A 269,421-nucleotide genomic window follows, 5' to 3' on the forward strand; every position below is an offset into this window, starting at 1 on the left:
CGAACATAATTAACTTTGTCAGCATTTTACGCAAAACACAATCCAAAAAGGAAATAATAAGGTAATCTAAGAATTAACAATCTTAGGACTCTGTCAGTTTGAACAGATTTCAATATTCCGAAAACTACATTATAAGTATGGGGTTCAAATCGGTATTAATTTGTTAAAGAAAGAAAATTTTCAACAAGTGGTGCTTTCCAATTGCTTTTAATTTGAATTGATTTTTACTAACGCTCTAGTTTGAAAATAAAATTCGTTTTTATTATTGAGAAATGTTAATTCTGAGACTAGACTTTAAATTAATTATTTAAAGCTTGAAATTTATAAATTTAAGTAAGTATCTATATTATAAACAAATTTTACATATAAAGGTATGTAGTGCGCTTCTGTATTTACTTTTATATCCCGCCGGTTATTAAACTTTTATATTCAAGTTAACCGTTATATAAATCACATTTGTTGATGTTTAGGTTTTTTATTGTTTTGACAGAGTGCAAAATTAAACATTACATACACGACAACATTGTCACTGTCAGCATCTCACTTGCCAGGTACACTTAGGTACCGAAATATATACCTAATTATTTGCCCAATGATTACCTAATATTATACATAATATAATTATTTTGTGGTGTTGGTGTGGCTTGGTTCAGTTCACATTTACCTACATTGTAGAATAGGTACAATCTACATGACAGAATTTTAAATTAAGTACTTTGCGAAAAAAAAAATCACGAACAATACACATGCAAAATTAATGTTGATACTTGTAAATCATGAAAATATCTATCCTAATGTAAATCTCGAAAACGTGCTTTCCACGATGAACCAGAATGAACTGCTTCCTTGGCTACCTACTATTCACATATTTACATTATGTTTCTAGATTTAGTATCAGGTAACAGGGTGACATTCTTATCTAAGATAGGAGAACAGACGTCAAGGTCGATTGCTTATCTCAGGTTATTATGGTTTTCTTTAAGAATTGTTTGTCCTAATCATTTTTTCGATAGATGATTTCTACCAATTAAACTCATTAACATTCTTATCTCTTCGTCCATCTTTTTATCATTGTTGTTAATTGTTATTAATTTCAAAACCTACGTTTAAAAAATTATATTGATGGACAATATAATACTCTCGGAAAATTATTGAGGTGTATTTAGTTGTTTTTTTCAGGGGGCATATTTGGCTGTAGCTACAAAATGACTAAGCATGTAGCGAGCTACGAGTACAGTCAGCATCAAAAGTAACGGATCAAACAAGGTATCAAAAGTTTCTACCATTCTGTAACAGCTTAACAAAATGTGATGGTTCTATGTGTAGAACAATTAACACTGTAAAAGATATACTTATGAACATAAATTTTAGAGATTTATATTTATTTAGAAAAGTTATCCGGAATATCAGATACTTTTGGCACGTTGTTTCATCCGCTACTATTGATGCTGACTGTACCATAGGTTCATTTCCTTATAAATTTTAATACTAGTCATTTGATAGCAACAACACTCATATTTTTGATGAGATGAGTATTTTAATTCAAACGTCTTGAAGTAGGTAATAAAAGCCCTGTCCTCCTAAATATGAAAACGGCTGATATTTCAAAAACAATTTAGAGCCATTTCATAGACATGTTTTATAAATTTATAACAATACGTTACACGTCTACTTTTATGTATAAATAACACATTTAAACACCGATTTACAATTTCAGCACGTAATTTGCGCCCTCTTCAATGAATTCCATATAGGTACTAACAGCAACTTTAAGGGCATCTTCTGTACACCTTAATTGGTACATCAAGTAACATAAATGGTACATCATCTCTATTTAGGTTTAAAAGTTTAAAACTTACATATTTTGTAACCGAAGAACCAAGACCGAAATCTATCTTTCATAAATTTGTATGTTTTTGGTTTAATAATAATGCATGATTTCTTATGCCTTTCTGTGAATAAACTTATAGTTTTTGCTCAAGCTTCGCAAAAAGCATGATCATACATACGAGTACATCAGGAGTCATTGAATAGGGCAGTTAACGTACATAAAAGTATACAAGGATTCAATTAAAAGTGTATATTTAGTACATGTAAATATATTGTAATTTGGAGGTAGTTAAAGCACAGGGAAGCTGATAATTACGGTGGTATTAAGTGCGTTATATCAAATTAAAATTGAATACTAAAATAACAAAAACGTAACTTGAAAATGGTATTAGCTTCCTTCATGGAATTACTGAATTAAAATTTAAGAAATTCTTCCTTTTTAAAAAGCGCTCAAGGTTGTTGTTTGAGGTAACAACAGTTAAAATATAATTCAACTGTAGGTCCAACTCCGATTCAGATTCGGAACAATTTTTACTAACACTTATATTTATTTTCGCATTATCAAGATCTTTGAATAAAACTAGAGTTCACCACAACAAATTAAGTTAAATCAACAAGCAAGTAATAAAACAGATAAAATAATCGGACTGAATAAATACCTGTTATCTAGGTACAAATAGTATTGGTCAATATAAAAAGTACAAACTGTTACTGTTTTCAAGTATAGAATAATACTCATGGATAAAGTTAGACAAACATACGTACAACAAGCACATATAAATACATTTTTTTAGTTATACCAGCCTAGTTACATAAGAGATAACTAACACGACAACTGAGAAGAAAATGGTGCTTTAAAAATTAGACATCACAGATTTTTATGGTTAGGTGTGATACTCGTACTCTCGACTCACATTAGTCACGTGCGCGTTAGTCATTGTCAATTACATAAAGATGGTATTATAAAAAATCTAACAGGCCTCTAGGACCTTTTATTACCATCCGTCGGTCACTTGACGACACGCTGCTGCTTTGATTCTTGCATTTAAAGAGATTGAAAATGTGTTGAGTGTGTACCTACGGAATTAGCCCCAAGGGTATAATGAAATCAGTGTTTTTTGTTATAGGTTATTTAAATCTGAAAACTAATAATAATGTGGTAGTCTTTCAATTATATTCTATTATCATATAATACCAACATAATATAAATTCTAGATTTGCAAAGCAGTATCAGATACTAGGTAACAAATAAACATGCCATGGATAGCTAGAATTACATATAATAGTTAATAATGAATAATTTCCCAGATTTACTTAGAGTACGAGGAAGAATATTTCAGGATGTATAATGAATATATATATATTAAATAATAAATTTTATATAATCGTTTACGATAAGAAAAAAAAAACCCTTTTTAGTGTTCCGTACAAAACTATGTTCACGGAACACTTATTTATCTAGTTTGATCAATACATTTTATCCAGTTATAAAACATCCCTAGTTATGTTAAATATAGCTTGACACTTTAAATTCATAAACGCAAAATATGGTAAGTAGGTAAATTTACATATACGATGTTAAATAATGCATGGGTGATACCTAAGTACATATTATGTTCTTTTTTAATTATTTATCTATAGTAAGTATACGTAGACATAAAAGTGTGTATAGATTTTCAGTTGGAATATAGGAAATTTAATTCTGAAATGTATGTATGTTCACAACCTTCTCTATATAAACTCTGTGCACAACCACTCAACTGAAATTCTGAAACCTGTGTCCGTGTGTAAATAATGTCCAAAAACTCAGGTAACCTGGCTAAATAGATAGATAGATAAATTTATTTATTAAATAGATAGATATATAGGTTACTAATATCGTCGTATAGTAACGGTCCGATCCTTTAAAAGTTCCGTTCAATTTTAAATATTTTATGTCCGATAGGGAAGATTTTTAACAAACCCTGTCAGATCAAAATATAAACAAAAATATTAAACGGAGACGCCGCTTAAAGGGTTGCACCATAAAAATAACCAACCAGTTTACCTGATTTTGAGTATAAAGATTAGAAAATTGGGAAAATAAAATGAAAATCATATGTAAAAAAACATTTCATAATTTATTTGTAAGAAAAAGAAAATTACTTATCAAAAAATCTTGTAACAGAATGACAAAAAAATCACAACAACAGTAGGTTACTTAAATTCTATTTTCCTAGTTTTACTGTGATAAAGTATATAACGATTAATATATTATTTATATTTTAATATCGCTATAAATATATATTATTTCACGTACAAATGTAACCAAGGAAAAGCATAGGTACACATTATTTCAAATTATATTTGTATTATTTGGTTACATTTGTACGGGTAATTATTGTAAAATAACAAATCAACACCTTAATCTCTTGGATTATCTATCTACCACTGTAAGGGGCTTCATACACTGAAGATGTCCCTCGGTTGGATGCCGGCATTTCTGAAATACATGAACAATCTTTATTTCTACAACTTACATAGTAATGGAGATTATTGAAATAATTATTAAACTAAGCATAATTTAGACGCATTGAGTAAAGAGAAGTAAATGCATTTAATGATGGTATCGATATTATATTTCATATACTTGTAGATAATGCTGTAGAGATATTAATTTCGGTGACCATGAAAACCGATGTAAAAAACCAGACAAGTGCGAGTGGAACCCCACCGAGGGGTCTGTACAAAAAAAAAATCCTATACATGTAGAGTAAGACGATATTACTTGCTTGTATTTATATTCGATTTTTAATATTTTCAACGCACGCTGTAAATCGTGAACATCAGGGAAAATACATATACGTTACGTTCGGATTGCGACTGTAGCGCTACTGTTACTAGAAAGTTACAGCAACGAAAAACAGGAGATGGCGTCGTCAATCGAGTTGAAAGTTCCAATCGTTACAGCATTGCGGTAATAACAGCAACGTAATCTATCAAGGAAATCGACAATGACTGCACTCGCTCACTTCCGTTGCTGCGGGCACACCGCGAACTCCGAAGTTACAGAAGTTAAGTGTATGTATTAAGGCGTAATTAGTGACAGAAAGATACTAGCAATTTGCAAACTTTGGAATTTGGAATGTAATATCTAGGAAAAAAGTTAACATTACTTCTTATAAATAACAAACTGCAAGCGAGGGAGTAGATTCGAACTTACAAATAGATGTAAATTTTATCTCATTTTGAATTAAGTAAGTATTCTCTCGTTCGCATTTACTCTCTCTTCTCTACACTCCCACGAAAAAGTAAAAATGCGTATTTACCAGTTTTTATGCAAGCATTAGTAAATATTAGTGGTTATTCGGCTACACGTCTGTGGTGTACCTGGAATTAATTACACAAACAAATAAAGCAAAAATACAAGAGATATCGGTCCTGTTACATAGGGGTTGATCTCTCGCTAAAATCAGCAAAGCGGTATTAGAACTCAAACACCGATTATTAGTTCCTACTAAGCCAAGTTATATACGTGTAGAATTAAAAACTACACAGGAGCGATTAGCTAGGAGTAAAATTTTATAATATGTGGCCTTATGTGGCCTAAGTGCCGTATTTTCAAGATTTCATTTGTTGAATAATTAGAAGTGCCAAACTGCCATAGTTATTTGAGACTACACTATCCGTAAAACAAAACTACCGACCGGGGCCATACTTAGGTACTGTTATTTCAAGCTTTGGTTTTGTTACAACTGTCCCATTATCTGTAATCAAATCTTGCAAGCTAAATTAGAACCATTTCCACATAGTCGATTGTGCCGAAACTTCACATAGGAGGTGTGTGACAGTGCCTTCGATACCTTCCATGGAGCTGATATGATGATGATCTATGATTTGTATAAAGATTACATTTTTCTAAATTGTTACGACGATGTGAGCTTGAGAGAACCCCGGTCGTCAGTTTGGTTAGCGGATAACACTATCCGTATCCAAATACCCGTATATCGTATACATATCCAGAATTAGAAAGAGTAAACTGACAGTTGCGGGTGCGTGAGATAACCGCATTATCGTATTCGATCGTATTAGTAGGGCAGTTTCACGTGATAATGTGGACACGTTGAACAAAAGAACCAATTTTTTTTCAGGTACTTGTTTGGTCCAAAGCTTTAAGTTTTTGATAGGAACCGACTCCTCCGTCACCCATCTTTAATTTTATGGCGACCAAAACTATGCATATAAACCGCGTATTCTTCCGAATTCTCGAAGCCAATCGGCAAAATTATTAGACTTCATGATAAGAATTCCTATAAAATGTAAGGATGCTTGAAGATTTTTTTATACCTTGCCGGTGGCACAACAAGGCAAAATTTCAAAACTTTGATATATAGGCAATAATGTAATCACTTGGTTTTTTTCCATAACTTTTGGTAGTGGAAAAGTACAGTAAGATTAGTGCCAACCATGTCTTGTAAGTGGTAGTTAGGAAGTGGCAAGCAAGTGTGCACTCTTGGGCTGAGGGCATAACGTTACCTGTCGCGCGGCATGGCGTCCTCGTCGGAGTCCAGATCGTACATGTCGGTGCGCGCGTAACTGCGGTTAGTGTACCCACCCATATCCACTGAAAAATACAAAGATAATTATTAGGTATAGGTAGCTGATGATCTCGTAATCACTCAGTAGGTATATTTTATATTAACAGCTCGCCAAGTAGGTTATAATTTCGGTGTGTTTGTAATTCACAAGCATGGTGTATAAAAAAGTTATGGAGAAAGCCCAAAAAATTACACGCTGAAATAGCAGTGGGTTTACCTCGTCTGACAGAAGAACTCATAAATAACAAAGGAATTCTTGAAAGAAAGTTGTGTATGTATAGGTATACCTGTGATTGAGTTTAAAATTCGAAATACTGAACCTGCATATTTAGTCCTAATTTTGAGTACGGTATGTGCTAGATTTGCAAGCGTACAAAGGTGGTTGTAGTATCAGAGGTCGCAGCCAAGCGCAATGCACCTGGGAGGCTACTGCGAAAACCGAAATTCGTAAATTGCGGGGATCTTCTCTTTTGCTTCAATGAAGGCGTAATGAGAGTAACAGAGAAGGATGCCCGCAATTTGTGAACTTCGATTTTTGCGGTTATAGCCCTGCTGGCATCCCCCGCGTGCCCGTACTCCTGTTCGAAATTGATCTGAGGGTCGCGACGGACAGGGCTGTAAGTATGGCTGTTTTCTAGACATCCATTGTTTAAGGGAACCTTAATACGAAATGAGAAGTATACAAAGACACGTTTACCTCTTGTGGCATCATAGTCTTTCTCGGCGTACAACGGCGGCAGCATCTGGTGGGGGGTGGGGTAGAGACCCGAGCTGCGTTTCTCGTAAAGGCTGTCTGTGTCGCTGTGTGCGGGCATCCTAGATCCAAGCAAATAAATATATAAGTAATAAACCGGACAAGTGCGAGTCGGACTCGCTTACCGAGGGTTTCGTTTCGTACAAATTTTACGACGATTTAATTTGACGACCGGTCTGGCCAAGGGGGTTGTGACCCTGTCTATGCAGCCGATGATCCCGGGTTTGCATCCTGGTAAGGGAATTTATTCGTATGATAAGCACGGATATTAAATATCCGGAACAAATTTTGTTCTTGAGTCATGGGTGTTTTTTATGTATTTAAGTATTAATAATATATATTGTCCTATAATATTTATGATTTATTATTATTATTAATATTAATGTAACCTTTTTTACTAATTTATAGTTTTCCCAGTACTTGTAGGTTAAGATGATAATTATTACTTGCCAAATTTCATAGTTCTAGGTCAACGGAACTACCCTAAATGTTGATTCCCTTGAGTGTCCAAATATACGTCTTTTGCGGCATAAACGATCTTTTGATGTTTTCACAGTCTACAAGGGACGGTATATCTAAGTATACATTTTCAATTTCAACTCGATATCTCGACGCGTTCCCGAGATAAAGGGTGCGTCATGAAACGTATACGCACTTTTGCTATAATTTTACTTTACAAACGTGCATAACGTATAATAACGTTTGACAGACAAACGGACGGACGGACGAGCGGACAACAAAGTGATCCTATGAGGATTTTCTTTTTTCCTGTCGAGGTACGAAATATTAAAAAAAAAAACAAAAATAGAATTTAAACTGTTATGACATGCCTCGTATCATATCATTAACGTAACGTATCATTTTTTTTACGTTAAACTTAATGCGCATTTCTTCGCACTTAAATATAATATCTAGGCTCTCCGAAACATGTCACTCATCATAGTGCATTAAATATTTAATTAAAAGATAGCTCAAATCTCAATAAATCCGAATGGAGCTAAATAAAAGGCAATAAGACCTGGTTGCTGGCGTAATTACACACCTATCTTTATTGTTTCAGTGTCAAATAATTAGAGAAAATAAGAACAGCTCCTCACCCAAATAAGTCCAGGCGTCTTCGTGTGATTAAGTAACATAAATCATAAAATTGGTTATTCCTATTACACGGAAATGCTGGTGAGTATATTATACAATAGATTTTATTCTGCAGAAAAAAATACCTAAAGAATTGGTTGCTATAATAACATACACAAAAATAACAATTAGAAATGAATGAGGTAAAAAATACTATGACGCATTAGATGGATCATTACGAGTATATTAATAATACTACGCAAAAGAAGAGTTTGCAAATACTGTTGATTGCTATCAATGGCGAGCTTATCAAATTCTCAATAAAACATGATTAAACAACAATGTTTGATAATTTTTATAATATACTTCCGATATTTTTTTTTTTTTTTTTTTTAAAGTATGGTACATTTTAAACTTATGTGAGTAAAGCGGTTCATAGGACTGTTCCAATATGGGTTTTATGGCTGGTACGCTTTATGAGCCATAGAATAATCACACAGGTAGAAGTTTGTAATAGCGAGTTAGAATTAAATATACCTCGAGTAGTCCTCGAAGCAGCTGTAGCGCCAGAGCGCGAACGCCAGCATGGCGGCCGAGACCACCACGCCCAGCGCCACCACTACCCACACCGTCAGCACGCCGCTGTCGTTAGGCACTGAGAACTCCTGGAATACGAACAATATTGCATTTATTACGGGAGACACCTACAATCAAAAATCAAGTAACTGATCAACGGCAAATAGGGCAGCGGCCAATGTTACCATAGAGAGATGCCAAAGTTTTCGTGTAAATTTTGCCGTGTAAAGTTGACAGACAGTTTGATGTGACTGGCCCTAAAAATATTACTTATTTTTATTTATTATTAAAATACTTACCAAATGATAGTATTTTTCAAACTAGATGGGAAATATGATAGGTGTCATCTGCATATACATACATAATTTATAACCCTTATAAGCACCTGTCAGCGTACCCATCGCGCTTGAAAAATACTATAGTACGAGTAATTGTAAGAACTAGGACCGTAGTACGTATTTAGTATAAGGTATAAGTTCCTTTACAGATAGCTTGACAATTTCACCTGTTTCCCTAACCAGGAAAATGTATATTCTGATAGCGGGATTGCGGCTTACGTGGTTTTTATTAATCAGTTCATACCGCTGCTTATAGTACCGGTAATTGGGACTTTGTGGTCTCTAGAAAATAAAATGTTGGCGAGGTATTGTCCTGGTCGACTTATAAAATGTGTTGAATACATATCTATCAAGAACAATATTTGACACATGTGAAAAGAATTTTGTTGGTTAAACAAATCTTTTGTAACATTAATTCTAATTGGTCATAGGTTTAATAAAATTAAATGATTGATTCAGCGAATTGATTCGCATAAGTATAGCAATTTATTCATATCTTTCTAACCTCCATTTTATCTATATTATATTGGAAGCCACTAGAAGCGCTGGTGGCCTAGCGGTAAGAGCGTGCGACTTGCAATCCGGAGGTCGCGGGTTCAAACCCCGGCTCGTACCAATGAGTTTTTCGGAATTTATGTACGAAATATCATTTGATATTTACCAGTCGCTTTTCGGTGAAGGAAAACATCGTGAGGAAACCGGACTAATCCCAACAAGGCCTAGTTTATCCTCTGGGTTGGAAGGTCAGATGGCAGTCGCTTTCGTAAAAACTAGTGCCTACGCCACATCTTGGGATTAGTTGTCAAGCGGACCCCAGGCTCCCTTGAGCCGTGGCAAAATGCCGGGACAACGCGAGGAAGAAGAGAGATATTGGAAGCCACTGGTCATGCTTATATTAGTTTGTACCAGATCTATCAGCGGTCTTCAACTCGATTTCATTAAACACAGGCACCTTAACAAGGCTATTTTGAGACTCACCTCAATACCCATCTGCCTGAACCTGGCCGCGAAGGGATCCACGCCCGCGTACGTCTCCCACATGGCCTGCAGGTCGGTGCTGTTGAGCCGGAGCCCATCCTCATCGTCCTCGTACACCAGCGGTACAGAGAACCGCACCTGCGAGCACTGCTCGTAGCCCGGCCATGCCACGTTGCAGATGGAAGCTGAGATTAGCTGAGTGATCTCTGAACTGGAAAAAATTAAACAAGAGAATTTATTTTACATGGGCTTTTCGTAAATCATAAATTTTATTACGAGGGATGTCAATTTACATACTGTTATTGAAACAAAGATCGTACATTGTGGTATAAACGATACATGATAACCTAATTGTTGCCCACGACTTCGTCCGCGTGGATTTATGTCCCGAACACACACTTTCAATCCCTTTTTATGGTTCCGTAGTCAACCAGGAACCCTTATAGTTTCGCCATGTCCGTCTGTCTGTCTGTCTGTCTGTCTGTCTGTCTGTCCGAGGCTTTGCTTCGTGGTCGTTAGTGCTAGAAAGCTGAAATTTGGCATGGATATATAAATCAATAAAGCCAACAAAGTCGTACAATAAAATCTAAAAATCGAATTTTTTTTAGGGGGGGGGGAGTGTAGGGTATCGTTAGAAAGGTCTCTCAAAACTAATAGGGGTCTTCAACAAACATTTTTTGATAAAGTGAATATATTCGGAGATCGCTCCGAAAGAAAAAAAATGTGTCCCCCCCCTCTAACTTTTGAACCATAGGTCCAAAAAATATGAAAAAAATCATGGAAGTAGAGCTTAAGAAGTACATTAAATGAAAACTATAGCGGACATGATCAGTTTAGCTGTTTTTGAGTTATCGCAAAAAGTTTCGCCTTCATAGTAAAAAGACTTACTTTAATTAGGTACTGATTATACAAATTTGCCTATTTGTTTCACTCGGGTGAAAGGTACCGTTTCATCCCTTGGTTAACAATTTACTATACTTTAAACTCCAATTTAGCTTATTGTGATGGAAGAGTAACTACGGAACCCTACACTGAGCGTGACCCGACATGCTCTTGGCCGGTTTTATTAACCCTATTTGTGGCTGAATTTTCAAAAGCACAAATTATTTTTCATTTTTCTAATACTTTTCCCTTCCCTTTTTTTCAAGTTCCTACTCATTTCTTTCCCGTTACAAACTTCCAACCCCTTTTTAGGGTTCCGTAGCCAAATGGCAAAAAACGGAACCCTTATAGATTCGTCATGTCCGTCTGTCTGTCCGATTATGTCACCGCCACTTTTTTCCGAAACTATAAGAGCTATACTGTTCAAACTTGGTAAGTAGATGTATTCTATGAACCGCATTAGGATGTTTACACAAAAATAGAAAAAAATAAATAAATTTTGGGGGTTCCCCATACTTAGAACTGAAACTCAAAAAATCTTTTTTCATCAAACCCATACGTGTGGGGTATCTATGGATAGGTCTTTAAAAATGATATTGAGGTTTCTAATATCATTTTTTTCTAAGCTGAATAGTCGAGAGACACTTCCAAAGTGGTAAAATGTGTGTCCCCCCCCGTAACTTCTAAAATAACAGAATGAAAAATCTAAAAAAAATATATGATATACATTGCCATGCAAACTTCCACCGAAAATTGGTTTGAACGAGATCTAGTAAGTAGTTTTTTTTAATACGTCATAAATGGTACGGAACCCTTCATGGGCGAGTCCAACTTGCACTTGGCCGCTTTTTTAATCCTATTGGGAGATGAATTTTCGAAACTGCTATTACTTGTCTCTTAAGAAAAGTGCTAACAATAAGACTTTTTAAAGACTCTGTTCTTTGAGCCTACTGCGCCTTCAATATATTTATAGTGAAAACATAATAGAAAACATTACGAACGCGAGGCGGGAATTTTGCACAGATCGACCTAGTCCTAAAGTAAGCTTAATAAGGCTTGTTTTGATGGTACTAGAAGACGATATATGTAATAAATAGTTATGTATAAATACTTATGTATATATTAGAATATTTGTAAGTAGGTTCGGTAATGATAGTTTCTGTAAGTTAAGTGTTAAGATCAGTTTTTGTAATTTATTCAAAATGGTAAGATTGGAAAGCCATGGTTTGCGAGGCATCCTACAGCTCAAGTAGGCATTAGTTTTATCTTGATTTACATCAACAACTCAAAGCATAGCGTTCTACATCTACAAGCTTATAATAGTGGTCTATCGAATGTGTTTACTGCGAGCGAAAATAGAGCCAAAGGCATGTAACGCGCCACTAGCTACGTCATGACTTTGAGATATTTTAATCAATATACATTCTTATGGATGTGATATTTATAAGATATGTAATAAAAACGATCATAATCGTTTGCATATAATCTAATCGACAATCGGTCCTGTAGTACAGTCCATTAAGAAAAAAATTCAGTTTTAACCTTGCTATAGGTACAAATTCGCCACATTAACATGTTTTATCTAATAAATTTAAGGATAGGTATAATAACTGTCCTAAATATGATCAGACGCGACACAACATTAGAAGGTATTATTGCTATTTATTATTATGGTCTATATTTTCTTTAAATTTGTAGTCATAAATTATTTGTGGAATTATGAGTAATATACACATTAGTAATAATTACCACAGATATTTACCACAATAGTGGCAGTGACCACATTGAGCTGTTAGTCGGCGTAGTTATTAGTTAATGGGAAAATACAATGTTAATTCCATCATATTTATTGTCTTGTTGCGAGTACCAGTATTCAAGCGCATCAATTCGAATCAATAAGATTAAATTTACATGATTGCTGTGGTACATAGGTACCTATAACTATAAATAGACCTTTAAATACACCTTGCCTCAATAAAACTACTGTGACCTGTGAAAACTATTCATTTGTATGTGCTTTAAAAACCACGGACCGTCATTTCAATTACCTTGAAATGTCTACGTTATTCCAAGTGAATATAATTTTTAAGAAAAAAAAACCGACTTCAATGAGGGAGACCGGTGAAAGCACGATTATTATTGATTTTGGATTTCATACAATGAAATTAAAAAGACAGCGTCCTACGCCTAATTATGTAGAAAAGGAGGTAACAGGTTTTTTTTGTCACTGTACCCACCTTGGCACATTTCAGATTTGCCCTATGGTTGACTGGTAAGATACCCGCAATAGGGTATTCGACTGTATTTATGATAAATTATTTCACACCATGAAATAAATCACCAGATAATTATTTTAAAAAAACTAAATAGGATAGAAATATAAAAATGTACCTTGAAAACCTAACTGCTTTACAAACATGCAAAGGGAACAAATTGCCAAACGTGATCAATGCATCGTTGAAGAGTTCCGTTCTGTTCATCATCAGCAGTTCCACTTCATCAAATGTCACTTCTACAAATGTAAATACTTGATTTGTTAATTAAAATACTAAGAGCACTATATATATGCCTTTAACATTTGAGGGGTTCCCTCGATTCCTCATGGACTCCATGGTCAGAACTCGAACTTGAAAAAAATTTGTCTTGATAATCTAATTTGTTTAACACAGCGAAGGGAACAAATCGCCAAACGTGTACTATGCGTCGTTGAAGAGTTCCATTCTGATCATCATCAGCAGTTCCACTTCATCAAATGTCACTTTTTTAAATGTAAATGCTCGATTTGTTAAAGAAAATACTAAAATCACTATATGTCACATTTGAAGAGTTCCTTCGATTCCTCATGGATCTCATCATCATAACTGAGTTTTGACAAAAACGGGACCAATCTGTATATATATAAATTAAAAAATATATATATATTCAAAATCGGTTCAGAAATGACGGAGTTATGGAGTAACAAACATAAAAAACAAAAAAAAAACATACACCCGAATTGATAACCTCTTCCTTTTGAAATCTTGAAGTCGGTTAAAAATTTAATTCCAAATATACGACCTCGCAGAATTATGCCAACATACTGCATCTGGCCGCATGCCAAGAGTTTGTTGTTCAGGTTGCAGATAAGCAGCTCTTCGGGTTATCTTTCAGGGTATTCCTGCATGTATTATTCATGACATGTTGTACCTACTATGCCGTTTGCGCTACATGCATGTTTATCGCATCTGGTGTATATTTAGGCTGTCAAGGCTGTGTGCTAGGTGTAGCAGCTGACATGCAACGGATTTCCGCTTTCCATTCCGGCTTTATACTTTTCGTACTTTATCGGAGCAGCTGCGAATATTCTACTATTTTTTTTACATACTTTTAAAAACGATAGCTTATTCATTAATCTGCTAGTGGGAGATTCGAGTTTTTTATTAATTCGTCTATTAGCTTCCTATTTGCATTTAATATCTTGTATATATTAAAGATTTAACATGTTATTTGAAAATGATTAGTAGGTAATATTTTATATGTTTTCTCTCAGTAAAAAGCGTGATTCCTTCGTGCTGTAATGTAGGTATACATAATCAATTACCTTCTTATAACGAGTTGACGTAATTTGGGTATTTTAGTCCAAGGTCTCATATCCTATGAAAGTCAAGACCGGGTTTTATATTCACTGTTCATTGTAAATATTTGGTAGCATGTGCGTACGCTTAATAAACCGAATATCCCGGTAAACTTTATATTACGTGGGGGTAGTGTGAAGGTGCCAATTCATTTCGTTTGATATCGTTCACGTTTTATTAAATACGAGTATAAAATATAAATGCCATGCGGATGTATGAAGTTTTCAGGCTAATCACTTGTTACAATAAAAAAACTTTAAACACTCGCAGGTAACTGGAATACATTTTGCGACCTTGCTTGTAAGCACTGTACAATTTAATTCATTGTTTTGCAAATGACATCCTGTCTAGGCATTGGCAAATTTAGTTGTTTTATTATTTAACATTATAGCAGAGCGAAGAGATCTCGATAGCATGATCTCGTTCAATAAAGTGTACAATAGGTACAGTAGGGGATTATGAAGGCCATATTAAAATATGTTTGAAAATATTGAAACATTCATAATCATTATTGTCATTATTCTATCGCGGATTGTTATTTTCTTGGTACCTAAACTTATTTTACAAAAAATACCTGTACATACTATATTTTTGTATACGTAAAGCTTTTTGTAATATGATGTGATAACGTTTATCATCATCATCAACATAGGCTTCCTCCAGGGAACTCCACAACGACCGGTCGTGCGCTCATCCATCGGCTTTCTGCGATCTTAAGTAGATCGTCGGCCCATCTTGTTGTGGGTCTTTTCCTGCTGCGTTTTCCGGTTCGCGGTCGCCACTTAAGAATCTTTCTGTCCCATCGGCCATCGATCCTAGGAGTAATGTGTCCCACCCACTACCAATTAAGTCTGGCAACGATGAATAGTAATAATAATAAAAAATATAAGTAAATTCCACAAATAACTATGTACCTGACAAATAATATTGCGCAATTTTACAGAATACTCGTATTCCTTATACTTTTTAAGTTCTAACAAACTAGACAGAGATATATATATGAGTATAGTAGTAGTAGATATATACGAGTGCTTGGGCCGGCGCTGTGTATATATATATATGGAATGGCCTATACTATTTGTCTGAAAATATTTTTTATATAAGTAGTTCGATCTAAGTACCTATGTTTTTCTCTTTTACCCCATTTCTTGCCTTTTTAAACAATCAAAAAGTAAGCTACAGCTAACACTTTTACGCTTTTACATGAAATGTACGAGCAATTCAAACTTATAGCTATCATATTATATACGTAAGTATGCAGGTGCATCATTATGAGTGACATCGGGACAATGGCAATGAAGTGCAGTGACGTGTAAATTGAATCAGATTGGCTGATAGTTGATGTTGTGTCGCTGATAAGGGGATACCTGAGGCCTAACAACAGTGTTTTAAACATGAAACAGCTAGGTATTCATTAGTATCGAGCTTATCGGGGATACATGTACAATACTTATGTTAACGGCACCAATCATGGGACATTTAAGAGAAAAGTTGGAGTATTTTTAATATTTCTCTGACAGCTGTAAATTTTCTACCGCTTTATGCGTTAAAAGTTGAATGCCCTATTCATCATTTATGTTTTTATGTATTTAATCAAAGTTGCTGCAATTGGTTTCAATATTTTTAACAAATAAAAAATTATTTTTGCCATGAATTTTGTAACTAATAAATATCAGTGAAAAATTATACATGAGCAACTGTATTGCTCTTGTTAAAATGTTGCCAGAGTTTAAAAACTGATGGCAAATACTTATTTTACCTGATTTGTCTATACCATCTCATAACTGGTCCTAGTCCCATCATAGGGGTGGCTACTAAGCAATAAATTATAAATTATAATATATATTTTGAAATCTAAATTGTCATCCATGCTACACATATTACGTACAGATGTTACAGTAAAATCGGAATAACATGGACCATTGAAAATATTACTTACGGAGAGTAGGTATTATGTACAAGACTCACGTTTTTTTTTAATTGCGAGCACGCGGATGTCCAATATGTACTCTTTAAAAACCAATTTTACAACCATCGCAAAATTTTAAACTTCCTGATAGTTTTGTAATTTAACATATTATACTAGTGTGATTGGTTTATAATGATTATGCCCGAATAGTGTAACATTTTTAATTCTGTGGAATAGATGTTTAATCATCCATTCCAATCTACTAAATTACCGGAAACTGATGACGCATGTCAGTAAACGCGAGTGAAATATACATATTTAAGTACCTATTATTGTGGGTAACATCAATAAACATAAAACACTGACATTGTACATTTGGGGACCGAACGTTGACCCTTGAAGTAAATTTGATTTACAAAACTTTATAGTACATACCTATATATGCCGTTCTTAGTTTACATTCACATGTCATTGGTAATATCGTGCAAGAATATGATGCGATTTATTGAATACATGGTACTTATTTCTACATTAGAAGACAACGAGCTAAATTCCAAAACTTTTAATTTTCAAGTCCTCAAAAAATGATTAATCTCACATACAACTGGCAAGTACAAACGTAACGTATTAATGCCATAACTTTTCTTACTATGCTGTAGTTTTCATGTTCCATGATGGCATGGCACGCAATTTTGTCAAATTTAACCTTTAATAACATGACATTACGAGTCAAGACCCGCGTCTTCGTGAATGACACGATCTAAAATAATTTTTACAGTACATATGGGGCTACTTTATAGCACTAGTGCGAGAAGTAGCATATTACGTTACTGTGTCGAACATTTAAAGGGCCATATGTACTGTAAAACGTTGTACGATACATGTGCGAATAGGTAATTCGCAACTCGTGTCGATTTAAAACACTCCCTTCGGTCGTGTTTTAATTTATCGCCACTCGTTTCGAATTTCCTATTTTTCGCACTTGTATCGTAATGTACTAAAATGTTTATGTTCCATTTATTACTCTCCGAACTTATCGTATGATAAGGTCATTAACCTTTAAACCTGACAGAAAGTCAAAAAGACGGTGGGGTGCATTAAAAACGAAAAATTATAATGAAACCATTACGTTACGACCACATGGTTTCGGATATTGCAAACGGCTACTAAACTATAGTCTCAATAGTCTGGCAAACTAATTAGTCGGTAGGAAAAGGTGGCAAATTTAAAAAAAAAATAGGCGGGAAGTTCGTTTGTTATAAAAGAATTGCATTTCTACTGATTATAAAACTTTTTAACAAAAAATAAAACCGATTCAAGAATTACCAAAAGCGACATACATGTACCTATAACATTTGAAGAGTTCTCCAAGATCCCATCATCAGACCCCGACTTGGTGCCAACGGGACCATCCCGGGGTTATACCCGTTCGATAAAAAAAAATTTAAAATCTGTTCACGATTCTCGGAGATATCGAGTAACATACATACAAAAAAAATCTCCTTTTTTGAAGTCGGTTAATAAAATAATGTTATGAGTACCTGCTTACTACGTCGAGATACACTTCAAAACATCGAATGACTGTTAAATATCAGCTACAGCTCTTATTGTACCTATTTCCTTTTTCTTTTTCTCTCTCTCTTTATTATAGATTTTTTCCCAGTTGGATCCTAAAGGGGCCCGGAATCCGTTTTGACATCTTTATATAAAGCTTTACCGCTCAACCCGCGTAGCCAACGTGCATATTTTTCACGCTCCGTGGCGAACGAAACTCTCCGTAGCGTAGCGTAGTCATCTCTCTCTATCACTCTTCCGTATTAGTGCGATTGTGACCGTTGCGTTTCGTTCGCCACGGAGCGTGAACTATAGGCACGTTGTCTACGCGGGCGGTAGGTACTCTTACGTAGGTAAAGATAAACATTTGGCCCGTTTTGACTAATTTATGTTGTCCTGTTTAGCTTATTATCAATTAATTTAACGTTATCCCGATTTGAATTATAATAAATTTAATTAAGTGCATGACAACTTAGCCATCTGTAAAATTTGAGCATAAAGTGAAGTTCAATAGAAAGTGCAAATAGTGAAAACAAACCAATTTACCTTCATGACTTCGTAATCTCGCACTTTTTAAGGACAACATGACTTAATCAATAGTCTATATATATAAATATTTTATTCATATTTTTTTTACTCAAACGTTTATTTCAAAGGTAAGTCCATTGGGGTTACACGGGGGTTACCATCATTATTACCAAGTACTTAAATTAGAGTTAGTATTATTTAAAACTAAAAAATAACAAAATTAACTTAGCCTATGATCCGTTACATAAGGAACTGGCGCATGTAGACAAAGCCAGTGTCTGATTAGGGGGGTTTCGTTTCTGAAACAATGCTCAAGATTCTATTGGGATTCTATTGGTTATATGGCAAATGCTAACAAATGCTGTCACATTAGTTTACATTATTTGCATTTTCTATTGAACTACACTTACAATTTTTCCTTCGTATTAAATAACTACTGCAATCAAAGACTTTTAATTTCATGGACATTTTAAAAGCGGCCATTTTGTCTATTATGTATAAGGCAAATACAGGGCCACCTAATAAAATAAAATAAATTACAAACACATAAATTATAAAAATCGGACAAGTGCGAGTCGGACTCGCCCACCGAGGGTTCCGTACTTTTTAGTATTTGTTGTTATAGCGGCAACAGAAATACATCATCTATGAAAATGTCAACTATCACGGTTCATGAGCTACAGCCTGATGACAGACGGACGGACGGACAGCGGAGTCTTAGTAATAGGGTCCCGTTTTACCCTTTGGGTACGGAACCCTAAAAAATATAATGATTACAATAGAAATTAATTAAAAAGATGTATTAGTTCAACTCACCAGATCGCAAAGCTTCCGCGGCCTTCAGCGTGATGCCTGTTGAGGCCTACCCACTAGAACCTAATGAGACGGATTGAAGTTTTATACTACACTATGATTGGCTGATGCTATACTAAAACGATATTCTATCCACAACAATTTATTACTCGATCTCTTTATTATAAGAACAAATAACTTGTATCTTTGATAAATCTTTGAATTATAATATTAAGTTCATATTTATACCCCAGTCTTTTAATGATTATATTTACAACATTTCATAAATCGATATGTTTCTTTTTTTCACTTTTTCTGGCTTTCGTAGCCGGTGCCAGAGTCTAGTTAACCGAAAGTGCATTGAAAAAAATTGTACCTCTAAATCTCATACAAGTTTTTCTTCTGTAAATTTAACTGGTTTGTTTAGTACTTCAATTGTATTGTCGGCTTTGACCACGCAGTTTGCTTTGGCAACTGAATCATTATTGTTAACGTTGTCTCTCTTGCCTTCTTCCTTTTCTTTATTTTCCGACTTAACATCATTGTTGTTGTCTTGATTAGCCTCTGGTAGATTTAAATCAGATTTCTTATTAGCTACTTTGACGACAAGTTTAACATTAGCTGGTTTCTTTTTCTGCGAATTCTGTGGATAATGGTGCAGAATTGCAGTCGTATCAAAGGTAATTTTGTCATATTTTACAATCTCAGTCGACCTCTTTGGCTTTTGTGAGCTAGGACCGGGGCCTAAGTCTACTTCTATATCGCTATTCGGGGTTTTCTTTTTTTTATTCCTAACTTCGTTCTCTAATGTGACGCAGTCTATAATTTCTTTAGTATCTTCAAGTAAATCTAGAGCTACATCTTTACTTTTTCTAATATTTTCCATGTAACTATTATAGAGGTTCATATCGGTGGTGTTGTTCTGTTTTAGCGGGAGCGAGTCGGGGTGTTTTTTCTGTTCGGTTCTATCATCAGCCGTGTATCACAATTGCTTGTGGTTATGCTGTGAGCGATGGTCGTGCTTTGCCGCGGCCTCCTCGCGCGCGGCGTGTGTTAGCTATGTTTGAGACTGAACCATTGAAACGCTTGTCGTCTCGGTCACAATCGTAGGCACTGGGAAGTCATCGCTCGTCGAATCGTAAATAGGAAATTCGCAGCACATTATACACTTCAGAAACTTTGGCACTTCCACATATATGGCTGGAGGTATCGGTATCAGAGGTGACGTGGACGCTTTATAATATAAGTAATCTGGATTATCACGGTATTTTTCGTCCGCCGATCGTTCTAGCAACGGTATACCAGATAAGAATAATATGATAGCCGTAGTGAATAATGGCGATAATATAGCTATCCATTCGATACCTTCGATAACATTTAGCGATATAATGAATATACCCCACCAGAGTACTACCTCGCCAAAGTAATTGGGATGTCTGGAAAGACCCCACAAACCGTCATTGCACCACTTGCCTTGGTTCACTGGGTCTTGCCTAAAAGCAAATTTTTGTAGGTCTGCGTATGTTTCTATTAACAAACCAATTATAAACACTCCCGCGCCGGCGGAGTCTAGCGTGGTCATAGTTTTAGGTGACTTAGGGAAGGAGTGATGAGGCGAGTTAATAATGATGACGGGTAGACTCACAATGAAAACCCAGAAGGCTTGGAAGCTGTAGAAGACTGCAAATCTTAATGTGTTGCTCTTACGATCTTCAAATTGCTTGTCACGGCCGATGTGGTAGATCCTGTATATGAGGTACCCAGATAAACGCACTCCCCAGAGGCACACAAATGTTGTCACCATCAGCTGTCTACTATCGTAGTTTTTGAGGTGATTTCCACCTTGTCCGAGGAAGAATGTGAGCAAGGCAATTATGATGAAGTTAGCGCCGCCAGTGAAGTCCGTCACTTTATCGCTCTGGAATAGCGACGCTATCGTGAAGAACAGAATTTGCATGGCAACTGTCATCATCGCACTGATAGCGAAGTTGTTTCTATCTATGAGCGGTTCCATCTTATTTAATTATTTGACACTAAATGTTTGACAATTTGGCCTCAAAGAATACTGGCTGCATCGATTCCCCCATGACTATGTCGCATTGCCGCATTTCGGTGTTCACTTGTTTATCTGTTTAAAATTTAATGGCACTGCGGAGTGAGAGTTAACCTAGCGATCGACATGAGTAGGAACACATATTACTCCGAAACATAATAGTTAAATATGATATAATTTGTTTTCTTCAGATTTGTATGATTTATTGTTGGGAGTGTGCGTTCCAGCGGGTGTTCTCGCGCGAGGGATTGCACTACTGAAATAGACCTGACGTTTGCAACACGCACGCGCGTCGAGGCCAGTCGCGCATGCGCGAATATACCTTTCTCCCAAAAAGCCCGTAAACTTAGTAAAATTCCTCGTGGGTTTTCCAAAAACACAGTTTATAATCTAATTAATATACAGTTCATTGAAAAATAAACTTCAGAAAGGAATTTTTGGAGTGTTTTCTAAGTTTTTCATGCGCATTATTGTTGATGTGACCTGTCTTTTGTTAGTGGGTCAAAATGACGTAAACAAAAATATTAGGTCACTGACACCTGTCCCGTCCGGTGGGAGGTGGAGGTAATATTCTTTTAATAAGCTCGGCATGGAGGTATTTTAGTTCAATGACTAGTGTCTTACAAGAGCGGTTCCGATATATGTATACTAAATCCAGGTTTTCTTATAATTATATTCAAGCACTTGAACAGATTTTACCGGAGTACAGTCGCCATCTGATAGATAGTGACGGCCAAACCAAGTATACCTATCGTATCACATCTTTGCTGCCATATAAATAAGGGTGTGTCTCGATATATTTGTCCACTTTGGCCGTTACCCTCTATTTCACCGCGACTGTAGAACCGAGACATTAATAATTGGTATAGTCGAATATATTGGGTATTGTTTTAGCCTTTTTCTAAAATATCTATTGTTCTTCAACAACAACTATATCTATTGTTCACTGTATTACTCCGATACACCAATATACGGAAAATTTATGTTTTTTTTTTATAAAATTAATGATTTACAATCACGTACGTGACAGATACGAGTAAGGTACTCGTACGCTAAACTATAATCATTTTAGCAGAAACTTGGTCACTTGATAGCAAATAATATACACAAATCCAAACGTTTATCTTCGCAATATAGTTTAAAATCGTCTATGCTGAAACTCAATGTTTATTTCTTATCGTTGGATTATAATATGTATCGCAAGCGATGTAGACTTATATAGATAAACAACTAATAAATGCGGTCATGTTCACAGACAGTCTTTGTTAGAAATATCAAAGGTGCTGCCCGCGACTTTGTTTATGTTGAAGGCTGTCAAAACTCGAAACATCCGAATATTCAAACATACATTTACATTTATAGTATTAGTAGGGAGTCATGAAAATACATTATCATTTTATTGTATTATACCTATAAGGCTAACATGTCATGTCTGCCTGCTTGTCATCTGTATTCCTAGGTATAAAGTTAAAGATTGACGGTGCTATTAATTAGCAGCGTCGAGCACTAGGACATTTACTCACTACGAATTGAAATAAATCTTATAGCGTAGTACTGCAAGCTTATAGATAGGCAGTGTAGTTTAAAAAACTTGCTGTTACAAAACAAAAGGGTTCACTCGACTATATACGACTAGGCCGCCGGCTAGCCTAATGACTAGACTCTTTGATCTCTGCGATATGACAGTAGTGTCTTGAGTGTAGACACGAGCTATTTCGCCCCACACGGCCCAATTGGTTTGGAATTCTTGTTTAGGCTTCTAAAAATAGTTTTGTAAAATGTATAAGTAATATTAAGTACTTCGAAGACTTCTAACAATACTTCGCCCTTTACGGTTACGATACGGACTTTACACTGCTAGAAAAAACTATAGATTAGGGTGTATAATAAATAACATACTTTTGATTTATGGCAGCTCCTGATTCATTTCATACTAATCAAATCATACATGCCTACAAATAGTATCTTATTTGTCCTTATATAGTTCTACTTAACGGTAAATTGTTGTTCTAATACCTACTTAATATTCGAGCTCGAGGTTCAGCGACTTGCAAAATTTCATGGACACTTTATGTTATGAATGAATTCATTGATAAAGAATCCGTGCAAATTTTACAGCTGGGTGTACCTACCTATTTATTACAAATATATTATACAATTAGCGAATAAACAAGGATAATGTTGCTCATCGTACAAACATATTACAGACAAAACTGAAGAAATTTAGGAGAACTGAAAGTACCTAGCATATCATAATGGAAAAAGTTGCTTTATAAACGATATTTAAACTCACGTGGTGTTCAAGCCAGGATCAACGCCGTTCGCGTTGATATACATGGTAGCCATGTCAGCTACGAGCAGGCGGAACTGGTCGCTGACATGCTCGAACTCGGCGAGGGTCAGGCCGCCCAGCAACACCGTCAGAGTGTGCCGGGGCTCGGGGAGCAGGGGCTCCGGCTCTGGCTCGGGTTCTGGCTCCTCGGCCGGAGGAGCTGGGGAAAACGTTATTTTTGAAGAATATATGTTATAAATCAGAGTGTTTTTTTTAATATACGTGAGTATAATATTGGGCATATCAAAAAATATTAAATTGAAATGCGTAGGGTCGGCTGTTTATCAATTAGCCACTAGTAAACAAATAGCCAAGCGAATATCTAGCGAACGCGACGTTGCAGCTCGGAGGTGTCGATCATTTAACCAATACCTGCTGTACAAAATTTAGCCAAGTATTTAGTAATATAGATTTGATTTTTACAAATGTCTGATTGTTGCAAATAAACTGATGTTATCACAATGACTATTGCATAGTAATACGACTTAGGATATGTGAGAAACGTCAAATATTTACGGTTGATTTGATATGTGATGGTACAAAATGTTGATTGCATGTCGGGCCATGCTCAGTGTAGTGTTCCGTAGTGGCCATTCTATCAGAATAGGCTAAACGGGGGCTATTGGTAAGTAATATTATGTACATTACAAGCATAAAGGAGTACCTTTGCAGCGCTTGGTACGTTTTACTAAGGAGAAAGGACTTTTTGCAATTACTCAAAAACAGCTGGACCGATCATGTTCGCTATAGTTTTTATTGAAAGTGTTTATTAAGCTTTAATATTAAGATTTTTAGTAAGTATTTTTAAAAATATGTATGGGAGGAACTTTTTTTTTGTACTCTTTATTTTATAGTCCTGTTGCCATGCATGCAGTTTTCTAGAAATCACGGAGCAAGGCCGCGGACGGACGGACAGACAGACATGGCGAAACTGTAAGGGTTCCTAGTTGACTACGTAACCCTAAAAATATTGTTGTTATTTTATTTTAGTATTATTTATCTTAATGAATAAAAACTGTGTTTTTTTAAATTTCGGGGGCTAATTATTTCTAAATAATTAAAATAATTGTTCATCATACTTGCTCGTAAAAGATGTTATTGTATACATGCCAGCATACTGAGTTGGAATGAGCTATATCATACCCACAGGCATAATAGTTTTTTTTTATTTCATTGCGCCCATGGACATTATTAAATGTTCACGTATGTATGGGTGCCAGGTGCTAGTAATTGACTCCCGGATTTTATATAATTTAATGTATTTTATATATTTTATAACAATTTTTATTGTAATATCTATAATATAATTTATAGTGTGTGTACCTAATATTTTGTGTACGTTGTGGACCATTGTTGTTTGTAAATGAGTTTTACTTTTAACATTCCGATTTTTATAATTTTTTTTTGCATGTTTAAAATATTTTTAATAATAGCCGTTTAAAATATTTTTACTCAATTTTCAATCAATGGCTCAATGCTGGATAGGACTGTGCCTTCGATGCCTAATCAAAAATGATAATATGGAGGAGGAATGTTTAAAAGGTCACCGTATTTCAGAATATTTCGCTTAAAATTTAGTTCTTTCTCACAAATGTGATGCAAAACATTGCAACAATGGCACGAGAGTTATGAACTTGGGTAAATTAAGTCCTCGCCTACGGCTTCGGGCTTAAAATTAACTCTTGTTCGTAAATTCTTACAATTTAATCAACTTGGTTAATTTTAAAGACCCTCCTCTGGTTAATACTGCCCTACAGGATGGACAGGACACTGTAAGGATTAGCCAAATTTCATTTTTTTTAAAGCACAATCATTTAAAAAATATACCTAAAGAGGATTATAATTTTATCAATGCAAATTTCTAGTCAGGTAATCTCGATTAATGTAAGTAGTAAATGATTATCATTGAATAATTCTGAGGTATGGTCATCCAAAGAAAGGTTAACTGATGAACAGTTCACCCTAACCATACAGATATTTTGAACTAGGATACATATATTTTTGTCACAACCTTATGTTGATAAGATTAATCCACCAGACATATCTGCCAGACAGATCTGACCGTACATTCCTAGCTAATGATACTACCTGCTTTGGCTTTATACGTGAAAAAATCTTGTTTGTTACCTTCAGTTTTTAAATATCGGTTAGGACGTGATTTAATGTACTTAATGTAAATCATCATCGGTTAGTTATTTTGTTAGTTATTACTCGTACCTAGCTGATACGCCTACCACTTACCACGTATTTATTATTAGGTATGTGCCAGGAGGTTAATAGTTATTTGCTAATATTGATTTGCATCTTAGTACTTTGTCACTCTTGTGGATAAAATGCAACTTCTTCATCAGTTTTTGTCTGAGTATTTTCTTATTTACAATTATGCATAAAAATTCCCCGATAAACTACCCTACTTCAGAAAATTAATAGTCACGATATTAGTATAAACTATTACTTCTTATATACCGAAACATATAAATAACACCTACTTACCGATTACTTTAAGAGTAAGGCTGAATCCTCGCATCCAACTCATCCCCATTTTAGAATCGAAGCGGATGAAAATTCTGTCCACGTCCATGAAGCGAAAGGCGCGTGGCTCGTTCAGGTGGTACGAGAAAATGATGCCTTCAGCACCGCTGTCGTCCATTTGACCTGACAAAAATAAAATTGTACCCTTCACCTAGGAAATATTACGGATTTAAATAAAAAATATGACTTTGTGTGCTTCCTTACATTTGGCTACATTTATTAAATCCCAAGTCTATAGGTATATATAGGTCAATGTCCCCTGAATGTGATCCTTAGGCTAAAAAGAAGAGACGACGAAATTACTAACCTGGTTTGACCATGACGTAGTCCCCCAGGGCACTATTCACAGCCAAGTCTGTCACATTCAATTCGATGCCCTGTCCCTTGCCAGTTACAATCCAATCCACAACTCTGTTGGTGGGGTATCCTGCGGGATAATTTTCTGATGTGATAACCTTAGTTTCGCCATATTCTAAAGAGATTTCATTGACAACATGGTCATCTGAAAGAGCTTCTACGTCGAATACGTCGCTGTGTTGGATCTCAAAATTTTTCATCAATTGTACAAGCTGATCGTCTGATAGTTCATCGACATTGACAGATTTAATTAGTTTTTCGTCATTTTTGTCATCAGAAAGTAAAGCATCATTGATATATGGGACTTCTTCCAAAACTAATTCAACGGATTTTTTTTGTTCATTCACATATTTAAACTGTTTATTATTATCATTTTCGCTGTCTTCAGCCTCTATTTTAGCAAGAGTATCATCTTCCTTGGCTTCGCTGTGTTGAGCAAATATATCAGATAAGTTGCTGTCAAAAACGTTTTCATAGTCGGACTTATCGTCTAGGGTTTCATCAGAATTTACAGCGTAATCAACATCGGCGAGTTTAAGTTTCTCATCTTCCTGGTTGTCACTTTTGGAAAGCTCATCTAAGGTTTTAAATAACTTGTCCAAGTCTTTATTTAAGTCTTCATAAACTTTATTAACAGTATCATCATCTTCTGTCTTTACGCTAGAATTATCATCATTGACTTCTTCTTTACTGGGAATATCAATTTGATTTACATTGCTAATTACTTCTTCTTTACCAAAAGTGTCTTGTGAATTGTTTGGCATTTCATCCCAATCTTCTTTTTCATTATCAGCAACGAAGTCATTTTTCTTTTTTTTTGTTTCATCGTCAGCAAAATCATTTGGTCTTAGGCTTTCCTCCAAAATAGCGTTGGTTTCTTTGACTATTTCATTCAACTCTTTGCTATTTTCTTTTGGTATTTCATCATCGACAGCAAAATCATTAGGTTTTTCTTCTTCTTGTTTTATAATAGCCTGTGCTTCTTCCATGATTCGGTTTATTTCTTCAATTGATTCAGGAGGTGGAAGAGGAACGATGTTATCATTTTTAGAAAATTTCGGTTCTGGGATTTGAAAATCTTCATTTTCCGAAACATTTGCTTCTAAATCATCACCGACATATAAAGCATAGTCATCATAGTCATTTTCACTTTCTGAATGACTAACATCATTATTATCAATATCACGAATTGGCTCAACCCTCTCTTCAGAATCATTTTCACTTTCTAAATGACTATTAAAATCCTGATTATTTCCATCATCATTATCATGAATTGGCTCAGCTTTGTCTTCATAGTCATTTTCATTTTCTAAATGACTTTTTACATTTTGATCATTTCTATCATCGGTATCACGAATCGGCTCAGCGTCATCGTTAAGTTCCTTGCTTTGCTCAGACCTATTATCTTCAAACTGATAGTCATTGATTTTACCTTCATCTTCCGCTTCAACTTCGTATTTTTTTATGTCTTCTTGCACTTTTTTATCGATTTCATCTTGCTCTCTTTCGATAGCGACACTAGCATCAAAGTCGCTATCTTCTGCAGAGCCTTTTTGTTCATTATTGTAGATACCAAGTTGTGCGAGTCTTGTTCTGAACCACTCGTCATCATACTCTTTCCAGTCATCATCCCAATCACCAACCGACTCGTCGCTCTGGGCTGCAAAAAAAATATAACTTTAATAATAATAATAATAATAAGGCTTGGGCCCTGCCCCGTTGCTGGCGGCACCCTAGGTTAGGTTATTTTATAATATGTATTTTGTATTTTACCTTTATAACCATATTATAAACAAGCCTACGATGAAATATAAATAAAGAGAATAATAATAATATATGAGATATGTCAGGACATACAAATAATAATAAGTGAATCGGAATATTTACTAGATTTATTGTTTCAGACACTATTCCCACATACAAAAAATTTCACATCGGCCTAAATGAAGTTATATATACCGTACTAACCTCGCAGTTGCAATAAAGTCTGTTTGTTAACGGAATGGTAACAAAATTGGCCAAGAACATGTCGGGCCATGCCCAGTATAGTGTTTCGTAGTTACCATTCTGTCAGAATAGGCTAAACGGGGGCTATTATTAAGTATCATGTTAATGCTTGTGCATAAGAGGGTACCTTCGCAGCGTTTTGAACGTCTCTTTACTAATAAGAGAAGACAATTTTTTCAATAGCTCAGAATCATGTTCGCTATAGTTTTTATTGGAAGTATTTATTAAGCTTTTATATTAGGAAATATTTCATCTTTTTTGGGCCCATAGTTCAAAAATTTGAGGGGGGGGGGGACACATATTTTCTTTATCCATCATGCCAAATTGCAGCTTTCAAGCCCTAACGAACAGAGAAAAACCGTAAACAGACGGACGGCGAACATGGCGAAACTATAAGGGTTCCTAGTAGACTACGGAACCCTAAAAATGGCGACTAAACCACAGTTCAGTTAAAGGTCGTCGAAAGTCGAATATGTACAAGTATTCATGACACAGTTATTATCAAATCAAGTGGTTAACCTAATTGCGACCTATGCACTGCGCAGTGACACTCAGGGTCAGCTGGCTGACTCACTGTTATCATTACGTACTGTGCATGCTTCTCTCAAGCACAATAAAGTATGCGAAACGTAAGAATTGATATTTGACAGGTCGTCCACGGTAATAGGACTCAGTATGTATATATAAAGGATGACACACTCTTCACCGGTCCGGGCCCGGGCCAGGGCGGGCGTCCGACACTTCACGTGGTCACCGATCACCTGCTATAGAAAAATAAGTGTCGGAAGCCTCGTCCCGGGCCCGACCGTTCTAGTGTGAGCTGCGTGAGTCATCCTTAATACGAAAGGGGGCGACAGCCCCGAAACCGTCTTTCCACACAAAAGTAGTCCCGATTTTCCTCTCTGGATATTAACATTATTGAAAATATTTATACACAATTTGATGTGTTTTAATCATAGCTATGCAAAAACGTTTGATTTTTTTCGATTTTTTTTTAATATTATAAGAGCATTTAAAAGTTTATAACTTTATATGGAACTTGTTTTTCGCTCCTAAAATTTAATAACAATTAAAAAAAAACTAAAAAATCAAACCGTCACATCACATCACGATCAAACAAAGCTATGACTAAAATACACAAAATTTTGTAAAAATATTTTCATAATGTCATGATTCAGGGAGGAAAATGAGGACTACGTTTGTATGGAGAATCGATCGTCCCCTTTCCTCTTAAGGGTCAATTAATTACTGTGAAATATCAATTCTTATGTTGCGCCTACTATATCTGAAAAAGTTCCTTTTGATGTCGACCGATACTTTTGATTTAAAACAACATTGTAGTTAAATCTATCGGTTGCAAAGAAGTGTGCCAAGCTTCATGAATTAAATGTGCTTTTTGTAATGCGCACTTTATTTATTGTCTCTAAAAGTATTTCTTGACGATTAATTCAACTTTGTTGTTAGGTCTATTAAGAGGAATGTAAAGCCGGGAAATTAGAAGGAAGCAAAATATATGGCCGTCGCGCAAATATACCTACTTCTGTTTAATTTTTTTCCATTTTTAAGGTTTTGGTTGGAATCTGGTTTAGCAAATATACCTAGTCTTTACCGGTTTAGAGTATTTTTTTATAGCATTTATCCTTGATAAAAACGTGCTAAAATTCAAATTTATCACGTTTAATCCGGCGAAAACTTAATGTCTCGGTATTAATAAAAAAAACTAGTAGGTTTTGCGTGTTACACATTTTTTATTTGTTTTTTAAACTTTATCTTGATGTTGCTACAATTAACATTTCCAATAACGTTAAGTTTTTTTTATTAAATTTTCATGTGCCTAAAATGATCACAGCCGCAGATTTTTGTTTGCAGTGAAAACTATCGCATACCTAATTTTAGTTATATCGTTTCCGTGTTTAACACATGAAAAACATGCAATAATTAATTCACCTACATATTAAAATATTTAAAATGTTGTCTCTTAAACGAAAGCAAAATTTATTACACACTTAAAAACATATCACATACACAATTTTAACACACACAAGAAAATTATTCAAAAATAAAATTACGAATTAACATAAAAAACACACCAAAGTCCCCTAGTCCACGAATATTTGTCGTCATAGTAATGTGAATGTGGGCTTATCTCCGTGTTTGAATTTGAACAACAAAATCCGCTAAAAGTCCAGGTTCTATTTTTTACTTTAGTATAAAATGCAAAAGCGATTTCACTTCAAATTTACATGATTGAATCGTGAGAAACATTACGAACAAAGTAAAACGTAGCTTTTCACAACAGAGCACCATCACCGTTATGCTTTGGTTTAATGAACGTTAGAATGATATATTAGAAATAATTAACTCTCAAAACGTCAACACCATACCCATCGTCACCGGGAAAAATAACGAGCGGTGATGATTTCATGTGTATGGTGAATTGGTGATGAGATGACGTTCTTAAAAACTTTTCTGGTTATTTTGCTATATTTCATTATGAAATTAAGCTGCATATTTGAAAAACATTATCTATGTCTTCTAACACTATATAATGTCTACTTTATAAATGTAGAAATAAATATAACTATTTCTTTAAAAGTAATAACATTTTGACTAAGTAGGTAAAATGTAGACCGCTTAGAACTTACAATATGTTTTTTCATAATCTAATATTCAATTCAAACTCACAGTCTGCAATTGCATTTTAGTCATGTTAATATTATTCGGTCCAGGTTTTAAAGCATATAAAACATATATATATTTAGACAAGTAAAATCTATTAGGTTGTAAGCGACCATAGGCTACGGTATTGGCTTACTATCGTGATGGCCTTTTTTTGGCTTTTTTCGATATATATAGAATTACAGCGATTAATTAACTATACCATCGGGTAGTCGTCGGGCCCAATACCTAATATTTTGTAACTTATGACATGCAGTAAAAGTAGGGATTTTGCAACTTATAAAACAGTACATTTAGCTATTTAACAAAATCTATAAGGTTTTAAATGATTAAAGCTATTTTTAAATTTAATTTATAAAACATCAAAAATTCTAAATAATTTAATAAATCAAATTATCAAAAAAAGTTAAATATAAAAATTAAGTTCATTTGAAAGCCAGTAATTTACTATAATGATTTAAATACCAAGATACGCAGTAGATAAAAGAAGATGCGGGATGCTGATAATATGAATAAAATATTGATAATATGACTTAACATTGAAAAAAAAAACCCAAAAAAAAAGTAATTGCATATTTAAAAATGTAAATTAATTAAAATTATACAATAAAAAGACTTGTTACATATTTATTTATATAAATATATTATAATAATAAAAAAATCTGAAAATAATTTATGTAGCTAGTCTTATATTATTTGTAATATGTATTAAGCTCGAGATCCTTATAATTTTTTTATATATATATATATATATATTTAATATATAGGTATATTAATATAATTGATTAATTAGTTCATAACTCCTCATTACCGAAAGCGATAAATTCAAATGTTATCCGCAACCACAATAGATTGAATAAATACCTTATATATATACTTAATATACAGCAACCTTAGCAACTTTAGCTAGCTTGTTCGTGTTAAATTACACATTAAAAAAAATGTATGGTGAAATCCACCCACTCGTGTATGTAACATTTCAAATCCTTCAACATTCATATTTACAACTGGGTTATCCTGTAACTAAATATTGTGTCATAATAATCGCAATAACAATTATAACATTGATTATTAACTGACGTCAAACCTTCTATAGATTATCTGAGAGCGGATAGCTACTATTAATTTCTTGAGGCCTCTTTTATAATCTAAAAGGGCTCATGTGCGGCGGCGCCTTCTGGTGGATAGGTCTAGATTCAATTTAGAAGGTTTAGGTGGACCGAGGAACGCACTTGGTTCATGACGTCAATAGATAACCGATGCAAATCTACATCAACACCCGGCTAGGAATAGACCATCGTCAAGTACTACATTATTTATTGACTGTTATTTATTCAAACCTATATTGAACTTGAAACGAACGAAATCCCTATAGTTACAATTTTTTGTAATCCCTAATATAAAACACATATCTACTAGAGACAATCACAAATACCAAAGGTACATTTTATTAACATAAATAATTGGCGAAGTGAGTATGAAATCAATTCCGCGATCGGCGTACCTACATATTTGTAATCAAACAAAATTTGATATAGGTTTATTTAGCAACTCCAGAGCAAAAATAATAGGTAGGTACAATAAATCACATAACATGTAAGGAGACCCCTTATTTTTTATGATACAGGAGGCAAACGAGCAGACGGATCACCTGATGGTGAGCGATTATTCATGTGTTGTGTTTTAATTACATATTATCAGAAATTTACAGTACTCATTGTTTTTTAACAAGAAATCGGCAATCGATACACAATGTTAACAATTTATCAGTTCATAAGTCAACTACAAGTAAATGGCCCAAATGGGGTATAACAATGAACAGTAACAACATCTGAATCTCCCTAAAATACCATTTGCAAAGCAAACCTAGCAAACCTAAATAGAAAATTAATTAATTCTGCCACAGCATTAAATACCGTATGCGAAATACGAAAACTCATTCATTTGTGCGATCAAATCTTCCTTCGTCACTTCATTTGTCAATGATGTAAACTTGAAATTTAGTAAAATATATGCAGATATAGTAGATAATGGAATAAAAAAGTCGCTCGGTTTTAAGTTTACATCAAAGATAATGTAGAAATAAATAATTGCTTTAATTTATTGCGTACTAGACACTATCGGTAAGAATGACTTTAATAATTATAGTAATAATCGATATTCATTGTGTCATTCAATACGGCCAAGCCGCATATCATATCTTGACTAAGGTGTAGAGTTTGTGAAGTTAGGTCTTGTAGAATTAGAAGCTTGGCTCTATGTACATGCGATCTGTACCCGTAGTGTAAATTTAATCGACATCATAACGTGACGAACGCGTTTGCGTTAAGTCTCATTTTTTATAGGATTTTGAGTTTCCAAAACGTCCTGCTTGGCGCGCTCTTTCTAAATCCAATACAAAATGAGACTAAACGCAAACGCGTACGTCACGTTTCGAAATCGAATTTATTTACACTAGGGGTACTGATAACTTTTTGACCGTACGAGTCTTATGGTTTCATTTTGGCAACATTTTACATGACAAGTTTTTGGTGAGATTTCACTTTTTTTTGTAAGTTGCTTATGACAATCTTTCAACCCCTAATATAAAGAGCGGGGGGGTGATTTACAAAAAATCCTGAAATATGTTTTTTATTATTTGTAAAGGAGTTTATATCCTACATTTTCAGACCTCTAGTATCGAAATTTAAGATTTTTTGTTGTTGTTTGTGTAAGTACTAAAACTAGCTTCTTCAGGAACTACCTTAAGAGTTTTGATAATCATCAGTGAATGAATGAGTCAGTGTCACTGGCGAATCGGGGTTTTTTAGATATAAATAAGATCTAAAGTACAAGAGCTATCTAATTGAAACTTTTTATGTTTAATTAGGTCCACTGTTGACATCATATCCCGAATTTCGAGAATTTTGTTTATCTGGGATGATCCAAACCCAAGTTATGAGAATTAAAAAAAACGAGGAAAGGTGGGTAGTGCTTACGCTTTGCTTGGCTCGTCTTGGCGGGGGCACTACCGTGCTCTCAGATTATTTCCTGAGCTGTGTCTATTGTTATCAGTTGACGCATTCATTTTGATTCTTATTTATTCCCCCCTCAATGACAGCATATTTATATATACTTAGGCCTAATTCTAGACATGATTAATTTTGCAACGAGCTTTTTTACAACGAATAGGTGAAATTGAATGTTTAAAAAATTAAATATACATTTGTTTTGCATTAGGAATTAAAACTCTGTAGGCAAGTCACGATACGAGCCATCAAACAAGAAAATTACCATTATTTAATTTTAATATTGTTTTTTCCGGTACTTAAGGTAATTTATCAAGTGAGTGGGACATTATCCTAAATTTCATGTACTTGTCCGCAAATTACAAACTTAACAGCGATCGATCTTACCTTACTCACTTGATGGAATGTACGTAACTTTACATACTAAGATGAAGCTGCCTGGTTCCGTAATAATCTATTTATACAAATATATTTCCTGCTTATTACCACTTGACTTGTCTACTTTTCTCTTATTTGTACATTTACAAACAACATAGTCTATAAGCTTTCTTTCGAATAGGGCCACGATTTAATATTTTTTAAAGGTAAAGTGTTTAATGGTAATGAAGGGTGTCATGCGTTGATTTCTTAGAAGTTCGTTCGTTTCGTGAAATAGTAGTGACCTTAATTGGCCCTGAGTGTCCTGGAACCGAATATAACAATAAGTATATTATATTAGTGAAACTCTTAACTATTCAGAAAACATGTTTAGTTAAACAACTGTAAAATAAAAAGCTTACTTTTATAATACTAACTAGAGGAACTAATTTAAGTACCGGGCACGTTTACTGAATTATATTTTAACAATGAGTCACAACTTGGTAATGTCGATATAAACAAAAGTTACATTTGTGCTTGTTGTAATCTATTCAAGGAAAAAGGACAATATTTATTTGCCCTGTGACAGTATTCGTTTTTGGCCCTTGTATGGAAGGTTGTCCCATAGAAAAACAAATTTTTCGCATCAACATTTGTTTTTCTTCTACTTTTTCCTAACCAGAACACGATACTGAATATGCCCTTGAACAGATCCCCATTATTTTTGTTACATTTTGTATGTAGGTGAAGTTTCAGCTCAATTGAATAGTGTAAAGTGGGTGTGATTTAGCTTTCAAGATTTGACCCGAACATACCTATAGGTACAGGATGATTTCTGGGTCGTGATCCAGAACCATTTTTTCTGAATCTATAAATGATTAACATTATCATACGGTAGTCTTTGATTGAAAGATAATTAGTTTGATATTTATTATTTTTCAAGTAAAATTAATCTTATACGAAGTAATCATGGTCACCCTATGACTTTTGACATACGCTGTATGGAAAGTGACAAGTTGTCACATTGAGTAGGGTGACCAAACTGTATGCTAACATGTTTTTTTCTACTTGTCTGATTTAATTTTTTGTCTTTTAATTATTTATATAAGAATTCAAGCCTTGGAGACCCTCTACATCTCTAAGGATAATTTAATATCTTTTTTTTATATTTTATCTCTGACACTTAGAGACTTATACATCTCTAAAGAATTTTAGTATTTGTTGGTTTTTTTTTGTGTAATTTCACATTTAGAGACAGTATACATCTCTAATAAAGTATTTATTATTTCATCGATTCCATATTTGTAATTGTTTTTTGTAATATTTATTGTTTGTAAAATGGACATGTAAAAGTGCCCCTGTGGCCTATTTGCTGAATAAATGTTTGATATTTGATACTTGTCATCTGAAAAATAATAATAATAATTGGTGATAATAAATAATGAGCAACATCATTAGACTTATCTTTGAATTCTGTGTGATGTCTTTTCATTTATTCACTTAAATACAATGAAAGTTTACAGTATGTCATCACACCAAAGCACTTACACGCCTAATTATTAATTATACATAAAGAGAAAATATGTCAGTGAGAGAAATAGTCAAATGCTCTTTTGCTTTGCTTTGAGTACTTATGGAAAAACCTATAAAACATATATAGAAAAAATATATAACTTACAAATAAGATTATTGAAGACACTTGTACCTCAGCATATCAAAAAGAAATACGAAACAGATTATGCACAACTTTTCAAATACTGTAATGTACTTCCGGTTCAAAATAAGTGTAAACTAGCCATACTAACTGAAGAATATCACTATGTTACTAAACTAAAAGTAAACAAAAGATGTACAAAACTAAGAAGTCTACAGAGACAAAACAAATATTGTAAACCCAAATATAATAACATATATGGCACTAGGCTGTATACATATATATTACCTAAAATATTAAACGATTTGCCAGAAGATGTTCGTGTAAAGTACTTAAATGGTAAACATATAAAAAAAGTAATTAAAATGCACTTATTGACATCAAACGACACAAGCTACTTATACTAAGAATCCTACAATGTTTTCTTTTTTTTAAATTTAGACATAAGACATTAATATATGTATTGTTCTCTGAACTCCCCATCGGCACACAAACCTCCTCAAGGTTTTGCCTACGATGGGTCTTGTATTAAATTATAGACTGTAAATTGTTTGTTTATTCAATAAATTAAAAAAAAAAAAAAAATATCAAATTACAATTGTTTATCGTTCACAAAAAATAGTCTTGTTCTCTTGCTCCACGACCCCGAAATCACCCTGTATATACATACATACATACATTTCAAGTAAAATCCAAGGCGGAACAACGTGTCAGAAGTAACTGCCACGCTTGAATATATGAACAAAGATAGACAAATACCTAAATATTTCTTTTTATTCAGCTATTGTTCATAATTGAGAGAATGATAGATATTTTTGAACTGTGTTCTTATCCGGTACTATTACTGCTTACTTAGACGCCGCGACCATTACATCAGAGGTGATATGACCACCCATTTCACAATAACAAGTGATTAATTTGTCGTTTTATAGTACCTACTGAAGCTATGATTAAGCCTAGGAGCCTAACTAAAATTGGTAATGTATTCAGAATTGACCAGAGTAAACTAAGGTTAACGGGTGTTTAAAATCTTTTTTTTTATATGAGAATATCTAAGGTGATTTTACTGGTCTTACTTACATGAACATACGTTAGTCCACTCTCATTTCTAATGTGGTTTTATTTGTAATAATTGACTAATATTCTAAATAGGTACCTAGTTAGATAATTTTGATGATTGCGCAAGGAGGGGAAGAAAATTAATTTTCACCACACCAACTGGTAAAAGCCCTTTTGATTGTTCAAAAACTAATGAGTAAGTTGTATTTTATCCACATGTGGGGCAAAGTAATCAGATGCAAATTTTGAGTTGTTTTCTTATGTTAGCTAGTAGAATTGACTTTTAAATGATGATTTGGATTTGATTTTTTTGGTATTTCATAGTAAGTAGTTTCCTCGTGTTGGTGTGGTGAAAAATGTTGTGTTTCACTCGGAAGCAAAGTTTGTTTAACCCTCGTGCATTGAAACCCTCGCAACGCTCAAGATTCCACTTCTCGAACCACTCGCTACGCTCGTGGTTCAATTTTGGAATCTTTCGCTTGCTCCGGTATCAATATTAGCACGAGCGGTTAAATAACAACTTTGCCCCCTTATAAAACAAATAACTATTAAATTAGCTTCAATTTTGACAGGGCTTGATTAAATTACACATTTGATCTTGTATATTTAACCGACTTCAAGATTTCAAAAGGAGGAGCTTATCAATTCGGTTGTATTTTTTTTAAAATGTTTGTTACTCCATAACTCGGTCATTTCTGAACCGATTTTGAAATTTATTTTTTTGTTTGAGTTTATATATATACAGATTGGTCCCGTTTTTGTCAAAACTCAGTTCTGATGATGGGATCCATGAGGAATCGAGGAAACTCTTCAAATGTCATTTTTACACGTTTATCTTTTTATATTGAATTCATCATTATTACACGTTTATATTTTTATATTGAATATTGAAAAACCGTTCTTAATAAGTTCTCTGAATGGAACGGAATAGCTGCTGAAACGCTTGTCAAAGAAAAGGAGTTTTTTCTTACTGCAAGTATGTTTTAAGTTTCCAAAGGCAACATTCGATGTTGTTTTTATACAATTTAAATATAGACCAATATAACACTAGCCTTATTGAGCTTACTGTATTGGACTTAGTCAATATGTGTAATAATGTCCTATAATATTTTTTTTACGATGCACAAATAATTGTAAATAGCGATACTGAGGTAATAATAGTACAAAGTTTCATATTTACAATTAATTACATGCTTAAAAAAAATTACTTATTGTTTTTCTTATTTTTTCGCAACTGTATTAAAAAAACGTCGTTCGATACATGTGCGGAAATGTCATTCTTCACTCGTTCCGAATCTTATATATTTCGGTACTCGTGAAGTAATAACATACTTTCCGCACTAGCATCGAAATGTACTATTACCTATTCTTCTTCAGCAAATCAATACATTTAATAAATAAAAAAATAGCAAAAAAATGTCTGTGAGTAAGTAGTAGGTAAATATTACTATATTTACAGCTATATTTTATTATTTTTAGCTTTATTTAGCTCTATTTACTCTATTTACTATATATATATATATATATATATATATATATATATATGCACCTTAAACTGCGTTTTCTTACCAACATTATATCGTCACAGCAAAACAATGTAGGGTAGGTACATAACATACCTGCACTACTCACTTACAAATATGTATACCTACCTTCTGACTTTGACCTACATTATTATTCAGATATTCTACCCGTTTAATTTTATATTTCCTTTATAGACAACAAGATAAATAAATATAAAGGAATAAATAAATATTAGGGGACATATCTTACATCAACCTAGCCACAAACTAAGCAAAACTTGTACGTATACTATGGGTATTAGACGACGATAAATCATACTTATTATAGAATATAGATATACATAGTTATATACATAGAAAACACCCAAACAAATGCCCTTTCCGGGATTCGAACCCAGGACTATCGGCTTCATAGGCAGGGTCACTACCCACTAGGCCAGACCTGTCATCAAGATCGATCCAATTACCTATGTAGTAACTGATATCTTTACTTGGAAAAATAATAAGTAAGTATACCTAACCTGAGATATAAATATAAGATGATTATTAAATGTATGTATTGTATGTATGACAGATCATTGGGAAAGAATGGACAAAAATGCTTGTCATCTGATTGTTTTGATTTTACAGGCCAGTGGGCCTTTTCGTGTGTGTTTGCTAATTATTAGGAATTGATTCGAGTAGAATTAAAATATTATTTATTCGTCAGCTGCAGAGAGCCCTACATCTCTTATGTTACTGCATACAAACTGCAATACAACTCTACGGGATTCATATTTTTACTGCAACTAAAAATAACTATCAGCTGGCATAAAAACTTGTAAAATATAATGTCAACAGCTTCACTTCGTGGTTTATGATCGACTTGTATGGCTGCGTCGTTTATGTTTGTCTATACATATTAAAGAAAAAGATGCAAAATGAATTAGGACAAACACGGCCCTATGTGTTGCCGGTATATATGTAGGTAATAAGGAAATGTTCGTTTCAGTTGACGCAAACCGACAAACACAGACGCATAAATAGGACTATATCTTTAAAGTGCTAAACAACAATTCCTTTGTCCTACTAGTATTAGTAATAATATCCGTATTACTAATTACGCGACATTCAGATTACCGAAATAAATAATTAGGCACCTACCTGAAGCCCCAACGACGAATGCACATAATAATAAAATCCAAATCTTCATATTAACACATCTGCCTCACAATAAATTCTATCAAGTATTCAATAACAGTTTGTATGAAACGTTTGCATGAAAGATTAGTAACGCGATCTTAATGCGCGCGCGCCGCCGGTCGGAAGTAGACTGTCGTGTTTGTATAGTATGGGCAGATGATAGGCTATCATTTGTGCGAATGTATGGTGTACACGCGAAGGGTATATTGGCTATTTTATAAGAAGATATAGAACCCAAGTACAGTGAAAATAATGGTATTAAGTGTCATTTACATGATTTCGGGACCATGGGGTACCGGACATGTGATAGGCTTGCGTAGGGCCGAAGCCAACACATGAACAGATAATTTACTATAAATGTGATGTGACACTAACCGGCAATTATCCCTGTATGCGCTCTGCTAGTGCACCCAAAGACAAGCCTCGGTTAGTGTACTCGTAGGACTATTCGAATAAAAGGAAGAAAAAGAACTGGGCTATTAGGTTAAGATGCTAATGGATTGGCAATCGGGACTATGGAAGAGACTATGGCACCTGCCCTGATCATATTTAAAAAAAACACGAAAAAAATGGACAGATGGGATTCTACAACTCACAATATGGGCCACCAAAAACGTGAGGAGGGACACGTGGACAACATTGCGTGAGCGGTTAAGGCAGTGTCTTACCTGAGCGAATAACTCGCGAACGCGAAGCGGCGCGGCGCGGCGCGGGTGAATTCAATCCTTTGATACCCATGGAAGTGTCCTACGTGGGCGATCTCCGAATGCCGTTTGGCCGCCGCGCCGCATCGCATTTGCGAGTCATCGCCCACGTAAGCCGCTGCGTCAGGGTGTGCGCCGCTTTCTACCCAGTGGCTTTAAACAGCCACTGTGCTAACTCGAATCTTATGTATATTTCACGTCCACCTTGCGAGCATATGGCTCTAACACCCCACTCTGGACGGCCTGTAAAGGCAAGCCAGAGGTGAGAGTCCTGCGGCCCCTTCCCAGTGTTTACTCCAGCCGGCTAACCAAGACAAGCCGGAGAGAGGGGCTTGACCGACTCTCTGGGATATGGAACCTAAGGGACGTCACTTCCCATTCAGCTTGCCACAAGCCACAAGCTGCCCTAGAGGCTTAATATTAATATTAAGTATTACTGATTCATCATTTGAGCAATTGATACTCGTAGTTTTATCGATTTTTAGTGATAAATTTAGTGACGAGGTGATAATTCCTTTTTCCATTCCAAGTGTTTTGTTCTCTTAACATTAACAATAGCAAAAATATATAATACAATAATATCCTGTTAAGCTAGTTACTAAGATCTCAAAGGTGACATTACATAATATGTGGTAAGAATGTGTTCCTGTGTCATCAATTCCGCTACCGCTGTTACGTGTACAGTGTTGATAATAAATGTTATTGGACACCGCCTGATAAAGTTTTCTTTGTGATACAGAACTAACACTGTTGGGGCTTTAAACTTTAGTGCACTATATGACAATATCAATAACAACGATATAATCACTTCTACAGGTGCCTTATTTCCTCACCTGTGTAGTCATATTGCCTCAGTAAGTACTCTGTTATTTTAATACAATATTTATCAATTTATTGCTAAGTACCTAAAAACCTCATAATATGAAAACAAATAAGCGCATATAACTAATATAATTTTTATTTTAGGTTGGCTATGTTACTTAAGTCATTTTTAAGCACTTGGTGTTTCATACATGTATAATGTTAGTATAGAATCAAATGTGGTATATAAAATAAAATATTTGCGAATACTGACGAGTCTGAAATGAAATGAATCAAAAACAAGCAGAAGCAGCGTGCAATGTAAAAATAATGGAAGCAATAAACACATCCAAAGGGGTCCTCCCAACGGCCAGAAGCGAGTATCTACGGCTATTAGAATTCCATACCATCGTTCCATAGCTCGGCTTGCTCACTGGCAAAATACTCGCGCCCCTATCGAATACGTTCAGCCCACTGAAATGCTCTCTGCTGGACTGGAATAGCCGTGGCTAATCTGAAAAACTTTTAATAGGTTGCTTCTCCAAGTTGTTCTCAAATACGCCTTATTTTAGGATTTGGGCCTTAGCTTAGTGCCCAAACGAATTGAAAAAATGTTACTAACTTTTCCATGGGAACTACTTTTTGTCAACAACTTTGATAGCATGTTAACCTAATTTTTCACAACACTCAGCGTTCACTTAACTCTGCAGCTTACTGTACGTCAAAAGAAAGGTCAGTAATAACTTATTACTTAAAAAAAGGAAAAGCAAAAATACATACTTTGTGAAAATTTACTTTGTGCACGCTAAACGCCTACGTAATATACCTACCATTTTTTGAGCAACTTGTATAAAAAATATAAATAGATGGTCAAGCGTGATTTGCCAATGCACCCATTATGTGTACGCGCACATGTCGCATGCGCCGCTGTATGTGGGCTTTATTAATAGAGATGTAGGCGACTCGCCAGCCTGTCACAAACAACAATATTTACCATCACATTCTAAAAATGTCACTATTCTCAAATTTTGTATCATATTAAAAACGAAATCTTCACTGAATTTTAATATTTTGCTTGGAAGTAATGCTTATTTATAGCGCAGCCGTTGCAGTTTCGAATAGTATACTGACGCATACGTCTCTGACCGACGGCTTGGATCGTACCAGCACGTGCATTTGAGCAAGCTCGATGAGCCTCTCCAGTCTCCGTCCCTTCCTCTCTTGTGTGACCAACGCTTCTGCGTCCTTGCAGCAGTACTCCTGGTTGGTGCAGCCGCTATACGGATACGGACGAAACTATAGCTCGAACAGTCGTCCCAAGAAAGCCAGAAAAGACATCTAGGATAATTTGTATTATATATTTATTTATTTATTGAATCAAGTTATCATAACATAACATTACAGCTTAAGCCAAAAGCGTTACGTAGATTCATAACTTAAAAACTACTTATTTATTAATTAAAAACTAAATTACATCTACGAATATCTGTCTTGCATCCTTTCAAGCACTCCCTTCCACTCAGATATCAGCCTTCCTATCCCTGTCGCAAACAAATCACACTCTGGTAGTGCCGTGAGTAAGGAGTTAGCGAGCGCAGTTGCGCGCAGTACGGGGGAGTGCAGGCGCAGACGAGTACGCGTGCGCACTATGGCCAGTAGGGGCGGTTGCCTCCATCTACTAAAGTCCGCATCAGGTACGGAAAGTTTTAGAAACTTTTCTAGGAGGCCAATACACCTCAAAACCTTAACTATAAAGCATGCTAGTTCTAGATTTCTACGCAGCTCTATGAATACATCATTCTAAAGTCGAGGGCAGAAGCTACTTATAATTTAAATAGGTATTATAAATGGAAAAGTAATTCTGTCTATTCTCTCTTCACGCTAGAACAGCTGAACCGATTTAGATTGGAGATAATTTGAGTCCCGGGGCCTTCCCCTACTTAGGATAGTTTTTACACAGACGTCATCCCTGATGGGACTGAAAAGGAGGGTGGTATTTACCATGGAAATGGTAGTTCTATTTGTATTTAACTAATTCTACGTAGACGAAGTCGCGGGGAGAAGCTAGTTTAATAGTTTACATAATTATCGTTTATGTGATTGCTACATAATGAAAGGCATTAAAATACGAGGGCGGGTTCATGAAACGAATAAAAGGAGTTTCATAAAAGGATCACACGAGTATTTTAATGCCTATTAATGTACAATTACATACACTGCTTTATCTACATCAATATCATAAGCTTCAACAAAACGAAGTAATTTTATCCTTACAAACTAATTAAACGTGAAAATGGTGGTAATGCAAACTTTTTCGCGCATGTCACGTATCCGTTATTTTTTTATATTCAGAGACAAACTAGAGTCGGGGCCGACTGCCATATCGTTCGATATCAAGTAACATGCGAAATTTGTCAAAATTGTTTGCAACTGACACTTCATTTCGAATACTTAAAACGTCATCTCGACTGATATTAGAATAGGCCAAATCAAATTTCTTTGTTTCTCAGGGATATTCAGTACCCCTAGTGTAAATTTAGTAGACATCATAACGTGACGAACGAGTTTGCGTTAAGTCTCATTTTGTATAGGATTTTGAGTTTCCATATAACGTCCCGCTTGGCGCGCTCTTTCTAAATCCAATACAAAATGAGACCAAACGCAAACGCGTACGTCACGTTTCGAAATAGAATTTATTTACACTAGGGGTACTGAATGTAATTAAGGTATCGGTTATCGATAAAGGAAAGTTAAAATTACGATACACCTATTACGGGTTGTTAATGTAAGCCGTTAATTTATCGTTTCTGAATATATTATACGTTTCATTTCTATTATTAAGTATATTAAAGTCAACGCTTTTCAGCCTGCCTTGTCTGATTTGTACCTTTTAAATCAATAAACTATTAAAGGAAAGAAATTACTTTTGTCTTGGTACTTGGAGACCTTTACATTTACAGTGCCTTTTGATACCATGACGCGTAAAATTGCCTATTTACACGGCTGATCATCGACCACCATTGTTGATTTTTAATCTACCTAGTCCTAAACTACCTAACAAGAAAGACAAATAAAATATAAATATTGTAAAAATATTTTTTCCAGAAAGCAACTGCGTTATCGTTACAATTCCTTACACGTTATCAACTTAATAGATAAAAAACTAAAGATAAACATATTAATACCACTATACGTCGAAGAATCAAATCATACGTGAGCAGATAAACAAATCTGTCTACATAAAATAATTGAATTGAAGTATCAAATCATAATTTCAAGTTGAAATGCAACATTGCGAAATTCATTTACTACTACATAGCACACATTCTGTATTCTGTACTAGAGGATCAAATCAAGTAGGACCTACTTGATTTGATCCTCTAGTAATGTTGCCCAAAGACCTACATAGGCAACATCTTTTGTAAGTTCGTAAATGTAACGCGCGTGTAAACTCGTATAGACTAAATTTTGGGAAAAATACGCTAGTCTGTAACCGGGGTGCACTACATTTTTTATACTTACTTTTTATATGTTGTAGTTTGATATATCGTTATTTTGAATAACACAATGAATGGTATACTACTGTAATACCTAATTAACGGCATACATAATATTATTATTGGTATAATGGCCAAAAGGTATATTTACATTTTGTTTAATATACATTGTCATAGTTATTACATAATCTAAAGCATAGGTAAGTATTATTTTTTCTAACAAGTGACATCACAATTATTTGTGTGGCATTATTAGTTGTATGAAATAAATGGGTAAGGTTAGGTTGTAACTGCGACTCCGTACAAACGAATAGAGTTACCAAGACCAAGTTAAGTTGGCAGCGATTTTGATAGCCCAGCCTGTGCACCTCAGAATTTCATAGAAGTTTGATGTTTAAAATAACACTTGCACTGACTAGGTTGTCAAAATCGCTGCAAACATATCTTGGCCTGACTCCAACTTCTTAGCAAAAGGAGGGTTAGGTTAGGTAAGAACTTCGACTCCCCGTAGAATATAACACCTAGCAAAAGAGTAAGGTAAGTTTTGACCTGCGGCCCCCGCGCAATCGAAAACCTTAAAAATAGGTTAGGTTGGGTTAGGTGGAGTGATAATCTGTACTTAATTATACGGCCTCCCTGTGTAGGTACTACTCGTTATATTGATACGGTATTTTTATACATTTTTATAATAATGACATCTATGGCGAAAATAGCGAACTATAATAAATTAATGACAAGAAAAAACTATCAGCGTAAAGTTGAAACGTTAGCTGAGCACCATGACCGTAGGCATGCCACTTTCATGTAAAACCAGTAGAAGGCGCTGTTGTTAACACCTAATGTTGACATCTGTTAGTATAAGATGGCGCTGTATTCAAATTTGTAATTATATTCAATAAACAAATTTTATATCATAGGATTTTATTATTGCGAATTAATTATGCCATATCGAAAACAAGATTTTTAAAATCCATTTTTATATCCAGTAAGATAAGTTATGTTTACATGTTATAAATAATTATTAGAGACTTAGAATAAGCGTATTTTCTACAATCATAGCTCACTTGCTTGTTGTATTAGAATAGTCATATTTTTCTAATAGATATTTAGTTAGTTCTGCCAAGATTCACAGTTTTTTTTTTAAATAGGTAAGAGCAAAGTATGAGATTTGATGAATTACTAATTTTTGACCGAGCCTTAGCTAAGGTCTCCGTTTCAGCTTAGCAAAAAAATGCTCTTGTATATCCGGACGTTCTCCTCTACAAGTCGCATTTCTCAGCCGTTTCTCGTGGAATTTGGTGAGCAGACAGCAGACTAGATAAATATAAAAAAAATTGGGGTTGGTGAGGTAGCGGTAGAGATATGCCAGGCCATAGCTCACAGAGCCACTAGTATTTTTGATTTTTTTTTCTAAAGCGCCACGACCTTCTGTGGGCGCGTCCTGTACTAATTTCCAAAGTTGCGAAAATTGACCTTGTTCCAACCTTGCGGGAAGGACGCGTCCTCGCGTCGAGGTCTCGTCCTTGCCTCAAGGCCGCCGGGAAGGTCTTGGCCTCGTGAAGGCCGTGGCCTTAAACCTGAGCGGGGCCATTGCTGTGCCTTCCGCGAATTTTTTTAGAGCAAAGGTATTTATACCTAAGTGACGTCATAGGCAGATTATGTTTTTTGCTTATAATAAGTGTGTGTTTGATGGGTGACGGAGACAGATAACTTTTAACAAGGTTTAATAGGTATTATAACACACACAATGTATCATATTTCCGTGAGAGAGAGGATGTTGCTAATACGAGCGTCCATTTTTAAAGGGTCGGCAACGCGCATGTAACACCTCTGGAGTTGCAGGCGTTCATAGGCTACGGTGACTGCTTACCATCAGGTGGGCCGTGTGCTTGTTTGCCACCAACGTGGTATATAAAAAAAAACTCTAACTCGAATATTTAATAGTAAAGTAAACTGGGTTGTGGATTAAAATAAACTTTATCGAAACAATTTCTTTAATAAAAAATACAAGATATAAAAGTTTTGTCTAAACAATTTGTAAAATTTCCTAACACTATGAACACTCTTGTTTTTATTATTAGGTAGGTAACTGGTTTACAATGTATCACAAGCTGTAGGTAAGTAGGTAATATCTTATCTTGTCTTACCCTTATGTATCTACTTAGTTATGGCAACTTTCAAAGCATTCTAACATGTAATATTGCTTATGTATTAGCCACACACGAACACGAAGTAAAGTATGTATTAGTAACACATTATGGAAATCTCTAACAGGGCGGCTTTTTAAGGTCCGGCTTCCGTTTATTCTGCTACATATTATCTCATTAGCTCATTATCTACTGAAAACCTTTTATTAAGGATGATTTACGCTAGACCGGGCTGGGGCCGGGCCGGAGCTTCTGGTGCTTTGTTTTCTATGAAAAGCACCACGTGATCCCGATCAGTCGTCATAGAAAATGACGTGTCGGACGCCTCGGCCCGGGCCGGTCTAGCGTGAGTCATCCTTTATGGGACCAAACGCAAACCGTGTAGTAATAAATATTGCTGAGTGTACTCATTCAATTGATAATTTTGACGGGTGATAACATAATCCCACAGTGAATAAAGTGCGCTGCTGATATGGTATCCGTAATCAGAAAAATAAACGCGGTAATCAGCAATAGTTATTTGTGTCCCAAGGGAGGAAAAGTAGGAAATTGCGTGCCGTATGTAAAATTGACACAAACACGCGGCAAACACGCGGGATAAAATATCCAACGTGTCTATCTTGAAAACCTAACCTTGAATACCTGCAGTTACAGAAGTAGGTAGGTAATAGTAATAAGTTACACTCGTATGATGATTTTATAACATTAAAATAATACCAATTTGCCTGTATACGTTTAAAACAAAGTAAAATAGTGCCTATTTACATGTATCTATAACAACTAAAAATATGTTTGGGGATTATCACCAAAACAACAATAAGATAAATAATGATGTCTGCCTCTATTTAAATTATTATTTAGCCTTGAATAAGAATATTTTGTTCAACACAATGGGTGATGTCGATATTTGTATAATAATATATGGAGCGTATTTAATGGCGTCAGCGGAATAATGTCATGCTACTTATATTAAAATAAATTAAATGTAATATTTTGATGAAGTCGCATAAAACGTTCTACTTACACATCACGATTCATAAATTCTTTCTTCTTCTTTACAAACAGTATAAAGAAAATATTAAATTTAAACCTCATAATCTGTATAGATCCAGACCATTGTCTTAATACCATAAAATTACTTAAATAATTACAAGTATTCCAGTTTATTGTGCGACATTCAATATGTGTGTGTAAATGGGTAATTTTTTTTCTTTTGTGTTTTTACCACATCTACCCGGGTCCGGGGTAGATTATTTTAATTTAATTATTAATTATCGTATTTTTATTTTCTCATATTAAATATAAATAATAACAAAAAAGGTACAGCATTTCGTAGATGGTACAAAACAAGAGTACCTACGGCATTTATGTTTCTCAGACCTGTTATCATAAAAGTATAGATCATAGATATATTATATTAGGACAATAACAACGTTACCTAGCTACGAGTAGACTCGGTAGACTCGACAAACGTATCAACAATTCAACATGGTTGCTCCATATGATATACTTTTAAAAATAAAAGTCTGTGGCGACTCGTATTTACAAGATGATAAATTCCTTTTTTATTGCATTATTAATGTTAATTCATATCATTATTAACTTTATAAAATGTTATCTATTTGCAATTAAACTTAAAAAGACACTTGTGATCACATTATTGAGTTAGTAAAAAGCGAATGAAATATTACATAAATTTACGTATTTCATAAAAGTCTATTCAGTTATAAATACAATTTCACAGTTTTTCTCTTTAAGCTTTTGACTGCCATTTGGAACCTAATACATATAATGATTTTAGCCAGCAGGAAGCGTATAATATTTTATATAAATGTACCTACACTTTTTACAAATATGAATTCTCTCCAGTGGCGGTTTTAGAACTTAAATAATGTATACGACCGATATTGAAGTAACTTAAGGCTCAGGTCAAACGCACTGAGTATGAGGTCTAAATCCGGCTTTTAAAGTTCGAATGCAGCCGAACAGGCGGCGTAGACAAGATGCCAGTCGTTATCGCTCCGTAGCGTACGAAACGCAACTGTCTGTGTCGTACTAATACGGAAGAGTGATAGAGAGAGATAAGTACGCTACGACGCGTGAACGATTGGCATCATCGGCCAGATTCGAAGAATGATTAAGACACGTTTAAGATCTTGGAAAGATCTTTAAAAGATCGATAACTAAACGACATTTCAAAATTGACGTTTATTTCGATTCCGCTGTGATCCCAAAAGATTTATCTACGATATTTCTAACGTTAAAGTGACATTGGTTGCCCGAATCGAGCTGCTTCTGTAAATTATATGACATACAAACGATATTTAAATGAGAACTTATCTAAACCAGAACTTATCGTTATCGTATCTCATTCTTCGAATTGGGCCGCATGTCTACGCAGTCTGAGGGCTGCGCTTAAAACACCTCTTTCCTGAAACTGAAGCCGAACTGGTCGCACTTCACGCGCAGGATGCGTGCAAGCTGCGGCGGCCCGCAGTAGAACACCGTCACCTGAATAAACCATTACAAAAAATATATTAATTAATACGCAAACTTGTATCTTAAGGGTCTGCCTAGATATATTTGAAGAGACCCTAAGTGAACGTGATATATTTGTCGCAGTGATGCCATCCGTCGGAATGATAACAATATGTAAACCATGATCTCTTTGTACATTAAGAAACGTTAGGTAGTTTCCTGGATGAAATTAGAGATGGCGTTGTGGAGCTGCGGAGTAATCTTGAGTTATTTTGATGTGTAATCAATACTGTTATTATTTCATTCTCATTTGCGAATCTACCCGCAAATATGGATCTTCAAGAAAATACAAGTGCACCTGTAGAAGAAGATCCTGCCGATTTGCCAATGGTTCTCCTGGCCCCTTCTCCACCCGTCGTTATATTTATGATATAACTTGCACAATATAATACGTCAAGAGCCAGTAGCAGAGTAAAATCGGCCATTTTCAATATGTTACTTTAAAATGAACCGGGTTGTCCGGGTTGGGCGCAAATTGAAATAAAATAGTAGCATTAAAATAAGTATCTTGGTCACTTTGTTCAAATGGTCACATTCAGTCTTATAAAATATCGCCGATTCCTTATAAAATTATAACTTTGATAACTAGCTAGGTATACCGAATTGAGTCCCTGTCGAATGTCAAACTGGTTTAAATTTGTCTTCCAAGATTTGTCCTAAATATACTAACAGGGTACCTATGTTAAATAAAAGCTTATAAAAACAGATATATTTCCAGTGAGTATTCTTAATACGACCATATATTTTAAGGGTAATTAGTATAAGCCCTAATGAACAAACTTTCATATGGTTAATGAAACACGCCTGACTTTTATTTTTCCTTATAAATTATAAAATAATCCTACCAAAAAAAATTTTTCATGTAAAATGTTGCAAGACGAGACCACATGGCTCGCACTGTCAAAAAGTTATCACTTAGATCTCATAAAGACCCAAGCTTTTATATTAGCTCTACACACCCTAACCCCCTTATTCATAGAGGTGTACTAAAGTTACAATACCGCTGATCATCGTTTGTCCCTTTCCGACGTATTGGTATGATGGAAAGGGACAATCGATGATCAGCGGCATCGTAACTTTAGTGCACGTTTATTGTGTGCGTAACTTACTTTCTATATACATCTCACTCGTACTCGTACCTATATTAGTGCATCTAAATTTTGCATGTTAGTGAATATGTCATTTAACACGGCCAAGACAGTCCTGCTAAGGCTATATACTTATATTTAACAATTGATTTTTTTTAAATCATTGACGCTCTGTTTATTTAAGATTACATTAAAAAAAGTTTTAAAATAGTTTAATAGCAGTAAATCCTACGTCTCGTTTAAATTTATGGTTGTATTAAAACTCACACTGTATATCTGCAACTTTTTGCAAGGTATATCATCACTCATACGGGATTGGATAGGCCTGCTGTTACTACGCCACAATAACTACGCTACGCCGTAAGAATCCTAAGTACTGACCTTCCCTTTCCTCTGTTCCTGTAGTTGCTGGAACACCTTGTCCCAGTTGGGGCGACCCGCGTTCGTGCGGGTTTTCAACCCTGTGATCAGGTCACGTTTCTCCTGTAGCACAGCAAGTTATAGTTATTATTACAATACTATTTATTTATTTATTTTTTTCTGGTTCGAATTCATATTTATTTATATTATATATTGAATATTTATTTATTTTTATTTATATGTATGCATTATTTTATGGTTATTTTTCTATCTATATATATTTGTATCAATGTGTATTCAAAACGTGCATTTCAGTAATTTCAGTGATTGTACACTTTTGTTTGTGTTTGTCATTAATTCACCGTTACTTCTGTTTTACTCATTTCCTCAAAGGTTAACTGGAAGAGATCCCATACAGGGATAAGTTCGCCTTTGTTGTATTTAATTTACTCTGTAACTGTGTTTTTCGTGTTTTTATTTCTATGTACAATAAAGTATATACATACATACATACTATTAAAGTACTTAGATATCTTTCAATATTACAGTTACATAGACTGAAGGATCAGACAATTATTTCCGTCAAATTGGATCCAGCCGTCCGTCAAATTGGAACTTTGCACCTGAAGCAGTGGCGTAATTACAGGGTGACAAAACGGACAATAAAGACATGGACCCGTGGCCCGAGAGGGGCCCCAATTTGACCGAAAGGCTGAGCACATGCTCAATTGTCCCCATTCGCAGAATTTGCTACGAGGTCCAGTTGGTATTATTTATTTATTTATAAAAACATTATTGCACATGGATAATACGTGAAAGTACGAATGAACAATGAAGAAGATTTTGACACAAAACACAAAACGAATAATATGGGGATAACTGTTGTACCATGCCAAGATTATTGAAATATTTCATTTATATTATTTGAAACTTTATTCTTAATTATCAAAATCAAGCTATCAAACAGTTTCGATGATATTTGCTATATGGGGGTTTTCGGGGGCGAAAAATCGAACTAGCTAGATCTTATCTTTGGGAAAACGGCGCACTTTTGAGTTTTTATATGTTTTCCGAGCAAAGCTCGGTCTCCCAGATATTACGAAACAAATGAACATACTTACAAACATATACCCATATGAGGAACATCATAAGTATGATAATTGAACATGTCAAATAGATACTAGCGCAACATGCGCTTGAAAGTGAATTTGTTCCGAGCCTGTCTAATAGAGAGAGAGGAAAATCATTCCACAACCGGATTGCCTGGACAGTGAAGGAATTGAGAGCACATGACAATGTGACACAGTGAGGGATGATGAGCTTAAGGCTACGGGAGGTACAGAAATCAGTGTCGGTAGTATCCGGTGTTATAATTACGCTTAATCTATTAGATAATATGAGCAAAGGGCATATACCTTCTCATGAAGTAAGTCTAGCGCTAGCTGGAGCCCTACGGCCTTCATGTCACTCCTCTGCAGCGCGCTGGTGATGTACATGTGCATCTCAAGGAAGCGAGCCCCGCTCTCTGCCTGCTCGATCTCAAGTTGTGACAGGAGGGACACAAACCACTCGAAAGAGCGCTGCTCTCGGTTTATCCAGAAGAAATCAACCTGAAATTTTATAAAAATCATCTGTTAGCTGATTCTTAGGACACGGAGACTTGATTCTCAATGGCGACTGTTTCACACGACAACGGGAAGGGGAAAAAATGATGACCGAATGTCCTAAAACTAAGTGTATACCTATTTTAGTTCACAGAGTCAGCCTGCCGGGACCTCGAGTCGTACTTTCATTTTCTTTCTTAGAGACAAGGAGTATAGCCAGTACAGGATGAGCTCCCTGCATACGGTTTATTGACCAATGGAAAATCAAATATAAAATAGTTACCTTTCTGAGATTCATGTTGTTCTGCGCGATGTTTGAAACCCACTTGTGATCGCAGCGAGGACAGACGTTTCGCGAGTTCCAGTATCGGTACATAATAGCCTGTAAACATTTATGAATTTAGTTAGTTCTGAAACTGTTAGCAAAGCGGATTAAGCGACTCCGATTAGTATTCAATAAGCCAGCTCTATATAGGTATGTAGTACGAAACAACTAACGACATAACTATCATTTGTATCCATTAGAGTGGGATCCGTAGCAAGTAGCAGGAGTCACCTTTTTAGAAGCGTTTGATTCTATCTCAGTAAAACAAACCAATGTGCAGTGTACTAAATATACCTGTAAAATGGATGCAAAGGGAGTGACTCCGATACCCGCAGCGATGAGCGCAGCGTGCTCTGCACGGAAGATGTGTGAGGATGCTGCACCATACGGCCCGTCGAGATATATCTAGATAAAAATATAGGTGAATGTCAATATAGTTGTGTGATAAGCGGGAAGCGGGGACGCATTGTCAACCAGTCAGCGAAGGCGTTGCGTGTTTATGATAGCGTGATGAACTCCCAAATAGGCATACAAGAACAGCAATCGTCTCTATCCAAAAACAGAAATGACCTATTACCTGAGATAAAATTCAATAACTCTGGAGTTAATACAGCAGAACTAGATAACTTTCTTGAAGGTTACATAGACGCCTTGCTAAATTGGAAAATAGAATTAGATTCAATTGAAAGTGTAGTAGCTTGTTACGCTCTGAAGACGTTAAGAGAAGTTTTAACGCTTGAGCATCTCAGGCAAGTTTATTTTGCTCTTGTTGAATCGAAGCTGCGATATAGTATTAAATTTTGGGACAATACGTATGACTACAATATCAAAACGGCTTTCAAAATTCAAAAAAGAGCAATAAGGGCAATGGTAAGGATACCACCATGGATATCATGTAGAGAGCACTTCATGCGTATTCTAACCGTACCTAGCCTCTATATTTTGGTTTTACTTTCGGATCTTGTAAAAAATCTGTCAAAGTATGAAACTAAGGAAGAAAGGGAAATTCGTTTGTGTTCAAGGAAAAAAAAACCTCAAAACAACAATTAGCCCTAATCTTAAAGTAGTCCAGCACTCTACGATATATCAGGCTATTAAGGCATATAACCAACTTCCAGTTCACCTAAAAATGATCACATCACACGTGGAATTTAAAATTAAGTTAAGGACTTTGCTGTTAGAAGGCTGTTTTTATAGTATTAATGAAATATTTCAAGGACATAGTTCATAAACCTATAATAATAATATTAGTATTTGTTTATTTTGCGATTATTTTTGGATTGTAGGTAACTGACATCGTACATGCCATGAATTTTTGACTTGTTTTCCTGATTTATATATATTTTTGAATATTCTGATCCTGGATTATAATCTAGCCTTTTGACATTTTAGTGATGCTTGTATTATTTTTGAGTATGTTCCTAATATATTGTACTGTACTGTATGACTACCTAATTAATGTAAGTTAGCATGTAAAAATACTCAAACACAATACTGTATTGTTAATGAAAATAAAGAATTGAATTGAATTATTGCAGACGCACCAATGTATTCCGTTAAATCGCTTAACAACCTACTTCTTCATCTTAAAAACTTGGACAATACCTCGAGCGGCTTCCCTACAGGATAGTTGGCGAATGACTCAGCGGTGGAGGCCTCGCTGGGGCTTTGCACGGTGATGGCGGGCGGATTCTCCAGATCCTTGTCTGGAGACAGACTCTTGGATAGCCGCCGTCGAGCTGAGGCAAACAAATAACAAAAAACGTGTTGTGATTTTATTATTTGATTACTAATGAAACGAATAATTAAGTAATATATGAAGAATTTATGCCTCCCAATGTACAATTTTCATGGAATTATTGTCATCTTATTTATGAGCTTATAATTAAAATGTTGAGTTGGACTAACCCACGGTAAGGATGCTCTCGTTAGAGCGACGGCGCTGTTCACAGCTCTCCATGCTCGGCGTCTTGAATGCGATGATCGTCGGCTTTGTGCGCATGTACCTGCGTATCATCCAAATAATTAACTAAGTAGGTACCTATGTTAATACCTGTTGTCACAGTGAATGTTACAAAGCCATGTCAAGATTTTAAGGGAGGTTTGAAATTTACTCCGCTTACACTTTACGCTGCTCTTCAGATTTCAAATACCTATATGTCTATTATTTTTTCTCGTAATTAACAGTATCTACAGTAGCTCCAGAAACTGACCTGAAACTATGAGCCAGCGCTCGATTCTGCGGACTTTTGTAAGCGAGCCCCAGCGCGGCGCGGCGCGCGCTGGCCATGGACCCGACGTCGAAGCTCCGCTCCGACTCGGAACGGGGGTAGTCCTGCAATCTGCGTATGGAAAACCATTTGTACATTCATTGATCTTTCTAACAATCCTTAAACCAATATGCAGTTTGCAGCATTGTAGCAGTGGAAAACGGGCGATGTACTTAACCATCAATTGATAACATTGCTGACAGATTTAACATTGCAATTGCGCCAGTAATGCCATTTATGTATGAAGGAAATTTACAGTGAAATCGCGTGTTTCCCGTTGCAGTAATGTAACTTTTAAACTACTTACGCTAAGAGCCGTTGTTTATTCTTGTCTTTGTTATGGACATCGGGCATGGAGCGAGATTTCTCCAAGTGCTTCATCGGAGTTAAAGTAAGTAGCGTTGGACGGCCATTGAGAGAAGGTGACAATGCTGAATTATAAAAACATTGATATAAAATGGCAAATTGCAACAAATGTAAAGAAATATTTTTCTTGTTTGACTTATATTTTAACGAAGTGGGTTTTTACTGAATTAAGAATGATTAATTGAAAACAGTGATAACTAAAAAAAATAGTTTAATTAATTATTTAAATTAATAAAATTATTGAAAGGGTTATTTTTAACATCCGACGTAAATTGCACCCCTCTTTTTATACAAGCTTTTATTTAACTTGCCCTGTTAGTATGTATGGGACAAATCTTGCAAGTTAAATTTGACCCACTTCCCGGTTTCCGATGAAGCTGAAAATTTGCATACCTACATATGTAAGTCGGGTGACAATGCAATATTATGGTACCATCAAGCTGATCTGATGATGGACACAGGAGGTAGCCATAGGAACTCTGTGAAAAAAAAAAACAACGCAACCTAATTGGGTTTGAGGTTTTTAGAATTGCCTCGATGAGTATTAGTTGCCTGTGGAAAAAAAATTACAGTCAGCGATAAAAGCTTGTACCAATAATGATTTTTTTGCCAAAAACGTATTTAAAGTTTCTTTTCTTCCTTATTTATACGTTTGACGCCGACATCAGTCTGTGTGTCTGATTTTGATACAGTTTGTTTTACATGAATGCGAGTATCAGCTCTTCCAAAATGATGCAAGGCATTTTTCGGCATAATTGCGCAGGGTTAAAAAAAATTGAATAGCTATATTTTCATTAGGTAGTAAGGCGGTTATCACACTGATACTGCAACCAGAAACCATCTTACGAATATCATTGTGATTACAGCCTTTCGGATTATTTCCGGATAATTTTCAGCACAATTTACTATACCTACCCTTAAAATCCATCTCCTTGTCTTCATCTAAAGTGAAACCCTCGTTGGTGTACTCTTTTACTTCTGGCGAAAAGTCAACTGAGCGCTTCTTGCCGTCTCCAGAAGAGCCTTTGCGCTTACTCTTGTTACTTTGATTAGAACTTGTTCTGGATACTTTCCTAAAGAAGCAATTAAATTCATGCTAAGTATATATTTATAAATAAACTAAAACAACTTTGATTAAGTTCTTATAGTTAATAGGAAAACTACGGAACTCCGCTCCAAATATATTAGTTTATAATTAATAGGTATACTCCTCATATTCCTTACTCATGCTCAGCGGGTACTTCTCCGGCGTGCAGCTTAGCATGTTCTTTTTCGAAATATTCATACAGCGTGTTCGTCCACTGACCAACACCGCGAATGTGCAGCCAGATGTAATCTGTAACATGTAAGAGATATAATTAAAGTTTTTATAAGAGCAGAGTTAGCAATTTCAGTGACAGAGCTTATTCTGTTCTTCTGCTCCGTTTCCTTTCTGCCACAAGTTTCAGCTAGGAGAGTCAACACAGAATTGGCAATTAATCACATTGCATCCGACCTTATGACCAGTGATTGGAATAGGCAGAGTATAAATATCTAAACTTGGTAGAACGAATTCATAAAGTGGAGACTGTCTTGCGATAACATTTTTTTACTAAGTAATTGATATTGTTATAAACAGTAAAAACAATAAATAATAATAAATAATCAATATGCGTAAAATAAACAAAAATTTTTTTGGCAAACAGGAACCAAACATCCTGTTTTCACGTTCTGCTTTTCACGTAACGTTGAAAACGCCTATTTTTTTTTGAGCAGTATATATAGAAAGCAACAAAAGATTGGTTGTTTTACTTTATTGTTTATTGATTGTATTGGATAAAAACGAAGAATAATTTTTTTTAGTTTGACAATATTATGTATTTACTTAGTACGTTTCCGGGACTTATTCCCGGTTTTTTTAAATGCACGGCAGTCTCCACTTCATGACTTTGTTCTACCAAGTTTAGGTATTTACACTCTGCCTATTTCGATCACTGCTTATGACACTCGAACTGCGATTTTGTTTTTAGACTAATACAGAATGACTAAACTAATAAACCCATTCAATGAACTAAAACGAAATATAGAATAAAATTATGACAATATTTTAAATCAATACTTATAAAATTCTTCCTTGTGATCGCTTGTGTTATGGTGCTTTAAATTGTCAGTATTATGCTTTAGTATTCAAAAGATCCACCTTCTTGATCAGGAGCGCTGCTGATAGTGAAGGGATGCCACTCATACCGCGCTATAGCTGGTATGTTCACAAACACGTAGTCACCCGCGTGAAAATCGAAAAGAGGTGGCCGACGCACCACCAAATGCGTCACGCGTGATGGTAGGAGAATTCCTGAAGAGATGTATGTCTTGCCATGGTTAGACCTGGAATTAATAAAACTAATTTAAGTTATAAGTACCTACATATAAAGTCAGTTGAAACAGGTCCCTATGGGAGCTACTCCACTTTTTCGATCAAAGGTTTCAGGCACTTTCACTTCCCCAAGTCTGGCAGATGTTTTCATCAGTTCCTAATTATTGAGGTTTTTGAAAAGTTGATGTAAATACCTCATTGCAGCGAGCCGGATGATTCTCTCGGCAATGTAAAGCGTGCCCGGTAGTGCGAACCACTTCCAGAAGTTGGGCGCGTGGAACAAAAGCAGTAGCCAAAACGGCACGTACAGAAGATGCGTCCAGTAGAAAATCTAGAAGAAAAAAGTGAAAAAAATCCTTTTAGCGCTTCGTTGCGCAATAAATAAACCGTAAGAAAGAAGTTGAATATTTCTCTCGGAATTATTCTTCTCTAGTTTCTAAAACAATATTAATCACACTCAGCTCTATTGCTCCATGATATGGCCGGTGGCCATTTATGGTTTATGAAATCAGAAGAAAACCACAGATAAAGTACCTGAGAAATTGTGATCAATGGACATTTTTTGAGTCATCGAACCGAAAAGGAAAACAAGATAAAGATAAGGAAAGTAATTCCAATTTCCACCTCAAAGCTGCCTCCTCGGCGAATGAAGGGTTGGCTGCAGACACACATGACTACGAGGATAACCACCAGCGCAAAACCAGTAGGATTAGCACAGCCGTGTACCAGTCCGAAGAGGTGCGGGCGCTCGGTCAGCAGCCACTCCCAAGTCGAGAAGTTAGCGGCGTTGAGTTTCGGGTCATTCACTACTATCAAACCTGGAAAAAGTTAAACAGCTTCGGTAAATAAGGCTGCTAAAACCACTATCAAGAAAAACTCTCAAAAAGTTATTGCTAATAAAGATACCTAGGTTATCTGGAAGAGATCGCTTCTTAGCGATAAGACCGCCTGTTGTTACCTAACTTTTACGCATTTTTTCATTTCCTGTCTATATTTAAATGTATGGTGCACAATAAAGAATATTTACTTACTTACTAAACAAGTGTTTGGGCAATGAGCATATGAGCATATGGTGGAAGATGTTGTTGGAAGAGCTCCTGGAAATTTTATGAATCTACTACAGATAACTTACTGAAATTACAGATGTGCATGACAGTATGTACGATGCTATAGATGCCTATCAGCACGCCAGTGAGCTTGTGCAGGTAGATGTGATGGTCGAGCGGCAGGAAACTGCTGGCACCGCGCACGCGCAGCTGCGTAATGCACAGCCGCAGCATCAGCACCAGCACCCAGGCGCAGTTGAAGTTTAGGCACTGACCTGAGGCAATGATACTTGATATTCTTATCCCTTTACTTAACTAGGTATGTATATAACTGCTGTTTGTAACCTCTTGTTCATAGATAAATATATCGTTTTTCTTGCCTTTTATCAATGATAGTAATAAATACTTTAATAATATGATAAAATCGTTCTTCATGTAGCCCAATTAAATCTCCCTAAACTTAATAATATCACTGAAATTATTTTGAAGAATCAATTAACAAAAGTAGCTAAAGATATTTGGAGAAGAAAAGCTTGAGCCTGAAACAAACTGTACTGCAGTTTGGCAGATTAGTAGTTTAAGGCTTGTTGTAATCTTCTTTTGATTCAAATAAATTAATAAATTTAAAAAAAAATAAGACTTGTAAAGCAAATATTAACAAGAGCGACTTACCACAAGCTCTCGCCATAATTACAAAACAATTCGACCCCTGGTACTCCACGATCCTAGCGACGAACAGCCCAATGTTCACTAGAAAGAACAACCCAGTAAAGATGATGAACACATAGTTGTTCTTGAAGTAAGGGAGAGAGAGTTGGTAGGGCTTGAGAGAAGAGAGTCGGTGGCGTAGAGACGTGCGCTGAGGCTGAGTGGCCGGAACTAGCCAACGATCGATGCTGAAAAAAAAAAATATTATTGTTTTTTTGCGAAACAGTAAAACGATTAAATTAACATTTTATCTATCATAATAGCTGACACTAGGTTATTTCTAATAATTCGAGCTCAGTTCCCGACTTCCCTAAAAGGAAAAACAACGCAAGGCGAAGTATTTAAGAAACATTTACTTATACAATACAAAAGTAGCACTAACCTAATAGACAGATTATGCAGCAACCCTCCGTGTCGGTCCAGCTGTCCTCGCAGCGCCTCATACGTGATGGCGCCCCTGTGCTCGGTGTCTGCGTCCTCAAACATGGCCGTCGTCAGTTCCAACAGCTGTTGCTCGCTAAACGACATCCCATTCTCCTCCATGCACGCCCGCATCACATGCTGGAGCTCCCGGTGCTGAATAAGACCGTCACCTAAGATAAAAGGCGAATTAATTAACATTTCTGAAATTTACAATACCATAAACTGCTTCGACATTGCCTACCATGCCAAAGTTGCCTGGCTGGAAAAAACAGTGATTCTCATCAATATACAATAGCTGTGTATGTTTTACTCCCTTTTAACGGTCACCCTCTTGCTATTATTAAGGATTAAATATACCTAGATAAAGATATGGTAGAGTACCACTGTTTTTCAAGCCAGGTAGTGTTTGACATGGAGACAATGTTGAAGCAGTTGACGGTACCTGCAAGCAATAAAGACCTTCTGCGAAGACGTCCTCCAGCAGAAGGAAATGGCGGAACGCGCCAGGGAGATCGACCCAACGGCCGATCAACGGCGCCACAAGCGTGCACGACGCAGACGGGTCGCACACGACCGCCGCCTGCCTCCGTACGTAGACCGTAGGATGACAGGCATGGGGACGCCTGCCATCCATAACACCCGCGGTCCCTGAGTGGGCGACCATACTGGATACGGTCCAAAAGAAAACGAGGCTGTCAAGGGCCTCCGGAGGCGGTGCTCCGCAAAGCGGACTGGTGCTGGTGGCGCTGTAGAAGTAAAGCGCGAGCGTTCCTACAGCCCACCATTACAGCACAGTGGTGGCAGACGGGGGGGTTGTTTAGTGCGTAGACTTGGGGTCCCATTAGCCTATAACAAGGAGTCCCACATAACCACTCGGGTATATCCCCGCACCCGAGTGGTATGCGTAATTGCATTTTTCCCCTCCTCAACAAAAAAAAAGTTGACGGTACCTAGTTGTATAATGCTATAAAAATGTGTTTTAGAACAGATATTCGTTGAATAAAAGTAATTTTGAGAAATTTTCATGACAACAGTGCCACAAAGCTCCCCCAAAAAGTGGGGGTTTACAGGTACATATATTCATGCTGTCATTTCAATTCTTAGTTGGCAGTTTCAAATTTTCAGTAAGAAGATATTTCTCTTTCAATATACAATGAACTTGCCATCCTGATCGTAGACTTTGAAGAGGAACCGGATCTTGTCCTCGTGCGAATGGCCCGCGAAGCGGTGCACGGCGGCTATGAACTCCTGGAGTGATATCGCACCAGAGTCGTCCTCGTCGAAGATTTGGAACACGCGCTCCGTGAAGAAGGGCTGTAGTTGAATACAATGCATTTTAAACTCTATAAGAATATAATTATAATGATGTCGCGTTAAATTCCATAGTTATTTGTAATCTTATTTCAAAAGATCTAAATGGTCGGCAACGTACAAGTGACACTTTAGAGTTTAGACCGCTTTCCATCAGGCGGGCCGTATGCTTGTTTGCCACAAATATGGTATAATAGAAAAAACACGTTTGTATGAAATTATGGTATATTTTTACTTAGGATAACAGTTCTCAAGAGACATTAATTAGCTATCAGTTCTTACATTTTTCGAGACCAATATCTTCTCAAACTGTTCTCTCGTGATCTCTTTCTGGTCCCCCACCGTCTGCCGAAACAGCTGCTCAAGTTGGTCCACGCTGTGTCGGTCAAACCCGACGCGAGGTCTAGAAAAAAAAACAATAACACCTAAGCTAACTAAAGCATACATTATTATTATTTAATTAATTTAATAAGATACAGTGGTATTCTTGAATATAGTTATAAACTCAACAATGAGTTTGACTGTGGGGTCACCAGTCTATAGTTATATAACTAAAATAACTTTGAGTAGGTTAACTACTTCAATGTATGGTAATGTTTTTTAAGATAGTAAGTAAGTAAGTTCTAGCGTGAGTCATCCTTAATCTTGTTATTAAACTATTTACCGTGTACTTGATACTGTGGATAGGAACTCCATGATATCGTCGACGGTCGCGTAGCCGTCACCATCTGTATCCACCACCTTGAAGAGTCGGGCAGTCACCTGCAATATGTATAACGTACTTGCTTATAATAAGAACTTCAAAAAAGTCATTAGATACGCAACTTATTAATTTTGTAAATAAATATTCATTGGATCAAAGACAAATGTGTATCCTCCAGTGCATTTGTTTAAATTTGGACACACTCGGACACGTAAAAATACAGGAGGGCTTTGAACGTGTCTCTAACCCATAAAATCACTGGGAAGAGTAACTAATTAATGAAACTTTCATGGTGTAAGTAGTAAGTAATGTTAACTGTATACTAACTAGTCTGTTCCGCAGGATCAGCTGGAAGGTGTCGAGATCAATGTGTTCACTGCCGCAGGTCAAGTAAGCAACGCTTTCGATGTGTTCTATCAGCTCTAACTGCTTCTCTTCACTAAAACAGTTTTAATAGGTAAGTAGTTTTATTTATGGAGCTTTTTATCTACTTTACATTCAATGACCTTATGAGTTATGAGCTTAAAAAATTTAATGGTTTGGAATTTGGAATAAGGTTAAGTACATACGTGAGTCTTGCCTTCAGGAATTCTATCCAGTCGGCCTGCACCAGCTCATCCTGCCGTTCCGTGTCGAAGAGGCGAAACACGCGCTCCAGTAGGTCCTGAAACACCAGACTCAAATAAGAATAGAACTGAAAAGAGTTCCTCAAAACCACGCAGTGGAGTTAATAAAACTCAATTCTTTTGTACACTGGGAAAATGTACTTGTTAATTAACAGTTTAACAACACCTTTAAAATTCAATATTTGCTTTATGCTCAGTTTCATTACTAATTATTTCACACACATATAATCCTATGCGATCATATTCTGTCAACTCAACACTTTGTTCGGGTACCGACAAAATGGAAAAAAATATAGGTGCCTTTACTTATTTTTCTACAATCAAATTTTGATTTACAACTTTTACAAACCACCCACGCATTGATTGCAAAATAGTAAGTACATAATAACTGCATTATTCATATACATTAAGGAATTGTGTGAATTTGTCAGTTTATCAATGTCAAAATAAGGACGAGTATCAAATGTGTGTTTTACCCTTAGATCCCGTTTTTATGATGTCGCAAAAATCGCAAACAAGTAAACTAATAAATAAACGGATTGCCGTGATTATTCTCTTTAGGGAAGTAGTGCTACGGTTTAAACTTGGACTGGTTTATGATGAAATGAACATAGGATAAAGTATTGACACTGCAAACACTTCGTGCGATAGATCATGTCTACATCTACACCTACATCAGCCACACTCATTTGGAAGCAAAGCGTGAACTGGGTTAAAAGGTAAGGGGCTTATACTGTATGAAATGTACCGTTGCCGTGAAAAATTAAAATCGCATCTACGTCGTATTGGATGTCATATTGACTTCTCATTTCACCTGTTCAACAAAATAAATAAAATTAATCTTTTTTAAAAAGAGTTGTTCCATATGTAACGTAGAAATTCTATTTAACTCTAATTTAAAAAAATCTCACAAAAAGTCCTCTTTTGATCTATTGCATCTCTTAGTAAAACTGTCTCGAGGCTAATCTCGACAAAATTGTCATGCACAGCGCGGCATCAAGACACGGCTCGTTTTAAGTTCGTTTATGGTTTAACTGTCTACGGGACCCTAATCTCCGACATGTAAAACATCAATGAAGCCTACTAATTGAACACGATCTGTCCGCGCGCAGTCAGCTGTCAACCTAATGTCATAATGACAGTTGACAGCTGACATGCGTAGGCACAAGGGACCCTCGCGAAGTGAGACTCGCACAAGTAAAACCATACGTAGAACCGAAGGATATTATGATGGATTTCCTTCGACACCGGCTGTAACATAAGAAAATAAGATTAGTGTGAGATGGTCTACAAGAATATCAACCTTTAGAGAGATAAATCTAAGGAAGGATTTATACCAAATACTTGGGTGTAAAATATTCTTATCACACTAGTTGGGCATACCTATATTATATCATAATACCAGGTGTAACAAAAATAGTAGGGATCTATGGAGTAGGACGTTCAAGTCGACCTACCCTCCTCAAGGCCAAAAATTGTTCGCGGCAATCGCGGCATTAAAAAAATCTTCTACATTTTCCTAGGGGCTAATTTTTGAATTTCGAGCGCTCGAATTCGTCACTTCAAAATCTGTGGAAAACGGCGAATTGATATTTTTGAAATACGAGCAATAGAAATTGGGAATCTAGTAGTATTGACCACTTGTTTTCAACTAAATTAATAGAATTTAAATGCCTAGTAGTGGAGATAAATAGAAAGGAATTACACGAAATCGAGCACTCGAAATTCAACAATCTGCCCCCTAATCAGAACACGATACCGAATATGCCCTTAAACGGATCCCCACTATGTTTGTTACACCTTGTAGAACTTAATTGCTCAGTAATAAAAAGTACGGGTACAGGTTTCGGCTAAATTTTAAGAAGATTATGAAACCGCGGAAACCTTATAATGGATCTAAACACTCAAAACGTTAGTTTAAGTAAATATACATATTATAATTATGTAGATGAATATGGTCCTTCGGAACGAATTTTGTTTTCAAAACTACGAATTAACTAATGTGAATGTGGTGGAGCAGAACCATGAAAATAAAAGTAACTTGAATTGAACATACTTACTTTAGTATATTGAAACAGAACTTACGAAAGCAATGTAGGTATGTTATTAAATGCAAATAAATCAAAACGAATGTATTTGGGTAACCCTCTTTGAAATGAAAACATAATCCTATTACATTTAATTTTTACATCGCCGGTGTCATTAACCCAAGTTGTATTACGTTTTTTTTACCTGCCGACACGAGATCGATTTCTAATACCGTTTATCGTAAGCTTTGATTCTAAATTTAATCCTCATGCGTTGCTAATTAATCCTCGCATGCGCAAAAAAAATATGCGAATATTAATTAGATCAACTTTCGTTTTTTGTCGTATAACCAGCTCGGTATGAGTAATATATTTACATTATTTTATCAGTCGTCAGAATGACTACGGAAGGAAATATATTGATAATTAATATTAATTCAAAACCAACGTGTCTGAAATAAGGTTGCATTTACCCGGGCGTACAGTATTTTGCAGGTCTATGTTGTATATCCTTGTAAGTAGTTAGGCTAGTGTGAAAAAAACATCATATATACCTAGAGAAGTAGTAATATATCGTATGCACCAATTTAACAAATAGTGAAACTTGTAGTTCAGGTACTCACGTTTTTGACATTACAAAACACCCTACTTGCGTCTATTTGTTTCGTCTGATCATTTAAACGTTACCGTGAAAACAAGGTTTTAGTGAAAACGCGTGTTCCCTACTTAAACCTTGGTTTAAGTAACGTAACCCGGGACCCGGGTACGTCCTTAAACTACGTCCAAAAGAGAGGTATGGGCATTGTGAATATCATCTCGCTTTGTGTGGTAGGGCACAGCACAGCGGATGTCATTCCAGATCTAGAGCAGAGCCCAACTGGGGAAGTACCTCCACCTTACAGAAAACCGCAGCCAAATAACACTAGAGCCTACTCAAAGTGTTGTGTTCCTGTCGGTGAGTAAGGTTGCCAGAGCTCAACGAGGGGGAGGGGGGATTTGGGTCGGCAACGCGCATATAACTCCTCTGGAGTTGCAGGCGTACATAGGCTACGGAGACTGCTTACCATCAGGCAGGCCGTATGCTTGTTTGCCACCGACGTAGTATTAAAAAAAAAAAAAAAACCGTAAGACCTCGGTGAAAACTACATTTAACTTGGATTTAACAGTCAAAATTAGTTTTACTTATAACTCAAAATTAATTTTAACGAAAACTAGCTTTGACTAAGGAAAACGCATTTTCACTAGTACAAACTTATTTTGTACGGTATTCTGCAATACGGAAATCCATCGTTTTTACTTTTCCTTACAGCGTTATCATGGTTTTTCCATAGCCGAACCACAAACGCAAAAATCGGGTTCAGCATTTGTGACTCGGCATGAAATGTAAATTGCATACAATTTTGACAAATCTTGCATGTTAGTTTATATCGAATGATACTGAAATAGGCCCCCGACTCTAGTTTGTCTCTGAATAAAAAAACTACGAATGCGTGACATGCTTGAAAAAACTTTTCATTTAGCACCATTTGCCGACTTTGCCGTACAGTTAGTTTTAATTATAAAATGAGTTTGTTTTGTTGTTTTCAAAGTAACTATAGCAAAAGTTTCTTTTAAAATGAGCGATAAAGATATTCCGGCGACGCCGTCACAAATCCGCGGGTTCCGCCAAAAGAGCAACGATACCCCAATGTTGGCTAGAATTTGGGTTAGTGAATATATCATAGAAATTTTATAATATGTGCGTAGATAAAATAGTGTATGTAACTCGACATAATTAGTGTTTTAATGCCTTTCATTATGTAGCAGTCACATAAACTACTATTAAAATTATTATCCTTTAATATAATTATTATCTTTTATTAAATAAAGTACTACACGTAAATTTTTACTGCCCCTCTCTCTCCTCTAAAATATATATTTTTTAATTTTAAGTAGCAATTCACTAAATACACTTTTGTTCAAATTTCATTAAAATATAGCTTATAGTCTTCGAGTAAAATAGTTGTCACATACGGACAGACTGACGAACATGATGAAACTATAAGGGTTCCGTGTTAAAAAGAGGTATTTGAAAATTGTTGTGTACCTACCCTAGTTAGTTCTGATAGCGACTCACTTAGAATTTAGAATAATGAAAGTAACAGAATTTAGATATCTATAGGGCGTACACATTTTGCGCACAGTCATAATGGTTATTGAATTTATTTTAAACTGAAATATAAATTGTCTTTCTGAATAAAGGCCCTGACTCACTTTTATTAAGAATGAAGTTGTTTCACACGCGGATCCAGCCCTCGCCCTTTGCGACCCACACGCGTTCGCGACATACACTAGTGCAGTAATAAATCGGCGACGTGAACCGATACGATCAGCATGTCACGCCTAGTCTATTATCTTAGCGACCAACTGGTCCAGTACACTCGGCTCCCCGCATTGTAGCTAGGAGTAGGTAGTTACTTGAAAATAGTGCTCTACGACTGTAGACCTTAGTCTTAGCTGAATTTGAACTTGGATATACTTTTGTTACTGACTGTTTCTTATAGAGAAGTTCTTACCCCCTTTAACTGAAAAGCTGTTTTCGCTTGACTTGAGTTCTGAGCGTTTTCAGTTGGCCTACATTAGGTGTCAATAGGTTAGGTTACCTTGGGTTTATAAGGTTAAGCTTACATTATATTTCTAAGACGTTTGCATATAATATGTATTAATGCGCGATAGCATAGTTAAAATTAAGCATGGAGTTTAGCAAAAAGACTGTAAATACATTACTTCTAAAACGTATACGCCAGGCATATTTGGTGATAAAGAAAAGAGTCGGTAACAAATAAGATCACACACGTAGGCAGAGACAGTTCGTCAGTCAGGTAGCTTCTTGATTTTAGAATTTTGTGATTTATACGTTGTTCGTTTCTATTGTTATTACATTGTAAAACATTGTGTGATACCTATACGTTAAGAAAAAAATGAGTGCTTTGCTCGAAAGAGGAAGCGTATAGGTAAGTCGGCACCCTTTTGTTGTTGCAATCCTCACAGTGTAACTACTGCAAATTATTCCACTATTTCTGTTGGTGTTATGTCTATAAGATTTTGTATTTTGTTTTAATTAATTGTGTATTCCTCTGTTTGTCTATGTATTTCTAAATGGTGTGTATTTGCAGCAATTAAATAAACGCTTTATCTATCATCTATGTAAGACAATTCCCAAATCGTGTCGATCGATGTCGGTACCTATAAAGCATGACTGAAGTGAGGGAGAGAGAGAAAACACTCGCCTGTTGCTTAGAATCGATTACTTTCTACACCTGTAATACTAATATATATTTTTTTCAACAAATCACGTAATCGCTCTTTAGGGTACGCAGATTATGTAGATTTCTAACATTGTAGAGAATGTATGAGACACGAGAGCACACATGTATACAACATACAACATAATTAGTATACGTCGATAACCTGCGCTATTACGGCGACCCAATTGCGTGGTCATAGCATTAGCATAATCGCTATCAACTATACACATTGACTAACGTGTGTGCGGACATAGGCAACGCACGGACTTCGAACTGACTGCCGGGTATATTTACTCTATACTTTTAACGTGTAAAGTATCTTATCGTATGTCACTGTAATTAAGTAATATGCGATCCATAAAATTTTCAAAAAAATCATTGTAAACAACAGCCCAGTTCCAAACAGATATCCATTTCATACAACAATTTAAGGGCTAAGTGCAAAAACCGAAGCCCAAAACGACCATAGCCATAGCCATCTTATTTGACGTTGACACTTCACGCCAAAGTAGGTGCACGCACGCTTCCCTTCGCGTTGTAGTTTCTGGCATCGTCTAACTCAGAAACTGAAACTTGACATTTACACTGCGCCTACAACCAGGCTCTTGTGCTGCCCCGCGTCCGCGAGGAGCATGCTTGTCGATGTTTCCGGCCATGTGTCCCGAATATAATATGTATCGAAAGTGCGCCAGCCGAGGGCGCGGTAATTTAATAAGAAACGTTTTGTCGCTCCACATATTTATGACGATTTACGGCGCCGGTTGCGCCTGCGCAGAGGACGTAACGAAATCAACGCAAATAGGAGTTTCTTACCTACATACTTACAAACAAAACTCTGTTTACATTAAATTTGTTAGAATTTGTATGACTGCTAATTGAGCAAAAAACATCACATTCCATTGAAACGTACGAATAACTAGTAGTCTTAGTTTTTTTCCTGGGGTCTCGATGTCTTGACCCCCGCCCCGGGTCGTTCCTAGCGCAAAGGTTGTTCATCGCGGTTCAACGCGGAAACGCAGCAAGCGTGATGGGCACCATTGCGTTGGGAGCGACGCGGGGCGGGTTGTTTGACTAGTTTTTAGAGGTTAGTTTAGGTAGTCATAGTTCGATGATGTGCCTATACCTAGAGCATGTGGTGGGTACATAGGTACTCAGCTTCAGCTTGAAGCAACTGTTTCGTACCACTATTTGTAAGATTAACGCAAATTTATTTCTTACTCTTCTTCTTCAACCTAGCGTTTTCCCGGTCTAACGCCAGGGTCCGTTTTCCTACTAACTTACTTATTTATTTATTACTGTTCAAAAAAGTTTTGAATTGATTTACGACATTTATGGTCACCCTATTTGTTTTATCCATAACAAATGACAAATTTAATGTCCTCGGAGTCTGTTACTTTTGAAAAATTTAATCTCACTCAAGTGTGACATTTTATTTTCTTCATAATGAAAGTGCTGTCATAACGGTTAAAGAGGTTTTATCTTTGTTAATTAGGTTTTATAGGGTGTCCATGATTGTAGATAATTAAATTTGACCTTACCAAAAAGTTAAATAACAGAATAAAGCGTGATTGTTTTATTTAAATATGATGGTTAACGATTCATTAACAGTTACCGATTGTGTAGGCAGCCATCAACCCAGCATTTTTCGCTTTGTAGAGAAAAGCGACTATGAACAGAGAACCCGTCGAGCGGGTTCTCGGCACTCAATGTGAATAGGTATCTAGTATGTCTGTGTCTCCCGGAAGCTTTGTTAAAATTTATATTAAATAAATTAGAAAGAACAATAAAAAGTAGGTAACGTGTCGTCACAATCTCTAGGTGCCTGTGTTTTATATATACTTAATAGTTACTAATCGTTTTGAAAGTTCGAAAAATGAAGAAGATTAAATGGTAGAGATACCAACGTTTGAAGACTGTTTAGCAAACGCGCCACTTGAACCATCCCACTATACCGGGGTTTACGTTTAAACCTGGAGTTACCATGGTTACCAGTACCATTTGACACTGGGTTAGCGGTTTAACCGGTTAACCCCGGGTTAGTGGGATGATGCAAGTGGCGCTTAGTTACAGTTTTTGAATGAGGAATCTGCTAAAATGGTTCAAGCTCGAACCCTATCGGCATAGACACACAACATTTTTTTAAAGGTCCATAGCTCGCGCACCTAGATGATGCCGATATCAACTTTAGCCCGCCTTTCTTCGGTCATCTTTAAAATATAAAAGAAACCGGCCAAGTGCGAGTCGGACTCGCGCACCGAGGGTTCCGTACAAACCTGTTGGTATATAAGTAAAAGTTCACCCATCACGACAATCGACTCATATCAATTATTAAAAATATTTTTTTATATTATGTAACTAAAAATTTACGGTTTTCGCAATTTTTCCTTTATCTGTGCTATAAGACGTTGCTTCGTACCAAATTTCAAGATTTTGAGTTCACGGGAAGTATCCTGTCTGTAGGTTTTGATTCCCTTACGAGTGTCGAAAATTTGCGGCATAAACGGCTGTATCTTTTGATTGCGTTGGCTTAGACGTTTGATTCTTTCCCAGCTCCAAGGGACAGTAGACCTCAGTATGTGATATAAATTCCAGCTTGATATCTCCACACGTTCCTGAGAAAAAGGGTCTTGACAGACAGACAGACGGATGGACGGACAACAAAGTGATCCTATAAGGGTTCCGTTTTTTCCTTTCGAGGTACGGAACCCTAAAAATATATAATAATGTGTAAAAATTATAAAAGTGTAAATCGCGCATTATTCGCGTATTTAATTCACAAATGAAGTGGTAGCAAAAAGCGCGCTTCGAGTAAGACGCAGTCGGCAGAAAATGTTTTTATTACGCCCTTAGATGGCGTTTGTAGCACCCATAAATCTTGACACAGTATAGTTAGAGACAGTAGACCGTTAGACCTAGACTAAAGCAGAGTATTTTAACGTTCGCACATGAACGCCACCAACAAGGTGCACGGCCGGAGCCGGCGGGGAGTAGAGAAAAGTAATACTAGGTATGCATTTAGGAGGGTAGGTACTAAAATAAATTGCAAATAGATAAAACAATCTCAATCATTTAGTTGTGCACCAGTTATTTTGTGAAAACAGAAATGTTTGTCCAATATTTTGTTAAATTCTGTACAATAATCGTCTTAAAGTATGTTGCTAGGAATTATACATTTCATACTCGAATTAATTTTTATGACCCTTTGATTTAGGTAGTACTTAATTAGATACTTCTCACTACTTAGATACTACAGTTTATTTACTCACAGTAATTTCACTGTGACTACGCCATACTTTTTTCCTTTTAAAGACACAAATGGGTTATTTATTTACTCAATCAGCTTACCCCTTGCCTTCTTATTTATTCCTTATACGTGCCACTCTAATATCACTCTTGAAACGTTATCAATAAGATGGAATTTAGCAAATATATATATATATAGATATTCTATTCGGCACCGCTCTATGCTTACCTTAGTGCGAGAATGTATGGAATCTTGTATTACTTTTTCTGCGTAGAACATCTATTTTTTAAAATTCTATGCTTCTTATTTTGTACGTCGATTATTAAGATGGCTATTGGTAATAGGAAAGATTTTATCGTAGGAGCGAGCGAAATGAGGCATTTTTTATTCAATCACATTGAATATTAAATTAATATCTATCAGTCCACTATATTATTTATTAGTGATAAATGCTTCTTTAGTGAACAGTTTTAAAACAGACTTGATAAACATTTAAAATTATCCAAATGAACATTAGTTTTATAAAAAAACAAGTGCAGTGATATACACGCATCAGCTTTACCACTAGTGTAAATTTATTCGATAGCGTGACGTGACGTACGCGTTTGCGTTAAGCCTCATTTGGCATGGGATTTAGAAACAGCGCGCCAAGCGGGACGTTTTGGAAACTCAAAATCCCATACACAATGAGACTTAACGCAAACGCGTACGTCACGTTTCCCTATCGAATAAATTTACACTAGGGGTACAGCTACTACATAGTGCCAAACATACACGTGCTGCAAATGACCTTAGGTAGGTAGATTTTTATTCGTTTAAAAAATACTTGAAGCAAAAAAGCGGCGTTTACGTGATAGAGGTTGCGGTCCCCGTTCAGGGATCATCCTACTTAGTCCAACAAATTTCGCTTGCCATCCAGCGCGTAAAAGCTGCAAGTATTTTTGGCATACAGGATGGTGGTCGGAATGTGGTTTATTATACAGGATGTTTATTTAGCCACCTGCAATAATTTACAGGCTGAATATATAGGTCATATTGAGCAACTTTTACTATGGGACAAAACCAGAAACCATGAAATATAAATTATTCTCCCATACAAAATGTCAAGATCAGACCACTGACGTGAATGTACTACGTACTAGACACGCTATCGAGAACAACTTGTGTCCACCATTTTCGGCGTTTAACGTCTTTCATTAAGCTTAAAAATAATAACTATAGTATAAAATCTCTAAGAATGAACTTTTGATACATGAGTATTGACGTAATTAGTGATGGGGCTAAGACGTATCGTGTGTCAAATTTATGGATTAATTATGAATTGTCCGAATCGCTTTTACTACAACAGATTTTTTCTTGTTATATGCCTATATATTTAGTATCACAAATCTTCTCAAATGAATGATTGATATCTACTAATTATGTATGACATTATAATATTTACATAATTAATACAATATATTTATATTGCCTATTGATTACATAATCGATTTTTATCGACTTACGGAAATGTTACATGAATCGGAACAGCAGACATGGTCACAACACTAAATAAAATAAGAAAAGACGTAACTGTTTGCATTCTTAATTGTTATGGTAAAATATTCAATAACTAAGATATGAAGAAATGTAACATTCATTAAGTTAGGTTTATGAAAAGTGAAATATTGTGTTTACATGACAAGGTGTAATATCATTATGGGATTTTGTTTATAATTTCAAAGTGTCTTGCACGTTTACGTTCTACGGGCGTTGCGATGTGTCAAAAGTTCATTCTTAGAGATTTTAGACTATAGTCAGAGGCGAAACTGTTATGACAAAACTGTTCATTTTCTGCCTTAATACGTACTGTAAAGAATCTAGATAAAATTTATTTATTTCCATTAAAGTGTAATAATTTTTGTTTCTTTTGTGACACTGCCGATATTTAAATTTATAAAAAATAGTCTTAAAACCTTTTGTGTTTGACTCTCGTACTCGTAGCAATTTTGATTAAATCGCACTTATAACATAATATATTCTTTAAATATAATAAAAACACTTCAAAAAATTACAAGATAACAATTAATATATCATTTTTGTGTATATATTCGATAAAAAATAAGGAAGATTATCATTAGTAGGTATCTCCGTGTTACATCTGCGAAATGTAATCTATGCGCCAAAGAAAATGGCGTACCTAACACCGCGAGGGCTTTAAGTGACGTTTCAAAATAATCTGAATAAGCTTAATTCAAAACATTTTTCGCAGTGGATTGTTATTATATTGCTTTTATAATGTTTCTAGATATTATCAGAATACATTTTCATAACGCATAAAGGCATTTTCAATTTTTATATATATTTTTTTATTTTCGTTACATGTGTGGCATCTTGCCAGTAGTCGGTGACGTACTAACCGCGGTGAAGTGCCGGCACTTCAATGAGGTGTGGAATCATTTTGTTGAAGATGCCGACTCTAGTACTATACCTCAATAGGTCAGACAGACAAAAATGTATGACACAGTCAATTTTTTTCGCGATTTTGGGGCTGGTCCCATAGTAAAAGTTGCTCAATAAGACCTATATATTCGCCCCGTAAATTATTGCAGGTGACTAAATAAACAACCTGTAGTATAGATAATGTAAATAGTTTATTTCTAAAGTTAGTTTTAGTGCATTTGTTTAAAAAATATTTGGCTCTATATGTACGTGTTTGTCATATTGACATTTGATATATTGTTTTTGTATGATGACTCTGTGTAATTAAAGGAACAGTAATAAATATGTATACTATTTAAAAAAATGTTTTACCTTAGTTATCTTACGAGGTAAACAGCAGCTTAAATCGGGAGGCTTAACGTCAAAACAAACTAAACATACAACAATCGTGCACCACTTACAATGACCCACGGATCAAGCAATAATATACTTAACTCAGTTATCCTAAGTGCTTTGATCTGTAATAGATAAATTGGCGTGTCGTTGCCCAACCGGTAGCTAATGAGAGATCTCGTATTAATCATCGGAAACTCATTTAGAAATCAATTAGAGTAGAATGCTGGCGAGATGATCTACTGCCGGTCGATATGGCGACTGATAAGTTGAGAAACATTTGGAGCGATATAGATCGAGAATAGAGTAGGTAAGACACGAGGGCATGTTTTTAAATTAAATTGTTGAACTTCATGTCCAAGGCTCGTAAAAACGTCCGTCATTTTGAAAACATAACCATAATGTAGGACCCATTTATGAATCGAAATTGTTCGTTCACAGTCATTGGGACATATTTAATGGTTGACATTGGTATAAGGTTGTACGGAACAGGGTTATGTTTTCAAAATGACGGACGTTTTTCCGAGCCTTGTTCATGTCATATCAAAAGGTCAGGTATTTTTTTTATAAATAGGTGCTAAAATCCATAGTATTTCTACTTTTCATTTTTAAACGTGGTCGTTCGAATCAAACACTCTATCGTTATTGCAGAGAATCAGTTAAACGTTTAAAGTCCGAATTTGGACTCTCTTAGAGCCAAAATATCCTGATCAGTTTTTTATTGCTTAGTTAATTAATAGTGGTTTTGTATAAATATACATATTTAACCTCCGGACGACCGGCGTCCTACACAAACCTAGTACAATAGTGGCCTTAGCACGACTGCCTTAGCAGTGTCAACATGTTCGCTAACGTCTAACGTCCGTAATATACTTTCTAGAAGTACATCTCGCTCACACTAATATGCGAGTACGAGCGAGATACATAGAAAGTTACGCACATACTAGCGAATATGTCAGTGTCAAACTAGTGGTAGGTAGGAAAGTTTTGGATTTGTCAATTTGTACGAATTAAATTTAAGCTGGCCATTCTTGTTACACGGTCGTCAGGACGGCATCTATACTAACACTTTTCGACAGCGTACTCTGTGCAACTCAGCAGCCCAACAGAGCGCAGGCGCGGAGCGGGGTCATTTGTCAAAATAGCCATTCATATGGTAATGTGAATGATGGATGTAGGCGGGTGATGCAAGTGCAGCGGTCAGGACCGAGTCGGCGTTAAACGGTCCCCTCACGCCTTACCGAAGCCATGAATGGTTTGTTTATTGCCAGCAATAAAAGGAGCAAGGCGAACAAAATAACTATTGCTAAGTAAACTCTTTATTTAATAACACGTAATAAAAGTAAACAATTTGGAAAACGTAAGTACAGTGAAGTGCAAAAAAATGGATGCACACAAGTTGTTCAAACTATGTCCCATTTATGTCAGCGAATGAAGAGCTATGGGACATAAGTTGCGTGAACCCATCTTTTTACAGTTGACTGTACAATCCTGTATCCCTCAAAGGGATACGTTCGCCTCTTCCAGTTAACCTTTGAGTAGATAAGAAAAGAAAGTGAGAAGAGGGCGATAAACGCACCGGACAATGTTTATCCTACAAAAACATGTACCTATACACTACTTTAATGTATAGGCAACAAGGTCGTGTATACATATTTTGGGCACTCTGTCCGTGTCGATACTTAATACCTTGACTGTATAACAAATTACCAGAAAGACAAAGGACAAATACATTTGTAGGATCGGCATTCTATACTTGGGGAAAAGACACTAAAAATTTGAAAAAAGTCGATGAAATGAAGCAACTACTTATACAATATAAACATAAACATATTATAAGTTATTAGTTGTTAATAGACCAAGTCGAATTGGACCCTTGCAAGTTTTGAATGGGTAGGTACATTTCGAAATTGTATACAATTTGTCAAGCATCAGTCATAACGGCCGGCCAATCGGTGGCGGCTACCGTTGGCCAATCGAACGATCTCAAGACTAATTGACCAATGAGATAATACTAGAGTGAGGTCAACTTCTTAGTAATGCCTACTTGCAAGTGCATAATCTTTTCTAACTCACAATACTCTTAATAAAATTGTAGGGTAATAGAAGGTCTGACATCAAAGGAATGCAACTCTGATCTGAATTAGGGATTCCGACCTTTATCTGTGTAACCATAGTATGTAGATTGTTAACCAAGGGATGAAAGGCACTCATTTCTGCCGAGGTAGTTGAAATGAAATGAAGCATCATTCACCGGAGCTAAACACTCTAGTTTTCATTTCGAATAAGAGAAAAGTAAAATACATGTGTTTTAGGGTTCCGTACCCAAAGGGTCAAACGGGACCCTATTACTGAGACTTCGCTGTCCGTCTGTCTGTCCGTCCGTCCGTCCGTCTGTCACCAGGCTGTATCTCATGAACCGTAATAGCTAGACAGTTGAAATTTTCACAGATGATGTATTTCTGTTGCCGCTATAACAACAAATACTAAAAACAGAATAAAATAATTATTTAAGGGGGGCTCCCATACAACAAACATAATTTTTTTGCCATTTTTATAAATAATGGTACGGAACTCTTCGTGCGCGAGTCCGACTCGCACTTGCCCGGTTTTTTAAAAAGATGACTAAGTATGTTTTTATAGCATTCCTTGGGGGTATTTTCAATTCACTATATAGTTAAAGGTATCAAACCGGTAATTGTATAACAAATCTATTTAAAACCAAACTTCACTTGCTTATGCTAAGAAAATGAAAAAACTCGTACTTAGAAAGTAAAATGCTCTAGTGCAGAAACATATCACTTTTAGATCAACAATGACCCTCTTTCAGACCATTAGAAATGATAAATATATTGTTCCGTTTTAAGGCAAAGTAGTTTCTAACTAACTTCACCTACTAAGGACAAAGTGTTCATATTTGACGTATCTAAATAAATACCTACCTATGTAGGTATAGCAAAAAAAAAAACACTGAATAATAAGGAAGCATTGCAGATAATACGTAAGTATAGAGTCCATCTAAGGATCGGTTGCACCAACCCGTCTGTCACTCTGTCACCGTAAAACGTTCGCTAAATTAATTCGTATCGGAAGTTTCATAGTTCACTATTGAGTGACGTTGATCAGTCTGTCAAGTTGAGTGGTTGGTGCAACTGGCCCTAAGTCTGCATTAGGGTAACGTGTACTTTCATTTGAAGATTAACGGTTATGGTGGTGTTGCTACAATAATTGCTTACTAATATTATTTTAACACGTTTACAGTCCAGTGCCCCATGTATGGGTCACGCTGAACTATCTCCACACGTCCGTGCCCCACATATGGATCACAAAGATACGACCAGGTACGCACATAGATTAGTATAACTTCATACTGCATGAAAATATAGGGATGATTCTTATATAATAATATTTTTGGCTAGTTAGACAATAGCAAACAGATAGTTATTGTTCTAATTCGCGCGCGTGCTTGTTTTTTTTCTTAGTGACCCATATGTGGAGCATGGACGTGTGATTGAAGTAATTTGCTTGTACGTATGAGGAAATGCATGCATGCAGTATGGGGACATGTAGTATGGAGAGAGTCTGTTAACGTGTTAACAGAGAGACGGAACCCAAAATAAATCTTATCAGTAAGTAGGTATCATTTACTTAACTTTATCTGTTAAAGGGGTTACAATAACATAGCAAGATAACACGTCAGTAAGTTTTGAAAGTAACTATACGTAGGTACATGCATATCTACTTACTTTGACAGTCAATCGGTTTGAATTAAATATATGACCCATTGTTCTCCTAGTTACTGTACCTGGTTTAAGAAATAAATTTCGTAATGATTAAAGTGTACGCTGCGCTGATTAAATCATACCACTAATCGAAATGAGAAATGCCGACAACACAAATTTGAAAAAAGCTTTAAATAAAAATGATTTTGGTTTGAAGTGACTATAGTAACCGCTCCTATGATGAAACTGGCACCAGTAATGGAATGGTATAAACAAACCTTGTAGGGCATTGAACTTTTAAGACATAAGGAAATATCAAAAATACTCCGTTTTTTTTTTAAATTGATTACAGATGAAACACCCCCGTTTCATCTGTACCAACTGCGAACACTGAAAGACTTAATTTAGTCATCTCACTCGTTTTGTTATTTCGTTATCGTAATACTTACTTATCATTTGAGCGAAAGAGACGCAGGTAACGAAATGTTGTTTTTCGATGTTGGCGGTAGGTTTGATGCTAACATTAGTTAGTTTCGTTACGACGTTTAAGCGTGAGCCATCTGCAATTAATCTTCAATAATAATATTTATATACGCGTCACACATTAAACTTTCAGGTCAGGTTTCAGATTAGGGATTGACTACCTCTAGTAACTAAATGGCCTTGCGTACACTCCCAACAATTAATTATTTGCCGACCTTTATTATGTACTCTTAACAGATAAAAGATAAACAAAGAGCAAGGTGCGGGGACGCAAGAAGATAGATCAATATGCTATATATCACGGCATAATTAACGGCCTGCACTTTGCGTCGGCGATACGGTGCAAGTTGGAACATACGCCCGTCGTCATTTATCAGTTATAATCAGCTTTATGTCTATCGACTATGAAAAATATTCAAAATATTAATTATTTTGAGGCATCGAAGGTTCATTACATGTACATACATAACGGACAATTTACAATATGAATGAGCCTAAACACTTTTCTTTGGCGACACAACGGCTTGGTTCTATCGTGTCGCTTGTTCATGTAGGATTTGGAAGGCTATCCCGTTACACATATAAGTATGAATACCTTAAGATTACAATGTTAGGTTTTCCTGCAAAGTTGCTGCAAGCTGTATGGCTAGACAGTCACACACATACATCTCTCATGCGTTTATTTCTACTGTACAAAGTTAGATAAGTACGATAATAATTTCACAACATACTAGATTTTGTTGTTTAACGGTTCCAAGCTAATCAGTCTCGAGAAACGTTAAACAGATTGGACCAGTGCACTGTCAAACTGATAAGTAATACGATTACTACAGTCGGCGTAGGTTGGCAACATCATAGTTACTGCTATTAGCAGTTTAAAGCCTTGCCAATATATACGATGGAAACCATCACATTAAATTGCGACGTAATGTAACGAACAAGTACCTACTATGCCTACCCTTATAGTTGAGCCAATTTTGAAAGGGTTGCTGGGCCATGTTAAATTTCCGTACTAAATCTTATAATGAAGAGCCTAAAAAAATTGTATTATACGACACAGAAAGGTCTTGTTAGGTTTTGATAGACATAGATGCTTCTAAACGTAAATGTGTTAGTAATGTACAAGTAGGATAAGAATCTTTTTCTGGACCAAAACAGGCGCGAGCACAATATTTTTTTTAAACACATTCGAATTCAAAATATGTTTTTAACTAAATGTACTAGGTACCTCCGACATACAATAAAATAAAAATTACTAAAATTGTATTCATGTATAAAAGTTCCTATTCAAAAAAATAATGCTACAGCGTTTTATTTATCATCATATTACACAGAATAAATGTACTGTTTGATAGTACTGTGATTGCAGAGTTAGATTCGGCCCCATATATCACCTATATAGTTACAGACGTGTGTCTCGCTAACTTATCGACACGCGTAACATATGGCTAAGCCAAGTAAACAATCTCTTATTATCTCAGTCAAAACGACTTCTAAGTCCATATTTAGTTGTAAGTTGGGCACAAAATAATAATATAATAACTAAATTGATTGTGATCCATTCATAGCATACTACAAATTGACAAAAGATATGCAACAAAACGTTACTATCCTAGAAGCTTTTATTTAGTTTCTATTCGTGCTAAACAAATCTTGCAAATTAAAGATTCAGATACGTTCAGATGTCTGTTATGCCATTAAGCTGATGATGGAGACAGGTGGCATTAGGGACTCGGTGCTCGGTAAATAAAACAACGCAACTCCATTTACTTCGAGAAACGGCATAGACAGCAAGATGACTGTCTGTCTCAAAAGACTGTACTAAGGTGATATTAAAGTTTTGTATCTTTTTTTAACAAAGCTACATTTTATACACACCAGTGTATATAAGCGTTACGTAAATGACTACCTGTTACATAGAATTATAGTGTAGGCAGATTCGCGTAATTGCTAATAATTTTAATGATATCTTGACACGCGTTGCGGCTGAGCATTAATCTCATTCAGCAGAAGTGACGGGAGGAAATTGACTCGCTGCTGTGGATATGTTATTGCACGCAACTACAGCCCGTGGTAATACTGTTTACTTTATTTATTACATGTTAAATTCTTGGTTTTAATCTTAGATGAGCGTGGGCTGTAAATTGATCATAGGTAATGTGGGGCTTGTAGAATTAACTACATTACAGTTCCGGTCACAGTTATGTGTATGACCAACATCTTGTTTTCAGACGCTTTTTACTTAGTTTCACTCCTTACACCTGTTTCTAATAATATTTATATATTTTTGATTTAGATAAATTTTGTACTTAAGATTGTGGACCACTTTCTAGTGTCTGACTGACTCTTTTACTATCTTCTACATAAATTTAGACACAAAGTAAAAACATACTGTACTTATTTAATAGGCATTCCTAAAACACAGTCCCACTAATCGATTAGACCTACTGTCAACGTGCCAATGCATGTCACCATACCTGCGTGTTATTCAAGTAAATACATCAATTTAAAACATCCAATTACCTGTCCATATACAAAACGGCGTTTTTGCTACGTGAATACTTAGAAAAATCTCTAATTGACGCCTCCAAGCCCAGTACGGGAACATTTTTTGTAACTTGGGCTGAGCGGTAAGGATGCAATAGCGTCAATAGTAACTAGAATGACTTCTCAAGATGCCAGATCACATCGTACCTACTGCTACAGACATACCACTTCCCGAAAATAGTTTCCTTTAACTATAAAAAGGGTATAGTCCCAGGAAATTACCATATTCCTATTAAGTTTGGCGCAGCATTATAAACAAAAAATGTTTCTTCAGTATACCTACCTAAGAAATGTTATTTTATGAGTAGAGTGATTGCCTTATAGACTTTAGAGTATTAAATAGCAATGAGTAGCAAAATTCCTACGGCAATATGGTGGACTGGCTGGCTGGACAATAAGATCGAACGGACGAATACGGGCAGAACCTAAAACTGGTTATAGTTAAGTACCGTTTCTAGCTCCAGCATGTAAGAATGTATCCCACGTAATGAACACATTAAGAAGTATTATTAAAAAAATAGATGGCTACAATTAACTGTAAAATGGCTTTTGCCAAGTGTGTTTAGCGAAGGTTAGCCATTTGATGTTGAAAAGCCGAAGGTGCAGGTCCGCGTAAGGCCGAAGGCCTGGAGCAAAGGCTCGCTCTCCACGCAACCCCAAAGGCTCAAGACTCACAAGGCGAACACCCGTGGACAAGTAAGCCTCCTAAAGTGTTTTAATAAGCGAAGCGGAAGACGAAGGCCCGACGATGAGCTTCTACGCCTTATGAAGGCCGAAGGCGAAGTTCCGCGTAGGGCTGAAAGCCCAGACCGTCTGAAAGAAGTGTGCGCCTCTACGCGAGGCCTAAGACCGAGTTGCAGGAGGTTAGTATTCAAACATATCTTCCTCCTCCCATTGCAGATTTTTTCTCTACCTCTCCTCTCCTTTCCAACAACACAAACAAACTACCTTATACAACATACAAACAACCAACGATTAACATATCGCAGACCCTCAACAATTGAGAAGCGCAGGAAACCATATTATATTAATACTACTTTTTACTATAATTAGCAGCCGTGTATGAGTTAGGATGTGTGAGATTTTTACTTGTTTTTGTCAGTCGTATTTAAATGTAGTCTATTTTGGCAACCGTGGATTACGTGTAAGGACTGGTTGGAAGCACTGTCACGTTCCACGATAGAGTAGTGTGAACAACACACATGCCCCGCAATTAAATCCAGTGTATAAAGCTAAAACTGCAGCATTTAGATTTACTGTTCTAGGAATAAATAGTAGGCGTCATAAGCGCTACGCGTACCTTACATATGTACAGCTATTAAAAAGAGGTTCGCAGTTGATTGAAGAATATTCAAGGTTTTATTCTTCCTTGTTAAGTAATTAGGTCTAGCTATAGCCTAAAATAATAAATTAGTAAAATAAGTTTCGATTGTACAAAACTCATCAGGAAAGACGAATATATTTAATACTCAAAATTTTCTGTATAAAATTTCATTAGCTCTTATATAATTTTAAAATAAACTACGATTAAGAACCAATAAGTGTGTTTGCATTAAATGTACAGTGTAGGTTTTTGAAGTACACATGATGATCTTGTTTGATAACGTAAGTAGGCTCAATAAATGAGATAAAATAATTCTGCATAACAAGTGGTAGCTTAAACGCTGGTGGCTTAGCGATAAAAGCGTGCGACTTGCAATCCGGAGGTCGCGGGATTAAACCCCGGCTCGAACTCGAACCAATGAATTTTTCGGAACTTATGTAATGATATCATTTGATATTTTACCAGTCGTTTTTCGGTGAAGGAAAACATCGTGAGGAAATCGGACTAATCCCAATAAGGCCTAGTTTACCCTCTGCTTTAGAAGATCATATGGCAGTAGCTTCCGTAAAACCTAGTGCCTACGCCAAATCTAGGGATTAGTTGTCAAGCGGACCCCAGGCTCCCAAGAGCCGTGGCAAAATGCCGGGATAACGCGAGGAAGAAAAACAAGTGGTAGTTTAAGCTACAGACCAAATCTTGTCGAATAGGGTGACCATAAGGTTGGTGTTTTGGTTATTAAAAATTATTATCAATAAAGTTTAATTGTTTGCTTGTAGAGATAATGCAATGAATTTGCCTTAAAATACTGTAATAGAAACAACAATTTCTGTTTACGACTTAGGTTTCACCCTGTATATCTTGAACGGACGTACTACCTACCTCGTATTAGGTAAAATTTAACGTTAAAACAAATTGCGGGTAATCTCGTTCTGTTTTTATTTTAATAAGTATTAAATACTATTTATAACGAACAATAAGGATAGAAAGTACCAAGTAATAGGCAGAAACAAAACAAATATATATAAGTTGCATTCCTCTGTATGAGTTTTGAAAAGCTACTCTGCAGCGAACGGTGTTACAAAAACCATAAGCCTATCCGCTATCCAGCTAGCTTTAATCCAACTATAACAAGTCAATATCAACCCTGGGGACTCACGAATACGGTCGTGTTTCCTGAGGCCCGTAATATACTTAAACCAGATCGACTAGGATTCATTAGTGCGGTATTCTGTCTGTTTATGTGGATTAAACTAAAGATTCCTCAAAAGATCTATCACAAAATTCTAATCACAGCAAACGTAACTTTATATCCCAGAACATTAGGACTGATTTAAAACCACCACAGCAATACCAATATGCCTTAAGGAAAAGTTGAATCATACGTACTTTTAAGGCACTAGAGGAAATTAACTTCCTTTCAGTTAAGTGTGTTGTTCGCCAAAACCGATAGAACTAATTGGTGCATAAATAAGTTTATTATAGGAAAAAGTCACTGTGGTACGCTAGGTATGTACTATTGATTGGTAAATTATGTAAAACTCAACAACAAAATTTAGTGATATCGAAAAAAAACGATAGGTGTACCTGGCTTTTAAATTTGATATAAGTTAACCATCAAGACCTGAATATGTACCTACATATTTATTCACCGATTCGTAGATTTTAACCACGCATTCCTGAGATAATAAGGAGCTAAAATGTTATATGACTTGTGGTCAAATTCGGCAATAAAAATAACACGACACGTTATTTCTTTTTACATCTTGGCGAAAAAAAAACATTACAACAAATAAGTAAAGTTTTTTTTTATTATTTACTGATACATTTTGCGAGTTTCCTTAAACTTTAATGTCTGTCAGTATGTACCAATATCTAAGCCAAGTCGCATAGTTAAAGCGTCGCAGCCTCACAGCCAAAAAGGCGGTTTCACCGAGTTATTAAAAAAAACACAAGAATAGCCATTATCTGCAAAACAAGACCGATTTCAAGAAACTTTGTGTGACATTTTCATTTCTGAATGCGGTCAAGAAAACACCTTTAAAATCTGTCGGGTTACTTGAGCCCACGGTGTGTATAAATTAAGACCACTAAGTTATAGTAGTGTAATAAATATTACATATACCTTTTACCACGTGTGATGAATAAACTATTATCTATATTCTATCCATAGTAAACATATTTTAAAAATATGCTTTATATTAATATTATTTTCCAATGTTTGTCCCAGAAATCAACCATCTTAGTATTCTTAAGACAACTTAGTATTTTTAGACATAAGTACATATATAGATTCGTAGTAGGTGCGCTATTTGGGTACTCTAGTCTCCGTAGCTAAGTGGCAGTCAAAGCGAACGCTAATAGACGGCTGTATGGAGTTCCACGCGCGGCACACTTGCTCATTAGACACAACTAAGAACTAATTAAATAAACTGGTCATTTATCTTTGCCCAACGCCATAACCCAACCAACAATACTTTTTTGTAGCAAACTCGATCAAATATTGCGCGTCTGTCAAGTAGGTACAGATTACCCTTAATAAATAATTCAAACATTTCTCATACCTACGACATTGATCTCTGAACAGCGCTTGCACCTATAAATCTACTCAATACATTTGACATGTCAAACGACATTTACCGATTGCGCACATGATGATCTATAACGCGACGATATATAGATCAGCGTTATGGATCACCGTGGATCACAATGCGTCTGTGTGGCAACACCGGCGTCGATTTGTCATTCACTGGAATTAATTGGTGACATCAAGAAATGGTTGAATGGGCTGACGCTGATTAGTTGTAATGTATGATTTACTTATTAACATTTTAAATGTTAGTTGTCTGTTAGTACCTATATGCTTGTTGTTAAGTTATTATTATCTTAACTGGGCGTTCGGAATATTGCAAATGCACTGGTAAAACTGCTAAGAACAACAATACTTATTGCACGAAGGAATGACAATATTATTTTCATCACACTTGCTCGAAAAAGATCTTATTTCATGCAGGCGTACTGAAGAACAAATGCCTATATTGAGTTATGGGTTGTGAAAAAATAGCTATAACTCCCTAGGGAGTTATAATTTTTTTATTATGTCAGTAATTCGTACAAACCAAGTGGCATAAATGAGTTTTACTTTAAAAATACTGCCGTTAATAATTTAATATGTTTGTATATGTTGGAAAATATTTAATTTGATTAATATTAAATTAAAAACAACTTAATATTCATTAACACTATCAAAGGTTTTATCAATCAAGTATGTTTTCAGATTATTGACAAACAACTCATATGAAAATGCCTCTTTGATTTCTGGGCTCAAGCTATTATATATTTTCATCACACTTGCTCGAAAAAGATCTTATTTCATGGAGGTGTACGGATCGACAAAGGCCTATTTTGTTCCCACGGGAGTTATGGATTGTGAAAAAAAGCTTTAACTCCCTCAGGGAGTTTTTTTTATTATGTCACTTATTCATACAAACCAAGTAGCATAAATGAGTTTTACTTTTAAAATACTGACGTTTATAATTTAATATTTTTGTTTATGTTTAAAATTATTTAATTTGATTAGTTTAACAGCCGTTTAAAATATTTTCACATAATTTTCAATCGTGGCTGAATGCCGAATAGGTCTGTGCCTTCGATACCTAACCTGTTAACCGTATTTAAAAATCATTCCACTTAAAAAATAGTTTTTCTTCCCAATTGTGATGAAAAACATTGTGTGTTACTCCGGGGGTAAGAATATTGCAAACTCGGGCCTTTAATTCCAAATAAATTCGCTTAAATTCGCTTCCAAAATTTCACTTACCCCCCTCGTTGCACAATGTACTATATATTCACGTAGGTATATAATTTTTACTGACAGTGTATGGATAACTTCTACCAGGAAGAGCTGTCTTGAAATGCCTAGCAATCGATGATGAACACTCTTTTAGAGACACCTGGGACTCAGGAGGCTATAATAAAATATCTCTACTGGTAAATCGTTTTCATTACGAGAAGTGTTGTAATAAATGTTTAGCTGTCCATCTGTCCATCACTCTCTGACTGAATAATTTGTGAACATGTATATTGAGGAACATTGATGCATCAATCAAAAAGCGTGTGGTCTGTCTGTGTAATGTTTTGTTTTAAAATTCGTTTTGTTAATCAGGAAATTAAAAAGGTAGGGCAAAGCGTTATAAGGTATTTTTTTTATACTACGTCGGTGGCAAACAAGCATACGGCCCGCCTGATGGTAAGCAGTCTCCGTAGCCTATGTACGCCTGCAACTCCAGAGGAGTTACATGCGCGTTGCCAACCCTAAACCCGCCCCCCCCCCCCCTCGTTGAGCTCTGGCAACCTTACTCACCGGCAGGAACACAACACTATGAGTAGGGTCTAGTGTTATTTGGCTGCTGTTTTCTGGTATACTATAACATAAAGAAGTACAGTCAAAGAATACGTCATTTGGTTTTTAATTATTTCTGCAATAATCAACTACCATGAAACCGTATATTTTGCCCTATTTTTTTCATTCAGAAATCATGAACAAACATACATACAACATTTGGTACATAAATATAATAGATGCAAAGGATAGTTCCGGGATATCCATTTATGAATTGATTACATACTATTTAACTAACAGTTTACATTACACAGTCCCAGCTCTTAGTAAATGTTTGAAGGGTAGCAAAATTTATCTTCTAGAAAGTCTAGGGTAAATTTGGACGTTTTGACAATACCCACTCATTAAGATTAGATATGTAGAACAAAGGCTTTAGCGATAAAAATAGAATCATTTCACGGTTTCAAGGCTACGGTCACATTTTATTGAAAAACGTTTATTTTAGATCATGGTTGTGTTATGTTTTGTCATGATGTGCCTACCTACTAAATCTTTGAATGCGCCGTGCTGATGAAATAATGATAGACAAACAGACATATATACACTGAAACTTGGTTAAGTGGGACCTGGATAAGTGAGAAACCTCCATAGCTGGGACTCATGGTGCGGCCCCACACTTTAGCACTGAACTACCTCTGTTAGTGAGACGAAACAAACCTCTATAACTGAGATTAGTATTTTGAATTTTAAAGTCACATTTACCTCTATAATTGAGACAAAGAGTGTATTTACCTCTTTTACTGAGACTATATTCACAAGAATACTTTAGTTCAATTGTTTTTTTAGAATGTTATAGGAATTAACCTCTGTATCTGAAACAACGTCAATCTATGACCTCTATAACTAAGACTTTATTCCAGATCAATTGACGTTTTTTATAAATTTTTACTCTACCCACAAATTCCGCATTTGGTTAATTATGTCTAAATGACTTCAAGTTTCATAAGTGGTTAAAACTATAGAAACTAACGAAAGCGAAAATATTGGTAAGAAACATGAAAAACCAAAAAAATATTTTCATTTATTATAATGGTGAGACGCAAAGAAGCCTTTATCAATTTTAATGTGACAAAATCTATCCTTTGTAGAATCATTCAAAATAATTTTAAATAGACTTTAAAAGTTCACTCAATGTTCTGAAGGACAAGGATTATTTTACCTTATTTTTATGGTTAAATATTACAACTCATACCTACATAATGTTAACAAAATAACTTACTAACCACCTCTATAACTGAAATAACCTCTATTCTCACCTCTATTAATGGAGCCCTCTGTAAATGAGACCGAAATTTATTTATACCTGGCTAACTGAGAGCCTGCGTAAGTGGAATACCTCTTTAAGTGAGTCAAATTTGCAGGTCCCTTGAAGTCTCAGTTATCCAGGTTTCACTGTACTAGTCCTCCCGATACACGTGCTATACGCTGACATGGGTACCCGTGTTCTTAAGCCCGGCGGTACTAAGAAACCGCCCAGATTCAGAAACTTTTACACAGGTACCCGTGTACACGGGTACACGGATACACAAAATAACGGATCTTATTTACCCGCGGGTTCGACCCTTCATTTTCGTGTAGCAGAGATTTGTTCTATGTAGACATACGATTGAATATAAGAGAGATTAGTAACATTTGATTACTTTGCAGTTTTACCGGATTGATTAGTAATGTCAATAATAAGTAGGTACGTAGACTTTGTTTCAATAATTCATATGTTTTGCTTTATTCTAAATGAGATTCATATTAACAATATCTTAGTAACCGCTGACTTCATTGATATTACTTTCTTTATTGATGTAGTTTTTTGATAATGAAAGTAAACCTATTCTTTATTGTATTGCAATCATGCTCATTATACAATATGAGGATGTTAGTTACATGACACCCTATTAGGGCTTTCAATACTTCTTAAGTCTAGGTAGGTACATGCATTTTATAGCAATGAAATCTCAATTTATAATTTTATATTTTATCGACCTAAATAATTATCTAACTAAGACAAAAGTATATAGATAGTTATACTTACTGAAACTTCCACGAACGGGGTAATAACAAAATGGGATTAAGTATTTTAAATGGCCATATCCTGTGCAAAACAAAATACATGACATGGATAATAAACAAATTGCAGGTGTTTCATTCAATAGAACGTGTTGTTTTTACAACATGTGATGGCACTTTTGGTTTTATCTCTTTGTGATAAGCTCAACACATCTGCAAAAGTTGCAAAACAATACAACAACTAACCCTTCAGGTAGGATTATTCCTTTGTTTTGTTGCCGCGCGGCACTAAAAAGCATTTTACTAATGACAGAGACAGCAAACAATGAATAATATCTATGCTTAAGATTTATAAAATATCTCATAGAACTTCAGTTAGACTCTAGTTAAATTGGTAAAACACAACACAGTGTCAATCACATTGAAAATCCGATAAAACTGTTAAACAATCGGAGCTCCTGAACCTGAATCTATGTTTTATAGCTGTTGCCCGCGACTTCGTACGCGTGGATTTGTATGTTGGTGGTTATATACATGAACATAGAACATTATGCAGCGAAAGGTAGCAGTAGAGACAGTAAATCATTCGTTAATAATTATACAATGCATGAGATTTGTCTGACACAACCTACGAAGTTTCAAGCCCCTACGTGAAAAAAAACCCTTCGACCGATCGGGCGCCCCAGGTACCGCTATTGTGATGTCATCGAGGCGGACCTGCGTCGGTTGAATGCCAATTCATGGCAGGAAATCGCGCTGGATCGGGACAGGTGGCGTTCTCTCGTTTCGGAGGCCAAGATCCTTTTTGGATCGCTGAGCCAAAGCAGTTAGTTACATAGTTAGTTAAGTGAAAAAAAAAAATGTTCTCGATATAATCCCTCTCAATCCCTTAAGAAGATTTTCAAGTCCACTATTCTAATCGAATGTAAACTTTAAACCCTTTTATCACCAATTTAGGGGATTAATACAAACTTTCAATGAACGCCATTTTAACTCCCTTGGGGAATTAATTTCTAAAAACGCTGAAATTACTTTTCTTGTTTCCTATTATTGTGTCTTTTTACGACTTTTCAAGATCACCATTTACAAAAATTTTCGTTCCCAATGCAAACTTACAACCCTTTTTCCACTAATTTAGGAAATGAATTTTCAAAAAAGGTGATATGCATCAGTTTTCGTCCATTTGAATATAGAGGTAATGCCCGTTTATCAAGTTTCAAGTTCCTAGCTTAAAAGAAAACTCGTACTACATATAAACTTCTATCCCCTTTTTAACCCCCTTAGGGGTTGAGTTATCAAGAACGTTAAAATAACTTTTATAATCTTACATTATGTTTATCTATGAAATGTTATAGCATTGTAATGGATTCAAACTTTCAACCGCTATTTAACCCTTTTAAGAGAATAGTTTTTAAAAACGCTGAAATAATTTTTGTTTTATGCCAATAATATGCTCATATACAAAGTTTAAAGTCCCGCTCTCAAAAAAATGATTGACCTCCATTGAAATTTTCAGCCCCTTTTTCACTACCTTGGCGAATGAATTTTAAAAATCGATTAAAATTGTTTTCTTCTCTTTTAATGAACTACCAATTTACGAAGTTTCAAGTTCCTAACTTAAGTTAAATTATAAACCTCATACAATTTGTATAACCCCTTTTTAACCCCTTTAGGGGATGAATTTTTAAAAACGCTGAAATTAGTTTTCTTGTGTTTTAATAATATGCTTACTTACAAAGCATCAAATCCTGCACACACAAAAATATATGATGTCCATACAAACTTCCAACCCCATTTAACCGCCTTGAGGGATGAATTTTCAAAAACGCTGAAATGATTTTTCTTCTATTTTAATATAATACCTTTTTACAATGTTTTAAGTTCCTAGCTCAAAATAAAACTTGAACCCCATACAAACCTTCATCCCCTTTTTAACCTTCCTTAGGGGTTGAATTTTCAAAAACGTCGTTATAATTTTTATTTGTAATCGGCTATTATGCCTTTATAAGAAGTTTCAAAGCATTGGTAATGGATTCAAACTTTCAACCCCTTTTTAACCCCTATAGAGGATGAATTTTTAAAAACTCTGAAATTACTTTTCTTGTGTTTTAGTAATATGCCTACGCACAAAGTTTCATATTCCGCATTCAAAAAAATATTTGATCTCCATACAATCTTTCAACCCCTTTTTCATCACCGTAGGGGATGAATTTTCAAAAACGCTGAAATTAGTTACCTTCTATTTAAATAAAATACTTTTTTACAAAGTATCTAATTCCTAGCTTAAAATAAAACTTGAACCCCATACAAACTTTTATCCCTTTTTTAATTCCCTTTAGGGGTTGAATTTCTCAAAATCGCTTCTTAGCTCTTGTACACTTTATAAATGCAACCTAGTGTGTAAATTTCAACTTTCTAGCATTTGTAGTTTCGGCTCTGCGTTGATGAGTCAGTCAGAACACGTGCATTTATATATATAGATTTAAAGCTATACATGACATCAATCTCCGCTACACGGCAAGGACGGGTTAGACCCGCGTGTATTTAAGGTCCGTTTCGCCGTGTACACTGGTATACGGATACATGGATCTTAATTAGGTACACGTGAACCCGACTACACGTGTAGAACGGGTCAGAACACCGTGTACGTGTAGTTAGGAAACGGGTACCGAACACGCGTACACGAAACCCGGGCACGACCGCGAGCCCTAATATATACGTGAAGTAGAAGCTCAGTAATAGGGTTCCGACATCCTTTGGGTACGGAACCTAAGAAACGACGTTATATATAGTGCTAAATGTTTTTTTTTTATTCTTTAAATCGAATGCATCAGATAAGCAGCACTAAGGCCATCGACGTGGACAATGCTACTCTTAATCTAGCTGTCGGACAAGTAGAAGAATGTCACCGTCGCCTGCACCGCCCCCCCTTTGTGTATGCACATCTATTACAATGTAAGCAAGTACCTAAGCATCTACTAAAGCATAGTCAATCAATGCATTGATCAGCGAGAAAAATTCATATCACAACCAGCATTACCTACATTTCATCGTGTCTCGTGCGTAGATCACTGTCACATTTACATAGCTGTTGTTGTTAGAACGTGACTACCACTTTTACCTACGAATAAGGCTGACTCACGCTAGACCGGGACGGGGTCGGGCCGGAGCGTCCGACACGCTATTTTCTATAACGGCTGCTCGGTGATCACGTGGTGTTTTCCATAGAGACCGAAGCGTTGGAAGCCGGCCCGGTCTAGCGTGAGTCATCCTTAAAGCTCGGCCATCACAGACCTGCAGAACACTTATAGGGTCAGGGCTTTATAGGGTTTCTGCTCGAGAATTCTCGAGGCGAGAATTCTCGAGAAATTTGTCCTTCTTCGAGGCGGGACAAAAACTCTATGCCTCGCGAACTCAAGAAATAAATCTCTTGTTATAAGTAAAAACCGGCCAAGAGCATGTCGGGCCACGCTCAGTGTAGGGTTCCGTAGTTACTCTTCCGTCACAATAAGCTAAACTGGAGCATAAAGTATAGTAAATTGTTAACCAAGGGATGGAACGGTACCTTTCCCGCGAGTTAAACAAATAGGCAAATTTGCATAATCAGTACCTAATTAAAGTAAGTATTTTTACTATGAAGGGGAAACTTTTTGCGATAACTCAAAAACAGCTAAACTGAACACGTCCGCTATAGTTTTCATTTAATGTCTTTCTTAAGCTCTACTTGTCCCCCCCGGACACATATTTTTTTTCATTCAGAGCGATTATCTCCGAATATATACACTTTATTAAAAAATGTTCGTAGAAGACCCCTATTAGTTTTGAAAGACCTTTCCAACAATACCCCACACTATAGGGTTGAAGCAAAAAAAAAAACACCCCCACTTTACGTGTAGGGGAGGTATCCTCAAAAAAATTAAATTTTTGGATTTTATTATACGACTTTGTCGGCTTTATTGATTTATATATCCATGCCGAATTTCAGCTTTCTAGCACTAACGACCACGGAGCAAAGCCTCGGACAGACAGACAGACAGACAGACAGACAGACATGGCGAAACTATAAGGGTTCCTAGTTGACTACGGAACCCTAAAAAGCAGTGTGTCTGTAGTGTATTTCTTTAGGTAGGTAAATAAATGTAAGACAATACTTTTATTTACATTTTCAGGTACCTACATAAACATTTATTAGTTCACCAGCCAAATACAAAACTGCTTTGATCCGTCCAACGCTTCAACAGATTTTCGTGTTTTGTAACTTTTGAACTACTACCCTCAGATGTCTACAGAATTCGTCTCGTTTAATGACTATGCTTCCTTTTTTTTGCATTAGAAAAACGGTAAACAATCTTTACGCGTCTTTTTATTGAAAACGCTTTTAATAAATTAGTAACTATTGAAACTTATGAAAAAAAAGTATGTAAATAATCATATATCTTTTATTATTGTTATACCTTTACCTTGACTTATTTTTCAAAAGTGTTTTTCAATAAAAAGAAACGTCAAGATCGCTTATCTTCTTTCTAATGCTAAAATACGAATTATAGGGTCATGCAAATACATAATACAAAACTAAATTATATCCCGATATATTCCTACTGGCAAAATACCAAAATTTTAGCTGCTTTATTGTTACGTTGAGTAAGTATATTACGTAGTAAAACCTTCTGAAAGTTTGTCACGTCACATCGAGTTAAATTAATTGACTTGAATATTATACCATAATGTAACCCAATTTTTTATAAATAGGTACCTAAAGAAATACACGTTTTTTTGTTTGTTGTTGAATTATTTATTATTAAGTGCATTATGATACCATTTGTTTGATTATTGATCTCACCTACGACTCCTATGCGTCTGAATTGTAAAAAAAAGCATAAAAATGAAAAAAACATGGTGTCTTTTGAAACTATTAAAATTTCTCGAGATACTCGAGAAACTCGAGAAATAGTGGTCGAGAATTCCCGTGTCTATAGAACACTTAGAAGCGGATGCAAAAACTTCATTGCTTGGGAATAAACCCACATATTACGAGTACCTTTAACAGAATTCCGCTTGGCATTAACTCCGCCTTTTGTACGTTAAGCACAGAACACAAGATGTGCAATTAATAAATAACACGGACATGAACAATTGAACATGGCATAATTAAAATGATATAATTATTTCAACGGCTTGATTTTTTTCTGATTTTGATTTAGGATTCCTGCTGAGCTAATTCTCGCTATAAAGACAACCATGATACATAAATGCGGTAACAGTTGTAGGTTTTTATACATGCCTAATAGATCTTTTTTATCTCACTCGTCCTGATCAATCATCGCGATCGCAATTAAATCAAATACAGTGATTGATTGCGTTGTTTTGACTATTATTATAGCATTGCATATCGATTAAATAGTTATGTACAATCAGCAACAATAGTAACGGGTAGAAAAAAACACGAAAAGTATTTAACATGTCCTAATAGTTTTACAAATACAAATCTAAAGTATCTGTCAATTATTAATTCCTTATTCTCCCACTGCTGAGCATAGAGGCCTCTGTTCTAGTACGCCAATTGTCCCGGTCCTGAGCTAATCTCATCCAGAAGTGACCCGCAATCTTCCGAATGTCGTCCACCCAAAGAGCCAACAGACGCCAGGGGCTTCTTTCATCCGAAAGCGGCCACCATTCCGCTAACATTTTAGTCCACCTGCCATCACTCTGCCTAGCAACATGTCCCGCCCAACTCCATTTTAGTTTGGTAATGACGCAACCCACGTCTAACACCTTGGTGCGGCGTGCGGCGGCTCCACAGTTAATACGTAAGCAATAAAAATCTAAAAACCTTAAATGATCCAGTTGTGATATTCAGATCAACGCGCTCGCGCGCTCGTGGGTCTTTATCGCAAGTTTCCGTAAAAAGCCTATAATTAAAACCATCAATCACCGGTCTGTCTGTTCGGGCTATATACGCTTTAATTATGAAATTTAACAGAAAAAAAACTAAATAACTTGGTTGTTAGAAATGCTAGGTCTTGCGATCGATAGCAAGGTTCCGTGATAAAACGAGATTATTTTGTTAGTACCAGTAAAGACGAGTATGACGAAGTATTATTTAGATAAGACATGTATTTATGTCATAAATAGTCTACAGACATTCAATTCCCGTGAATGTGAATTTAAAGCCTCGAAAGAAAAATAAAAAATAACATATTTGTAATGAGTATGCTTACCAGTTTAAGAGTAATATTAAAATAGGGGTAGTTAGTTAAATATTAACTTCATTTCACAGAAACTACAAAAAACGATTTTTTTTAATGTTTATGTTATGGAGATATATTCTATAATTTTATGGAAATGAATACACGATTCAATTAATTACCTCGATAGAATTTGGTTTACCTATGTAATTTTGCTATTGTTAACTCTGATTTTACATTTATTTTCCTAAAAATCTAAACCATTTCATTATCAATTCGTGTTCAGTTTTTTATTATCATTCCTCAAAGATAAATCTCCATCACTCCGTACATTTTTAAAGTCATAATTGTAGCCAGAATTGGAAGTTAGAATAATTAGATATCGTTATTAAAAACTATACTTCAATCGCCACCTAAATTTTATGACATACTTAATTGTAATCGTATAAACGAATAGCAAAATAACCTTTTAAAGCGGAACCCTAAACTTGCGCTGGAAAATGACGAATTTAGTCGTCAAACTTCATTAGAGCGAACTTGCGTAAAACTGGTGTAATTGGACCTTATACATAATGCGGCTCATGAATACATCCACAAGTACAGTTAGCAACGTCAACAGTGCAATAATTTTAATTTTATGGTAATTGATTATTAGTAGATTTAGTTTCGTATACATCAAATACAAATACAAATAATTTAATTAATAACATAGTTACAGGTCAGCTACCATTGTTGGTATTATACATAATTTATGGTTTAAACATTATTTCGCGTAAGGCAAAGTATACAGGATATATCTAGGAGCTATTGAAATAAAATACAATGCAATTTGTTTAATACGGTATAAACGTACAAGTAAATTTAATTAGATAAAATTATAAAATAAAAAGATACACCTTAAAATTAAATTAATTAAACTTAAAAATGATTACATCATATTAATAAACTACAAAAACTATTAATTGAATTTCTTAAATAATTAATGTTCATAAAATTCTTAAAAGATTTTTTCCATCAAGTATTTTTCAGATTATTGACAAAAAACTCATAAGAAGATGCCTCTTTGATTTCCGGGCTCAAGCTATTATATATTTTTACACCAACTTAAGCTTTAACATCTCTTCCTGTTTTTCAGTTATGATGTAATCATTTTTAATTTTTATTGGTTTTAGGTGTATCTTTTTATTTTATAATTTTATCTTATAAAATTTACTTGTACGTTTATACCGTATTAAACAAATTGCATTGTATTTTATTTCAATAGCTCCTAGTAGTGACAAGTAATAAAAATGCTACCGTGCTACAGCCGCAGGTCTTAATGCCACCAAACAGTTTTCATTTAGAATAGAATAGAATATTTTTTATTCGTAGACACTAACAAGACACATTAAATTACATGATATAACAAAAACAAAGGAAGTATAAAGTGCCACGAAATGGCCTCATCTCAGCATGTTGCTGGTGGCTTCCAGCGCTGATCTTCCGATGAGACCATCAAGTGAGAAAAATCACAAAAGGTAACAGACAAGAAGGAAAAAGACATAAAATAATATAGAGTGAACAAATTGAAAAATAGATAAAAGATAACGACTAAATTAAGTAAAGATTATTTTTATATCAAGCATCGTAAATATAACACTGTATCGGTCCGGTCCAACCATACCTTGGCTGAACATTACAGCTGCATACGCAACAAGCGCCAACGGTAGCTACACGAACTAAAAGGCAATGACACACCAGACCAATATCGAGCGTCCATTTTATCAGTTTACAAGATTTTTATATTATGAAAACAGCATCAGAGGAAGACGAATACTAACATAATTGCGACATGACCATGAACTTATACACCCCAGGCGGTGGCAGCATGGTTGCATTTTTATCACCTATCACTATGCCTCTCACTTTCGCACTTACATACTTGTTAGAGGCGATAAAAATGCCATCATGCTTAGCCCGCAGGTCAAAAGTATGGAAACGAGCTTATTTGACACCAAAAAACTGTTATTTTTATTTGATGGATTTTTACACATTGACAATTGGAAAACTAAATAGTAATAAATCGGCCAAGAGCATGTCGGGCCATGCTCAGAGTAGGGTTCCATAGTTACTCTTCCGTCACAATAAGCTAAACTGGAGCTTGAAGTATAGTAGATTGTTAACCAAGGGATGAACTGTGGATGTACGTCCTTTTACTATGAAGGGGAAACTTTTTGCGATAACTCAAAAACAGCTAAACTGATCATGTCCGCTATAGTTTTCCATTAATGTCTTTCTTAAGCTCTCCTTCCACGATTTTTTTCATATTTTTTGGACCTATGGTTCAAAAGTTAGAGGGGGGACACATTTTTTTTTCTTTCGGGGCGATAATCTCCTAATATATCTAGTTTGTTGAAGACCCCTATTAGTTTTGAAAGACCTTTCCAACGATATCCCACACTGTAGGGTTGAAGCAAAAAAAAAATTTCACCCACACTTTATGTGTAGGGGAGGTACCCTAAAAAAAAATATTTTTTATATTTTTTTGCACGACTTTGTCGGCTTTATTGATTTATATATTCATGCCAAATTTCAGCTTTCTAGCACTAACGACCACAGAGCAAAGCAGAGTAGTTGACTACGGAACCCTAAAAATGATAATTGAACATTTTACAATATAAAAACTTAAATTCTGGTTATGATAATTGTTCAAATTTTCTATTAGTTTACTTTTTTACAATATAATTAGGAAGTTTTACTTAAGGTGTAACTATTGGGGTTGCCTAATGTAAGTTTTTGGTTACCAATATCATCTATATCATAGATATAAGAAGTAAGGAGATTTATAACGAAGCATAATTTCAACGAGTCTCGCTGTCTCCAACTGTCCCCCACCACATCATTAAAGGCGTGGCCAGACAACCAACTCACGCGCTGTGATTGGCCAAGCCGCGCGGTGTAGGAGCCTAGAGCGGCGGCACTAGAGTGAGGACAATTCGATAGAGCTATCGATATTTTACATGTTCTGAAAATGACCTTAGAGTTTTGACATATTTATATTCCTTTAAATTTTTGACCTTATTTACGAGCTAAGAATTTTAAGGTACGTGTAAGGTATATTAGTTGAGCCATAAGTTCTTTCACAAAGGTTTTTACTGATAAAATGTAATACAAAGCTTTTAATTTAAAAAAAACATGTACCATGATGCGAAAGCTTGTTTATGCTTAACTTATCAAATTGGTTTAAATTTCAGTAATTATTTGATGTAATGTTTGTTTAAATTGTTTACTTTGGGATTGTCGTTAGACGCGAGCGCTTCATTAAAAGAAAAGTTTCAGTTTATTATAGCATATTTCGTCAGCAATTGAAAGCAATTCCAGCATGTTATATAGTAAGTATAATGCATCATTAAATAAGCTTTTATATCATATGTACGAATAATAAGGAAACAGTAATCATAATTATCAGTAAAAATCTTTCTGATAGAACTTTTGGATCGACTAAGTATACAATATACTATTATTTTAAACATATTTATATTCTATCTGTAACTGTAACTGGAAACATTTTTCTTGAAAATGATCCGAACAAATAACACTTTTCTCGCTCATAAACCAGTTAGGGCCCTCTTCCTGTAGCATCTATCCATTTTTCGTTAATACTGGGATTTTTAGGGAAACTGAAAAAAATTGCAATCATAAACATATTTCTTTTTTGACTCGCTGTAAACTGTACCTCTGTAAATTCCATTCACCACCGTTTCTTTTTCAATTGTTAATCTAAATAATTGTATATTATTATTTTCAATTGTAGTATTGTTTTTTTTTTACTTGTAAACCTTATTATCCACCACAGGACAGGCTATGCCTAGTGTGGGGGCCAGCATAAATGTAATACTGTTATTATTTTATTTCTGAAATAAAACATTTGTACAATTGTACTTAATTAAATCAGTTTATTTTTTGGCTTACCTTTTCGATTTTTAATCCAAATTAAAAAGTATTACATTAAACATTAGGTGCATATAAAATAATTGTAAAAATTTTGCTTGAAAAATAATTACTTTGGTATGAAAGTAATTATTTTTAATGTGTGTATACACTATATCCAAACATTTTTATCGATAACGCTCAAAGATCAATTATATGCACGAGCACCACTCTACTTCGCGGCGTCAATGAAGGGAGCGGTTGGCGGTCGTACCAAGAAACAATAATGTCCCTGTGAATATCGTTAGCGGTTTAATGCATTGCGCCGTTGCTAAGGACACTACAAATAGTTTTCCATGCCAAAGCGTCAATGTAGAATGCATAGACAAATTGCCACGCGTTTGTATGACAACATGGTCTGACTCAGAAAAATCATATGTCACTGGATTTATTTGTTAAAATGTGTGGTTTTATTGACTAATACGTGAAAAAAAATGTACTATGTAACTCCATGATCCTTATAGTTTTTGGATACACTCCTATTTCGACACAAAATAGCGCTATAATTCGGCATTTCAATAAAATTGACGCGCACATTGTTCAATGACAGCTAAGTTGCTACTGTCTTACGGCGGGCCGGTATGGCCACGATGTGGCCATGTCGCGGCGACACGCGCCACGCCTCCGTCAGCCATCTAGTACTTTCTATGATCTGAGATCTATATACAATAATTATACTTAATAGAAACAGGAGATATTAAAGAAAACAACGTTGTCTCCATACATTTGGTCTGGGGTGTGAGCGCGTCAAAGCTCTTAGATACGAGTTACGGCCTTACGGCACACATCTGTACATGCGGTAATATATAACCTACTTCCTTACCCCACTAATATTGGTAACTTAGGTTACTATTAATCTAAATGTTTAGGTTGCCAGTATAATAGTAAGTACTATAATATAATAGACTGACTTCTAATAAGTAATACCAATGTTACCAATAAAGGATATTGCCCAATTTCCCTCCGGACGAGACGAGTTCGTATTAGGAGTAGCCAGTTTGACAGGAAATATTTGACACCTGCACGGCGGTGGTACCATCAGTTATGACTAACGAGACTGAATGAACATCCTTCTTAGCCGGTGCAAAGTGTTGGAGTACGAGCCGTTAATTGATTTTGAATAGATTTTAATTTGATTTGAATCTAGAGTAGCAGAAGCTGGTTTATTCATTATCCAGATCGGGAAACTGATGGACCGTGCTACTTATGTCGCTTTGGTTATACCGAATAGTAATCTTTACAGGTTTTTATTTAGGTGTTAATTTCAATGAAGTAGTTGTAATAACTAACTTATGTTTTAATTTTATTTTGATTACCTATAAAAATAATTTATGTGATTTCGTAATAATGATATTGGAATCACATTCATGGAAAAACAAATATAGAAGGCAATTATCAAAATGTAAACAGTGCAGAGGCATGGGGACCATGGCCTTGGATGGCACATGAAAGGACGACAAATTATGAGTTGTAAAGCAATACTTAATAATATCGACCCGTATGAGTGGAGTTTTTGGGCAATAATCTCGAGATTTATAGGTATATCGGACACGACAGTACTCTTATAATTACTGGTTTGCGGTAAGCGCTCGATTTTAATGTTACAGTTACAGCTCGGTCAATCAAACAAATCATGACGTTCCCTAGAGCCTTGCCCCTACAGGCTAAACTCGAGCACATATTATTATCAAACCGCATTAAGATCAAAACCTACTATCATACTATCTAAGTTTCATGGCACAGCTGTAAGCTATAAGATTGTATCTCTCTGTCGGCCTACAAAGCGTGTCACGTATCGACTGTCAATTTTATCAACATCGTACTTTTCTCCCCGCTTACTCTCAATTATGAACTTTATAATGTAAATAATAGCGCCCCTTTTACAGTTAAGTAATTGAAACAGATATGATATTGGTAAAGTTACCGTGTGACATGTAATGTATGCTCGCTAGTCCTCGAGTAGGTATCAGCATTGCCTCATGACAAACGAGCGAGGATGTAGGTCGCTGCGGCTGTGTGATTATAGGACATTAGACTACAGGCTGTAATATTGAAGTCAGCTGTGTTTGCCAATGAACTCTTATTACAGTGAATCATGTGACAAATCGTTTCAATTATATCCTGCGACCTCTACGCCAGCTTACCGCCCTATCCTTAACACAGTTTATTGTTTCACGATATTATGCGTCTCTTATCTTACTCAGATTTTATTTGTAGTGTAGGTTATCTAGATTATTCTTTACCTACTTTACTTTCGTTACTCGCGCCAGTTAAAATAGGTACTTCATTAAATAGTCTTGAAGTGTATTAGACAAAAGCCTCATGGAAATTGTTTACTTTTCTGTTTGGCTATATAGTTGACTGGTTGAGAATAGGGACCGTGCGCGTTGGAGGGGTCTGCCATCTTGTGGCCTGAATCGGAACAATAAACATGTACAATAACACGTCACGTGTTTTCTTGTGCATAGTCGGTTCTGCCATCTTGTGAGCTACATCGGAACAATAAACATCACATTTACGCCTCGCGCCAAAAATCTGACGGCTCCTGTGCTGCCTCCTACAGTTCATGCACGCTCCCTATACTGTGAGGCCTTTTTGTGTAATGAATAAAAATGAAATTTGAACCAACTGCAGAAAAACATAATGGGATTCCAATAACAATCGGCCAGACCTAATTTCACCAAACTTATGTTATAATTAATCATCTGACACGATAGAAAAACTTAGTTACTTTGAATACCTTCAAGGTATGTGGGTACATAAAAACTATTTACTACATAATATATACTCGAATGACGGATCTGGGTCATTCGATATACGCACTGCCATTGGTTGGTGTCGAGTCGGGGGCGGCCAATGGTCATAGCTCAGCCAATGCCAGCTGTCATGTGTGACAGGTGACAGGTCAAACTTGTAACTATTTGAATCATGGTATCGCTTTTCACGGTAGAAGCATAAGGTCTAGTCCCAATATTTTGCCTTCCTCTGAAAATGAGTGTCACAGTTTGCCAATGAAATAATTCTGGTATTATACATAGGTAATAAAAAATAAACAAACCACGATTTGATTACTTATTTTCATCAAGCAAAATTTAATAGAGATGCATAGGTAATTACAATATATTCTTATCAATGCAATAAATACAATGTATGACTTAGCCGCACGGATTTATTCATGATTATTAGAGATTTTTATCTCTAGCTTCTAAACTGTTATTACGAACGTAGGAAATTATTTTCTTTTCTTATACAGATACTTGAAAAAAAAGTTAACATACACATGGAGACCAATGCTTATTTATGTTATGATACTATATTTACTATCTAAAAGGTATCATGTCTCATTTCAAACTCACATTATCTATAAATCTCTGCCCATTAAAAATGACTATACCCATTTAAACCAAGCCTGTTATATCACAGAGCCCCACGTCAACGTTTTTGCCGGGGCAACAGTCCATCAACGCCACACCACTCAATCTAAACTAACGAATTCGCTTTTTGTCCTGCTCGCACCAAAATGTGTGGATGAATAATGTATGACCCGTGTATGGTGCGCGGACGCAGGAACAGAAACTGATAATGCACATATTTTAGGTTCGGCTAGGCTACATTTGATCTAGAAGGGGATCTAGGGTGCTCTCGAAATATACATCATATTGATGATAGGTATCTATCTACTCAAAAGCGGAACAGGAAAACCGGACAAGTGCGAGTCGGACTCGCCCACCCAGGGTTCCGTACTTTTTAGTATTTGTTGTTAAAGCGGCAACAGAAATACATCTTCTCTTCTTCTTCGCGTTGTCTCGGCATTTTGCCACGGCTCATCAGGAGCCTGGGGTCCGCTTGACAACTAATCCCAAGATTTGGAGTACGCACTAGTTCTTTTTTTGGACAGAAATACATCATTGTGAAAATTTCAACTGTCTAGCTATCACGGTTCATGAGATACAGCCTGGTGACAGACGGACGGACAGCGGAGTCTTAGTAATAGGGTCCCGTTTTACCCTTTGGGTACGGAACCCTAAAAAGCAGACATCGTCCAGATTATATAGAAAAAACACAGATAAATTGTTTATAGGTAACTATAAAAAATAGAACAATCTACTTATACAAAACAATAAATAAATAAAGGTTGGTAAACAACGACATATCAAATATTCAAGGTCACTACGTACTAGAGCAGTTCAGCACAGGGGAATCCTGCAGGGATTGACCCCATAATCCCTGCAGGATTCCCTTCCCTTCAACTTCAACTTCAACATTTATTTAGCGACTAGACCACAAGGGCACTTTTACACGTCAACATGGAATTTACATACTTACAAGCAAAAACAAGCACATCAACACGTATGAAATACAATTAACTGAAAATATTAATGCAAACTAAAGTATTATTATTACTTAGAGATGTATAAAGTCTCTAAGGCCCACTTGCACCATCCCTCTAACCCGGGGCTAAGCTGTTAAACCGTTAACCCAGTGTCACATTGTACCGGTAACCATGGTAACTCCAGGTTTAACCGGTTAACCCCGGGTTAGTGGAATGGTGCAAGTGGGCCTAAATGCCGAATAAAAAATAACTAAAATAATAATAAATAATTTTTAAACGACTTCAAAATTTCAAATATACAGATTGGTCCCGTTTTTGTCAAAACTCAGTTCCGTACCCCTAGTGTAAATTTGATCGACATCATAACGTGACGAACGCGTTTGCGTTAAGTCTCATTTTGTATAGGATTTTGAGTTTCCAAAACGTCCCGCTTGGCGCGCTCTTTCTAAATCCAATACAAAATGAGACTAAACGCAAACGCGTACGTCACGTTTCGAAATCGAATTTATTTACACTACCCCTACTGATGATGGGATAAACATAATTGGTAACGTAAACGTAAAATATGAAATGTCTCACACTGTATTGATGAGGTTCTTAACCTTCACTGACCACAAAACATTGCCATAAACTCTGAAATTACTTACAAAATGAACTTTAAAGTTCATAATTATAGTAATAATAGGAATCGTGCAGACTACACTAAAGTTCCATTCTATTAACTTTTTATTATCCATCAAAACCACAATTTTATTTGTAAACCCAGCGCAAATATAGATGTAAGGTCAATGAGTCGTATGTGACACCCCTAGCGTCTAGTATTTCCATATTTATTTTGAAAGACAAATTTTCAAAACCGGTTTTTTGTGGTACAAGTATTTATAAAAACCTTTAAATCTAACTATTTTAAAATTTTCTTAGCCGATCTCAGGGGCTACGTGAAAGTTTCTCAAAGGCTCCACCGAAAAATAGGTCCAATAGAGAACACGGCACGACTTATCACGTAGGCAAATAAGAGACACACTATACTTCCCTTTTTCCAAAAAGGGTTCCTTTATAATACTTAATTTCCAAAATTTTACCACAGATTAATGGACTAAACCGGCCGGCACTCTCTTTTTAGAGTTCCGTACCCAAAGGGTCAAACGGGACCCTATTACTGAGACTCCGCTGTCCGTCCGTCCCTCCTGGAACCCTTCCTGTGCGAATCTGACTCGCACTTGGCCGGTTTTTTTAAGATCCAATATAAGTGTTAAACCGTCAGTGAACACATAACATGTTCATCCGTCTTGCGCAAACATAGCCCATTCAAATCGAACCCATTCACTTTCGCGAATCAAATCGAACCGCGTGCTTGCTAGTACGGTCGCCAAATCTCAAAAGCCCTCTAGAAACACGATTTAATTGACTCGGCTCGGCCTTACCCACAACCGGTATCAATGTGTTCGGACAGTTCTCCTGATCACCGTACATGCGGTAGTAAAGCGGAAAACTGGTGGAGGGGATAGTAATGACGTCACAAAGATGGCGGCCGGACCTATTCTTTTTGGCGGTGTATCTCGAAAACCACTTAACCGATTTTAATCATCGAGGTGTCAAATAATAGCTTATATTATGGAGATTATTTCCTTTTCTACAAACATTTACGTGAAACCTATAGGAAAAAAAATAATCACAAAAAACAGTTTTTTTATAAAATTATTTTTTTTTATTTTGTAAAAATCTCCGTAAATATTAGCATTTCGCAAATTTTGTTTAATATAAAACATATTGCTTCATTATCAAGGAATATAATGAGCCTTAAAACATACAGATCGAGTAATAAACAATGAAGCTACACTCATTTATTTGCGCATGGGTAACGATAACTGGCTTTTACCGGTCGAAACTGTGGTGACTGTTACGATACGTATTGAATGGAATTTATAGAGTATCGGTTTTAATTACTGAAATTATAATGACAACTATAAAAACCAGACACAAGAATGTTACCTTACTTCGACGTTTAGTCTCTTTTTTCGTCTTAATCATAGGTAGGTACATATTTCTTTTTACTTAAAAATTTTATACAGGGTGAACTTTTAACCACCAGTCATACTCTGCGCAGCGACTTTATAGGTCATACTGAACAACTTTTACTATTAGTAGTCCCCAAGCCGCTCCGAGGCCAGATTTAATTGACTCAGCTCGGCCTTACCCACAACCGGTATATGTACATGCGGTAGTAAAGCGGAAAAATGGTGGGAGGGGATAGTAATGACGTCACAAAGATGGCGTCCGGACCTATTCTTTTTGGCGGTGTATCTCGAAAACCACTTAACCGATTGTATTCATCGAGGTGTCAACTAATAGCTTATATTATGGAGATTATTTCCTTTTTACAAACATTTACGTGAAACCTATAGGAAAATAATAATCACAAAAAACATTTTTTTTTATACATTTGGTTGGTAGGTTTGTCTTATGTTTTAAAGCAGTAAAATCTTTTAAGTCGAAACACAGTATAAATATACATTTTGTTGTCTAATCTAAAAGTATGATGTTCATTGTTTAAGACTGATTAGTGATTACTGAATTAAATAACATGCTATTTGTTATTTTTGTTTTATTTTTTAAATCAGGTATTAATTTATTCACTATGTATCACTATACAGGCAAAATGTGTATCATAGTTGGTCTGTAAGTACTTACTACTTGTGTCGAATATAGGTATAAGATGAAATTTTAACCACCAGCCATACTCTGCGCAGTGACTTTACGGGTCATACTGAACAACTTTTATTATGGGACCAATGCCGAATCACGCAAGAAAATTTGGATCTGGAATGACACCCACTGGCTGTGCCCTACCACACAAAGCGAGATGACATTCACAATGCCCATACCTCTCTTTTGGACGTAGTTTAAGGTCGTACCCGGGTCCATGACGCATGCTCGCCACACCGCTGCTTAAAATAAGCTGACGCACCGTAAATTGAACTGCGTAAAAATCGCAAAAAATATCACACGGAGATCTTATGGCAGACACCGTACCGGTGACGTAAAAGACGCAACTGTTTTGCGAACAAAAAAGATTCGCGTGAAGCACGTCACTGCGATTCCGTACCGTCACCGTTTTTTAAACAGCGGTGTGGGGAGCATGCGTCAAAAACGGTACGCATACGACGCGTCACTGCGATTCCGTATCGTGACCGTTTTTTAAGCTGCGGTCTGGTCGCACCTTGTATTGTATTGTATTGTATTGTATTGTATTCGGGCGATTTTTCCGCAACTCGACGACTTGCGCCTATTTTGCGTGATATGTTGGGGGTGGGCTAGTCCTGCCAGCCCAGCTCCTCGAGGAATCCTATCAAACCTTTGATGTTGAGTAGGACCTCGGGGAGGTCTCTCGGAGATCCGAGATGTTTAGCCCTGTATGGAGTCACTCCGCTGCATTCCAGCACCACGTGAGAGGCTGTTTCTTCTGTCTCCATGCAACCTCGGCACAGGGGACTGTCTGTGACACCTGTTGTGAAAAGATGTTTGTTAAATAGTCCATGACCTGTTATGACACTGGTTACCATACTCAGTCGGACCTTCCCTAGTTGCAGGAGCGCCCTTGTGAGTTTTCCGTTGATGCCAGGCATGGCTTCTTTTGCCTGTCTGCATCCAGTCTGGTTCAGCCAGTGTTCTGTGTGTAGTTTCCCTGTACGTGCCAGCAGCATTGAGCGTACCTTGCTAAATGGTATCGGAAGAATCGGTTCCGGACCAATCGCCCCCGCATTCGATCCTTGCCTGGCAAGCTCGTCCGCAGCATCGTTACCTCGGGATCCACTGTGTCCCTTGATCCATTGTAGGGTGATCTTGTTATTATGACATACCTCCATTAGTCGTTCGTGGCATTCGTGTATAAGTTTGGATGTAACTATATGGCTATTTAGAGCCATTAAGACTGCTCTACTGTCGGAGAGTATGCGGATGGAGGATCCTACTACCTTCCTTGCAGTGATGGCAGCCGCCGCGTTTATGATGCCCATGCACTCAGCTTGGAATACCGAGTTATGGGCTCCTAGCGGAGTGGTGATCGACATGTTCAGGTGTTCTGAGAAGGTTCCAGAGCCCGATCCGCTGTCTGTTTTGTTTGTTTGTTTATTTATTAGACATTTATAAGCTAACAGGTACACCAAATCGCTTACAAACTAGATTACAGTAGGATATACAATACAAATTACATTATATACATTAAAACACAATTCATTATTTTCAGAAATATTAAATATAGGATTATTAAATAAATTAAATTAGTCAAATAGAAAACATCATCATTAAAATTAAATTATTAAAAATATAAGTCAGTTTTTTGTGGCCAAATATTGGCTAAGGAATTCTGATAGCTTTTTACCAAAACCACCAACACTATCCGCGAATATGTCAATCTGCGGGGCAACAATGGACATGACATTAAGGAGAGAGAGCGCCCGAGTCGTGGGTGAGTTAGCGGCGCGGCGGGTGCGCGCGGGGCACCCCGCGAACAGGCGCGCCGGGCGCCGCGCGGGCAGCGCGCTCAGGCCCGGGGGACAGGGACGCCACCCCGGGACGAACAGGCCGAGTCTCTCCAGTACATCCGGATTATTTACTGTGTTGTTTATTACACCGTAGTAGTGCATCAACAACAACAGCTTCCGCCTTAGCTCCAGCGTATGAAGCCCCACCATCCCCGAGACGAAAAGCGAAGGATACAGGATAGGGTAATATCCATACTGCCTTTTGTACAGGTATCGGGCGAATCGTCTTTGGACTCTCTCCACCATTAACTGGTATTTTTTTTCGCTGGGGTCCCACGCTATGGCTCCAAACTCTAACTTACTTCGGACGTAAGCATTGTACAACAATACCGCTACCCTGATGTTTTTAAACTGCGCTGATACCCTCATAATGAATCCGAGCGTTTTCGTAGCGGCTTTACACATCTGTGTTATATGTGTACGAAAGTCCAGCTCCACATCCAGTTTGAGTCCCAAATCAGATATTTCACTGACTCTTCCAAGCGGAACGTCTCGAAGATGGTATGCAGCGTACACTGGTGAACGAGCCCTAGAAAAAGTGATGATTTTACATTTAGATGCGTTAAATTGCAAGTTGTTAGCATCACTCCAACCTGCAAGAGCCTCAATATCTTTCTGCAGATTGTCACAGTCATCCCGTTCACTAATTTGCAGGAAGAGCTTGAGATCATCCGCAAATAACAGGCACCTAGAGTTTCTGACGACCCTCGGTAGATCGTTGATCATCAGTAGAAACAGAGTCGGTCCCAACGTGCTGCCCTGACTAACACCGGATCGGGTGTAATATGGTTGGGAATGATATCCGGACACTGCTACATATTGACTACGACCGCGTAGGTAATCTGCAAAAAAATGTATCAGCTTAGGCGTGAATCCGAACCCAGCCAACTTCTGCAGCAAAACGTCGTTGTCAACCAAATCGAACCCATTTTGGACCCATCAGTGAAGATTCTCAGCTCCCGGGGATTGAGTCCTTCATGATTGTCGTCCTCATATAACTGTATTTTGTACCTTTTATCGAAGATAGCTTGTTTGTGAATCCGGTCCGTGCCTGACCTAAGCACTGGAAATTCGTCATACACCTTTTCCAGGCATTTTGTGTGAAGAGCTCCTGTGATGTTAGACCATATCTTGAGGGTTCGCAACCTTACCGCTGAGAGACTGGCCTCTTGCTGTATGTGTAGGTGCAGCGGTGGAAGGTTTAGCATGACCTCCATGGCTGCAGTCGGGGTAGACCTCGTGCAGCCAGTGGTGGCCGCGCATGCGAGCCTTTGAAGTCTTTGTAGTTTGTCTCGTACGTTGCCTAGGTTTGTTCTTGGCCACCAAACCAGAGCACCGTAACAGAGTAAGGGGCGGATTATCGTCTTATAGAGCCAGAGGGTAATTTTCGGGTTGAGTCCCCACCTCTTACGAATCATCCTTCTGCACTGCCAGAAGACAACTCCCGCCTTGTCTATCCGTTTGTTGATGTGGTTGTTCCAATTGAGTTTATTGTCGAGAGTTAGTCCTAAGTACTTCATCGGACAGCTGTAGCTCAGTTTGGAAAAGTGTTGGTCTGGTAAAGTTGGTCGCACCTTTATATGGGACCGTCAAAAATTTTTTCGCGATTTCGGAATTGGTCCCATAGTAAAAGTTGTTAAGTATGACCTATAAAGTCGCTGCGCAGAGTATGACTGGTGGTTAAAAGTTTACCCTGTATAAAATTTTTAAGTAAAAAGAAATATGTACCTACCTATGATTAAGACGAAAAAAGAGACTAAACGTCGAAGTAAGGTAACATTATTGTGTCTGGTTTTTATAATTTTAATTATAATTTCAGTAATTAAAACCGATACTCTATAAATTCCATTCAATACGTATCGTAACAGTCACCACAGTTTCGACCGGTAAAAGCCAGTTATCGTTACCCATGCGCAAATAAATGAGTGTAGCTTCATTGTTTATTACTCGATCTGTATGTTTTAAAGCTCATTATATTCCTTGATAATGAAGCAATATGTTTTATATTAAACAAAATTTGCGAAATGCTAATATTTACGGAGATTTTTACAAAATAAAAAATAATAATTTTATAAAAAAACTGTTTTTTGTGATTATTTTTTTTCCTATAGGTTTCACGTAAATGTTTGTAGAAAAGGAAATAATCTCCATAATATAAGCTATTATTTGACACCTCGATGATTAAAATCGGTTAAGTGGTTTTCGAGATACACCGCCAAAAAGAATAGGTCCGGCCGCCATCTTTGTGACGTCATTACTATCCCCTCCACCATTTTTCCGCTTTACTACCGCATGTACGGTGATCAGGAGAACTGTCCGAACACATTGATACCGGTTGTGGGTAAGGCCGAGCTGAGTCAATTAAATCTGGCCTCTGAGCGGCTTGGCGACCGTACTATGCGAAATGAAATAAAATAGACATTTTACGATGCGAAGTTGATTAATGCAGAGTTTCCTGTAAGCTCATATTTGCATAGTCGTAAGTTTACTCAAAGGTGTAAGTTTAAGAGTAAGTTCAGTTGCACCAAACAGTCTTCTTTAAAACTTTCACTAAATTGTATTGTATGGGATATTTTATAGGTCTTTCCTAAGTGACTATGATCAGTCCGTCAGTTGTGGTTGGTACAACTGGCCCTTGCTAATTAGCATCAATTTAAGAGAAAAAAGGGAACGACCAGTTCTCCATACAAACGTCAGGACTACGTATAAAAATATTTCCTATAATATCAATACCCAGGCAGGAAAATGGGGACTACGCTTCTCCATTGTCCATACGAGTAGAAACATATAAAATGTCATCTTGACGACCCGTCTACACGTACTGATTATTATTATTATTTTTATTATTTAAGCCTTTTATTTCCAATATAAAAATATACATACATGCACGAATAAATTATAAAAGCATTTAAAAGTATTTACGTTTTTCCTTAATTCTCTTAATCTAATTAAATTATATTATTTTGTAATTATTGGGTTTTTTTTTTATATAAATAACATTGAACATTGCGAAATAATTTATAACAATTTAAGTTCTATTGGATGTCCATTTATGGACATAGGCCTCCTCCATACTATGCCATATTTCCCGATCGGTGGCGGCACGGGTCCACGTGACGCCGGCCACGGCCTGGATGTCGTCTCTCCAGCGGCGTCTCGGGCGGTCGGGGGGGCGGCGGCTGTCTCTAGGGTACCAATGTAATATTCTTTCGCTCCATCTTCCGTCCTTAATCCTAGCTGTATGCCCAGCCCATCGCCATTTTAATTGACATGCCTTTACTGCTGCGTCTATTATTTTTGTTTTGTTGCGTATTTCAGTATTCTTCACTCTGTCGCTCAATTTAATGCCTAAAATAATCCTTTCGGCCTTTCTTTGGAAGATTTTAAGCTTATTTATAGTACTCTTTGTTATTGGCCAAGTTTGACATCCGTAAAGCAGAGTTGGGGTCACAACAGAGTCCATAACTTTCTTTTTGAGTTTTATATCCATACCCGACTTAAGTATATGCTTGTATGACCAAAATGCGCTCCACGGCTTTTTAATACGCCGCTCTATTTCATTTTCAGGGAAACGATGTTGTAGTGATATTAATTGTCCTAGGTACACGTATTCAGTTACATACTGAACATTTTTCTGATTAATTGTAATCGGTTCGGGATTGCTGTTCGTCATAACGCATGTCTTTTCTGGGTTCATCACACGTACTAATACTCGTAGCATATTAAAATCAATACCGAATAGACAAAATTTAAAATCCGGTAATTTAACATCGGAAAAGGTTAAAATTAGACTTTTTTTAACGCAAAATTATCATATATCAGCTTTTTTAATTTTCACTATAGTTCGTTTTTTTAGCGTTAGAAATACCTAAGGTAAACAATCTTGATGTTTTTTTATTGAAAAACGCTTTTTAGGGTTCCGTAGCCAAATGGCAAAAAACGGAACCCTTATAGATTCGTCATGTCCGTCTGTCTGTCCGATTCTGTCACAGCCACTTTTTTTAAATCAGTAACTACTACTTATAAAAGCAAAAAAATGTAAACGTTCGTATATGATTTATAATTATTAGGTACATATTTGCCGTGACTAATTTTTCGAAAGTGTTTTTCAATAAAAAGACACGTCAAAATCGCTTACTTTCTTTCTAATTCTAAAAAAAAACTGATTATACATCAATCTTCCTTTCTATTTAATTACGCCCTAAATTTGATCCCGACTGATTTTTTGGTCTATAGGAATAAATAACTGATACTAGCCGTGGCCCCTTTGCAGTTACAGTTTATAATTTCCAAAAAGTCCTTTATTCCCTTTATTTAATACGAATGTTCCATGGATTATGACTACGAACAAAAGTGAAATCGTTAGCAAAAAGCTCATAAGCAGGTTCATGGTAACTCTATAGGTATCTAATGACATGTGAGTAGGAATCTGGTTCAGCTCCATTGTTACAGGCTTGGCAGTCAATGCCACCGCTGACTGCCACACGTGACGTCATATCACACGACACGCATACGAGTTCAAAATTCATATATTATGTTAGTAAAAGTTGGCAAATGGTAAGTATTTCTTTAGAATACTCTTCTGCGGGGAATTCGAGCGTTTCAAACGGGTTTGATTTCGTTGGGTTACGTATAAACCCGAAGTCAAATCACAGGATGTTATCTACTTATAAAAAATAATATATAAAAGCACAGAAACTATGGGGACCGCTTGAATGCGAAAAATGCTGTGGACTCGTCATCATGTCATTTCACATTGCAATGATTGACATCATATAAACTTGTAATTTCGCCTCGTAAAAAATGATGAGGTACTTGGCGGTTTTTACAAGGCACAAATACAGCAGTTACCGTCCTTATTAGGTGATATTGTCGATACCATGGCGTTTGCGAAAGAACCGGATATTTTGAGATACTTTTGAGCAATAAAAATGCAAGTTTATCAATTGTTGTGCGAAATAAGTAGCGTGTTCCTGATAATCTTGACATTAAGTTCAAGATAAAACGTTAATAAGAGTATGAAATGAGGTGGGTAGAAAGATTTCCCTAATAGTAGAGTAGGTATGTGGTAAAAAATCTTCCTTACGAAAACCGTTATTTTCGTAACCGAACGTAAAATTATGTACATACATTTTTTTCCAAAAAGGGTTTTTATTCCACCCAGAATGAGAAGCTCTTCAAACCAGTCAAAATGTATCCATATCTAACGAAAATAATAATCGACAACATAAAATCGGCCCGTTTCTCAATGGCATTCAGACGACAGTAGGTAAATATCTAATCACGCGGAATATGTCATCTCTTTGAATCAGTTTTCGAAACTAATCAATAAACTATATTCTCAGTATAGACATCAAACGATATAAGTACTAAATAAATATTATGTAAAATAAAATATTCATTTTCACTATTTTATTTTTAATGATGAACTTAAGCGCGTGTGTCATTCACAAGAATGCTGAGAGAAAGATGTTAGTGCAATAAATTAGACGAAAATCTTATAAATATTATGACTTATCATATATAAAAGTAGTACAAATACAACGTTTAATAATATTAGACAAGTTACACAAACGCGTCGCAACGCATTAAATCGATATTTTTCTGGCACGTACATTCCATTAAGCACAATTTATTACCGCACTGACCTCAACGAGTTCGGGTTCACGTTAATAGTTAATTTGAAAGTAATACCAGCATACATCAAAAATATAGTAACATGTTTGAAAACAGTAAGAGAGTCGACCTATAATCCTACAATTTTTGAATAAGAAAAACTAATATAGTATAAGTACAGTTCAAGTAAGTGTAGCTGCGGGGTAAGTGCAATTGGCCTTTGCCATTGATTAATACATTCCGTGCCAATAACCCGCGCCAATAATTCAAAATGGGGCGCTTGTCACTGAAAGTGTTAAGGTTTAAGTATTTAGTACGAGTTCGTACATTTGCCTCTAAACGCAAGTAGCAAATGTATGAACTCGCATTAAACACTAATCAATGTGTAAACAATGATTAAATACTATTACTTATAAAATATACAAAAGATAAACAAATACTTGCTCAGGTATACAAGATGGAGAACATTATTCAAATTCTTCTGACAGAAGATGCTTACGGAGTAGTTGCTTAAAAGCAGGTTTGCTTGGGGCTTGTCAAATCGAGGGAGGGAATTTCAGAGACGGATTGTCTCAACAGCGAAGGAGTTGGACATAAAATAAAACCAGTACGCTGAGAAGGAATGGAGAGTTTGAGTGAGCGGGAGGAACGCAGTTCATAGCCTGGACTGGGGGCGTTTAAGTTATCCTGGTGTAAAAAGGCTCGAACAAGATGGAAAATAACATACTCAGCATTCTAAGGGACCCTCGAGAACGGCTAGAAGAAAATATATATGGTATTGTGTGGTAGTGTTGAATATGTATTGTATAGTAAGTTGAGATTTATCTTATATAAGTACCTACTTCAGGTATAACCTTGGAGGATTTAACAACCGGAGTCGCATTTAAGGGTTTACCCGTCTGTCGAAAATTCGCCTTTATTGTACGGATCTAACATAACATAACGTAACGTACAAATAGCCTTACATTTGATATGCCCCTCCCCCGCAAAAATCAGCAGACTATTTTGTACAGAAAATTACAGGCGTCGTCACCAGTTGTTAAATATTCCAAGAGTATTACAGACACACTTGGCTTCATAGAATATTCTTATAGTTTTTTTTTTATATAATTGGCCGTATTATTTTATTTAAACTCCATGTTCACATGCTTAGCTTTTCATAACTGCCAAAAAATGCACGTCGTTCAAAAAACAATCTAACCAATAAAGAACAATTAATGCTGCACGTCGTCATGCTGCTTCTAATCTATCGACTGTGCACACAGCAGAACTTAATGTGATTAACAGACGGATTTCCGTTGACTACTCGTTATTTCGTTGCTGCGGTTTTGGCGCTAATGCGACATAGACGGGTAACTAACATATACAAACAATATTTCGAAATGTTTAATTAAGGTCATACTTAAAACTCACGAAACACAAGCATTATTGTTAATTTTGAGAGCCAGTAAGTTTTTTTTTTTGTATGTAACAATGTTTGTTATTTATGTTTATCCGAAATTAATTGAGTTTAATTCATTTGGAGATGTCACTGAAATTAGTATTCTTGCACACTAATTTTATCAAAATCACTTACAGGTAGAAACTACTAAAATGTTAAAGCGAAACTTCTTACCTCATCCTGAAAGGCTTTGTGCAATGACTCCTTATTGTACTTCTGGTCTCCTTGTCTCAAAATCCCGGAACATTGCTTCAGAAGTGACAGCCGCATCCTCTCTTTCGCACTTTCCTCTTCCATAAAGGACATGCGGTGTCCATTCCTTGGAACTCCCAACAAGTCCTTTGAATCTCCTTTTTCTCCGCCATTTTGTATTTTCACTTCTAGAGGTTTTATTCCGTTACTGTCAGTTGTCCCGCCGTCCGTTTGGTCTATAGTTATGGTTATTTTTTCTGCTGTTTTTTCTTCATCTGCGTTTTTAGTTTGGTTTGCTAATTGACCGTTAAATTCCATGGTTTTTTCGTTCGTTACTGGTTTATTATGATCATTTTTGCACGAGTCACTTTTATACCACTTACATTTGTAAGCGTTTAAGTTCTTTGTGTGTACTTATTGCGTAGGCTTTAAACACATAATTACAAAATTAATCGTTAAAGAGGACCTTTTGACTTAAAAATGATATATTTCACATCTGCTTACTTGCTACTCATTGAAAAGATATCTCTTTTTAACTAAAAGCCGTCCAAGTTTAATTAACCTTACCCAATTCGTCTGTAGTTACGCATTTTTTTGTACGTCTCATCGTCTGCTGTTACCTAAGTTATTAATAACCTCAGTCTTTAAAAAATAATTTATTACGAAATTTATGGAAACGGAAACCACATATATATTATTAAAATTAATGTCATGATTTACAAGTGTATAAACAGCTTAATCATATGAAATGGATTCCAGTTTTCGAGTAAAATTAGCAATAGGAGTGATAAATGTAATGGAATCGTACATTTCGTGCATATGTAATAAACATCATAAATTACAGCACCTGGGCAGAATGATTTTGCGCATTACGTGAATATGTTAAATATTACTTTCAGGATGTATTTTAATACATAAGGATTTGATACGTAACGTGATAATATATATCTTTACCTTTAACTCTTTAGCGTATTGTATTTATACATAACATAAATATATGTATACTGTCACGAATTAATTGATCAACTGTTTTCTTCCGCTAGTTTCCATTGTGACCTGTATTGTACTCTTTATTAAGTAGTTAAGTGGAACAAATGTTTATATAACGGGGTAGTCATCGTGATCAATATTTTTGTTTTCTGCGTTACAGAACGACGTCGGGTTTGAAACACGTATAAATTGAGGTTCAGTTGAATTGCCGCAGAGCGCAGCAAGCGAGCAGTCATATTTGGATATTTTATGAATAAAATAACTTAAATAAAATTATATAGCAGCTCTCAGGATCTAAACTAATAACAGGTATTATGAGAATGTCCAGTTCTATGAGCTGTTACCAATAAAATCAAATAAAACATAGTTACAAGTAAGTACCTAAAAAGCTAACTAATTGAATACCACTTTGGCACTGGCAAATGCTAAAATCTAACATCGATAAAGTAATGGCGATAAATCAGTCAATTAAAGTAACCAGGTGAAAGTCTCAATTGAACGAATAAATCTAATCAAGACCACAGTTTCACTTTTTATGGAAATGCTAGTTTTTAATGGGTGTGCGCTAACTCTTAATATTGTGCTTCAAGAGCTTTTGAAGTGATTAATCAGCAAATAAAACACGACGACAGGCGAATATATAATCCACCATACAATTTTCCTGTCACATATACTTAGATATTTTTGAAAGTAGGTTTGTTTGTTTGTTATACATGCATATAAATGTGTAAGTACTTGTCAAATTCTTCCTGATTCTTATATACAATAAATAACTTTGAACTTTGAACTTTGAACTTTGAAAGCATTTTTTATAAACGTTTTCATTTCAATTATGGGAGTGGCTTGTTATTTGGAATTTTTATCTTAAGTAGGTACTTGGCATTTGCCGTTGCATACCTTCAGGCTTATGTTCACGATGATGCCTTTGTATTAATCCACATGCGCTTAAAAGCTTGTTAATTAACTACAATCACGGAAATAGCCAGCATACTCGAAACAATGTAGAGTGGTTCCGCGATGTCACGCTCGCCACCTGCGGCCAGTTATGATAATGGAATAGTTGAGAGTATTACACAAAAACGTGTAGTCGCTGTCAACCGGACTTGTGAGAATCCGTGTATTTATTTAAAATGTTACCATGGTGATATGATTATTATCATATTTTTCACCACACCAGCTCGTAAAGACTCTCTTGATTGTTCCAAAACTGATGAGATAGTTGCATTTTATCCACAAGCCAGGCAAAGTAATTTGATACAAATTTTGAGGCGTTTCCTCATGTTGGCTGGTGGAATTAACTTTTAAATGATAATTTTCAAAAAATAAATATTTAAATGGCATTAATTTGGATTTGGTTAATGACAATTAATATTTTACAGTTAGTGTTTTCCTTGCATGGGTGTCGTGAAAATTGTTGTGTTTCACTCGGTGGAAAAGTTTGTTTGACCCTTGTGCCTTGAAAACATTGCAACGCTCTGAATTGCATTTTCAAACCACTCGCTACGCTCGTGGTTCAATTTTGGAATTTTCCCTTGTCAGGTTATCAATATTAGCACGAGGGGTTAAACAAAAAATTTGCCCCTTATTGTAAAACAAATAACTATTATCTGTTCATGCTTGCAGGTGAGGCAGATTTACCTATCTATTGGTATCATCATCATCATTGGTCTATAATATCAATAAAATGATGGTTTAAATTAAACAGCGTCCATAAGAGTGCGGCACTCGAAAATGACTATTTAATAACTTAACACTTCTGCCTCCGACTGTGCGATGGGTCAACAAAAAATATTTTGTCATTGGTTTAATTGCTGAACCGATCTGATGAGGCTTTTTACAGCGTGTTTTTGTGTCATTATCATTAAGCTTTAATTAAGAAAGATGTGTACAGAAATTGCAAACGGGTACACCAAGGATTTTCTACATCCTACATATTAAAAAAAAGTATGTTTACTTATTATTTTTATTGCTTAATAAATAGTTATAATTAAATCGAATTAAACAATATAGGTTCTGCTAAACTAATTTTTATATGTTAGGGGAAGGTCAGGTTTAGGGTAGGTTAAGAACACATTTTCAAAATTAAATTATAGAGTATCCTCTATACTCTCTATCTGTAGATATTTAAATAAAAGTAAACAAACAATTATACATTTCCGGGTAATTATAACATTTATTGGTTAACCAACCAAATTCAAAACCGCCTGGATCTGCCACTGAGTGACCTGACTTTAACCTACATTATTTGATAATGTAATGTTTTCATTTACCCTTAACTGGCTTAAGGAGCCATTTGAGGGTAGATTTTGTTTACTTTTTTTTATTTTTTTTTTTTATTAAAAACTGATCGGCGATTGGCTCTAGTCACACCTGATGGAAAGTGAAGACAGGGCCTAAGATGGAGCTCACCGATTCAGTAGTAGCCTATTCACTCTTGCTTTAAATAATACAGAGGGCGGGAGCGCATTCCATTCTTACAACATACCTAAAGATACAGACTATAGTAGAGGCCGATTCTCTAGTAGAGACGGGCTCCACGTTAGCAAAAGACCTCAAAATTCAATTCTCAGTTAGTGAAATAGACCGATAGGTACAGTCAAGTGCAAAAATATGTATCGAAAGAATCGTCTCATAAATATGGTACTACGCTGTTATTACACTGGAATAAGATGCTATGGGACATATTTTTGAGTGAGATGTGTACACCCATATTTTTACACTTGACTTACCCACCGATACGAGTAGGACCTGGCAAAAGATCCGTGATGTGATTATATGTGTAAAGTAATAATTTATTTAAGTCCGTTTCAGCTTGGTCAAAAATGCTTTCGTATGTCAGGATTAAGGAAGGTAGAGACAAGGAACAGAATATATTTATTTAGATTTAAATTATGCTCGCGAGGTCTACAGCTCACAGAGCCACAAGTTATTAACAATTATAACTTAATTAGGCAACTAGCAAACTGTAGAAACCTTAATTTTTATTGTCAATGTTTCCAGAATGATTATATTCTTTATAATGAATATCCGATTTCTATAATATTTGCTTCCGATGTCGTAATATGACTATACAAGCAGCATTACATTTTAATTGATTGCTATACTTATTTTTTCTTCTTTTAGCATTAGAAAGAAGGTAAGCGATGTTGAGGTGTCTTTTTATTTGAAAACACTTGAAAAATAAGTTGCAGATAATACTCGTATGCAACAATTTGAACAAAGCATATACAGTCACTTATTTTTAGGGTTTCTTAGTCACCTAGAAACCCTTCGCCATGTACGTCTGTCCGACCGTCCGCGGTTTTGCTCTGTGATCGTCAGTGCAAGAAAGCTGTAATTTGGCATGAATACATTAATCATGCGTGACAATAGAATGGTAAAATAAAAACTACATTTTTTTGCGTACCTCCCATACAAAATACTGTATCGTTGGATAGGTCTTTCATGAATAAGGGTCTCCAAAAACCATTTTTTGTTAAAGTTAACATTTTAGGAAATAATCGCACCAAAAAAATGTGTCCCTCCCCTCCCCCTTATCTAACTCTTGAACCATAGATTCAAAAATATGAAAAAAGAAATAACCAAACCCTAATAATACTTTCAATCAAAACTATACGGAACATGATCGGTTCAGCCGTTTTTGAGTAATTGCAAAAAATCTTCTCTTCTTATTTAGTAAATAGACCTACAAAGCGCTGCTAAGGTATTCCCTTAGTCTTGCTTGTAATGTATATGATACTTAATAATATCCCCCGTTTAGCCTGTTCTGACGGAATAGTATGAAACCCTACACTGAGCATGGCCCGATATGCTCTTGGCAGATTTTGTCTTTTGTTTTCATAAGTAAAAGTTACTATTTTTAATATAAAGACACATCAAGATTGATAACCCTTTATCTAGAACTAAGTTATAATTATATATTAAATAACTTAAATTTATATAATCATCTAATCCACCACTATAACAGAGCAGCTGGTGGTATTCTACGCTTTTGCTTGCATACCTAACCTAACCTATTATAGAAAATGACCCGTTATCCGTTATCGCCGATTTTAAAAGTCAATTTCATTAATTATTTTGCATTTGTTTACATTACGCATACCAAATACTATTTAAATATTATTAAAATTATACAAGTATGTAATTTTTTGATGATCGTAATTTTTGGTTAGTAGCTCTAAGGTAAATCATTAATCTGATTGATTTGTATTTTTTAATTGATTTTGTAAATATTGGTATTTAGTTACTCAATAAAGTGGTTTGATTAGTGTTCACGGTCATCAGATTATTTAAATTAATTAAGAGTGAATCTACCTATGGTACCTATACTTAGCGCCTCTAGCGGAAGACTTAAGAGGAGAGAGGATGATCGATTCTCCATACAAACGTAGTCCTCAATTTCCTCCCTGGATATTGACATTATGGAAAATATTTTTACAGAATTTTATGTATTTTAGTCATAACCATGCCCTACCGTTTGACTTTTTCGTTTTTTTAATATTATAAAAGTTAGGAGCGAAAAACAAGTACCTATCATACATTTTTTTTTACTCTCCTTGAAAACAATTGAAAAAATCAAACGGTCGGGCTATAGTTAAAACACATCAAATTGTGTAAAAATATTTTCAATCATGTTAATATCCAGAGAGGAAAATGGGGACTACGTTTGTATGGAAAGGCGGTTTCGAGGCGGTCTTCCCCTTTTCATCTTAATGCCTGAAGAATTTCTGTGCACCTGCGTCAAAAAACTAATTGAAATTAGTGCAGTTAATTATGTTTTGTTTTCTATTATTTTTAAGTTTTGTAGTATTTTCTAAATAGGTACCTAATAATAAAAATCATTTCGTTAACATTTTGCGTGGACTTAACCTTTTTTTATTTATTGACAAATATTATATCACTAAAATTTGCAATGTACGAAAAACAGACGACCCTCCAGAAAAAAAAGAGATTTCTAAACATCATTGAGTAGCAAACAATTTCTTTCACTAATTAATGTTCAAATTATTCCACCCACTTCACCCTTATTAGTTGCACATGCACTGAACAGTGTGTCAAGCTCTGAGCTTACACTTCGCCCCTCGATCGCGTCAGGCGAGCGCTCGCGCAGTGTCTCGGATCTACACTGCGGCGCGCGACGTTTATTTCGCCGATTAGAAAAGCTTCATATATCTTCCGACAAATCCGTATTCATTTGTTTTGTTACTGGATCTGATAGCTGACTATTATTTAAATATTGGTCATGCCCACTGAGTAATGGAGCGGTGTTGTTGCCATCAGACTAAAAAAAACAGGATCTGTAAATTTATATTTGTTGTTAAGAAGGTATTTTGATTTGATAAAGGAATGGTTGAAAGTGAAACCACTTTCGCTTTTAGCGCTTTCCTTATAGTGTAGGTATCTCTTCTTTAAAAGCATATAGGATACATATAATAACTAATTAAGGCCAGCGTAAATGTTAGTTGGTAAAATAATATATGTACAAATTGTACAATTCATATGAATGTAATGTGATAAGTATAATGACGAAGACATCGTACTCCGGCTTTCACCTGTGCCAGTCAGTCACCAAAAAGACAGACCTATTGGGGTCGAACGACTAGCGATTCGTACCTAAGTGCTCCTTAGAGAGTCCTCAGTCACCCGGGTCACAGCACCGCTTCGTCTGGATTGTCCTAGCTGAGCGTCCAAAGTAGAGTCGCAAGAGCTGCGTTTTCCAGGATAGATATGATAATGAGTAAGTTGGCTGTAGGTGGGTATGTTTAAAGTCCAGTGACACCTCTCTATCCCCCAGCCTTTCGAGAAATATTGCCTTAAGCCATCTTAGACATCTACTACCTGATGCCCCTTCTCAATTGGCAAAGCACACAAAAGTTGTCTAGTTATGAGTGTAAAAATATATAACGGAATACCTGTCGAATTCCGCACAGTGAATATTATTTTATTTCAAAAGAAACTACATGAATGGCTTGACAAAAAAAAAACATTTATAGTGTGAGTGAATTTTTTGATATGGGTTAAATTGATTAGCAATAACAAAGGTACATTTTGGGGTTAATATTTATTTATCTATAGAGAAGGTAGATAATTAGAACCATAATATCTTTAATGTTTTTATTTAGTTTATTACAAAGATACATTTAGTTAAAATATTAGTTTTAGTTAGCCCTTTTGCATACCAAATGAGAAAATGTAAACCTATCACTATAAGTATTTCTTAACTAATAGAGTCTGGCTAGCCAAATATTGTTGACAGATTTTTCCTTGTTGTATCACCAATTGTCTATGATTTAAAAAACCTAAAGGCTGATGTCAATTTATGTCATTCAATCAAATTGTTCGCGGTTTATAAGGGGTTTATTTTAAATAATATTAATAATGACTATACCGAGTGGGGTCCGCAAACTATTATTTAATCTCGTACATAATTACGACAATGTGCGAAGTTGACGTGAAACGTTGTATAACGAAAAACTGCTATGTTTACAAGTCGTAAACAATTTAGTAGATTGGTGCTCTATTACTATTTTGATACTTTAAGTACTAGTTCTAACATTTGCCTATAACTTTAAATTAAGCACGTGAATTTATTCATATATTAATCTCATGGACAGGACAAGTGTGTAAAGAGACGGATAAACTAGAAGTCCTGGAAAATATCAATAAAATCCAAACATTGTAACGTAACGAATTACTGAAAACCAATATTCAAAGAAATCTGTGGAGTGAAGTGATTCGTCAGTAGTAATTTGATTTAACAATATAAAATATATAAAAATATCTTGGCGAAACATGTCTATATATGTCTTTGTATTTTACATAGTGGTAGAAAATAATGTGATCTGACTTTTGAGTGCACACGTCAACGTATACTTAACTGATTTTCTTGGGTACCTTACGTGTGCACAGAAAATCAAAAATATGTTCTAGTATCAAAACTATAATTCCTACTACACAAAGTGTGACCAGCCCAAGATTATTTTAATTTCCCGCCAAAAATTTGTGTAATATTTCGGTAGCCAGACTAACAAATAATAATATTTATCGCTTTTTGTATCTGGTACCAAAACAATATCTTGGTATGTAACAATATTATCATCAAAATTATTTAGTGTTTTAAGATTGTGCCTTTTTTGTTTGAAATGTGCATGGAATACGTAACATCTGGTCAAAAATAAAACTTTATTCGTACTTATAGATATTCATAAAATCTACCCACATAATCAGGGTCAACGTATTTTGATATTTATGGATATATATACCTCCTTAAAAGTAGGCGAACTTTGCGTGCCATTCTACGTCATCGGTCAATCGACTTGAAATTTAAATATTGTGATTACCATTACACCATATTACCATCGCAAACAGGTAATAATTATGAACGTGTGATGGTGTCAAATGATGTTCGTCAAAGTATATTCTGAAAAAGGTCGAACACTTTCGAATACAATATACTTAGGTAAGTACCAAGTACCCATATAGTTTCACGGCAATCCATACTACTGATCTATGGATTGCCGTGAAACGGTGTTTAGCAGAATCAACTTTCTTTACTCCCACTTTTGTGTTTGTAAAAAAGGTGTAATCGCACCTAGATTACATATTATCGTTAACAATATAAATGTAAATCGTCAACGTCACGACGTGCCTTTAGCTTTGTCCCCGCTACACAAGCTTGCGGCGACTCTCGAAGCATAGCATACAATGAAGCAACGCAATTAAATATTTCAATTCAACCGATTTAGGTAAACAAGGTTATGTACAGTACTTGAAGCTATGGCTCGTTTAGTTTGTTTTTATTGATTAAGCAACTAGTCTTTAAGTAAGGTTGCCCTGTGCCGCTATTTACGCTGCGCGAATCCAAGCGAGTTGTATTTTACTGGTATCCAAAATTTGGAACTTAACTTTTATTTGCGCGCGTGTGTCATAAACCTCATGTTGTACTTAAACTAAAAACTTTTTATTTGAAAACATTAAACTGTCATCTTTGCGGAATAAAACGGATATAGTCTTAATGCTGGATGTACTAAATATCGACACGTCAATTAATGTATTAGGTTAGGTATGTATTAGGTATTCGATGACACATCAGCATCACAATGGCCACATTTTTTTAATGATGGCATTTCACATGAAGAAAACTTTAAATTACTTAAAGCTCCTAAACTGAATGCTGAAATTGCAGCTGTGATGTCTGATTCATCGATGCAAAGAGACAAAAGAATAGAAAAGGCCCAAAACCAACTGGGATTGGCTATTACAGGTTTATCCAAGCTCACTTTTCATTTTCATTTCAGTAGCAGAAGGAGAATTATTTTACCAAGTTTGGATAAAAAATTCACATATATGATGCCAGATGTTAAAAGGGACTATTTATTTGAGGAGAATCTCGACGAAAAGATTAAAGCCTCGTAGTCAGGACTTCAAATTAAAAGATACACACACAAAGATATACACTTCTAATACAAGAAAATTAGCCAATTAACTCTATTTTCTTCTCCATCCGATAATGATTTTGCAATCCCTAGCTCAGGCTATCTACCTACAACCGTACCTACCTACTCATATTACCTAAAGCGGAATCGAATCTCCTCGCATGCCTTATAGAAGTTCAGAGAAGAACATAAATTATATATTTATATATATGGGTGTATCTTAATATCAAGCACATCCAGCCACCATTGATCTTGGTTGAATATTTGTAATTAGCTATATTTGGGAAGGCCCCAGAATGTGCTCTTATTTTAATTTTACTTTTGGCGTTAAGTGGATTTTTTTTTATATTCGCTAATTACCTGGTTATGTAAATTTGAACCTACTTTTATTTTAACTTGCCTTTATTTCTTGTTGCGAGAAACTAAGTTTCTGTCTGTAAGGAGCTTTTTAAGTTGATTGTACTTCTGATCAACGATTTCACTCAACAAATACCTACTTCTCAGTATTAATCGATACATAAATGACTATTTATAGAACGTATGTTATAAGTTATAACTACCAATATATTTCTTATGTATGCAAAATGTCAGCATCTGTAAAATTAAATTAAATAATAATAAATATTATAGGGACATTCTTACACAAACTGACTAAGTCCCACGGTAAGCTCAAAAAGGCTTGTGTTGTGGGTTCTCAGACAACGATATATACAATATACAAATGCTTAAATACAAAGAAAACATCCATGACTCAGGAACAGATATCTGTGTTCATCACACAAATACATGCCCTTGCCGGGATTCGAACCCAGTAACACCGGCTTCATCCAGTCGTCAAATTAGCTTTTAAGTTTTGATTACAGACAGACAATCGACAAGTAGGTACATTTAATATAACTGTCGTCAAGCTCACCATACTTATTAACCTATCGAATGAGCTAATGGTTTTACGGATACTGGAAAGCGATATGTAAATGTACTACATACCTATACGAGGCCTGGATGTTAGTGAGATGACGATATGAGTTGTGCTGGTGTCCGACTTTATTACCTACATATAACATGAGTATCACATGATTATCCACCTGGTTTCTTGAGCTTAATAGTCGCCTCCAAACCTCCCCTTATAGCGACCCCTTTCCTCACACAAAGTTTACCTTAAGTTCATATTAGCCTCACTGGATCACTGTTCACTCTGAGTACTGATAACGTTGGTCACAATATACTAGAGACACATCATTATTCTAATAACACCATAAGAACGTTCTTGACTTGATCTAAAAGCAAATATCACTGCCGCGTCGATCTGTTCGCACACAACCTCCTTTTTCCTACTGTCGTTCTCATCTACCCTCTCACCTTCCCTCAAAAAATCCCAATAACCTCGAAGCGGTTACTTAAGTTAAACGTGACTACTAGCGCCATCTACTCCATGACGTTGGCAAATATTAGCGGGTTCGCAATACGTTGGCGACACTCCCGCCCAGAAAGAAAATGCTACTCTTAATTGAAATTAGATGTCTATAGGCAAACATATAAATAAATCAACAACTAGATAATAAGAACACTTGTGAATAACAATGTGTTTTCTCGAACCGCATGGTTCACCCTTTGCGTCGTGAATCGGCACGGCCTGAGACTTTGTGCAATTTCTGATGACGTTACAGAAATGTGCTGAGACACTGCGTTTCTGAGATCGATCCAATCGTGCATCTGGTCTGAGTTGAGTTGTGATTGTGAGTGATCTGTCTTGAGCTGATAAAGAACAGGATTCTGAGTCTGGTCTGAGCATTCATCAATGTTTGTGCTGAGCCAAATAATAACAGGATCCTAAGACTGATCTGAATACTGATCAATTTCCGTGCTAAACTGATTGAAAGCAGGATTCTGAAACTGGTGTGAGCGTCCATCGATGTCTGAGCTAAGCTGAGTGGGATCACGGCTGCGACCTGTCATATTTGGTCCATTACTGGTCTCTCCGTCAACCCATGACCAATGTTATTTCTTACACTCCAGCGCGTACGGTTCTCGATTGCTCCGAGCAGTCTCTAGTTGCAATTTAGGTCACGAGAAGAGACCGCGTCATGCGGCCCATGTGTCAGAGAGTGGCAATGCGATCTGATATCAAATATCGGTATTATTAAACAGTGAGAGCTCCGTTCGCGATAGGTTTATCCCATCTGTAACTACCATCTGTGATTCGCTCTGTCACTTTGTCACTTTGCTCTTTTGACATCGTTATTAACATAATAACCTATTTCACCACTTCAAGTGTCACAACTATTACTACAGCAGACGTAAACAACTGTAACTGTTTTGAACACTGCGACGACCGCGAGAACGAAAAGAACATACGTTTTTTATATGCAATGATAGTTACCACACAGACAAATGCGGCCATCTTATCCGAACGGGTGTATGTAACCTAAATTCCCACTACTTCTCTTTACTGAATATTACTCGCAGTAAACTACTATGTTAAGTATTCGCTTTAAATCTATTCGCTTATCCATTAAGGCCACTGTTGACATGTCCATCTCTGGGTGCACCCACTTCATGTCCGGCAGCCCTCCCCAGCCAAGGGAGAATCACGCTATTTTTATATAATCACAAATCAGAATGTAAAATAGAATCTATTTACAACTCGACCACACTCCTTTTTTTATGCTAATTGGACATTCAACAGACTTGTCAAATCAGGCTCCCACTTCGAACCGTCAAATCCAAAACAAGTGATGTGATATTCAAGGCACCTTTTCTTACCGTTCATTTCGATTTATCAAGCAGATATTGAGTCAAAATGAACTCTGTTTTTTTTGTTTGCAAAGTGGTTTTTATTCTTCTTATCATTCTCTGGTGCGTTTATATCGCGCCTGGTGTGAAATAATCTAGTTTAAATATGTTGGGACAGTCAAGTTGTCAGCAACAGTTTTAAAAGTATTATATCGCGTCCGTGATTTTATTCACGTCGATTTACGCATAAACATTTTTGCCACACTTTATTCTGTCTAAATTGAGCTACACTGATACCGCCTTTGGGGGGTGGATGCTGGCGAGTACCTCGGTATTAATTCAACGCAATCAAAATGCTTTTCTTTTCTGTTTCTTGCCGTTCTCACATCACACCATTTTTAAACCGTTATAACCTATTAAATATGTCTGACAGACCCACCTTACACTTTGCATCATTGCTTTTTGGAGTCATTCGCGATTAACAGCCGTCTTATCTATTTGAAAAACTTAAGATTTCGAAGGGTCATATACGTGGTGTCCTCAGGCTTAACGGCACGCAACACAGTAAGTCCGCTTTTCGTGGCAGCTTTCGATATGTTTACTCTTCGATTACATCCCCGTGCACATGCATCAGTCCTGCTAAGGATGGTAGAAACAGCAATACATATACTGTACATCCGAGGTACCGATCCATCTTCCTCATTCCGATCAGATCTTAAATTAAGCAAAATATCGCCAGCCTTCCGCACCACAGTGTTTTAACTGCTGTGTCCATCAAATTGACCCAATCTGTTTCTTTTATTCACGAATAATCACTTCACAACTTTAACAACCATGCGAGACATATAGATGGGTACTCAGTAGCAAATTCTCAACGTGTGCCAATTAATAAAGAATACAGTGGGTGCGGCGTATACTCTTTAAGGCTTTGCGCTTTATTGACTTCGCATTCGCAAAGGCTTTTGATTTCTTTAACTGGAGTTAAATGTTCAGAGTTATGAGAAATGGGGATACCGTAACACGTAATCCTTTTATAGTTGAACGAGGAGTGCAACTGTTCACTGAGATCTGTGAATAGACAATGAGTATAGGAAGGTTGTGAGGGTGATGTCCAAGTTGGTGGCCAACTAATCAATAAACTCAGTTTTGCAGATGACATGACTATATTAGGTTAAGTGTCCGTGGAAAATGAATTTCGGTTCTGCTACAAAAGATTGGGTATGCCAGTAATGAGTCCATTTTCAGGATGCAGATCCATACCTTATGATCAATAGAAATGAGACGAAGATGATGCATGTCGATCTTCCTTGTAAAATTAAGAGAATCAATGAATTGCACGATCTTGAGGCAAGTTGTTGGTTTACTTGGTATTTTAAATAAGTGATGATGGCATCTGCGACTAAAAGGTGATCAGAAGAGCTCATGTGGCCAAAGCTGCGGTGAAACGACTCGCCAGGATATGCATATGGAATAACATAAAACAAGGATCAGACTAATGCGGGCGCCTTGGTTTCTCGATCATATTCTTTACATGTCCGAAACCTAGACCATTGAAACTGAAACCCATCATAGGACAGATGCATTTGAGATATGATGCTGGCGAAGAAAGCTTGAACGTTACTACGGTGCAACTGCTTCAACTCTTGACAAACTCGACATCACCGAGGTTATCCACTGTTTGTACCCATAGCGTTCTTAGTTTCTTCGGCTATCGAGGCCGAACCAAGAAAGGAAGAGCCAAGGAAGCGTAGGGATGGACGTATGGTCACACGTCGTTGGGCGAACAGAATAACATTAAAGATAAATCCACATTACAGGCTAGCATACACCGCCCAAGAAAGAGCGGCTTCGAGTGCACTGGTGAAGAACCACACAGGACAGGTGTCCACAGTGACTTATGACGATACGGCAACGAATAAGACTTTGATAAATCTGTCTTGTGACTATTGCTACTGTAGGAGTCGTACATAAAACAATTAAGGCTCCTCTTCCCGCAAAATACCGTAAAACTAAGTTATTCAGAACCATATTTTATATTAAACATTGATACTTTCTGAGCAGCAAAAAACATATAACAATCTACAAGATATGACCAACGATATATTTTTCTGGAAATCTATTTTAATTTACACAACTATATTTCTTTCAGTTAGATCGGTATTACTTCTGCAAAAATATGGAACTTTACAATCATTCTCACAAGACACTATAAAATGATTTGGTTTTCTTGCTTTTTGCAATTTCATAAAACTATGCCTCAATTTCTAAAAACAATAAGCCTAAATTCCGCCTAGATTCCTACCATTACCCCCCTCTGCGGAGGCAGTGCGAGGCAAGTCGTATTGCTAGACGGACCTGTGCTGCATTGCACGCGCGAGCAAGCGATATTCTATTTCGAACGCATAGCTCTGCGCGCTCGATCTTTTGCAGTGGGTGGTGCGGTGAGGGGTATAAAGCTCCGCCCACACGCGCGAGGTCATTGGCGTCGAGTGCAGCCTTAACACTACGATATTTCACGGCAATATTAAAATGAATCAAGAAAGATATCGAACTTCCTTATATGACATCTGATTCTAATTGTGATTATGATTCTTGGGATCATAGTGTAGCTCCAGTCTGCATTTCAATCCGATTAAATCTGATAAACAAGCTAACAAGCTGAGGTGTCCCGATCAATTATTATCAATAATTATTTGGCTTATGATTAATCTCTTCCTTTTAAAGGTTTAATGGTCTGAGCTTTTGCATACTAAAATAATTAATAATAAAGTCCTTTTTATTGTTTCTAAAGATGATATTATACAAAATAGATGATATTATATCTGAATTACTTCTGTCATTACATTTATTAAAATAACACAATACTTGAGAAATTCTGATCTTATTCAGAAATGTATCCACCATGGTCTTCTACCGCCTTTGTAATTATTACTATGAGTATGAAGGTTGAAGGTACTTAATATGTACATCTACGACGAGTAGACTCGATTGAGTTGGCGACATCAATTAACATCTACTGCTCGATTCCACTTTCATTTAACAAAATTAAAATAGTTTTGCATGGCTAGTGACTATTCTTTAAATTATCTACCACTCCCTTACCTGTTTTTGTTGGAATAAAATACATAATAAAGAAACCACTAGCCCATTCAATTAGTATGCAATTCATTTGAAGTCTTCTCAATAATAATATATTTTAATATTTTTAACCCTAGGTTTGGGTCATCGCATGTACATGACATAGATACATACACAATTCAGAAGTTAAGTTAATATTTATCTAATTAGTTTATATCAAATCGCTAATCTGTGACTGTCCACACTATGAATCAATGGTTGAATAATAATAGGAAGTCCTTATACCTATAGGGTATGGCTTAGGTGCAAACATATATATTATAATAGCCTGGTGGCTTATAGTAAACAGTTTTGCGTTTGCAATTTACTGTTATACAAGTTGATATTTATTGATTCTCTGATGACAATCTCTAGATTGGAATGTTAATTGGGATTGAATCAAGATACTGTGCTGAGTTACATGAACAGAAAAAGTAAGTGAATATTATTTAAACATAATATTTATATTCGGCAGTTCTTTATTCGTTTACAATCCTTTTAACCGTTTATTTTTTAGGACAGCAATATCATGCATGCCAACTGTTAAATCTAGCGAGAGCCCCATATTGGCAGTTTGCTGGTGCCATTGGAGTGGCTGCGCGATTCTGATTGGGTCTCAATGATGGTCCTGGTCCTTTGAGTTTGGGTAGCCATGTACATATTATGACATCAAATTGTAATCTGATTTCAAGTGCCTCCTGCATTTTCATTAAGGCACGTTACAGGTTACTACATCTAAATGATACCTATAACTTCTAAGAAACCAACCCGTACCAATACCTTACAACTGTAACAACAAACAACAATGAGGCAAGACATTCCTTAACATCTCTTATGTTATGAGTGGTTCTAGTCCTTCAAACGAAGTGAAAGGGTTGATTTCGAATTTTGAATTACACGCAATGCGAATGCTTCTGATTTTAGCTTAGTGAAGATATGGATGCGCAAAACATACGATTATAATAGCCTAGTTTGGTTGTTTGGAAGATGTCGCTCTTCAGCGATAAGACCGCTTGTTGTGCACCATAGTTTGAGTTATGTGCTTAATCTGTATGTTATTTTCGTTTTTATATTGGTGAGCAACAAAGAATATTTGTACTGTATTATTTTATTAATCTTGATAAAATAAATTTTGTTTCATTCTAAGAGAATATTTATGGATCATATAAGTATATCGAACGAATGTTAAATCTGGTTCCTACCTAATACGTTAAACATGATACATTCGTTTTCTAAAAAGACACGCAGTATAAATTGTTTCCATCCACCACGCACACTTGCGCACACGACGAGTCAAATCAGGGCTGAGCTGATAATTTGTGATAAAGCGGATATTCTGCAAGCAATGCGTGTTATACAAAAGCATCATTCATAAGAGATTATGGTCCTTTTCACAAAATGTTATAAACACCAATATAACTAGATCCCGAAGTTACAGAAAATATACCAAATCGGGGGTCAGACCTAAACTGGTTTGTAAGCAACAACAGTCGGCAAGGCATTATATCACTATCCGCATGATAAATAAACTTTAAATTTGATACTATTAACTATAACAACTATTCCGCCAAACAGAACAATGAATGAGAGATTTTGATTCTTATTATTTTAATATTAAAATGTAAATTATTTTGTTAATGAATTGTTGATCAACAGCATGATTTGAATCTGTGATAAAGTCGCTGTTTGAAAGGATGTATCCTGGGTCACAACACAAATTGACCAGCAAATTTTAATTCAAAATGTCGTAAATGTTTATTAGTGCATGATTTTATTTAATTTATATCAAAGATTGGTCAGGCAACTAAATCTAAACACGTAGGTAAAGTACCTTGTCCCCTACATAATCAAATATAAATATCAAAATTAACATAACGTATAGGTACCTAAATATAGATTATAGTTAAACCTCTTGTTTAACTTAAACTTAGGTTTGAGCAGTTTGACCTGTTAGGTATGAGCAGGTATGGTAATGGCACCATTCATTAGACATTTAAGAGAACAATTGGATAATTGCTGACACTTCACCGATAATTGAAAAATTTCTACCGCTTTGGGCGTTAAAATTTGAGTTGAATGTCCTTTCACCTTTTATTATTTTCGACATGTTTAATGAAATATGTAGTTAGGTACTTGGTTTCAATATAATGAAATGTGAGACTTAAGAGTTCTAAGGCTCTTGTTGAAGGTAAAATGTTACTAAGTCAGTGTTTAAAAACTGATGATAAATACTTGTTTTATAGGATTTATAGTAAACACGAATTACGAATGTTTACTGAGACTTACCTGATTCATGAATGATTACTGATTACCTTTTATTATTCAGTAGAGATAACTATATTTTCTGATGTGACAATCTTTGCCACTCTCTCATTCTTTTAACATAGAAATGTTGAATCTGTTTAGTAACGTCACATATAATCATGAGCGTAAAAGTAAAATCTTGAGCGTTGCGAGTGTTTCAAGGCACGTGAGTTGAAAACAAACTTTGCTGCTCTGGTAAAACATAAACATTTTTATCACATCAATTATTGTCAAATACTGGTTCTAAAACATAAAAATTTAAATATTTATATCATTCAAAACCATAACATGAAATTCCATTCCATTCCACTGCTTATAGCTGCTATAGGGCTAATAAACACACTGTTTTCAAAGATTAAAGAGAGCTTTTTAATTCAGACTACCCTTTGTCGCAAAATATTAATAATCGTGAAAGTATGTATTTATATATCTGCTTTTTATAAACTATATTATGATACCTACTGACACTTGCAATCTCTTGTATATCAAAGAGCAAGAATGTTCAGTTAAAATGTATGTAGGTACTCACTCAATTGCCTATGTGCTCAGGTGAACCACTAACATTCGCCTGCTGAATACCTTTTTGGTAGAAATAATATAAATATGGGCTTCATGGTTGAAATAAAACATTAAATTGAATTAAATAAACCAAATATTGTAGCTCTTTAGTTGTACGCGCGTAAATAAATTGACTTTTCATATGTTAGAGATAAATATATGTTACTTTTGATGATGATAACAGTGCATGTGAATAAAAATTCCCAGCATGCTCCACCATGTCGTCAAGCTCACCATACTTATTAACCTATCGAATGAGCTAATGGTTTTACGGATACTGGAAAGCGATATGTAAATGTACTACATACCTATACGAGGCCTGGATGTTAGTGAGATGACGATATGAGTTGTGCTGGTGTCCGACTTTATTACCTACATATAACATGAGTATCACATGATTATCCACCTGGTTTCTTGAGCTTAATAGTCGCCTCCAAACCTCCCCTTATAGCGACCCCTTTCCTCACACAAAGTTTACCTTAAGTTCATATTAGCCTCACTGGATCACTGTTCACTCTGAGTACTGATAACGTTGGTCACAATATACTAGAGACACATCATTATTCTAATAACACCATAAGAACGTTCTTGACTTGATCTAAAAGCAAATATCACTGCCGCGTCGATCTGTTCGCACACAACCTCCTTTTTCCTACTGTCGTTCTCATCTACCCTCTCACCTTCCCTCAAAAAATCCCAATAACCTCGAAGCGGTTACTTAAGTTAAACGTGACTACTAGCGCCATCTACTCCATGACGTTGGCAAATATTAGCGGGTTCGCAATACGTTGGCGACAATAACTAAAAACTATAATGAGTATTTCTGTGACATCGATCCATTTATGCACTCTCTTGCTGCTTTAAAAGAACTTACGAGATCCAAACTGTTGTTGAAAATAGTTATTTGTACAACAAGAGAGCAAAGTTTGATATTTCTTCGAGTGCTTGTTTTGAGTCCCGTGCAAGCGAAAGATTCTATAATAGATTCACGAGCGTAGCGAGTGAATCTAATTTAGAATCTTGAGCGGAGTAAGGGACTCAAAAGCGCACGAGATGTAAATAACTTTGATCTCGTGTAGTACACAAAAAATTTCACGTCAGTCAGCCATCAAAAAATACAACCTGAAAAAATGTAATCCGTCTTCATCACTATTTCACTCATGTTTTCTGGAGGTATTCTAACAATTAACTTTAATTACCGCAATAAAACAAAACGAAAGAAATTACAATAAAATGATACGAAAATAATGAATTAACGAACATCAATTGACAGTTCAATCGTCAACTTTTTTTTGTTAAAAAAAAAACTTTTTAAGATACGGTCCGAATTGCGGATACTACTATTTGTCAACTATAGTAGAGATCGTTATAAGTCGTTAAGTAGAATTATTTACTGCGTAACAATTGCGTAAATTTGTATAAGTACATTGTTTTGATTGTATAATAAAATACGTAACATATGGTATTTTTATTAAATTTTAAACTTTTATTTCATTAATTAATTATTACGAATGAGGACACGTAGGGTGTTTTGGAACGATGCGGTCTGACTTATTTCGGGGGTCTATTATAAACCGTTAATATATCGTTGAATTACGTATGCACTTTTATTGTCTCTTTCTTTTTGCTAATGACGTGAAAGGGACAAAGACAATAGAATCCAAATACTTCGAACTTGTATTAGGCCCCGCACGTTGAAATGACATTCGAATATAAAGGTCACTTGAATGTTATTTTGTCTCACTCAGTGAGCAAAATGCGATTTTGCTCACTGTTTTTAAGCAGCAAATTACCCTTGTTCCAGCTGCTGACGTGAAAAATAAATTATACCTAATGTTTCACTTATCTCCTCTTCGCAAAAACGCTTCTGTATATTTTGATGTTTACATGTTTATGTTTACATATATGAACCTCCAGGTATATTTTTATATAAAAATTAAGTAATATCTAAATTTTTATGTATGACTGTACCTATGTGTTCTGAATAATAAATAAATAAAACTGTTTAATTGAAGACTTATTACTTAAATATTAAATTTTGATCACCCTGACACAGTATATTTTTCACCATACCAACTGGTAAAAGACCCTCTTGATTGTTCAAAAACGAATGAGAAAGTTGCATTTTATCCACATGTGGGGCAAAGTAATCAGATGCAAATTTTGAGTTGTTTCCTTATGTTAGCTAGTAGAATTGACTTTTAATGAAATGAAATGAAATGAAATGAAATGAAATCGTTTATTCACAATGAACATATGGTAACATAAGATCTTAAATTACAAACATTGTGTCCCATGATATATTCAGTCCATGTAGACATGTGAACAGTTGTCAGTGATAACTTGATTAGATCACTCGGTCAATTAAAATGAATTATATTTATATGATTGAATATAATTTAACATCAACTAATAAGAAATAATTTAATGAGGAGTCAATAGCATGAAAATATTAAAATTACAAAAAATAATAATAATAATAATAAATAGGATGAAATAATTATAAAAGATTTTCAGATATATTAACATTTAAAACGTATACAATAAAAATTCGTTTATACTGTAAAAACAATTGTCAATTAGTATTTTATACAATGTCTTTTTGAATTCATTAATGGGCAATATCTTTATTTCAGCTGGTATTTTATTGAATATATTAATACACATACAATACGCGCTTTTTTTCCTAAGTACTAACTTGCTAGTAGTTGGCAATGCTAACCTACAGCGTCTATGTGACCGTGTTGTTTCTTTGTCTCCTATGAAGGTGAATAGTTCAATATTCAGTTTTACAAAAATGCATATCTCGTAAATATAGAGGCAAGGGAAGGATAGTAGTTTATGCTTAATAAATAACGGTTTACAAGGTTCAAGTATGTCTACTCCGCAAAGGGTACGGACGCATTTTTTTTGAGCCACAAAAGCGCGATCGGCGTTAACCGAGTTGCCCCACATAATTACACCATATCGTAGAATAGACATAATGTATCCGTGATAAACTAATAAGGCACTTTTGAACGAAACAGTTCGCTTAATGCGCCAAAGAGCAAACATGAATTTGTTCATTTTTATACAGACCGTGTCTACGTGTTCTTTCCAACCACAATGTGTGTCGAGTGTCATACCAAGAAAAACAGTGCTAGTTACTTCTTCGACTTGTTGCAAATTATGTTTAACTACAACTTGGTGAATTCTAGATTGATATGATTTAAATAACATAAATTTTGTTTTGTCTACATTAATTTGAAGGTTATTCGATTCTAACCACTCGATAACATCTCGCAGAGCTGTGTTTATCTCATTTTCAAAATTATTTATGTCTGTTCCTTTAATTACTAATGTCGTGTCGTCAGCAAATAATATACAACTATGTTTTGTTGAATCAGGTAAATCGTTAATATAAGCAAGAAATAAAAGGGGGCCTAAGATACTACCCTGCGGGACGCCATACTTATTTACTTTATAACACGACTGAAAGATAGAACGCTGATCATTAATTACTTTTGCGATTTCCGTGCATTGCTCTCGATTATTTAGGTAGCTTTCAATCCAGGAGTAGGCTGGTCCACGTATTCCGTATTTTTCTAGTTTTTGGAGGAGGCGTTTATGACAAACCGTGTCAAATGCCTTTGACATGTCGAGAAATATTACGCCAACAGGAATACCTTTATCTATGCATTCTGTTATTTGATTGTTGAGTTCGAAACAAGCCAATGTTGTGGATTTATTTTTCCTAAAGCCATTTTGTTCCTGTCGTAGAACACTGTTTTTTGTTAAGAAGTTGTCTAATCTATTGTAATAAGCTTTCTCGTATATTTTTGATATGACGGGAATAAGTGTTATTGGTCTGTAATTATTAAGATTATTTATCTCCCCTTTTTTAAATACAGTTTTAACTATTGATTTCTTTAATCTAGTCGGGAATGTTCCTTTTTCAAATGACAAATTAATAAGATGAGATAAATGAATTGATAGAGGAAATGCAATTGTTTTTAATATTTTAGTAGGTAATTTATCATAACCAGTTGCTTGTGTATTTCTGAGGGAAAGGATTATTTTATAAATTTCTTGAGGAATAGTGGGGGATAAAAATATAGTGTTCTGTATAGATTTCATAATTTTAGGGGCAGTTGCATTTTTCTTGGTAGTTGGTTTATTACTAATATCTATAAAGTAGTTGTTAAATTCTTCTGCTATGTCTTGTGGGGCGTGTAGTTCTACTTTAGATCTGCTTGTTATGTGATCAATTTCTTTGATAGCTGATTGGTTGAATGTGTTTTTGACAACATTCCACGCTGCTCGGCATTTATTGTTCGAAGATTCAATGTAATTCGAGTTGTAGTTTTTTTGAGAATTCGATAAACATTTTCTCAAAATACGTGAATAGGTAGTGAATTTAGTTTTTGTAATTATATTATTTTCTTTACGATACTGATAGTAGAGTTTTCGTTTTATAGTACAGCATTTTTTTAAAGATTTTGTAAGCCAGTGGTTTTTCCTATCTTTATTTGTGGTCTTAACTGTAATGATGGGAAAACAAAGATCATGAAATAGTATTAAGAGATCGTGAAATTGTTGAAATGCATTTTCTAAAAATTCTTCTTCGTATATTTCTGAAAAAGATAGCCTATAGATGCATTCTTTAAATTTTTTGGTATTTTCATCACAGTAGTCCCTTTTAGTAACGAACTTAGCACATTTAAGTGGTTGAATTTTGCTTTTAAATATCACTGTTTGGGCTGTATCGTGGTCGGATAGGCCGAGCGCATGGATGCAATGATGATTTTGAATGATTATTTTTTTATTACGTTCATTTGGATTTGATTTCATTTGAATCTTTTGGTATTTCATAGTTAGTAGTCGTGTTGGTGTGGTGACATATTTTTTGTTTAACCCTCGTGCATTGAAACCCTCGCAACGCTCAAGATTCCACTTCACGAACCACTCGCTACGCTCGTGGTTCAATTTTGGAATCCTTCGCTTGCTCGGGTATCAATATTAGCACGAGCGGTTAAGCAACAACTTTGCCCCCTTGTAAAACAAATAACTATTTTGTACTTATTCCTAACTCGTATTAACTAATTACCAGATTTTTTTGTTTCAATTAGTTAGTAGTTAGGTATGTACCGTAGAGCATCATCCAAAAATCTTAATTACTTACTACAAATATGTATTACCCATCATGGAACATTGGTGTTCCGGGAATTTAGGAGGCGTGCGAAGCCAACACGTAGAGATCCTTTTGACACTAGTGAGATGTAAGGGGTTCACAGAGCGGATGCTGCCCTTCTCCGTATCATGGGACGCACGGAAAGGCAGCACCCGCCAGGATAAGGACTATTGTATTTAGGTGTAAGCTATGGACTAAATACTGGGCTATGGGATATAAAAACCGGTCGCCTGATAAAACGGTACCCATGCAACTTTACTTCAAATATTATTATTATTACGAGTGTAATTGCCATACTCAATCAGATACTAAGCTAACATTAAGTAAAGGCTGATGGCTTCGATTGGTACTAACAAGGTTATGTGAATAGCTCGCCAATTTTCTTAGCAAACGTGTGGCGTATTACGATTTTAAACATATATACGGTACCAACACCAACATGAGATCTCACCTTGGACCGTGTTTTTTCGTGATCCCTCATATCAATTTACGAATGCGAGGGCGATATGCTGAGATGCCTACCATTATTGGGCATGGGCTCTAGAGTCAGACCAAGACAAGCCTGCAATGATTTTGATAGCACACGCAGTGCAAGTGTTACTCATACGTCATGATTTCATGGAAGTTTTAAGTTTCAAATAACACTTGCACTGCGTGTGCTATCAAAATCGTTGGAGACTTGGCTTGGCTGACTCTAACTAGATATATGTACTTAAATCTTAAGAATGATGAGACGGAGAAATTTGTCGGTCTACATTTTCCATTTATTTAAAGAACACCAAGTGTACATTTAAAAAGAACTGTTCTATAACATAATGAGCTTAATTAATGTAATATTTATTAATGTTCACTGCATTAGATACCTACACCTACAGTTATAACTCTCGATTATTTTTTTGGAAATCACTATGATACCATCTAGGGATTTCCGTTTCATTTCCACAAGCTGTCTACTTGTCGATTTATTGATGTAATCTACTGTCTCGGGACAAATAGTGTGGCGACATGACTATAATCACGTTGCCGACAGAGCATAGGGAGGAAAGAATGAAAACATCGATAACAGTTATTTGTACAAAAAGAGAGCTAAGTTTGATATTTCTTCAAGTGCTTATTTTCCGTGTAAGCGAAAGATTCTATAATACGCTCGGTCCAACGCTACGCTCGTGAATCTAATTTAGAATCTTGAGCGTAGTACGGGACTCAAATGCGCACGAGATGTTGATCTCGCGTAGTACACAAGATTTTTCACCCCAGCAGCAAGAACATATTTGGAAGGTAATAATACAACCTGAAAAAATGTAATCCTTCTGAATCACTATGTCACTCATGTTTTGTTAAGATATTCTAACAATTAAGTTTAATTACCGCAATAAAACACTAGAACTAAACGAAAGAAATTTCAATAAAATAATATGGAAATAACGAAAATCAATTGACTTGAAAAATTTTAATTGAAAAAGAAGAGTCGTGGAATGTATGGGTTCCCTTACATTCTACGACTCTTCTCTTTCCGCACAGACTATTAAAAAAAAGCTTTGTAAGATACGGTCTCAAATTGCGGATAGATAACTACTACTTTTGTCAACTTTAGTAGAGTTCGTTAAAAGTAGAATTTTTAATCATGCGTAATAATTTTTGTATTTTTTTAAGTTCATTGTTTAATTTGTACACTGAAATCCGTAAAATATGGTGTTTTCTATCAAATTTTAACTTTTTTCATGAATTTATTATTACGATATTCGTAGGGTGTTTTGGAACGATGCGGTCGGACTTATTTCGAAGGTCTATTATAAACCCTCAATTTTTGTTGAATTAAGTTTAAACTTTTTGTCTCTTTCATTTTGCTAATGACGTGAAAGGGACAGAGAGAATAGAATACAAATATTTCGAGCTTGTATTAGGCCCCGCACGCACGTTTAACGTCATTTTGCTTCACTTAGTGATGATCAAAATGCGATTTTTCTCACTGTTTTTAAGCAGCAAAGTACTCTTGATCAGAGATGGGCATTAATCGATTAATTTTTTTTATTGACTAATTATATCGCCCTACCGATTGAAATTGAATTAATGAAGAGTCTTGATCGAGCTGTCGAGGTGAAAAATAAACTAAATATATACCTACGTATAACCAAAATTATTTTACAGTACATATGGGGCTACTTTATAGCACTAGTGCGAGAAGTAGCATATTACGTTACTGTGTCGAACATTTAAAGGGCCATATGTACTGTAAAACGTTGTACGATACATGTGCGAATAGGTAATTCGCAACTCGTGTCGATTTAAAACACTCCCTTCGGTCGTGTTTTAATTTATCGCCACTCGTTTCGAATTTCCTATTTTTCGCACTTGTATCGTAATGTACTATTTTAATGCGCATTAAGTTATTTGTTATAATATGTACCTAGATACAGCATTACATAATATAGGTACTTATTGTATAAGTTTTGGAACCTTGTTTCTTTGAAGCTGTAGTAAGTGGGTTGCTAATACCTAGTCTACCTACTCCGTCTCACCAAGTCTCACATAACTTTAGTTTTGACAGTTTAAATATCTTTATTATTTTAATTTTATATCAACAAGTTAAGTAGATATTGTAGATAGATAAAATGAAACATGGCACGACATTAGTTTGTTTTATTTTAGTTTGCGTCAATAACGGAAATCAAGACCGTAGTCACAATATAACCCTCCATGGGTTAATTTAATATATGATAGTACGTTCAGTTAACCCTTTTCTAGGCATATTACGATTTATCAACCACATACCTACATGCCAATATAATTTCAACTTTAGCATTCGGATTTAAGGTTCAAATTAGATTGAACTTTCGAGAAATGTGCCTTGTCTTCAAATGTATCATCAAAGCTGGAATAATTGCAATATATTTGGATATTTTGGGAATGCCTTATAGATTGGTGCAGTCTGGAAAAATGTTAAGGCTACTTAGACATGTAGGTAGCTAACTGACGATAATCTACGTAATTATTTACTTACTGCAAAATTTGATGTTTTTACTTCTTAGCATGTTCTACAAAACGGACGAACCTCATTCATATGTATCTTTGGAATGACAACTTTGAACCAATCAATACTTAAAGATTAAAATTTGATTGAGCTGAAACGGCCCGCTACCGCCTCACCCCTCTGGCCCTCTCAGCAGAACGTCAAAAAATTGCGAATATTCACAGGTTTTACCGAGTCATCGATGAACTTCAAGTTGCATTTCATCGACCCATTCCCCTCACCGGCGTTGGTCCCACGATGTTAATCCGCCAGCCGACACTTTTCAATTAAAATAACATGATAATTAATTCACTGGTCCATAGCTGAGATAACAGTCGTTTTAGACACATCAAGTTAAGTGATAAGCCGCGAAACACGATTTTTGACGTGCACGCTATTACGAGGTTTCTGTCAACGTAAATAGCTTAACCTTTTAATCGCCAACGGCGGAATGTTGTTAAAACTTTTAATGCCCACAGCGCTTTGGACAACCTACACTTTTAAAGCTACTTTCAGTAAGGACTCGTGGACTGACCGAGGGTTCACGCGCACACTTCAGGAAGTTACCTTTAGACTTGTCATATAGCACTGAAGTATGTACTTACAAAGGCCGAGATCGTTAGTGCAGTAAACATACCTACACTTTTAAATCTACCCACAGTAAGGATTCGAGGCCTGTTCGAGAGTTGGTTCTGAATCCTAAGAGCTCACAGTCGCACACTTCAGGAAGTTACCTTTAGACTTGTCATATGGCACTGAAGTAGGTACTTACGTATTTATACAAACGTAAGTATCTAATACATTTGTATAGGTTAACTCTTTGACCGCCTTCAAGTTGACGGACAACCGACCCCCAGAATTAAGCCCTTATCTCCTATTGATACTCTAGTCCAATTATATCATAAGATTTATAACTCAAGATAGGTAGTAGGAGTTCCAAAATTGAAGCGCTTACATTATACAAATTGTACCAGTTAATTGGCTTTAGTCCCACCCAGGTTAGGCTAGCGAGAAATGTGGACGTGCTAACGAGCTCCCGTACACCGAACGATACAAGCTTATGTTTAACAACGAGTATTAAAATCCTAGTAAGAACATTCGTGGGATGAGCACGGATATTTATGAAATATTTATAAAATGTTTATATATTATATATATCTTTGTCTATTTAAGTACCCTCAACACAAGCCTTATTGAGCATACTTTGGGACTTAGTCAATTTTTGCAATAATGTCCTATAATATTTATTTATTTTATTTAGAGTATGACAAAGATGAATGGATTCAATGATATTATAACTATAGGGTATATACTCTTACATAAGGAGCAGAAAAATACTACCATATTTATTTATGTAGGTACCTAAGAATTCTGTTATTTTTGAATTGCATTCATCTCTATCATACTCGTTAAACATGAGCTTGCATTTCTCTTTCGGTGAGCGGGAGCTCAATAGCACGTGCACATTCTCGCTTGCCCAAATGTGACTAAACACAAAACTTGCAAAATTTGTCACAAGTTAAGCGCTTCAATTTCGGAACGTCTATTATCCTACCTTGAGTTACATTAAAATTGATGAACATGGAGGACCCGTGCATAATCACCTTTTCATACAAACGTAGTCATCATTTTCATTTTCAATTAACATTATTGAGAATATTTTGACATAATTTGTTGTATATCAAGCACAGCTATCTCGATATCCAGAGAGGAAAATGGGGACTATAATCATATTTTTCGTGCTATAGTTATATAAAATCATTGTGCTACTCCTTCTAATTAGTCAAGTTTAGAAGAGGATATAGGGTGTAAGTAGTCCTTCTCACACATAATGAGGCAGAGTGCGTACGCTAATTCTTGAGATTAGTTGCCAAGCGGACCCCAGGCTCCCATGAGCCGTGGCAAAAATGCCGGGACAACGCGAGGAAAATGATTGACGGCATGGCATGGCGTGCGAAAAATGCAAAATGCATTCGAAAGACAGATGTCAACTAGTGTTGGGCAAAAATTAACTTGAATAAGAATAAGAATAAAAACAGAAATTGTATTCTTATAGTGGATATGCTACAACGGAAAAAAGCTACATCGTCAATTTTTGGGTACACAGGTACTTTAGACCAAAACATTTATGAGTAATGACATCATCCATTTTTTGTATGGGATTTGAATTTTTTTTTTCAAAACCTATCATGTGGGGTATCAAATGAAAAAGCATTATGAGACGATTCTAGATATATACGACACTCTTACCTTTTAGCCACCTGTTTTCCAAAAATCTAAAAAACATTTTCGAAACATGCCAAATTGTGGCTCCCCCGGGAGAGATGTGACTCGGTGATTTTTTCCAAAGCACACTCCAAACGTCTTGTCATATCCTCATATCAAACGTAAAATAAGCAATTTGTAAAATAATAACTTTTTTTAAAGATTTTTAACATTTTTGTTTTATTTTATTTTTGACCTATGTCTAAAATTGCCGCATATATATCTACATCGAAGCCGCTTGGTTGGTACACAGGTACTTTAGACTTAAACTTTTAATTTCTCCGCTAGTTCCTAAAAATCGAGACAGATACCTGAGATAGCGTTTCGTTGTCGTAGCGTAAACGATTGGCATGTTGGTTACGCACCCAGGATGCCTAGCCAAGATGCCAAAGGTACAATTTAGCTGTTCTGGGGGCCTAGCCAAGATGCCAGATGTCGTTTGCGCTAAGAAAACGAAACACTATATTCTGTCTCTGTATCGCACTATGTAAAAAAAAAATAGCCACAACCGAATACAGAACCTCCTCCTTCTATGAAATTGAAGTCGGTTAAAAAGTGATAGAGACCGAAAGCATTTCGCTTCGTTGTCGGAGCGCAAACGGTTGGCATCTTGGCTAGGCCCCCAGAACAGCTAACCTGTACCTTTAAGGTCTTAGCACACTATTGCAACTCAACAGCCACTCGACTCAAAATTAAATATTGAAATTAAAGCCTTATCTTGTATGTCCTACAGTACATTGTTAAAATTTAGGTAACTGTCGGATGGTCTACGCGTCGTCCACTAAGCTGAACCAAAAGTGAGTTGAGTTGGTGTGGAATTGATATAGTGTGCGAAGACCTTTATGCTTTGGTTATCAAATTAAAAACAATACAGTTACTACGAGTAAAATATGCGACAAACAATTTGTAAGATTTTATTACATAAAAGTAGTATGAATTAGACAAGAGACCTCTACCTTGTTACCTCTACCTATACGGTACCCAGACTACATTTTTATTCGTGGAATATTATTTAGAGTAAAAAATCATGATTATATTTATTTGAATAAAAATAAGTTATTCTCATTAAATTGTTTCTCACACGTATTATTCCCGACCAAAATTATTTTAATAATTTTGACGGGATGAAATCAAGATGGTTTTATTCCTACGATCTCTTATTCAAAAAAATTTTCTTTTTTCTTGAATGCCCAACACTGATGTCAAGTAATATACCCATCCCAGGCCATCTCATTCTCACCTATGCGCGCGCGTGAGACAAGAATAATAAGATGACAAATCTTGTAGCCACATGTGGAGATTGACAAACTATATTATTCACTTGTCTTTAATAGTAAAGGAGTAGGAGACTAGGTATTCTAATTGTCAATGAATGGTTTCGTAAATATATACAAAAAAAGAGATTTAACTTCAATAATATTAAATACAGGATTATTAAGTTGGAACCTAGTGTAAGTTTTTTTTTTAATCTAGGCAATACAAACTACAGAATATTTTTAACTTCTAATAATATAAAATACAGGATTATTAAGTTGGAACCTAGTGTTGCAGTTTTTTTAATCTACACAATACAAACTACATAATATTTGTTTCAAAATAAATTTTATTCAAAATAGTCTCTAAATAACACCTAATTTTCATTTTAAGGTATGTCACATATTAACCTTGCTCCTACTGGTCCTCATAGTATATTTAACTAGGATCTACCTGCAGGTCACCATCAACATACTGCACATACCGCAACTCAACATCCTCAGTCTCAGGATTTGAATGGACGGAGCCTGGTAATGAATGCTCAATATTTTGTGCAAACTCTCCCATACACAACTTAAAGCAAATTGTATTTATTTCATGCTGTGCTATCGATATTTCTTTATTAGATCGTCCACTTTCCCTTAACTTATAAGCAATGTATTCTCCGTAAATATCAAACTCATCTCTCGAACAAATTTTCTCAGCTAAAGTCCTCATACACTTAAACGCCTCTGTTGCTGTTGCAGCACCAGTTTCATTGTTTTTCCTTCTGGTGGCCGTAAATGTTATTGGTTGGGATTGTTTAGGTGCCTCAGTTTCAATCTCTAAAACTTCATACCCTTCATATTCTGTGTTTTCATCTCCAAATTGCAGTGATGTCTCCTAAAATTGTGGCAATATGATTAATTCATCAACACTCAACACTCACTGTGGCAGGCATATAGTTAATTACAAGTTACACTAATTGCTGCAGCATACATGTTAGTGAATATTATTTACTTGGATAAAATGTGTAATGATAAAATAAACAGTTACTTAAAGTAATGACCCCTGGTCTGGGTCTTGGCTGATCCAGCAAGTTTCCATTGCCATACAGCATGGGAATGCTGCCGGCATAATATAAACTTTCAGGCCCGGCTTGTTGCAGGGTGAGGATTGGAGTTAGTTTAAAAATGTTTTTGACGAAACTTATTGCAAAAATTATGGGTTGTTTAAGTATATTAATGTAGAATAAGATTGTGATGATGCATGTTACCTAAGAGGTCTAATAATGTAATTAGTTAATATTATTAATTTTATAAACGTGTTACTTATGAAAAAAAATATGTGGTAGGTACTTATGAAAAAAAAGCAAACAATTAAGTAGCAATAAAGAAAAGTCAGTATTACCTGTTTAATATGCGAATCCTCCAAATCCTGTTCAGTGGTACATTTGTCTTGACTAGGCTTTACACAGTTATTAAGCAAGAACAATAGGGGTTCATATCCGAACCAATGTATTTGCTTAGGAGACAAGCCTTCCTCCTGTTTCTCGAGCCTCCTATGTTCTCTGCGAAACTGATTTTTCAACGCATGAAATTTTTGTTCAATCTCTTTCCCATTAATGCCGTATTTGGCACCTAAAGCTTTGTAAGCGGTAACTCTTTTCGTTCGGCTTTTGTAGTCTTCACAGTTTATATTCCACAAACATGGATTGAGGCGAATGTCTTTAATAAGTGCAAGCGTACTTTTCTGAGTCCACATGATAACGAAAACGTAAAAGCACAAACTTGGGAAGGTTGAACTATTAAAATGCCTCAGTAGGTATCGGTGATCGGTGGTGAAGCCGAAGCTGTCATCATGCTGTCACTGTCAAACATCAAACACGTCCCCGTAATGTCAAAACTGACAACTGCTGCAGTTTAAGGCTTCTACATATGGAAAGTAGAGGCAAGGAATAGAATCTCCATAGGCAGAACTGTTGCAAAAGTGTCCAGCTGTGCTGTCAGCTATAAATAATAGTTCCAAATCTCTCCAGAGTAGCGCTAGAGTAGCTAAGAACCTAGGCGTTATTGACGGAGTGAAGCGCGCTGTCTATGACTAGATTTTTTTCTCAAGTATTCTATGTATTGCAGCGCCACCTATTTATGGTTTTTTCCGGATTTATGGAAGGTAGAGGCAAGGAACAGATTCTCCTTAGGCAGAACTGTTGCAAAAGTGTCCAGCTGTCAGCTATAAATAATAGTTCATAATATAGATAAGGTAATGCTACAGTAAACTAAGTTAAACTTATTAACGCACAACGTTTAATCTTTATACTTATTAAAATACAGCTTTTGCGTTAAGTATAAATATATAGACCGTGTCATTCACAAGGACGCATGCCTTAGACGTAATGTCATGTTATTAAATATTTGACAAATCTGCGCGTCATCATGAATTACATGTACTATATTTTGCAACTGTCTGTAACGTAGTGATTATATGCTCTTTGCTGTCTGTAATTTAGTAAGATCATCGTCCAATGTATCTCAATCTGTCGCTCCTCTCACGACCTATCACGAGCATGAGATCGCGCGTAATTAATCTGCGATTATCTGGTGTTCAAGGTTCGTACAACTATGCGATGTTTCGCTTTAATTAACTACCTTTATATCATTTTATATGTAAGTGAATGAAACGCGATATAACTCGCTTCTTCGCTACCCCACTGACTGATAACGAGCTGTACCCGTACACGTAGCACGTCTAATGACTTCAATACAATCATAAACAAGAGAAGAGGCGCATTCAGATTTAAAAAAATATTCAATTCAATCATAGCATCCCTGTAGCATTAGACATGTGTAATTGGGCAAGAACGCGAAAAGTAGACACTGCTTCAAAGTTTAGTATCGATTTTTTTTTGCAGAATATCCTTTGGTATTTCGCTTAATATAATATCTCCAATAATTCTTTTTCCTGAAAATCGTAAAAGTTTTCACGAAAAAACGTTGTTTTTTGAGAAATTAGCAATTTTCTTGAAGTGGGCACTCATTTGGATCCTGTTCGTTACCGCTAGTTTTTGGTTCATTAGGATAATAAAAACGAAAAATATGTGCAAATTTTATTTATTACATGAAAGAAAATTTGTTTTTTTACATTTCAAATGTAATAATCAGTTCGCTATCCTAGAAATTAACAAAATTTATCTACTTTTCCTATCCGATACGTTACTTAAGGTATAAAATGTATCACAAAGTTTTGCATATATTTCTCAAAATTGACTATTCGGATATTTAACTATTTAAATTTCGTATATTTTAAGAAACTAAATTTTTTATTTAAATAACATTTCTACATATTTTAAACATTATATATTAATATCAACATTTTAGGAACCTGAGTTTAGGGTACAGTCTCGTAACAGGACATGCTCACAACGAACAGGACACGGTAAGGTCAAGTTTACATGACGCTTAAAATTAGGAAATATTTTTTATGAAAGTAGAGTTTTGAGGTAACCAACAATCGTCAAATATTAAGAGTGCTAAAAACAATACATTCTCTAAATGGGTGAAAATATTTGTGAAATAAAATAGTAGAAAAAGAACAAGTTAGCACCATGTAAACTTTGCTTTACGTGGTCCTGTTCGTTACTTTCAAGTCCAGCCCATACATTACCACTGCGATAGTAACGAACAGGAGGTAACGGAATTGGTTATTCCGATACAAAACCATAAGATTTCTACAATTCCTGAGTTATTTAACACACTTTTTTCACACTCAAGTAATCGTAAACAGTCAATTTACGTTATTGTAATAAAATATGCTTTGGAAACACGTTTTAACATAAAAAATCAAACATATTTACTTACCGGACAGTGCACGCAAAAACACAACCTCTCGCCACACGCCGAAAATGAAACAGATGTTTTCCGCAAAATGGCCGATTTAACCATAGATATCCCTTTTACTTTTTTTTTGTCTCATTACAATGTTGCTATTTAAATAAAAAAAGAACTACCAAATCGAACAAAAAACCTCTAATGTATGGTAACGGAACGCGGACATGTCCGGCAGATTCATATGCCGGGGACAGGTTTAAATATTACTTATTTAGAAGAAATTCTGGCTATGGCAACAAATTGAACTTAAAAAATTATAAAATACCCGCCAATCATCAAAATTCAACCAGAAGTTTGCCAGTGCAAATCGGTTTTTCTTATGAAAAAGTGCTGCCAAATGCCAGTTTTTTTTTAGGGGACAGTACCTACACAATGAAATTGCAATTTTTTAGACAAGAATTTTTCTATTTTATTATAATTTTTTGCGTCATATTTTAGCAAGCATAGAATGCCTATTTAATCTAAAATCAAATGATCTGGTAACAATCCTCATAAACCCTATGAAATTTGAGAAACAGTATGATATCACCTGGGGACATGACAAAAAGGCCTATGTACAAATTTTCGCGTTCTTGCCCAATTATTTACATGAAGCAAATTATGAAATCAATTATTATTTTTAAGTACATAGGTAAATGTACTTTTAAAATCTGAATCTGAATTCTCGTCCACTTCGATCGTGAATGTCAGAATTTAATTTTGCATGTTGTGAAGTCTCACGGCTACATCGCTGAATTTTGAACCTATAGATATAATTCACTACCTAAACGTTATAAAACCGCCGCTTTTGCTGAACTAGTGCGAACAAAACACATTATCATACAATGTAGCAGGTTAATGTCGCTGTAACTAGATTAGTCGATAAATTCCATTTATTTTGTAATGGCAAGGTAAAGGTATGAATTATTTACTATAAAGCAAGCGCTTGTAGAAAGTCTTTTAAGTATAGTTAGGTATGTTGAAATTAATATAGATAAGTACTTAAGTAACTTTTCAAGCTTGTTCACAAGGTTATTTTTTCAATGAGCTTTTGAGTAAAGCAAAGTACCGAGAAGAAACAGCTTTGAGGCCTACTGAGTAGACTTTTTGACCCTTCGCATTGGAGATAGCAGTTGCATTCGTCATAAGCTAGCACGGCCAAACTTTGCGTTAAACAAGATAATGAGCTGCTTGATATATGTTTACTCTTTATTCCTCTTCTTTATTTTTACGACATTGGGTAACTGATTTTTTCTTATAATATAAAAAATTCAATACTTCAGTAAGCCCGCTACGAAATCACATAAACTTTACCGTTACTACTGTATCAAACAGATAAGGCGGTTACGTGCTGGTACTTGGTACACGGAGCACTATTAAAAGCTCCCGAATAGGCGACGCCGATCGCCATTGTGTTGTCAGCAGCGGGTGCGCGACGTGTCGCATGCTCTACGCACTGCGTGAGGGACCGCGCCTGTTCTTAAGAGGAAATGGGACGGCCGTTCCTCCATACAAACGTAGTCTCCATTTTCCTCTCTAGATATTGGCATTATGGAAAATATTTATATGTACATAATTTGTTGTATATTAAACATAGCTATGCCCCGACGTTTGGCTTTTTAAGATTTTTTGATTATTGTAAAAATGAGTTGCGAAAAACAGATTTCATACAAATTTTTAAATGCTCCTAACTCTTATATTAATCAAAAATTCGAAAGAAATCAAACGTAGGGGCATAACTGTGGTTGACATCCTGACATACAAAAAATTGTGTCAAAATATTTATAATGTTAATATCCGGAGAGGAAAATGAGGACTACGTTTGTATGAAAAGGTGATTTCGCGTGGGTCGTCCTCTTTCGTCTTAACCGACTTGAAAACAAAAGCATGAAGTAATCAATTCGGCTGCATGTTTTAAATGTTTTTTCAAAGTCCGGCAAGACTACAGAGGCTTGATGGATACCTATGTAGAATAATCATGTAATACTAGTAAATATATGAAACGGCATTTTGCTAAATCGGAATTGATCTTATTAAAAAAATGCAGTTTACAATTTTTATCCAAACTACTCCATTTTTTTTGTGAGCTTTCGAGGGCTTGATTTAGTTCTCGATCGGAATGGCATAAAAGATAAACAATATGCCTAGGGTGATTCATTAAAACAAGCGAAATAAAACTATAAAAACATAATTTGTGTTAAAATACCCATTTACTTTGTTTGCTCTATACTACTCTATACTTACGAATGATCACAAGATACCTCTTAGAAACTTAAAGCACTTGAGTTTACATAGGTAGAGATGTATTTATACCGACTATTCTATATTAGGATACCAAATAAAATAACTATCAATAAAACGGCAATATCAGTAACTCACACTTTTTGCTCCAATAAAACTAATAAATGGCATAAAATAATCTGGATAATTTCTCAAATAGGGATATTGCTCCCATAGAAGTTCAAGCGTTATCACAGAGACGACATGGGACATTCACCTTTACCTATATACATTAAGAGTGAGTTTTGAATGTAAAGTTGCACATACTGCGGCTCGCTTGCTGAGTATGCATTTTATCTTGGATCTTTATGACTTCGCCGCCGTGGACGCAGTCCTTGTCGGGAGGATGACTGCATAGACTATCTACTATCTAGTGCAGACATGACTTGCTCACTGTTGTTGACTGTTTTTATCTGTGTGGTAAAATCTTTTAAAACCTCCCGTGACTGTTGGTCCCTAGTCACTAAACTCTGTTCATTTAATACCCTAGACTACTAAAATTGCAGTTTGGATGGGACATAAAAACAGAGTTTAAGTATGCTCTACGTATTAAGGTATCTAAAAAAGATACTTATTTTAATTTAAAAGAATTGGGAGTTTAGTAAGTTGTCTTTCTGAACTTTCTACTGGATTCATTATTCTTGTACACTTAACTTGATGCTTCGATGCTTTACGTGGTTTTAAATATTTCCCTATTTTAACACCAAAGCTTATTAGGTAGGTACGTACGAGTAAGATTAGACAAAATAAATTGAAGTAAGTAAAGTAGTGTCTATTTCCTCAGCTGCCCTATGCATCAAGCGAGTACCTCTGAGCTACAAGTAGGTACTTACACATTAACACTAATGTGCTGGCGGACATGAGTATTAAATACCGTAAGTTTCTTGCGACCTGCTCCATAACGATCGATGTATTGTGCTATTTGAACCATAACTGTCACATTTTATTAGCTTCAGTATTTATGTTACTCGATCAATTTTTAATAATAGTTTTGCGCTTAAATATTATAATATACTTAACTTTAAAATACCTGACTTGATTCAATCAACTTAATTGATTGAACCTTATCTCAGAGATAATATATAACATGATCCTTTTATGATGATGTTTGACGGAAATGTCTGTCTGTCTGTATGTGGCATTGTAGCTCTCAAACGGATGTTTTTTTTACGTGAAAGCGAGTTTACTTGCAATGGTTCTTAGCTATGTTTGATTGACGAGCGGTTTGGCCTAGTGGATAGTGACCCTGCCTATGAAGCCGATGGTCCCGAGTTCGTATCCCGCTAAGGGCATTTATTTGTGTTATGAGCACAGATATTTGTTCCTTAGCCATGTATTTTAATATTTCTATTATTATATTTATAGTTGTCTGAGTACCCACAACACAAGCCTTCTTGAGCTTACTGTGGGGCTTAGTTTTGTTTGAGATGTCTAATTTAAAAAAGAAAAGAAAAAAAGTCTATTAGCGTAGGAGGTTTTAATTTAATAGTTATCGTATTTTCTCCGTCCTGTGCTCTGTTCTCTATGTCCATCAATCCCCGGAAAACTGTTGTATTGACTCAAGGGTGTGCGGGAATACCGACGATCATGTTAGATGGCGCCCCGCTGGAGTCAGTCGACAAGTTTTGTTAGCTCGGGTCGACGTTGACTAGTAAACTCTCACCGGATACGGAAATCGACGTTCGAATCGGAAAAGCCGCGACGATGTTTGGGAAGTTGAGTACAAGAGTATGGCAAAATAAACATCTAACCAGGAAAACCAAGATGATCGTTTATCAAACGTGCATCCTGAGCATACTCTTGTATGGGGCTGAGACTTGGACATCGTACGCCAAGCACGAGCGTCGTCTCAATGCTTTCCACATGCGCTGCATCCGGAACATTTTAGATATAAATTGGAAGGACAAGGTTACGAACGAGAGGGTTCTTGAAATTGCTCAGCTATCCAGCCTCTTTGTGCTGCTAAACCAGAGACGCTTACGTTGGCTGGGGCATGTGCATCGAATGCAACCTTCTCGTTTGCCGCGGCGTGTTTTACTTGGCGCCATAGCTGATGCCAAGAGAAGCGTCGGTCGGCCTATGTTACGGCATAAGGACTGCGCCAAGCGAGACATGCACGTCTTCAACATCCCTGTTCATAAATAGGAGGAGCTTGGCGAGGACAGAGACAGTGGCGCAAACTGGTGTTCGACGGACGTAAAATCCATGATGAGGCTTGGTTTAAGACACTTGCAAGTAAGCGAGCCAAGCGTCATCAGCCCGACACCTGTTCACCACGGACACACTACACCTGCCTGGCTTGTGGTCATGTTTGCCGCTCCCGTATTGGCCTACACTGCACAGCCATGAAAAGCGCTGCCGCCCTACCTTACACTGTTTGAATAGTCTGTAATAGACTCAAAGGCCAATGATGTATCGTATTAATGGTTCCATCTACCGGCCTATGCTCCAGGTTATTAGTGCTGATGTCAATAATATTTTACTTTCGTATTAGTACTGTATTGTACCTGCTGTGTAATTTCGCCGTCATCTTTAAAGATCCCAATTAAACAAGCATTTAGATTATTTACGTAACGAAAATTATTGCTCATTGACCAAGATGTAAAATTGTGAAACATGGCTTGCATTTAGTAATGACTTATCACAATAAAAAAACAAAACTAGTTCCGTGAATACTTTTTTGTTATAAATAGGATGGATTTGATCTTGAACTTTGCCATTATTAAACATTTTTAGAATATAAATAGGTATGTGTTCGTGACAAGCATATGACGGCGGCGCACTGAAATGTACAGTCAGCGGCAGGGAGAGGTATCCCCGCCTACATAGGCTGATTGTATGCAGGGGGGTCTCACCTCTCTCTGCAGCTGACTGTACAATGAATTTAGATTAAATTAGTGTTGTCACAGATTGCTGAATGTTAATCGGAGGCATACAGTAATACTATATATGGTTCGGTTAAAATTGGCTTTAGATATTAAGCTTAACGCAATGTTTCTAAGCCGATGTTTTGATTGATTCGGCCACTTTTGACCCGCGGCTACTAATTACAAACCAGTCAAGTTGATCGATGGGTAAATAATTTGTACCAATTTCATGCTCATTAGTCCAACATGTGACCACAGGCGCGGTTCCCACGAGGTGGGTTCCACTTGCTCAGTGTACGATTTCATGTAGGCAGTCAAGTCATATCGTTATCATATAAGCGCTGGTGGCCTAGCGGTAAGAGCGTTCGACTTGCAATCCGGAGGTCGCCGGTTGAAACCCCGGCTCGTACCAATGAGTTTTTACGAACTTATGTACGAAATATCCTTTGATATTTACCAGTCGCTTTTCGGTGAAGGAAAACATCGTGAGGAAACCGGACTAATCCCAACAAGGCCTAGCTTACCCTCTGGGTTGGAAGGTCAGATGGCAGTCGCTTTCGTAAAAACTAGTGCCTACGCCAAATCTTGGGATTAGTTGTCAAGCGGACCCCAGGCTCCCAGGAGCGGTGTCAAAATGCCGGAACAACGCGAGGAAGAAAAAAAAAGTCAAGTCATATCGTTAGTTAACAATCAAAACTTTAGTCACACGTTGACCTGGCCGGCTGGGGTAGGGCTGGAGTGCACGTGCACGTAGCAACAGAATATCTAAATAGACACCCGATGAACTTTAAAACTTAGATATAGTTTTTGTCAGCAGTATAGTTATATTTCATATTTACACAGCTTCCGGCTCCTGGTAAAAGATTATTATGGCTCACGTAGTAAATCTCAGGCAGGCATTTTTTTATTTGACATGTAAAAGTATGTTTTATTTCGAGCTGTACAAGTGGGATGGTGTGCATGTGCAAATGATGTGCTATGCGCCATGCACTGGGTGGTCGACAAGTCAGACAAGGCAATAACGATCCAATTCATGCGCCAACTGTAAACGATACGTTAGTTTATGCTCATTATTTGAGGAATAATTGAGAATACTCACGCTAATGAATCGTATTATCAGCCAACTTGAGATAGGAGCTTTTATTTAGGTAGGTGTTGATTGCAGGATCATAAATTAACAATAAAGTAATGAAATAATGTAGGTAACTATATTCGAGTTTCTGATACAAATGAGAAATGATAGAAAATTAATTTTTTCTTTATTATGAAGATAACAATAGGTACATTACTTATGATTATTATTGTCTAGACTTCATTATTGGTTGCACTCTATTACTTTTGGTCAACGAACTTATTTAATACTCGAAAGAATACTTTAAATACATTTTTAAAATAATATTTACAAACGCAATTAATTAAGAGAAAATATACATCTTCGCGTTTTAATAACAAAAATACTTTCTTTAGTTTTAAATAAAAAGCCCCACTACAACCTCTACTAATAGTAAACAGGTAAATGACTTCGTTTCAAACAGGCAATATTTGATTACCTTTGGAGTTACACCATATTTTTTGTCACTTAGAAAATGCCAGAGTGAATCGGCATCATTTAACCTTATAGATACATTTCAGCACAACTTAATTTCTATGACACAGCTCGCAATTGTTAGCATTTTAACTCCTGGTGAGATATTCATTAGCGATGGTCTTCCAATCAGTGGGGTCGGTCTCGTCGGCGCTGGGCCGGTGCTTGCGGATCTTGCGGAGCAGCTCCCAGCCGTTTGCCTTCTCGGTGGAGCTCACGTATTTGTTGTCGGGGTCATTGGCCGCCGTGTAGGCGCCGATCACCAGCGACTGGACTAGGCGCGCGGAGACCAGAGTCTGGAGATAGAATTCAATAGTTAGAGCTATCTGATAGGATAAGACCATATCTACAAACAGCACAACTAACTAATTGGGAATGGGTCACATCCTTCCTTGAATGAAAAACTAAGGTTAAAATACTTTGGGATGGCCCACCCAGAATCAAGATATTACCAATTGAGTCAAGTTTTTGAGAAGGTGTGTGATACCTAAACCAAAGTAGCATGAGTCCTTAGAATAGCAAGATGGTTTACCTCATCTGCCTGCCTTCTACCTGTTTACAGGATCTCTAGCTGGGATGCTACTGAGCATCAGACCATTTTGGTCATGGTCAAGGCAGCAGCTCGAACAGCAATGAGGTAATATTAGACTAACCGACCAGACGGTATTTCTCGTGCGGGTGGCGGTGGGTTACGGGCGTTACGGCGTCTTCGCCTAATACGAATCTTCTCGTGATGTCTGAAGTTAGAGAGGAACCTCGTGTAGGTGTATAATATCTGTGGTTCGAATATGTATGATAAGGCGTTAGACAAACCTTGAGTAGACGGTATTCCTCGTCAGGCAGGCGACGGGTAACGGTGTACCCAGCTAGCACGAGTCCTCCCGTCGCGGGGTCTCCTGTTAGAAGAATCGCGTAGGTTATGGCGATGGCCAGCTCAAATACGTAGTAAGAGTCCTGGATGTCGCCGAAGTCTATGATGCCAGTTATACGGTAGTCCGAGGAGCTGGAAATATTGGAATAAACTTCTAATTTTTCTTGGCGTAAAAGGAGTTGGAACCGCATAGTTATATTTGTTTGATTATTAGATAAATATACAATTTATTAAACATTATTTACCACTCATATTAAAACAATCCCATCATTTATGAGAACATGTCAGGCTGTCAGGTTTAAAAGACTACCTATACAGTAGGTACAGATCATGTTTCACCATAAGTTAGAATATCTACTTAAAATATTGTTAGTGAAATTGTACTATAGGTATCATTTTGTGCATACATTTTGCTTTTCAATGAATTGCATATTTTATACTTAAGTCTTCTGACATTGAAGGTCATCTTCATCAACGAATGGGTTCCCTTCAATGCGAAATTTGTAAGCACGAAAGGGTTAGACAGATTTGTTTGTTTACATTTAGAAGTAACATAAATGCGAGGTAAGCCAAGGCCTTCAAGCAACATTCCCTTGGTCCCTTGGTTTACCTCAACATGATCCCGTCCAGGATTTGACAGCACACCTTCAATACTGACGCACTCAGAGACCTACATTAAATAATGAGAGGTTCATCAGTTGCGGTACGGCATTCGTACGAAACAGTCGTGCTTGGTTAATTACTTTGTTTACCTGTATCGTATTGTTATTATCGCAGCGGCTTCTTATCTATTAAGCGGCCGGCCGGCCACTACGTGTGGCTGGTTGCTTTGCTAAGCAAAAATGGCCGGTAATGACCAGGAAAACACAGATGCCTTATCGGTAGATGGATCGTTAAATAGTTCGCCAGAGAATGATGGGTATTTAAGAGGACACCAAAACTCGGAGGAAGAAGAAATGGAAGTAGGAGATGAATCAAACCTTAGAGCGGATAAGAGGGAAAGGGATGACGATAATGGAGAGGAGGAGTGGATAACAGTGAAAAGCAATAAAGAGAAGAAGATGAAGACCGCTGAGTCAGAACTTTACATTTCGAGTGTAAATAAACTGCCAAAACAGTTTGCATTTGCAAAAATATTAAAAGAATTAGGATTAACAGATATTAAAAGAGTAAAATACCTTAACCCTTATAAAATCAATATATCTTGTTCTACAAAATGCGCAGAAAGTATCGAGAAGTGTCAAGCGCTTATTGACAAAGGGTGGAGAATTCAAAAGGTGTGGGAAAACAATGTGTCATACGGTATTATAAGGGATGTCGACCTTGAGCTGTCGGACGAAGAAATATTAAAAAGTATTGAGTGTAGGCATCAGTCAAAATTGGTTTCAGTAAAACGCCTTAATAAACGCAGTACAGAAGGTATGGGATGGGCTGCAAGTGAGTGTGTACGTCTTTGTTTTGAGGGTCCATGGTTGCCGCCTCACGTTTTCGTGGATAACTTGCAGATCCAAGTTGAGCCGTTTGTTTTCCCGGTAACACAGTGTGCGCGTTGTTGGAAAATAGGTCACACTACGAAAAGATGTCCATCGAAAGAAAACATATGCCCAAAGTGTGGTGACAAGCATGAAAATTGTATGGCAACAACATTTAAATGTGTGAATTGTGGAGGTAACCATATGGCTTTACAGAGAATATGCCCTGTATTTCGCAAAGAGAGGAGACTGAGAGAAATTATGGCGGAATTTAATTGTACCTATAGAAAAGCCTTGCAGGTATATGTTGAACCTGAACATGCCATACAGAAGCCAAACGAGATGGATCTAAGTAATAAAGTATTCCCTCAGTTAAAAACTCAAACTGAAATCACCACGGTGAAAACCTCTGACTGTACGCCATTATTCACAACAGTTCTGACAAAAGCACAAATTCATGAAGAGTCTAAACCGAAGCAGTCAGCGAGCCCTAGACAGCGAGTACCAAAACAAGTGAGACGTCACATATTAGAAGAGAAGTTTACAATCGACAGAGATGAATGTTTAGATCAATCAGGTTCGCGCGAAGCGGAGGCAGAAAAAGAAAAGAAAATAGACAAAAATTTTCTTAGTGAGCTTTTAGGCAAATTAAAAGACATAATATTTGTTAAAAAAATAAGTTTTAAGGACAAAGTGTTCCAAGTTATTAAGTGTTGCATCGAGTGGTTTATTTTGCTGTGCGTGGAAAATATTTCAGACTGGCCGGTTGTTAAAAACTTAATAGATATCTTAAATGGGAAGTTCACGTAAACAAGTTAAGTTAAACCTATTGCAGTGGAATGCTCAAAGTCTTCGACCGAAAGTGTTGCTTTTAGAAAATATTTTAATAATGGATAAAATCCATATTGCAGCCGTGAGTGAGACGTGGTTAGAACCTAACAGCTACTTAAAGGTAAACAATTTCAATATTTTCCGACACGACAGAGACGACTCATACGGTGGTGTGGCCCTTTTAGTTCATAAATCTATAAAATGTAAGGCTATAGATATAGAAAATAATAATCCGGGCATACAGATAGTCTGCTTAAAATTATTTAATTGCGACCGATTAGAAAATATTTTATCAGTGTACTGCCCTTCTTCGGTCAAAACTAGTCTTAGCGATTGGGAGGTCCTATTCTCAAGATTTAATAGAAAAACATTAATTATGGGTGATTTTAATGGTCACCACACTAACTGGTCGTATAAAATTGACCAGAGAGGATCCCAGTTACTAGATAGTTCAATTGGTAATGAGTTTGTGTCTCTTAATAATGGGGAGAGGACTCGTATACGGTTAGCTAACAATCATTTACAACAGTCGTCGCCAGATGTGACTTTCGCATCGTCAGATATCGCACTGTGCTTCGATTGGAAGATTTTAAATGAAAGTTTGGGAAGCGATCATTTTATGATTAAAATTTCTGCCAGTTGTTGGGACAACTCCACAGGTGACGCAAGTTTGAGTCGTAGAAATTTAAAGGCAGCTGATTGGGATTCATATAAAAACCTGCTAACTAATCTGTTTGTCAATTTTAAAGTGACGAATAATTTGCAATCTTCATATGACAGTTTTATAGAATATATTTTTATGGCAGCTGACTTACATATTCCATCTATTAAAATTTGTTGCAAGCCTAACAGTAATTTTTCACCAAAACCTTATTGGAATCCAGCCCTGTCGAAATCGGTAGCAATGCGGCGGTTAGCACTTTCACAATTTAGGAAAAACCCAACTCCTAACAATTTAGAGCATCTTCAACTCAGAGTACAGGAATCCCAGAGATTAATTCGGAAAGCGAGAGATACATCATGGCAAAATTTTTGTTCATCGCTAAATGAAAATGTTACACAAGCTGATATGTGGCGAAAAATGAGGTGGTTTAAAGGGTATAACAATAGGGGACCCCATGTGGACCAAGAACGGGCGCAACAACTCTTATACAGTTTAACGCCGGATTACGTCAGCAGAGAAGACTTACTTTTCAGCTCTAGTAATTCACTAGTAGAACGTCCTATTACAAAACAGGAATTAGAACGAAATATCCGCCATAAGGACACCTCACCCGGGCTTGATAATATCTCCTATTCCATGATAAAAAACTTACCTGATAACGCAAAATGCATCCTTTTAAATTTGTTTAATCAATTTCTAAGTACCGGTTTTGTACCAATACAATGGCGAGATATTAATATTATTCCTATACCTAAACCCCATTCGGAATCTTTACGACCCATATCGATGATGTCCTGCTTATGTAAATTGTTTCATATTATCATTACAAATCGCATGGAATGGTATGTGGAAAGAAAAAACATTCTATCGCAATACACCACTGGTTTTAGGAAATGTAGATCGACCTTGGATAATTTAACTTATTTAGTATCGAAAATTCAAACCGGTTTTGGGGATAATCAGCACACAATAGCATGTTTTGTAGATGTGAATAGCGCATATAACAATGTAGATGTTTGTTTCTTGTTAGGCATACTGGATAAAATTGGAGTTGGGTCAAAAATATGTCGTTATATTTGGAATTTTTTGAAACACAGGAATTTAAGTATATTGATAGATGACAAATCTATTATCTGTAGAAGTACTAGTCAGGGCCTAGCACAAGGGGATCCTATGTCTCCTTTTCTTTTTAATTTAGCAACCTTAAATATATGTAACACCGTTAAAAAATACGAGGATATACACGTCTCACAGTACGCAGATGATTTTGTTATGTTTGTTACGGGTCAGAAACTAGGCGAGAGTGTACAAAAACTGCAAGCTGCGCTTAATATATTTTCAGTGTTATTGTCATATATCGGGTTGGACATTTCGACATCTAAAAGCAAAGTTTGCGTATTTAAAAGAGGTTTTTTGAGGGACTCTGTTTGTCTTCAAATAAATGATATTCCCTTAGAAACAGTAGAGGACATAAAATATTTGGGCCTTTGGCTGGACAGACATTTAAAATGGAACAAACATATAAAGGTTATTGTAGAAAATTCTTACCGATTTTTAAACGTTTTTAAAATTTTAGCTGGCCCTGGGTGGGGTATGCACCAAACATATTTAAGGAGACTATATATAGCATCTATTCGTAGCAGATTGGACTATGCCAGTTTTCTATATGACACTAGTACCAAAAAAAGTTTGAGTAGGTTAGATAAACTTCAGAATCAGTGCATGCGTACAATAGGAGGATTCATAAAAAGTACGGCAATACATGTTATGGAATATGAACTGCACCTCCCACCGCTTTATATCCGTAGATTATATCTGGCGAGTAAATACTGGCTCAAGTCGAAGTCTTTCGTTCGTGCTGATAATATTGATATTGTAGACAACCTAACCATAAACACTCAAAACCGGTTTTGGAGACGAAAAAAGAAGCCATTGTTAGTAGAAACACATGAGTATTTCAAATCGAAGGTAATGTACTCAACTAACCAATTAGAGATGTTTTCCTTAAATACGTGGGTCAGTGATATAGATTTAACTGAGGTTTTAAAGTTTAATATTAGTAATATAAATATACCTAAACGTCAATGTGACCCAGTCAGTTTAAGAAAAACATGTACGGACTTTATTACATCAACTTACTCAAATTATTATCACATTTATACAGACGGTTCTAGGGATACCAGTGATTCCGGTCTGGCTGTACTTGACCCTCAGATAAATAGTAGTATTAAGTTGCAGTTGAAGGTCAAGACATCCTCTATGAATGTTGAATTGCTGGCAATTGCAGAAGCCCTCTCCTACATTGAGTCGCTCGATACGGGTAGCTTCGTGGTATTTACAGACTCAAGAAGCGGTTTACAGCACTTGGCTCGATGCACCTCGAACTATCGAGGCGCACCGATAGCCTATAGCATATTAAGGTCGATTCGCAACTTGCAGGCAAATAAAGCAGTCATAGTTTTGCAATGGGTACCGTCACATATTGGGATACCGGGCAACGAGGCGGCAGACCGACTCGCTAAAGAGGCGTCCACGGACGGACTTGTAACTAGGTGGTTACCATGCCATAGTGATCTTTTGTATGCAGTAAAACAGAAGTGCTGTGATATGTGGAAACAATATTTTAATGAAAGATCACTAAGCAAAGGTATCTGGTATAGGACTATACAACCCAATCTGCTACGGATTCCTTGGTTTGCAGGGTTAAATATGGCCAGATCAGATGTTGTTACTGCTCTCAGGCTGCGTTCCGGACACATTCCACTTAATAGTTTTGGATTTATAATGGGTAAGAACCAGTCACCAAACTGTACCGAATGTGAAGTGAAAGAAGATGTGTTCCATATCTTGGTGGAATGTGTTCGAAACGAGGCTGAGAGGATAAACTTCATGCAAAAATACAATTGTGATTTATATGATATAGGTGAAGTTAATTTAATTTTGGCCTACCCGCAATCAAAACAGGTGAAGAAGCTATATGAGATTGTTAACCTAGGTATTAAGCGTAGATAATTATTAATAAGAGTTGATTTGTTTTGCTATGTCACAATAAGGGTGACATTTTCAATTGTGAAAAAACCCTTTTTTCAATAAAGATTAAAAAAAAAAAAAAAAAAATAATGAGAGGTTAGAAAACAAATAACGACACTATGAACATGGATGGACAAATATGATTACCTAACTGACATTGTGCTGATAAAGTTTTAAGGAGAGGATTTGACACAGAGAGATACTTGTGACTTTACAAGATTTGTGACTGTGCGATTCTTAATACTTTACAGGGCAGAGTGTGTTGAACAACATCTGACTCGCTCAACTAGGCATGACTCCAGGTACATGTTCTAAAACTTGGATAGTTGTGGCATTTACCTGCCACCGGGCTTTAGTCCCACGATGAGGTTCATCTCGTTGACATCTCCGTGCACGACGCCACGTTCCAGTTCATCCAGCCGCGGCACCACAGCGTACTTAAATTCCTCAATCACCTGAATTAACGTAATGATTAGGAACTGTTAGAAGTATCTTTGCTGACGCAGTATTCTAAATAATAGTGGCTCTTATTATTTTGACTAATCTTATAGCTCTTCGCATACATTTTTTAAGGTGGGTAAATTACTTTTTGTGCGGCCTGGAAAAGAGTTAAAGTTTTCCACGGTGAACTTTGTGAAGTTCGTCTCTATTTGAGTTTCTTGGGAAAACCGACTAAAATGACAGTCCTTAAAAAAATTGAGATTATTCCTTGATCAGCTTTTCGACGTTCAATCTTTGGTTTGCCAACTTGGTGTAGTCAAATTATTGAATAATCTTATCTTTGTTTCACAATTTGGTGGATAAAGATAGAATGAGGAACGAAGCTTACCTCTTCGACCAAATCGAGTTTCTCCTGGTCCTTGATGACGAACTTGAACTTGTCGAGTTCAGGAACCTTGCTTAGCATCCAGATGTGCACCCGCCCAGCTAGACCCGAGTGGTTGAAGTTCTGCAAGCATTTTGTTAAACATTGTGTGTAAGGCCTTGTACCTATGGGAAGACAAGGCAAGACAGCGACATTTTTATAAAGCTTGTTGCTGTACCTACATAGTAAGTAAGTATACGTGTCGTTTCCAAGCAAAAAGTCCCACTTTGTCGCATGCCATAAGGACGCTTTGACAGGTTATTCGTACTTATAAAGAAACAAGCATATCTCGTCCTTGTGGTAAGCGACAAAGTGGGAACTTTGACTTGACTATAGACTTCGAAACATATGACGACAACAAACGAATATAAAACGAATTTAAACCTCCCTGTGGGGGCAATTGACTTGATGTTGAAATCTAGTTGGTTAGTTGCATCTTTGTGATCAATAAATATATACCACGGTTACTACTTAGTAGGTCTCTCCTTCTTCTTCTTCCTCGCGTTGTCCCGGCATTTTGCCATGGCTCATGGGAGCCTGGGGTCCGCTTGACAACTAAACCCAAGATTTAAATTTGGGGTAGGCACTAGTTCTTTACGAAAGCGACTGCCATCTGACCTCCCAACCCAGAGGGTAAACTAGGCCTTGTTGGGTATAGGGTTGGTTGGTTACTGCTTAGTAGGTATTAGCATTAACTTCTTGCATTCCAAAAGGTCCCTCCGGTCAACTTTGGCCACTTCCTAATTTGTATCTTTCTAGTTAACTTGTGAAAGAAATGTTTTACTACGAATAGAGAAATGACTGTTTAGGAAGTAGTCAACTTCGGAATCTATAAAGTGACAACTTAGCAAAAGGACGATGTTGGAGTGGACGAATTCGGAAGTGGACAAGTTAGGATAGATACAAATTAGGAAGTGGCCAAAATCGATCAGAGGGAAAAAGGTTTACAGCAGTTCAAACGGTTAAGTGATATTTAAATAATATGACATTCCTAAGTGTGTTGAAGCGTTGAAGGCATATCCCATTCGGATATGCCTTCAACGCTTCAACTCACTTCAACTCCTACCACCTACTAGTTCCATCTGTCGAGAAACGAAATCAACTCGATCCGATCATATCGGGTGAGATTAACCTTGCAAGCACGAGCATTGCTAGCCAAGCGGTATATCCAAAGTGCCACCATATAATACAAGATGGCGCTAAATAGAAACGTAATCCGACTTTGTTTTATGGTTACTGATGACATCGCAACCTTGTGAGATTGCTAATGCTTTACACTTGGAACAGAAACTGCATGCATTACAATTACAACGTGATTACAACCTAAAAATGTAGGTTAGGTTAGATGGAAAAGATCCCTCGCAAGAGGATACATTCGCTTTTCTACAAAGTGTATGTATAAATATTTATAATGATTCATTGTTTTATGTACAATAAAGTGTTTACCTACCTACCGTAGTTAGGTACTAATATCGTCGTTTCTGTGACATTAACTACACACTTTCAAGTAGGTTCTCAGCAATGCAGCAGCCATGTCCCTTTCGTGTCTGAAATGTCATTGTCCCCAATGCTGTCCTATTACTGTCTCAATTGAGCTGAATTGACTCTAATAAAAGACCGTTGGGGAAATCGAAATGTTTCACATCACAGTTTTTTTAGTAAATATGCAGTTAAAATATTAAGTAATAAAGTTCCTCTTATAAATATATCTCATTACATTGTCGATAGGAACTCTTCGTGTTTGATTTCGGCATTGCGCACGACTGGCGTAACTATGAAGTTCAGATAATTATTTGATTTATTTCACATTATGTACCAAATAAATTACTGGAAAATAATTGGGAAACCGTAAACCGCAGTAATTTTTGACACTTTGTCTATTATCCCAAATGAACTAGATACCTAATCCAAATTGCAAAAAGTACATCATTTAGGACATTACAGATGAGTGATAGGTATCACTGATTAGCATTAAAATCCGTAAAAAACCTCCATGCCATCTAAGCCATCGTTTTAACAATTTGAAAAAAAAAAGCTGATTGACTTGTCAGTCAACATCTGTACTACTTATGTCACCTGTAAAATACAACCTACGTACAACTTACATTACCTACCTTAGAGAGTTGCGCTTTTTACCCGACGCAAAAGACCCAAAGGAGGGTATAATGTCACACAGTTTGGTTTTATTTCTGTATCAATAATTGTTATTCGAACTTTAAAATGTATATTATTATCTAAGATAATGAAAACCGGACCCATGAGTTTTCCGTTAACATTGCACTTGCCTCAGCAGTTTATTAAAAAAAATCTTGCTTATCAACATTTTCCCTCGTTAGAGCAATCCACGCATCCTTGTCCTAGATGTGTTGGAGTGATCTATAACAAACTATCAGCTGACATGTGAGACAAGCTCATGCGCTCAAGGCCGTACATTGTCATACTCGTTAACAGGCTCACCGTGAAATGCACATGTTATGCTTAAACACGGATTTTGTCAGGTACTAAGTATTAATACACCAATTTAGAAATTTAATTTAATTCGACTATTCTGATATTTCTGGCATTCTGAGTGCTGAAGTCACTGAAATTAAACACAACCATGGACATATTTTAGAGAATGTCTGAAAACCCGATTAAGACGAATTTTATCTATCATAATCTTTAACACATATCCATAGTACGATTTATCGACCACATATGTGTCAATTTAATTTCAACTTCATCAGGGTTCAAATTAGATTAGTATTTCAGGAAATGTGACTTGTCTTCAAACGAATCACCAAATCTTATGTAACTATTTGGAATATATTTATACTTGTCGGAAAAATCTTCTAGATAGGTACGGTGATAGTTCAAGGGTCACTTTACCTGCAGCTTGTTGTCGAGGTTGGCGACGAACTCGCCGATCTGGTACATGAGCGCGTCGCTCCTGGGCACGTCCTTCAGCAGGGATCCTGGCACGAACTCCAGAAGCCTCACGGCATGCTGCTTCCCCGCGATGGTCTCCACAGAGTAAAGGTGGCCGTAAACATTGCGGATCGGCTTTGGGCACGTCACTGACCGGGTGTCTGAAACGAAAATTATTGTTAAAGCCCATTATAAGTTAAGAAGTAAATATACCCAAATGTAATCTGAGTGTTAGCATGTAAGGTTTATCTGTTAGTGCTAATATTATATACATTAAATAAATAAATAAATTTTGTCAGTGGAAATTGGCGGCAAATTTAAAAACTGTAGGCGCGACTGGTGGATCGCCCATGTAAATGTAACATTTTGCGACTTTTCTACTCATAAAAATGGCTTGGCAGACTATAAATGAAATCCCAGAAAAATATTATGTGGTTTATATCTGTAGTCCCCCAAATTTAAATTGTATAACGTTTTGGAGTCCCCAAATACATACATATATTACTTAAAAAAATGTAAGCAAGGCACCAAAGTCCCGTTAGTCCCGTTTATATTTAGGTACTTATTAATGAAGTTTTATTTTTTAGATAAAATATACAATGGGCAAATACGTAAAAGTATAGTTCTTGTTTTGAGATGTGGATGTGGTGCTGGCGGCGAATGGCTAAGGTCAGTTTGATGGAGAAGAAAACAAATGTAGAGGTTTTACTCATGGTAGGAGAGAAGAGGAGTTTGTTGAGAACTATAGAAAATAGAAGAGGAAAAATGCTTGGACACCTGCTACTACACGACGAATATATCAAGAACATAATTGAAGGGAGAGTTAAGGCAAGGAGACGGGAGGGGGAGACCAAGGAGAACCTACATAGATCAAGTAAAGGAAAAACTCAACTCAGGCTGTCAAGGAGAAGGCAGAGGACCGACACTCATGGAAATCGCTCCACCGACAAGAGTCTAACTCTTAATTATATGATGATGATGATTATAGTTCTTAAGATAAGCCTGGGAACTTAACACTTACTCAAAAAGTTCATAATCTCATTTTGTGCCTCTATTGTATCCCGATCTTGGGTGTCCATGGAATTCGTGATCTTTAGCACATACCCGTGCTCGCTGTGGTTCGTGATGAGCGGGTTCTTGACGTTCGGGTCCTCGATTATCTTGTAGTTCTTGTCGTCGTAGCTGTTCAGCTCTATAAGCTCTTGCACAGAGATGCCGTACAGACGTTCGACTAGCAGTTTCACCTCATCGTGGTTGATGATCGGTTTGATCACTTTGCCCGGCTCTAGAATGTTTTCTCCCATTTCGATTTAGGGTTTATGGTTTCTGAAAAAATGTGTGGTTCACTTCTAATAATATTGGAATGCCCAATCGGTAGAATAGAACAATTTTAGAATGAACCTATTTATGGAACATTGAATATGATTTTAATTCCTAATCTCGTCATAACATAACATCGGATGTGAACATCCGGCCAAAAAGTCTTTTTCGTTTTTGTAGATGACGTAAGTGACTTGAGACCTTATGCGTCTAAAATGCAGATATGTTTTGAGGGTATATTAGTAGATATGAATTTTTGCCTATAAATGACCGAACCATTAGCGAAGGTCTCCGTTTTGACTCGGGCATTCTGCTTTCGCATATCCGGATGTTCTCCTCTACAGGTCGCAATTCTCAACCGATTATCGTGAAACTTTGTAAGCAGGTTCAGTATTTACTTACGTAAATACCTCTATCGTTTCGTTTTTTGGAAAATGTTGAAAATAGTGGAAATGCGCATAAAGGACTTAAGTGACATTAAGGTCTTACATAATGGCACTTAAGGCCATTTGTGAGTACGCTGTGATCATGACTCGACGTATGATGTTATCGCCAGTACTACAGCTCACAGAGCCACTAGTTTTAGTAACAGATCCACGTTTTGGATTTTAACTTAAGACCATATGCCTAAAATATTTGAAGAATATAGAGAAAGCATGTAAAAATACGACTTTATACGACTAAGTTTTTACTTATTCAAAGTAAAGGCACAAACACCTTGATTAATTTAAAATAATGGTCAAGATAGCTCACATAGTTCATGACATATTGGCAAACAAAAGTGTTAATTTTGTTTTGGCTCTCCTGAAAAGTTGACTTATTCTACATCCGACCTTATGGAACTCGAGACGAAAATAATAAAACCTTGTACTTATATTAGATAATCAGTAGATTTTTTAATACCCAACTAATGTCATCCTATAACATCTTAATAAGTAGGTAAGTATACAATATGCGCTGCGTGCAAAGCAGGGAGAAGCCGAAACGATCACAGCGCTCACACCATTGGGGTTAAGAGCTTACCGCGCCGCGAAAAACGAAATCTCTATCGCTCGAATCTACATAAGCAACAGAGAGGCAGATAACGAAATTTCGATTCTAGTCTCTGGTATGAGCTGTCAAATGGCGTAGGTTTTGCAGTAAATATTGATTGATTTTAAAACAGTTGTAAAAACATTAACAAGAATATTGACGGCAAATTCTACAGATTTCCAATAGTATGGTGAAAACAAGAACAAAGAAATAAGTGGATAATTGCCGTAAAATAAAGTAACGTTCCGATTCGAAGAATGATAAAGACACGTTTAAGATCTTTAAAAGATCGATAACTAAACGACATGTCAAAATTGACGTTTATTTCGATTCCGCTGTGATCCCAATAAAGATCTATCGACGATATTTCTAACGTCAAAGTGACATTGGTTGCCCGAATCGAGCTGCTTCTGTCAATTATACGACATACAAACGATATCAAAATGAGAACTTATCTAAACCAGAACTTATCGTTATCGTATCTCATTCTTCGAATCAGGCCGTAATTCACCTACCCTACTCTTTTGAAGAACGAACAAGCAAGTTCATTTTTAACTGAAAACAACAATATGTTAATGTAATTGCCAATACCACCATCGTCCAGAACTGTCTAAGATATATTATATCATGAGATTCCATTGAAATTATAACGATTTTTACTTACTTGTCGCTTTACAGTTGTAACAAAATATGCCTATAGTGGCAACACTTACAACCGCTATAATAATATGGCGCTGTCTTTTAGGTACACGGTTTTAAATCGTACAATGGCACCTTTTCGAATACGTTGTAACCTAACCACAGATTACACACAATGTCGTTACTACTAGTGTTATTGTGATGGCTTTAATATTTACTTTTGTACTTAAAATAAATAATAATCTGATTAAGGCGAGGTATTGCTCTGATTAAGAGTCCGCAGCAAGCTCGGACGAATTTCACGTTCCTATACAAACGGAGTTTCGTTCTCATTTTAAAACTACGTGTTATATCGTAATAAAACTTTGCACATACAAATGACATGAGGTATCTCTATGCGAGTAGTTAGTTTAATTAGCTCCAGGTTATAAAACAAACAAAATAGAGCAAACACCAGTTTAGCGTGGATTGCAAATAAAAATTGTTGTCAAGACAACGCGGTGCCACAATTCAACTCAAAAGAGGGCATGTATGGTTTTATTATTAATGAGCTTACATATTTTTAGGAACAGAGCACTAGGATTTTTCAAATACTCTGCTGAAACTACGGCACCTTAAACATGACACACATCTACAGTCTGTTAAAATCATATCATAAATAATAATTCATAACCCTTCCTGTGGCCTTGCTTATTTAATGACGAAAACTAGACATAGTCCCTACAATACGTCACTACGTAACATAATATTTAACATTGTTATTGTTACAAAACAAGGCCAACCAATACCCATCTCATGATTTTACTGTTGTTGTGTTACTTGTTTTCAAGTTACTTACACTACGTGTCTTGTCTACCGTGCAGCAACAAAACTAATTGTAAAGATCATACTATTAGCAACTCTTACATAATTAAGTTAATTAATTACATGATAAATTCTTCAACTACAGCTGCTTACTCTCAGAATAACGTCCGATTTAAGCATCTCAGGCCGCTTAGCCAACGTGCAAATCGCTTACGCAGCGGCTTACGTGAGCGAATAACTCGCGATTGCGACGCGATGCAGCGCGGCGCAACGGCATTCGAATTCACAACGAGATCGCCCACGTAGGACTTCCGTCTTCCATCATATTGCACGCGTGGGTTCGAAATTTCGAATCCCATCCTCGTCGCCACTGTTGTAAACGGTATAGCGGGAGGATTGAGTCAAACACACGTATGGATAGTATCGTAGCTATTTAATGACTGCCCGGCACGGGCACAGCCGCGCGTTATATCTACGTTTACTACAGTATCAAAGAATTGAATTCACCCGCGCCGCTTTGCGTTCGCGAGTTATTTGCTCACGTAAGCCGCTGCGTTACGCTCCGTAGCGATCTAAACGCAACTGTCACTGTCGTACTAGTATGGAAGAGTGATAGAGAGACACAAAGCGATTCGTTGTCAAAGCGATAGCGATTGTCACCTTGGCTAGGCCGGCAGTAGCCACTTCACTATATTATTTCGAAAATACGCAAGACAATCAGTCTTCGTAGGTACACTTAAGATGATTTGATACGCAACAAATTGCGTTAAAATATTTTCAATAATGAGAGAGGAAAACGGGAACTACGAGTACGTTTGAACGAAAAGGCGATTTCGCGCGGGTCGTCGTCTTAAAAAATGATTAAAAAAAGCGGCCAAGTGCGAGTCGGACTCGCCCATGAAGGGTTCCGTACCATTTATGACGTATTAAAAAAAACTAGTTACTAGATCTCGTTCAAACCAATTTTCGGTGGAAGTTTGCATGGTAATGTATATCATATATATTTTTTAGATTTTTCATTCTGTTATTTTAGAAGTTACAGGGGGGGGGACACACTTTTTTTCACTTTGGAAGTGTCTCTCGCGCAAGCTATTCAGTTTAGAAAAAAAATGATATTAGAAATCTCAATATCATTTTTGAAGACCTATCCATAGATACCCCACACGTATGGGTTTGATGAAAAAAGGTTTTTTGAGTTTCAGTTCTAAGTATGGGGAACCCCCAAAATTTATTGTTTTTTTTCTATTTTTGTGTAAAAATCTTAATACGGTTCAAAGAATACATCTACTTAGACTTACCAAGTTTGAACAGTATAGCTCTTATAGTTTCGGAAAAAAGTGGCTGTGACATAATCGGACGGACAGACGGACACGACAAATCTATAAGGGTTCTGTTTTTTGCCATTTGGCTACGGAACCCTAAAAATGACGTACGCTGCCAAAGTGATCTTCACCCTGTCGAGTAAGGTTTACATTAGCTCACTTGCGCCCAGGAGCTTGGCGTTTGAGTGATGTTTGTGTTTATGACAAAGCGTTCAAAGGGTTAGACATCCTGAACAAATCAATATTTTTGCAAAAATAGGAACTATTTCGATCGTACCGTTGACGTTTTGACATTGATATACATTTGGCATTACTCTTTTAAGATAAACTGTCATGAATAATCTGTCAACAGTATGGCAAATCAATATCAAACAAAGGATTTTTTTTTATAAAATCAAGCGACAGTAATTCTAGGTCCATGCGACAGACACATCTTTGGACTCTTGCGTCAAGGGTCTGTATCTTTCTAGCTTATTTAAGTACAGTTTTTCCACTTCGGTTTCATCATTAGTATTTTTACTGATAGTGACAATGATAATTGTAGGCAATGTAGCATTTTTTGTAGATTCTATAGAATCTTTAGAGATTTAGAAGTCGTAGCTTAGTAAACACTTTTTAGGGTTCCGTAGTCAACTAGGAACCCTTATAGTTTCGCCATGTCCGTCTGTCTGTCTGTCCGAGGCTTTGCTCCGTGGTCGTTAGTGCTAGAAAGCTGAAATTTGGCATGGATGTATAAATCAATAAAGCCGACAAAGTCGTACAATAAAATCTAAATTTTTTTTTAGGGTACCTCCCCTACACGTAAAGTGGGGGTGAATTTTTTTTTCGCTTCAACCCTAGAATGTGGGGTATCGTTGAAAAGGTCTTTCAAAACTAATAGGGGTTTTCAAAAAACACTTTTTAATAAAGTGAATACATTCGGAGATAATCGCTCCGAAAGAAAAAAAATGTGTCATCCCCCCTCTAACTTTTGAACCATAGGTCCAAAAATATGAAAAAAATCGTGGAAGTAAAGCTTAAGAAAGACATTAAATGAAAACTATAGCGGACATGATCAGTTAAGCTGTTTTTGAGTTATCGCAAAAAGTTTTCCCTTCATAGTAAAAAGACTTACTTTAATTAGGTACTGATTATGCAAATTTGCCTATTTGTTTAACTCTGGTGAAAGGTACCGTTTCATCCCTTGGTTAACAATTTATTATACTTTAAGCTCCAGTTTAGCTTATTGTGACGGAAGAGTAACTACGGAACCCTACACTGAGCGTGGCCCTAACAATTTACTATACTTTCTCATAGTGTTGTGTTCCTGCCGGTGAGTAAGGTTGCCAGAGCTCAACGAGGGGGATGGGGTTAGGGTCGGCAACGCGCATGTAACTCCTCTGGAGTTGCAGGTGTACATAGGCTACGGACACTGCTTACCATCAGGCAGGCCGTATGCTTGTTTGCCACCGACGTAGTATAAAAAAAAAAAAAAACTTTAAGCTCCAGTTTAGCTTATTGTGACGGAAGAGTAACTACGGAACCCTACACTGAGCGTGGCCCGACATGTTCTTGGCCGGTTATTATTCTTGTCAAGGGCCATAATAAGGTTAGCCAGTGACCTGGTAAGTATCCGCACAATGAATGCAATGGAAAAACCCAAATTAGGACTGTTAGTTACTGTTGTGTATTGGTATTTAGAAGGATATTTAAATTGTATTAATGCTAGTTTTGGTAAGTACTCCGACATATGTATCAGCAGTAATCAATTTGAACAATAAATTAGCGTTATTTATAAGGACACGATCACCGATCACACGAAGTTTTGATTTAGACGCTATCGCCACCTACCGGCAGCCGGTGCGATATGTGCCGTCACATGACGCAGAGCGACACCTAGTGAGCGCGACCTGTGTAACTATCATTATTTAAACTACATAACATAATAATGGAATGAGTTAAATTATCTCAGTATCAATTTATGATATTAACTTAAATTTATGCTGGATTTTATTTCTTGAAATTATACCTACCTAATTTATGTTTTCATTGGACTTTTTTGATTGATAATAATTATTAATAATAAAGCATACTAAAGGACTCGGCTAATTTCTGACCAGTTAACCTTAACTCTCGATGAGTTCATAATACAACAAACAGTACATTATTTATTTATTCCTGTTTCAATAAAAAAGTGATTTTTATTGAAAAAAAATAAAACAAAATACTTAATGGTCAATTATTAAAAGGTACTTTTGAATCGTAATTCAAAATAAATTGATACATATTTTAATACACATTAAACACACGAAAAATCGAGCCTAATAAAATTTTAGGGAGTTACATAAAAAATAATAAATTCGACTCACCGTACACGAGTCCTGTCTCTTTGCAACTGATCAGCGTCAGTCTGAAGCGCAAACAGTTACGCAAGCTGATAAACCGTAATGAGCTCAAACATTGTAACATCCAGAAAGATCTTACGCCGTGCTAATACGACACATATCTGAATGGCAGGTTTTAAACCTAAGTTTACAGATATCCAACGAGAGGAGACGATTGCGATCGCTATTGTTTTGGCATTCGAGTCAGAGGGGAGCCAATGGTATGTGATTCTTCTGAACAAGGTAGGTACAACTTATATTAACTCTTCCATGCCTAACTTTACGTTCACGAGCTCTGCAGTTTTGTCCGTAAAAACATCACCTCTATAAATTAAATAAAAATGTAATAAATAAATATTATAGGACATTATTACACAAATTGACTAAGTCCCACAGTAAGCTCAATAAGGCTTGTGTTGAGGGTACTTAGACAAAGATATATATAATATATAAAATATTTTATAAATACTTAAATACATAGAAAACACCCATGGCTCTGGAACAAATATCCCTTACCAGGATTTGAACCGGGGACCATCGGCTTCATGAAGGCAGGGTCACTACCCACGAGGCCAGACCGGTCGTCATATAAACGAATATAAAATGCTGCAGCAAAATGCTACAACAATCTACCGCTTCGCAATATATAAACCGAAAATGAAAATATGTTCATGACACAGTTAAAGTTTCTTACACAAAAATCGGCCTGATTCGAACTTTAAGACACGCCAAACATTTGCTAAAGATACGATATGGATTAGATATGTCATGTCAGTGTCAAAATCGACGTTTTTGTTAGAAGAAACACCACTTTTGACACTGACATATCTAATCCATATCGTATCTTTAGCAAATGTTTAACGTATCTTAAAGTTCGAATCGGACCGAATGTACATTAGAAGAGTTCCTACATGACAAATGAATACAATTTTATTAATAGTACAAGCTTTGCTTAGTTTGGGGCTAGTTCGATCTGTGTAAGATTGTCCTTAAAATATTTATATTAAAAAATATTTACACTAAATTACATCGAAATGAAATTGCATCATAATATCGATTATTTCTATTATTATAGTAACTTGCGATCACATTTGGTATAATTCCTAATCAATATTATAAATTCAAAAGTAGCTCTGGCTGCCTGTGTGTCTGTTACCTCTTCAAGCTTAAACCGCTTCAGAGGATACATTAATGGTCATTTCTCCATACAAACGATCTATGTCGACATTTTCCTCTCTGGATTTTGGCCCTAGATGAATATTTTTTATATAAGTTCAATATTACCAGGGACGATGGCAAGAGACCGGACGGTATGACCCTGGTCCCATGGAAGATGGGTCGAGTGCTAGTCTGGGACGCCACATGCGTCGATACACTGGCACCGTCCCATCTACCAAGAACTTCGGCCAAGGCTGGGGCAGCTGCCGAGGTGGCTGAAACCAAAAAGGTTTTCAAATATCGAAGTCTCGGCCCCCAATACCACTTTGTGGCGTTTGGAGTCGAGACACTAGGGCCGTGGGGTCCAAGCGCCAAGATACTTTTTAAGGAAATGAGTAAAAGGCTCATAGACTCTACCGGTGACCAGAGAGCTGGCAGCTTTCTCTCGCAGCGCATTAGTATTGCCATTCAGCGAGGGAATGCTGCCAGCATCTTTGGCACAATGCCGCGGGGGCCTTATTTAGATATATTTTAATTTAGATTAGTTTTTACCATTTTGTTTTATTATGTGCTGTATGTTTCCCATTAAATGTAATTGCGTAAACTTATGATTTGGATATTACCAGTACTTGTGTCTGTATGTTTTGCTTTTTAGGGTTCCGTAGCCAAATGGCAAAAAACGTAACCCTTATAGATTAGTCATGTCCGTCTGTCTGTCCGTTTATTTTATATCGTTGTTTTTATAAGAACTAGGTTACTTCAAACAGCGCTAAAAACGGCTATATAAGTGCGCCGTAAACAGATGCCTTGCATACAAAATCGCCAACAAGAAACGCAAAAATCAAAACGGTCAGACACGGTAATTTGTTTCTCATTCCGTTCCCAAAATTTCGTTACGATTGGTTAAGTTTTGGAGGAGGAAAATTTCGAGAACAAAACCTCAATTTCTGAGATTTTGACGCAGGATTTTTTTGTCCTGTAATTAGTTTATGTAGCTTCAGATACCATAGTTAAAAAATACAGCGAATTTAAGTTTTTCATACAAAACTTGTCTTTGCTCTATTTCGTTTGTTTTATAAGGTGGAGCAATAGGTATAAACTAATTTCAGCCCTAGATATATGCCCTCATTGTATGTGCAAAGTTTCATTATAATCCAACACGTAGATTTTATTTTATATTTTATATTTCGGAGATAGAGTCTGGCTAGTCAAATATTGTTGACCGATTTTTCCTTGTTGCATCACCAATTGTATATGATTTAAAAAAAAAACCTAAAGGCTGTTGTCAATTTATGTCATTCATTCAAATTGTTCGCGATTTCTAAGGGGTTTATTATAAATAATATTTATAATGACTATACCGAGTGAGGTCCGCAAACTATTATTTAAGCTCGTAAATAATTACGACAATGTGCGAAGTTGACGTGAAGCGTTGTATAACGAAAAACTGCTATGTTTACAAGTCGTACAATTTAGTAGGTTTGTGCTCTATTACTATTTTGATACTTTAAGTACTAGTTCTAACATTTTCATTTCATTTTCATTTTCATTTATTAATTGCATTCCATGGTACATACAGACAATTGCCAATACCTTTAATTAAGTACGTGAATTTATTAATACCTGAATCTCGTGAACATGACAAGTGTGTAAAGAAACGGATAAACTAGAAGTTCTTGAAAATATCAATAAAATCCAAACATTGGAACGTAACGAGTTACTGAAAACCAATATTTAGAAGAAATCTGTGGAGTGAAGTGACTGGTCAATAGTAATTTGATTTAACAATATAAAATATATAAAAATATTTTGGCAAAACATGTCTATATATGTCTTTGTATTTTACATAGTGGTAGAAATTATGTTTGCTGACTTTGAGTGCACATCAACGTATATTTAACTGATTTCCTTGGGTACCTTACGTGTGCACAGATGTTCTAGTATCAAAACTATAATTCCTACTACACAAAGTGTGACCAGCCCAAGGTTTTTTTTAATTTCGCGCCAAAAAATTGTGTAATATTTCGGTAGCCAGACTCTAACACAGAAACACTCATACAAGAAACCACAATAGAACAAACATGTATAGATACAGATGTTTCCTTGGATATATCTCACTCTGTACACATAGTATATTCAGATGCGCAATGCGATAATACTTTGCTAAATTTGGATACAACAAAACCGTACGTTAATAGTACAATACGATACAAGTGCGAAAAATAGGAAATTCGAAACGGGTGGCGATAAATTAAAACACGACCGAAGGGAGTGTTTTAAATCGACACGAGTTGCGAATTACCTATTCGCACATGTATCGTACAACGTTTTACAGTACATATGGCCCTTTAAATGTTCGGCACAGTAACGTAATATGCTAATTTTCGCACTAGTGCGATAAAGTAGCACCATATGTACTGTAAAAGTACATTGTTGGTAGCTGAACTGTTGTATGCTTAGGGGATTAAAAGGTAAAGCTTGCATTACTAAGATGACATAAGAATGATAAGAGACATTTAAAGATATATTTTAGTAACAGCATACTTGAACTGGGAGCGGGAGCATGAGAATATATCAATTTCATTTAGAAATGTATTGTGGTAGCTACATAGTCTGTATAACGGAGCACGCTTTCCAGCATTGGTCCTTATTTTGGGAAGAACAAAAAGGTTTTTACTTCTGGTCGGTTTACGAGGGGCACGGAACTGTACACTCGCTAAAAGTTGCGGGCAGTTGATTTGGTTCGAACAGATGTTACGAAGCATAACGGCGTCAGCGATTGATCGTTTGTCCTGCAAAGACAGCTGGTTGTAATTGGTTAAAAGCTGATCGTACGAGTAAGAACAACGAGGCAACCTCATCTTGTAGTTTAAGTAGCGTAGAATTTTTTTTGTACCATCACAATTTTATCTGCATAGGTTTTGTAAAACGGGTTCCATGCTACTGAGGCATGCTCGAGAACGGACCGCACTAAGGAGTTAAAGAGGAACATTAAGCTAAGCTTTTGTTTGAAAGGCTTGATAGTCCGTATTACAAAGCCCAACATTTGGTATGCCTTCTTAATAATATGGTCAATATGGGTATCCAGGGTGAGTTTGGCATCGAGGACAATACCCAGGTCGCGTATATTTATAGCGTTATCCAGAGTAATGTTGTTGATTTGAAATGAGCTATGTACGATGTTGTGTTTTCTTGCAAAAATCATGTGCTTGCATTTGCTATATGCCAAGAATAGTTTATTATTTATACAATATTCATTCAGTCTATTTAGGTCGTCTTGAACAAGTTGGACGTCATCGTACGATCGGATTATTCGATAGATTTTTAAATCATCAGCGTATAACAAAAACTTGCAATGCTTGAAATACAACGAGATTTCATTGATAAACAAGACAAACAGAAGTGGGCCGATAATCGACCCTTGAGGCACACCGAACGTTACGCTTGAAGGTGATGAAATGTACCCCATTAAAGTTTGAAAATGAGAACGAAACCCCCTTTGTATGGGAAGGTGAAGTTCGGTTGAGCTTGCCGGGGACTCTTAAGTTTGGTATGGATATAGATGGAGCCCCAGGGAAGGACATAGTTAGGATATCAACCATAATCATAATTCCATGCAGACGAAGTGGCGGGCAGAAGCTAGTCTGTTATGATGGCAATTATTACACTTGCACGCAATACGGCGTGCGCCGTGACTGCTCACTTGACACGAACATGTTTTGGAAATTTTGACCATTTATTAGACGACTGACCCTGAACCGATCAGTGGAAAAAACAATGTTTGAAAATATGTATGTAATAAAAAGTTTTGTCGAATAAAATTATTGTTTGAATGGAAATACCTGTCATGCATTGGTATAGGTAGTTGTAGGCTCTCGTTATGAATTACTTTTACTTACTTAAAATAAATATGTCATGTGAAATATGTATGTCTCAAAACTGAAGAAGGTATTGCATTGTCCGACCAGGTAGGTAGGTTCAATTAATATTAATACAGAACCTAGCCCGGTGTGTCTCTCTCTATGATCAACATAGTACCTATCTAGATCTACCTATCACTAAAATAGTTAATGCTCTTAAATAATAGTAGTTTTTACCAGACCAATTTTGTAAACATTATAAAATAATAATTATTAACATAGGTTTAGTAATATATTAGGTAATAAGTTACTAATATAATATGGAAATTTAATTCTGAAATAAATGTTTATTTAATTTAATTTAATTTGGTATCTTAAATAATAGGTAGTAGTAGTATAGTACCTATAAACAATAAGTTATATTAAAAAAACTTTCATACCATAATTTATTTAAATGTATACCTATGTTTCTATCATAGAAATAGGATAGTATAGAACGACTGTCAAACTTCGAAAGTGTGACCAAAAATGAAATGTAAGTGTGTGCGTAAATTGTCTATGTGCGAACAAATATAGTGATGTCATGTTACAACATATTAATAATCTATCGATGTTTAACTGCTTTATCGACTACTTTTTTAAATATGTTTGAAAAGTTGAAAATGATAAAGTTGAAGTTGTTTGAAAATGTGTTCGGAAATAGTTGACTTTACCAAAGAAAATTTGAATTTCGCGCCTTTTCCTGCCGACAAGCTGGGTTGGGTGTGTATACGCTGTGTACAAGTATACGCTGTCTTGTGTTTCCTTGTGTTGGCGGCAAAGCCGTGGAAAAGTGGTTAAAATGTAAGTACTGTGTTGGAAAGTGAAGTTTAAATTTATCGCTAAACATGTGCACCTTCAAAAAAGGTATTATAACAATCGTTATTATTTTAAGTCGGCTATAAAGGTAATATCTTAATGATATCTTGTGAACAACTAATTCCATACCTACTTATATACCGACAAGTTATCGATACAGTCATATGAACATTTTGTCAAGCCCTACCGTAAAGTAACAGTTTAGGTTTTTACACAAAATATTCTAAATTATTGACTAATATGATGAAATATTAACACACAATTGAAGAAAAACTTATAATGAACTGTATAAATTGGTTTTTTACACTTTTTATGCTGTTAATTTGATAAAATATCGTTACGAAAATTTCGCTAGGAATATCAAAATTACCTGTGAAATGAGTGTTTTCCTGGGTTTTTTGGCCTTGAAACACTACAACCCGGTACACAACATGACACCATCGTCACTAAATTACTTAATATATATTTTTTTTTATGATTCTCTTATTGGTTACGTTTTCTCATATGTAGTCTGCCTCTTTCGCACTTATGGCTTGTTCATATACGTCATGGCTTCCCTTTCGCACACTTCAAGCGAAGCGACTGACATGTCTCTGGTTTCTATAAATATTAACCAATACTACAGGCCTACCCAAGATGACAATCGTCCGTCGACAAACGCTAATCGAAAAGAAAAAAATGTGTCTGAAAGAAATGTGACTTTTTAGCGATAAGCTCTTCTTAATGTGATGTATTTATTCTTTGTATTTATTATTATAATTTGAAACTGAATGCCAAAAAGACCAATGTAATGTTATTTAGAACCACAGCCAAAAATAAAGATGCATTGCAGATTTCCCTTGAGGGCGATAAGATAGAGCAGGTGGAGGCTGCCATATTTCTAGGGTTATACATTGATTCTTATTTAAACTGGAAGCCTGAATTATCTGCTGTGATAAACGCAGTAAATTGCGCATGCTATGCCCTCAGAAGTCTTAGGGATGAGTTGCGGCCGACTCAACTGAGAATGGTTTACCATGCACTGATCGAATCCAAATTGCGTTATAGTATCCAACTCTGGGGCAATAGTTACAAATATAATGTACAATAATGGCAAGGGTACCAGGAGACTCCATGTAAATCTTACTTTTTAGACTTCAGAATCTTAACTGTTCCCAGCCTATACATACTGATTATACTCACGGACTTGGTTAAACATTTGCACTTGATTGAAACTATAGAACAGAAGGATAGACGTATAGCTTCAAGGCGTAGAAACTTACCTTAGACCGTGAGTACCAGACTCAAAGTAGTCAAGCACGCGGAAGGGTACCAGGCTTCTGTACCTACTATTTAATACGTTACCTGTTGAGTTAAAGTCACTAACAAATAGCCTAATTTTCAAAAATAAATTAAAGTCTTTCTTGCTAGAGAAGTTCTACTATTCGGTAGAGGAATTTGTGAATGAACTAAATTTTAAAATATAAATTTATAATAGTGTTATTAATTTATAAATTTACAATTTGACATCATACATTTATATTGTAATTAAATCTTAATTCCCATTTTGTTGGTTTTAGTGTTTTTATGTCTTAATTTTAATATTAGTTGCATGTTTGTTGTTTTTGTTCATGTAGTTTTAAGTAATTTTATAATAATTATATTTCAAACACAATGTAAATATTGTTTTATGTATAAATAAATAATAATAATATTGTTTCTGTATTGAGGTGTGCAATATCTTTATTTGTATTGTATTGTATAGATGTTACGAAAAGGCACGTGACCATTTACATACCTACATTACTGAAGTTTTATCTAATTAGCTTTTTCTATTAACGTTTGTCATCTTGGCTAAGCCCCAAATCGTCCAGAACAAAGTAGAAAATCATTAAACTTAAGTTCCTACCTAATGAGTAACAACGTGCCTCAAATCACGCGCTTTTCAGAAAACTTAAGGTAAGTATTGTCCTATTTCATACCTATACCGCTTATGCGTATTTAATTTTTCAGTCAGTTTTCACAACTCTGGAAAAAGTTTCACGCTATCGGACAGACTGAGAAAAATAACACTGTAAATAGATTTGCTGATAAGCTGATAACATAAGATGGATGAGTAAGATCAGACAGTGTGTGGCAATAAACAAACACTTTTTGCAGGAAGGTATGTAGTTAACCAATCTTTCCATTATTTCTTCCAGCACTTGAAGATCTTGCGTCTATATGAATTTATATCAGCGAGTTCAAGTATTTTTATTTATTTATACATAGGGTTGCCATACGTCCCGAATATACGTATCGCGTCCCGTATTTTTACCCGTCCTGCTTTTATCCCGTACAATCATCTCTGTTTAACCACATTGTTTCTATTCCTATGTGAGTTGTTGAGTGAGTTAAAGCTATGGGAATATGTATTTACCCCAAGTAAACGCCATTACTGCCCCATTGTCCCGTATCTGTTCCGAATAATTATGGCAATCCTATTTATAGAGCCTCTCTTTCTTTACCAATATTATGCCTCCTTACCAATATTATAAATTAAAGTAACCTCTTCGCGCTTAAGCCGCTAAACCTGAGATAGTTTGAGCTCGGGGAAGGATAATATTTTATAATATTAGGTATAGGATAGTTTCATGCCTTAGATCCACGCAGACGAAGTTGCGGGCAGAAACTACTAAGTATATAGGTAAGTATAGGTAATGAGTACTTAGAATCATGCGTACCTTCTTCTTCTTCCTCGCGTTGTCCCGGCATTTTGCCACTGCTCATGGGAGCCTGGGGTCCGCTTGACAACTAATCCCAAAATTTAGCGTAGGCACTAGTTTTTACGAAAGTGATTGCTATCTGACCTCCCAACCCAAAGGGTAAACTAGGTCTTGTTGGGATTAGTCCGGTTTTCACACGATGTTTTCCTTCACCGAAAAGCGACTGGTAAATATCAAATGATATTTCGTACATAAGTTCCGAAAAACTCATAGTTACGAGCCGGGGTTTGAACCCGCTACCTCCGGATTGCAAGTCGCACGCTCTTACCGCTAGGCCACCAGCGCCACCAGTATCATGAGTAACTATTAGTCGTAAAGTGTCCTTTAGCGGTCATTGTCCGACTACTAACGTCAGGTCAATGACTGACAAAGAATGATTTATTTATCTTTATATTTATCCTTTCTCGATACGCCGCGCCGATCTTTCTGTTGATCACTGTAGGTAAAACTTGTAGAATAAAAAATGATGTGTACTAGTTCATGGCAGGTTTGTGATTTATTAAAAAAATTCTTGAGTATTTAATTAAGTTATCCATGCAATTACCTAATCACAGTACTAATGTGTTACCTATTAAATTTGTTTGACTTCTAATATCATTACATTACACATAATTAAAGCCTGTCCGCGCAACGTAAGAGCCAACATGTGTCAGTTATGAATTGACCCTTAAATACATGATGCATAAGAGTAGTAAGTACGGATGTAATGGACGTTCTACTATGTAAATAGGTAACAAGAGGAATTTTTTAGTATAAAAAAAAAACAATTCAATCAATCAATCAATCAAATAATTTATTTGTTAGAATACAGTCAAACCGACTGTTTACGTATATTTTTGAAATGGCTTTTTCACTAGCTTTAATTTGATACCCATATTGCTTTTTTTTCATTTGCGGGCGCCATTTTAAATTTTTTTATACTACGTCGGTGGCAAACAAGCTTACGGCCCGCCTGATAGTAAGCAGTCTCCGTAGCCTACTGTACGCCTGCAACTCTAGAGGAGTTACATACGCGTTGCCGACCCTAACACTCCAGACCCTCGTTAAGCTCTGCATGGCAACCTTACCGGCAGGAACACAACACTATGAGTAGGGTCTAGTGTTATTTGGCTGCGGTTTTCTGTAAGGTGGAGGTACTTCCCCGGTTGGGCCTTTGGAATAATATCCGCTCTGTGTTGTGTCCTACCACACAAAGTGAGATGACATTCACAATGCCCATACCTCTCTTTTGGACGTAGTTTAAGGACATATCCTGGTCCAGAAATTGTTGCTGAATGATGAAAATAGTACATTTCGATGCTAGTGCGGAAAGTATGTCATTACTTCACGAGTACCGAGATATCTAGAGACAAATGACATTTCCGCATGTGTATCGAACGACGTTTTTTAATACAGTTGCGAAAAAATAAGAAAAACAACAAGTACTTTTTTATGAATGTTCTATAAGATAGAAACAAGTGTAAATATAAAATATTATACTATTATTACCTAAGTGTCGTTATTTACGATTATTTGTGTATCGTATATTTAAATTGTATGAAAACAATATCGAATGTTGCCTTTGGAAACTTAAAACAATCTTGCAGTAAGAAAAAACGCCTCTACTTTGACAGGCGTTTCGGCAGCTATTCCGTTCCATTCAGACAACTTATTAAGAACTGTTTTTCAATATTAAACGTGTTATAATGATGAAGAGGTAAGTAATAAAATATGAAATATGCTTATATTTATTATTTGTACATTAACAGTAGGTTTTTATGTTGATTACGACCATTAAAGGAAACTAACATTAACACTAATCAATAAGTAGTCATGAATTGGAACAAGTGGAAAAGTAAAAAGCCCTAGTTCGCGAAACCCAACTTTCCGCACGCTAAACAGCTACGTAAAGTACTTAGCACTTTTTGAGCAACTGTACTTAAAAAATATATTTATTACCATGACTCGGTCGAAATTAAAATAAAACATGATAAAAACTACACTATCTTTACAGCGCCATCTACATTGTTTTGTTATAAAAATTGAGAAGACCTACTATACTATCTAGCCCACGCCGGACGTTCAACTCGTTCAAGTAGGCGACGAACTCGTTAGCTACTCGCCGACAGATGTCACTAGTGCAGCTCAATTGCAGGTTTATATCTATTTCACTATAGATGGCGCTGATTTTCCAGTGTAATTCAACTCAAAAAGTTCATAGTTCAGTTTTTTATTATTTCTGTCGGGGCAAATTAATGAAACGTATTTTATCACATTCATATTTTACTGGCCTTCGCCGGTCACGTTGCGTAGAAGTCTTGAAAATCTTTCAACCCCATTTTCCCCTTGAGGGATGAATAAAAAAAACCTTAGTGGATTAACTAGGAATTAAACAACAGTACACCTTATGAAACAATGTCCTCCGCGCCGTCGGTCTGTATTTTCGCGATAAACTCAAAACCATTGAATGAACTTTCTTGCGGTTTTCACCTATCAATAGAGTAATTCTTGAGGAAGGTTTAGGTGTTAATTACTACTTATATTGGTCTTAAAACTAGGTACTAGCTGCTGCCCGGAACTTCATCTGCGTGGAATGATAATTACCTACCCTTACAAAAATCCTCTCAGCTGTTCTTCTCTACAAATTTTATGAGCAGGTTCGATAATTATTTATGGACTTTTTTGCCAGTTTAGTTTTCGTTTGTTTTAAATAGTGAAGCTATGGATGTGCGCGAGGTCGACAATTCACATAGCTACTATTAGAGCCACGAGATTGCGTCAGATGTTAATTTAAACAGGTCTTCCGGGGGGCCTGGAAAATAGTGCAGAGGGCAGCAGAGTTAATTACTGAATTTTAATTCAATATTAATTAGAATTGAACACCTACTAACGTTTTTCCGCGTTCCGTTAACCTGGTATAAAAAAATAAAAATCGTTTAATCCAGACCAGGTGATCCATATTTTTAATAATAATAATAATAACTACCAATTGTAGCCAATAAGCCTGACATCGTGATAATAGATCGATTGCAACGCCGGGCCGTGCTCGTCGACATCACCATCCCCCATGATGAGAATCTCATGAAAGCCGAGAAGGACAAGTCCAGTAAGTACCTAGACTTGGCTCACGAGATAACCGCCATGTGGGATGTTGATTCGACGATCATTGTCCCGATAGTCGTTTCAGCGAATGGTCTCATAGCGAAGAGTCTCGACCAACACCTTGAGAGACTCTCGCTAGGTGGTTGGATCAAGGGTCAGATGCAGAAGGCGGTGATCTTGGACACGGCGCGGATAGTCCGCCGGTTCCTCTCTCTGCGGCCCTGACCACCGGCAGCTTGGGCCCTGCCCCGCTGCTGGCGGCACCCTAGGTTAGGTTTTTTATAATGTGTTTATATATATTTTGTATTGTTTTGTAAGTGTTTTTATATTTTACTTTTATATTCATATTATAAATAACCTAGCCTAAGACCAAAAATAAATAAAGGAAATAATAATAATAATTTTTTTGTGAGTAAAACTAGAATAATTTACACCCTTTATTAGAACTTACATAAAAGCACTTAAACCTTAAAACTACCTTAACATTAATCACTGCGAGTAGAGAGGAACATGTGACAAAAAGGTGGGTTATTTCGCGCTGGCCCTGCCTATCACCACCTCTACCCAGTACCGACCAGTACTTTGTGAGGCGGCAATCTAAGCTTTCAGTCAAAGTCCTCAGGAGTCTGTTGCTACTGCCACGCACGCGCTTCAGCAGAGATGCTATTCTTTTCCGTCTAATGGCATAAATGTCATACTCTGCAAACATGCCCGAGGCGCTACAGTACTTCGGCAGTTTCAACAGCATCCTCAGGATGTTATTGTACTAAACTATCAGTGAATTATAGGCAATAATATGAACCTATATTTTTGTTCCTGATAAAATAATTTCGTGAATATGGCATGTGCAAATGTGCAACTGTGCCAAAATATCGATAAATCATAAATTCTCTGTAAATACCTAGTTTTTAATAGTGAGAAAACTTGTAAGTAAGTAAGTAAGTCCTTTATTTGCATTCATGTTGTACAAATAGGTATTAAATAACAAATGAGTTGTTTCAAACATGAGCCCTGCAAGGGCGTAGCAATATTACTTAAACTAACTTATTCCTAATACAAATATAATCGTTATTGTAATCTTGTTACATCTTAAAATATTCGTCGACAGTGTTATAGCTTTTGTTTATTAGGGTTTCTTTTAATTTTCGTACAATAAGGTGTTCTTTTTTTTCTTCCTTTATATTTTGTGGTAGTTTATTATATATCTTTATGGACATTGATAAAGGGCCAGACGAATGAAGTTTTAATCGTGAGGGTGGTTGTATTAACTTTGATTTGTTTCTTAATGTATAAGTTAGCTGTACGTCTTCACGTTTGGTATATAATTCTAAGTGTTTATGGACAAATTTGCATATTTCTAGGATATAGAGGCTAGGCACGGTAAGTATTTATACTTGAAGGTCTTAATAACGGCTACCTATGGGCCCCGCCACCTATGGCCATTTTAATGGAAATTTTGACTCTTGCAAACGCAAAGCAAACGAAATTTACGCGAGCGATACACACTGTAAAATAAAACTGTTGATAAAACTGCAACTCTCATTTGATTGATAAGTGTCTGTAATTAATAACATCTTAAACCACCACAGAACATTAACTAGGCCGTGTGTCTTCGAAATTAAATATCAAACGCGAGTTATTAATTGCTTACATTTTATTTGTAATATTGAATTAAACTGCCCTGTTCACGCCCCTGCTAATCCTCGACACGCGGCCTAGTCGCAGTCGTGCACCCACTGCACCTTTCCAGGCCAAATAATTTCACTGACAAAGTCCAAAACACAACTCTACTTGTAACCAAACATGGTTGAATTTCAAATGAAATAATATAATATTGACTGGCATTCATGAATGCGGTTGGAATATGGGGTGTTTAAGTTAGGAGCTGTGGGTGACAGACTCACATATTTTGTTTTTAATTAATCTGTATTTAAAATCGTGCTATTGACGTTGCATGTTTGGTGGTTGATCGAGAACAGGATTAAGAGTGAAAGAGTTGGAGTTGAAGATTACTTATAATAATTAAAGAATAAAAATAGAACTATTTTTATTCGTAAGCAGTAAACATAAGCAAAACAAATTACATGGGTAGCCTTATAACAAAAATCATAGAAAGAATAAAGTGTCACGAAATGGCGTCATCTCAGCATGTTGCTGGCGACTTCCAGCTCTGATCTTCCGATGAGGCCATCAAGTGAGAAGAATTACGTCAGGTAACAGACGAAAAGAAGAGAGACATAAAAATACATATATGTTGTATGTACAGTCGCCATCGGATATTTCGGAGCGGCCAAGGCGGTCACAAATATCTGAACACGCTTCTATTGTCAAGGCGTTAGAGTACCTGTTCAGATATTTTTGAGCACCGTGGCCGCTCCGATATATCTGATGGTGACTGTACAGAATAACCATACTTACGCGTACTCATGTACGAGTACCTAGTAAATACTAAAAACTTAGCATTCTTAGTAACAGTAGGTAATAGAGCCGAAGACCAATTCAAGCTTACATTTTGACATCAAAATGATGTTATTTTATTATCATTCGCCCGTGCACCACACTCGCGCGAATACATGTACGGACAAGTACGAGCGAAATGCACGCGCGATTTAAATCAATATCACTAAATTATAATATATGTACGTTCGAATTGGCGTCAGGATGAAACGTAACATTATTATCAATTTTATAATATTCAATACTTCTCTAAAAATTTTGGTAATAGGTTAAAAGTTTTCAAATTTGTCTTAAGCTTTACACACACATCTTATACCTTTTTGCGGAGTATATTTAGGTACTAACTTAACCATAATTTCAAAATAATTTAACATAATTTGAAGTATATCAACCACAGTTATGTCCCTTTGATTCTTTCTGATTTTTTTCGATTTTTAAATTATTAAGAGCATTGAAAAATGTGTATGGAATTTGTTTTTCGCTCTCTCTGTGTGTAAAAACATTTTCTATAATGTCAATATCCAGAGAGGAAAATGGGGACGTTTGTATGGGGAACCGGTCGTTCCCTTCGGTTTTGTCGACAGTCCACACAGTGACCGGGCTCTTTCTGTGGTTGGTGTGAGTTATTATTGTATATGACCACCTTACTTACATTCCGTGATGAAGTAACTAAACAGAAGATAGTACTGTATTCATTATTGTCTACATAATAAATCTTACGCTTCAACTTTTATCAACTCAATTATCAAAAGACACAGAAGTTACTCAGCGATTCAAAATACGGGCTCGACTAAACTATCTTCAGCAGAGCTCTGTCCTCCTTTTATCGGCCCTACATCAGAGTTTAATTTAAATCGGTGCAAAATAACACTTTGACCAAACCTTGTTTCACGCGTGACGTGCGTTCACAAAGTCTCTTACACTTTCCCACCTTAATTGTTTTGCCGCAAATCCTTCCACCATTCTATTTTGAACCTTGCTACTTTGGGATACAGTTAAAACATGATTTGAGGAAACGAATGACAAACGTGGTATCCGAGTCCTCAGGCAAAACAGTGAGATCAGAATCTTATAAAAGGAAACGTCTTTCCCAGCCTCCATTGTCTACAATTACTTGCCTTGTCCTGTCCCCTTCCCACTCATGTCGAGCACGTAAGGCTGTCTCAAAAGAATTCACATTCTAAATCCAATTTGCGAGTTCCGTCGGATAATTTCAGATTTTTTTGTCAAAGGAAAAGTTTATTCCAATCATGTTTTTTAATGTTGTTTTCGTACGTAAAAAACGTTTTTAATTTGTTGTGGTGTTTCAGGGAGGATTTAGGAAAACTGAACAGTTTTACGAATTACTTCAGTGTCCATCCGTCCGTCCGCCACTCGTTTCTCATTCTCCCACAGCAGCATTTTGTTTTATTTTGTGATGGTACTCGTACTTTTAAATCTTTGATATTGCCGATATTCGTGCGATTTTCTCAAAACTGATTTACGTTGTAAATTACTTATATGTTTTTTGTGTTAACAGCCACCACTAACTCTAAACTTGATAAGTATCTAAAAATATGAACCACATCTCACAGTTCGGGCACGGCCCCTCTGACCACAGAATATAACGCAGTAACTGCTGTCGCGCCGCGGTATTAGTCCTCGTCTGAAGATTATAGGGTTGTCGCGTTCATGTCCGTGACAGATGACCCCGTGTGCTTCTTAGCTTCTAGGGCTGCCAATGCCATCAATTTGCTGCATTTTATTATTAGTCCCTATTAATATTATTAATGTGAAAGTAACTCCGTCTGTCTGTCTGTCTAAGGAAGACAGACAGACAGACGGAGTTACTTTCGCGCCGTTAATCGGTGGACCAATTAATTTAGATGAAATGGTATGGAGATAGTATGAGGCCCGAGGAAAGACAATAGTTAATTGTTATCAATCATCATCATCATTCGACGGAGACGAATTCGCGGGCAGAAGCCACTTTACTATAAATACGTTTATACACGAGTGGTTGTGCTGTTGTGTACGTATCTAAGCATTATTTTATGAACGGGTTTTTCAACATTATTGATGAAAAGCATATTTAACTTGGACTAAGCTCAAAAAGCTTTGAAAGCTTAATGTTATTTAAACAAATAAAAAAACCAGATAAGTAAGTACGTACCTACACATTTTACAGTTTCTAATGTCCCTGTGGTGACTGATACAACTGAAACTAATTCAAAACTGATTTACTGGCTATTACAAGTGTGAATAACTAAAATAAAATTTAATGGTAGCTATCTATTTATTTTCAATTAGTTTTGTATAGCTTTTTAAGTAGGTGATAAACACTTATTATAATTTATAACACAACATTTATAGTACCTAAGTAATGATAACATTTTTACAATAAATCTGTTAGACCTCTATCCTAATTTTTCTCTTAACGAAACTATACGTACCTCAAATAAACTATATTTATAAACCACCAAAAAGTTTGCATCCGTGACAACCCTACATGTATCAATAACTGACCCTTAAAGAAATAAAAAAGTAATAAAACGCAAGCCCGGAAGGGTTCTAATTCCTGCACACCCTTGCGGGCCTTTATTGCTAACAAATCGTTACTATTTGCATTTTTATTACTCAAGTGTTCTCTAGCACTTCTGGATACGATGTTTCAAGGCATTTGAGAGCTTCTTAAAAATCCGCTTGACTGTTATGCTAATGAGGTTTTTCCGAGCGTATCTGAGACAAACATAGTTTTTCTATGCAACTAAACAAATAATCCTGATTCGAACATAAAGTTCTCCAAATGAGACGATAGGATAAACTACTTAGGTAATTTCAAAGTACACTTGTGCGTGTTTTGTTTGGTTGTGTGTGTTGTAAGTAGAGTAGGTGCGAAGATCGACGCAATACGATACAGATACATAAATAGATAAAACAAATTAACGTCATGGGTTACCAATTTCAATACGTAGCATGTAGGGTCGTATCTATCTACCTATGCCTACCGGTTTTCGTTTGTTGCTTGCTATCGGCATCTTATAGCAATAGCTCTGAGTGCCAAGCTGCCAAGTGCCAACATGCCAACCGTTTACGCTTTCAATCATTTACGCACATCCTTAACAATATTTGACATGTAAAAATACTTTGTCTTTAATTTGCCAAAAATGTTCAATGTATGATATTTTTTCTATGAACCATTTTTTCATATTTCAAATATTGTTAACGATGTGCTGATATTTGGTGGAACGGAAAAATACTCTTGCTCGGGCCCGACATCGGGCCTGATATCGGGCGATAGCGAGTGTGGATTTAATTGGCACTTATTAGAGACATACAGCGTTTCGTTGTCGTAGCGCAAGCGACAGTCGCCTTGGCTAAGCACTCTGGAGCGGTGGGTAGAGTATCTACTGGTATGGAGGCTGATGTATCGAGGAGCTGTTTGCGGTGCGGCCGCTTTGCCGGAGCAAGTGGCCGGCTGAGGTAGGGACTTGGGTAACGGCTTTTTTAAATATACTTTTTACCATAAAGGCACTCGTATCCTTGACAAACTAACGAAACGATGGGTCAATGTTGTTGTTAGGTAGGTAAGTATATCGTTTTGAAATGTTTAACACGGAACGAGCTGGATAGTCCGTATTTTTTGTAAGTCAACGCCGTATTCTACTACTTTTAAATTCATAATCGGAAAAACCAATCAGAAAAATTAAAAAGCAAAAAACCATCTGAGTATTAACATCCATGTCATTAGACCAATGAGCGTCAAAATTATTAAGTTCCGAAATGTACACTTCACATCCAACACCTAAATCCATCCCTGAATTGCCACCATGCTAGTATTTTGTTAGTCGGCAGCTTTGTCGCGACTCTCGCGACTCTTGCGCACCGTCCTCTCTCCCTCCCACCCACTCAGACAGACAAGGACAAACGGTCACGGGACACCGCTCGCGTCGACAATATTTGATCACCCATTCACTCCGACTACTTAGGAAGGTCGTAAGAATGTTCGAATATCATGAGCACATAGGACTTTAGCGACTAAATAACAAGACGTCATTGGCTACAATGCTCTTGAAAGAACCTATTTGTACACTTAACATTTTTAACTTAACATAAAGTTATTTTTAGAAGTTGACAGAGTCTTTATTTTTTTAGGTTTTTGCCTCCTGTGGTATTTTATGATATTGAATGCGCCGTGAGTTGTAAGACTTGTAAGTACTTATAATTTAGTACGTAAAAGTAATTATTTTTTGCATTAATTAATCAATTGACCTGCATTTAGAATCAATCTCGCTAGGTTACAAGAGCACACTACGGGCCCTAAGTGGGTGTCCCATTAAATAGTTCACCCTTTGACCTCCAAAGACGTCAACTGACGCGTGCAGCTTCAGCCCAATATAAACCTTCGTGCAATCGGACAAGGTTCACGATGATGCACTGCACACGATACGCGTAACGTTTGAAAACTGACTCACTGTAAAAAAAAATAACCTCCGATCTGGGGCCCATCGCCGAACGGCTCGATCGGTATTAGACTAAGATTATTAGTCCATGGACTGTCAAGTCGTATGGGTTACCATGGCAACACACTAACAGCATTAGACTAATACCGTTCGAGAAATGGGCCCCTGATAAATTTTTTACATCTATACATTTCTTGGGTGCATTGAGGGTTATAAGTTATTAAATGAGTCCTTTCATCGTTTTGCGTTAAGATTTATTTAATGTGGATTCGATTTTTTGCAAAATGCAGCATTTTTTTCTAACAGTAACTTCGTATTCGTATGCTATGCAATTGTGGCTGTGACACCTCAAGTGTGAAGTGACACACATCACGCACACGCTTTTGGTCATAGTTATCGATCGATACGCATTTACTTAGGTTTTCCATCAGTTACAAATTATATGATTTAAACTTTCACGATTTTTAGGGTTCCGTAGCCAAATGGCAAAAAACGGAACCCTTATAGATTCGTCATGTCCGTCTGTCTGTCCGATTCTGTCACAGCCACTTTTTTCCGAAACTATAAGAGCTGTACTGTTCAAACTTAGTAAGTGGATGTATTTTATGAACCGCATTAAGATTTTCACACAAAAATAGAAAAAAAAACAATAAATTTTGGGGGTCCCCATACTTAGAACTGAAACTCAAAAAATCTTTTTTCATCAAACCCATACGTGTGGGGTATCTATGGATAGGTCTTCAAAAATGATATTGAGGTTTCTAATATAATTTTTTTCTCAAATGAATAGTTTGCGTGAGAGACACTTCCAAAGGGGTAAAATGTGTGTGTGTGTGTGTGTGTGTCCCCCGTAACTTCTAAAATAACAGAATGAAAAATCTAAAAAAAATATATGATATACATTGCCATGTAAACTTCCACCGAAAATTGGTTTGAACGAGATCTAGTAAGTAGTTTTTTTTTCATACGTCATGATATTTAAAAAAAAAAATTTTTTCATCATACCCATACATGTGGCGTATCTATGGATAGGTCTTCAAATATGATATTAAGGTTTCTAATATCATATTTTTCTAAACTGAATAGTTTGCGTGAGAGAACCTTTCAAAGTGAAAAAAAGTGTCCCCCCCCCTGTAACTACTAAAATAACAGAATGAAAAATCTAAAAAAAATATATAATTTACATTACGATGCAAACTTCCACCGAAAATTGGTTTGAACGAGATCTAGTAAGTAGTTTTTTTAATAAGTCATAAAATAAAAATAATTTTTTGTTTCATCAAACCCATACGTGTGGGGTATCTATGGATAGGTTTTCAAAAATGATATTGAGGTTTCTAATATCATTTTTTTCTAAAATGAATAGTTTGCGCGAGAGACACTTCCAAAGTGGTAAAATGTGTGTCCAAAGTCGTAAAATGTTGAACAAGATCTAGTAAGTAGATTTTTTTTTAATACGTCATAAATGGTACGGAACCCTTCATGCGCGAGTCCGACTCGCACTTGGCCGCTTTTTCACATTATTAAATCATTGCTGTGGCTGAGTATTTACTGGAGTTAGGACCAAACCATTGGATCGAGCTCCATAACCCTAAAATCCTTCCCACGGATCGTCATTTCTACAGCAGAAAAGTGCGGGAAGCTATTCAAATAAAAAAACATTGCAATTTCAAATCGGCCGAGGGTTTGGGGATCACATCCACATGGAGTCCAGTCATTAGTATACTGTATGTAAGCGGAAACGGTTACAATGTTGTGTGTCGACAGGCGGACAGAGTAACATCCGTAGTGCGCAAAACGTTCAAGTTGAGAAACAAGACCAAGTGCGGGTAGTTCGAAAAACTGGCGCAGCTAGAAAATGTTGATGTCAACTATAGCCAGTTTTCTCCGAGACCACGAGGTCAACGCTGTCCTCGAAACGTCAGAGGTAAATTTAAAACTCGATACCTGAGTAGGATAAGTCTAAAATTGATGTTTTAGAGTTAGACCAAGATAAGTCTGCAGCATTTAGATAGCCCAGAATGTGCAAGGGTTATTTTAAACGTCAAACTTCTAAGCAATTGTGACGTATAAATAACACTTGCACAGTCTAATATGCTATGAAAATCATTGCAGAGTTATCTTGGTTGAACTATATGTTTGTTTTGTGACTATTTCAGTTCCAGCGGTAACTGTACATATATTATGTTGCTATGATATTAGAAATAACTACATATAATTATAATACCTAGTAGGTAACATTATGCCCCTGTACTATATACATTGTCGAGATATAGTCGTTTCACATCATACCAAAGCAGTTTTTAAGCCTAACGAAGATTTTCGAAATGTAACTGCCAACTAAGGTGAACGAAACTGAATTTGACAAAACAAAATGAGTACATGAAAGAGTAAAAAAAATAAAGCTCGAAGTTTGGCGACTACAGTCACGTATAAGGTTAATTAATTTGAAATCTGTATTGGGCAACCGTTTGCATAAAGCAATCCGTTTATGAGGACGTACTGATCGCAAAATAATACTACGAGTATGACACTTGAAATACTGTTACATATTAAAAATATTGCACCTAAATTAGGTACTATGGGCAATATATCAAACTTTAGTGTAAAAACTGTTCAATTTACTAACGCGGACTCCCAAAATGACTATATAAATCAATTAGTTGTTCCAGAAAAGTTTATTTTTATAAATGTAATAAAACGGACTAACGATATAGAAGAGAGAATAGATGTCAATAAATTGGTAAAATATTCGAAATATACTCGGATGCGCCGCATAAATGCCTGCATATACATTATTGGCGTATTTCGAGAATTTGCAAATCACATTCGTTTAAATTATTCTTGTATTAGCTTCTTGCCTATCATTCAGGTAATTCTAGTTTGATTGTTATGCTGACGCTAACATTGATAGATACCTAAAGTGACGGCCAGCCCGCTGTTATTCTAGCGAGTCGCCTAATCCCGGTTTGCTTAATTCGACTGTTTGCTAGCAATTAACCTGCGCGGACGCACGCATTCTGTACGCACAGTCGCCAAGAAAAGCGTTAACGCAGTGTTACATAGTGACCATCCATGGTCACCTTGATCTTGGTCGGAGCAAAATGCAATTAGTGGCAAACGACCGTCTACAACACGGTTGGAAACCAGCATGGACACTTAGCCTGGAAGCAATGGTATACATATTAAGTATAAAATGTCCTTGCGTCGGAGTGGTGACAAATGTTGTGTTTCACTCAGTAGCTAAGTTAATTTAACCCTTGTACACTGAAACCCTCCAAACGCTCCAGATTCCACTTTTCAAACTACTCTCTATGCTCGGGGTTTAATTTCGGAATTTTCCGCTTGCTCGAACATTGATACATTAGCACGGCGGGTTAAACAAGTGGTTTTAAAAGGTCGGCAACTTGCATGGAACAATCCTAGGCAGACCGTATGCTTGTTGGCCACCTACGTGGTTTAAAAAAACAATAACTTCGCCCCCTTGTAAAACAAATTTAAATATTTCATTTCTTCCATAAATTTTGGCGATGCCGCTAGGACTGTGATGTCACAGTAGTGCGGCTCCGTAGCCTCAACTATGGTCCCATCCGGCAGAAGGCACGAAACTTGGCATGCATATAGCTTTTAGGTTTATGAGAACAAATAGTAGTAGAAACACGCAGAGAAGTTATACTTATTCCAAGTTATATATTTAATGAAAATTTAAAAACACTAGAAATGGGTAAGTATATAAAAGTTTTTGGCAAAAATTTCATTTTTGGTACAAGCTTTTATCGCTGACTGTACTTTTCTTTTCAAAGGCAAGTTTCACCATGTCCGTCTGCTTGTCTGTCTGTCTATCCGTCTGCGAGTTTGCTCCGTGATCGTTAGTACCAGAAAGCTGAATTTGGCACAAAGTTCAGTTAAGCCGAGAAAGTCGTAAAATAAAAACTAGAATAGTTTTTGGCAAAAATTTCATTTTTGGTACAAGCTTTTATTGCTGACTGTACTTTTCTTTCCACAGGCAACTTACTTCTCATCGAGCAAATTCTAAAACCCCCAAACGCAATTAGGATGCGTTGTTTTATCACAGAATTCCTATGTCCACCTCTTGTCTCCATCGTCAGATCAGCTCGATGGTACTTACCATAATATTGCATTGTCACCCGACTTACATATGTAGGAATGCAAATTTTCAGCTCAATCGGAAACCGGTAGTGGATCAAATTTAACTTGCAAGATTTGATTACAGAACGACAGATAACGGGACAGGTGAAACTAAATAAAAGCTTGGAAAAAGTGGGGGGAAGGAAACAATAACTTCTCGGCTTATTTCTATTTATTCTTATAAACGTAAAAACTATTATAAATTTTATATGCATGCCAAGTTTGGTGTTCCATACTAAATCGAGCTATGGAGCCGCACGCACTACAGGCCTTATTTAACATTTCAATTTCAAGGGAAGTAGAATTTATTGGCATTCGCTCCAAAAATTCACGCATGTTCTACATTACGGAAATTTCAAGGAAGATTCAGAAGTGGTAGAGCTGATTTATTTTATTGTGGAAACTACGGTGTGTACCCGTCCCGATATTTGTTTTCTATACAAAATCAGGAACCGGAAATTCCCGGGAATCGCCATACAATCTCAGTACCGGGAGCATTCCTTAAATAGTGGAAACCATCAGTACAACATAAATAACAGCTTTAAAATGATCTTTACTTATTTTACAGTACATATACTTTCCCGCACTAGTGCGAAAATTAGCATATTACGTTACAGTGTCGAACATTTAAAGGGCCATATGTACTGTAAAACGTTGTATGATGCATGTGCGAATAGGTAATTCGCAACTAGTGTCGATTTAAAACACTCCCTTCGGTCGTGTTTTAATTTATCGCCACTCGTATCGAATTTCCTATTTTTCGCACTTGTATCGTAATGTACTATTGCGCACGGCTGTACCGCACAGGTAACATGATCTGTTCTCGCATGATCACCTGACGCCACGGATTCTGTTTGCGTCCCTCTGTTTGACCGTCCACTACTCACACACGCATACACTCACAATATTTGGACATTTTTAGAAACTTGAATTTCCATTTATACTAAGCACGTATCATTGACAAACCTTTAAAAAAGCGTGTCAGCCGATAATCAACTCAATTGCTATAACGCTAAAATCTGAGTGATGGCAAATTAAAATTGGTGTCGGTAATGAAATAAATAGTAATGTGACTAAAAGGTTATTAGGTTTTCTGTTGATTTTTCTCAAGTTCTTCGTCGATTATAGATATTTGTTTAATTTACCAGTAAAGTGAGTCAGGTTTTAAGTTTCGTAATGTTTCTTAGAGAACATGGTGTGGGTAAAAATCTACTTACTAGGGTTACAGACGACGCGACGGTGCCGTCTCGGTCTGTATTGTTACCTTTATGAAAATTAGACGCTGAAATTATGTAGAAAAAAGTACTTACTAAGCACTTTTAACATGGTTAGAAAAAAAGTAAGTATTTGTTTAATATAGCCTCCCCAAAAAAACTATAACAATTGCTCAATAACTTAGCAGAGAAACGCGATCCGCGCGCCCAAAAGTAAACCGATATTGTCGTATTGTTTATTCAGTATTATTGTACTCTTTTTCTTTTCTATTCGTGCGTTTTTTTGTACTCATGGGTATTTTTTCTACTAATGCTATTATAACGTAATAATATTTTGCAAATAGGAGGTAGCAGCGCGTGAATATTTAGTGTTGTGATTTAATTTTGCGCTTGACTGTAACTTTATCAAATAGTTTATGAAAAAGTTTGCTTCCGGTAATTATGAAACTTTGCACGTAAAGATTCAAAGGTTTTGGCAACTTTCTATTTACAATACCTTAATTTACTATATTGACCTACTTCTAAAGTTAACAGTCATTAATTATTAACAAACTGTAGGTGAACCCTTATTACTCGATGTCTGCAAGGTCGGGTACTTACAGCTTCCTTAGAAAGGTAGTGTAGTAAGTAATACGGTTTACATAACAATAACGTAAAGTAATTATTTTTAGGTAGCTTTTACTGCAAAATATAATAAATATATCGCCCTAGTTTTTACTATTTTTTGTGCATCCTCATATTTTTAAATTAATTAGTGTTGTCGTATAGATCGAGTCATTCACGAAGACGCGTGCATTGGCTCGTAATATCATGTTATTAAAGGTTATATTTGACAAACATGCGCGTCGCCGTGATATTCTTATATTTATCGTGATATTCTTTTTCTTACTAATAATAAATAAACAGTAGGTACAAGAAAAACATGGAGTTATAAATACTATATAAATAAAAGTTTTTTTGTTGTTTTATTGACCGAAGAGTTAGCGAAGGTCTCAGTTTTGACTCGAGCTTCTGTTTTCGTATGTCTGGATGGTCTCCTTTACATGTCGCAATTCTCAAACCATTCCTCTGTAATTTTGTGAACAGGTTCAGTGGTTAGATTTTTTCTGTCGTTTCTTTGTAAAATGTTCCAAATGGTGGAAATTGGCATAAAGGACTTAGAGTCTATCTTAACGTGAGATCTACAGGCTCTACAGCTCACAGAGCCACTAATATCCTCTGTCACAATAGATTTCTATAAGAGGTTTCCTATAACATTTTAGTAAATTTAATTATATTTCTTATATCACAACATACTCATACCTATTTGGTACTATGTGATTATCTATGCGTAATATTTAAATTGCACTTTATTATCAAATGTGACAAAAAATAAGTACGGTCACTAAGGCACAATTCTTCCAATTCAAAATGTATGGTGATCCCATTGACTGTCATTGTAGATTATGATTTAACTTTTTGTACTTAATCATAATAACTGGTAATGTTGCTTTCACTTTCAGATGGAATTTAAGAAGTAGCACAAACCAAAATCTGTTAGTATATTTTTTGCAAATTGCAACAATAACATTGTTAAGCCTGTCCGTCTGTCCGTCCGCGCGTGTAATCTCTAATGATCCGAACTACCATTTTGCACAATAGCATTAGAAGTTTTTTTTTTTTAATGTGTGATAATGTGTCAAGAATTTGTGGAATTGAGGTCGAGGAGAAAACTTAAGTTACTTATCATTTGTTATTTAATTCTGGTTAAAGCTCTTGAAGCTCGAAACTGGGAACAGAACCTACGTTACATAATATTACATAATAACATAATTAACATAACGTATATGAAATAAATAAAAACTTAATTATCAAACTTAATTATGCCGCTTTGTGACATTAAGATTTAATTTTCTAAATTATAAATATTTTTTTTCATACTCAGACTGAGACATTTATTGGTAAAAGCAATGTTATTTTACATGTTAAGTATTTATAAATATATTATAATGAAACAAAATACACACAAAACATAACATACATAATTATGCAATATCTATGTATAATATAATATAATTGCCCTGCATAATTGTATATGATGTTTGACGAATTACAATATGTTGTTTCATCGTATGTGTGGGAGCGAGATGAACACAGGTTATAATTATTAAGATTGCCCCCAAATCTTCGAGTTCGAAAGTATAACTAGATGATGCCATGTGAGGAGAAAATAATACTTCTTACAAATTTGTAACTCCTGGAGCCTCACGTCATCCATTTAACCCTAAAACTTTTTTATTTTTTTGACAATCAAATTTCGCATAAATATTGCCGTTAGTCATAGGAACTACTTTTCTTCCTAAAAAATAAACCAACCTGTATAACATAGGCTGGTGGTATACTAACGCCATTTTTTTCTAAATATAGATCTACAACTTATCTATACATATAATAAGTATGCAAGTTTCATCTGCTTAGCAAACGTACTTTAAGTAGGTACCCTGCAGAGTCCAGACAGCATTGGCGAAGCCAACTCTTTCTAAACAGCCTAAAGCCATCAACATAAAGGATAGCTTAACCAACCCTATTTAACTTGAATAGAATAAACTCTCAATTAGGTAGTCATAATCCGTTGACTACGATAGCTGAAAAGCTATTATAAATAACAAACAAACCTTTTTGAATATCGAACTGTCTCCCACGCAAAAAAACCTTCAATCTAAAAGTCGTTTTAAATCATACTACTGTAAGACTATTATAGTAAGTTTAGTGGCTCTTGTTATTCAAAAACGGCGATAACTCTAAGAAGGTTGTACTTACATGGCGTTTCGAAGGAGCTTTTCATTGTAGTCAATTGAAATAAGGTCGCCTCTGTAAGTGTAGGCCAAACGCAGATACGAGCTTTCGGAAGCTATTTAAAGAAAAAATATTTTATTTCACAGCACAAAGGTTATAATAAAACGTTTTTATTCGGTCGATTCCGCAATTATTTTTGAACAATATGTAATTGATATTCCTTGAATGGTTTCGAATGACAAAGCGTCTAGTATAGCTTGGTCTTTTCATCCGCCTTTCCAAATGAAGGATTGGTACTTTGTTAAAAATGGAAGGACCTGTAGGGGTCTTGTTAAATTTGTTTGGTGTTCAGTGAGTTTTACCTGCTATTATGTAGAAATTTTCATTGAGTGGTTTTGATTTTTTTGTACTAACAATTAAACTTATATTGCGGTTGCCCAGCTGAGCTCCGAAGTATTGGATGACAGTATCATTGTTAAAAAATCAACCCGTTGTCATGTGGAGGAGGTTTTTAGTTTTAATAGCATTTTCAATACAATGCGATTACTTCAGTAAAAACTTACTTCAAACGTACAAATAGCCAGGAAAAAAAATACACCTATACAGGTAGGAATTTGTAGATTATCTTAGCGAAAGTTTTGTATAACGAGTATGTTATAAAATTATAGGGTTGAGTTTATGAGGTTTAGAAAAAGTAAAAGTGCGTTTTATCACCAAAAATTGTTCTTTCAGATCAGATCATATCGAAATCTCACATAATAGGTTCTTACCTATTACACATCGCCTCTCTTGAAAAGTAAACTAGTTCGAGCTCAAATATAGATAATCACAAAATTCGTGTATCGTAATCACATACCTATAAAAGGTATAGGTAACCCCAAGGTAGGGCACATACACGTATCTAGGTAATATATGCTACAATAACGCATTAGGCAACTGTTAAGATAGCTGTACCGTTGTTATTAATAAAAATATTTAAGTATTCTTATTTATACAATATGACCAGTAGGGCTAAGATGGTCGGCTCTTTATCATTTGTCACCATGCCTGTAATGCACCAAGTATGTAAGCGTGAAAAGTGACGGGCATACTGACAAGTGATAAAAATGCGAACATACTGCGGTTCCATTTCCATGGTTCCATTTGGTGTTATGCGTTCTTACATACTTGTTTGAACGCGCGATCGTGACAGCCATCATGACAGATGATAAAAGACCGACCATCTTAGCCCTACTGTATAGTACGTACTCGTAGTACCAAATATAAATATGTAAATCACGAGACTATATACTCGATATTAAAATGCCATTTAAACATTGTAATGCCCAGTTCCTTCACAGTTATTTGGCTAGGAGTCGGATATTGAGATATTCGGTTGTTCCCCGTTATTAATTTAGTGAAGTTGGCAAGTCCCGATTGCGCCATGTTTCAAGAAACAATGAACCTTTTGTTCAGTCTGTTGAACACTTTGAACAAAGCCTGCACGAATTGAACACTACAATGCCGCCACACGACATATATTGACTCCAAATGGAACTAAGTGCTTTGTATGGGACTCGAGTAATTGTTTTATTATATCCTTTATTTTATTAGAATTATAATAATACGTACTCGACTTGATATAGAGTTAGTCAATTAAATGTAAAGTATATTTTAAATTTTCTTATATCAATGGACTAAAGCTCAAATTAAAATGTTAGATATTAAGTGGTTAACAATGAGAGTTGTATTAAATATTGGTGAGGTTCTTTTGTAAGTTGTTAGGGGCGTGGTCACTATAAACCGATTTTAGTAATTAGAGGTTCACGATTTTATGGGGTAAAGAGAGTAGGTACATGAAACCAATGTTTTGAGTACCGAATAAGCTGTTGGTCTATGTCAGGGAACTGTGATGTGTAGAACCAACAGGGCAAGAAATGTAGATGAATATTGTAAATGCATAATAAATAAAAATAAATCTGGCTTTCAAGTGGTGTGCCTATTAATTCTAAACATAACTGACTGAAATTACTGTAAGTATTTATGTCGTAAAGTGTTGGAAGTGAATTTGATAAATTCAATTTTTGTCAACCTATGGCACTATTTTCTAGATAAAATACTTATGAAGCAATTTTTTTTAAATATAAGTGTCGAGTTTGCATTTCTTCTTGTACTGTGGGTATTAAGTCACCATCAACTTAATGTTTATCCAACCCATTCCTCTTCGATGCCAAAGATAACAAACCTTTGTACGCGACACTATTGAAAGAGACGCCACAATAGAGCACAAGCCTTTGGGCGTTTTCGCGTGGGACAGATATTGGCTCAAAGGCAAAAAATACCTAAAAACATACCACGCGCACCCTACTGTAAACTACGCTAGCATAGTGTTCATAAATCACTGCACTTTATAACGCGCTGTGTTTAAAAAAATGCAGAATTGTAATCATGAATGTTGTTTTAGGTCTCGTATTTTACATTCCATATCGTATTCATAAACCTGCATTTACTGCAGCTACATGCCCCATTATGTAAGAATTTGTATTAATGTCATGTTATACTAACCTTAGATTTTAGTTTTAGTATGTTATTAACACGATATGGACTTTGTTCAAAATAAATGATTTTTTATTTGTTTTATTTATTTTGTTCTGTAGTTTTAACTTTCTCCTAATTTTAATTTTGTGACAAGTCTTATTGAATCGCATCAGATATTATCTGGGGGCACGGCAGTGCCCCCACCAAGTCGAGCAAAAAAGCATCACGGCCGTACCATCCTTTTCTCGAAGCAATTCAGACCATTTTCGACCCCCTGTAACTTCGTTGTGGATAAAACTAGAAGACTGAAATTTTCAGTAACCATGCAGGCATTGTAAAGACACGGTATATTACAAATTTCATTCAATTTGAACCAGTATTTTAAGAATTATAACGGGTCAAATTTCTTAATTTTGTCACTCACTGACTCACCGATCATCAAAATTCTAAGGCACTTCTAGCAGACCTAGAAGCTTCAAATTTGGAATATAAGTAGTGTTTGGTGTATGAATCAAGGAAAAACTAAAAAATCTAGAAAAGACCGCAAAGAAAATTAAGCCCATACAGCCAAGTCTTCAGTTAAATTTTTCAATATTGGCTTTATTCGTAACGATGTTTTATTTATGTTTTACGGCAGTTATTATTATTGCGTGCGAAGCCGCGGGTTTAAGCTAGTCCCATATAAATATAGGCGCATGGTAGTGCCCCTGCCAAATCGAGCAAAAAATGGGTATTCCCGTCATGAAAAAAAGTTCATAAGTCAGAGAGAGGGCTTTAAGAAAATTCGTTGCTGGTAGATATACATATATACGATAAGTAGAAGGTACCGAAAAGGAAAAAAGTAGAACTGTCTACAAAATACAAAAAGAAATGAGATCCCATCAAAAACAATACTTGTCAAAAAACCAAGTCTCGCAACTCAGTTGTTCTGCAGTAAAAAGTTGTGAGATCCATGTAATACCAAGTCGGTTATTAATTTATTCAGTCTCTACTTAAGCGACTTTCTGTCTTAATACGTCCAGTCTCTAAGACCACGATCGTGGTCCATAACAATTGAAAATCAATTGTGTCTGGAATCTCCGTACTCGAAGCATTAAGTTGTTACGTAATAATTAACAGCATCTTATAGTGACGCATATCAATATTAAAATTCTTTAATGTTTTATATAAATATATTGAGACTTGGCCATCGCCTGAAAACACGTGTAAATTCAATCGCCTGAAAACACATGTAAATTCAATTATTTAGTGCGATGGCCAAGTCTCAATATATTTATATAAAACATTAAAGAATTTTAATATTGATATGCGTCACTATAAGATGCTGTTAATTATTACGTAACAACTTAATGCTTCGAGTACGGAGATTCTAGACACAATTGATTTTCAATTGTTATGGACCACGATCGTGGTCTTAGAGACTGGACGTATTAAGACAGAAAGTCGCTTAAGTAGAGACTGAATAAATTAATAACCGACTTGGTATTACATGGATCTCACAACTTTTTACCGCAGAACAACTGAGTTGCGAGACTTGGTTTTTTTGACAAGTATTGTTTTTGATGGGATTAACGTCTTTTCTTTATGCAGGTAAAGGTTGAACATATAATTAAGGTTTACCACGTGACTTTTATATGTACTTTCCTAATCATTTTTGTGAAGTACTTGTGTGTACTGTTTACCAGCGTTTTTCCGCCAAGTGGTTTCACTGTTATTTGCTCTATGGAACAGTACCACAAAAGCTTCGCTTTACTCTTCGGTAGTAATAGTAAAGTTAGATTTATCGCGCGATCGATCCGCCCAGCCTCCATTGTTGCGCAGGTGGTTTGTTACAGTTTGTTATCTCTGATCAACATCACAACTAACACAAGTGTGCTGTGGCTGGCCGTGGGAAGGCTTTTTTGCGGATGTAAACGATACTTTGCTTGTGTCATGTGTTAGAAGGATTTTGTGGTTGCTGTTGAAAGAGTTTGAGGCTTTGGGGTTTAAGACTGGCAGTTTTTGTATTGTCTGTCATTTTCTCACTAGAAACAGTTTATTTCAATATTGAGTTCTTGATCATTTATCTATCACAAGAGTATGTGCGGAAAAAAGAATAGTGATGACTCCATCACTATTCTTACATAACGGAACTAACTACATAATAAATATTATTACACAGATCGACCTAGCCCCACTGTAAGCTCAATAAGGCTTGTTTGGTGGGTACTAGACGACAATATACCTATATAATAGATAGATTTATTAATATTTAATACATAGAAAACATCTATAACTCAGGAACCAACATCCTATCCAGGATTTGAACTCGGGACCTCTTGCCTCTTAGCAGGGTCACTACACTACCGACTATGCTAGGTAGCCGTTAAGAACAATACATTCTATGACTCTTCTCTTTCCGTAGGTACAGACCTACAGACTCTCCATGGTTGTTATTTTTTTCAACTGGAAACTATAGCCTATTAGAGTATGCAGAAAAGTACCAACTCAAAGCTCTCCGAAAATGACGCCGCCAAAAGCTAGTCTCAGTAAAATTGGAACTCCATCGTGAGAGGATTCGTCGAGTGAGTAACGACAGTCCACAAAAACTGCGGCGCACTCGGTAAAAAGTGAAATATGCGATACACCACGACCCGCAGTCAGCTATGTAGGAAACGGTAGGGAGGACATGCCGAGGTAAAAAGTTTATTTGCAAATTTCACATTCATTTTTATTTCTGTTTCCATAGAGCTCTATTTTCTCAAAGTAAACGTACATTTTATACATATAAGGTTTCCGTCTTTATAGTAAATGTGTAGGTAATTTTCCGGGTCAAAACTAACTTCAATTAAATTAAGCTAATTTTACGGTTTAACCCGCATACCTTTTTTTTAGTCACTCGATAGTCGAATAAAACAAAACTAGATATGTATTATAACAAAATTTTATGAGGTAGGCGGTAGGTAGGCATTATTAAATAAAGATTCTTTTAAACCTAGGTACTCCTGGCTGTTGGGTAGTGCTGGTAGTTTGAAGTTAAATAGTATTCTATGTCACAATGCGTCTAAACTTTTGATTTAATTTAAAACTTTAACTTTCTTTCAAACTTAAACAATTTGCCAGTGACAACTATGTAAAAAAATAGATGTTACAAGTAGGTATGCTTACAATGTCTTAATTTGTCAAGAACCTACCCGAATACAAATTCAAAGTTAACTCCAACTCAGTAAAGTTATTGAATAAGCGTATCCACCTTTTCCTGTGAATTTCGTAGCATCAGCTCTTTGACGGATACTGCCCGCTGGCCGGTGCCAAAGACGCGCACAAATCAAACTAATGCGGCCATAGAACGCATGCACTCTCGGACTGATGTATTATGTATATCGTTTACTTTGTTAGCTCGTTTTGTGTTCTGTAGAAAAAAATGCTAAATGGGAACGGGACTTAGAGAAAAAAAGGACGCAAATTGACGCCGTTAGTTTGTAAATAGTAAATTGTTTTAAGAGACTGATTTATGTTCACATATTTAACATGCCTGCTTGATGGTAATAAGTAAATGCTGAGAATATACTTCAAATACATTTTGACTTTACGTTATACTGAAAACAAGCAAGCAAGTATCCGACTAAGAAAGAAAGTCTACTTTGTGGCTATTACGAGTATGATAATTATCTTCTTCTCGACAATGTTTCAAAACAGTTTTTTATGATAAGTGACCCGAAAAGTTCAAAATGGTAGACCCTATTCATGTTTGTTCCAAAGTTAAATGTTTTCAATTTGCCAAGTTTTCTGTCTTTATTAATATTTTCTTGAAACACGTGTACTGTAGGTATCTATCATAATATGCTTCCATTTCAGTAGGCATCCACTTCATTGGCTTAACATTAAAGTCTCAATTCGTAACTCTATCTTAGCGAGAGCTTAGTGCCGTCGACCAATGGGGACGCGTGCAACAGTAGCGAGCGACGGGATTGGAGGAAACTGTAGCAAATGCGGGGGCGGGGCGAATGAAACAATTGTTTCAGAGGGATGGGCTGAAACTTATTGTTTTGTTTTAATGAACCCCGAAATAAACAAACTCGGTAAATATGATTCTATATTAGTACATACATCTACAACAGAGAGTACTGGTCGTTTGTACTAACATTATGGTTTAGTAATAAATTAAATCAAAATAATAAAGACATTCTGCCATATAAATTACTTACGCAGATATAAAAGAAATTGGAAAGCCAAGGTGTCATGAGCTTAGGACATTATAAGAAGGCTTCACTTTAAAACAACATGCATTTAATTTTCCTACCCGTTTCATATTAGGTCTAACGATATCACTGTCTTAAATATTGTCTAATGTACATCGAAAACTATACGGACAACTGGACATCCTCTTATTTTTTGTGAAAAGGAACGGAAAGTCAAAATTCACAAAAAACACAGTAAGAGATAGTTAATCTAATAACCTTTTTCACTCCACCAGCGCAAACCGGAAAGTTCACCTTATGTTAGTTCTACTATATAGCTTACACAAATAAACTTCGCTTAATTTCAATTTCAGAGACGCAGCAACTTCCCATCTGTTCGCACTAGCTCAGACATGCAACCTTTGTACATAGATATATTATATAGCGACTGACACGACAATAACGGGGTGAAAGGGAAGGTAGTGTGTGTGACATTGTGTATTGTAAAGGGCTGCCACCAACTCAAGAAAGGCCAAGTTAATCTCACATCTGAAGTGTATGTGGACTTTGTGAGTGATATTATTTTATGAAATTAAATGAGGTTATTTTATCCTAAATGTGTTCCAGTTGTATCCCAATGTATAAAAAACATTGTTTTTTGTTTTTAGACACTATTTATATCATATTATTATGATTTTTAGATTAATTTGAAGTTGTATGGTTTATGGTTCCCTACTTAGAGTCCTTATAATCCCGTAAGTACAGTTAAAGGCCACATACTAAGCCTAACTAGATTAAACTAACTCAACGTAACCAAATTATTATTATTCAATATGATTCTATATACTAAATAAATTACAGGTGAGTCAAAGTTAAGTATACAGTATTTTCAAGTCAAGCGATCGGTTAATTGTACCTATTTACATTTCACTCGCTGTTCGGAATAGCCTAGATTTGTGCTAGGGCCAGCCCTTGAGCGAGCACGAACGTAAATTTAATATCCGGTCGAGTAGATACCGACCGAGAAGCGATGCGCTTGTGTTTAGCGGATCGGCACTAGTTAGGTACTACATTACTTACATTATTTTTCTTTAACTCAGCTACCTACCTATAATGCTTAAAACCACAAGAACCCGTCGCTAAAAAGACACCGTCACACATTTAAGCTCTCATTTTACAACGACAACATAATGTAATAACATGACTCTTAAGATGACGTTCGGATTCAGACTGCACCAGTATTGCAGCGCGACATTACCGACTGCATTACTGCTGCTAATGCCAAAATCGATGTTGCAGCACGGGATTTTGACAAATGCGGCAGCAATTCAGTCGGCAGTAATGTCACAGTAATGTACTGGTGCAGTCTGAACCCGAACGTCACCTTTAGCATGAACATTCAAATAATATATAAGAGTATCTATGTGTGGTAAGTAAGTTTTCGTTGCTAAAAAATGTAAAATACAAATAAAATAAAGTGAGCAGAAGTAATACTAAGTGTAGGTACGAGTACCTACCAATGTGTTACTTAAATGTTCATGCCAACATTCATGATGTTTCAGCATGTCGTTTTAAGATGAGAACATAGCATCGATTAAAGATAATGTTAGGTGGAGGTACTTCCCAGCTGGGCTCTGCTCAACGAAGGTCCATAGGCTACGACGACTGCTTACCATCAGACGGGCCATATGCTTGTTTGCACTCGACGTAATATAAAAAAAAAATACAATAATGGAAGGATGTCATAAAATTTTATTTTTAATTTTCGTTTGCCTCTTTAATGCAAACAGGCGGACTTACAAATTACTTAAGATTATTTTGTTGTATGTAATAGTAGGTCCTCATGCAGGAAGTGGCAGGAACTTCATCAGTCCTTCCGGGTCCGTCGGTCAGTTCGGGAAACTTATATGCAGGGATAAGCTTTTAAATTGAAATATACGAACGCTTTATTTACATAATAGATACCTATATACAAAGGTATTACAGTAACTGTACAAATACTAAACTAAATTAATAACTAGCTTAAAATAGGTCCTTCGGGTATTGTACCAAGGATGCTGGTGGCATTTCCTCGTTGTATCGCGATGCTGATACGTTGTGTTGTGCGAGGAAGCCGCCAGCTCTTCGGTCACCAGTTACGGCAACCAGACGCTTCTCGATTTCTGCAATAAACTTGTGCGCGCTGACACCCCATGAACCTAGAGTTTCAACGCCAATTGGTACAAAATGTTACTCTCTAACGCGGCTCTTATATTAAAAACAAACATCTGAATGTGACTGTAACTACACGTATGTACACAACATAATTAGAAAGTTAAAAGTAGATTGTTAACTAAGTATTAGTAAAATGGTGCCTTTCACCTGGGTTAAACACTCTAATATTCATTTCCAATACGAGTAAAGTAAAAAAAGAACTAAGTATAAACTTTACATGTTACTTCTTAAGGGTACCTACTTTTAATTAATAATGTAGGTAATAGTATCGTTATATGGAATGGGGCGTTAAATATTAGAATGGAAATTGTCCAACAAATCCACTGAAACTCAAATGTTGATTGCTTGTCGTAAAAAAAAAGTGCTTGGAAAATAAAATTCTCTACTGTAGAAACGTATCACTTTCTGCACACTTCATAGAACAACAATTACCTACCTCATTTCATAGCATGAGAAATGCAAATAATTTTTCAACGGTACCCTAACAATCTAACTCAAAGCCACTTCTCACCAAAATGAATACTATCACCAATTAAACTGCAAACTGTCAGAAAAATATGATTTACCAGTTAAGTTGAACAATAAGTAAAACGTTTACCCTCTAAGTCCCGAGCTCCCAAGGGGGAGGGGGGCGGAGGGAGCGATATTCAAATTGCGAACATTTCATTTTAACGCTTGTGAAGATATTCGCCCGCTCCCACGCTTGGGAGGCGAGGCTAATCTGGGGCGATGTCGATATCGATAGAAAACTTTTTTGTTTTTAACACCCAACGCAAAAAGAGGGTTGTTATATTATGTTTGACACCAATGTCTGTCTGTCATTCTGTTTGTCTGTCTGTGGCATCGTAGCTCTCCAACGAATGGACCGATTTCGATGCGGTTTCGTAACGTGAAAGCAAGTTTTCTTGCGTGGTTCTTAGCTATCTTAGAAATCGATCAAGCAGTTTGAAAAGTATCAGCTCTTTTCTTACAGCTTACATAATTTTGTGTAAGGCGATTTTGGCATAAAATGATTTTTTTGTTAACATATACCTAACATAGGGTTTTTTTAGTTTAATAGTTATTACTTAATATTCTTGCACTTGCTCGCTTCATTTCCTAACTAATTTGGTGCTTTAAAACCTAATAAGTACCTTCTTCCTCGCGTTGTCCCGGCATTTTGCCACGGCTCATGGGAGCCTGGGGTCCGCTTGACAACTAATCCCAAGATTTGGCGTAGGCACTAGTTTTTACGAAAGCGACTGCCATCTGACCTTCCAACCCAGAGGGTAAACTAGGCCTAGTTAGGATTAGTCCAGTTTCCTCACGATGTTTTCCTTCACCGAAAAGCGACTGGTAAATATTAAATGATATTTCTTACATAAGTTCCGAAAAACTCATTGGTAGGTACGAGCCGGGGTTTGAACCCGCGACCTCCGGATTGCAAGTCGCACGCTCTTACCGCTAGGCCACCAGCGCTTCTTTAAAACCTAATAAGTACCGAAATATTTATTGTTAATTAAATCTTAACGAAAGTTTAGATTTAGATGCCAACTGATATCTAAACTTTCGTCGCTGAAACTGTTAAATAACCACAACAAGAATAAAATATAAGATGATATAAAAAAGGTAGGTCCACTTTCACGGTATTTTTTTTTTTTGAGAAATGAAACATTTTACGAATCGTTTATTTGCTGTTAGTCTGATTAGGCAACTTTTAATAAGCGTCCCTTCTTTCGTATCTTACGAAATCACCGTCATGTCGTTTCATAAAATCCAACCCTTGTTAGAAAATTCGTTGATAGTAATACAGGCTTGTTACGTTTTCACACTAAAAAAAGAATTAGGTACGAAGTTTGTTTAGACTATAATCTGCGAGAGATGTGGAAGACCAAATAATCATTTAAAAAATATATATTCGAGTAGACTAGACATGAAACGTTGTCCCCTCCCTAATGCCAAGTTGAGACGTTTGCGAAATGTGGATATTTCACGAATTGATCGTTCCACTGCGGAATTCTCATTTGCGCCTCGCCTCCCGCCGACCCCGCACCTGAGGGTAGAGGGGGTTCACACCAATATTGAGTGCTTTACACTAAGTAGAAACTTATAAGTACCTACCTGACAAGTATAGGTAACCTATATTATTTTAACAGCTATTCGTGTCTAGAACAATCTTATTACAACTATAGGGGCCGTGCGCGTTGGAGGGTCTGCCATCTTGTGGCCTGAATCGGAACCATAAACATGTACATTTACACGTCACGTGTTTTCTTGTGCATAGTAGGTTCTGCCATCTTGTGGGCTACATCGGAACAATAAACATCAAATTCACGCCTCGCGCCAAAAATCTGACGGCTCCTGTGCTGCCTCCTACAGTTCATGCACGCTCCCTATAATATATGTGGTAAATTACTGTTGATTGGAAGAGGAAAGACGTTTATTTAACATCACAATTTGGAAAACATAATATAAGATAAACACACAAATTTCACGCTAAACAGGATCCCCTATCAGAATATTGCCACGGCAAACCATGGCGCTGATTTTCAGTGGAGACCTAACTAAAGTAAGCTAAACTAGAAACTAATACTAAACCAGTGCTGATGCACACGTCAAAATGAAATAACATATTGAAATAATAATTTCTCTGGGTGGCGATGAATCACGGTGTACTATTTTTCTTTTAATAATTTAGGGTAGATTTTATTTCTCAATATGACAACACCATGTCAAACACACACTGCACAAGGTACAATGTGCGGTGATCAACACATTAATAGGGTAATTGACTGACTAGTCAAATCAGTTTCTTTTTCCAACTGTTAAAACTATTGAATTGTCAGGACGAATATACACAGTGGAAAAATTTAAAGACCCTGGAGGAAAAGTGTTTTTTTAAGTTAGCTCATTTTACTTCAAAGACACATTTTATTTTAAAGAAGAAACAAAACTCTATTCAAGTATTTTTTTAATTCGCTTGTCGCACCCGAGAGATCGAACCGACTAAAATTAACCGCACAAAATACATTTATAAATCTGTTACTAATACTAATATGGATGTTATATTGAACCTGAATGATCCCTCATGAGTATGAGTAAAGGCTCACCCAGCTTATACAACACAGAGTATTTCTACATAATACCTGCTCATAAAACACTCGATCCTCGAGCTCTCGAATTCTCAACGCACCCTGTACACGATCAGCTTACAAGCAGATATTCAATTCGTTTTATACATTAATAATTATACCACCCCTCTCCCCCGTCTTCTCCTCTCATTGTAATTTAAATCGAATTCCCGACAAGCAAATGGAAATATTTCAATTTGGAATATTTCAATTTGGCACCTCCGCCGTTCGAATTTCGAATCGCGAATTAAATAACCGTTACTTACGAGGCTGGTGGATTTAGATTTAAAACGATTATTTTGTTTAAACTTTTATTTACTAATTAATATTTTTAATTTGAAACCTTTATTAAAATTTACTGGTCTGTTGAAATGGTAAACCCGGAATCAATCCAGGCAGTGTCCCCACTTAGCAATAAGAAAAGTTTATCTACAAAGGAACCTGTATAATTATCTAATCAAATTTGATTAGATACTTTCAAGCCTCTATTCTAGATCGACTAAGACGTGCAAATGTTTTAGGTTTTGCATCCCTTGTAATATCATTCGTTTTTCTTTTACCTTGTCCCATCCCATTAGTATTTCGTATTACTTAGTAGATATGAACGTTGTTCTTAAAATATGGCATGAATTTGCTCATTGTATTCAACTGTATTGTAAAGAGAACGCTTGGCTTACTTCCACATCCTATATTAATAACTAAGAATTGTTAACTGTCATTTACTACACTACTTATAATGTCTTAATAATTCCCACGTCTAGTTTAATCTGTGTTGACAGCTTTTTACTATAAAATAGAAATATAATATGGACCCAGAACACGTATGTCAAGATGCATCAGGAAGATAGTTATGCATACTCAACGGAACAGTATCGCTCAATCTCGCCAACATTATGTCCCATTCAGCACATTAAAGCGCACAGCCTAAACAATTAAACAAAAACCTCAACAATAAATATTAAAAAGAAGCGGAATCCTCGACGCGAATAACAAACATAATTGTTTTTTTGTGCCTCATTCAATAGAGCTTTGTCCGGTAATACAAAAACTGGTTCTCAAAAAAGTCACCTTTATAAATTAAGTTTCAGCATTTGTGAACACCAATCACAGCTCAGAGGCGGGGTTGCGCTAACCCCTCATTGGCGCTCCCGACGCTCTCATCTGTCTACATTTTATATAACCGGATGATACAACATATACAGTTAACACTATAGAGGAAGCGGGACGGCACTATGTTGGAGACAGTGTGTCGCTTCGCACTCGCGCCGTCTCACTCGCGCCATACTGTCAGTTTGTTCGCCGAAAATGAAGCAACAGTGTTGGCAACACTCGCGACGAGAGCGCGCCTCAACAGTTGCGCGATCCACGTTTGAAAATTCGAGTGGATTTCGAATTCGGAACTTTTTAATTTTGGTGTTCAATCGTCAATGGACTTGATATTTTTTTCATAGTGTAGCGATGTGCATGGTAGTATTTTGAGTGTGTTATATTAAAGTCGTGTGATGGAGATGTCGCTGCCGAACGGCGTGGACGTGTCGCAGCTGGTGCAGCACCCCGTGCTGGCCGCCTTGCCACCCTTCTTCCTCAGAGCTTCAGAGAGATATCAGGTAAATTACATTTCAGTTACATTGTATGTACACAAAATATTTAAAGCGATCAAATCATTGGGCACTTACCCAGTATTTGGCTTATCATTTTTACATACTTGGTCACCTGTGTTTTTGCATATATGACAGGTGACTAGATGAAGTCATAGCATACTAGAGGATCCGAAATCCTCTTCATAAAACACGACATTTAACTTAGAATCAATATAATTATGATTACTGAGTTTGCGTTTAAATGGCCAGTTACTTTTATGAGTACGCAGAATTTTTAATAGTTTTGTTCGTGGGACCAAAAATTATTGCATTGCTATCAAGAATTTTGATAATGTTATTGGCATGCCGACGTATACTTTCAGCCAGTTTTAGCCTTGTTGACAGTGAATCGTCCGTTCACCACGACTTATCTTAGACCTCACGATGAGAAGAGATAGCCCGATAATTATTACCTAGCTATAAAAAATAATAAGTTTAACATAAATGAACATAATCAAAATTATACTAATTGATATTGTATATCAGTTTTAGCACTTACAATGAAACACAAAAGATAGATTTCTTATAAAAAATATTATAGTACAAATGCAATAAGGGATAAGTGTTAAGGGGTAACTTAACATCTAACAAATTATAAGAACCTTTTTCTACATACCTTTTCCCGTATGATTTAGGCAATTTTACGATTATATCCGCGCAAATAGCACCGGCGCGGCGGCGGCACCCTCAGCCGGCGGCCCCGATTTAGATTTGTAGTACAAAATAAGACTTTTCTTATCAAGGCAGCAGCATAGGGTAAAATTAAATCAATCATTTTATCGATAATTAAACCTTCGTCGTTTTAATGAGATTTTTTAAACCGTTGAACTTGCCATACCATTATTATTGCTCTTTATACCATTATTATAAGCGCGCGGTTGTCTTATGCGATAACCGCAGCGTTGGACGCATGCGTCAACAAGGAAAAATGAAAATGTATGACAATGAACTGTCATTAGATTATCTGATGTAAAATGAGTGTGCGGCAAACTTGCCACACGTCGAATTCTATTTTGGAGTATTTCGCTTCGCTCTATTCGCTTCTATTCATCTCGTCGTATTTTGCTTCCTGGTATTACTATCTAGTATTAAAACCACCCCTTAAAATATTTAAAATAGATTGATTTTTGTTCTTTTAAAAAGATACTAGGATGACAATTTCTATACCATGGATATTCTGACGCACTTTATGCACATTTATATTACTCACTTTCTAACAATAAATGATTTGTATTTTTTTCGTATATTCTCTACATTATACCGTACAAAGGAAACCCGACACTTACAACATTATAAGTAACAATAACCGCTATTTATCCCGTCATCAGTTTATTATACCGCTTCATTACACGCCGTGTCCCGTTTCACCCCATACTTGTATACATTGTAATCAATTACAATTGTAATTACGACAAATTACAATGTTATTCTTGCCGGAAGTGTCAAGAGTGTTAGTTTGTTTTGTTCAATGATACTCGATAATATAATGTTAATGATACTTGATACGGGAGTATAGGGGCTATTGTAACAGTGGTGTGAATGAGATTGTGTTGCGATTGTGATTTAAAATAACAAGGGTATTTTATGTATAATATTAAGTAAGTCACAAGTCGGGAAAGTTTTCTTTTTTTAAATAATAATTTGTTATGCTTATTTTAGACTACCATGCCGATGAAGCAATCCTGTAATACACTAAATAATCTAAATGTATTTCATTTGGTACAATTTATTATTATGGGCATTAAAAGAGTTATTTTTGCGTATTAACATTACATAACAAAAGTAACTTGCTACGGCGTAGCGCTTCGTAGCCTGCTACGAACAATCTAGGTAGCCCGAATTCTTAGCTTCGGAGATTTTAATTTCTGCTTATGAAATGATTATTGATATGATCTTATGATCTGTCAATAATAGCTGGCAGATAATATCCATAACCGTTTCATAACAGCCTTGTTATGTTCGTATAGCCTTCATGTCCACGGCCAGTCTTAAAGCCTGAAAGCTATAATGAATAAAGATAAAAATACAATGCTCGTCAAGTGGTTACTAGTAATAATGTAAAATTTACAACTTTAGCATTTTGAACACATTTTTTTTGATGTTTAAATCTGTCGGTTGCCCTGGCACACTCCGTAGGTAGCTACATTATATGCAGTTAACCCACTGAAAGATTCAGGCATCTCACTCGTCATCGCCCAAAAGGCTTTTATAATTTGTGACAATGAATTTGGTGAACAGAGCATCTAGCTTATGTTACCTTAATCGGTTAACTGGCCCATGATGAAACTTTGAGAACGCAGTTTTTTATCATCATGCTTGTGTTTTATGCAACGCAGTTCTCTTGTCCGCAGCGGACGCCGAAGTGCGCGCGGTGCCGCAACCACGGCGTGGTGTCAGCGCTGAAGGGCCACAAGCGCTACTGCCGATGGCGCGACTGTGTGTGCGCCAAGTGCACGCTCATAGCCGAGCGGCAGCGCGTCATGGCAGCACAGGTGAGCCTCTCGACTGTAGCAGCGCGCGCGGAGCCACCACGGCTGGGTGTCAGCGCTGATGGGCCACAAGCGCTACTGCCGGTAGGCGAGTGGCAGCGCGTCATAGCGACCCAGGTGACCCTTTCATCTGCAACAGTACGCGCAGCGCGACCACGGCCAGGTGTCGGCGCTAAAGGGCCACAAGCACTACTACCGGCACGATTTAAACGACGAAGCGAAACAGGAACGAAGAGATGCACGTGTAATATTATCCATTTTTAGGGTTCCGTAGCCAAATGGCAAAAAACGGAACCCTTATAGATTCGTCATGTCCGTCTGTCTGTCCGATTCTGTCACAGCCACTTTTTTCCGAAACTATAAAAGCTATACTGTTCAAACTTGGTAAGTAGATGTATTCTATGAACCGCATTATGATGTTTACACAAAAATAGAAAAAAAAACAATAAATTTTGGGGGTTCCCCATACTTAGAACTGAAACTCAAAAAATCTTTTTTTATCAAACCCATACGTGTGGGGTATCTATGGATAGGTCTTTAAAAATGATATTTAGGTTTCTAATATCATTTTTTTCTAAACTGAATAGTTTGCGCGAGAGACACTTCCAAAGTGAAAAAATGTGAGTCCCCCCCCCCCCGTAACTTCTAAAATAACAGAATGAAAAATCTAAAAAAAATATATGATATACATTCCCATGCAAACTTCCACCGAAAATTGGTTTGAACGAGGTCTAGTAAGTAGTTTTTTTTAATACGTCATAAAAATTAAAAAAAAAAAATTTTTTTCATCAAGCCCATACGTGTGGGGTATCTAGGGATAGGTCTTCAAAAATGATATTTAGGTTTCTAATATCATTTTTTATGGTCAAATTGCGATTGCATGAACAATTTTTTTGATATTACTTCAAGTAACATTATTTAAGAAGACCTATTATTGTAGATTTGTAAAAAAAAATTATCTTCTGGAAAAGATTAAGAGCGTCATAATAATCACTAATTTCTTCTGTTACCTTTATTTCCGACTCTAGAATTTTCGCCCGGTAGTTACACACACACAAATCTCTGTGTTGACATTTTGCTGGGATATTTAGTTATCTACGACCACAACCAGTAAACATTGCGTCGAAATGTCGGAAGTACAAGTAACAAATTAATTCAAGATAGACCCGATTAAATTATGTTTCAATATGTCTTAATAATCAAAACCTAAGTCAGTTTACTTTCATTGTCGTAATATAGCATTGTTGGCGCCAGGTCGCGTTACGACGGCAGCAAGCTCAAGAAGAGAACGAGGCGCGGGAGCTGAACCTTCTGTACACAGGACAGCCGCCTGCGCCGCACCACTACGATATGCCCGATGACTCGCCTGGTAAGCCATCATCATCATCATGCCGTAAAACGTGGAACATAGGAGATAATGATAATATTTTGAATTTGTCCAAAACATCGATCCTAGAAGAAAAATTGTAAGAATTAAACTTGTAGAGAATCAAATTTCCTACAATTTTTGTCCTTACGGTTTTACCGTAAAATCAAAAATGGCCGAGTTATTAAAGAAAAACCTTTTTTGGAAAAAAAAAAACATTTTTCGAATATACGCAGGAGCCTGATTTCGTCTACTTTTTGAATTTACACTCCCAGTGACCCCCCCGAGGGACCTACGAAAAAAAATCCAAGAACTGATTATTCACGGGTAAGGTCGGTTTTTTGGATATAATGACTGTACTAATTGTAACGTTGCCTAAGTGGCCAGGTCCCGGCCGCGGTATCCGACACGTCAGTTTTCTATAGAAAGCGTCACGTGATCATCGATAGCCCGTCATAGAAAACGGAGTGGGTCAATTTCAACAGTACTAGTTTTTTGTGTCATTCCGGTGTAATTCTTTATTTACGTTTCTTCGATGTTTCTTTTAATGTCAATCGACACCTCAGACTGTTCTGTGATAAGCCTCTTACAGAGCACTTGATATCTTAAGCCTTTTGAGAATTATCGGAGATTAAAAAAATTGACTCGCACGTGAATGATAAGTATACACAGGAATGATATAACACTCCACCTGAATGACATTTTTCCACCGGAATGAAAAAAAATGACTCGCACGTGAATGATAAGTATGCACGGGAATGATATAAAACTCCACCTACTTTTGATATCATTCCGGTGTTATTATCATTCTGGTGGGTATTAAAGCCATTTTACTACACTCCGGAATGAAATTGGTGGAATGATAAACTGAGGTGAAATAAAATTATAAAAATATAACTAAATCCCACATTCATTAACTATCGCGACATTTAAACTCACAAGTACAAAATACACAATCTGTAAATATTTGAAAAATAAGAAATATGAAACAAAAAAGATATAGCAAACTCCGGAATGATATTTTTTTATCCCCGTACATCGAAATGACATTACTCACGTGTGTAGCGGATCTATTCGGCATCACATCGACGTCTTCTTGGGGTTGAGAGCCGCGGCACAACTGACTCTCAAAGTGCGCAGGAGGCGGGAGGGCGTACGCGTAAATTTAGCCAATAAACGTCGATGAAATTTGTCCGCGGTAATAAGGATTATTTTGCCGGACAAATTTCTTTACGCATAATAAGGGGGTTTATTAGAGAGTAGCAAGTAATATTTTAAAGGGTTCTTTATTGATATGGTATTATAGTAAACTAAAAACTAATTTGATATCTTGTATAGTTTTAGAGTTATGCGGCATAGAACTATAGAACACAAGAAAAATAAATGACTGCATCGATTCTTCTATTCCATTTATTATGCACCTCCCTGAAAGTAATCCTGGCGGCGCCCATACGTGTTGAGCACACAATCCTAGTATAATCTTACATAGTAAAACGTAAATCTAGATCACTTACGTTTCCTAGATATAAAAACGAACATATCAACATAATGGGCCGACGGCTGACACCCGCAGCTCTTCCGCTCGCTGATGGGCCCGCTTCCGCCTCCTCCGGCAATCGCTAACTTTACTTCTTACGTTGCCTAATGTAGTCTTGGGAATGTCTTTGTAGAACCATACAGTTCCTTTGGGAGTTAACTTTGGCACCAGACGCAGAACACCTAGAAAGCTATTACTAATTACACACTTGTGAGCTAGTTTAAGTGAAACCCGTTTGCTTAGCTTTCAAACGTCAGGATTAATGAAGAAGTTATTTCAAGGAGGTTTTTATAATTACGTAAAAGATATTTGCGCTATTCTGAGCTAAAGAGACCATAATCTATAATAAATAAATAACGTAATTATGATTAGGGAAAAGTTAGAGCAGATTAACTCAAATGCGATTTTTATATCGTAGTAATTTGTTGTGAACTAGTACAAGCTCTTGATTCCCGCATGTTTTAACTATAGCAGATAATAGTACATTATTGCAGAAGCCGGGAAATGCGTGACAATTTGTGGATGAGTTTCGATTTTGTCAGACGACGCGAAGCGACGACGAATCCACGAATTGCTGTTCCTGCTGAAGCATTGTATGACTCTTATAGTGCTTTTCTTCAAACATGCGAGGAAATCAGGTAAAATAATTATGATTTAAGCATCAACCAGCACTCAAATCGAACCTTCACATCAAAAACGTGAAAAACAATTTCCCTCTTTAATTATTTTTTAAAAGTTAAAGGCACAACTATTCTGCCATTCAGTACCATTCAATATTCGTTCATTCAATATAATTGTGCAATTTAAGCTGTTTTTGCACGCATCAGATCCTTAAAAAAATATAAAAGTTAAAGTCTTTGATTTTGTTAAGCAGTATGCGCACGATCATACACGACGGTCTTACACGACTCTATCCTATAGTGGATACATGTTTAAAAAAAGTAAAAAACAATACAGTAATAACTTCCCGTCCGCTAAAACACGACAATAATGGTTTGAATTTTTTAAATTTGTGTTTGATCATAACGAAGAACTTCCCGTCCTATTTTTGCTACAATAAAGTGAACATTTCCGAGCATATTGGAGAAAAGTATTTAACCCCCTCTGTCGCAGTACACAACCGCATTCTGCAAATTGTATTTATCAAGCAATAAGCAAAAATCGCTTACACCCTCAATTAGAGGGTAAATATCGCGCCAATTAAGACGCCACGAAGTGTTGCCACTCGGAGAAACGGGTGAAGCCTCGGAAAGCAATGAAAGAGCGGTATAAAAGTGCAACGCGACGCACGGGAAAGTGTACGACTCGATATTGTTGCGCGCGGTACGGACACAGTACGAAGAGTCGACATTCTTTAAAAAAAATTGGATATTATTTAGCGCACAAAAATCAAACATTTGTCCAATGCACAGGTAGTTATTTCCGTATTTTGAGATTTGTTTGCTAAAAGTTGTCGAAAAAACATACTGAGAGTCCGTCTAAGCTAACTTCGCACCGGCTTGAACAGGACGATGTGAGGGAGTGTCATTGTAAAAGGTATATTTTCATATGAATTTGACATTTATGATGACATTGCCACACTTTGTCGTTGTAAATTAGCTTGGTCCGACTCTATTTTGTTTTTACCTAACTACATACTAAACATTAGTGTAGATAATGTATTTAGGTACCAGTAACGAGCTAACGAGATACTCGCAGTACCTCTATAATGAATTCAATGTATTAAATTTATACATTATTTATTTATTTTACATTCAAGAAGCTAATAATAATTGTAGTTAAATATGTATCCCTCCTTAACGTAGACCTTAGATATTATGACCAGGAGGTTAATTCTGATTGTAAGGTTATGAATTTGATATGGATTTGTTATGGATATCATCTATCAGTGTCAAAAGTGTCGTTATTGCTAAAATTAATTGATTATTAGAATATATTGTGATTTTCTTTTCATCTTTGTATTTCCTTATACATAATATCCGAATTTCTAATAGGTAAGCATCTCATTGTAATATTAATTAACCAGTTAGTGACGTCTGATAATCATGTTTAAATAAGAAATATAAAAAGACTAGAAAAAACTTTGAATAATCTATATTTATTAAGAGTATCTTTTCTAGAATTCGTCTCTACAGAGTTCTATTCGAGACTTGATACTGTGTGCGCAAGTCGAGACCCAGGTTTCTAATTAAACACCCGGTGCACGGCACATTGCTCGCTAGAAGCGACCTTTTTATTATTAGGTATTAATTAACTTGCTATGTATTATCAAGTATTATGTTTGTACGGGTCAAATCTTGCAAGTTAAATTTGACCCACTTCAATGATGCTGAAAATTTGCATACGTATGTAAATTGAGTGACAATGCAATATGATAGTACCATCGAGCTGACCAGACAGGAGGTGGCCATAGGACGCAACCTAATTATGGAAACAAAAGTACAGTCAGCGATAAAACGTATCAAAAAAGAAGCTTTTGGTAAAAAAAACTCATAACAAGCTTTTATTTAACTTGCTTTGGCCTGTTAGTAGGTATGTATGCTAGTTAGTCAATGTGGATCGAATCTTGCAAGCTAAATTTAACTCACTTCTCGATTTCCGATTGAGCTGAAAATTTGCATAGGTACATTTGTAAATCGGGTTACAATACCATATTATCGTACTACCAATCACAAGTGAAGTCCCAATAATAGATGAAGTAGTTATAATGAGACATATAAAAAACTTAAAAACTGGAAAAAGCCCTGGGCCGGATAACATCACAAATGAAATATTAAAGACCGCTGCTCCCTTATTAGTGACACCCTTGGCACATTTATTTAACCTCATTCTAAAAACAGGAACAGCACCCAAACAATGGACGCAGTCAAACATAATACTTTTGTATAAAAAAGGGAACCCAATGGACATAGGAAACTACAGGCCCATCAGTTTGATGTCATGTACATACAAACTATTTTCTACAATCATACTATCCCGAATAAGCAAAGCAATTGACAGACGCCAACCATGTGAACAAGCTGGATTTAGGAGTGGGTACTCGACTATGGACCATATCCACACTCTGGAACAGGTTATAGAAAAATATCAAGAATACCGAAGACCATTATACACAGCATTCATTGATTACGCTAAAGCGTTTGATACAATATCACATTCCTCTATATGGGAAGCTTTAAGCCAGTGTAATGTAGACCCTACATACATAAGAATTATAAGACACATTTACGAAAATTGCTCAAGTAGAGTCAAATTAGACAAACTAGGACCTGATATACCAATAGATAGAGGCGTCAGGCAAGGCGACCCGTTGTCTCCAAAATTATTCTTAGCAGTACTTGAATCAGTAATCAATAGTCTCGACTGGAACAATATAGGAATATACATCAATCGTAAATATCTGAACCATCTGCGGTTCGCGGATGATATTGTACTAATGACGGAACACTGCGCTCAGCTAAAATACATGTTACAAACTTTACATGAAGCTAGTGCAAAAGTCGGTCTAAGAATGAACTTTCAAAAAACAAAACTTATGACCAATAGCGCTCAAAAAGACATAACCGTTGATGGGACGCTACTAGAGTATGTAGACAGCTATATCTACCTAGGTAAGCAGATATCATTTAACAATCATCGTAATGAAGAAGAAGTAGACCGACGAGTAAAAATAGCTTGGAATAAATACTGGAGCCTAAAGGAAATCCTGAAAAGCAGTATGAATATGAAAATTAAGAAAAAAGTTATGGATATGTGTATTTTGCCTTCACTGACTTATGCAAGCCAAACGTGGCTGTTTACTGCAAAAATTAAATCAAAAATAACTACATGCCAGAGAGCAATGGAGAGAAGCTTGTTAAACATGAAAAAAGTGCAAAAAATACCCCACATAAATATAAGAGCTGTAACAAAACTAAAAGACGCCCTCAAGCACGCTAAAGTACAAAAATGGCGATGGGCTGGACATGTAGCCAGGCTGTCTGACTCGCGCTGGACCTTGAAAGCTACCACCTGGAAGGGACCTGCAGGCAAACGACGCTCCGGCAAACCAAACAGTCGTTGGACTGATGACATTAATAAAATAGTTGGTAAAAACTGGAAATATATAGCTGCAAACAGAGATAGATGGAAGTCCTTGGAGGAGGCCTTCACCCGATGAGGGGTTCTTGTCCGCTACAAATAGTTAATCATTTGTTTATAAAAAATAATATGTTACTTAATATCTAAAAATTGACTGAACAAATAACAAATAACAATATAAATTAAAAGAAAAATGACATACCTACTTAAATTATGTAAACGCTGACTAAAAATCAATGTAATGTAATGTAATCCTGGACTCGAAATAAAAGGCTTTTTATTTTTTATTTATTATTTATATTATCGTACCATCGAGCGAGCTAATCTGATGATGGAGACAAAAGGTGGCCATAGGAACTCTGTGAAACAACGCATCCTAATTGTGTTCGGGGTTGGGGGTTGTTAGATTTGTCATCGAGATACAACAAGAGTATTAGTTGGCTGTGGAAAGAAAAGTACAGTCAGCAATAAAAGCTTGTTCCAAAAATTAAATTATTGGCAATAGCTTATTTCCATTCTCTATATTAATATTTCCCCAGCTCTATGTCCACGCACATTACACGCGCGGAAGGTCACCAGTTAATTGCATATAGCCTCTTGCGAGGTTCTTTCAAATATTCTTGTGGTCGTTGTGTACACCATTGCCGAAGCGAAGCTATAGGTAACAAAAACTGAGTCTATAAAGATTGATTAATGTTAGATAGTCAAAATAGATCATATTTTAGCATTACCTGAAGTTTGCTTTAAGTTCATAGTCAGTCAATATCCTTATAATACATAATTCCGTACTTATAATGCATAAATATTTTATGACAGACATATTAAAAAAAATTTATCGATTGAAACATTCAATTAAAAGTATTTAAACCACATTAAAACTTACCCATCTTAAGGCCAGCCTGACCAGGAGCATTCGAACTTTACAAATCTTAATTTGATATAAAATTTGAGATAATTTTTAGTCTCATATCAATTTATGAGTGCGAGCGATATACACTAAGAGTATGACAAAAATCAATCCTCAAATCAAAATCAAATTCCGCTCTAACTTCAGTCGATAATTATCACTCACAATATTAAACTCGAAAAAAAGTATAAAATTGTTCAGTTGTGATTATCTTGCAAAATGATAGAAATTTCATGATCATAATCATAATCATTCTTTATTGCAACCATGGTACAGTATAGATGTTATACATGATATACAATGTCTCACATGGACCCTGGAAGGGCACAGCATATAATATCTTATTCATAACTCATAACATATTATCATTTATTGATTATTTAACGACACGCCTGTGGGTCAAGTGCAAGTTCCGAAAAGTGTTCATAGTTCTCGGAAATTTTAGAGGAATTTCACAAGAAACAAGCGAAACTTTCATTTTGGAAATGGAAAACACGAAATTATGAGATTTTTTCGAAATTATTCTATGTGGAATTTTCGCAATGTAATTTTCCGACAGCACGCCAATACCTGTCGGCACCTTATCCTGGTGATATGAACTTCCATCCTGATCTGTTTGGTTAGCTCTTCCCTTAGTCGACGTGAATACATATAAATTTCTCACTACATTATAGCTTCGCCTCGCTATAGCTTAGAGGGCACTGGTTGCAGCGCGCCTGTCGCGCTGTTGACTCGCGACAGCTTTAAGCTTTTTGTGCTTATGAACTTGTTTCGCGTACTGTGTCAATGGAAATAACACGTTAATAACACGTTTCGTGCAAACGCTTACGGTCTGAAAGCGTTCTAACTGGCAACGTGTTGTGGGGGTTGCAAATTGAGCAAGGTTTTTACGCCGAGGGTCGGTAGTGAATTCAAGAGAACGTACTTAGACAAGGTTGGTGTTTTTGTGAGATCAAAGGCTGAGGATTTGTGAATCGGGGTAATAGTCGACGCGAACTCGAACAATTTCTAGAGTCAGAATGTAATACATACATACTTCCGAACTAGGATAGCAACAGAAGTTCAATGAAGAGTAAGGTGTCCTTAATACTACGTTTTAATACCTATCCCTTCCATGTAACACAATAATAACCCCCAGCCACCCTATTCGCCGCTAGAATTCTTTCATAACCGTCACGTCCCACCTCGCTGAATAACGGAGGAATGCGCCGCTATAGCGCTATAAGAGTAATATAACGCAATAACCACAGTCGCTGGCTGCAATAGTAACCGCAATAGCGCGTGCCGAGGCGTCCTAGAGGGCCGGTGCACGGCACAAGCGACAGCGAGTGTTCTTGGCGCCATGGAGGTGTACGATAGTACGGTATGTACAGAGGTATCATATATCGTACATATTAGAGTGAGTTCTCAACATATAAACATACCTACTCCAACAATTAAATTACGCGTGCAAAAATATAATAATACGTCCATATCTCGAGGTTAAAAATGTGTGCCATGTAGGTAATATGATTTATAATACAAGATTAATAAGCTAAACTTCCGAATAATGTTTACAAATATTTTTACGTGACAGTTACCATAAATAGAAATGAACTGTCATAGGGTTCATTACTTGACGCCAGAGGGACAGTTATTTATATGTTAATTACCTAGTCTACCTACTATCCTTATCACCTAATGTGTTATTTATTAACAAAACTGCATGACTGAACATCCGAACATCATATAATATTTTTTTATTTATCATCTTTTGATTTGCACCACACGCCTTCTTCCGTTGGTATGCGCGTCGTCGTGGCGATATTGCCATTAAAATGGTGACATGGTGTCATTTTATAGAACACTTTAGTGTTGCCTCTGGGTTGCTTACGGTTATTTACATGTTAATTGGGATATTTACATGTAAAAGTGTCCTAAACCGTTATTATTTATCGTACACCTCGTTTTTTTTTTAAATATAACTTGGTTAAGTAAGTCATAAGTCATACTGTTGTAAGGTACACGTCCGAGTGTTTGCCACTGTTACCATACAGTATGTCTCATTTTAATAGAGGTGACAACAGAGTGTCATCTGGGCATTTTCAGCGAAAAGTGTACCATATACTTTTTTTTCAAAAAACCATCATCTTTTTAGTTATTTCTATTTAGAATTACGACGACTATCGATTTAAAGAGGAAAAAGATTTTCCGGAAATAATTGACAGTTTTGTTTGTATGGACTTTCACAAAACTGGCTTCAAAAATTTGTATAAAAAACTGGACACTTTTGTTCTTTGTGTTTTCGAAAAAAGCGGCCAAGTGCGAGTCGGACTCGCGCATGAAGGGTTCCGTACAATTTAAGACGTATTAAAAAAATCTTCTTACTAGATCTTGTTCAACATTTTACCACTTTGGACACACATTTTACCACTTTGGAAGTGTCTCTCGCGCAAACTATTCAGTTTAGAAAAAAATGATATTAGGAACCTAACTATCATTTTTGAAGACCTATCCATACATACCTTACACGTATATGTTTGATGAAAAGAAATTTTTTTAAATTTTATGACGTATTAAAAAAAAACTACTCACTAGATCTCGTTCAAAACAATTTTCGGTGGAAGTTTGCATGGTAATGTATATCATATATTTTTTTTAGATTTTTCATTCTGTTATTTTAGAAGTTACAGGGGGGGGGACACACTTTTTTTCACTTTGGAAGGTTCTCTCGCGCAAACTATTCAGTTTAGAAAAAAATGATATTAGAAACATTAATATCATTTTTGAAGACCTATCCATAGATACCCCACACGTATGGGTATGATGAAAAAAATTTTTTTTTTTTAATTTCATGACGTATTAAAAAAAAACTACTTACTAGATCTCGTTCAAACCAATTTTCGGTGGAAGTTTACATGGCAATGTATATCATATATTTTTTTTAGATTTTTCATTCTGTTATTTTAGAAGTTACGGGGGGGGGGGGGACACACTTTTTTTCACTTTGGAAGGTTCTCTCGCGCAAACTATTCAGTTTAGAAAAAAATGATATTAGAAACATTAATATCATTTTTGAAGACCTATCCATAGATACCCCACACGTATGGGTATGATGAAAAAATTTTTTTTTTTTTAATTTCATGACGTATTAAAAAAAAAACTACTTACTAGATCTCGTTCAAACCAATTTTCGGTGGAAGTTTACATGGCAATGTATATCATATATTTTTTTTAGATTTTTCATTCTGTTATTTTAGAAGTTACGGGGGGGGGGACACACATTTTACCACTTTGGAAGTGTCTCTCGCGCAAACTATTCATTTTAGAAAAAAATGATATTAGAAACCTCAATATCATTTTTGAAGACCTATCCATAGATACCCCACACGTATGGGTTTGATGAAAAAAGATTTTTTGAGTTTCAGTTCTAAGTATGGGGAACCCCCAAAATTTATTGTTTTTTTTCTATTTTTGTGTAAACATCCTAATGCGGTTCATAGAATACATCTACTTACCAAGTTTGAACAGTACAGCTCTTATAGTTTCGGAAAAAAGTGGCTGTGACAGAATCGGACAGACAGACGGACATGACGAATCTATAAGGGTTCCGTTTTTTGCCATTTGGCTACGGAACCCTAAAAAGTAAACCGTATACTTTTTTTCTAAAAACTAATTGGCCAACAGCATGTTGAGCATTAGGTCTCCTTACATTCCACTATAAATCTAAATTAACAAATTACTAGACAATTTACCAACCGATATTCTCACTTTAACAGAGAGGGCACACAATCCAATATCTCTAAATGAAATTACCTTTAATCCTACACGCTCTGTAATATCTCTTGCGAAAGATTAATTTTGTTTGCTCCGCAGCGGGGCGCCTCGCGAACGAGGGGGATGTGGCACCTTATTAACGCTTATTTACCTTTATAACACCCATATTGATATTAGCCGTCTGCATAAATATAAGAAATCGGAATATTAGGAGCACTGACAGTTATCATTCCCATTATTTTATCTTCATATCTTTATAGTTATCTTATGGCTCCTCTACACGATGGCCCAGTGCTGGACCAGCGAGATGGCCATGCGATGGTTATGGCTCCTCTATACGATGGCCCAGCGCTGGTCCAGCGAGATGGCTATGCGATGGTTGATCGCAGTCACCATGGAATAGGCCACGTGTAGATGCATACGCACCATCGCTGGCTCACTGCCATTGATGTGCGGACGAAAAACCGACACCGTGGCCATCCCATCGCCAACCCGCCGCGCCATAAGCCATCCGACACCACTACCCTCTCTACACACCATCTGAGTGGGCCAGTATGATGGGCCTATCGTGTAGCGGAGCCATTAAGGATTTTACTTACTTAACAGTTTTATAGAACACATGGAAAATAGAGACACCGTCTTATATCTCGTAGTGAGCAAGTCGCTTAAAAATATCTGAACACTGCCTAGGCTTTAGAGTGAATGTTTATATATTTTTCAGCAAGCTCTTTAGTACAGAGTACGGGTGTGTTTATGTATATTGTAATGCCAAGTTCAGAAGGGTACCCAGGGGGTCCAGGTTACCACTATAACAAGTGAATGTACAAACTCATCTCACGAAACCAATCCGATTTTAATATGACTAAATTTTTCCCAACCCAATGACCATGGGGTCATTATAGGGCCTGGTAAAGTTATATTTTTGCAACAAAAAATGTAGTAAGAGTCTGTGCGGAAAGAGTCGTGTAATGTAGTATGGGGCCCAACACAGAAAAAAAATAGTTCTCCAGCCAAGTAAATACTCTTGTGTCAAGACATTTTGTGTTTCCTATATAAGGAAACAATAAAATTCTTGCGGCAAGATATAAAATATTTCAAAGTTTATTATTTAAGCTAAAAAAATTAATTCTCTATCCGAGCTATAAAAAGTTTTTTTTTAAAAGCTCATTATTCTCACCAAGAGCGTTTACGTTTTGTTTTAAATATTGTATTTTTTAATCGAACCTGTCTTAGTGCAATACTTAAAGAACTTGTGCCAAGAAACTTTGTTTCTTGGGGTTAGATACTCATAATTGAATTGAGAATTTTATTATATTTCTTTATAAAAACAAGAAAAAGCATTGGTTCAAGAGTACGTTACTCAATGTGAAATATGACATTATTTATATCTAGAGCTAAAATCTCTTAGCGCCAAGTTTAGTATGTCTTGAATAAAAAATGAATTTTCTTAAACCAACATGATTTTCGTCATTCGTCATCTTTGTAGTTTTCAATAATCCTCTTCATCTTCTTCTTCTTCCTCGCGTTGTCCCGGCATTTTGCCACGGCTCATGGGAGCGTAGGCACTAGTTTTTGCGAAAGCGAGTGTCATCTGACCTTTCAACCCAGAGGGTTAAACTAGAGAGGCCTTATTGGGATTAGCCCGGTTACCTCACGATGTTTTCCTTCACCGAAAAGCGACTGGTGAATATCAAATGTTCGTACATAAGTTCCGAAAAACTCATTGGTACGAGCCGGGGTTTGAACCCGCGACCTCCGGATTGCAAGTCATACGCTCTTACCGCTAGGCCACCAGCGCTTTTGTCCTCTTCATCAAATTTATTGATACTATTTTATGTAAAAGTCTCAAACCAAAGTGTTGGTGCTTTTTCTTTTAAATAGCTTTGGCTCTTGACTGTATATTGACAACATCAAACCAAGAATTAATCGCTCTTGCGTAAAAACTTAAGTCTCAAAGCAACATTTTGGTGCTTCTTCTTTGAAATAGCTTTGGCTCTTGACTGTAGGTTGAAAACATCAAACCAAGAATTTATCGCTCTTGTCTAAAAACTTAGTCTCAAAGGAAAATTTTGGTGCTTCTTCTTTGAAATAGCTTTGGCTCTTGACTGTAGGTTGAAAACATCAAACCAAGAATTAATGGCTCTTGTATAAAAACTTAAAAGTCTCAAACCAAAGTTTTGGTGCTTCTTTTTTAAAATAGCTTTAGCTCTTGACTGTATATTGAAAACATCAAACCAAGAATTAATCGCTCTTGCCTAAAAACTTAAAAGTCTCAAAGGAAAATTTTGGTGCTTCTTCTTTGGAATTTGGTAACATTTTTGGTTTGAGGTAGAGTTACTCAAGATAAAACCGTTTTTTAAGAGCGTGCTATATCTCTTGCTAAGACTTTTTTTCTTGCGGCGAATAATTAATATCTTAACTCAAATCACTACCATTCGCTTTAAAAATGTGTTAAGATAAAACTAAATAATTTTTATTCTCCTTTAAAAAATTATGTTGTTTTTAACTCAAGACATATTTATTGGACTAAGCAATTTATTATTTTATTTAAGCAACCGTGCGCAAGAGAGTTTTGCGTTTTGAATTAACATATCTTTTTTATCTGTGAATACATTCCACGACTCTTCTCTTTCCGAACAGACTCTAAGTTTCGTTTAGTTGATTAATAAAAAAATTGTATCAAGATTTAAGCAATTACTGTAAGCATCCTGAATAAATGTATTTTCTTCCTTTTTTTCTCAACACCTAATTGGCTCTACATTTCGCTACTCCTTCGTTACCTTGAATAAGTAAAAATTTCGTGATCCATTATTTAAATCACAAATGAAGGTTCCATGTGCAATAGAGTACATAGGTATGCAATAAAAAAAATTGCCTATGACCCAATTTTCCGCGTGAACTGAAATTTTACGAGTACACCATCTATGTAATGCAATATAGTTTTGATGGTACCATGTGCTGACACGACGATGAACGTTAAAGGTGATTATTGGAACTCTGCAAAGTTTACATATAAATAATACAATCTCATTGAGTGTAGACTTTAGTGGATCCCAAGACAAGCAAAACAGTCTTGTATCAAAATTAAGGTTTTTTTTTACAAAAACAACTTTATTTGAGTGTATCAAATATCAATATTCCCAATAGGCCTTTGTACGCCTATCGTGCAGTTACTTTCATTCATTTATTTTATAAACATTTTTTTAAATTGGTAGTTAAAATCGTTTCTAGCATATCAATCATGTTTTTAAAAACCGTTTTAAGCAAAAAACCAACAGATGCACTTACACAAAGCACTTTCACCGCCCACACCAATTAAATCGGTTCTCGAATCTCAATACAATCGGCATCAATATAAATACGCTGGTAACCCTCGCGGCGACTGCGGGATGAGGCGCGGCGCGGGGGGAGGCGGCGCCATTGATTTAGCATTAACTGTGGTGTAGGGTTGAACGGCGATTGACCTTCAATTGGCAGGTCAATAAATTAATACCTAGCGATATTTTGGTACAATTATTAGTAAAAAGGTAAAATAAACCTCTTTTATTTTGATCTAACTAAGCTTTATCTATTAGTTGTCCTACGAAAACTACTCACGGCTCATTACAAACATTAAGTCCGTGGAGTATAATGCGTTTATTTCGACTATACACCCTAATTTGGTCGGAGTTGTCATCCCAAGTAAATTAGGGTAAAAACTCCAAATGTCACCAGCGGTGTCGGGTTTCACCGCAAATGTCCACAGTAACTTAATATTCGTTCAGGGCAATCGACTACGTTATCTACAAATTCGTGATACATATTGGTCTATTTATGAAAAAATAATGTCTGTCTTCTGGACAAAAATGTTTTTGAAACACGCCACTGAGAACACCTTTCTAGCCAATTAACGCAATCGTTTATTTTTATACGAAATCCTGCCTTACAGCAGTTGATGGGCGAAAGAAAAGTTTCTATACAACTATTTTATCCTCTTAGTAATAGTTTAAAATTTATCTCTTAGCCTCGAAACTCAAAAATCAAACAGGATTATGTTCGGGCTAAAATAAATAAAAAGTATCAATAAAAACATTTCACTTAAATGCCAATTTTCCCATTTTCATTCAACCACAAACTGAAATCTAGAACGGTCATCCACTCATACGCTATCATCGTACCCTTTATAACTACGGCGAATCTAGGATACAACCCACTCCTTCACAATCCGCTACCATTTATATTTCAAGTGGCACTCCGGAGTTATACCTATTTATCTTCCTTCCTCTTATTTGACATCGTATCTTCTTTCCCGCTCTCATGAGCAGGATGCAACCTGGGTTTCTATTGTAGTGGTATAATGAATCCTGGACTCCATTCGGCTCGGTCAGCAGAGGGTTGCGTCTAAATGTTTTGCTTTGAGGGTTTTGCTGTAATTGAGTCCCTTGAACCTTACCTTTTTATTGTAGAAATAGAGGCCCAAATTGAATTATATGTCACATTTTATTATTTAGACTATTCACTGAATAGCAATAGTCTATCTATACAGTACATTTATCAACCAAGCTAAACTTACTCATGACTAAAATTTATTGATGTGATAAATTTACGCATTTAGTAAATTTGTAAATGCTTTACTCGTAATTTTGAATGTCGGTAGAAAAGCTGGTTATATGGACAATTTTGTATGTATTGGAATTCTATTGCTAACAACTAATTATGGATGTCAGTGAATGATACCTCTTCTAATTGAGGTTTCTACTCTCCAGCAATAATTACAAAGATGTTAAAGTGTACAATTGAAAGAACACACTTGTATACGTAAATACACCCTTATCGTATTACTTGTTCAGAACTTGTTATAATGATCCCAAACTCGTGTAAAGAAAAATAAGGACACTCGATAGCTCTCCAGATCCGCTGGCCAACGTTTATTGAAACCTTTTTGTGTAAAAATAGAAAAAAAAACTCAATTGGAATCACTGTTAAAACGGGCAAGAGATGTTTTACATCCTTAAAACCGTCTTCAACATTGCATATTAGGAAAACCACCTTATTTCTAATACATTAAAAATCACTTTATATTGTTCTGTTACTCTCTCGAACTCGCCATTTAACCATGGGGTTGCAAATTTTATTTTGAACCCTATACTATTTGTATTTAGGGTCCGATTCAGGTTAATCGTAGGTTGTTTATTTGTGCTAGGGTGATCCAGAGCTCTCCAATTTCGGTAAGGTTAATGGTTCAGTAATCGACAGACGCGTAGACGCCTGAGGGTCGCTGCGTTTGATATGCGAGGAGATAGAGTCGCTAGATCTACATTTGTATCTTTAAACTAAAGATCTACTACTTAGTACTACGCAAGGTGTATTCAAGTTTCACTTACGTATCAAGGAATAAAGGAGTAGTCATTAATGCCAATATTTGCCAATGCATGCTAATAAATAAATATGGTCAAATAGTTATTTACTAGCCTGAAGCTATATAAATATTAGAAACACACGATTGACTGAAACTCGTCTTTATCAAGTTAAGTGTTTTCTAGTTTACTAAATCAGTAGACGTGACCCAATTTTTGGCTTAATGTATTTGCATTTTAAATACACATTCGCATTTAGCTTTTGTATTAATTGTATTTAAATAAAAATGTTATATAATATGGTCAGTTCTGACCACAGTTCACCATTTAGACATAAAGTCAACAATGTGGATTTTGTAATATATGTATGTAACAGTGAGGCTCTTCTAGTGCGGCTTTTGAAGTTTATCTAACTTGCAATTGTCCAAAAAACGGTTTTTACAATCTGTGTAACCAATACACCGATTTTCCGATTCATCCGTGCAAAAAAATACTTACAAAGATTAAAAAAAAACTTGAATTTCTATTAGTATTATTAAAGTACCTACCTACTTATTCCGTAAGTACCAGGCAAGTACCTGTTTTGTATCCATAGATAATGAGACCCCCAAACCGTGTTTTCGCAAACTTATAATACATAAGTTTTGATTGTTAAAAACACTCCTTAACCTGTCCGGAAAACAGTATTTTTATCACGTCCCCTTTCCTTGTAACCGATACACCGATTGATTCGTGTAACGCAATACACGGGGCTTCTCCGTTTTTATTAAATTTTTCTGCGCTTTCTTCGTCTGATTGTTTGCTTTGTTTTTGATTGCGCGCGTCGGATTACGTGGGGATGTAATCATATTGTTTCATACAATCAGTGTTTGCGAAGACTGTGGAATGCTTTTTGAAATTTTTACATGTAGGGAAGCCAAGTAGAAAGTTTCCGTAGATAAACGATAAATGCTAGTCTTCTGCGAAATGTTCTTAATTTGAGGACAGCCGCTTCGTTTCAGCTTTTTTATATTTTAATTATCACAATCATTTAAGTCTTGATATTAAGCAACCCGACAAATAATTTCGTAATTTATAAAAAGCAGACCAGACACATATTAGTACACACTTTGTGTTATTATTATAATGTATTCTTAAATAAATAAACAACATTTAAAACACTATAAGCAGTATACCTACAAGAGTACAACGCACATTTTCTTATCTGAAAAAGTTTTTAGGGTTACGATTTCTAACTTATTAATCTGTTTGTAAAATCACCCTCCGCCTCCGCGGAAACAATAACTGGTTGAGGGTGCCATGGCCGGCGTGCCGACCACAGACATATATTTATATAGACGTTATAAAAATGTTATCCAAGTTATATAAAGAGTTGCATTTTATATTTTAATCTAGCTAGATATATATGCTATACCTATACATACATACATACACTCTTATCAATCTGTCTGTTGTAAAACAAAACTTCTTTTTTTGAAACGGTGACAATTTAACTCAATCCTAACATAGCCCTTTAACATTTAATTTAAGGCCTAAGCCGAAGGCGAGGGCCTTATTAACACGATTTTATAATTCTTGTACCACCCTTGGCACACACACTGGTTTTCTTTTCATCACACTTGTGAGGAAAACACTAACCCCCTTATTCATAAACGTCTACTTAAGTTGACAAGCCGCTAATAATCGTTAGTCCCTTTCCATCATACCAATACGTCGGAAAGGGACAAACGATTATTAGCGGCTTGTCAAGTTTAGTACACGTTTATGAATAAGGGGGTATGTTTTTAGCGAAATAATTCTTAAATACATTTCAAACATTCATTCCATATTGTCATTTTTGACAGGTTAGGCATTGTAGGCACAGGCCTGTATAAGTCAGCATTCAGCCACGATTGAATATTGTGTAAAAATATTTTAAACAGATATTAAAGTAATCAAACTATTTATGTTTAATACACAAAAAAAAATATTTAAAAAGGATATATGTGAAAAAGTAAAACTCATTTACACCTCCATGCGTAGAAATAGAGTGGATTATATAAAAACCCACTATGCCCATGGGTATAATGAAATTTAAAAAAATCTATTACGCCCGTGGGCATAAAAAATAGCTCATTCCATCTCAGTATGCTGACATACAATAACACCGTTTACGAGCAAGTGTGATTAGAAATTATTTGTATTTTAGCTGCAAAGTGTATTAGGAATTAGGATGCAGACCTCTCTTGGTCCTAGTAGTACGTACTAGATATATATATATATATAGAGGTAGCCCATATATTAAGGAAGGTACTTTGTACATATTTTTCGCACTTTGTTCGTGCCGAAATTTATTACCTTGACTATACGCGAAGTGGCATTAGTATATTACACCGTGTTTTTTGATTTCCGTTAATTTCAAGGGTGCATTCCTGAGCTTAAATAAAGTAATTTTCTCAAAGACACTAGTATTCTAATTAACTCCATTTCGGAAATAATCAATACCTAATTATTTTTTATCTTATAAGGCCCTCACGAGCGTATACATTTGCCTTAGGACCTGTTTACATATTGATTAGTGTTTAATACGAGTGTGTACATTTGCATTTGTGTGTAGGTTTAGTAAAACATAAATACTATATCGGACGATTGATGTTCGAAATTATATTGATATGACACAGTTTTCAATTGTTTGGTTAAAATAAATGTAATGCCCGTGTTACGACAACGCTATATGCAACATTTAATTACATTTTATAAAAAAAAATATAAAAAGAAAATATTTATGTGAAAATTAACTATGCCGTTTAGTTTCCTTAAACGTACTTATCCATACCCCGGACTACCATACTAACGGAATTCAATAAAAACACGATGTATAATGCATGTCTGTGCCGGCCGGCGGCGGGACGCGCGCGGGACGTCGAGAGCGGTTGCTAATTAGTTTTCATTATCTGTACACAATGTATAGGGTTAGCTGGAGTGGTCTGGCGGAGGTGCGTGGCCGGTGATATTGACAGTCATTGTGGCTATACCCCTCAATGGGGTTGCGAGAGGTTGTGAATTCATTCAAATTGACGCCGTCAGTGAAAAATCAATTTTACCTACAATTACTGTGTACAAATTAGGGAGGTAATGCGAATTGATACAAGATATTCATGCAAAAGATCGTAATATAATTTAAGAAAAACAATATTTGTCTATTTTTAAACCGCTGAAAAACTTGGAAGACATCCTGTAGCGTCTTCTGTATTTTTGGAGACAAATAGGCTGGTTTAAGTGGTAGAGGTACCTAAATCGGTTTAATAAGTTACTTGGGACTTATTCATTTATTTTAAAATTTGATTCAGGCTATTAAGGCCCATATTACATATATAGGTACCTTTATAGACAACATACATATAAAGCAGATCATCGATTCTGAACCCGGAAGAAAAACCATCGCGAAAATGATACAGACTATTACAGTAATGCGTATATACGCATTTTATGACGGAAAAATATTTAATATTGGGTAAAAATGAATCGGGAATTAGAAATACATTATATTATTAAATACCGTATTTCAATATATATGTTTAGTACCTGGGCGACCGAGCTTTGCTCGGTTATAACTATTTATTGTAATATGGTGGTGTATAGGTGATAATCTTAACTAAATTTTTTTACTAAATTAAACTTGTCTAAAACAATAAAAATTAAAAAATTATATATAAACTTGAACATATAAAAAAAAAAACAAAAGTTAGTCACCGGGCGAGATTCGAACCCGTAACACTCGTTTAGCAGTCCGCGTCTTAACCCGCTGGACCAGACGGACAGTGGCCGGCAACACGAAATTAGCGACCATATTCTTCGTCGAAAGAAAAACGCATGAAAACTCGAAAACACGCGTTTTCCCAAACATAAGACTAATCTAGATCGATTGTTTACCCCCAAAAACCCCCATATACCAAATTTCAGCAAAATCGTTAGAGCCGTTTCCGAGATCTCGGAAATATATATATATATATATACAAGAATTGCTCGTTTAAAGGTATAAGATAAGCAAATGCTTTTCGTCAACATCTTTATTAACATTGACATGACAAATTCACACAAACCATGAGGTAATTTACACTAAGGAGTTATTTATATATTCTCTTTGCACTAAACTTTATGGTGGGTAGACAAGTTTGTATTCTAGTTTGACACTAACTGCCACTGTCTGTCATAGCCTCATAGCTGACATACGTGCGTTTTTATACTATAATTAGTATCACAGTAGGTACCATTTATTATCTATTTCTTCATCCCTTCGTTTAAATTACAAACGACTTTCAAAATACCTAAAATACTTAGGTAAATTAAAAAACACTAACTTTACTTTGCATTTTGGTTTAAAGTTTGTAGTTTGCTGAATACATTTACATGTATTCAGAATAATAATTTTAAATAAACTCCTTTGATACAACAAGACGCATTCATCTTTTTTTTAATCTGTCAAATATTTGTAAGCAACGCCAACATTAAATAAACTATAAATAAACCTTATTATTGTCGAAAGACGTAAAAAATTGGTCAATTGACTCACATTTCATTAGAAAATAATGAACTACAAACAAGATCAAATTACTTTATATTACATGAGAAAATGATTTCAGTTGTTTTACGCCGGATTTTGAAATTTTTTATGAAAAATGCCGTACTATTTTTACGGAACAGTATGAATAGTATTGGGAGCGTGCACGACTGTCACGCAACCTAGTGTCCGCAAGTCTAGGGGAAAACGTCAATTCACTACATCTTATAAAACTACTCCAAAACTAAAAACTACTGTACCCCTAGTGTAAATAAATTCGATTTCGAAACGTGACGTACGCGTTTGCGTTTAGTCTCATTTTGTATGTGATTTAGAAAGAGCGCGCCAAGCGGGACGTTTTGGAAACTCAAAATCCTATACAAAATGACACTTAACACAAACGCGTTCGTCACGTTATGATGTCGATTAAATTTACACTAGGGGTACTGAACGGATTTTCATACGACTTTCATCTATCAATAGAGTGATTCTTGAGGAAGGCTTAAGTATATAACTTGTTAAGGTTTTGTGTAAATTGTTTGAAATATAACGATGTTGTCGGAAAAAATCACGCTGGCTAGGAGCTTTAATCGAAAACGCTGCCTAATCCGTTTGAGCTATAACAACACAATGTATGGTGGGGTTGTTTCTCATTCATAGGTCTACAAAAAAGTCCGCGATGTTAAATGTCTATCTTTTAAGGATAACTTACCTACTATATCCATTCTTAACTTCTTGAAAAAGATCACGTAATATGTGGCATTTGCAAAGCTATTTACATGGATACATTATTAACAATTATCAAAATAAATACGTTAGTTATATTAAGCATTTCATACAGCTTACAATGGTCCCTTACACCATCCAATTTAAATGAATATTTCAGGAGTAATCGTAAATCAAAGTTTCATTTCGAGCCATAATGTTAAAGACGCTATCCGCAGTTAGTTCAAATTTTTACCACCTTATGCGCTGGGATCGCTTTACTTACCCCCACCATGCGGTGCGCACGGTCCCAATACGCACATGTGTTTCAATGTTTTTCTTTCCAGATTCATATTTTCACTGCAGGACTCCTCCACATTCCCATTTTATTTCGTGATGCTGTTTTTACCACCGTAATCTAGAGATACTGAAGATTAATAAGACGTTCGTTATAATCCAAAACGCTCCAGTTTGTTCTGGGCCCAAGTACGTATATATCTCCTTTCGTAAACTAAATAACTAAACACTATTTTGGCGATAGAACGGCATGGCTATGTTGAATCGTCTGCTCTTGTGTCGGATTCGGCAGTTAGCCCCGGAACCTCTGAAACTCTACACTCTTCGGCCAGAAGTCTGTGCACTGGATGGTCCCCTGCAGCGGTCGCGGCACGCGCACCACAGAAGAGTTGAAACACGTAGTGGCACGATCGAAGCTGGAACACTCTCAACGTGTATCTGGTCTTCTAGTGTAAACCACCACCACCAATTCTTCAGCAGCCATGGCGGCGTGGTGCAGGCGCGACACATACAGCGCCTTACTCAGTGGAGCGACCAGCAAACCAGAATTAGCCAGCTTGGCGGTACCACACAGACTCTTACGAGGCGCCGTGCGCGCTTTCTTCTTTCTGGACACCAGTGTGAAATCCTTTACTTCTACAATGGGGTCAAGAGCTTCTCTTTGGGAGCCGCTTAGCTTATCAATACCTTTTGAAGGCCACCCCGGTTTGATGCGAGTTTCGGACCGGCGACGACACCTGCATAAGCACGACGTAATTTCGAGAAGGCGGGCGGGGTGATGGGGGTTATTAGGAGGAGATACCTTATTTTAACGCATATTTTGCCCGCCATGACTCACAAGGATGAGGGACACGACTCCTCTGCTCTGAAAGTCTTTCCTAGTCTTTTCTTTTATAGAAACTGCAAAGCTACGCATATAGCGCTACGTTACGACGTATAGCAATAGCATTTCTTGCACGGTTTTGTCAATGCAGCGAAAATGAATCGAGAAAGCGCAATGACACCATGTAGTGATTGACGCTGAAAAGTCATCTATCGAATAAAATATTTACCTACTTATTTTATAATTTTATTACCAGTTATCAACACTGTCATTCCTCCATAATATTCTTAATTTAATATTACTGCATAGTGTAGAATACAGATGCGTTGCACCAAAATAGACGTATAATATTGACAAACACCACGACGACACGCACCCTTTTGATAGAATTAATAAAGGGCAGATATTCAAATGAAAGGATACGTCTGTTTATTACGATTATTTGTTTATTGTGATGCGCTCGCCCTATATTAAATACAGTGGCTTTGCGACAGCCCTACGGTTAGGGTTGACTCGAGCTCAATGCAGATCCAAATTAAATTACTAGTGAATATGGAGATAGGCCCGAAGTGTTTTGCAGCAGTTTTATGTATAAGTATAGGTAATGCTTTTTGTATGATAGTGAATATCATTGTTTTTCCTATTCTGGCTTGTGAATATAATACCAGTTTTCGAAGTTCAGAAAAAAATTGACTGTCAGTACCTACTCAGTAACAATAACAATAAATTTCAAATGGCTTCATGGCACTGGCAATATTGAGTATCCTTTGAGTTAGTAATAGTTATACCTATAAGGCTTATAAGACCCTACTTGCAATACCTAATTAATGACTGTTAACAAAATACAAAAAAACTTATGTAATTTTAATGCTTAAGTAAAAAATTCTGCAAATTTAATAATTAAATTGCCAACCCTACCAACAAGCCACCGTATGATTGCATTGTAATAGAATACTAATTCCTCAATCGAATGCATAACCCTGGCTTCGCTAGTCTACACAATCAAAACGCACTTCTGAGTTAATACATTAAAGTTCAAATTGGTTCAAGCAAGTTTTCTAATAGGTACCCAACAATTGGTTTTATTGTTACCACCCGCCGTTTCAAAGTTTCTCCGCTGGAGTCACAACTTAAAACTTTTACGCTGACGAAATTTCAACCGTGCATGAACAATTTTAAGGTTGTAAATGGGTTGCGGTGATAAGTATTAAATAATAGGTGTCACCAACAATTGGTCCAGAGGCTGGGGCGGTATTGTCGTATCGCTAATCACTCGAGAATGGACGGAAGGGAATTAGGGGTTAAGTCACTTTTGGGGGCTGTTTTATGAACTTCTAACTAATTGAATTTCCATTTTATTACGGAGTTTCAGGAAGGTTATTTTATTTCGATATACTTTTTTAATGCAAGGTAAAAGTTTAATAAGATTAGATTAGATTTAGATTAACTTATTGCTAAGGGCTATCAAACAACTACTTATTGTATGTTTAGGTTCGTCTGATAAGGTTGGATTCGGGCAGACCAGCATTTGGTTCGAGTATATACAAAACTATACAAGTACAGAAGTTATTTTACTCGTTTTTGCTCTCAGATTATGGCTTAACATTTGGAAGCTAAGGTTGTAAGGAATCTACCAAAATTTTCTGTGTAATGCGGCTTTTCAGGAACCCCATAGATTTCGAGCGTTAATATAAATATAAGAGTTATTTAGGCATAAGTCGCCCCTCGGAACGAAACCCGCTGCCCACTAATTAGCTTTTCTCAATTCAGTTATTCCACAGTTATTTTACTTTAAAGCTATTAACTTTTATTCATTTTGTTTTTTGCTTTTATTCTTTCTGCCGTTTAGCTTTTAACGTAATCGCCTTTGATGCAGCCTGCTCAAAAAACGAAGTACATACTAATTTAGGGAATAAATAATGAATGTGCTTTCCTGACGCAAATAGTTAGTGCTGTCAATTATGACGCCACAAATTGTCAAGTGTTTGCTTTGCTGTGTTTTATATTTCGTAACTTTCGCAAGCATGATTTGAAACGCTAAATCAACTGCTAGATACTTAATTATTTGCCCTCCTCTAACTGAATGAATCTAACCAGAGTGGCTAGGGATATTACGTACCTTTACCTGTGTGTGTGCTCTCCAATTAACCAAAGATCAATGCTTTAGTGTCAATACTCGATGATAATTAGTCCAAAGAGACTGTACGGGATTCACAGCGACAAACAATCGAATCACGTCCACTGCACGCGGCAATAATTCGAGTTTACAATACACTGGCGCGTCAACAGCGCGGAGCGGGCGGCGGCGGGTACAAGCCCGTAAATTATGCAGAACACCGCGCGGCCGTCGCGGTACCGGCCATTACTCAGTAACCTAATTACTGTTCGATGCATGGTGATCGTATAATGCTTAATAATAGTCGGATCGCATATATCTGCAGGGCAGCTTGTGGCGAGCTGATGGGGAGTAACGACCCCACGGACCTGATTAATCCCGAGAGTCGTTCAGGGTCTCCGTCTCCGGCGTGTCTTCGTCGGTCGGAGTGGACCCCAAGGAGACCCGCAGGACTCTCAGCTCTGGCTTGCCTTCATTGGCTGTCCAGAGAGGAGTCGTTAGAGCTAAATGCTCCAGGGGGGGAAGTGAAAATTTGCATAAGACGCGAGTTGGCACAGTGGCTTTTATCAGCCACCGGGTAGAAAATGGCGTACACCTCTCGACACCCCTGAGCCGCTCACACCGGTGTTGCTCCTGGTCGTCTTCACGCCGGCAGTTTCAGGGGCCCATCTAGTGGGCGGCAAATCACCGCCTGCCTCGATAACAGGTGAAATCATTGTTATGGCAGGTGTCCGGACGTCTTTGCAATAACCCACCCACAATTGTCCACCCAAACTTCAATCCATAGACCATTATACTGTGCGCTTTTTCTACAATAGACCAGGATTTGTAGGCCCGTGAAATCCAAAAAGAAGTCGGATGGTATAAGCTTGGGAAGATTAATTCTTAGGTAAACAATATGTAACCAAATCATCATGTTCACGAGTGGAGGCCTGAGTAACTTGTGACGCTGCGCTCAGGCAGTGGGACGTACCTACCTGAACTACCTGTAGTAGGTATATCAGGCGAAGAATATTATTAAAATACGAGTAAAATAACCATCTACGGGCCAACGTCGCTACTGGGGGCTACTGCGAAAATAGAAGTTCGTGAGTTGCGGGCATTTTTCTCTGTCACTCTAATTACGTCTTAGTGAGAGTAAAAGAGAAAGATCCCCGCAATTAGCAAATTTCGGTTTTCGCGCTAGGCCCCCTGTTACCTTCTACTAAAACTGATGTGAACTGCATTTACAATTGCATGTAGTTGTTCGTTTTCTTCAAGGTCCTCGATGAATAGAAAGTACAACAACATACATATTACGCTTAAGTGGTACGCTGAGAATAGGGAGGGATAGAGGAGGGAGCAATGATGGGTGTTCATTTAGTATTGTAGTTGGTAGTATAATCATTCTAACAATAAATAGGTACTATCACTCCATCCACCGCCGTGCCGCCGCGTGTGCTGTGCCAGAAACACCCTCGGGGCAACGCCGTAAATCTCCTCCATTGTCGCGTGATATACGCCGCTACAGTTTATTGCATTGCTGCTGCTGCATACTGCTGTTCTGTTTCACGCAGCATTTAATGTCCTTTGTTCACAACGGCTTAACATTTCATAATTAATTTGATTTTCAGATTTCTTCGCCCTTTTGCGCGAATGTACAAGTGGGTAAAATCATAATATTATTTACTTCCACTAAATGAATCTAACACTTTCATATCAGTTTCAACTTTCTAAATAACTATGTAGGACCTATATATGACGCCTCGTAGATAATTGCGCTTCAAAGTTGCATCGCTGATGATACCGCAGGCAATTTTCAAATGCATTATTATTATATGAATATTGTATTGCAAATAAATGTACCTAGTGATTGCACACGTTTGCTCGCTCTAGAATAAATTGCGTGTAAAAATGCCACGTGATCAAATGATACGTGATGAAATAGGTACTATAATCAGAAAGAAAGAATTGAATTGGTTGCTGTCAATTCTCTCTCTTATTTGTAATGCTTTGCTTCTTAATGTTGAAAACATGTTTATATATTTGCATAATAGCCACAGCTAAAAAGCAAACTAAAGTAGACATCTGTATTAAGAACTCATTTCTTCACATAGCGATTCAAACACCAGTGTTTCCTTTGTGAATCTTATTTGTACTAACCACCGCGTATTATTTTAATGAAATCCGTGGGGGCGTCCTTTGTGCTCATGAAAAGGTTTTTTTCGTTTCGTTTTGGTCGTTGTTCGTTCGTTTGCTGAATGCGAACAATCAAACAGTTGCTCGCGTCTCGATTACGTTTTATTGAGATGTTATGTAAATCGCTCAGTTTATTGGTTCAGATTGAATTTTAATTTAATAATGTTATTTTAAGCGGCAGATCAGGTAGCTGTGAGTTTGAGTTTGAAAAAAAATATCTTAATAAAAAATACTCTAGTCATCGTTTTTCTGTACCTAGTTAGAAATCTGTTTATTAATGTTAATTAAAAAATCCCTTTCCAACAAATGGTGTATGGTTCTTGTAAAACTTACCCCGTTAAACTGGTTAGTAATTTATCATTTATATCATATCGTTTGAATGGAGTAAATACTCGCTTGATAAAGTTTGGCATGACATAAAATTAATAACCTAACGTAGCGTGTCCCATAATCAGAGATCATTGATATCGCATGTTTCAAAATTAAACTTTGAACTTATGATAAACGTTATTCTAGGTAAAACATTAGGTACCTAAATACCACAAAAAAGTAAACATCACGCACACACTTGCTCAATTCTGCTCATACAGAATTAATTAGTAAAACGTCTTCAACTTTTCCCCAATAATTTAATGAATTCTTCAACACCGGTTTTCCGCTAAACTAACCGATCGCCCCCCCCTTCCCACTTCCTGTAAAACAATGGTGGCCATTAAACCGGTGCGCGCGAGTGGACGCGACTGAGTGCGCGACTGTAGTGCGCCGCGATTCGGCGATATTGTGAGCAATGTGGTTTAACATATGTACTGGTATTGTTCGCCAGGCTAGCTGAAAACAAAGGGGAGAACTATGTTTTAACGGTCTTTGTTCTGAAGAGTTAGTTTATAGAGGTAGGTTTTAGACTACGTAAATTCGTCTGGTGTATAGTTTTCGGCTAACAGTTAAACTAAATGACATTCACCATCACGAATCAGAGAGAACACTAAGCCTTCTGGTTAATAGGGATATCCTGAAAATAAGTCTGTCAACTTGACATATCTAACAGAAAATTTTCTTTGCCAACAGCTCAGAAGCGTGCGCGGATCACAGAGGTGTGCTCCAGCCCCTCGCCTTCCACGGACCAGCAGCCTGAGTCCAAGTCTCCTCCGCAAACCCCGCCGCTTACCACCCCTCCCCCGCGCTCGCCTTCGGACCACGAGCTCAACGTTGAAGAAGAACTCGAGGACCAGTCTGAGACCTCCCTCACCCCCGAAAACCTCTCCATGAAGGCGCCCAGAACCGAAGACCCGACTACAGTTAAAAAGGAAGAAGATGACAAGTGGGAGAGCCCTGATTTTAAATACAAAATGTTCAGACGAGAGCGCAAAGAGTCATTACCTGAGCAGTCCGACGACTGCTCGCCTTCTTTCCAGAAATCCCCCGTTGACGTTCTTATCAAAGTTTTTCCAAGGAAGAGTCGTCAGGAGATCGAAGCAATCCTATCGCGCTGCAAAGGGGATGTCGTCGCCGCGATGGAAATGATGATAAATGGAACCGAGCCACCTACGAACGCTTACAATATGACGCAAGAATCTCCTCCTTATATGCAAAACTATCAGTCGAAATCCGCTTTTTCACCACTGTCGAATCAGAGTTTTAAATTTTCCCCTTCTCGGAGGTTCCTGACGCCGCCATACAGCGGGACAGGGTACCTGCCGACGGTGATCCGGCCACCACCGGAATACCTGTCGGGGTTCATGCCGCCGGCCGAGCTGATGTACGGCAGACAGATGCCCGTACCCTCGCCCGGGACCTCGCCGCGCTCCGACAACACCAACACTGAATTCTCCGACTAGGGGTACCCGCATTGGACAGTACTGTGAAGTGCTGATTAAGGACTTGTGATTATATATGAATGTTATGCTTACTTAGTAAAATTATACTTGACAACAAGAAATATGTGGTCAACGGTTGAAAAAATCTGCCCATCAAGAATTATTATGATGTGACGACAGTTTGCTTAAGACGATTTATGTTTATATCGATCATATTTAAAAGCTTATCATCACTAAGGATTTAAGAATTTAAGGATCCATGCTCAATGCAAATACTAGTACATTCTACATCTTAGATTTATCTACTAATGTTTAGTACCCATTCTCAAGCTAGTACTTAAATAGATTAAAGTATAAGGAGTATACGATGTTCGCAAAAGTATTTACGTGACCATAATGTAATTAGAGTCTAATCTAACACCTTAACAGTCATAAAATAAAGGTAAAAACTTTTTTTTTGCTTGCTTTCAATCATTAAGTAACGTGACCAATTTCAAACAAGAACAAGTATAACAGGTACCTAATGAACCTTAATTAGATAAATTAGTTTGATGGTTATAATTTAAAACAACACTTGTCGAGTAGTTCCTAGTGATTTCCCAAAAGTAAGATGGGACAATTTGGAATGGAAAACATCGAAAAACTATCGGTTTTACCGAACTATTCGGAGAACTATTCGGAGTTTTCCCGACTGCAGTATACGAAAGAGTGTTCAGATGTGGCGTGTAACGCTATTTTGTAAATAATGTGTTAGGTAGAGTAGTTTTACCAGAGATTTATGCCGAAGTTATCGAATATTTGCGTGTATATTTATGCTTCATAAATATAACTTTAAATTAATTAATGTTCTAGCATTAAATTTATTGTACCTACTTCAAGAATTTACATATACATATTACCTTTAAAACATGTATATAATAGGTTAACATGCTACTGTTTATCTCAATAAAGAAGATTAAGATAGTAATTACAAGTTAAAGCCATAAAGATATCAACTATCTAATTTAATCAGGTACCTATTATAATTATATGATTAGACATACTTTATATAGTTATAGGTAGTGAATGCATAATACTCGATAGGTACTTATTTTTATTCAACTTTAGGAAAACGCATTAAAGAATCAAGTTTTGTGTACCATAAACTTGGGTAACTTTAGGCCAAATACTAGGATAACCTTTGTGCTACGTAGTCCTTTTATTTAATAAATAAAACTAGTACCAAGTCTTCTTGAATTATTATTAATCAAACTAGTAGGAAGTTTATAATTTCATATTAAGATATGATTTAAAAGCACCACACACCAAGGAAACACAGGTGCTTTTAAATCACACTCCCAACATAATTAATTTCAATATGCTAACCTTACCTATCCACAAGAAGTTACCTTAAGTTTACTGTACCTACTGAAAATAATGATTCTATAATAACACTGTACCTACCTTACCTTAGTGTTCGTTAGACTAAATTATGAACTTATACAATAATGGTCTACCTTGTTGAAATCCAATATGATCTCATATTTAAATTGTGGTTAGTGCAGTACCTAATAAAGAAATAGTTATATAGATTGCTGCTCGGTTAATTTTGAGAAATTCATTACATGGTCATATGTAAGAGTAATATAAAAATATATTGGATTTCCGCAATGTAGACTATACAGTCAGCATTAAAAGCAGGATCAGACGACGCGTCAAACGTATCTACCATTCATTAAAAGCTTGACAAAAACAGACATGTCTCTGTACAGTATATATCTGAACGTAAAGCGAAACCGAAAGCGATAGCGTAACTCGAACCCGTTATCGTTTAGGTCATACTGAGCAACTTCTACTATGGGTCCAAGGTCCAACCCCGAAATCGAGAACAGAAAATTGACTCTCCTATAGGAAATTTCAACTTAAACTAAAACATAGACTAAGTTTATAACTTAGACTTAAACATTAACGGGTTTAAGTAATTGCTTTACGTTCAGATACATAACTGTTTATATAATCATAAAACTGTAGCAAATAAATTTGAAAGATAACTGTAAAGGTTTATCTCTATTTTTAAAAGTATTATGGCCACCCCACACTAGCATCTTTTGAGCGTCGGTGTCTAGTCAGCGCTATGGAAGATGGCATCGCAGCGCAGATGCGCCAACGCTGCATCGAGCAGCAGTCATAGAGTTGAGTAGATGCTGACGCTCGGGAGACGCTAGTGTGGGGTGCCTCTTAGAGGGCGGCAGATACTTTTGGCGCGTTGTTTTACCTGCTACTATTAATGCTAACTGTACATATACTGCTGTACATAATGTAGGTGTAAGCCTATATCCTTACATAGAGTAGCGTAGTCCGATTGTACCAATATACGATGATCAATAAATGAAGTCACAGGAGAAATCGTTGATTAATTACACTTTAAGAACCCGATATTAGACGCAAGTCTGTATGTAAGTAAAAAATACAGACAAGAAGTTAGCAGCAGTTGCATTTACCTCTTGTCACTAAGCCCTTAAACGTCTAGATCGACTTTGATGAACATTTTTTCCAGCAAATCTTATTTTCTATTAGGAAACCACTACTACTTATACATAACATACCTATAACATATACTAATCCATGCATAACATGTCGATATCGATCCTGGGGTTTTAGCGGTCATGATTAAAAACGCCGATTGCAGTGACACCTGTCTGGCCAAATGTAAAACAGATCAGGTAAAGAAACCAGGAACCTATTAAAAATCAGAAAATATCATAAAATCGGTTTAGCCATTTTAGAGTCCATGATTCAAAACCCAATGCAGTCCTACCTGTTGGAATCGAATGAAAATCCTAACCATAAAAATGTATATTCAGAAAATTTCCTCAGAATCATTCCAGCTATTTAGAAGAATTTCAATGATAACGAATTTTAATTGCCTCACATTATGGAAGCCAATTTAAAAATATCTCATCAATGACACCCATCCAATTTTTAAGGGAGAATAAAAAAAACGGCGCCGAAATCATCAAACCAGCCGTTTGGATATCGCCTTCTACTATAAGCATAGACCTCTCTTCTAGTACGGCAATTGTTCCGATCCTGAGCTACTCTCATCCAGAAGCCTACACTCTACAAACCTACCTACTAACCAACCTACAATTTTCCGAATATCGTCCACCCAACGAGGCAACGGTCGCCAATCGCTCCTTTCATCCAAAAGGGCCACCATTCCGTAAAACCCAGTAAGTACTTACCACGCAAAGTGCTACGTCAACTTTAGCGCAAGCCATATATTATTACTGCCAATTTCACTAAATAATCGAAGGCTGTTGTAGGTGCAGTCATCCAATCGGAACCGTTCTGCCCCATAACAACCATTGGATAATGAATAATTATTTTTTAGCGTATTCACACGCAATAAATTCCAACTCCAAACTACATATTTCCTATGACTGTCAAACAATGTCAAAATGATGTTGTAAAATCGTAAGGATTCTCTTCCTGGAGGCCAATTCAAACATACATTTAGACATCAAAATGATGTCATATCTAAATTATGTTATTTTGTTTTCTTTCGCATGTGCATCTCGCTCGCACCGATACAAGCGTATATATTATAAAATCAGACTAAATGTCAATTTGACCAAACCAATAGAATATGGAGTGTGGAATTAAGAGGAGTGGCATCTCTTATGGTAGAACTGTTGCAAAAGTGTCCAGCTGTCAGCTATAAATAATAGTTCCAAATCTCTCCAGAGTAGCGCTAGAGCTAAGAACCTAGGCGTTATTGACGGAGTGAATTGCGCTGTCTATGATTTGATTTTTTTTCAAGTACTCTAGGTATTGTAGCGCCATCTATTTAAAGTTTTTTGATGACACTTTTTGGTATATGGAGATGTCGTTCCTTATCTCCACCTTCCGTACAATAGAAGCTTGAATAGACATCATAACCTAGACAATATTTCGACCTCGAGCTAGACACAGATTTTTGTAACTTGAAACATGGTTTAATTTATAATATATGTGCATCGTTATAACCGTGTTTAAGAACTCGATTACGTAGCCATATATTTGATAAGAATACATTTGATACATATATTGCTAATCAATTAATACTTATCGGGTTATCTGTAGGGATGTGTATAGCAGTTCCGCTACGCTCCCTCCTAACGGCGTCGACAGACGAGGCTATAGGTCAGCCTAGATTACAGCCTGCAGCCGGGACAAGAGACCCACATGTCCGCTCACGCTTGACGGTTCCCCAGACAAAGGGCCGTGGACAAGTGTGAGGCCACGCCTTGCCGACCGCGGGTTACACAGCTGAAATTGACAAGCGTTGCTACGAGCTACGGCGTAGCAATCGTAGGACTGCTTTAATAATAACTACTTACTAAGAAATAGTATTGAAAATACACACATTATGAAGTAGGTACATAATTGAATTCATAGCGAGTATGGCAATTGAATTTAAAATACGACATCAATATCATGCCATATTACAACGCGTCCCGCGTATTACCTACATTGGTACGGGAATATGTATTACGATGATTTTTTTAAAATTTGAATACAGATCATTAATTTGTATTGCTCAGCCCGCTGTTGGGTACCTTATTAAAACTGTAACCTAGGTAGGTAATTACAATACGTTTCTGTATTTCTGCTGCACGTGTACCAATCAAAACATCATTCAGCCCGCCACGCACGCGCTGCTGCTACGGGAGTATCACTACTTAATATTAGTATTACCTTAGCATTTTTCTATGGTATAACCTCGAACCTAAAACATTTGAACTATACGCCTAGTTACAAATGAAACAACTAACGTCGCTATCAAATTTCGCTCTTGATCCTCCGCTCCAGCCGTGACCCCCGCCTTACCAGCCAGTATTCTACAGCGCTCTAGGGCCGTGACATTATCTTGCGTCTGCGGCGCTCGAGCCTCCGTCAATCCTAATGGGAATCGATTGCTGACTCGCCTGTGCGTCATTAACAACTGCCTATCTATCGGTGAAGAACACCCGTATCAATCGAACATTGAATTCGTGAAACAGAATTATAATGGATTTTGCAATATTATCAATCACTGATTGATAATGCTGAGGTACTGACCTAATGCCACTTAATACCCAAAAATCACCTGAAAATTTTTTCTGGGAAGTTTCATGAAAATACTAGTACCTGGGCGACCGAGCTTTGCTCGGTTATAACTATTTATTGTAATATGGTGGTGTATAGGTGATAATCTTAACTACATTTTTTTACTAAATTAAACTTGTCTAAAACAATAAAAATTAAAAAAATATTTATAAACTTGATCATATAAAAAAAAAACAAAAGTTAGCCACCGGGCGAGATTCGAACCCGTGACACTCGTTTAGCAGTCCGCGTCTTAACCCGCTACACCAGACGGACAGTGGCCGGCAACACGAAATTAGCGACCATATTCTGTGACGAAAGAAAAACGCATGAAAACTCGAAAACACGCGTTTTCCCAAACATAAGACTAATCTAGATCGATTGTTTACCCACAAAAACCCCCATATACCAAATTTCAGCGAAATCGTTAGAGCCGATTCCGAGATCACAGAAATATATATATATATATATATATATATATATATATATATATATATATATATATATATATATATACAAGAATTGCTCGTTTAAAGGTATAAGATAAGAGATTGTTTGATTGATAAATTAACTTTGCTTTTGACTCCGCTTACACTTATTAAACGGACTGATTACCAAAGAGTGTAATAATTTAAAAAACTTTATCTCTTCACCTACCATTTGTTTTGGATTTGGATTTGTCGCGTAAAAAGAAACAGCGGCAACCTCATGCAGCCACAGCAAACGGACAATAAACGAGACAAAGGTCGTGAAAGACCCTCGGCGCGAGGACCATCGCGGCGTCACAATGTGGCGTGCGGCGTGGCATGGCGCATGACGCGGCGGGTGACGTGACAGCCTGACAGTCGAGTTGGCGAGCGTTTGATGAAGCGTTAGATATTGTTTGTTTTTATCAGATGCTTTTTTCTAACTTGCAGTGTTTTGGCAAATTATCAGAGCCTTGGCAAATGTTCTGTTGCAAGCGGCACAAAATAATAAGGAGATATATATAAAGATATATATGTCATATTACTAATGGCTCTGTGGACTGTAGACCTCGCGAGCATAACTTAAAACTAAATAAATGACCACCATTATGAAAATTTTCCAAAAACTAAATCGACATACATTGTGCAACGAGGGGGGTAAGTTAAATTTTGCAAACGACGTCTTTAGATGCACGACAGCCGCGGGCTGGAGTGCGTTAAAGACTCGAGTTTGCAATATTCTTACCTCGAAGTTACACACAATGTTTTTCATCACACTAAAAGCTTTAGCGAAGAAAACACTAAATTTTAAGAGAAATAATTCTTATACGTGACGGTGACGTTGCAACATTCGTCCACGATATTGTCATTCTTTGACAGGTTAGGCATTACGATGCACCATAGAAATAGGATAGTATAGAACGACTGTCAAACTTCGAAAGTGTGACCAAAAATGAAATGCAAGTGTGTGCGTAAATTGTCTATGTGCCAACAAAAATAGTGATGTCATGCTATCGATATTTAACTGCTTTATCGACTACTTTTTCAAATGTGTTTGAAAAAGTTGAAAATGATAAAGTTGAAGTTGTTTGAAAATGTGTTCGCAAAGATTTGAAAGAAAATTTGAGTTTCGCGCCTTTTCCTGCCGACAAGTTGGGTTGGGTGTGTATACGCTGTGTACAAGTATAGGCTATCTTGTGTTTCCTTGTGTTGGCGGCAAAGCCGTGGAAAAGTGGTTAAAATGTAAGTACTGTGTTGGAAAGTGAAGTTTAAATTTATCGTTAAACATGTGCACCTTCAAAAAAGGTATTATAACAATCGTTATTATTTTAAGTCGGTTATAAAGGTAATTCCATACCTACTAATATACCGACAAGTTATCGATACAGTCATATGAACATTTTGTCAAGCCCTAGCGTAAAGTAACAGTTTAGGTTTTTACACAAAATACTCTAAATTATTGACTAATATGATGAAATATTAACACACAATTGTAGAAAAACTTATAATGAACTGTATAAATTGGCTTTTTACACTTTTTATGCTGTTAATTTGATAAGATATCGTTACGAAAATTTCGCTAGGAATATCATAATTACCTGTGAAATGAGTATTTTCCTGGGTTTTTTGGCCCTGAAACACTACAACCCGGCACACAACTCCATCGTCACAAAATTACTTAATATATATTTTTCTATTTGATTCTCTTATATTTTTCACGTTAAAAAATACGGCAATATGATCTTGGCCGCCTCGGCCGCCTTCGAACTCAAAATTGGTTACGTTTTCTCATATGTAGTCTGCCTCTTTCGCACTTATGGCTTGTTCATATATGTCATGGCTTCCCTTTCGCACACTTCATCTGTCTGTCAAGCGAAGCGACTGACATGTCTCTGCAGGTCTAGCATAACTTACATCCGCGAGAAGGACCGCGACTCGAGTCGACATTCCCGCAGCTGTCAAATTTGTCGATTTCCGTAGCACAACTGACACCCGCGACTGCAACAGTCGCGTAGAGAACTCAAAGTCGCGGCGCGACTAGTCAGTGTTCCCCGATGAAATCAAAGTGAAAAAATAATTGTTATTTACATGTGACAACACTGAATCGGAAACAGGGTTGCGCTATTTCATTCGTTCTTCGGTGGTAAAAATCAAGTTTTTTGTCGATGGTTATGTTTTTTCTGTCAAAGTCAAGGAAATTTCAAATTTTGTCAACATTTTATTACGAGAATATATATGGAAAATATGTAAGTAATAGAACTTTATATATTCACTTTTGTAGCATTTATGAAAATTCATATTCCTTATTAATGTATTTTTAATTAAACTTATAATAATATATTCTTATAGTAAATTAAAATTCCCGGAATTGTGATTATTGGTTTGGTTCACATATTCCTATTGGAAGTAGATTTTAATTTTTTTCAGAATAAGTCCTGCATTATCCCAAACATCCAATGGAAGCTATTGTTAACAGGAAGATGATATAGAGATCTCAAGTGGATAGTCAGAAAACACTAGGCAAGAAGGTATCAAAGGCGGGGCTGTCTCCGCGCTAAGCAAGGCTCGAGGAGAAAGAGGTAGTACTAACCTAACTTATTATCGCAGTCACTGTATCTTCTTTTTTTTACTGAATTAGGTATAAATAAATAGTATTATCGGGATACGTATGAGTGTAAGAATTACCAATTTCTCCCGAATCTCCCGTAATGCAATCGCATTAAAGTAAAAGCAAGCAACACCTGACTGGCATAATTTAGGATCCTAGGTAGGCCTAGGATTCTAAATTATTTGTTCCTGATTACTGCAGTCAGACTCATACTAAATTCGATAACATTTTTACGATTTAGGATCCTGAATTAAGTAGGATGTGTGAGCGCTTTAGCCCTTTGAATCCCAAGATCTCTTACAGAACACTTGTTTTGTGTTGTAGGTTTATTTGTGCCGATAACGTGTGTTTTCATAAGTATAGCTATTTTAAATTTGACAAATGAAGATAAAAAGCTTATTTCATAGTTAGTCAAAATAATTTCTTGTCTTGTTAACAAACCGGTTCTCTTTCCAGGGTGATCTGATTGTACTACGCCGCATGTCGAAGAAAAAGAAAAATTGAAAATAATTTTAAGTTAATGTAGAAGATGCTTAAACTATTTTTTAGCGTACTTCTAGAAGATTTTAATATAAGTTGCAATAATATATACTATGAATTTAAATATTGTTTTTTTTCCTAAATTCCTGTAATTTTTACCTGCAATGAAATAAATATAAAGTAGGTACCTTGAAGCCGTCATTAAGGTCTTCCCTAGGCCCACTTCATAATGCCTACTGCAACGTATCATACCATGACCGTATCAAGACCTGTCAAGCACGAAGAGAAGCGCCTAGAACACGGCCACGATCTCTACCGTATGATGACCGTATATATACAGCCATACCGTAACTTGACATGAGCCTAACGACACTTTCAAAATATTGCTGTTGGCTAGTGACGGAATGGTTTAGTAGGTGATGACTGATAGATTTCAATCAAAGCAGAATTTTAAGCCTGACACGATCCTGTTACATAAAAGAGAAAAACTGTAGGTACCGACCGGCCGGAATCGGGCCGCGCCGGAGCCTATTACATATTACATAAGGTAGAAGTGATGGAGTCCTACCGGAGCCGTCCGCATCTGCCAGTAGCCAACCGGCTTGCGGTCCTACGAATGTGAATTATTTCATAAATTATGCAAAAAAAGTACAAGTTAACCACCCGCGAGAGCAAGTCGCGTTCTTAATGTCGCGTAGACTTCGACTAGCGGTTTGACGTAAAGACGAGAGAATATTTTGTCTCGAAAATGGCAGTTGTGCTACGGATTTTAGTTCAAAGTCGCGATATTCTGTCATTTTGTGACAGTGACATTCGATGTCAAGTTTGTCGCGTCTCTCGCGCGTGAGTTGTGCTGCCACCCCGCGACAAGCCCTCAAGTCGCGCCGATCTGTCTCTTGTCGAGCCTGTCGCGGTAAGTCATGCTAGCAGCAGGTCTAGCATAACTTACATCCGCGAGAAGGACCGCGACTCGAGTCGACATTCCCGCAGCTGTCAAATTTGTCGATTTCCGTAGCACAACTGACACCCGCGACTGCAACAGTCGCGTAGAGAACTCAAAGTCGCGGCGCGACTAGTCAGTGTTCCCCGATGAAATCAAAGTGAAAAAATAATTGTTATTTACATGTGACAACACTGAATCGGAAACAGGGTTGCGCTATTTCATTCGTTCTTCGGTGGTAAAAATCAAGTTTTTTGTCGATGGTTATGTTTTTCTGTCAAAGTCAAGGAAATTTCAAATTTTGTCAACATTTTATTACGAGAATATATACGGAAAATATGTAAGTAATAGAACTTTATATATTCACTTTTGTAGCATTTATGAAAATTCATATTCCTTATTAATGTATTTTTAATTAAACTTATAATAATATATTCTTATAGTAAATTAAAATTCCCGGAATTGTGATTATTGGTTTGGTTCACATATTCCTATTGTACCTAAGTAGATTTTAATTTTTTTCAGAATAAGTCCTGCATTATCCCAAACATCCAATGGAAGCTATTGTTAACAGGAAGATGATATAGAGATCTCAAGTGGATAGTCAGAAAACACTAGGCAAGAAGGTATCAAAGGCGGGGCTGTCTCCGCGCTAAGCAAGGCTCGAGGAGAAAGAGGTAGTACTAACCTAACTTATTATCGCAGTCACTGTATCTTCTTTTTTTTACTGAATTAGGTATAAATAAATAGTATTATCGGGATACGTATGAGTGTAAGAATTACCAATTTCTCCCGAATCTCCCGTAATGCAATCGCATTAAAGTAAAAGCAAGCAACACCTGACTGGCATAATTTAGGATCCTAGGTAGGCCTAGGATTCTAAATTATTTGTTCCTGATTACTGCAGTCAGACTCATACTAAATTCGATAACATTTTTACGATTTAGGATCCTGAATTAAGTAGGATGTGTGAGCGCTTTAGCCCTTTGAATCCCAAGATCTCTTACAGAACACTTGTTTTGTGTTGTAGGTTTATTTGTGCCAATAACGTGTGTTTTCATAAGTATAGCTATTTTAAATTTGACAAATGAAGATAAAAAGCTTATTTCATAGTTAGTCAAAATAATTTCTTGTCTTGTTAACAAACCGGTTCTCTTTCCAGGGTGATCTGATTGTACTACGCCGCATGTCGAAGAAAAAGAAAAATTGAAAATAATTTTAAGTTAATGTAGAAGATGCTTAAACTATTTTTTAGCGTACTTCTAGAAGATTTTAATATAAGTTGCAATAATATATACTATGAATTTAAATATTGTTTTTTTTCCTAAATTCCTGTAATTTTTACCTGCAATGAAATAAATATAAAGTAGGTACCTTGAAGCCGTCATTAAGGTCTTCCCTAGGCCCACTTCATAATGCCTACTGCAACGTATCATACCATGACCGTATCAAGACCTGTCAAGCACGAAGAGAAGCGCCTAGAACACGGCCACGATCTCTACCGTATGATGACCGTATATATACAGCCATACCGTAACTTGACATGAGCCTAACGACACTTTCAAAATATTGCTGTTGGCCAGTGACGGAATGGTTTAGTAGGTGATGACTGATAGATTTCAATCAAAGCAGAATTTTAAGCCTGACACGATCCTGTTACATAAAAGAGAAAAACTGTAGGTACCGACCGGCCGGAATCGGGCCGCGCCGGAGCCTATTACATATTACATAAGGTAGAAGTGATGGAGTCCTACCGGAGCCGTCCGCATCTGCCAGTAGCCAACCGGCTTGCGGTCCTACGAATGTGAATTATTTCATAAATTATGCAAAAAAAGTACAAGTTAACCACCCGCGAGAGCAAGTCGCGTTCTTAATGTCGCGTAGACTTCGACTAGCGGTTTGACGTAAAGACGAGAGAATATTTTGTCTCGAAAATGGCAGTTGTGCTACGGATTTTAGTTCAAAGTCGCGATATTCTGTCATTTTGTGACAGTGACATTCGATGTCAAGTTTGTCGCGTCTCTCGCGCGTGAGTTGTGCTGCCACCCCGCGACAAGCCCTCAAGTCGCGCCGATCTGTCTCTTGTCGAGCCTGTCGCGGTAAGTCATGCTAGCAGTGCAGTGCTGGTAGGCACATATATTAAAACGGCTATTCAATTAATCATTTTATTATATCAATAAATATTTTATAACATAAACAATAAAAAATAAATTGTGAACGTCAGTATTTTAAAAGTAAAACTCATTTCTACCCACTGGGTCGTATGAATTAGTGACTCCATTTAAATAAAAAAGTTAGAACTCCCTCGGGAGTTATAGCTTTTTTTTACAAACTATAACTCCCGCGGGAATAATACATGGTTTTTTTCCTTCAGTATACCTGCATGAAATAAGATATTTTTCGAACAAGTGATATAAGATCTTTCCTACGTTTAATTATCGAAACTGCTAACAAAACTTCACAAGAATCGATTGAGAATTGCGGCCTGTAGAAGAGAATATCCGGACATACGAAAGCATTTTTGCCCAGTAAGCTGAAACGAACACCTTCGCTAACGCTCGATCAATTACTTAGGTTGCTGATAATTGACTAAGTATTCTTCGTTCGTAAATTGTACACAATACCAATAGTTTACAAGTTGATGGAAATAGTTGTTAACTTATTGGCCACTTTTCAAAAATTCACAATCGTCATTTCTGGGAATGAATGGAAAAACAATGCTGTAATAAAAATATATACCATTGAATAAATTCGAATTCAAACAGTGATCAAAAAACTTTTAACTAAATATACAAATTAAAATAAAACTTACCCACAAATCTTCCCACGCAAACAAACAATTAAGTAAACCTACAAAATAAAATGCAATAAACATACTCTTATTGGCTACGTGAGTAAAGTCTAGAGTTGCTCGCTTTTGATGACAAATAAATTGGCAATTTTAAAAGCGACAAAATTAATGATTCATGCACAAGAAATTAGTATTAATGTACATAAGGTCCATTTTCGCTTAATAGACGTTGCATTTACGCTGGTAATACTTTGACCCTCCCTGCAATTGTTAAGTATTTAAAACCGCACAATTAAGTGAAGAGTTAAAGCGCCATTAGTGCGGCCATGTTGGGAGCGCGTGGCGGCGCGCGCGCAAGATTTAGTAAGGCCGACTGTTCAATGATCAACAACCGCTCGTTTATTTTTGATCACGAGAATGGTAGCAAACATGTGTACGATCTGACTGATTGTAACGGAAAGCTTGCCAATATTTGATGGAAGATTGCTAAGAAACGATTTGTTTATCAAGGTTTGTAGGTATATCTTTGCCAAGTCAAGGAAAAGATATACAATATAACTGTTTCTTTAATGCTAGTTTTTTAGTATTATTAAATTGAAAGTTATAACCAATACAAAATAGCTTGGTGGATGAACTAAAATTTTGGCGTTCTGGGGCAAGTGTGCAGATTCCGGATTTTTCTCATTATTTTCATTTTGCTACGAATATAAGATAGTTATGTTTTTTATTGCTTACTCAATTTGTAGTTTAGTAAATACTCTATCCAATAAACATATTTATGATTAAATCATCAGGCACGACTATAAAGACAAAAGTGCGCGCAGCTACTAGCTAGGTTTGATCGTGAGTGGCGCGCCTTAGATTAGAAATCTGCTAGTTGTTGAACCGTTTTGACATGTCAGTTTTGGTATTTGATTTTCCACTAGAATTAACATATTTATTGCAGGGAGTAGGGTGATAACGCAGTAAGGGGTTTGCTGGTAAAAGTTTCAATAGCTAAAAGCAAATTAAGAGGAAACTAAGATACCGTGGATGGCGCAGCCTACATATCTATAGGTATTGGTACTAACTATTTGACGGATTTGCTTTGCGTTCGTAGGTTTGGGAAACAAAGAATCGTAGTCGTATTTTCTAAATTCTGGATCGAGTCCTATAAATTAAATAAACCAATTCAAAGTTACGTTTGACATCAAATTAATGTCATTTTGTTCTCATTCACCCGAGCATCTCACTCGCGCCATATTATTACAGACAAGTACGAGCGAAATGCACATAAAAAACAACATCAACATCATTTAGACTTCCATTTGGTTATAAAGTCCACGTTTGAATTGGCCTTTGTTATTCGTTACGTGCTGGGAAAACTAGGCTCCGGGCTACGGCGTAGCCCTACAAACTTAGGTTTGCAGAAATTGAGCTACCCATTTTAATTCTATTCAAATTTAAGACGTCGACATTAGTGCGAGTGCCAAATATAATTTTTAACCCGTTTTAAGTGAAAACGCATTTTCAATGAGGCGATACAGACAACTACATAGTTTTAACTAAGGAAAACGCGTTTCAAATAGCTTGGCTATGGTGATAGCTGTCATCTCAATACATATGCGATGTGTGACAGGGGTACCTTTACAATGCATACTTATTACTACCTATGATTTAAATTCCACAAATTGAGTTAACCTCGCGCTATAGGTACCTACTTGTATTTCTGTAGTCTCCAAAGTTGTACATTGCCTGTGTCCATTGTACCGCCACAATGCGAGATTTACCGCCCCTGCGGCCGACGGCAGTTATTTATGTGACTGTACCCGTGTTCCCGGTATTCAGTGCAGTGTAAAGCGCTAGTGAATCCTTTCGCGTTGTTAATGTCCTTATTTATGCATGCGACTGTAGTACGACCCATCTGGTGGATTTGTAGGGGACATTATTACTAAGTGAGGTAAGTACTTAGCTGAACTATATATTCTTATGATGTGACATGTAGCTATAGGATATTCTTATTGTGTATTTATACTACCAAAAGGTAAAAGGTGAAACTGTACTATGACAGTCAGCACCAATAGTAGCGTATGAAATAATGCGTCAAAAGTATCTGCCAAGCTTGATTACTTTTTCTCCAAATAAAGAAATATCTCAACATTTAGCGTTCTAAAATATCTGCGACAGTTAAATAGTTATATGTCTTCTTCTTCCTCGCGTTGTCCCGGCATTTTGCCACGGCTCATGGGAGCCTGGGGTCCGCTTGACAACTAATCCCCAGATTTGGCGTAGGCACTAATTTTTACGAAAGCGACTGCCATCTGCCCTTCCAACCCAGAGGGTAAACTAGGCCTTGTTGGGATTAGTCCGGTTTCCTCACGATGTTTTCCTTCACCGAAAAGCGACTGGTAAATATCAAATGATTTTCGTACATAAGTTCCGAAAAACTCATTGGTACGAGCCGGGGTTTGAACCCACGACCTCCGGATTGCAAGTCGCACGCTCTTACCGCTAGGCCACCAGCGCTCTTAGTTAAATAGTTATAAATATGTATAAATATTAAATTAAATTAAGTAAGCCTTTATTCCACATATGAAACACTGGTAAAGACAAATATTAAGTTGTCTATATTATAAAATGTCTCTTAGTGCGGTGTGCCTGTCGGCATAGGCCTCTTACAATTCTTTCCAGTGCTGTCTGTCCAAAGCAACTCTAGTCCAGTGGGGTCCTAAGAGTAAACTGGATGTCATTGACCTTGACCTTTATTGCTCTTGCAGCCGAGTGAGTACCAGTGGGTCACTTGCTTGCTCCATTTTTCTTGGTTGTCACGCATCACCTGACCTGTCCACCTCCACTTTTGTTGGTCGATACGCTTGAGTATTTACTTTTGTTCTTCATCTTAGTTCTTCGTTCCGGATTCTATCCCTTTAGCTTTGTACCAGGCATACTTCTCTCCATAGCTATTGTAGTTATTGTAATTATAAACATGTGTTTTAGGAAGGTAATCAGATTACCATGTATGTGATTCGACAAATCTGCGCCTCATCGTGGATGACACAAGTTAGGTATATACCTATCCATAACATAAGTTACATACGTAAGATTAAATTAGTTGGCAAGAGGAACAACCGCGCTCCTTCAACACTTAATGGCTCCATAATTCAATACTTTCTTCCAGCTAACTTGCACTATTACAATAAGTTCACCAGAAGGAAATAGCTGTATTGAAATACTTGGGAGCGACAGAGACAACGTTCCCTTTGTTCAAGTTTGCGCCCAGCCAGCCGGTGGTAAATTGTAAAATTGTGCCCCGATTTCCTGATTTAACTTACCTTGGTACTTTCTGCGGCTTGTTGGAAAGATTCATAGCATAGCATGGCTTTATCTATCTACAGATTTAGCTATAGCGCTAGTCAAAGACCCAAACCAATTCCGGATGTGACAGAAAGTGACATCCCTGTTTCACCACGCTGACAATTACCGCACATGCTGCTGCTGGTCCAACAAGTAAATAGATAAATACTGAGTTACCAACCCAAAAAATATACAGGAAATAGGCTAGATGTTTTTTTTTATTAATCGATCAGGTTTGGTCTTAGCATCAAATGTCTATACGGGACCCATAGCCTTAAAGCAATACAAAAGTCAGAAATGATAGTCAAAGTCCGACAGTCATACATCACTCGCGAAACGCTCGCGTGACGTCACGGTCACTGAGCTTCTTGAAGCCCATCTGGAAGTAAGGAAAACAAGAAAATTGCGATTTTGTCGGTGAAATATTGCGTTTCTGTATGTAGTTGCTAAACAATATTTTTTGGAGAAAATGTAAGGAATCGAGTGGTAAACATACCTTATTCCTTTGAGGAAGTTAAAAAAAAAACCTTAAACTTTGAAACTTTCAGGTCCTGTATTTTTTATTATTTCCATATATTATTTTAATATCTACATCATAGCGATAGATTGCTCATTTGCTATGTATTTTACTAGATTTCGTTATAAAATTCAATATTTGTCAACAGCCCTATCGTCAATCTCAGTCAAGTTGGTGAAATAGGCGACAGGTAAGTATAGGTACAGGCAGAGTCTGTCTAAGCTTAATGTACCCAGGCCGGAATTTAGAGACCTAGGGCCCCTAGGCACTTGGTATGCACTTAGACTTTAGGGGGGGGGGGGGGGGGCGTCTCCATCTTAATATATTGCTAGGTTGCCAGGACCCCCGCTAGGCCCGGGCCTTGTTGGCCTAGGCGGAAATCCAGCCCTGACTGTACCCCGACTTGCACAGAACAAAGTGAGGGTTCTGTAAATCCGTAGCCGAAATGGCAAAAACGAAACCCTTATAGTTTCATCATGTCCGTCTGTCCGTCCGTCCGTATGTCTACAGATATGAAAACTCTATAGTATATTTGAAATTTAAAGTTTAGAAGAAACTAAAAGTGAGAAAAAATCAGTGATCATCAAGGTGTACATCATTGGATACGAAGATCATGGCTTTAAAAGTCGTAAATATAACAACGCCATTAAGTAGTTATTTTAAGTATCAATGTCATCGACATACCAATCTCGTAGCATGTAATTCCCATTTTATATGCTGCATTATTTATTCTTAAATATATCTACTACTAGCTGTTGCCCGCGACTTCGTACGTGTGGATTTCAATGTTGGTGGTTATATACATGAGCATAGAACATTATGCAGCTAAAGCTAGCAGTAGGGAAGGTTAATCACTCGTTAATAATTATACATCGCATGAGATTTGTCGGACACAACCTACGAAGTGGATAAAGTGAATAAAAGTGAAAAAAATTGTTCTCGATTAAGAAGATTTTCAAGTCCACTATTCCAATCTAATGCAAACTTTAAACCCTTTTTTCACCAAATTGGGGGATTAATACTTTCAATGAACGCCATTTTAAAAGCCTAGCTTAAAAGAAAACTCGTACCACGTTCAAACTTTCAACCCCTATTTAACCACTTTAGGAGAAGATTTTTTAAAAACGCTGAAATCATTTTTGTTTCATTCTAATAATATGCACAAATTTTAAAGTCCCGCACTCAAAAAAATGTTTGAATTCCATATAAACATTTAACCTCTTTTTCACAACCTTGGGGAATGAAATTTTAAAAACGCTTAAAATTGTTTTCTTATCTTTCAATGAAGTACCAATTTACGAAGTTTCAAGTTCCTAGCTTAAGTTAAATTTTAAACCTCTTACAAATTATCAACCCCTGTTTAACCCATTTCGCGGATGAATTTTTAAAAACGCTGAAATAACTTTTCTTGTATTCTAAAAATATAGTTGATCTCCATACAAACTTTCAACAGTTTTAACCCCTTTTTCACCACCTTGAAAAATGAATTTTCAAAAACGCTGAAATTAGTTTTCTTCTTTTTAATCAAATATCTGTTTACGAAGTTTCAAGTTCCTAGGTTAAACAAAATTTTTGACCCCACACAAACTGTCAACCTCTATTTAACCCTTTTAGGCGATGAATTTTTAAAAACGCTGAAATAACTTCTCTTAAATTATAACAATATGCCTTTATTTAAAGTTTCAAGTTCCGCAAGCAAAAATTTTTTTATCTCCATACAAACTTTCAAATCCTTTTTCACCACCTTGAGGGATGAGATTTCAAAAACGCTGAAATTAGTTTTCTTCTCTTTTAATAAAATACCTTTTTACATAGTTTCAAGTTCCTAGCTCAAAATAAAACTTGAACCCCATACAAAATTATTCCCCTTTTTAACCCCTTAGGGGTTGAATTTTCAAAAACGTTGAAATAAATTTTACTTGCAATCGGCTATTATGCCTTTATAAGGTTATGGATTCAAACTTTCAACTCCTTTTTAACCCCTTTAGGAGATGAATTTTTAAAAACGCTGAAATTACTTTTCTTGTATTTTAATAATATGCCTACGTACAAAGTTTCAAAGCGCGGACTCAAAAAAATATTTCATGTCCATACAATCTTTCAACCCCTTTTCACCACCTTAGGGGATGAATTTTCAAAAACACTGAAATCAGTTTTCTTCTTTTAAAATAAAATACCTTTTTACAAAGTATCAAGTTCCTAGCTTAAAATAAAACTTAATCCCCATACAGACTTTCATCCCCTTTTAAACCCCCTTAGGGGTCGTATTTTTCAAAATCGCTTCTTAGCTCTTATACACTTTATAAATGCAACCTAGTGTGTAAATTTCAACTTTCTAGTATTTGTAGTTTCGGCTTTTGCATTAGTCTTATAATATTATTAGAAGATATTTGTGATTTTATAATCTAATCTATTAATATTCATACATTTTTAATTTGGAGCTCAAAAATTTTACTTTAAGGTATTGCATTCTCAAAAGTCTGGATCACGTGTGGCTGTAAATCAGCGTGTATGATACAACCGTTCAATTTCAACATCTATGCTATCTTCGTAATTAGCATTACCCCATTTCAACCCCATTGCACCCCCACCAGGGGGGTGATTGTTCACTTGGGCTACGTTATATTTTAATGTTGATGCCATTTTTGTAATTAACGTCTCAAAATACTATGAAAACGATACCCATATTGATATTTTGAGATATCAACCCTATTGGGGACTTGTCTCTTAGGGGTTGAATTTTCATAAAACCTCCGAAACTCCGAAAATACGACCATATTTCCGCTTATCGCAAAAAACTTAACTGGCTCCCTATTCGTGAACGTCGATCCTTGCGTATTCTCTGCACTTTGTTTTCAATTTTATTTGATCCTTCAGCACCTGATTACCTTCGTTCCAAATTCAAATTTGTTACTCCGCGCCCCGGCACCGATCTCCGAACCTCCCGTAGCCTTCAACTTATTGTCCCTCGACATCGTACAGGTTTCATGTCGAATTCCTTCAACATTCAGGCAATCCGGCTGTGGGATGATCTTCCTCTCTCTATGAGACAAGTCCAGAACAAATTCTCCTTCAAGCGCATGTTGCGCAAACATCTGTTTGACAAGGTTCAATGGTAGTCCTCATGATGTTTCACAATGGATATATATTTATATATGTATATTTATGTATCATATTATTTATGTACGTATAATTTTATATAATTGTGATATTTTTTGTCATTTTACTCTGTATTCTGACCCTGCACCAATTAGGATCTTTCGGATTGGCTCATGGTTGACTGGTAGAGAATGCCTTCTGGCATTAAGTCCGCCATTTGTACTCTTCATGTATTGTGCAATAAAGTTTAAATAAATAAATAAATAAATAACCTAAAACACGTGTTTACTCATTTATCTTTAGGAATACTCCTGTGAAATTTGGAATAAAATAGTCTAACTAATCTTGTTTCCCCATACAAACTTTGGACCCCCATTTCACCCCTTTAGGGGATGAATTTTGAAAAACCCTTCCTTAGTGGACCCCTAGACCTTATAAGGAACCTACTTGCCAAATTTGGACTTTCTAGTCCCAGCGGTTTGGACTGTGCGTTGATTTAAGTCAGTCAGTCAGGTCTTTCACGTTTATATATATATATATATATATATATATATATATATATAGATTTGATTATTTAATAATAATAAAATAATAAAAATCATTTATTTTAGACCTTGGTCCATACAGTGTTAGTTTGACTTACTTTAAAAAAATTATATTATATTATTATTGAAATAAATTAAACTTACAATATTTTAGGGTTTTGAACTGGAGCCAAGCACATACAGTAGTAATAACTACATACACTCATGTGAGTCATGTGTATGTAGCTACCACTGAGTGTACCCTGGTCCAGTGCACAAGAAGCTGACTGTCAAATTTAATATTTCTATTTATTTTCTAATTACCACATCATAGTAAATGAATAGGTACATATCACACAGATTCCATTACTCACAGCCACAACATGATTCTTTACACCACTTTTCAAAGAATGAAATCACATAGTAGATATATTAGTATAGATATTTAAAGTACCTATCTATAGAGATAGTATCAAAAACGCACGTACACAAAATTTACTAAATACATGTTGAAAGCTCGCAAATTAAATATGAAATTAAAATGAAGCGCTCGATGACAGACACATTATAAAATAGAATAAAAAATTCGTTGGTGCTTAGCGGGCAACGGGTGCAGCGGTGGGACGGGGAGTAATAAAAATAATTACCGCGAGAGTGTCGCTGACAGCCAATGAGTACACCAGCAGTATGGACGAGGCTTTTTTTGTGCATTAGGTTAATTATTAATTTACTACTGTGATTATTATTATGTGTTCTTAGTATCTCTTATATCTATTCTCAGCTACAGATGTGCAAGTTGCGGAAAGTTTCCAAAAAGTTGGAAAAGTTCTCAGAAACGATTTTCATTTTCTATCGCATGTACAACGGGGAGTGCTCCAAGGAAATGTTCGGATGAATGCCTGCCGCTTCTTTTCGCCATCGCCCTACGCGACAATATTTCCATCCTCACCACTTAGATGGTTGGCAGTCCTCAACTGTGCGTTTCTCCAGGAACTTTCTGCCTCGCACAGCTAAACTGTGGAATGAACTGTCGCCTGCGGTATTTCCGGACCGATACGACCTTCAAACCTTCAAGAAAAGAGCGTATTACCATCTTAAAGGCCGGCAACGCACTTACAACCCCTCTGGTGTTCCAGGTGTGCCGTCTGCTTGTTTGCCTCCTCTATCACAAATAAAAAAAAATATAAAAGACTAAACGGGTTACAATTGTCGTACGTTTATGTCTTTTGTACTACATTTTTGTCTACTGAGATACTTACCAATATTCATTAACTATTTAGGTTTCATATTAAAAATCGTATTGTTTTAGATAACTCGTAGAAAAAGTATTGTATACAACAGTGACATAATCAAGCCTTTCAATGTCGTACCTAACTTAGGCAACTCAGCAAGCTTCGTTGCCTAAACACGGTACTCAACTGCAGAGCTCTCTATTATATGACGATTGTATAAAATACTATTGTGGGTTAGTAAAAAAATACCGGTCAAGTGCGAGTACACTTTACTCACGCACCGAGAGTTCCGTACAAACTTTGAATAATCTCGTGTACCTAACTATAAAAATGAAAAACTTTCTCTCTTCTTTAATCTCATAGAAATTTCAAACTGAATTCGGTTTTTTTTTGCTATGACGAAAGTGGAAGACCCGCGCGAAATCGAATTTTCATACAAACGTAGTCCTCATTTTCCTCTCTACATATTAACATTATTACAAATATTTTGACATAATTTGTTGTATCTTGACCACAGCTATGCCCCTACGTTTGATTTTTTCTTTTTTATAATTATTATAAGAAAGAGTTATGAGCTTTTAAAAAATTGTATTAAAACTGTTTTCCGCTCCTAATTTTCCTGTAAAATTTATAGTAATGTTAATATTATGTAAAAATTTCATAATTTTTCTTCGTCCTTCTACGTCCTAATAAACTATTCTATGTCCTTCCCCGGGACTCAAATGACATATTTCTATACTAAATTTCAACTAAAATGGTTTAGCTCCAGCGGTTAAGCGTGAAGAGTTAACGGCCAGACAGACAAATTTTCGCATTTATAATATTTATAATTTTATATAGTATAGTATGTACATACATATGTATGTATGGATTATATTTTTATTCTATTTCTTAGGAAAACTTACAGTTCGAAGTAACTAAATAGGTTGCGAAATACAAACAGTAAGCCAATTACAAGTTTCCACATATGGATATGGATTTGGGTAGGACTTCGTACATATTTGTAATTGTCACAAATAAAGCTGACGTTTGGATTTCGACCGCAGCTGCATTACTGCGGCATTATCAAAAATATTTAACCATACCTTAACTGCATCTTTACCACTCCTTAGCCACACCTTTACCACACATTTACTACACTTTTACCACACCTTTAACACACGTTTACCACACCCTTACGACACTATTACCATACTTTTACTTCTACTTTTCCCACTCCCACTCCAACTCCCATTCCCATTCCCACTCCCACTTCTCTTCTATACTCCAATCCCCTTAGGGGATGATTTCTGGTATTCAAACTACGTAGGTCACTAGATAAGTTTTGCAACAGATAAATATGAAACGATGAGGTGGCATATCACATATATTTTTAAAAACTATATTTCCATAGACAATGTTTAGGCGGAAAACATTTACTTTATTTCAATAATTTAGAATATTTTGTGTAAAAACCTAAACTGTTACTTTACGCTAGGGCTTGACAAAATGTTCACATGACTGTATCGATAACTTGTCGGCATATTATTAGGTATGGAATTAGTTGGTCACGAGACATCATTAAGATATTAACCTTTATAACCGACTTGAAATAATAACGATTGTTATAATACCTTTTTTGAAGGTGCACATGTTTAGAGGTAAATTTAAACTTCACTTTCCAACACAGTACTTACATTTTAACCACTTTTCCACGGCTTTACCGCCAACACGAGGAAACACAAGACCGCGTATACTTGTACACAGCGTATATACACCCAACCCAACTTGTCAGTAAAAAGAGGCACGAATATCAAATTTAAAAAATAAATTAATTAAAAGTACTATAAGCACTAATAGGGTCTAATAGTAGTAATAATACTCATGCCTATAACATTTTTTTTTTTGCCTATAACATTTGAAAAAGTAGTCGATAAAGCAGTTAAACATCGATAGATTATTAATAATTATGTTGTAACATGACATCACTATTTTTGTTCGCACATAGACAATTTACTCACACACTTGCATTTCATTTTTTGTTTGTTTGACAGTCGTTCTATACTATCCTATTTCTATGCTCTATGCCAAATTTCAACTAAATCTGTTCAGCGGTATAAGCGTGAAGAAGTAACAGACAAACAGACAGACAGAGAGATAAAAATCCCTTTTTTAAATTACAATATTAGTATGGATAGTTGAACATAAATTTAATAAAATAATTTAAAAAAAATCTAACTTCTAAGAAAAAAATAACGTTAATCAATGTCTAGTTTATTATATATATTAAGTCGTTCAAGATGTTTCCAGAAATAAAAAAAATACCGACAGCAGTGCCA

At 36.2% G+C, this 269,421-nt stretch overlaps 6 protein-coding genes across 13 annotated transcripts; 1 reads left to right on the forward strand and 5 right to left on the reverse strand.

Moving 5' to 3' along the window:
- Positions 1-3,931: 3,931 nt before the first annotated feature.
- On the reverse strand, positions 3,932-40,279 carry LOC133516236 (uncharacterized). Of its 2 annotated transcripts, XM_061849053.1 has the most exons (10): positions 40,111-40,279; positions 26,631-28,340; positions 26,285-26,446; positions 23,753-23,951; positions 10,128-10,338; positions 8,773-8,900; positions 7,105-7,223; positions 6,346-6,433; positions 5,139-5,199; positions 3,932-4,312 (listed from the first exon to the last, which is right to left on the reverse strand). In XM_061849053.1, exons 1-9 carry the CDS (start codon positions 40,157-40,159, stop codon positions 5,181-5,183), a joined length of 2,685 nt encoding a protein of 894 aa, XP_061705037.1. In that variant the 5' UTR covers positions 40,160-40,279; the 3' UTR covers positions 3,932-4,312; positions 5,139-5,180. The 2 variants fall into 2 exon arrangements, with proteins under 2 accessions (XP_061705037.1, XP_061705036.1); XM_061849052.1 differs by lacking the exon at positions 5,139-5,199.
- On the reverse strand, positions 20,285-23,712 carry LOC133516237 (uncharacterized). The gene has a single exon (XM_061849055.1). The coding sequence runs from the start codon at positions 21,418-21,420 to the stop codon at positions 20,464-20,466; it is 957 nt and encodes a 318-aa protein (XP_061705039.1). The 5' UTR covers positions 21,421-23,712; the 3' UTR covers positions 20,285-20,463.
- A 6,848-nt stretch (positions 40,280-47,127) lies between the features above and the next one.
- On the reverse strand, positions 47,128-121,402 carry LOC133516238 (NADPH oxidase 5). 7 transcript variants are annotated; one of them, XM_061849057.1, is made up of 24 exons: positions 121,160-121,402; positions 115,130-115,573; positions 62,963-63,057; positions 62,721-62,832; positions 62,355-62,452; positions 61,973-62,093; positions 61,543-61,693; positions 60,339-60,549; positions 59,921-60,144; positions 59,335-59,523; positions 58,827-59,020; positions 58,397-58,533; positions 58,029-58,213; positions 57,074-57,185; positions 56,765-56,922; positions 55,791-55,914; positions 55,427-55,555; positions 55,122-55,219; positions 54,819-54,952; positions 53,508-53,618; positions 53,172-53,270; positions 52,700-52,894; positions 51,306-51,407; positions 47,128-49,809 (listed from the first exon to the last, which is right to left on the reverse strand). In XM_061849057.1, exons 2-24 carry the CDS (start codon positions 115,463-115,465, stop codon positions 49,714-49,716), a joined length of 3,411 nt encoding a protein of 1,136 aa, XP_061705041.1. In that variant the 5' UTR covers positions 115,466-115,573; positions 121,160-121,402; the 3' UTR covers positions 47,128-49,713. The 7 variants fall into 7 exon arrangements, with proteins under 7 accessions (XP_061705041.1, XP_061705040.1, XP_061705044.1 ...); XM_061849056.1 differs by having other exon boundaries at positions 121,155-121,402; XM_061849060.1 differs by having other exon boundaries at positions 115,130-115,613; positions 121,155-121,402.
- Positions 121,403-144,627: 23,225 nt separating this feature from the next.
- On the reverse strand, positions 144,628-146,840 carry LOC133516240 (uncharacterized). The gene is made up of 2 exons (XM_061849070.1): positions 146,373-146,840; positions 144,628-145,865 (listed from the first exon to the last, which is right to left on the reverse strand). The coding sequence occupies exons 1-2, from the start codon at positions 146,724-146,726 to the stop codon at positions 145,422-145,424; spliced, it is 798 nt and encodes a 265-aa protein (XP_061705054.1). The 5' UTR covers positions 146,727-146,840; the 3' UTR covers positions 144,628-145,421.
- Positions 146,841-155,219: 8,379 nt separating this feature from the next.
- LOC133516241 (hydroxylysine kinase) lies at positions 155,220-173,813 on the reverse strand. The gene is made up of 7 exons (XM_061849071.1): positions 173,666-173,813; positions 167,222-167,526; positions 166,162-166,361; positions 163,258-163,377; positions 162,768-162,883; positions 156,374-156,563; positions 155,220-155,856 (listed from the first exon to the last, which is right to left on the reverse strand). Exons 2-7 carry the CDS (start codon positions 167,502-167,504, stop codon positions 155,650-155,652), a joined length of 1,116 nt encoding a protein of 371 aa, XP_061705055.1. The 5' UTR covers positions 167,505-167,526; positions 173,666-173,813; the 3' UTR covers positions 155,220-155,649.
- A 33,646-nt stretch (positions 173,814-207,459) lies between these two features.
- LOC133516252 (doublesex- and mab-3-related transcription factor A2) lies at positions 207,460-246,456 on the forward strand. Its single transcript, XM_061849087.1, has 4 exons — positions 207,460-214,026; positions 216,411-216,551; positions 217,803-217,917; positions 245,255-246,456. The coding sequence occupies exons 1-4, from the start codon at positions 213,922-213,924 to the stop codon at positions 246,022-246,024; spliced, it is 1,131 nt and encodes a 376-aa protein (XP_061705071.1). The 5' UTR covers positions 207,460-213,921; the 3' UTR covers positions 246,025-246,456.
- The last annotated feature ends 22,965 nt before the right edge of the window (positions 246,457-269,421 follow it).

The sequence above is a fragment of the Cydia pomonella genome, chromosome 3 (assembly GCF_033807575.1).
Source record: "Cydia pomonella isolate Wapato2018A chromosome 3, ilCydPomo1, whole genome shotgun sequence".
Lineage (NCBI taxonomy): Eukaryota > Metazoa > Arthropoda > Insecta > Lepidoptera > Tortricidae > Cydia > Cydia pomonella.

Excerpts from the sequence above, each read along its gene's own strand:
- LOC133516237 (XM_061849055.1), bottom strand. The coding sequence starts at position 21,420 with ATGGAACCGCTCATAGATAGAAACAACTTCGCTATCAGTGCGATGATG.
- LOC133516236 (XM_061849052.1), bottom strand. The coding sequence starts at position 40,159 with ATGAAGATTTGGATTTTATTATTATGTGCATTCGTCGTTGGGGCTTCA. Across the intron at positions 23,952-26,284 it reads CCTTACTCTTAAAGTAATCG|CTCCTCCGGCCGAGGAGCCA; the intron begins GTAAGTAGGTGT and ends CGTTTTCCCCAG. Across the intron at positions 6,434-7,104 it reads AGACTATGATGCCACAAGAG|TGGATATGGGTGGGTACACT; the intron begins GTAAACGTGTCT and ends TGTATTTTTCAG.
- LOC133516238 (XM_061849057.1), bottom strand. The coding sequence starts at position 115,465 with ATGGAATTTAACGGTCAATTAGCAAACCAAACTAAAAACGCAGATGAA. Across the intron at positions 62,094-62,354 it reads TCCACAGTATCAAGTACACG|ACCTCGCGTCGGGTTTGACC; the intron begins GTAAATAGTTTA and ends TTTTTTTTCTAG. Across the intron at positions 60,550-61,542 it reads CAAAGTCTACGATCAGGATG|GTGACGGTCTTATTCAGCAC; the intron begins GCAAGTTCATTG and ends CTTTTATCTTAG.
- LOC133516240 (XM_061849070.1), bottom strand. The coding sequence starts at position 146,726 with ATGTGGACTCAGAAAAGTACGCTTGCACTTATTAAAGACATTCGCCTC. Across the intron at positions 145,866-146,372 it reads AGGATTCGCATATTAAACAG|GAGACATCACTGCAATTTGG; the intron begins GTAATACTGACT and ends CCACAATTTTAG.
- LOC133516241 (XM_061849071.1), bottom strand. The coding sequence starts at position 167,504 with ATGGGAGAAAACATTCTAGAGCCGGGCAAAGTGATCAAACCGATCATC. Across the intron at positions 163,378-166,161 it reads ACCTCGACAACAAGCTGCAG|AACTTCAACCACTCGGGTCT; the intron begins GTAAAGTGACCC and ends AAATGCTTGCAG. Across the intron at positions 155,857-156,373 it reads AGGAATACCGTCTACTCAAG|ACTCTGGTCTCCGCGCGCCT; the intron begins GTTTGTCTAACG and ends TTCTATCTCCAG.
- LOC133516252 (XM_061849087.1), top strand. The coding sequence starts at position 213,922 with ATGGAGATGTCGCTGCCGAACGGCGTGGACGTGTCGCAGCTGGTGCAG. Across the intron at positions 214,027-216,410 it reads GAGCTTCAGAGAGATATCAG|CGGACGCCGAAGTGCGCGCG; the intron begins GTAAATTACATT and ends TCTTGTCCGCAG. Across the intron at positions 216,552-217,802 it reads AGCGCGTCATGGCAGCACAG|GTCGCGTTACGACGGCAGCA; the intron begins GTGAGCCTCTCG and ends TGTTGGCGCCAG.